Source organism: Clavelina lepadiformis, chromosome 2, assembly GCF_947623445.1.
Source record: "Clavelina lepadiformis chromosome 2, kaClaLepa1.1, whole genome shotgun sequence".
Taxonomy (NCBI): Eukaryota; Metazoa; Chordata; class Ascidiacea; order Aplousobranchia; family Clavelinidae; genus Clavelina; species Clavelina lepadiformis.
The window spans coordinates 5,427,260-5,678,982 of NC_135241.1; the positions used below are offsets into that span (position 1 = coordinate 5,427,260).

At 35.7% G+C, this 251,723-nt stretch overlaps 26 protein-coding genes and 2 long non-coding RNA genes across 36 annotated transcripts; 14 read left to right on the plus strand and 14 right to left on the minus strand.

Annotated features, from left to right (window-relative positions):
- Nucleotides 1-883: 883 nt before the first annotated feature.
- Nucleotides 884-4,752, minus strand: LOC143445522 (heparan sulfate glucosamine 3-O-sulfotransferase 6-like). Its single transcript, XM_076944679.1, has 5 exons — nucleotides 4,385-4,752; nucleotides 2,963-3,078; nucleotides 2,506-2,672; nucleotides 1,942-2,116; nucleotides 884-1,861 (listed from the first exon to the last, which is right to left on the minus strand). The coding sequence occupies exons 1-5, from the start codon at nucleotides 4,710-4,712 to the stop codon at nucleotides 1,253-1,255; spliced, it is 1,395 nt and encodes a 464-aa protein (XP_076800794.1). The 5' UTR covers nucleotides 4,713-4,752; the 3' UTR covers nucleotides 884-1,252.
- A 542-nt stretch (nucleotides 4,753-5,294) lies between these two features.
- LOC143445523 (heparan sulfate glucosamine 3-O-sulfotransferase 2-like) lies at nucleotides 5,295-9,297 on the minus strand. Its single transcript, XM_076944681.1, has 5 exons — nucleotides 7,971-9,297; nucleotides 7,598-7,674; nucleotides 7,202-7,368; nucleotides 6,039-6,213; nucleotides 5,295-5,908 (listed from the first exon to the last, which is right to left on the minus strand). The coding sequence occupies exons 1-5, from the start codon at nucleotides 8,260-8,262 to the stop codon at nucleotides 5,300-5,302; spliced, it is 1,320 nt and encodes a 439-aa protein (XP_076800796.1). The 5' UTR covers nucleotides 8,263-9,297; the 3' UTR covers nucleotides 5,295-5,299.
- On the plus strand, nucleotides 9,291-12,278 carry LOC143445524 (uncharacterized). The gene is made up of 3 exons (XR_013113829.1): nucleotides 9,291-9,442; nucleotides 11,400-11,511; nucleotides 11,668-12,278. It is a non-coding gene; the product is annotated as an uncharacterized LOC143445524 (long non-coding RNA).
- An 8,132-nt stretch (nucleotides 12,279-20,410) lies between these two features.
- On the minus strand, nucleotides 20,411-28,573 carry LOC143446102 (meiotic recombination protein REC114-like). 2 transcript variants are annotated; one of them, XM_076945591.1, is made up of 7 exons: nucleotides 28,404-28,573; nucleotides 27,763-27,816; nucleotides 27,304-27,500; nucleotides 26,973-27,083; nucleotides 26,271-26,413; nucleotides 25,915-26,058; nucleotides 20,411-20,529 (listed from the first exon to the last, which is right to left on the minus strand). In XM_076945591.1, the coding sequence occupies exons 1-6, from the start codon at nucleotides 28,480-28,482 to the stop codon at nucleotides 25,923-25,925; spliced, it is 720 nt and encodes a 239-aa protein (XP_076801706.1). In that variant the 5' UTR covers nucleotides 28,483-28,573; the 3' UTR covers nucleotides 20,411-20,529; nucleotides 25,915-25,922. The 2 variants fall into 2 exon arrangements, with proteins under 2 accessions (XP_076801706.1, XP_076801707.1); XM_076945592.1 differs by lacking the exons at nucleotides 20,411-20,529; nucleotides 25,915-26,058; nucleotides 26,271-26,413 and adding an exon at nucleotides 26,681-26,749.
- Nucleotides 23,351-25,743, plus strand: LOC143446101 (heparan sulfate glucosamine 3-O-sulfotransferase 6-like). Its single transcript, XM_076945590.1, has 5 exons — nucleotides 23,351-23,542; nucleotides 23,627-23,700; nucleotides 23,928-24,112; nucleotides 24,229-24,403; nucleotides 24,478-25,743. The coding sequence occupies exons 1-5, from the start codon at nucleotides 23,398-23,400 to the stop codon at nucleotides 25,069-25,071; spliced, it is 1,173 nt and encodes a 390-aa protein (XP_076801705.1). The 5' UTR covers nucleotides 23,351-23,397; the 3' UTR covers nucleotides 25,072-25,743.
- Nucleotides 28,574-34,521: 5,948 nt separating the features above from the next.
- On the plus strand, nucleotides 34,522-50,956 carry LOC143445304 (uncharacterized). 2 transcript variants are annotated; one of them, XM_076944324.1, is made up of 27 exons: nucleotides 34,522-35,528; nucleotides 39,119-39,179; nucleotides 39,597-39,723; nucleotides 39,828-39,932; nucleotides 40,156-40,237; nucleotides 40,405-40,481; nucleotides 40,640-40,777; nucleotides 41,029-41,150; nucleotides 41,721-41,813; nucleotides 41,943-42,032; nucleotides 42,292-42,415; nucleotides 42,627-42,736; nucleotides 42,888-43,041; nucleotides 43,156-43,423; nucleotides 43,710-43,849; nucleotides 44,245-44,359; nucleotides 44,438-44,510; nucleotides 44,692-44,932; nucleotides 45,087-45,156; nucleotides 45,252-45,390; nucleotides 47,175-47,362; nucleotides 47,644-47,937; nucleotides 48,311-48,440; nucleotides 48,634-48,729; nucleotides 48,847-48,922; nucleotides 49,530-49,679; nucleotides 50,278-50,956. In XM_076944324.1, exons 1-27 carry the CDS (start codon nucleotides 35,476-35,478, stop codon nucleotides 50,322-50,324), a joined length of 3,363 nt encoding a protein of 1,120 aa, XP_076800439.1. In that variant the 5' UTR covers nucleotides 34,522-35,475; the 3' UTR covers nucleotides 50,325-50,956. The 2 variants fall into 2 exon arrangements, with proteins under 2 accessions (XP_076800439.1, XP_076800440.1); XM_076944325.1 differs by lacking the exon at nucleotides 41,721-41,813.
- On the plus strand, nucleotides 35,539-36,975 carry LOC143445306 (uncharacterized). The gene is made up of 2 exons (XM_076944327.1): nucleotides 35,539-36,731; nucleotides 36,838-36,975. Exon 1 carries the CDS (start codon nucleotides 36,010-36,012, stop codon nucleotides 36,691-36,693), a length of 684 nt encoding a protein of 227 aa, XP_076800442.1. The 5' UTR covers nucleotides 35,539-36,009; the 3' UTR covers nucleotides 36,694-36,731; nucleotides 36,838-36,975.
- A 3,251-nt stretch (nucleotides 50,957-54,207) lies between the features above and the next one.
- LOC143445305 (protein dcd1A-like) lies at nucleotides 54,208-57,936 on the minus strand. Its single transcript, XM_076944326.1, has 12 exons — nucleotides 57,849-57,936; nucleotides 57,166-57,295; nucleotides 56,960-57,057; nucleotides 56,708-56,778; nucleotides 56,407-56,515; nucleotides 56,157-56,283; nucleotides 55,960-56,064; nucleotides 55,756-55,871; nucleotides 55,563-55,673; nucleotides 55,367-55,487; nucleotides 54,659-54,875; nucleotides 54,208-54,421 (listed from the first exon to the last, which is right to left on the minus strand). The coding sequence occupies exons 1-12, from the start codon at nucleotides 57,924-57,926 to the stop codon at nucleotides 54,370-54,372; spliced, it is 1,335 nt and encodes a 444-aa protein (XP_076800441.1). The 5' UTR covers nucleotides 57,927-57,936; the 3' UTR covers nucleotides 54,208-54,369.
- A 9,182-nt stretch (nucleotides 57,937-67,118) lies between these two features.
- Nucleotides 67,119-68,445, minus strand: LOC143446648 (heme-binding protein 2-like). The gene is made up of 4 exons (XM_076946386.1): nucleotides 68,278-68,445; nucleotides 67,889-68,024; nucleotides 67,615-67,786; nucleotides 67,119-67,451 (listed from the first exon to the last, which is right to left on the minus strand). The coding sequence occupies exons 1-4, from the start codon at nucleotides 68,392-68,394 to the stop codon at nucleotides 67,241-67,243; spliced, it is 636 nt and encodes a 211-aa protein (XP_076802501.1). The 5' UTR covers nucleotides 68,395-68,445; the 3' UTR covers nucleotides 67,119-67,240.
- An 874-nt stretch (nucleotides 68,446-69,319) lies between these two features.
- LOC143446646 (heme-binding protein 2-like) lies at nucleotides 69,320-70,652 on the plus strand. The gene is made up of 4 exons (XM_076946385.1): nucleotides 69,320-69,488; nucleotides 69,742-69,877; nucleotides 69,980-70,151; nucleotides 70,322-70,652. The coding sequence occupies exons 1-4, from the start codon at nucleotides 69,372-69,374 to the stop codon at nucleotides 70,530-70,532; spliced, it is 636 nt and encodes a 211-aa protein (XP_076802500.1). The 5' UTR covers nucleotides 69,320-69,371; the 3' UTR covers nucleotides 70,533-70,652.
- A 16,798-nt stretch (nucleotides 70,653-87,450) lies between these two features.
- Nucleotides 87,451-93,127, plus strand: LOC143445103 (uncharacterized). 2 transcript variants are annotated; one of them, XM_076943965.1, is made up of 9 exons: nucleotides 87,451-87,654; nucleotides 88,566-88,645; nucleotides 88,988-89,076; nucleotides 89,161-89,345; nucleotides 89,428-89,571; nucleotides 90,152-90,355; nucleotides 90,563-90,627; nucleotides 90,838-90,934; nucleotides 91,064-91,268. In XM_076943965.1, exons 1-9 carry the CDS (start codon nucleotides 87,640-87,642, stop codon nucleotides 91,142-91,144), a joined length of 960 nt encoding a protein of 319 aa, XP_076800080.1. In that variant the 5' UTR covers nucleotides 87,451-87,639; the 3' UTR covers nucleotides 91,145-91,268. The 2 variants fall into 2 exon arrangements, with proteins under 2 accessions (XP_076800080.1, XP_076800079.1); XM_076943964.1 differs by lacking the exon at nucleotides 90,838-90,934 and having other exon boundaries at nucleotides 87,455-87,654; nucleotides 91,064-93,127.
- Nucleotides 93,128-93,414: 287 nt separating this feature from the next.
- On the minus strand, nucleotides 93,415-107,202 carry LOC143445102 (uncharacterized). The gene is made up of 9 exons (XM_076943963.1): nucleotides 105,504-107,202; nucleotides 103,491-103,756; nucleotides 102,997-103,137; nucleotides 101,959-102,196; nucleotides 101,638-101,788; nucleotides 98,797-98,957; nucleotides 97,988-98,579; nucleotides 97,466-97,755; nucleotides 93,415-96,405 (listed from the first exon to the last, which is right to left on the minus strand). Exons 2-9 carry the CDS (start codon nucleotides 103,707-103,709, stop codon nucleotides 94,976-94,978), a joined length of 3,222 nt encoding a protein of 1,073 aa, XP_076800078.1. The 5' UTR covers nucleotides 103,710-103,756; nucleotides 105,504-107,202; the 3' UTR covers nucleotides 93,415-94,975.
- A 2,164-nt stretch (nucleotides 107,203-109,366) lies between these two features.
- LOC143445496 (coagulation factor IX-like) lies at nucleotides 109,367-113,326 on the plus strand. Its single transcript, XM_076944638.1, has 10 exons — nucleotides 109,367-110,382; nucleotides 110,593-110,719; nucleotides 110,833-110,904; nucleotides 111,012-111,169; nucleotides 111,375-111,473; nucleotides 111,738-111,913; nucleotides 112,043-112,205; nucleotides 112,445-112,587; nucleotides 112,694-112,829; nucleotides 112,898-113,326. Exons 1-10 carry the CDS (start codon nucleotides 110,322-110,324, stop codon nucleotides 113,041-113,043), a joined length of 1,281 nt encoding a protein of 426 aa, XP_076800753.1. The 5' UTR covers nucleotides 109,367-110,321; the 3' UTR covers nucleotides 113,044-113,326.
- Nucleotides 113,327-113,517: 191 nt separating this feature from the next.
- Nucleotides 113,518-117,262, plus strand: LOC143445497 (serine protease 1-like). Its single transcript, XM_076944639.1, has 10 exons — nucleotides 113,518-113,831; nucleotides 114,042-114,165; nucleotides 114,805-114,876; nucleotides 115,091-115,248; nucleotides 115,351-115,449; nucleotides 115,537-115,712; nucleotides 115,875-116,040; nucleotides 116,245-116,381; nucleotides 116,584-116,713; nucleotides 116,801-117,262. The coding sequence occupies exons 1-10, from the start codon at nucleotides 113,771-113,773 to the stop codon at nucleotides 116,947-116,949; spliced, it is 1,272 nt and encodes a 423-aa protein (XP_076800754.1). The 5' UTR covers nucleotides 113,518-113,770; the 3' UTR covers nucleotides 116,950-117,262.
- Nucleotides 117,263-119,627: 2,365 nt separating this feature from the next.
- On the plus strand, nucleotides 119,628-135,720 carry LOC143445488 (amyloid-beta precursor protein-like). Its single transcript, XM_076944627.1, has 18 exons — nucleotides 119,628-121,873; nucleotides 124,493-124,654; nucleotides 127,102-127,234; nucleotides 127,605-127,732; nucleotides 128,880-129,018; nucleotides 129,406-129,582; nucleotides 129,891-129,968; nucleotides 130,216-130,376; nucleotides 131,077-131,157; nucleotides 131,470-131,628; nucleotides 131,813-131,965; nucleotides 132,049-132,121; nucleotides 132,336-132,476; nucleotides 132,744-132,821; nucleotides 133,008-133,111; nucleotides 133,451-133,600; nucleotides 134,276-134,446; nucleotides 134,688-135,720. Exons 1-18 carry the CDS (start codon nucleotides 121,820-121,822, stop codon nucleotides 134,793-134,795), a joined length of 2,250 nt encoding a protein of 749 aa, XP_076800742.1. The 5' UTR covers nucleotides 119,628-121,819; the 3' UTR covers nucleotides 134,796-135,720.
- A 597-nt stretch (nucleotides 135,721-136,317) lies between these two features.
- On the plus strand, nucleotides 136,318-142,160 carry LOC143445484 (uncharacterized). Its single transcript, XM_076944620.1, has 13 exons — nucleotides 136,318-137,599; nucleotides 137,737-137,794; nucleotides 137,871-138,155; nucleotides 138,327-138,394; nucleotides 138,522-138,631; nucleotides 138,754-138,859; nucleotides 138,995-140,092; nucleotides 140,189-140,242; nucleotides 140,397-140,583; nucleotides 140,718-140,871; nucleotides 140,960-141,071; nucleotides 141,149-141,291; nucleotides 141,514-142,160. Exons 1-13 carry the CDS (start codon nucleotides 137,503-137,505, stop codon nucleotides 141,712-141,714), a joined length of 2,673 nt encoding a protein of 890 aa, XP_076800735.1. The 5' UTR covers nucleotides 136,318-137,502; the 3' UTR covers nucleotides 141,715-142,160.
- Nucleotides 142,161-142,516: 356 nt separating this feature from the next.
- Nucleotides 142,517-144,709, minus strand: LOC143445504 (uncharacterized protein CXorf65-like). The gene is made up of 4 exons (XM_076944650.1): nucleotides 144,549-144,709; nucleotides 144,082-144,168; nucleotides 143,505-143,744; nucleotides 142,517-143,303 (listed from the first exon to the last, which is right to left on the minus strand). Exons 1-4 carry the CDS (start codon nucleotides 144,574-144,576, stop codon nucleotides 143,071-143,073), a joined length of 588 nt encoding a protein of 195 aa, XP_076800765.1. The 5' UTR covers nucleotides 144,577-144,709; the 3' UTR covers nucleotides 142,517-143,070.
- Nucleotides 144,710-148,948: 4,239 nt separating this feature from the next.
- On the plus strand, nucleotides 148,949-155,598 carry LOC143445498 (uncharacterized). 2 transcript variants are annotated; one of them, XM_076944640.1, is made up of 7 exons: nucleotides 148,949-149,105; nucleotides 149,681-149,755; nucleotides 152,309-152,429; nucleotides 153,282-153,459; nucleotides 154,049-154,172; nucleotides 154,348-154,505; nucleotides 154,682-155,598. In XM_076944640.1, the coding sequence occupies exons 1-7, from the start codon at nucleotides 149,039-149,041 to the stop codon at nucleotides 155,063-155,065; spliced, it is 1,107 nt and encodes a 368-aa protein (XP_076800755.1). In that variant the 5' UTR covers nucleotides 148,949-149,038; the 3' UTR covers nucleotides 155,066-155,598. The 2 variants fall into 2 exon arrangements, with proteins under 2 accessions (XP_076800755.1, XP_076800756.1); XM_076944641.1 differs by having other exon boundaries at nucleotides 154,348-154,487.
- Nucleotides 155,599-158,522: 2,924 nt separating this feature from the next.
- Nucleotides 158,523-161,335, plus strand: LOC143445492 (uncharacterized). The gene is made up of 2 exons (XM_076944631.1): nucleotides 158,523-159,425; nucleotides 159,595-161,335. The coding sequence occupies exons 1-2, from the start codon at nucleotides 158,791-158,793 to the stop codon at nucleotides 160,790-160,792; spliced, it is 1,833 nt and encodes a 610-aa protein (XP_076800746.1). The 5' UTR covers nucleotides 158,523-158,790; the 3' UTR covers nucleotides 160,793-161,335.
- A 233-nt stretch (nucleotides 161,336-161,568) lies between these two features.
- Nucleotides 161,569-165,127, minus strand: LOC143445487 (uncharacterized). Of its 2 annotated transcripts, XM_076944625.1 has the most exons (3): nucleotides 164,345-165,127; nucleotides 162,645-164,200; nucleotides 161,569-161,921 (listed from the first exon to the last, which is right to left on the minus strand). In XM_076944625.1, exons 1-2 carry the CDS (start codon nucleotides 165,106-165,108, stop codon nucleotides 162,664-162,666), a joined length of 2,301 nt encoding a protein of 766 aa, XP_076800740.1. In that variant the 5' UTR covers nucleotides 165,109-165,127; the 3' UTR covers nucleotides 161,569-161,921; nucleotides 162,645-162,663. The 2 variants fall into 2 exon arrangements, with proteins under 2 accessions (XP_076800740.1, XP_076800739.1); XM_076944624.1 differs by having other exon boundaries at nucleotides 161,569-164,200.
- A 4,261-nt stretch (nucleotides 165,128-169,388) lies between these two features.
- Nucleotides 169,389-173,401, minus strand: LOC143445486 (uncharacterized). Its single transcript, XM_076944623.1, has 2 exons — nucleotides 172,376-173,401; nucleotides 169,389-172,220 (listed from the first exon to the last, which is right to left on the minus strand). Exons 1-2 carry the CDS (start codon nucleotides 173,164-173,166, stop codon nucleotides 170,684-170,686), a joined length of 2,328 nt encoding a protein of 775 aa, XP_076800738.1. The 5' UTR covers nucleotides 173,167-173,401; the 3' UTR covers nucleotides 169,389-170,683.
- A 1,259-nt stretch (nucleotides 173,402-174,660) lies between these two features.
- On the minus strand, nucleotides 174,661-178,421 carry LOC143445506 (uncharacterized). The gene is made up of 2 exons (XM_076944653.1): nucleotides 177,633-178,421; nucleotides 174,661-177,491 (listed from the first exon to the last, which is right to left on the minus strand). Exon 2 carries the CDS (start codon nucleotides 176,421-176,423, stop codon nucleotides 175,950-175,952), a length of 474 nt encoding a protein of 157 aa, XP_076800768.1. The 5' UTR covers nucleotides 176,424-177,491; nucleotides 177,633-178,421; the 3' UTR covers nucleotides 174,661-175,949.
- A 9,674-nt stretch (nucleotides 178,422-188,095) lies between these two features.
- Nucleotides 188,096-208,247, plus strand: LOC143445481 (serine/threonine-protein kinase SIK3-like). Of its 2 annotated transcripts, XM_076944609.1 has the most exons (26): nucleotides 188,096-188,398; nucleotides 188,831-188,947; nucleotides 193,064-193,127; nucleotides 193,794-193,955; nucleotides 194,077-194,201; nucleotides 196,702-196,825; nucleotides 196,995-197,140; nucleotides 197,860-197,943; nucleotides 198,365-198,487; nucleotides 199,479-199,709; nucleotides 199,933-200,039; nucleotides 200,274-200,445; nucleotides 200,746-200,952; nucleotides 201,161-201,240; nucleotides 201,645-201,827; nucleotides 201,942-202,074; nucleotides 202,150-202,260; nucleotides 202,498-202,622; nucleotides 203,431-203,566; nucleotides 203,721-203,819; nucleotides 203,964-204,065; nucleotides 204,979-205,084; nucleotides 205,183-206,061; nucleotides 206,164-206,348; nucleotides 206,443-206,536; nucleotides 206,618-208,247. In XM_076944609.1, the coding sequence occupies exons 1-26, from the start codon at nucleotides 188,234-188,236 to the stop codon at nucleotides 206,629-206,631; spliced, it is 4,074 nt and encodes a 1,357-aa protein (XP_076800724.1). In that variant the 5' UTR covers nucleotides 188,096-188,233; the 3' UTR covers nucleotides 206,632-208,247. The 2 variants fall into 2 exon arrangements, with proteins under 2 accessions (XP_076800724.1, XP_076800725.1); XM_076944610.1 differs by lacking the exons at nucleotides 188,096-188,398; nucleotides 188,831-188,947 and adding an exon at nucleotides 188,965-192,809.
- Nucleotides 208,248-208,259: 12 nt separating this feature from the next.
- LOC143445503 (protein Flattop-like) lies at nucleotides 208,260-211,169 on the minus strand. 2 transcript variants are annotated; one of them, XM_076944649.1, is made up of 6 exons: nucleotides 210,717-211,169; nucleotides 210,353-210,521; nucleotides 210,071-210,219; nucleotides 209,676-209,767; nucleotides 209,419-209,558; nucleotides 208,260-209,303 (listed from the first exon to the last, which is right to left on the minus strand). In XM_076944649.1, exons 1-6 carry the CDS (start codon nucleotides 210,741-210,743, stop codon nucleotides 209,254-209,256), a joined length of 627 nt encoding a protein of 208 aa, XP_076800764.1. In that variant the 5' UTR covers nucleotides 210,744-211,169; the 3' UTR covers nucleotides 208,260-209,253. The 2 variants fall into 2 exon arrangements, with proteins under 2 accessions (XP_076800764.1, XP_076800763.1); XM_076944648.1 differs by having other exon boundaries at nucleotides 209,676-209,791; nucleotides 210,717-211,147.
- A 4,884-nt stretch (nucleotides 211,170-216,053) lies between these two features.
- LOC143445507 (uncharacterized) lies at nucleotides 216,054-218,255 on the plus strand. Of its 2 annotated transcripts, XM_076944655.1 has the most exons (4): nucleotides 216,054-216,662; nucleotides 216,926-217,162; nucleotides 217,270-217,452; nucleotides 217,570-218,255. In XM_076944655.1, the coding sequence occupies exons 2-4, from the start codon at nucleotides 216,994-216,996 to the stop codon at nucleotides 217,671-217,673; spliced, it is 456 nt and encodes a 151-aa protein (XP_076800770.1). In that variant the 5' UTR covers nucleotides 216,054-216,662; nucleotides 216,926-216,993; the 3' UTR covers nucleotides 217,674-218,255. The 2 variants fall into 2 exon arrangements, with proteins under 2 accessions (XP_076800770.1, XP_076800769.1); XM_076944654.1 differs by having other exon boundaries at nucleotides 216,054-217,162; nucleotides 217,570-218,254.
- Nucleotides 218,256-223,173: 4,918 nt separating this feature from the next.
- On the minus strand, nucleotides 223,174-226,616 carry LOC143445508 (uncharacterized). Its single transcript, XR_013113828.1, has 3 exons — nucleotides 226,476-226,616; nucleotides 225,305-225,397; nucleotides 223,174-224,754 (listed from the first exon to the last, which is right to left on the minus strand). It is a non-coding gene; the product is annotated as an uncharacterized LOC143445508 (long non-coding RNA).
- Nucleotides 226,617-233,918: 7,302 nt separating this feature from the next.
- On the minus strand, nucleotides 233,919-236,945 carry LOC143445494 (uncharacterized). Its single transcript, XM_076944633.1, has 12 exons — nucleotides 236,800-236,945; nucleotides 236,692-236,726; nucleotides 236,523-236,586; nucleotides 236,335-236,427; nucleotides 236,046-236,224; nucleotides 235,828-235,977; nucleotides 235,480-235,708; nucleotides 235,133-235,307; nucleotides 234,932-235,035; nucleotides 234,702-234,858; nucleotides 234,268-234,532; nucleotides 233,919-234,130 (listed from the first exon to the last, which is right to left on the minus strand). The coding sequence occupies exons 1-12, from the start codon at nucleotides 236,820-236,822 to the stop codon at nucleotides 234,003-234,005; spliced, it is 1,602 nt and encodes a 533-aa protein (XP_076800748.1). The 5' UTR covers nucleotides 236,823-236,945; the 3' UTR covers nucleotides 233,919-234,002.
- A 7,205-nt stretch (nucleotides 236,946-244,150) lies between these two features.
- LOC143445500 (uncharacterized) lies at nucleotides 244,151-246,152 on the minus strand. Its single transcript, XM_076944645.1, has 4 exons — nucleotides 245,816-246,152; nucleotides 245,393-245,537; nucleotides 244,739-244,848; nucleotides 244,151-244,662 (listed from the first exon to the last, which is right to left on the minus strand). The coding sequence occupies exons 1-4, from the start codon at nucleotides 246,068-246,070 to the stop codon at nucleotides 244,348-244,350; spliced, it is 825 nt and encodes a 274-aa protein (XP_076800760.1). The 5' UTR covers nucleotides 246,071-246,152; the 3' UTR covers nucleotides 244,151-244,347.
- Nucleotides 246,153-251,723: the final 5,571 nt, after the last annotated feature.

Sequence of the window (251,723 nt, forward strand, 5' to 3'; positions counted from 1 at the left end):
TCCATTGCAGTTCAGTTGTTAACTTAGATATACTGCAAATAAAAAATAGTTCGTGCTAATAACGAAAACGCATTTATGGTTTTTATCCTAATGGGTGTATATCATCTAAGTGACAGTTTATTTGAGTGACAGTTCATTTGAGTGACATAATTATAGTTCATTTGAGTGACACATTGATAAGTACTCTTTAATTCATTTGAGTAATACATTGGTAAGGAGTGTGTAATTCATTTGAGTGACAGATTGACATTTGTTGTTTAAGTTGCAGTTGCTGTTAATTAGTAGGTGCACAGATGACAACACACACAAGACAAAGTTTAGAGAAAAAACAACTAAGAATCCTCAACCATCTCGTCCAATTCTTCTGTTAGTTCCGCAGTTGGTTCGATCTTCAAATTACGCGCAATTCGGCGGTAGAATACTTCCTGTAGAAGGTCTTCTTGCTGGGAAAACAAATTTCCAATGCGGGTTTCTTTTTGCCTTGTCATACGCGATCGGCGCAATGGTGTCGATGCACCATATTCAAGGCGAAAGAGTTCTTGGGAAACTCTACGATGCTCGCTTTGAAACTCTTCAATTACTTTGAAAATGCTTTGGTGGTATCTGTTGACAATTACATTGAACCGGCGATGCCAGGCCTCCTGGATATTATTGGTACGAGCAAGACCCGATTGTTGAAGTTGGCTGATACTCCAAAAATCCATGTTTTCTATTGCGTTGGTGTGATGTTGTGCAAAATGCAACAGATAACATGGTTTCCGTTGTATTTGTGTGAAGAGCAACGGAAACCATGTTATCTGTTGCATTTATATCGTATGTGCCACTCATTTCTCAACCATTACTGTAGTTTGAACAGTACTCGCCAATGTGTCACTCAAAGGTACTCAGTTGAGCATGATTTATTTGTCACTCAAATGAACGTTAAAAGAATGTGTCACTCAAATGAGCTGTCACTCAAATGAAGTGTCACTCAGTTGATCAACTACCATCCTAATAATATGTTTCAATTTATGGCGTTCTGTGACTTTTTTGTTTTACTTAGAATAAATAGGTAAAATTCAAATACTGTATTCAACATTCAAAAGAAATAACAAAACAAAACTTTAACTACAATTTACAGAAAAAAAGTACAACTACAACTAAATCAGTAATTTGGCAGCAGTAAATTAATAAATAACGTTTTTCCTACTAAAATGTACCAACTCCAAACTAACCATTTCATGTATTAATAAAATATATTTAAGCTTTGTGATTACAGCCAGTTATAGGTTTTACCCGTTTCTTGATAAAAAGCTTTATTGTAAGGTTCATAAAACTGGCTTAATTTTTCTAAAGCTTCAGGTGATGCATGTTTTGCTCCATTTCGAGTTCGACCTTTGTTTTTTTGCAAACATTTTAACGAAGTCCTCAATTCGTCTTCAGTTTCCACGTGTGATCCATTTAAATGTTTTTCGGTCAGTTTTCTATAGCAATAGAATCCGGTATCAGGATGTTTAACGAAGTCCTCCTTCCAAACGAGTTTAGGAATCCCAAGAAACTCCTGTATTTGTTCTATTACGGCTCCGGTGTTTTTTATAAACTCTTCTCCATCGACAATTAAGAAATTTGACTTGTCGTAGAACGTTTTCCAGGTTTGGATATGATAAATAAAAAGACCAATGGTTATTAAGGTTGCTTCCGGAATTGTTTTGCGGAGGCCACGTAGCATTATTTGTGTTTTGTAATCATCTCCATAGCTTGTGTGATTATCATGGCTTTGTTGCAGCAACAGTTGCATTTTTGGCACGTATGTGTCGATGAATTCTTCAAAAGTATTTTGTTTGGTCACAATTCCGATTGGAGAATCAGGATGTTGGTCGCCCTACAAAAAACGTCAACCTTATTGCCTGAAACATTGCAATTTAAGCGCTTGCTAATGATCGTTTCATGTGTCATTTTCACCTCGTGGATGTAATCAGAGAAACTTCTCATTGTTGGGTCACACACCATTAACAGTATCTTTGCTTTAGGTACCATTTTCTTCATGGTTGAAGCTAAATCGATGTTTGGACTGTTGAAATAAAGCGGTGTCTTTTCCATTCCCAACTCCATTTTGTTGGTTGGTGGAAAATAGCTCCTGTTAATCAAGGAAAATGTCAAACTGTTGTTCAAACTGTTGTTCAAACTGTTGCAAAAATGTTCATAGTATTATTTTGTTTATTTATATAAAGCTGTCGTTGTAGGCCTGCTTATTACAACACTTCTGTATGTATACTAAATCAGCTTCGACCATATACCAAAGTTACACTATACTAAGGAAAATGGTTTTAAAGCCAGATACTATCACATGTCTTTCAAAAAGCGTAGTTTTTGTTCAAATTCTTTCACTTATATAGCTTACTGTTTTACTAACCTTAATGAAGGTATTTGCATTCGGTTAAAAGTACGTATTTAGCATTTATTTTTTGTTCTTTTAAAATAATCTTTAGTTAACACAATTTTTCACTAAAAGTAGGCAATCATAACCTGTAAACATATGGCCCTTTTTTGCTTTCATTTCCTGTAAAGAAGAACGTCTCCCCCGAGTGAATCTTCGGAATTCTGATTAAAGGATGTTTTGCTAAAAAAGTTATAAGGCCGCCGGTACCACATTTCTTTACGCCAATGCCAATGACTTTGGGAAGGTGTTTTAACTGCGACAGACAAAACATTGAAAGTAATATTCTTTGATTACATATGCAATATTCTATCTGTTTCTTTCTTATATATAATATATTGTCAAGTTGGTTATGCAAAAAAAAAACGGTTTAGACTATTCTGAGTGTAGGCTATGCAGACTTACCTTGCTTTCGTTAAAATTAAACCAAAGCTAGTTTTGGCTGTTGATGTTTAAAGTCGAAAATAAGTAATACACATTTATCTTACTTTTTCTAATTTTCTTTATATAGCATTTGTCCTACGTTGGTTACACCATTGCACTTACCGAGAGGTGCGTTTTTCTGAAGTGATATATTTCTTCAATCTTTGCTTCTCTTTCTCTGAGTCGTGTTTTAATGAGAGCTTCTGTGTTTTCAATTAAACTTTGAGAATTGAAGTTATCTGCAAGATAGCTAAAATTTTGTGCCACAAAAAAATAAAATTGTACCAAATTGAATGAAAACCTATGGTTACATGGCCAAGACAATTTGTAGGTCAGGGGCGTGCCACAGTTTTAGGCAAAGTTGAAGGCCAAGCTGAAAAGCTATGTAAAGTCTGAGGTCCGGACAGTCAATTAATTGTAGCTTATATGTAGGCTACAAATATACACTATCTAGAAATTCTAAGAAGAACCTTATTGTTATAATTTATATAGCTGAAACATTTCCTGTATCTGTCACCCCTATAGGCGTAATTTACTGTATTTGACATCTTGTGTCCTGAAATTAACTTGTAACAATGGTTAATGATAGGCCACTAATAGTGACATTGTAACTAAAGTCTTAAAGAGGTAAACAATTGTAGAGCATAACCCACAAAAAGTCTGTTATAGTTCATAGAAATGTAACAAAGACAATAAAGAATTTTGTTGGAGATTTTAGAAAGAGCATTACTTGCACATTGAAGATTATATGGGCCGCATCTTGGCCCGCAAGCTGTATATCACACACCTATAGGCTATGTTGTAGGACCGTTTGCATATAAGTAAATGTATAAGCATATAGCATGTATCACCTAAGTCAATGTTTCCCCAAAAGTTTTTTTTAGCTGCCGCACATATTTTAGTTTAGAAAAAATCACACAGTTGGTACGTCAATCAGGTGAAATTGGTCAGCTTTCAGCGGCACACGACCCACTTGTGTGAGGCGGAACAAACAAAAGAGGCTGGGATTCAGAGCTTTAAAGATGTCTCAGCCAGTTCTTGTAAACCGTCAGTGACCATCTACTTAATCTACACTGTAGATTCTACAGGAAGCCAAACTTATTGGGCTTGCGAGCTATGTAGCCTACTTTAGCAAAGGCAAGTCAAAGACCAGCAATAAAGAAGCTCATACACAAAGTGATAATTAGGTATACTTTTAGACGTAAAAAATTTCTTTTGCACATAAAAGATTGAATGATTTTGACTTAAAATGTTAAAAACAACAGAATAGTTTCCCGGTTTGACAAATATATAAAAAATTGGTTAGGCCTATAAGTCAACATCTAACGTGATCACATCTTTCTGTGACTAATAATTATTATAAATCATGAGAAAACATTTACGCAAGTGAAGTTTGGTTATCACCGTTTGCTGAATCTATGGTGTAACACACCGGCAATGGCCGTCTGCTACACGACAGTTACCTTTCATTTCCATAATTATTAAATCATTATGCACTATGATTATTGCACTTAGAGCTTTTTTGTCTTGGCATTTATATGGCACCTGCATATGCGTCGTTTTTTGTCTCAGTTGTTGATTGGTTATCTTCGAATTTATCTTGTATTGCTGTTGAGGTTGCCGTGGAGTATAATTTTTCAGCTAATTTCATTAAAATTTTCTGACTCTTCCAATAAGTTGAAGAATTCTTTATGTCCTGCTTTTCATTATGCTGATACCTAGCGTTGTTTTCAACAAAAGAGTTTGCAAACTTTGACATTGATTCTACGACGTACGTTTCTTCATTCTTCAGCAGTATAACTAAGATTGACATAATCAGAATTATTACAAGGAAAATTGTCCTCCGTTTAGTTTTACCACCCAGCAGAAACATTTCGCTTTCAGTAAAACCTTTTTGTAGTTTATAACCATATCGCGTGAAAATGTGGCGCTGTGTTTTGCTTTGTATTGCCGTAGGCTATCAGTGGTAGTATTCAGTACGAGGACAAAAATATCTTGGTGATACCTTAGGGCATAATTTGGCATTTTAAAAGCAGAGCTGGCTGCTTTTAGGCTTAACGAGGACAATATTGTTCGGAACTTTTAGGCTAGGCTAGCCTAGGCCTATATTGCTTACCTTATAATTTAACTGTCAAAGAATTTTATATTGTTGTGTATTACATGTCATAACGTTTTTGCTTGTCACGATAAATGTTATTGTTTGAACACTGTTAAATCGTTCTGTATTTCTTCATAAGATTTTAGCCCAGCAGGTTTTTGCATTGTGAACGAATGTTGTTTATAGGAAACTGATATTCGTTTATAACACCACAACCTTTGGCTACTTCTTTTACCGTAAAAGTAAACAAATTAAGCTGCACCGCTCTGGGTTGGTTTACAGATTTCCGTGTTTCTGTGCATACCACACAATTAAGATGAGTTGACAATCTCGCCATACATTGAGCAATTAGCACAGTGCGATCAAATCCAATTGTATTTTCGACCAATTTCGTCATAAAAAGCTTCATTGTATGGTTTATAAAATTGTCTTAACATTTCTAACGTCTCAGGCGATGCGTGTTTTGCTCCGTTTCTTGTCCGACCTTTACCTTTTGGCAAGCATTTTAACGAAGCTCTGAATTCATCTTCATTTTCCACATATGATTGATTTAAATATTTTTCAGTTAGTTTCCTATAACAATAAAATCCTGTGTCTGGATTTTTCACGAAATCTTCCTTCCATAGAAGTTTAGGAATCCCGATGAAGTCTTGTATTTGCTCTATCACGTGTCCAGTGTTTTCTCTAAAGTTTTCGCCGTCAATTATTAAGAGATTTGACTCGTTATAGACCTTTTTCCATCTTTGAATGTGATAAATATAAAGACCAGTGCCGATTAAAGCTGCAGCGGGATCTTTAAATAATAGCTGTCCAAGAACGCTTTGTGTTATTAAATCATTTTTGAAACTTGTGCGGTTGTTTTTTATGTGTTTCAACAACCGACGCGCTTTTGGCAATTGATCCTTGACGTAATCTTCAAATGTGTCATACTTCGCCATCAATCGACGATTGAAAAGGTCATCTCGCGTTTTCTATAAATACGAAACACCAACAATCACCTCATAAGCATGTGCTGGGCGCTTCGACACAAGTTGGTGCCGGTCAAAACAAAATACTGTAACCTAGTTAAAGATGCATATTATGGATTATTGTGACCTTCACCTCGTGTACGTAATCCGAGAAGCTTCTCATTGTAGGGTCGCAAACGATTAATAACAACTTTGCCATGGGTACCATATTCTTGATAGATAAAGGTATGGAAAGATCTGGGTGATTGAAATAAGTCGGAGTCTTTTCCATTCCCAATTCCATCCTGTTTGTTGGTGGAAAATAGGCTCTGGAAACATAAACATAAAATAACCCGTCGCGGTATCAGGTACAAAGAGTCAATTGCGCCATATACTGTAGTAGCTATATACCTAATCGTCGCAAGATTTTCCGCATGCTACAACTTATTTTCATTTTCACTTCAGTTTCAGTTTTCATTTCAGTTAGATTGCATATAAGCCCTGCTTTGTGAGGACGTATCGAGAAAAGAACTTATGTGTATTTTAAGTGATTTATATGCTCCCATTGCTTTTAGGCCCTATACCGTGTTTCTAGACTATACAGACACGTTAGGTCACTATTCTGCTCTTAAGGTCGTGCACCAGTGATCTAACTAAGTCGTCTCTGTAAACAGTTTAACATTAGTCTTTGTGCCCGACTGGGATGGTATTTGATTACCGGTACTTTTGCTTTCTGCGCTCGACGTAGTTAGCTGTAGGCCATAAGTTTAGCAGAATGAATGTTTTCATGTATATAGGTAAATTGGTTTATGCTGGGCAAACAATTCACGTTAATACAGTACATTAAGTCTACAAGGTTTGCCTGATTTCAATGGCCATCTGCGTTATAAAACCCCAAAGCCAAATATTTCCGCTTTTCCTGTTTGCAAGTTAGTGAGTTTTTTGTGACGACTATTGCAAATACTAAACTTTAGTGAGCTAGCGTACGCCAGCAGCTACGTACACTCTTCAAGCGCAGGTATACTACAGGCTAATGTTGAAAAGTATTTCCAATTTTGACGCGCAAATTTTTTTTTACAAAAACAAATAAGGTCTTGTTTACAAAGCGTTCGAAAAACGTGATTGCCGTTATACGCCAGATATGTTACAAAAATGTACAAATACAGTATATAACCTATTAATAGCAAAAAGGTATAAATCGTACACACAGTTTGTACACCAACCTGTAGCTTACACAGCATACACGTCTATGAATAGTTTGTTACACTATAGAATTAAATTTAAAAGATATATAGTATATACTGTCCAATGTCAAACCTGTAAGCATTTCGTCCCCTTATAACGTTCCTGCTTCCAAAAAAATTGACTTCCGATTGAACCTGCCATGGAATTTGGATTAAAGGATGATGTCCTAAAAAGCGAATGACGCCGTCTGTTCCGCATTTCTTTACACCAATTCCTATCACCTTGGGAAGCTGTTTTATCTACGATAATAAAATGGTTTAACATAGCGACTAACTATTATTGATACAAATGGTTCTGTTCCTTTCTTATAAGCGACACCAAGCGTTGAAGTTAAGTTCGTTAGCTTTTTCTGAAATTGAATTATCCATTGTTCTTTGTTCGACAATCAGACAGGTCAAAATTCGTGATCGATATTTATTTCTTTAGTGTTATACTTGTCGTATAGCCTAAGACCTTTCTTGTACTTACCCCGGGATGCGTTTGTTTAAAGCCTATTATTTCCTGTATCTTCAATTCTCTTTCCTTAAGTCTTGTTTGAAGGGTTTCTGCAGAATACAAAAACCTGTGAGTTACCTTAAAGCATTATGGCGTAACTCACACCAAAAAGCTGGCACCGCAACAGCATTTAAATTCTTTTTACGGTGTTGTTTCGCACTTCCTCTATAGTCTATAATAAATAACTTGCCAAGTAGACAAAAGTTATTTCGATATTGCCTCCTGTTCAAGAGGGCCTACTACCAGAAAGAACCAATTTTCAAATACGTCTATACCAATATTTGCTTTTCACTTTGTTTCTTGTAGCCTATATTTTTAAAAGTTGTTTGGTCTCGGGTTAGGCTACCTGAGTAGGTGTGCTTGTAGCCTAATAATGAGCCAGCTGAGGTTCGGTGTTCAGGAGTCACTGTGTTTACTCCTGTCTTTACCAAAAAATCGCTGTCGTTCGATGAATGTTTGATATTCTCATAGACAAGATTTCCAATTTGTCTTACGTTGAGAGCGTCTTCATACTGACCCGTTACAGTACCGAAAGCCGTCTTTGAAAAAATATTTGAAAAACTGATAGCCATGGAGGCGAACATTAAAAAAATAGTTACAAATAAAACGGTCTTTGTTTTAACTACACGACATCGCATCGTTTTACATCAACACACGGGACGCCCCGCCTAAACAACTGCTGGTTATAATAGAAAATCTACGACACCAAAAAAAATTACGACTGAAACGCAGCTATCGGTTCTCATAAATTGCTGGAGGCTAATAGTAAAAGTGCTCTGATTTTACAAACAGCTGAGCGATAACGTATGCACTGACTTCGACTTTCAAACTTACCCGATGGTATACGTTAACCTGCCGGTATATTTCATTATATAATGGTTTTTGTGCCCTTACAGAAACATTTTTCAAAAAAGATAACTTATTAAATCTATTTGAAACTGTTGTTTTTCAGTTTTAATAAATGTTTCCTATTTTCAGAATAAAACTACTTTTGAACTTCTTTATGTTGCTCTTACTTTCTTTCACACTCACGTTGTTTCACGGTTTTCATCACACTCAAATTTAAGCACCTCAAATCACAAATTGAAAAGAACCCAATGCTCAAGTCTCAACAAGCCCCGGACCCGAAAATACAGGCTAAAGATAACCGATATATTACCAACAGGATGGCTGAAGACTGATTTAGGATCAAAACAGTAATATATAGCCTACCAACTGAGCCAAAGAAATATAGACTTCAAAGAGTATAAATGCAATAAAATACTTTATAACCGCTGTAATAGAAGTGGCTACATACGCGCTTTGCTAGGGCTATTATATTTGCGATGAAAAACAACTGGTTGCTAAGTTGAAAACGACATAAATCATTAGGCTACTCTTAAATAATTACTTTGTAAAAAACTTTGCAGCATCCTCAACACTTTTCACAAACTTAAGCCCGAATCTGAGTCGGACTCGAAAAGCCTGGTGCCTTTAACAACTCTGTCTAAAACTGTTGTTTGATTCTGATGTTGGCCGATATGATTAGCCATTTGCGTCAGAATTGGATTTATTCAGCTCGCTTGTAAATTGCAAAGTCGTTCACAAAGTGCGTACGCAATTTACGAACACGTATGTATGATACTTTGCATGACTGAAAGGCTCATAATAACGCGTTCATAAATTGCATGCATTCGCTGAGTTATCATGTAAAAAACATCGCTGTCTTGACCGAACGGGTAATTATTATACGCTGTTGCAAGTCGTCAACACACTGCCAATTTATACTCATTGGACGCCATGCTGTTGACGTGATAACTAAAAGAAATGGATATAAAGGTTTGAAGTTATTTATTACTGTAGTTCTCAAAATACGTTTTACAAACTTTGGTTCATGTATGTTTTATTTCTGGCAAACATGTCCCATTCCATCCATTCGTTTATGTGAATCAAATACTGTAGCCTAAGATAATTAAAACATAGTTCATGGAAATAAATATTTTGGAATTACTAAGTGGATGTACAGCGTCATGGATTGTACAGCTTATCGAATTAATCCATTTACGGTTGCTCAACTCTCTTGGTTTCCGCCTCAAATTACCAACTCGTTCAGTTATTACGAACGCGTTCAGAAATTTTAAACGCGTTCACAATTGTGTATAATAATGAGCCGTTCGGCCAACACAGCCTTGCTTTCTACACGATAGTTCAGCGTATGGATGCAAATAAATGAATGCGATATTATGAACCTTTCAGCCAAGCAAAATATCCTACATAGATGTTTATAAATATCGAACGCCTTAGGCCTACACTCATTTTGTGGGCTAAAACAAAGTTTTTATGACAGCGTTGTATCTGTGTATCTATGAATGCACAAAAAGGATGCATTTGATGCAAATATTTTATCATTGACGTACTGTACCACACAAATTAAGTCAGGTGGTTAGGAAAACTTCATAAACATTATGAAAGTCTTTTTATCATAAATAAAAGAATGAATTTGAAATGAAATTTTGAGTTGGTTAAATATATTCTGCAACTTGTTTTGTTGCCCTACCTAACCACCTTAACGAGCTTATAAAATTAATTAAATCTTTTTTAAGGAGGCTTCAAACAATTAAAACTAAGATCTTTAAGATGTTTAGACCAATCAGAATGCAGCATGGTTGGAGTTGTTTTGTAGCCTGGGAGTTACCTTAGCAGTTGACGTGCTTCAATGTCCCAGGTCGCATGCAGAATTAAACTAAAAGTTAGCATGAAAGTAACTAAAATTGGTGTTTTTAGACCAAAAATTCTAATGTTTATTTTGCGCCTCTGTAAAAAAAGTTTGAATCGTGGTTTTGTGATGGCATTTTATGGAATGGTAGTCCAAAGCATACTAAATTGACATGCAAAATTTCAGACAACCCCATGGAGGATTTTTTGAGTAATCAGTCTTTTAGTAAATACACTGTAAGTTATAATAAAACAAACAAGGATTTTATGACATTTTTTGGTGTTTGACGCCACCTTAAACTGTTTTTGGTTGACAGGATTACTTACTGAACTACTGACGGGCGCAAAATTGCAGCTACTATATGTCCTCTTTTCTAAAGAAAAATGAATTGTCCTCTGAAGACACTAAAAAATGCCCAAATATCCTCCTTTTTTGCAATTTGCATTTTTTTGCATATATTTTTAACAGAATTATATTTTTATGTGACTTTTCGGCATGATGCCTAAGTCAAGTCAAAATATTTTTCGGCGAAAGCATGAGGTCTAATCATTTTTCTTATCTTTGTTTCAATTTAAACAATGGGGTGGTTTAGAAAATAATTTAATTAATTATGAGCTTTCAAAACCATTCATGACATCACTTATAAATAAAAGTTTTCCATTGTGGTTTGCATTATTTTTAATATAAAGTGTTTGGGCATTTTTAACTGGTAAAAGTTAAAATGAATAGTTATCATTTTAAATCAGCAACTTTTTTAGCGAATTTGTAAAATGTTTTTTATTCTAAATGTTGAAGTTTGACTGTTTTCTAAAATTGACCATAATCGGTGTATGCAATGAGTAAACAAAGCTGTTTAGACTGCATTGAATCAATGAATATTCTCAATATAAATTCTTTATATATAAATCGTTATATAAAATATATAACGGTATACAATCTGTAAATTTTAATTGTTAGGTTCTTCAGTTTTCATGAGTTAATATTGCTCTCATGTCGTTGACTGGTGTTTTTTAAAGCAAGAAAACTGCCCATCAAATGATTTTACATTTTTATATAAAACACATTTTGTCTTAAAAACAGCAACTAACATACGCCAGCATAGAACCACACAGATTGAAGAATATAAATCAAGACTAAAAGCAAGAGAAGTAAAAATGCAGGAAATCACAAATTATAAGAAAAATACCCTGGGGTTGGTAAATGTAGTGAATAAGTATACTGGTAATTTATTTTTCTATTTATATAAATTTAAGTAGTTTATGATCTTGTAACACTCAGTGTTGTGTTTTATATTTCAGTCTTAAATCAGTCGAAGTAGTTAAGTTTTTTATATCTTGATTTTTTGCAGTTCAAACAACTACCTCGTGCTATTGGAATGGGCGTGAAGAAATGTGGAACTGATTCAATAGTTAGTTTTTTATATCACCACCCTCTACTCAAGCTACCAGTTGAGGTATATTCAGAAACGCTTTTCTTTAACACTCCAGACTATCTGAAGGGACCAAAATTTTGCAGGTGAATAATTTAATCATTAAAATCGAAGTCTAAATCATTGTCTAAATCATGTGTCAGGCATTGATCCAAAAGGGCTATGCAGTGCATTATATTAGGTATATCGAGCAAATTTCATTATTGTTTTTCTGCTATGCTTTGAAAGTACTTAGTGTAATAAAAAAATGTAAGAATAATATTGCTTTTTTTCCAATTTTTTTTCACATCAAATTGTTTTTTGTTTTTTATTTGATCAACAGTTTACATAATTCATTCAATTTCTATGAGTAGGCTAGAAAGCCAGCAAAACAGGAAAAACGAGGCATTTTACAAGAGTCTTTTTAGAAAATTTGTTGGCATGTAAGATGTGTTGCATCTTAAAAATTGACCTCCAGCAGCATACACATTTCATGGCAATTAATCAAGGCCTAATGTTGCTAACACTCAATAGCAGACCTCATTTCCGCCGGACCCAGACAAGTGGTAATGTTAAACACTGGACTAGTAAGGAAAATAATCGTTTCATGAAAAAAATTTTTTGCACCGCCAACTCATTTGTTGTCTGTTTTAACTTTCTTTATAATTTTGCAAACTTATCGGCAAAACTAAATATCTGGCCAGTTTTTTCTTGGCCCACTTTGTCTCTCAGCATCACATATCATGAAACCCATGTCTGCCACTGCTGACATTCAGACTCACATAGCTTATACATTAAGTTGGATGCTTAATACAGAATATTTAGTTATTCTACAATATTGGTGGTTCAAGTGACGTTACAGTTATCACATTTGCAAGTCGCAGTTAAACTCAAAACAACCAACACAAGCAATGCTTGGTTTTGCAATGAGAAATCAAATTGATCTGCATGTGCCAAAGAAGGCATTAAAAGGTGAACGAAAATTGGTTTTTAGTATTAAGAAATTATGCAAAAACTGGATGCGCATGTTCTGAGATTTAGTTCTTAAAACTCCTAATCCACGTAACTTTAGCTTGTTAACAAATACACAACATTAATTTGGCTGGCAACTAACAACTATTTAGCTTGACTAACAAACTAGCTTGTGTATTGAACTGTGATATATGTGAGTGCTGCGCTTGCATAATCTTTAGTCGTAATTGTTTCCATGTGTTTGTAGTATTTTGCAAACAAAATATGAACCAACAAAAATAGAACTATGCAAATATCACAATGCAGCTCATCAATGTAGTATAAATGATATAAACACTGTATAAAACAGCAATATAATCAAATAATAATTAATATATAGCTGTAATGTCATGTCTATTTCTCGTTGCCAAAACGTTAACACTTTACAGGCAAGATTTTTATTTGTCCTTTACTACTGTAAGTATTACAACTAAACAAAACAGTTAACTTGTTTCTTATCCTATCGCATACAACAGTCAAGCATGTTAACTTTGCTGATTTACTGTATATATAATTTATATGTCCAGAGCTTATTTTCCTGAAACATAGGCTATCACATGGAGTGGGGTATGGAAAAAATACCTGCATACTTTGACTCTCCACTATTTCAATTGCCTTCACGGATTAAGAAAATGGTTCCCCAATGCAAAGCTACTGCTAATTTTATGTGAACCAATAAAAAGAGAATTCTCTGATTATGTCCATGACGTGGGTGTACTGTATTTAAGCTGGAAATACTGCAACTTGTTTAAACTCAGCTTACACCATACGAACTGTATATTTTAATTTGATTGCCGTTTCATGTTCGAAGTGTTGTTCGCTGTTGGTAACGATGTTGGTAATTTCTATCTCGATAAGCAATTAAGCTTTAGCTTAGATGTTATGCATAATGCCATTGCTTGTTCATTTTCAGAGAACACGTTATGAACTTGGTGAAGGTCAGATGATGGCCGAATACGAGACTTTTGATGAGTACGTCAAGAAGTATGTACCGAAAGTGCAAGAATTATTCAGAAATACTAAAGACTGTGTCACAAGCTACGGTGAAGACTTAAAAACACTAAGTGTGTTAACAAATCTTTCTCTTGATGACGCAAAGGCAACCTTATTAAGCACCGGTCTTTATGCTTGTCACGTTCAAATTTGGAAAAACTGTACAATGAATCAAATCTCTTAATTATTGACGGGAAAGACATGATAGCCAATACTGGTTCTGTATTGGAAAGAAGACAAGATTTCCTTGGAATTCTTATATTCGTGTAGAAGGAAGACTTTGTTAAACATCCAGTTACCGGATTTTATTGCTACAGAATACTGACCGAGCAACATTTAAATCCAACGTTAATAGAAACGGAAGCTGCACCTAACACTTCTTTGTATTGTTTAGGCGAAACTAAGGGACGTGCACGAAACGGCAGAAAGGTAATATCGCCCAAAACTTTACAGAAGTTAAAAAAGTTCTATAAACCGTTTAACGAAGCATTTTATCATGAGGTGAACCGGACTTATAATTGGTTGTAGTTAGGCCTATACTGGACAGGCATTTTCAATATCAAGTTTTTATTCTTTTACGCAATAACGAAGGTAACGACTCCTTTCCTCTATAGAGTTCGTTATGCAAAATCACGAAACAAATATATTTTTATTTTTTTTGTACTGTAGTACAAAGCGATAAACTGGCATACTTTCACCAAGTTACCCAAGAATTATCAATACTGCTACAGTATTATTTCAGGTATCATCAAGTACCTGTTACAATCTTTTTCAGGTGTTGTATTTTGTTGCATGCGACTGTTCCCGGTAGCGACAGCGCAGAGTCTTTGAATGCAGAAAGCAATCTCTATTACCCTTTGTCAACACCAAGTGGTCAATTATGTTATAATGGGCAACGAGGTTCTAAATGTGATTGAAGTGTCATCAATGCTACATCTGCTGCGCAAGATGCTTTGATTATGACAACATGTATATCATCTAACAAGGCTTGACATCACCATAGGACCATTTTAGAGAAAAGCCAATACACAATTACGTAATTAATTGTAAGTTGCTGTGTAAATTGGTAAGTTTAATGCTCACCATTCTTTTTAGTCATTTTGCTCTGTTCTTATTTGCATGTATTAGTCTTCAGAAGTGCAAGTTGCGCCATGTTGTGAAGAATATTAGGCAGCGGTTACCAACCTGTACTCCGCGAAAATGGTATTTAGTTTTGCTTGCATATAAAAAACGTAAATCTAATTAGAGAGTGACATTTTCACCGCAAGTTGGTCACGCAGCCTGTTGTTAAAGATAGGCGCTTAGGAGAAAGGACATGCAAAATTTGACTTTGACTATTTAAGGTTTTGTGAGATTAGAAGGTAGATTTGGGTTAGGCTACTATTTTATAACACTTTAGTTGGGTTAACAAGAAACTATAAAAATCTGCTAGTATATCAGCAATAGAAAGGTTTGTTACCGGCATTTTGCAACAGCAGAAGTAGAAGGTAAACACTAGCAATTGTTGTAGGGCTATTGTGTATGGAACGCCAACGCCGCAAAAATAGCAAAGTGTTAAATTGAATCGCAAGTATGCAATTTATGTAGTGTTTTCATAATTTGATTGGAAGGTTTTCAAACGTAACTTTATAGATTCAAATCACGAAACAACAAACCAAATGTCAAAACCGGCATTCAAACGGGCTTTTCTGTGATTGCTGTTGCACGATTCATATGCCAATTTTCAAAATGGTTTCGCAACATTTACAATTACACCACAGTTTTATAAACTTGATTTTTTTAAATCAAACCACGACATTTTAAGTCAGATATAAGAACTGCAAAGCAAACTGGCTGTTGGCAAGTTACAATGCCTAATGGCAAATGGTATTTTCTTTAATCGGATTGCAGTTTTGTTAATCACATGTCGGTTTTTTGAATCATGTAACTTATACCATGAATTATAAAATGGCCATATGATTGGAAATTAGTCTTCGTGAATTAAAAATGGGCGAACCAATTTGCAAAATACATACGTGATTAAACAAACATGCATTCCTAAAAGCACTAAATGATTCTATAAAATTACGTATGAATCGCATAATGTGTTCATGAATTGCCAAGTATAGATGGATCGGCAAATGTATACATGATTTGCCAAAAGTGCATAAATCGCTAAATGTACATGATTCGGTAAATGCATGTATGAATCGCCAAATGTACATGATTCGGTAAATGCATGCATGAATCGCCAAATGTACATGATTCGGTAAATGTATGCATGAATCGCCAAGTGTACGTGATTCGACAAATGCATGAATGAATCGCCAAATGTACATGATTCGATAAATGTATGCATGAATCGCCAAATGTACATGATTCGACAAATGTATGCATGATTCGCCAAATGTACGTGATTCGATAAATGTATGCGTGAATCGCCAAATGTACGTGATTCGACAAATGTATGCGTGAATCGCCAAATGTACGTGATTCGATAAATGTATGCGTGAATCGCCAAATGTACATGATTCGATAAATGTATGCGTGAATCGCCAAATGTACATGATTCGACAAATGTATGCGTGAATCGCCAAATGTACGTGATTCGACAAATGTATGCGTGAATCGCCAAATGTACGTGAATCGACAAATGTATGGATGGTTCGTTGTTAAAGTGCGCCGCGCCAAGTGTGCAAAAATGTCTCTATTGGGGAAAAAATGTCTCTCTTGGGGATACCAAGAAGAAAAAGGGATTTTGAGAGAAGACAAAGTTTTCTGAATAGCCTATGTTTCGGGCAGGCCGAAAGTTACCGTGTACCGTCAGTGCAAAATACTTTGCGATCACCTAAAAATTTTAAATTTTGACCTTAAAATTTGCAAATTTTGACCTCATTTTGACCTAAAAAGTTTAAATTTTGACCTCATTTTGAAAAACGCTATACTGATAGTCTCTACACTGTCTACAGCAACTTTCTAATCTAAAGCTGCATTTAAAAATGACAAAATGCTTTTCTAGTGTTGACTTTTTTTTCGTTTCTGCGTATTAAGATTGACAACTTGCAGTTTCAAATGCAATGACGTCACATCGTGACGTCACCAAACGCGCTGAAAAGCCTTCCCTCTCTTTGTGGCTTTGGTTCTAAGTAAAATTTGCGGGACTGGAATTGTTTGCGGTACAAGAAAAGAGAAAAACGGAAGAATAATATTACAAAATGGTTACAAAATTACAAGTTTAATAGATTTTGACCTAAAAAAAAGACCTAACGAAACAATTTGACCGTATTTTGACCTAACGTAACATTTTGACTTTATCTCACCTAATAACTTCTATACCACACGTCGTACAAAGCTGAAATTTGTTTTGTGCTTGTTTCATAGCATTCTGAGCAGGTAAAAAAAAATTGACCATATTGACTTTTGGTTGCCCTAATAATCACATTTCAAATACAGTCGAATCCGCTTAATTCGGACACCGGATAACCCGGACAAGCGCTTTATTCGGCCAAAATGCTCGGGAACGGAACAAAAGTAAAAATTGAACGTAAAAAACTCCCGTTAATTCGGACAATTCTCCGCTTAATTCGGACACAGGTTCGCAATTCCTATCGTTACATCGTTAGGTTATGAAACAATAAACAGTACTTTGTTGGTTCTAACACAAGATGCAGTTGCATTATGAGTGATTATGGTGAAACAATGACGATTGATGCGATAACAATCGACAATGAATTCATATAACGCCGTGCCAGCTTCATAGTCGCTTTTACTTCGGTACCATTGCGACCATCTTGTAGAACAGAATGGTACAGAAAAATTTAGAAGAAAAAGTGAAATTGCTCACTAAAGTAAACGAAGAAAAAAATGACGACGCTTCCTTGACAGTTTGGCAGTTAGTTGCGTTGGTGGGGATATCAAAACGTACTTTGCAATATTGGCAGAAAAATGATGCAAATCTGCGTGAACAACGTGAAGAGACTATGCTTCGTGGACGAGGTTTAAAGACAGAGAGGAAGCGGCTCAGAATGTGCGTTTTATGCGTACTCATTTACTCGTACTCTTGTGCGTTTTATGCGATCAGTGCCAATTACTGCAGTATAGCACAGGTGCAATTCATTTATTACGCAACACTACAGTATTTTAAATGCGTTGTTTGCCTTTACGCATGACCATGAAACGAACAATCGATTTTCCGCTTAATTCGGACAAAGCCGTTTCTCCGCTTAATTCGGCCAAAAGTGAGCGGAACCAAAGTGTCCGAATTAAGCGGAGTCGACTGTAGAACATAACCTAACGCGTGTAGTGTTGAAATAACTTCTAAAGAAACATCCCATTCTTCATTGCGAACAAAACTAAGCTTACGCTTATTGCTGATCGCAAAGTATTTTGCACTGACGGTACACGGTAAACTTTCGGCCTGCCCGAAACATAGGCTATTCAGAAAACTTTGTCTTCTCTCAAAATCCCTTTTTCTTCTTGGTATCCCCAAGAGAGACATTTTTTCCCCAATAGAGACATTTTTGCACACTTGGCGCGGCGCACTTTAACAACGAACCATCCATACATTTGTCGATTCACGTACATTTGGCGATTCACGCATACATTTGTCGAATCACGTACATTTGGCGATTCACGCATACATTTGTCGAATCATGTACATTTGGCGATTCATGCATGCATTTACCGAATCATGTACATTTGGCGATTCATGCATGCATTTACCGAATCATGTACATTTGGCGATTCATGCATGCATTTACCGAATCATGTACATTTAGCGATTCATGCACTTTTGGCAAATCATCTATACATTTGCCGATCCATCTATACTTGGCAATTCATGAAGACGTTATGCGATTCATACGTACTTTTATAGAATCATTTAGTGCTTTTAGGAATGCATGTTTGTTTAATCACGTATGTATTTTGCAAATTGGTTCGCCCATTTTTAATTCACGAAGACTAATTTCCAATCATTTGGCCATTTTATAATTCATGGTATAAGTTACATGATTCAAAAAACCGACATGTGATTAACAAAACTGCAATCCGATTAAAGAAAATACCATTTGCCATTAGGCATTGTAACTTGCCAACAGCCAGTTTGCTTTGCAGTTGTTATATCTGACTTAAAATGTCGTGCTTTGATTTAAAAAATCAAGTTTATAAAACTGTGGTGTAATTGTAAATGTTGCGAAACCATTTTGAAAATTGGCATATGGATCGTGCAACAGCAATCACAGAAAAGCCCGTTTGAATGCCGATTTTGACGTTTGGCTTGTTGTTTCGTGATTTGAATCTATAAAGTTACGTTTGAAAACCTTCCAATCAAATTATGAAAACAATACATAAATTGCATACTTGCGATTCAATTTAACACTTTGCTATTTTTGCGGCGTTGGCGTTCCATAGTTAACCGCTGTTTTTTTTTCTATCTGATATCCGGATATAATTCTGCCGGTTAACCGGCTAAAAGAGTATCGTTGCTAATGCGTTTTACACTTTTTAGTAAGTTTGAACATTCTTTGTTACGTAGAGGCTGACTCCCGCTGAGCGCAATTAAACCTTTGTTCACACTTCTATTGTCTTATACTTTCAACTACGGTACTCGTAAAATGCACGAGTGAAATTTATTATCACGTCACAAAGAAAGCATAATGAATGATTCTTTTAATAGAAGACTGCATTCTCATGGCAAGGTAAAGTCTGTGAAGTGTCAGTTGAAAAGCCTTGACTACAACCTAGTTTGAAGTGACTAAATTTAAGAGATGGAATTTAAACGTTTCAAAAGTGATATTCCAGTTTGGGGCTACTTTCTAATCTAGCCGTTGCAGATCTACGCCGTTACTTTCGTTGCAGAAGCAGTGAACATTAAATTTGCGTGATTTTTCTCGTATTCGCTCGTACTGCGCGTGTACGTAGATCTACAATAAAACTGTGTAATGATTTTACAATCCATTTTTCATGCAAACCTCGTGAAATCGATTGTTTCACTTAGCAGTTATTATCCGGTTAACCGGTTAGATAAATTCCAAATATACGGATATATCCGTTATCCGGATAGTAAAAATTATTGATATCCGAACTAACCCTAGCTCGGGCATCGCGTGTGTTCGTAGGTTTTCAATGGACTCAAAAAGAAAGTAAAGTTTGAAAACCGATCATAAAAAGTAAACCTACGCTGGCCTTTTTCCTTTCTTGACAAGGTGTCCACAACCACCGATGTTAATCGACATGGTCAAAGCAGCAAGGTTAGCACACTGTTCGCAAATAAAAATACGTGACAAAAAGGGTAATAAAGCCCGTTCGCTTAAAATGTGTGCTTGGGATCCATAGCCTAGTTATAGCAGGCTGGGTCAACTGACTCGAATCGATACGACGATTTCAACAGAGTCAGAGACGGATCCATGTGGGAAAGTTTAAATGCAATTGATCCGAATTGGGAACAGAAATTTCCCATGTAGGATGTAGCTTACTATAATTTTATATTTCAGAGTTAGGCCTACTACGCTGGTGGTAGCAATTAAAATAGCCTGATTTGATATGAAAATCTAAAGATCGCTTTCCTAATATATATTCCTATATTGTGCCACTCTTGGCATTGGATTATGAACAGCCCGCAGAATGCAAACCAAACTGACTGGTAGCACGCGATTAAAAATGGACACGTGTTATTAACGCAAAATAGAGTAGGTACAAATAGTGAGGGAGAGAATTTATTTTCGCCATTCAAATAAAAAGTAAATTACACAACTTAACAGTTGCTTGGTGTGATGCGACCAAAGACCTTACGGTTATCGAAGTCTCCCGCTCCAGATTCTATGACAAATCAAATGAATAATAAGGCTGTCCTCATGAGCAAAAAATAAATGTTACAACAATAAATCAAACAAAATATAAACATAAAACAAATGTTAGAAGAACACTCACAATTGTACACATTCACCTCAACAGCACTTCAGATCTCAAATGTATTGAGAAGCATTTGTGTGATTTACCTTTTTCAACTGAATTGATAATTAATAATTTATTCTAAACATTGGCACCTCTAAATATTAAGCTCTGCTCTTTTTCTGTTTTGGTACTGCATCGTGCTACACTAAAGATTTTCCAGCATTTATAGACTGTGTGTGTATTTCGCAATGACGATATTTCTTGCAGTTTTTTCTGGGATCTAGATTCTCCGTCTGACCAAGGCCCATACTAATATCGGTACGGCCACTAACTTTTATCACATAGAAAGATCAAACATTAGTTGTCATAATGAAGGAAAAATCCGAGGGCGGCGGATAAGTTACAAAACGAAACTGTCATAAACATTAATCGTTCGAAGCCGCTTCCAAATCACCTTAATAAAATTGTGGTAACCTTCGATAAGCGGTAAGAGTTTAGTGCAAGCAATTTAAAGGGAAACTGAAGTCGTTTTCAACCCATTTTCTGAAAATGGGATAAAAATACGCTGATTCCGAAAATGTAAACGAAATTTCTCTAATCTTTTTTCGTTAATGAGTTATTGGCGAACCCATTTTCAAAAAAACTGTGTGGGTATCGGACGATGTGACGTCACTAAGGTTGCTGGTGTTCTATCATGGTTCAAGCGCATATCAGATCAATGGAAAGTTGTTGTTGCCAGACTCGTTTCAGCGAATTTAGTGGTGGTTTTATCCAATATTTTTTATATTTATTCGGTAACGGAATACTAATTGTAAGGGGAATTTTCAATTAAGCAAATTTTATGTGCATTGTGTGGCCTTAGCTAGAAGTAGTCTAAGCCTAGCCTCAGAAACTATATACAGTTTTATTAGGCCTATTTAGCTTCTGTTTTTCAAAAATTGAGTAGAAAACGTCTAGTAAGGAAGCAACTAATGCAAGACATGGTCATGCACTTGACTTAAGTTTGCTTATCCCACCTGCTGCTTACTGTTCTAGCTAGTAGTTAGTCACGTCAATGATTGCTTTATGTAAAGAATTTTACTTGACGGTGGGCCTATTATGTCAGAGATGCCAGTTCAACTATGCAAATCTTAACAACATGTTGCTAGGTAGTTTAACAAAAGTTTGTACGCGGTTCTATTCACCATTGACTATGGATGTATACACTTTGGAACAGTGTTTCATAAGGTGGGGTCTGGCGAAATTTTGGTGAGGTGTGCGAAAGTGAAGTGTGTGAATTGTAACGAAGAAATATGTAATCACTTTTTGAAACCTTCACTTTGAAATTGAGCGACAAAGCAACTGTGCACCTGTTCAATAGCGTACTACGGAAGGTCCATACTGCCACCTCTCATGATTAACCCAATTGTTTTAAATGCCCTCATAAACCAAATGTTTGGGGGACATAGGCTTTTTCATATCTTCATTCCTTTTCGTTCATCGTATTCCCTTGTTTTCGACCAATTATTATTAGCCATAACATAACTGAGAAAAACGTACAAGCAGGTATACGGCACTTCAAAATCGTACATCATAAATAGCTGGCTATTGTATGTATATATGTGGAATTTACATTTCATTTGCAGGCGTTCAAAAGCCGTTTTTGCGGCATAAAACCCAAACGTTTTGCACTTGCTGGAATTTCATATCCAGCTTTTAAAACGTTTGGTCGACCCTTGGCTTCAACGCAATCCTAAATACGACACTTATGGTGGGGCGTACAATTTTTTTGAACGCAAAGAGTGCCTGATGACAAAAAAGGTTGAAAAACTTTGCTTCAGAATAACGAATATTTGAGAACTGAATCTCAAAAGGTCCAAATCCAATTTTTATGTTTGTTCCGAATCTCAGGAATTGGTTTTATTTTATTGCCGGTTTGCCGTCGATTTTTAGTTCACACACGAAACTAAACGTTTAAGTTTCAAACCATTCTAGAATAGAATTCGAAATAAACTATTGTAGAACAGTCAAGCATTACATATAGTAAATCCCTACCATTGATCCTCTATCATTTTCAGTGGCGGTTGTTTTCAGCAAATGTGATATACACGCGACTTGAGCCTATGTAACTTTATGTGCAATAACGATTTTAGCTTGACAACAAAATCCTAATAATCTAAACTGTATAGGCCTATCCGATATATTAATCTGTCTAGATATTGGTATAATTGATGTGTTTATATATAATACCGTTAACTGTGCAGTATGCTATTATACCTTATTCATGTTTTAAGTATTTGGAGATGCATTAATTGCGTACGCAAGTCCCTATGGCCTATGTGTTTACAGAATTATAATTCATTGATCGGTTGAAGGCGATTAAATTCGCGATCGTAAATTTTTAGTTGTCAATAGGAATAGACCAATCTCACTGATCAGCACCGCTTTTTAATTACTCACTACAAATTTACAATGCTGAATCAAGGTTAATGGTAATGAGAAGGAATTTCATTATCCAGAACCAGTCTGAAGAAAGGTGCGCGTAACAAACGCGTTAATTTCCATCTTCTTACTACATCAACAGAATTTCTGTTGATGTAGTAAGCAGCACCAACTTAAAAACATACTTGCCATTTGTAAGTTAGTGTGCGGTATACAAAGGGGAACGTCACAGCCAGCGGCAAGCTTTGACTAATAATTGAATTTTAGCATAGCATTGTAATCAAAACGCCTGAAGCAAGCTTTGACAAATCAGCTTCAGCTAGTAGCAACACTGTATACGTCTGCAAAGCGGTACATGTATAGTCGACAATTATGTTACAAAAGCTAATTAAAATAGTGAAGGTTTTTAGAAAACCAAGGACCTTCATCGTAGCGTTTATTGCAGTTAATATAGTCGCTGTTATGGTCGTGTGGTCAGCTAAACCGGATACACATGCAGAAGCGAAAAAGAGTATGGGTAAGCAGAGTTTGATTTTTAAAGATGTTTCGGTCAGGATTTTACGTATAGTTAAATCACATCTTTATGCTTTATATTTCTCAGATCTTCGAAAAAAGTTGGAAGAAAGGGAAAGAATAAAAAAGAACTTCTTTGACTATAAACAAAGTAATAAGGAGGTGCATTACTACTTTCCATGCATTTTTATAAGTTAAACTACAGTAATGTTATAAAAGTTAAATTATATAGCGGCAATTTATAGTGATCATCTGTTAGTATTGCCTTCAGTGCCTTGAAAGTTAAGATCTGATCAAGTATGAAGGTGGGCTGTGGCATACATCGACGTACAGACAGATGATAGTATTTCCTAGGACAATGACAAAATGCATTACAAAATATGTTGCAGAAAGAAGTTAAACGACTTCCAGATATCATAGGAATAGGTGTCAAAAAGTGCGGTACCGGATCTCTCCTTGAATTCCTGTTGCTTAATCCTGCGGTCAGGCCTCCAAACCAAGGAAAAAGAGAAACTATAGTGGGAGAAACGTTTTTCTTTAACAAAAAATTTGATTTGGGAATCGGTTATTACAAGTAAGACTGACCAAATAAGAAACGTGACATGTCACTTGTAAAAATAAAAATACTATTTGTTTTCTATCCAACAAACCTCTGGTAAAAGTTTTAACATACATGACCTTTATATACAGAAATTTATTTCCTTATGTTAATGACCGAGAAAAAGTAATAGAAAAGACGCCAAGTTACTTCATGCACCCACCATCTGAACTACCAGAGCGTATCTACAACATTTTGCCTGAAGCGAAACTTTTATTGATGGTGTGCGATCCCACTCCACGAGTATTTTCAGACTACATTCATCAGGTACATTATGTACAAGTAGATTTAAAACGTTAATAATGTAAAATGAGTTAATGCAATCAAAAACGTTTAAACAGAGGATTCGTTATCAACTTTACAATGACAAAAGTTTAGCCAAATATGAAACATTTGAAGAATACATCGACCATTATCTTCCCAAAATGAAAAACCTAACCAAGAGTTGGTTGACATCCTCAACAATGGATAACGATCAAGAGCTAGAAAAAAAGCTGTCATCGTTTATGATAACGGATAGAGCAGCCCTACTGCTTAGCACAGGACTATACTTCTTCCACATTCAGAGATGGCTTAGAATTTATAATGCATCAAACTTAATGATAATTGATGGTGAAGAATTTTTAAACAGCCCTGGACCAGTTTTGGAAAAAATACAAGAGTTTATCGGAGTTCCAAAGTTAGTGCTCCACGAAGAATTTATGAAAAACCCTGAGACAAATTTCTTTTGTTATCGACCATTATCTGAGTCACAATTGAACAACAATGTTGAAACAATTTTTGATGATTTTCGTTGCCCAGGTGAAAATAAGGGACGAACTCGCAATGGAGCAAAACCAATGCCTGAAGCAATTTCACTGCAGCTTAGAAATTTTTACAGACCATTTAACAAAGCATTTTTCAAAAAAATTGGGTGTGACTTTGGATGGCAGTAACGTTGTAATTTGTAAAGTAATAAATATTTGTTAGTACAGTCGACTCCGCTTAATTCGGACACTTTGGTTCCGCTCACTTTTGGCCGAATTAAGCGGAGAAACGGCTTTGTCCGAATTAAGCGGAAAATCAGTTGTTCGTTTCATGGTCATGCGTAAAGGCAGACAACGCATTTAAAATACTGTATTGTTGCGTAATAAATGAATTGCAGCTGCGCTATACTGCAGTAATAGGCACTGATCGCATAAAACGTCTTTGTTTACTTTAGTGAGCAATTTCACTTTCTCTGCTAAACTTTTCTGTACCATTCTATTCTACAAGATGGACGCAATTGTACCGAAGTAAAAGCGAATATGAAGCTGGCACGGCCTTATATGAGTTTATTTTCGATTGTTACTGCATCGATCGTCATTGTTTCACCATAATCACTCATAATGCAATTGCATCTTGTGTTAAAACGAACGAAGTACTGTTTATTGTGTCATAACCTAACGATAGGAATTGCGAACCTGTGTCCGAATTAAGCGGAGAATTGTCCGAATTAACGGGAGTTTTTTACGTTCAATTTTTACTTTTGTTCCGTTCCCGAGCATTTTGGCCGAATAAAGCGGTTGTCCGGGTTATCCGGTGTCCGAATTAAGCGGATTCGACTGTACTTGTATACAACCAATTGATTATATTATCATGTGAATAATGCAGGTCTGCAAACAAACAATAACAAAAGAAGCAAATATTGGAATTATTCCTTATTTAAATGCCCACCAATACCGTAGGAAAAGTAACTGAGAGATTGTTAAGCTCAATACCACAAAAGAGTATGCAATATACAATAAACCAATGCTCACAGTCCTATTCACTCCACTTCATTATTATTTGCTTCTCCAATGATATTTTTCAATGCTGATTCTACGAGACCAACAAATGATGGAAAATTTGGATCAGCCAAACACAATGACAGAAATGGCTCAATGCTACTCTCCTTATCTAGTCTACATAAAAAATATTACTTTGTTGTTTCATAAACACATGGATACCACTTTGCCAACAGTTTCTGAAGGTATACTACATTTAAAATTGTTTGGTAAAAACAAGAAGTATGATAGTTTTTGTTGTTTTTCATAAATTTTCACAAAAACATTCAATAAAGTTGATCAAGTTAAGTCAGTCAGTTTATATGAGTAACATAAAAAACAACTTGGACCTTGCATCAAATGTACACTGTTTATAAATCAAGGGTAAGTCACATAAATCACTTTTCATCAAACATGACTCCATCATAGCAACTGTAGAGAGAGATGAAGTTTGGGACGAGGGTTTTGCAATAGTCTCAACATTTTTCTCTTTCTAAAAAATTTTTTAAACAATGTTAGGACAAGCAATCATCAATAAATACAGGTAATAGAATATAAGCAGCACTGTTTGTTGTGTCCACTACTGTCCAACAGCACTGTCCTGTACGATACTGTTAATCTCAATATATTCTATGAGTGTGTGATTGATTTTGTAACTAGCAATAGACTTTGACAGAGTGATTACAAAAAATTGAGTTAAAAAATTATATAATATAGATTAGATTACAAAATGTCTTTTGCAAGTCACTTAATTGCATAGTACCCAAAATTGTTCTTAGCTGCAATTTTCAGAATTAGGTTTGCTTTCAATGCTGAAGAACACTTTTCCCTTTATCAAAAAATGGGATTGTAAATGTAATTGCCGGAATCAAAATGCATCTTATATGTTGTATAAAAAGAAGCCATTTGGATCTCATGTTTAATCATATAAAAAAACTAGGGTACCTTACCTGTGATATATCACTTATGGTATGATTTCTACGAAAAATTTATCAGCACATATTTTTATTTCTCTATAAAATCTGTAGGCTTAAAATAGTTGCATCACTTACAGGTGTTGAACAAATCTCATTTCCAGCAGATTTACAACAAAAATATGACGACAATGCTTTAGCACAATCCTTGCACTGAGATTCAGCAGTTTTGCAACCATATTTTTGAAACTGTTAACAAAATTGAAATTATACAATGGTAACTACTACCCTCCATCTAATACATAAAAACGCATTTACAGAGTTAGTAAAACTTAATCTTTTTTGTGATAATTGTACTGTATTACAGTCAGTGCAAAACTTCACAACATTATATATATTCCAATGTAAAGAAATAGACACTTAGTAGTCACAGGCAATGGTTGGGCATATCACAGATGTGTCACCTTACCTGTACTCTAAACATTCTTGATTCTTCACATATTTCATTTAAAAATAAGAGTCCATTATCCTTTTGATAAACTTTTGATGATCTGCTATTTTCACCGCTATTTGGAAGGAAAATACTTTCTAGCAAAACATCTCCATGGTTTATGAATAAATGGCCATCCCTGGTTAAGCTTAACGAAATGGATGACACAGATGACGCTAAAATAAAAGTTCGATTAAGACTAAAAGATACACTCCATTGGATAAGTTCGTGCTCTCAGTAGATATGTGCAAGAAATGAAAATGAAATTTATATACCTTCCCATATCAACAAAGAAAGCAACATTAAATATGCCAGTACTGCAAAAGGTTATACCAAATTTCTGAAAATTTTACACATACTCTGCAAGTACAGTGGTGAACATAAATGTACAACTTCACAGAATAAATCACTTTCATATTTCAAAAGACACAGACTTACCCTTTTCAGTGATCCACTTTCCATTTGATCCTTCCAATACATTACAGCCAGGTGCTAAAAACATAAGAAACAGAAACGGACATCAGCATTAATATGATCAACTAACTATTGAATTTGTTACACTTATAAATACACATACAGCCTACCTTATTCAAATACAGTGCTTTACAATAGTCCTAAAACCTGTTACAGTAAACACCACTTAATAGAGCACAGTTGAGAATAGCATAACCTTCTCTAATACGCGAGATCTCTATTAAACGATAAGAGTGGGTAAGTAAAAGAAACATCAGACAAGTTTTGATATCAGGGCGTTTTATTCTCATTTGTTTACTGCATGTACTGTACATTCCTGCCCTATTCAACGTCTGGAAAAAATAACTGGTCATTTTTTGACAGTTTGACTCTACTTTTGGTTGCGTGCCCAGCACGATCTTGGTTTGATAGTAGGGACCACTCCTTGACGTCTCTTTAAGCTAAACAGATGTCCCCACGTATCTAGCTGCTAAATGTGCCATCAAGCTTCAACAACAAGGGCCACTCTCTGACCACTTTTGTGCCAAACACATGTTAAACTATTAAGTGGGGTTTACTGTAGTTTCATAAGTTCACTTCAACAACTGACACAAAATGCATCATACCTCTAATGTTTGCATTTGGTTTAAACCGTGAGTAATTTTGGATCGGCCAGCGTTTCGGTTCAGAATGATATTCTGCCATTCTGTTTGGATATTACTACAAAGATTTATCTGAAGTAGGCCTGAAGTGACATAGCCCTTCTTGCAGTTTTGAGTAAAATATAAATGCAACTCTGTATAACAACAAGGTATCAAACTTTCAAATTTCATTGCATTCAAAGGTGTACAGTAACTTACACTAAAATTTAAACTTGCGGCACACGAAGCAGATTCATAGAAAATTCATCTATAGAGATTTTTTATTTCACAGGTTCAATATTCAGGAGTAATTCATGAATTAAACAACTTTTCCTGGCTACCTACAATTTTATATTTTCTTCCGTAGCATATATTGTACTTGCACATGTAACGTGAATGTACTGTATACTGAATGGTGGTATTGGTATAGCATGGTATCAGAATAGCTATTCCTACACCAGGACCACTAAACAAAGACAAGTATATATAGGCCTATATTGTTTAGGCCTTGTCGATGGATATCGCATCAATAATTTAACATATACAGTCGAAATCGGTTAATCGCATATCGGTTAAAGGCATAAATCGCTTTATAGCATAGCATTGCATAATCCCAAACCATTCCCATTCACTTGTGAAGAAAATTCAACGGTTAATCGCATAAGGGTTAATCGTATAAATCGGTTAATCGTATAGGAATTCTTGATTGATTTGTAGACTTGTATCACTTAACCGCATATTTCCTTTGATGAAGTGTTAAGTTGCTGAAGATTATCCTCACCAATAAACAAAAATCATCGCAAGATCTCCCATAACCCGCAGCGATTAAATACACGACAAGACACTGAAGACAGCAGTTGTGAATTAAAGACAGCTGTGATTAAATTCACTGCAAGGCTGAAGGCTATAGAGACAGTAGCACGTAAATGATTTGAACAATAAAGTAAAACTTCACGAAAAAAGGCCTTCTCTACAGTAATTATGAACCACAAAACTACGTTTCATTTAAGGATTGTTACGGATCATTACATCACAATAGAACAACAAGACTAATTTTTATTTAAGGATTGTTACGTCGCTAAGCGCAAACCACTGCAGAAACATAGAATACCTGTACAGTACTGTACTGTAGCCTACGTATACGATATAAAATGCCAGGAAATAGTAAGCCAGCAAAGCGAAAAGATTTATGTCTGTCCGATAGAATCCTTGTTATTGAAAAATTGGAAAAGAAAGCATCTCAGTGCGAAGTTGCCAAGGAGTTTGGAATTTCACAGTCCCAAGTGTCACGCACTTGGAAGACGAAGCAGAAGCTTTTATCCGCACATCAAGGCAACATAAACCCATCGCGGAAAAGAGCAAGAGTGAGCACACATGCGGATGTAGAAGAGGCTTTACTGCTTTGGTTCAAGCAAGCTAAAAGTAGACGACTTGTTATCAGTGGCCCCATGTTGCTTGAAAAGGCTAAAGACTTGGGAAAGCTGATGAATGATGATTTCGATCCATCACCTGCCTGGATACAGCGCTGGAGAGAACGAAATTTAATTGTTTTTAATAGACAACATGAAGAAAAACAGGATCACGACTCTGAAGCAGCTGAACACTGGATAACATCTGTGTGGCCCCGCATACAAGACCGTTACGCTGCTTCAGAGATTTACAATTGTGATGAGACAGGTCTTTACTATTGTGCCCTACCGGAAGGAACAATGTGTTTTAAAAATGAAAAGCTTTCCGGTGGGAAGAAGTCAAAAGAACGGGTTTTGCTAACATCGAATATGGATGGTTCAGATAAAAGAAAAACTTTTCGTTGTCTGCAAATCTGCTAAACCACGTAGTTTCAGGGGAGTGAAAACGCTTCCGGTAATTTACCGATCCAACACCAATGCCTGGACGGACGTTTCCAAGGAAACAATTCAAAATTGCTTTTTTAGGGGCTTAACACCAGCTGTTTCTGATGAGCCCTTTCTTGGCTTCCCACCTGCTGAAATTCCACGGGCTTTCACTGAGAAAGATTATGATGAATACGTACGCATAGACGATGACCTTGAAGTAGCCGGCATTCAAACCAACAGTGAACTATGCGATGAAGTGACCCAGGGTCGAGAAGACAATGAAGAAGCAGATGAAAGCTGTGATGCAGTTGCTATCATTCCGCCAAAAAACAAAGAAGTGCTTGACGCACTGCACACAATCCATCGGTGACTAAATGTTCAGGGAATGGACATGGACAAATTTTTTTCTCTGGAACAGCAACTGCTTAACAACATATCGGAAAATATTAAACAAACTAAATTGAGAAAACTACAACTGAGAGTTATTTTAATAAAAATTGATTTCCCTTTTTGTTTCGTTTTTTTTTGTGTCGAAATCGAAAAGAAGGAAGCTCACTTGTTGCGTCATAATGCATTGTGTCATTCCAAAAATCGGCGGAGGAGCAAGAATGCGTGCGCCGGTGTTTAAAAGAGAATAGCGGAGAAAATGTAGGAAACGCATACATCGGTTAATCGCATAAAAAAGCTTGGCAAATGGACTATGCGATTAACCGATTTCGACTGTACAGTAATATACCATATAAGCTTGTGAATAGCACATTAAAATTTTTGGCTGCTACAATTTTACCGGAAAAATTTGTGCAATTGAAGCTATATTTTAGTTTCTTGTTAACTTAACGTAAATGTCACACATAATTTAGCAACCTTAACCTAACCTAAATCTTCCTTCAAATTTAATTCTAACTTCAACAAAACTTTAAATAATGAAAATCAACTTTTTTGCATACCGATTCTCTTAACCTATCCACCCATTTTTAACAACGTGCTGTGTGACCTACTTTCCGTGGAATACTCACTCTTTAATTGTTTTCAAATAATGAGGAAACAACCACACAGAAGTAAAAAAGTACTATAGGTGAAGCAATTTGGTTATAAATTTATAAATAATTTTTTTTTAATTTTATTACCTTGGTTTCGTTTGACTGTTACTATAGTGATTGATGATATTAATACTTTTCAACATCAAGCTGTAACCTGAGTACATCTTCATGTGTATGGTAAGCTCATTCTCTACAGTTACGAACCAAAGCAACAACCTCAAAGCATATGTAACTGGAGTTGTTTTATTAACTAAAGTTGCATAATATATAAGACTATACAATATCAATATTTTTCAATAAAGTTGGGATTAAAAATGCAGTAAACACAGAACTTATAGGCCAACATGAGTTTGTAGTTGCTGAAGTGAATTCACACATTTCACTTGTAATTTTGTTTGTATTATGATATCATGTCTTATTTTGAAAGATGGTAACTATTGGACAAAGACAAACTTTCCAGTAGAGTTACCTGGGTAATCAGCAATTGACCAAGGCAGCCACAAAAGTTTTTTCTATGCTGGTTGGGATACCAGGTTTTAGCAAACTTACACTAACTACCATGAATTCAAACTGTCTATAGGCCTAGGCTAGACCAGGGGTGGTCAAACTGCGGCTCACGAGCCGCATGCGGCTCTCCGGCATGTTTTTTGTGGCTCTTCTAGTCGTATCGTAAAATTTCAAAAAAATTGTAAAGGCTACCAAGAGTACTGTTTATGAACGTTTCTCTTTTTCTTTTCCTTATTTAGGCCAGCATTGATGACAAGTTGTTAATTATCCAAATTTAATGATATTTTTCGATTGAGGAATGCAGATATGGAACAATTAAACGACATAAACTATTTATGATGTCATAAGTTCTTATGACTTGGCTTGTCAGTAAAAATATAACAACCAAAGCGGCTCTCGGGTTCAAAAAGGTTGCCCACCCCTGGGCTATACCAATCATTGGTTTTACCAAAGTTATGTATTTAAGCACTCGTAATGGGGTTCATTTTTTATATTCCTCTTCAATTTATCTTTAGATCTAGGCTTTGCATTACAAAGGGCGATATTTCATATGCATCTGACCGACAGTCAGTACAAAATATAATGTTATATCACTCTTATAGCCTTGCCTGCTGCCTGCCATTAAGTCGATGATGTCCATCGTCATTTTTAAAGTAGACTAGAGTATTTGCAAACCTGCCATTAATAAAAAGGAAATTGGCAAACACGAATTGAAGTTTGCTCAGTGGAACAGGAGGCAAAACACTTCAATATCATGCTCCCAACTACGATCCTTTTTCTTCGCTTGTTTACCTTTCAAGTTGGAGTAAGTGTAGCCTAATTATGACTGTCAAGAGTCAAGACTATTTCCTTACTGAAAAGTTTGTTTGATGCGCCTAACTACACTTGCGGAAAAAGTTGGCTTCTGTATTAGTTTTCTGTGCTGGAATTGCCTTATGTTCTATATTATAGGTACTGCGTTGGCGTTGCGCAAATATTGGCTCACTCGTCCAGCGCACTGAAAGCAGACTTTACAGAAGGCTTAAGGGTCCCTTGCGTTGGCCGAGCATAAACCAATGAGCTTTACTGAGACATCATAAACATGCAACAACAGAGGCTGTTTTACGCAAAATTTACGGTCCAGCAATTTCACAAATTGTTGAATATTGTTATATTTAGTATTTAAATTGTTGTACTGTACTAAGTATTTAATGTCGCTTGCTCAAACCATAGCTGGTTACAGTTGTCCACTCCATTACCGCCTCTACGGTCACGTGACACCAAAGTTAAGCGATAGAAATCAAACAACAATTTTTTTGTATGAAGTAGAATGATTACGCAAAAGGTATGTAAAAATTTAGGAAACGGTTTTGTCAAAATTTTTATACAACAGTTGTTTTGTATTTTTTGTATTATTTATTTTTTCGCCAATATCTGTGGGGAACGAAATTTAAGATGCTAACCCTTGAAAAAGTAGCAAAGCCTATAAGGATTTAAAACATACAAGATATGTTTTACTTTTAGCACTCTACGAATATCGTAAAACAAATATCATGGGATGTTGATTGTATCGTATTGTATTGCTTTTTTTTCGCCATTAACTGTGCGGAGCGAAAGTTAAAAAAATAGGACAATAAAACACATGTTCACGAACAATTAACGAGCAGGGAAAAGTAGCAAAGTCTAAGGGCATAAAACATGCAAGATAACAATAATAGAATTGTGCTATAAGATGGTAGGTTAACATGGCCACCAAACCCATAAAATAATTCCTAAATTTAACGAATTTAAGGCCAAACTAACACAAACAACGAAACAACTAGGCGACACTGTTGGAAGATGCAGAGGATATTGTGACGATTACGTCACGAGTCACGAGTTGTTTTCGAGACGTTTGGAATTTAATTTGGGGAACTTGGAATTCAGTGTTTACCAGACTTGAGTTTTCCTTAATGACGTCAGATAATTTCCTCGCTTGAACTGGTGTGTCACATATAAATACTGATGTAATGTTTTCAATCTTTCCTTTTTACGTGATTGGTTTCACTGGTTACTACAGCGCTATGTAACAGTCAGTAAGCTTTGCCCGAAGGTGAAAACCTTTGTGTTATAATAAATAAAATGGGAACTTTATAAGTTAGTAATTTGTATAGACAGAATCAAGCAACTAACAGCATAGTCACGCAAATTTGAGAAATGAGAACTCATCTATCGAAGCAGAAGCAAAACAAGTTACCAACCAACTATCGTCCTCGCTCATATTCAAACAATTACCGCCAGCATATGCGGACTTTATGACAGATAAGTTCATTGTGTAATACCTTACACGAGTAGTGCACAAGCGAAATATAAAAATGTCATAATATGTTCCCTAACATTAAAATCAAGGATATTACAAACCAAAATAAATATATAAAGTAATAGGCTATGGTTTGATTGAAATGAAAATAAATATCTTAAGTGTAAAAAAAATGGACGGTTAAAGAAATCCGCACAAAAACATCCTAGGGATCGGAATCTCGTTTCTGTGGCCAAGAGAGGGCACAGTATTAAGGCCCACAAGTTCACCAAAAGATAGACCGTAGGAATCAAATATTGTAAACATCAATATTAAAAGTTAAATATTGAAATTAGGGAATCATGTCCCTACATTCCCTTTAACTATGCTATCTGTGATGAATACTAGATACGCCCAAAATGGCGTATACACACTATCACGATTACGATAACTATGCTACAATAACATATTACGATACACTAGGCCTATATCCAGGGTTGCCATCAGTCTCAACTCAAAAATAAGGACGACTAGAAAATGAACGAGGAATACCACCTTAAACAGTGTACAACAAGAGAAAGCAACCAATGTTCCTAAAAAAAAAAAAAAAAAAAAACAAGACACTATCTGCATGTTCATAATTTTGGTATCTCTTTGGTACAAAATGGTATCGTAAAGGTGACAAAATGCTCAAAATAAGGACAAAAGTGCCCACCTTCGCCCTAAAAATAAGGACGAAAGTGAAAATAAGGACATTTCTTAGAAAAAAGGACAAACATATTTTCTAAGACACGGACCTTTAAAATAAGGACAAATCTTAGAAATAAGGACGGTATGGCAACCCTGCCTATATCAGAAAAAAGCAATGTCTTTAGTCTATATAGAGACATGTGTCCAAAGAAAATCATTGATTTAAAATGGCCACAACCAGCAATGAAGAAGACCCGATATGATGGTCATATTAAATTTGACTGATTTTTGTGAAAATGCTGTGCCAGCTTGTGAAGACAAAATTTGTAAACATTGTATGGAATGTTTTTAGCGTAATTTTAGTGTTAATCTCGGTTAAGAGTCATTTCTTCGTAAAAATGTTTTAATAGTATTCCGTTTTATCGAAAGTTTTGTTAGGAGCGATTTTTAGACGCCATTTTCAACACGCGCCCCTTTTCACTCGAAAATAATTTTTTTAATTTGTTCTAAGTGTCACGTTTTGTGTCAGAGAAATTTTGTTTCATGCTTGACTAATGAAGAAAGTAAATAAACTGCTAAACAGTGGTTTTTGTTGATCTGTTCCACACTTCTCTACCTGTTTAGGCCAAGGTTGCTCGCGCTTGACTTACTACTGGGACTGCTATTTAAACTGGACATTGTGATATTTGAAAAATTGCCGTCGATTACTTTATGTACGTACAAGCAACATGCTTACTAACACTACTCTTTGGACTCCTTCAAACAATGGAAATATCTTAAGGTACTGCTAGCTGGCTATAGGCGCTATCATATGCTAATTACTTAAGTAGGCTAGGCCTACCCGATATGCCATGTAGTGGAAAATATGGTACCTGCACAAGAGTTATCATATTTACTCTGATTTATAATAAATAAACAAAAAATGGCAATTGAAACGCCAATTTATATTAAATAAGCAAAGTATCGACTCTTCAGTGCTACCAATCACCCCAAAATTTACGTCATTCCACGCAAAATTTCTCTTCGAAAATTGCTTTACTTTCCAGTTGGGCTTATATGTATATCTGTATACGCATAAAAGCCTAGGCTAGACCTACATGCTATATAATTTGCACGTCCATGAATATAAAACTATAAACTACCGTCAACCGGGGCTACTTTGATTTTGGGGGCTACTATGGTAATAACTATGGTAATACTACTATGGCGGACTGAGACGTGTAGAAAGGAAAATAGCCTCGTCCAAACAGGCTATAAGCGTAATGTTTTGCGGAAATGGTGCAGGGCAGTTTTTGCCACCAATGACTGTTTATAAGTCAAAGAATCTTTATGCAGAGTGGACTCGAAATGGACCCCAAAATGCTTTATACGACCATTCCGTGAGTGGTTGGTTTGACGCTTCTTTGTTTGAAAAATGGTTTTTTGGTTTGTTTCTGGAAGCTGTCAAGGACACTCCAGGTACCAAGATTATGCTGGGTGACAACTTGGCCTCTCATTTTAGTGAAACAGTCTTGAAGGCTTGTGAGGAAAATGACATTAAGTTTGTTAGCCTGCTTCCGAATGCGACGCATCTCCTTCAACCATTGGACGTCAGTGTCTTTGGGCCAGGTAAACGAATGTGGCGTCGAATTTTAGCAGAATGGAGGAAAGAGAGTCGTTCCAAAAACTCCATTCCGAAAAATATTTTTCCTATGTTGCTCAAAAGACTCTGTGATGGGTTGAACGAAAAGCAGCAAAATTTGGTCGCAGGGTTTAAAGCCTGTGGAATTTTCCCAAAAGACCGAGAGCAAGTGCTGAAGCGACTGCCACCTGCCAATTCTCAGCCAGTTCAAAAAGTGCTTGGTAATGCAGTCGCCACAATGCTTGAGGAATATATTTCACCAAGACAAACAGCATCAAGAAAACGTGGTCCCAAGATAACTCCAGGAGCAGCAATTTCATCATGAAGTTTGCGTCATCTGCAACCTCTTGGACCCTCCACGAGGTAGAAGCAGAGATGTGGATTGGGAGGGATGTGACAATTGTGATTTGTGGTATCACAAAATCTGCCTCAGAGACAATGGTGGATTGAGTGCCTCCGATTATTGCAGCTGTGCTTAACAATGTTTTTTTGACACTTATGTTTTTTATTGCTGTGATGTTTTGTTTAATGCAAAAAACTATTAGAAAAGCCCCAAGGGAGGGCTACAATGAACATTTTAGGTATTTACAATGTATTATCGTAGTAGCCCCAACCCAGGGGCTACTACGATAATTTTTTAAAGTTGAATAAAAAAAGTGTGAAAACATAAAAATGAATTTTTTCTATTTTTTTGAGAAGCTTAGGACCAAAGTGTTACTCATTCAAGAAACAGACCCTTTTTGAGCAACATGTGAGAGAGGAGGCAAAGAAATGTCCTGAATCTTATCATAGTAACCCCGGTTGACGGTAGGTGTTCTCAATTGCTGGGAGTGCTCCCATCACATGGCAGTGTGTGTGATTTCAAAGCATGTATGGAAAGCTTGCGTTTAAGCACAGGGAGATTTACACCAAAAAAAATTGGTTCCATATTTTACTTCTTTGCAGTATTAAAGCTTTAGGCCTAGGCTAATTGTTTTCCGCCGAAACTTGGTGGAAAGTGTGGCAGCTGCACGCATGAGATTCATCGACGTGCACACTGAATGTTTTTTGTCTGCACACCGATTTCTAATGGTCAAACAAAGAAAAGCTGGTTGTTTTAACACCAGTTTCTTGTAAATAAACAAAGACTTAAGACTTTGATGCATTCCGTTATGCCAAAATTTGTGTCTTTGCACACACGAGCTCTCGACGAAAAACTGCCATACTTTCCAGTAGGTCCTATTTCTATGTAAATATTGTGCAACTTGTCAGAACGTATTATTTGTAGTTTGTCACAAAGTTAAATGCATTATTGTTTATGTCAGAATTGAAAGTCCCGCGCCTCCCATGCTGATTGTTGACAATGAGTACGCTGATTTTTTCTTGGTCTATCTTGTGAAGTGTTTTTCACTGTTGGGATCATTATTGGCAGGAGGCTGATTAATAATGATTTTTTATAAATTCCTGTGATAAGAAGGACATCCTGGCATTTATATGCCACACATCATACAAATACATTTCGTTAAAACTCGCAAAGCTTTCATGCAAATATTTTTCCATCTGATGTTTCCTGATTTTTGGGACTATATGAGTACCCCAGTAAGCCATCTATCCACGAGACTATTGCCAAATGATTGTGTTGTTGGAGTCGTCGCTTTAGTGAAACAAAAGCTATAGGTATTTTGCAATAGAAGAGAATATATTCTGGACCATATTTAAGTGTCGTGATACACATGTTTTGTACTGTACTTTTGTGCAGATGATTGTATGAAAAAGCATGTGTCTAAAAATCTAACAAGCTAGTGCGAAAATGGTTTTCCCTTCTATTATATTCATAAAGCATTTGTATGCTAGACTCTAGCTACCAAAATTGTGACATTTGGTTGTATGCTTCTGTATTTTTTATGCCATAATTTTTCATTTTCCATATTTACAGTTCATCATTGTGACATCACTCATACCACAAATTAGTGTTGCCCAGATTTTAGCAATTTGATTTTGGTACATGATCAAGAAAATAATTTCCTCTATTTTAGAAAATATCACATAAATGCAATCATGCAAAACACCATTTTTAAGGCGTTAAACTACTACTTTGTCAGCCTACAGTATCCCAATGCAAAGTTATTCTCAAGTGGGCAGTTTTGAATCTGTAGCATAAGTGCTACAACAAGATGGTACTAAAACAAGAAAAATATTTATGTGTATAGCTAATGTATTCATGCAGATATTTTACATCAAAATTCACAGAGTTGGCAGAAAAACATGACAGTTCTCACTAGCTTACGTTTACTTAAATGATTTGACACTCTTCCAGATGTTTCCTCATGCAAATAGAATAATTTTTGGTTTGCAATGACATGAAACAGGTGGTGCTGTTACTGAAATTTTTGTTGTTAGTTGCATGAGTAATGTGTTTCACGTGAAACATACTTGGACATTTTAACTGCATATTGCATATCTTATTTTAAGACAAACTTGTTTTAACATTGCTTTTTGTAAAATTTGAACTAATTAGCAACAAGCGTTGGGGTTTAGGAATGGATTTTTCAAACCTGTAAAATGTTTCCATAACAATTAACATTAGTTGAATAGATGGTATATTGTAACAGATGGGGAAGCCAAACTATTGACAGAGTTATTGACTATTAACAAAGTTTTTTTGAACCCAGCACATCCCCTTGAATCGTATGACTGAGTATGCCTTCGATATAGTGTGATTTGTGTTTAAGATGTTTAGAGTTACCTTGTTAATTATGACATTTATTAAGGGTACTTTCACAAAGTGAAGATGGATCATTTTTGTATTCATGGACGCCACACATTATTTCGGTTAGTATGAATTTCTATACTTTGTTCAAGAGCCTATTATCGTGATATTACATCTTTGGGTATGACTATGGGATATATATTAAGTAACTACTATTAGAGCCCTGAATCTAACCTAACGTGTAGTGAAGCATGTTACAGTTAACTGTAGTTACCACTTAATTACACTCCACTGCTATCTTTTAGCCAAATGTTATCTTCTCTCGGTACGAATCTGGGAATTATAAGTTGCCGATGGATAAATAATAAGAAGCAAATGATAAGTTGCCGATAGATTGTAAAAGCAAATGGATGAAATGCCAGAACCATGTGCCCAGCAAGCACTGATTCAGCGGAAATCCTTGTGCTCAGTCATGGCAGAAATTAGTGTAGCACTCGTTAAAACTGCATGCTGCACTGCAATGGTACATTATTTTCTAGATTCCACATGCTCCAACATACATTCGACATTATAACCCAAGCAATGACGTTGATCAAGTCATGTTGATATCCAAGCATTATGTAGACTTTGCCAGCGCATCTCTTTCCACGGATCATCAACTTATTGGTAAGTTGGTTAAGCTATGTTAGAAACAATTATTGTTCTTTAATATTGTCATGAATTAATTTGGATGTTCAGTAATTATAATAGAATTTTTCTGTTTTCAATAGCTTTCACAGTGCAGTTCCAACAAACTTCCAGTAAGAGGAAACATTTTGATATTGTAATAGGAAATGATGCCATTAATGCTGGATTTTTGTCAAAAGAAATTGAAGGTACCATAAACAAATTTTCTTTATACCTTATTTGATTAATAATTCCATAAACTGTTACCGGTACTGAACTCGGTTCACATTTTTATTTTTTTTATCACAGCTTACCGGTACGTGTGAAATGAAGGGGAATAGAGCCTGGCTCAAAATAAAAAAATAAGATATGATGAGTGATGATAATAACGTTTCTGTATTAATCAATGTATGATCTTTATTGTATTTGTAGATACCCATCCGTTTAGATCAGTTTGGCTGGATAGTAATGAAATCCAAGATGATGGTGTTTTGAAGGATCGCATTTATTCGGGGTAATTAGTGGTTTGATAGATGTTTAGTAGACAGGCTAATTTGTTTTTTTAATGTAAAGTTTTTAGGATATCAAGCTGCCAGCTCAATTCACTTATATGTATGTTGTATAAATATAACATAGTGTTATCTTTTGTGTGGTTAATGATTCATAAATTCTTGTTTTTAGAGAAAGCCAAGCTGGTTGCAGTATCAACCCACAGATAATAATTCACAAATCCTATCTTGCTCAAGTTTATCCCACAGGTTAAATATTGTATTTATTTTCTATTATGGCTTTTTTCATGAATTCAATGTTCATTCCAAAGGATTAGAGCTTTAACATTCAAATAATACAACATGCTGTCTTCCACAATCCCAGAAAAATGTGCAATTAAACATATTTTAATATTTTCATTATGTAGGTTGGTTCATGAAGTTTAACATCGATGGAAAACTAAAGCAGCAAGTAATTTTTACCGACTTTCATAAAGAGCGATACAGTGGGGATCTGAAGCTAATGCATTATGAAGTTATTCTCACCATGTATAAAGAATCAATAGGTATGTATATTGTATACAGTTGCCTAGCTGGGATAAGTATTTCTGTAGCTGCTAAACTTTGATACAAACGTTTCTTGTGCACAGGAAAAGTAATCACTAATTAATTATTTGTTTGAAATATTTTTTAACTAAATAATCAAACAGAAGTCTAGTCTCAATTAAATGTCCAGCCCAATCTGTTTCTGTACTCGCTAAACCATATTTTAATCAGGTTATTAGTATAAAAATTACCATTTTTGTTTTTCCTACAGGTCTTTACAACATTGTTATTGAAAACAAAAATACAAATAAAACAAACCTACCGTCAGCATTTGCCTGTACACATCAAACGCAAATGGTCCACTCAAGGGTATATGGCAAGCCAAATTCAGAGGTCTGATTTCACCCATTTCAGATGCTTTAATGCTATCACCTGGAATGCTTAAGTGTTAAAATATAGCATCATGTCTACCAGTGTTGTAATAACTTGAGTTACGTTTTTTGATGACTCGACTTGACTCGATTCAAAAGTCCTAAATGACTCGACTTGATTCAAGTGAAATTCCAGAACAAAAATGGGGAATTTTCAAACAAATCACAACTTTTTGTAAAAAGCATCAACCATACTATTTTGTAGACAGTTATGACTTTATTGCAACCAATTTAAAGCAACGCATAATGTGACGTCAAAATAGTTTTTGCATTGAAAGGTATTGAGTTGACTTGACTCGAGTTACAACTAAAATTGACTTGACTTAACTCTAGTCACAACTCAACATGACTTGACTTGACTTGGTTGAGTCAGAAAAAAAATGACTTGGTTACAACCCTGATGTCTACTAGCATGTTTATTAGCCATGGCCCATGAATAACTTAATCAGATAAAATGGCAACACTATACATGTAAACTGAACTACAGTTTACAATATAAAATTGTTTTAATAATTTTTTCCTGTATTGGCAGTTGATTGCTAATAATGTTGTGTGGAGTCAATGGCATGCACCTACTCAACGATTGTATTATGTTGTACCTGTTCGAAATTTAAAAAAGACTAAGGTGATATACAGAAACTGCATAGTTACATTTACCAGTTTTTTGTTAACTTTCACTATTTTGGATGGATGGAAATGGAATATTATTTGTATTGTGAACTGGTAATGTGCACCCAATTTTGTATATTAACAGGTTCATACCTCAGGACTTGGTAATCGACTCCAGTTTAATTGTGTGCAGTTTTTTGCGTCAATGCCCAGACAAAAAGTGTTGGATGTTGATGTGAGCAAAAATAAAAATGAATTTATTTTTAATCTTAAGCTAAATTATTGTCACACTTTGGTGAAACCATCATTACCTGGGATTGATTAATTACCAGTTGGTGAATTCACAAGTTGATTCTATCTGAACTCACTATTTACTTCATTTAAAATCTGTTGTTTAAAATTTTTTCAAAGTAAGGAAACGGTGTAAATATTGATTTGCTGCATGTTTCTATTGTGAACAATGTTAAAAGATTGGGTGATGTTTCTTTCTGCAGCTTGATATTGGATTTTCAAAGCGTATGATACGCCGCAAAAGTTTTTTGTGCTCTTTTAAAGAAATGGATCCTTCCATATCAGGCCCTGAACTCAACATGAGACTTTGTTTATTTAATGAATCAGGTAAAAAGTAGCATGAATTTTTATTAACTATAAGTTTATAGTCTGCTCTTTGGTTCTATGTACTTGAGTCAAAATACTTTTGTAGTCTATTAAAAGTCACAGTCATGTTGTGAAATTTGTATACAATCAAGTTTCGGTCAGATAAAATTTGGTTGAGAAACACTGTTCAAGCTAAACCATAATGTAGCCACAGTGAACAATGTATTTTTAGGTTCCATGTGCCTTTGCTGGCAAGAAATTCCTTTAGATGACACAAAACCAAAATGGAATTATAGCATCGCTGTCCTTAACAAAGATATTGTTATGCATTGCCCATATAATGTAAGAAAGAAGAGTTTCTTCTGATTTAGTTTTATTGGGTGTATTGTTCTGAAATATGTATTCGACACTGGTAATGAGTTTATATAAATAAAATTTATAGTATGCTATGTGGCATTGCAAGTGTTTGTTTAGATTTTGTTTATCTTCATAGGTGGCATGTTGCAATGTTCCAGTAAGTTTTATACCTCTTGGACCTAATCTTGTGGTTCACTGTAGAGGGCACTTTGTTCACCTTTATGATATTGAGAGTATGTCGTGTGATACTGAAAAAATGGAAAATGGGCTCTGTCATATGCACCTGCAAGGTAGATAGATATTTTTTGTGTTTGTGTTTTTAAGCAAAGTGTGTAAGAATGTGACGTCATCTTAAATTGTTATTTAGTACGAGTAGCATCATTTCATTTCAAAAATTTTTGCAGAAAGTTTTATTCCAGCGCTTAGTGGTCGATCCCTAGAATACCTGATGCCTTACAGCTGGCCTGATGAATCTGATGACCTTCCCGAGTCGAGAGAGCACAGTGTTATGAGTGACTCTGTTGATTCTGTTTGTTCAATTTCATCAATACCTAACTCAATCAATGCATCCGTTTGCTATGACCACTCCAGCACATCATTTATATTGATTCAGTTTGATTACAGCGGAATTGGAAAGGCAATATCTGACCACAGATTCACAGCAAAAAATAGGTTAACATTATTTGTTTATGGTTCTTGTTCCATGTTAATTTTCTGTATACTGCTAAACTAAATAAACGTTTATCATACGTTATGATAGCATATTAATTAATTTTTAAATAATAATTTTAAATAAATAATTTTTTAAATTAAAGCGCAGCCGACTTGTTGGTGATCTTCTATTTAACATCTTAGATGATTTTCTAATGACGTCACAGATGCTTTCTAATTTAATGAATCATGTCTTGGGAGTTGGGGTTGATAAAATACTTCGACAACATACTTTTATTTTACACAGGATTTTTCTTACTCGACAAGCGGTGCTCTCAACAAGAGGCAGCAATTTTTCACCTGACCCCCCTATATCAGTCTGTGATTCAATCATGCAAGATCCTACGGATCCGGGTGCAACTGGAGTTCTTGCACAGCTCTTGATCTGTAGGTCAATCATTAAAATCTATTTTAACATCCTGTTTAATCTTTTCAAATAATTGTTGGTAAATGAATGACAAATCACGTTTAATACTTGTGTCATGGTTGAACTTGAAAACTTAATAAACTTCTTTGAGACTACTTAGTTTATTATTAAATTGGTTTACATCAGCACTAACAAGCTTCATTAACTAGTAATCGTGAATGTTAATCTTGTTTTAATTTTTTTTGTAATTCTTCAATATAATACCTAATCATCAGCAATTATTATTTTTAGTGATGCAAACAACTCATTTTTAATGTGACAGGTGAAATTTTTCATATTAAAAAAATTATGCTGTTTTTCAATCCCAGCTCTTATTCGTTTTAAACAGTCATTCACAAACTTGCATTGTTCTTAGCGACCACGAGCTTGGAGATAGGTGATCTTAAGCACAGCGAAGTACCTCCTAGTATGATTCCATTATTTCCTGTCACCCTTCCCAACTCTTCTTTGCACCGAATGATTTTGGATGAGTATGCAATGTTGCCTGCCTGCAAGTTATACTGCTGATTATGTAACATAGCTATTGGTTATTGTGTTGTTTTTTGCAGAGATTTTGAGGCTCAGCCAGCCGTTTATGCATACATGGATGTAAAACGTGAAATTGAATCACAAGTTGAACAGGTATTTGTGGGTTTAAATCAAGTTAAATGCTTAATTTGCAGTAACTTAGGTACGTATAACTTATAAGCCTATGCAATGTAATTAATTTGTATATCTATGTTACTATTCGATAAATCATAATCAATAAAACACAATTTCCGTCTAAATATGCTCACTCTTTATTGATTGTTGTTATTTTTAGTACATTGCCACTATTAGTTCCTCTCCGCGATCTCCAGTGTTGGCTGCTAAGAGAAGACCTGCTGTGGTGGATCATGGTGACCAAAATATAAAATTGAGCCAACCCAACATTCTGTTGACACAAGAGTTCAGAGAGGCTCTTTGGTATCGAACACTAAGTGCCACTAAATGTGGACCTTACACAGAGTATGATCTTGAATGTATCAGAGAAGAACTTACTATTCTTCATGGATCTTTGGAGGGTTAGTATTGTAGCTCACATATAAAAGTTTAGAAATTTTACTGTTCTAAATGTTAAACAATAGATATGTTATGATTGTCATGCCGTGGCGTTAAACGACAATTTTCAAAAATTTATTTACATGATAATATTAATTCAACAGATTTTATCTTTAGGTCAGTTTTATGATAAGAACAGTTCCCAGCAAACTATGTTGCAAGATCGTTTATCTAAGTTATTCAAAAGGTAACTTGTTTTACACACTTTTCTTACTGAAATAAAGGCTGTTCAATTGATAACTAATAACTCTTCTCCAAAAATTAATTGTCGAAAATTTAAAGTGATTTCCTAAGAAGTGGAGACATGATGTCATCAAACAGCAATCTGCTTGAAGTGGACAGAAACTTAACATGGGGATCTATGTTGTCATTTTTGGATGAGGCTGAAAGGGATGGAAAATCTGAAAACATAATGGTTCTGGTGAGTAAAGTTTTAACTTAGTTCATTAAGCGTGACAGTAGAAAGAGATATTTTCTACATTGTAAGTCGGTTTTATTTATGCATTTTGCCAATGAGGCCCCTTATTGAAAATAGGGGAAGTGATCATTTAATGACTTCGTACCCAGGTCATGAAAATTTGAAAAGGCGCCACTTTTCTGAGGTCACGTCTCATAGCAGTCAACCCAATCCCTATACGACCCACAACTTACAGGCCACTATTGCAACCCACGATGCAAAGACAGGCGTCACCAGAGAAGTCTGGGTTGAGATGAAAGAGGTCATGGGTCCTATAAATTGAAGTCTGGGTCGAGATTGGAAAGGTCATGACTTGTGCAAACTGAAGCCTGGGTCGACATTATACAGGTCGTCGGTCCTATAAATTGAAGTCATGGTCGATATTACAGAGGTCATGGGTTCTGTAGGCTGAAGCCTGGGTCGAGTTTGAAAAGGTCAAGGCTCTTATAAAATTAAGCCTGGGTTGAGATTACAGAAGTCATGGGTACTGTCAAATTAAGCCTGGGTCGATATAAGAAAAAGGTGAGTTGGAATAGAATTGAGACCTGGAGTTTGAAGTTAGATAGGCTGAATGAAAAGGCAGGAGGGTAAGTCGAGCTCTTTTTCTGAATTTTTTAAGGACTGGGAGACTGTGGACGCTGGTTAATGTTAAAGAAATTACTGTGTCAGTGTGTAGGCCTATTGAAGTATTTTAAGCAATGGGTTTTGATTGCATTGAAAGTTGGCTAAGCCTAGGCTAATATTGTTTTATTATTAAGTTATCTTAAACGTATGACAGTAGGTTGTAGCCTATAGTAGTCTTTCGGTACATACCGGTGTGTGGTCCCAAGGTAATATACTGACATAATGATTCCAAGTGTTTTTATTGATTACCGTAACCTGGTAGTCGGGTGCTGTTAGGGTAGTAGCTACTTTACCAGTAGTTATAGGCCATACTGAAAGGATGGCATGGAATGCATGAAATTTAAAGCAGGGTATTGGCAAATTTATTTGTAGTTAGATTAAAATGAGAGAGCCTGCAAGAATGATTGAGTGATTTATCATGAGTTGATATGACCAGTAGACTGAATCAGCCTTTCTTGTCAGAATGATGAATGCTTTTGATATACTGATTAAAACTTTTAATAGTGTATAAACAAATATTTATCAGAAAATTCAAAATTATTAAATTAAACTTTTTTTTTCATCCGATTTTAAATAGATGGAGTTGACATAGAATTTCTTTTCGGTATTTTGGAGCTTAAAAGAAGAAGTTTTAGGAAAAATTGAAAGCTTACCTGGAAAACATTGCGTTTTCTGCAATCTTAAAGTATCTGAAAAATTTCTTTCTACTAATAATAAGCCGAGACGTGACCTTTCCAATCTCGAGCCCGGCTTCATTTTATATGAGCCGTGACCTTTCCAATCTCGACCCAGGCTTCAATCTACAGAACCCATGGCCTCTGTAATCTCGACCATGGCTTCAATTTATCGAACCCACGGCCTCTATAATATCGACCCAGGCTTCACTATACACGAACCGTGACCTTTCCAATCTCGACCCAGGCTTCACTTTATACAAGTCATGACTTCACATATTTTGAACCTGACTTCTGAATTTGAAGCCTGTCTTGCAGGTCATAAATGAATCACTTCCCCGCCTCCTTATTGATGGGTCTTATAACTTAATAACGGTCTAAGATTACTTTCCTCCATAAAACGTCATTATTTCATGTTACATTTTATTTGAACCGAAAATTCACTTTCAGACAAATGAGAAGCTCTGTGACCACTTGAGCGCTCACTTTCGCAATGTGTTCAGTTATGAGTTCTCTACGTCATCCCTTGACCCGGCAAGGTTGGCTCGCGATTACGTCCTATCAGAATTGCGAGCAGTTTACCACACTCTAACCTTGATGATGATGAAATCCGGAGTCCCTGGATTTGATAGATCCTTGTAAGAGCATGCACGTTTAGCTTGTCATGGTCAATGCAATAATTGAAGAGCAAAAGCAAAACAAAAAAACTTGTTTATAACTTTCTTGAGCTGCGCTTGCACCGAATTCAACTCAGCAGGGCGCAAAGTTGAAATGACAAAAGAAAGTAAAATTGTGTGCAACGTATCCGGCCTACGCGAATTGGATCATCAGTTTTAAACAATTTTGCTTTGATTTCTGATTTCATATTCTGTTCTTGGCTAAATTTTGTTGGGTGTAAATGCAACTTTATGCTTTACAGATGTTCACCGGCGAGTGCACGCGAACAGAACCTTTTATTCGGTCTGAACCAGTTTCAGTTGGTTTGTACCATGATTTGTTTTCCCCTTCCAAACGGTTTTCACACCTTTGTGACTTGCCTCACGTTTTGCTGCCTGCTGTCCAGACACACGTCCATTGATGGTAAAGCGCATGTAGTCGACGTTCAGTCATTGCAAACGAGTTTTTTCGATTACGTTGACAAGGAATTGGTCTTTCTTACTGACCGATTTGTGGATAGAACTTTAAAGGAATTGGGGAATAAAAAAGTTTTCAGGTTTGTTGATTTATGAGGCCGTCTACAAGCTTTTGTAGAAAGTGCTGGTATGAATCAAAACAGATTGGTTTGCTTTATTTTAAATGAATTAATTGCTTGCCGGATACAATGCGATGATAATAATGTTTGCTATGATCATAGCAACCTTGTTGATAATTGATTTTGTTGGCTTTACGATTTACAGACGTTGTTTCAGACTGAGTTAAATTTCCTGTATTTGTAAAAAAACCTGAATTAAAAGGTCCGTATATCTCTTTGTTGCAAGTTGATTTTACTTGAGTTAAATTTTTTTATGTTTATTAAGTAAAACTTGTAGATTTCTGTATACTACTGATAGAAATAATACTTCATCGCAATATTATTTCTGGTTTAGTCCTATCGTTCGGGCAATTCTGAAGCGGACAAAACGTTTAAATGTGGATTATGGTGCTGGTTCATTCGGTGACTTGTTGTTGTGGAATCATCCCGAAGCGAAACTGAATGTTGCAAAAGCATGTCTAAAGGTATTGAAGCACATCCGCTTCTTCTCAGCAGGAGTTACTTTTACAAGTTGTGAGCTTATTTTTAGTGTTCTACTTCATTTGTTTGGCGCGTTTTCGCGCACAGATCGACAACAATCGGGAACCCGTTTGCTATAATGTTATTTTCTTACCACTTGTGTCATCAGTTTGTAGTAAAAACATTTGCATTCTTCAGGAGATAAACATAAACGTCAACTTTTGTCCCCTTTCACCTGACATTTCTCTTACGGGAGAATCTCTGTCAAGAAAACGAACAACTTCCACGCCAATGGTGAGTTTAAGTCTGCTGGAATTTTCTCGCTTGATGACACACAGTTTCGTTTTAAAGAATTGTGTAATAAACTGTAGCGTTTAGATCTTGTAGCAAAACTAATTTCATGATTTACAGGAGCAAACCGTCTCTTCTTACTTGAAGGAAATCGCATCATCTTCCGAACGCCGCGAACGTTCCAAAACAATATCAAGTATGAAGTAGTACTCTTTGAAGTTGCGTTTAAACGTGATTCGCCTCACCGCAAAACTTAAAGCGATAAAACAAAGTAACATGTGGTTTTCTTTTCGCTAATGACTTTGGCGGATACGCTCGATAAATGCTTTTATGCAAACAGTGGTTACTAAACTTCTTCCATCGCGCCGCCCTTTAATAGTAAAAAATAAAAAAAAAATTCTGCATCCGTCGGCAACCGAAATTTTTTTGCAGAATTTTGTTTTTGCATTGTTTGTGAACAAGCTGGTAATCGGTAGTGTGCAAAAAGCGTTTTGTTTAGTCTGAAATGCACTGTTTAGTCGGTTGGGAAACACTGCAGTAGAATCATTTGCTCTTGGACGCCACCTAAAATCATGGCATTACCTTGGCGAAAACAGAAAATTATTCTACTAATTGCTTTAAAACCATTTTTTGGTTGTTTCGATAGCTTGCTTAACAAGAAAAAATTAAGGGATACTTTTTTTACAATCTGACGGTCTCAAACCTGACGTATTCAAATTTAGAACTACAAATTATAGAAAACATGAACAATTTCAGCAAAATTTGATGCATTGTGGTTAATCTTCCATATCATTTGTTTCAAGGGCCGCAAAGTCCTGTGCTTCGAGATGAGAGTTTTCCGGAACGTTTTGCCCCCCACCAAGTGTTGACTAATTACGTAGAACAACTTGAGTCAAAGACAACTTTGGTGAACAACATGCTTCCTTCTCCTTACCAGAGCGTCTCTATATCAGGTAATTTAACCGGGTAGAGGTTATTGTGTGAACTTGTTTATCGAAAAAAATCAAAAGCGATTACTCATATCCGGTGTTTTGGAAACAGAAGCGATTTCTTAAATTTCTCCAACGGTCTCTTAAAATTTACACTCTTGTAGCTACAACGGAAAATTAGCAGTTAGTTTTTAAAAGTTGGGATTTTTTTAAATTTCATAGCGATCGCCAAAGTCAAACCTTAAAAAAAACTCTGCCCAGATCATTTAAATCTGCTTAGTTTAATGTTACAGTCGGCTTGCAGATGTCCGTGTCGCTATTTGAAAATATCCCTCGGAAACGTTTTTGATAAATGATTTATTAGGAACTAAATTGCCCATTTAATTTAATTTAATTGCCCATTGCCCCTATGCTGAATCTACACTCTTTAGTTGGAAGTATCAAGCAGCAATGATATTAGTATCGAACTGTTCTATAAGTTTGAGCAAATTAAATTTAATACGTGCGAACTCCGATTTTAAGTGATCGTTTTCCAACCTTAATAGCAACACATTAAACAAGATTGTAATTTTACACTAACTCATGCAGCTCAGCTTTTACAGACAGACTACGCTGTTTACAGGTTTTCTGGACCATGTGGCTTTACAGATGAGTGCAGAGCATGACTGACATGTTGAAATCGGCTGCTAGTGCTTCCGTGGCCATGGTACATCGTGTTCCCATCTCAATCAACAAATCCGCAGATCTTGTTACTGTTACGTAATCATCACTAAAACAAGGTGCCACAAACACCGCCACTTTTCATTTTTATCTTCCGTGTTTGTTACGAGCTACAGGATAATAATTGCATTGCAATTGCATAATTTTTACTCGTGAAACACGACTTACGAATCCTGCATGGCGACCCAGCCAAATCGCTCGGCCACCCAAAATTGGGTCACGCGTAACGACCCAGGGATGGAGCAGTATTGCGTTAGAGATTAAACGGTAATTAATATCGCGTTACGTTATATGCAGATTGTCATTTTAAATGAAATATATTCTAAACAATTTGTTTCGAAGCATATTTCCTCTTTCACTGAGCTTGTATGCCGTTTGCTTCGTTTATATCTAACAGAGTGATGAAGTGGGTTGGTGCAGATTATACTATATATTATTTCTCCTATTGTTATTTTCATCGAGTTGATATCGCTGTCTGTGCATTGAACCTGCGAAATCTATCTGATCTATGAAAAGGTTATGATTTTGTTATTGCTGTTTTGTTTGTATTAAATGCCTCATTAAAATGGAATATAAATGGAACTCACTTGAAAATGTGTATTTCAATTTCGAAGCGTTTGATGGTTCAGCATCGTGAAGTCATGTATATAACAAGGAATTACAATATCACTTGGAAACAATTATAACCTACCACAAGCACTGGTCATTTTTGAAGCAAAATGAGTTGAGTAGCCTAAAGTAGTGCGACAAGAGCAAATAAGGCTTTGGGCTAATTAAATCCTTTTAAAAGCAGACTTTTAATTGTGCAGTATAATACATCTCTACTCGCAGAACAGACGAACTAAAAAAAAACGAAGTGATCATACGTACAATATACAGCGTTAACATGTGCAATAAAGGTTTGTTACACAAGTATTTCAAACATTAAATGATGATTGGTTAAATTAGCCTACATATAAAGTATTTCGGTAACGCCGAAAATATACGATAAAAAGTATTAAACAAAAGCAAGTACAGTGACAGTCATATTATTATTTTAACTTATAAAACTTAGAAGATGAAAGTGTTACTAATGTTAACTAGTTTCAATGGCGATCGACGTGCGCAAATAATCAGATCGTAACCTCAAAATTCCATATCTTTGCCTAATTCACCATATATGCTAAACGCGATCGCCAATGAAAGTTTGTGACGTAATGCTGTTTACGTATCAATACTTTTCAACACGCACAAAATACAGGCTGCCGCAAGAAACCAAAAACTTGATAGTTGGATATCTCCACTATTACTTAAATAATTTATAAAAAATGGCTTTTTTGTTGTCACTGCAGTTCCCTTTTAAGAATATCGGAAAAGTAAAATGTTCACTGCTCCGTAAACTTGCACAAGATCACCATGCCGTTTTTATGTAGGCTTTAAAGCGTATGGCGTGACTGAATTATAGTGTGTTGGGTTACGTAGTTAAACTTTAATGAAGCTTCCAGACCACAGCTGTGTTTTCAACTGCTTTTTCTAAGAGAACCAGCCTCGACTTTTTTTTACCTTTGCGCAAACCGACGCATTTTCCTGTGGCTAAATGGCGCAAAGTCTTGCTGGTGCTTGTTTGTCCAGAGTGTCTGAACACACGGTCATCGTTCGCTGGAAAGTCATGTGTTGGTTCATCTCCACTCCTTAACTTCAATTTTTTTTTACTAGCACAGACGTACAAATATTTTTTTGAAGACTTTTCATCTTTTAGACCGAACATATACGTAAATTCAGAACCACACCAAACGTGCCATTGAGTGTTAACTGATTTCACTTCAATACTGGCAGAATCCTTCGGAGATTCCACGTGCCATTTTTCGTTAGTGAGTGAGTTAGAAATCAGGTATTGCTTTTTACGGACGCCGGAACTGTTTACCGCAGATCTAACGATGCTGTCCCCGAAGAATAATGGCTCATCACCAAATGACGGCACCCCAGGAGAAGTCGTTTCTACCGGAGGGGCTGTTTCGTTACCCTTGTTGTCATCCTTGTCGTTTTTGTTTTCATCTTCCGCTTTGTATTTTGTTCCTTTTTCTTTTTGTTTCTTGAAGCATCCACATATCAAAGAGTCGAAGCTAGCCATATCTTATAAGACCCAAGATCCTTGTTATATATTAATAATTCTTTTAATAAATTATTGTATTTCTTGAAAATGATAAGACGATAGATTAATCGCAATTTATATGATGTTCTGTAAAATAGAAAGTGAGCTACGATCACGCAACGAACGCAACCTAAACCAACATATGTTCAACTTAGTCACAAATTACGTTTTTATATGTAGCGACACACATTATCCGTTGTATCGATTATTTCTATGTTTCCCACTTTCTTTTAAGCCTATCACTTCTTCGTCTAAAACCTAATACAAATAGGTACCGATATTATGCCATCATGCCGATGAACATTTGCTTTTGGCATCTCGCGGTTTCACGTTGATGTTTTCTCTTTAAATCTTTAAGCGGTCAGGCTATAGTGCTATACCGTCGATAGTTAGCTCAACAACTTTACTCCCTAGAGACTGCTTTGTTTAATAAGCTCGCTTGTTCCTACGTCACTAAGAACCAAACTTAGCCCGTAGCGAATATGCTTCTGTCTGTTGACGAGAAATAACTTGTTTTACAAAACTTACGAGCACGTATATTCTACAACGGCAGACGGACAGCCTTGTTGGACCTTTTGGGTTTCTTCTGTTTTAGTTCAACCTCTGTTTTTGTGACATATAAAACACGGACAGGCAAATAAAAATCTATCAAATCATGATTTACTTGCTTTCAGTTTGATGTATGACTAACCGAACCAAAAGGAAATGCTAAAAACACCGCATAACAAACTTGATTAATAAGTAACTTACATATATCACACCATTCATAAAGGCCAATACTTTCTCAACATTTGTAACCGGTATTAAGCGACATGAAAACGCGTTACTATTGCTCTGTTTAGAAGTAAATTTAATCTCTACGGCAGCTGATTAAATTCACAAGCGGGCAATTACAGACCATTAATACGCTTGCTGATTACCAGCAATGATTTGTTAATGTCTTCAGCTAAGCTCGAGTATCGAGATACGTTACTAACTGCGAAAACAATTGATGTACGAGTCAATGGGCCTAAGCACTCTCTGTAGTGGGTCTCTTTATTCCGGAACTACATAGTTTAGCCGCTCACTATCACGTAGGCCACTGAAGTTTGACGCGATAATTGTCTAGTGCTTACCACTTTATTCGATGCGCTAAGCAATACAACATAATCGTGCGATAATAATTTTATGCCAGTCACGTGCTCAACCATACCAATTTTCTAAGCGCTTGACTGACATATCAGTCTTGCATTTCTATTCCAACTGATTGGAGCTTCCACACCGAATGGGGAGTAAGTATATGTTAACCCCACCGCTACCGATTGGGGTTAACGTAAAAAATACTTTTGCGTAGGCTTTTGTAACAAATAATGTGAATCTTTCAAATGTTTGCTTGTTGAAGACCATTTCTCTTATTTTGTGTTGTTCCCTTCACCTCCACGTGTTGTTTGTAACTCACAACTTTTCTCAACACTTCTGGTCTTATCTGTTTAAGAACATAAAGATTGTCAAGAACAACATTTGAACAGAAAGCGTTTGTCGCGTCAAGATACTGTAAATCACCTTTTTGTTGAATGGTTCGCTGTCAAATACTTTCATCTTCTGAAATCCGATTCCGTTCAAACCAAAAAAATGTCTTACATTACTGTAAATCCAAACACGCTACTTCATAGCTGAACTATGCGTGTTAAATTTACTGGTAGAAAGCACAGCTCGGACCGATCTAAGGTATTGCAATTTATTAACAAAAACTAAAGTTAATGCTTCAGATAGATATATGCACAATTGATCTGACATCAAATGCAATAAACATAGTACATTTAAATTGCACAATTAAAAAAGGATTAACTAAGTTTGTGGCTCATGATTATAGTTGAAACAGAATTATGGAGAGGATACAGCAAATAAAGCGTCTGTGTCCAATTGGATGAATTGCCTGAAAAAGAGAATATGTTGTTTTTATTAATTTAAAATCTTTATATTAAATTCTATATAATAAAAGAACGTAAATTAGACAAACTAAAACGTCGAAACAGTTATTGAATCATATAATGTATTTATTTACATGGTACTTTTAGGAAAAAAACTTGTGTTAACTTACATAAAACATAAAATAGGATTCCGTTTCTTACACGAATTATTGCATTCGAAATTAATTAAACTTAGGCGATACCTGTCGTAAGCCGCCTTAGGACCACTTTCCGAATCTGACTTCGAGAACGACACGTACATCAGGTCGTGTGTCAGGTCGTAGATGGCTATATGAGTGGAACCGCTTTGTATGATCGATACCACATCTCTAATAGCTATTTCCGCTGTCAATTTACCGTGATACTTTTGCAGCTGTTGTGCCAAAACCACGTTGTAGCCGGGACACAACCAATCCATGCCTGCATGTGGATAAAATGTGTTTCTTTAGGTCAGTGGTTTTCAGCGATGTACCAAAGGACACTTAGGGGCTCTCAATGAAAATGTGGATGTTCCTAGAAGTGCCAAAGTTGTCTTTTAACCTTTTTGCTTCAGTAATATCTACAGCGCCTTCTCATTTCTGTCGTATTTTACCGATAACCACTTGCGTCATGTTTTCATAAATGTTTCTGTTATACTTAATCACACTACGCCGAAAAAGTATATTTGCTTGTTCGTCATGCATCTCCTTCATGCGTTACTCTGATGAAGAATCTCTCGGTCAATATTCTTAAGAATAAGAGACCCAGAGATTTGAGAAGTTAAGAGTCACCGCTCAAAGTTTTGAATGATTCGTCACATGCTGATGATTTTTTATTTTGGTTACTCTTTCTTGATTTTCTTTTAAAAACTAACTTGTTTTTTAAAATAAATATAAGTTTAGTTTTCGCCGTGTAAGATTCTCTACTCTTACCAAAGTATACCGCATCTTTAATTTTAGGATGCCAGCTCTCATTGCTCGGTTTCATATTTTGGTCATCAAAAAAATTTGAGACTCCAGCAGAATATTGAACACCTCGAAAACCTCTGTTTTCCTAAAACGTTATAATTTTTATGCTACAAAATCTTATTTGTTTGTTGCGTAGATTTGCTTCTTTCCCTACACTCACTTTTCCGTCACCAACTCCAAGTATGAGATCACACGTCCTGTGGGCATTGGCAATCCGATTAACAGCATCATCTAGCGTATAGTCGAACTGAAGAATATCTCGCAGGATATACTGCGGAATGAAGAATTAACTTTGAATTAACTCACACAAACTATCAAGGTTTTTTAAAATGTAGCTATGTTGTGGTACTTACTGTAAAAGGAACACCGAACCGAGACTCTTTGCCGAATGTAGCATCGGGGAAAGAGACGCCGATTTCAGATATTGCCAGTTTAGCGGATGACACCCCAGTAATCGAACCTATCCAAGCTATGAAGAAGAAACACTGAATAAAATCCCATATCGCCTGCTCGACACTTTCATGCGGCAGAAAAGTTACTTTAAACGTGGTTTTTACCTGTCCATCCCACATTCACAAAAGCTTGAGCCTTCATGCCATTTGCGTCTGTCTGGTCAGACGTAGGGTGGTAGACTGTTATTTGTGGATAGTTTTTGAATGGACCTGATAAAACAATCAATCAGTTCAATATGGACCAATCATGAATACGTGAATAATTGTAACAAAAATATTGGATTTGTTTTTGAGTGTATTACCGTCCATGTTCCAGTCAAGCGAACGCAGCTGCAAGACACCGTCATACGGTAGCATTGATCCCCATGCCCCGAACATGGAGCAGCTTCCTTTTGTAAGTTCCCCCAACATGTGAATTCGTAAAATTTTCTGAGTGCAAAATGAATTTAAAATAAGTCATTTTGAACGGTGAAGAGATTACTATAACATACTGAATTTGGTACAAAACTTGAACTATAAAGTACATCAAATTATGTTTTCTGTCTTTATGACCTTGTAATCCAATCCAGTAGCGTCGGCCAAACCTTTTATTTCCTCCAAAAAGTAAGGGCCGCTGTATTTTGCTGTTGCAAGCACCTCCAAATCACAAGCCGCTTCAACTCTGCAATGTACTATACATAGTAGTTTCCACAGATATATCGCGAATAGGAACCGCTCAGGTATATTTAGGTGGTCTACCAAAGTAGGATGTAACGATAGTGCTAACATCAGTGCAAAGAATTGAAACTATATACTCAATAGTCCATCGTGGTCACAAAAAAATTCTCAGTTGTGGCAGCGATATTCAACATACCCCAAGTTTGCTACATCTCTTAAAAACCAGTCACGGAAGTTCCATTTCACCGATCCATTGATAGCTTCAATCTAATAACAGCTAATATTTAGGCATGATCTAGCATTCATATAGATCTTGAACCATTGTGCTATTTAATTGCAAAGCTTAAACTTGAATAAACCAAACCTAATTCTTTAGTTAAAACAATTATGTTAAACAACAGTTTAAAACATTGTTAGCAGTTACATCGATATGTTGTATATTATTTACCACTTGTTCCTCAAGGTAGTCCCATACTTGATTCATAAACATGCTTGCTTCTTTCTTTAACAAGATACCGTGTGCGTATCCCATTTCATACGGTGTGCCTATCAATTAAAAGTCAAGCGTTTATACGTGAAATGTAAAACAACGTGTTCGCCCAGTTTCGAGTTATCAATATTGAATAGATTTATGGACAAGCTGTAAGAATTTACCCCAGACATGCAATACGTTAAGCACAGAGTTTCCTGGGACTTTATAAAGCTTTCCATTCTTAACCGACGCAACGAGCTTCGGAGCTGCTTTGTTTATCGGGTTCACGTTCGGTTGTGCATCTGCATCCGGCTGCATATCAAAAGATCGACCTATTTATTGTCATCATCGTTTTGTATTTTTGGTTGTATATGCATTGTATATGATCGACTCTTTGGTGCTAAATTCAGTAATATCGCTTCGGGTTTAGCAACAAATGCGCGATACAGCTAAAGTAAACTTAATTGATAGACTTCACAGAATTATTTTTAGAATGCAGCAATACAAAGCATAAACAAACTGTTTTACCTGAAATGCTAGGGTTTTGTTTACTCAGTGCAAATCAAAATATACCATAAACCTTGTTGCTGCATCGTTGTTAATATTAATATGTTTGCGTATTTCAATCAATTATTAATCAGTCACACAATCATATGACCATACGACTAAGTTTGCTGAACACTGCATGCGTTCTTAAAACTGTTGCTAGAATCGGGAAGTCTGTTATGCAATTGAAGTTTCCCTATTTATGTTGTTTGTAATGAAAGGTTTTTTATATATAGCAGTTCGCTTTATTTTGCGGTATCTAAAACGTTGGTTATATATCTACGAAAGTTAGATCAACAAAAAAGTTTAATTGTCCTACCTTCCCGTTACATTCCGATGCCAGGACACTATACCAAGCTGCAGCAACAAAAAACAACCATAAAAGTAAAAGTTTCATATTTACCGTTAAATCTAAAAGCAAAGTAGATAATTTCATTTATTTTTTGCCATTGTTTTCTTTCAGCGAATCAGCTTCACTTTGCAGAGCTGAGAGTTTATATTATACAGCCAATTTATAGAATGATTTACAACCAGTTTCTATACATATCACACTGTACATTGCCAATTGAAAAGCTCAATGATTTTCTTCTTAATAACCTCAAAATTTTTACATTTATCACATAAGCTCTTGCCTACAGCTCCTAGTATTTAAACGGGATTGTCAGTCTTTGCAAAATAGAGGTATGACGCAACATCGTATTTTGAGTACATGTTTCATTTGCGTAACGAAAAAAGCAAAGCAAACGGAACACTACAACAGCAAAAACAAACTTTGGTGAGTTCTGCTCCGAGGAAAGTTAAGTATGGAGGTTGTATATACAAAGCTATTTCTTCAAACACAACATTTGCGAAAAGAATTTTGTTGGTTGCTAATTAATCATTTGTACTGTAACTTTCTCGACAAACGAATGATGCCCAAAGTCACCGATGATAAGTTAAAATGAAGCCAACGAGCACGTACTGGCCTAGTAGCTTAACTTTGTTCATGCGATAGCCGTGCACACTTCAAATTTAGGCTAATTATTTTGGAAATATATTTAGTTTCTATATTTACGCTTTGTACCACAGAATTTCATTCTATCTACAAGGTATACCTTTGAATCATTGATACTGAATTGTAGTAAAGGTGATTCAGTATTGTAACACTGTTGGATACTTTTTAAAAGCACAAGTATGAACTAAGTAAGTACAAAGCACAGGTACAGTATTGCCTATACAAGTTTAGGACAAGTAGAGTTTCACGCCTGTTATAAAAGAGACCAGATGTAAAATAAGCTACACAAAAACAAATGATTTCAAACAAACACAATACAGACTCAAAGCAAAGTACCAAAATGGTTGAAAATGAAACAAAAGGCTACAAACATTTATACGACATGCACGGTACATTCACGCAACTTATTTTTTACACAATGAAAAATATTAAAAAACTGAATTACTTTAATATGAAATAATATAATAATTAAATGTATATATGTATATATTATATAAGTATTTCCTGATAGCGACATCTTCGGTCTCTGGAACGGCAAGGAAAAGATAGCAACATGACTTTCAATGTTCTTTAAGATATCTTTATTACAAGCCAATGGCCGTTTCAGTAATGCAGACAAGAACCATACACGTAAAGTAAAGCAGGAATGCAGTACACTGTGGAAGGCACCTGGACCGGACGGACATCTTTCCACGCCATTCACCACCCAGGAGCTCTCCAGTGCTATCAAGCAGCTGAAGAATGGGAAAGCCCAAGGACCGGATAACATCCCCCCAGAGTTCCTCAAACAGTGTGGCCCCAAATGTCAAACATGGCTCAACAATCTATTCTCATCCTGCCTCCGCCGCATGATCCTCCGCGACCTCGAAGATTTGGCGCAGGGCCAATGTTATTGCCTTGCTAAAGCCTAACAAACCCAAAGACAACCCCAAAAGTTACCGTTCTATCTCCCTACTTTGTGTCCCCTACAAAGTCATGGAGAGGCTCCTGCTGGCCCGCCTTGACCCTGTCGTTGACCCGCAGCTCCCACAACAACAGGCTGGATTCCGACGGGGAAGATCGACAGTCCAGCAGGTACTGAAGCTCACCGACAACATCGAGGACTGTTTCGAGCGAAGACAGAAAGCGGGTGTTGTTTTGGTGGACCTCACTGCTGCCTATGACACCGTGTGGCAGCAAGGCCTAACCCTCAAACTTCTTCGGATGATCCCTGACCGACACCTAGTGCGTTTCATTACTAACATCTTGTCCAACCGCAGTTTCACTCTCAAGACCAGTGATGGACAAAACAGTCGCCTGCGACGCCTGAAAAATGGTGTACCCCAGGGCTCTACCTTGTCGCCAATGCTTTTCAACATCTACATCAGCGACTTACCACAAACAACAGCACACCAGTATGGCTACGCCGACGACCTGGCCCTTCTCTACGCCAACACAAACTGGAAGAACGTGGAGGAGACCCTGACAAAGGACATGCACAACATCGCGGACTTTCTTGAAAAATGGAGACTAAAGTTGAGCCTGGCAAAAACAACAACTACAGCGTTCCACCTCAACGACCGGGAGGCGAACCGCCAGTTAGCTATCCAACTGAACGGGACTGTACTGCCTAACATCCAGCAACCACGGTACCTTGGAGTGACACTGGACCGCCAGCTAACGTATAAACCACATATTGCAGCCCTCCGAAGCAAGATATCGGCAAGAAACAACCTTTTAAGATGTCTGGTTGGATCCTCATGGGGTGCATGCACCTCCACCCTTCGTACAGCAGCGCTTGCGATTGTCCACAGTGCTGCAGAGTACGCTGCTCCAGTCTGGTGTAGAAGTGTACATGCAAAGAAGTTGGACACCACCCTAAATGAGACCCTCAGGATCATTACTGGCTGCCTCCGCCCCACTCCTGTTGCGTTTATGCCGGTGCTGGCAGGCATCGCTCCTTCCAAACATCGGAGAGAACAAGCAACTCACAAGATTGCATGCCAAGCCATGGATAGCATCAACCATCCCTTACACGCAACCCTGGGCGGCCAACTCCACGGTGGCCGTCAGCGGCTGGTTTCTCGCCGCCCCTTTAGCAGACATGCTGCTGCACTTGTGGCCGCCGGCTTCAACATCAACACTGCATGGTGCGACGACTGGAAAGAAGTGTCCGTGAAGAAGTTTATAGTATAGTGAAACGTCGTTATTATACGCTATAATTGTGTTCTGTAAAATGTATTGCCAGCAAGCGGGGTCGGAGACAAAAAGGTTAAGATTTGTGACACATAACGTCCCATCAAAACTTAAACAAGTGAATAAAAACAAATAATTGATTTTAACTGAGCGTGTTCTAAATGTTATATCGGTACAAAAAAGGCACAAACGTAAAAAATCCAACCACAAATTTACACTATAGCTTAAGTGAATAATATACATAATTTGGCTTAGAGCAACAAGCAGATACGTAGCCAGCGTACGGACGCGTGAGTACACAACAAACAAGCTATACCCGATGCACAGTGCAATGCGTAAAAAAACAAATATCTTAAAATACATTAAGGTGTAGATGAACAAAACATACATTTCGTCACAATATTACTTGAAAAATACCTGCTCATTGCTATAAAATCTTGCTCAAATGTACACTCAACACAAAGACTTTCTTAAGACGTCAGGTTAATTCGCAATATCACTTAAACCACAAGTGCGACCAAGCGACAAAAGGCACGATAAAGCACATGTCAAATGTTACAAATTAAAATGACGATTCACGATGTAACATCATCCATCGACCGGTCGGCTCCAGTCCTTTCTAATGATGTTTTCACTCAGATTTATAATTATCAATTTGCCGCGACCAAATTGCTCGATTTCTAATGTGAAACAGCATGCAATATATAATTACATATTATATATATATGCAATATATATACTATAACACATAAGAATTTATAATAAATCTATAATAACAGCACTATATACAGATTGCGTCGAAATCAAACACGGCAAACCAAACAACTGGGGAGCAAGATAATGTTTTGTAGTTTAAACTTGAAATTAGGTGGAAGTTTATAACTGGAATAGAGTTAAGACCAATTTAGCCACGTTTTGAATTTATGGCAGGTTAAATAATTTATTTTCTAGCAGATGACACAACAGCAATTTAAACGACAATTATGTAAACTTTTTTTATCAATACGTAAATGATTAAATACAAAAATTAACACCTAACCCACTGGTGCCAACCAACCGAAACCTTTGCAAGTGCCGACGAATTAAAGTGGTGACAGGTGCAGTAAGCCACAATTGCTTCTTGGTGACTAATGTGTGCCACAATATTGCGTAAGACCGAGGTCCTTTTTACCAGGTACATAATAATCATGTAGCGGTAGCCACTGATGCGCGTGACAAATCTAACAGAAGCAAAACTTAGCAGTATAACAAACTGCTAACCAATTGAACTCATTTACTGTAAACTAAGTCTAAATATAAAACCAATCAAATAAACCAATGAATCAATTACATAACATAAACGATAAATCAAGAGACGTAATTAAAACTTTTACCATAAGCGGTCAAACACAATGACAAACTGAACATACTGTGAGCTGGATGTTGTCATATTTGTTACACTACCAGTCTTTCACGTTCGCACCCAGGGATTCTTTTCAAAATATTATTCTCTGCTGCCCTTCATTCATAAAATTTTAATAAAGCCTCTAATTTCTTTGTACTTTCTGGTCACACAACTGATGTATAGAAATCAACGAATCGTAAAGACCAACAGCCCTCTTCAAAGCTCCCCCATGATGAAAAATCTGTTCGAGCTTGTGCTTAGTTGGCCAGTGTGTGAAAACAAGTTCCTGTTAAGTTTTTCGAAAAGCTACTCGCCCTAGTTACAGAAATGATGTTTAAAGTATTTGTTTAACACTTAAATCGTAATGTACGGCCACATATCTCTACAGTGTATCGATGAACGTTGCAAATTCGCCGAATTTGCGTTGGCACTTATGCCGCAGTGACTGATGCATTTCCTGTTTAATGTATACCGTAGATGCACAAATGTTAATTTTTGTGCATGATTTATTGGAATTTTTAGTTATTCTAAAGCTACTAAACAAACTCTTTATTTAAACGTTCAAGCCGGTTATAAACGTTTTGACAACAATTGTAAACGTGGTACGGACGTTGGCATGGCACGTTGCGTAAACGTAAACGCTAAACGCTTGAGTATTATAGCGTTTTTAAAACGTTATAAAACGTCAACTCTCACCTAACCAACCCCCAACTGTGATTTTAAGATGTTTTAAAAACAATTCCTTTGACCTTTAAAACGTAACGTCTGAACAACACGTGTTTTGGAAACATTTTGACGACGTGGCTTTACGTTGAATAGACCTTGTCTCTTACCTGGGTAAGGAATTTTAAAATTTGCAACAACCCAAGGTTTGTTAAGACACGAGCAAATATACAGCGTTTTGTTCGAGTGGTTCGTTCGGTATATGTAAGCGACGTTAAAGATCATTCATAACACGTTACATGTAAATATTTGTATCTTAACAAAACTTCCAATGGACACTTTTTGTAGTTTAATCTCTTTAATCTTAAAACTTGAAATCTCTTTATGCATTATTGGACAACACGTGGCTTTCAACGGGTTATATAAAGCTCTCGTTGGGCAAAATAATCAAATGATGAGCCGATTGTAACTGGTACCAGTTACATCTCTTGAAAAAAAAAATTGACGTGATCAAATTAATATATAAGCTCAAAAAAGGAATGAACATAATGAGAACAATTTTAGTAATTTTCGTTTTACTTAAAAAGGTAAAGTCTTGTTTGGATAGCATTACTATTCTTAGCGATATTGATATATACAGTACATGTATAGGTATTAAGAAGAAGACTTAAAGTATAGTTTAAGTTTGCTTTTCATATAGCCGATTTATAAGTGATAAAAATAGAAATAAAAATTTAGATTCTTATTGATTAATGTTTTAACTGCATAGAAAATTTATGGTTGTACCCTATATAGGTCTCCGGAGTTCCTATTCCATCTATTTGGAGGAAACCTGATGTCCATATTTATAATCCAATAAACGACATGATTTGGGCTGCACAGAGATCCGAGCAACACTGGATGTTGCAACTGGTGATGCCATATGATGAATGGAGTCGGGAGAGAATAGAAACATTTGATCAATGGGCTGTGATTATTGAAAACGAGAAAATCATTGGGTTCACAACCAAATGGTCTGACAGGGATTTACATGTTTGCGTTAAAGGACATAAAATATTCGAACTAAGACTTGTGCTGCAGGATAAATTCTCGCTGGATAAATGTTCCTTTCAAAGCGTGAGACATCCCGGTTTCCACGGGTTTCATCTTTATCATTCGAAAACAAATAGTTACGTGAGTTTTAATTACGACGAAAACAGTTTCCGTTTTATCCGATTGAGAAGAGGAAAATGGGGAGTTCCCCCGATGGAAAGTTCTTCTTGGGTTTTTAGATAAATGGGAAATAAGCAAATGCCTCGCATGAGTCTCTGTACAAAGTGTACTTCTACAAATTAGAATTTACAAAATATCCGCATTTTAAATAACTTGTTTATTTTACGTTTTCATTTTCTAAAGCACTTACCGTGTATTTCCAAACTTACAAAAATAGATCTGCTGATGCTTTGGTGGAATGGGATCTATGAACACTTTTTTATTTTATTTTCATTTTTTAATTGTTGCCATTTAACAGTTTTAAGAAATTTTTTATATTATAATTTTTTGCGAGAAAAACACAGGGGAACATTTTAACTTGAAAGAGCACAATTCTGGCTTGTCCATGGGAATGGGATTCCCACGGGAATCCCATGGGAAATGTCCCATGGGATGGGATGGGATGGGACAGCACGAATTGCAATTCCATGGCATTGAAAATTTGCTAAATGAGCACAGTGACTCGGAATATGAGTACCAATGATAATAAATTGTCATAGATAGACAACTTTTCTGAACTTTAAAGTTAACAAAGTCAATAAATTTTGTCGTTTTGTTTCTCTCTTTGTACATGTAGTCAATTCTAATACACATTAGACTTAAATTTCCATAAATTTAATAACATTTATTGAATTGTATTTTGATGGGATGGCATGGGATGGGATGGGATGGGACAGGCATGAATTGCTATGGGATGGGATGGGATGGGACAGAAAAAAATGTCCCATGGACAAGCCTGACAATTCACGTCCAAAAATGTGAGAGAAACAAAAATTTCAAGTAATGTTTATTGTACATTAGATCAAGGCACGATCAAAACAGTTTTAACATCTAAAACTAAACTTTATATTTGTTTATTCGATATTGTGTTAACTATATACTGACACAAATGAAAAATTTTAGTGTTTCTCTTATTGAAATAGTAACCAAACATTTATATCATATTTCAATTACAAACCATCCTTGTTAAAAGACCAATTGCAAAACTTAAAACAGACAATAATAAGCCGATCTTGTATATAAGCATCACAATGTTTTTATTGAGCTTGTTGTCAAGGATGCGCGAGTGTCTTAGAAAAGAAACGCTTCGGTAGGCTAAATTCGGATTATTTGAACTTGCACAATATGTTTTCTGATTATTGGTTTATAGAGGTAAGCTGATTATTGCTTTATATTTGGTTAAACGCTTACCAAAGCAACAGAAAAGTTAGCATAATAGATGGAAAATACTGGAGAGTGTGAGATGAAGCAATAGTTCTGATAATGCTCTATGAAAGTAACAAAATGTTTTGGTGCGGGTAAGCGCCCAATGGGTGTTTCTCAAAAGTTGTCGTTTTCTGTTATTTTAAATGTTTGTTTTTTTGGTGTTGTTTCGTTGTTTTTGTTTTACATTGTTGGAGTTGGAACCCAATATTCAATATTTATTTATTTTATATATAACCATTTAGTATAGAATGTTTTTTTTCTTTTAAAATAATAAAATATTTTAATTGCAAATATAACTTACAAAACTGGTGCGTCGACCACCAGAATTTTTCAGACTCCATCATGTAGCGGTCCGCAAACTGTAGGAAAACGTAAAACGTTAAGCAACTGCAGAAAAGTAACAGTTAAAAGCAGATAGTGCAAAAATCGTTATCTTGAATTAGGCCAATAACGTTCAAGCCACTACATTCAGCTCGTTTGATGTCACCATCTGAGCATTCGAGGAAGCAAATTCATTTTGCACCGTTGCATATTGCCGTATGTTCGTTATATATTAAATGCCTTTGAAATATATCCCAAAATAAAAACAAATAACTTTATCATCATGTATAAATATGTAAGTGCAATACCTCACAATAACAATCCTAAGGAAGAATTCTAAAACTATCTAACCTGTTTGATAAAATATGAATAAGAATAAAATCACGATTTACTTGAAATTAAAAATGTTATAAAACACTGCAAAACATGAAAAAGTTGTTGGAACCTAATAAAATACCTACAAAAATATTTGTGATTTGGTGCCAGGGATAAGAAAATGTATGCGCGGCCGTATGTGAAGCAAAGCGAAACTAGAAGCTTCTAAAATGACGTAAAATTTTCGAACGTTTCTATGTTAAGTTCTTACATTGTCTTATCTTAAATTGTGTTTATGCTAACTATACTGGTATAATTGTGTTTTTCAGAGAAATATAGTAGACTACATATAATATCAAGTTCATGAATTTACGCTATGATAGAGTATACGTGTAACTAAGATTTTTCCTAAGCCAGGAAACTTCCCGCTATACAGCTAATCAATTAGCTCCTTTTGCTTTACTAACATTTAATAGCATTTCTTAGACAAAAAACCATCTTTCTTCTAAAAAGTCCAAACGTAGACTGAATTGACACTCGCCCAACCCTTCCCAGGAAAGCGCAACACCACACAAACACAGATTCCACCGTTGTCACACAATCAGAAAATAAACGCGGGACGCTAAATACCAATAGGGCCCTAGGGGTAGCAATGTAAGCCGTCACACGGCGTAGACTAAAAACATGTGTACATATGAATAGGTAAAATACGGCAGCACGTGAGCAAACATAAGAAAACCTGACGAGCATGCATACAAATGACACAATGTGAATAAAAGCAGAACTTGACCCACACATTTGACACAATTAACCTATAATTAAGAGTGGTGCAAACGATGTACAATATGATGGATATAAAACGGGTGCATAAAAATAATCCCGTGACATATGCAAGATAAATTAAGGTATTACATGTGAAGCAAATAAGAAACTGCTGAACATTACTCAATCCAATTTGTTTCATCAACTATCAAGTAAAAGCGATTGGCGAAGCCAGTTTTGTTTCTGTCAAATATAAATTTCTAATCAGAAAAATGTTTTGTGCATTTGATAGATTAAAATCTATAGATTGTCAGTGATATGAGATGCATGTTCATTTTAAATATTTTGATTTAAAACATGTATTTAAATTCTGAAGCATTCAAAATTCTTTCGGCCATATATGAAAAGTTCGCTGTAATAAAGTTTCCTAATGCTTTGGTTGTTTTGCTTATATTCAGAATTTCAAGACACTGAAACTATATGTTTTGGGCAGATGTACATCAAACACAGCTTTCGCATTTCTGTTATTTTTTTCTTTATTTAAAAAATACAAATATACAACTTTTACACTATAAATCTTCTGTGTATAGAATTGTAGACATATTGAAAAAAAGTAAAAAAAATCTGCGAAAACATTTGTTTAACATGAGCGATCAGCTCCTCTTGGTGAGTTTTCTTCATTGTAAATCCAGACCTCGTTTCTACGACCAACCAAATCCCATGGAGAGTTGTATTGTGCAGTTTCAAAAGTATAAAGAACGATATTCTGCACCTGGTTTCGTTCCAGAGCTCGAAGTAGCTCAAGTCGTTGCTCGTAGAACATTGATCTAAAGGCAAATCCTTCAAACTGCCTATAGAAATGCATAAGCACAGGTTAAACAAATTTACAAGCAAGCTGATGCGTGGTGCAGATTTCATAAACAAAATGCGCAAAATTCTAATCCTGGTATTATAGCTATGCTATATTATAGTATGCACTATAGTATAATTAAAGGGCCAGCTTGAAACAATCACCTTGCATAAACCACGAAGTCTGGTCGTTCTTCGATGTAAACCGTTGGATCAGAAGGTTTAGGAGGATCTTGCTGAAACTCGGCCGGAATGTAAAACGATACGGTATACTCAATCAAATTACAATTCCAATGAATCTCCGACCTGACTGGAGTCGTCATCGCGATCTTTGCACCTGTAAAAGTGTTATTACATGTAGCACAAAATGCGTCAAACTTTTTTGAAAGTAACGTAATTAATATTTTGAAAATTGCAAGTTATTGACTGTTTTGGTTACCTCGACTGTTAGATTTAGAAATGTAAGCGAAAAGTCTTTGAAATCCCAAACTTTGTGCCCTTCGTTGTGACGAGCCAATTATTTTTGTGCTCACCCACTTGGCTGCCTTGTACAGTCTTACTTCGTACGAGCGATCCTTTAAGAATAAAATATTTTGTTTGTTTTATAAAAATGCGATAAAATTACTACATGCTTAGAAATATTTTTGTTATGTATATTACTTTACAGATGCCTTAATATTTCGTATTAGAGATTTTGGTAATAAGAGCTAACAGATATAATATGCTTAATTATAATAAAAAAAGGTATATAACTGTGATTTTCGCTATAATTTTTAGACTTTTCGAGAACATTCTAAAATAATCAAAAAACCATTAACACAAATTTACCTTCGGTTGCGATCCAGCCACGAGAGACCATTCCGGCTCCTGTGTCCCTGGAGCAAAAAAACCTCCCTGAGCATTGACGGCGACGAGAAGACCAATGAGAGAAACGAATATCTTCATGTTTGCTGCTAATTGTTCTTGCGTTGATCAAAACTTGAGTTTTTAACTGCTGTGTCAAAATCATACTGCGTCGTTCTTAAATAGCAGAAAGGCTGGTGATATTATGTAAGAAGTTACATAACTTCTAACCTGTTGTTTTCCAGCAATTACAATAACGTGTATACTTTGCCCGCAAGACTGCCCACAGGCAATAGCTGCACGTTCTCTTACATAACCATTATGTAACAGTGCAATGTTTTGCTAAATTATTTATTTGACATGATATGCTCCAGGAAAATGTGCTTTTGAGAATAATCGTTATTGTTTTGTTCAATTACAACAGCGGTTGTAAAACTTGTAACAACTGAAAAATAACTTGAAAATATTTTAAAGTCAAGCTTGTAGATCGCATCTAACTTAATAATTACAAAGCTTATTACGCAAGTTTGTTCCATGATCAAAATGTATTCCGAAGTATTTTTGTCACATGTAGGATGCAAATGTAACTTTATATATAGCACGATCATGCAACGCTCATTATTGTTATCAGCACAAGTAGCTAGAAAGGTTTTGTTGCGTAGTTTCCTGCATTACGTTTCAAGCCAAACTCTTCAATTTGCCGAATTTTGTCGTTAAATTATCATTATGCAATCATTGCCAATAACTGTAATAACTGCTGTTGTAATTGAACAAAACAATAACGATTTTCCTTAAAAGCATATTTTTCTGGAGCTTATCATGCCAAATAAGTAATTTAGCAAAACATTGCACTGTTACATAACGGTTATGTAAGAGAACGTGCAGCTATTGCCTGTGGGCAGTCTTGCGGGCAAAGTATACACGTTATTGTAATAGTCGGAAAACAACAGGTTAGAAGTTATGTAACTTCTTACATAATATCACCAGCCTTTCTGCTATTTAAGAACGACGCAGTATGATTTTGACACAGCAGTTAAAAACTCAAGTTTTGATCAACGCAAGAACAATTAGCAGCAAACATGAAGATATTCGTTTCTCTCATTGGTCTTCTCGTCGCCGTCAATGCTCAGGGAGGTTTTTTTGCTCCAGGGACACAGGAGCCGGAATGGTCTCTCGTGGCTGGATCGCAACCGAAGGTAAATTTGTGTTAATGGTTTTTTGATTATTTTAGAATGTTCTCGAAAAGTCTAAAAATTATAGCGAAAATCACAGTTATATACCTTTTTTTATTATAATTAAGCATATTATATCTGTTAGCTCTTATTACCAAAATCTCTAATACGAAATATTAAGGCATCTGTAAAGTAATATACATAACAAAAATATTTCTAAGCATGTAGTAATTTTATCGCATTTTTATAAAACAAACAAAATATTTTATTCTTAAAGGATCGCTCGTACGAAGTAAGACTGTACAAGGCAGCCAAGTGGGTGAGCACAAAAATAATTGGCTCGTCACAACGAAGGGCACAAAGTTTGGGATTTCAAAGACTTTTCGCTTACATTTCTAAATCTAACAGTCGAGGTAACCAAAACAGTCAATAACTTGCAATTTTCAAAATATTAATTACGTTACTTTCAAAAAAGTTTGACGCATTTTGTGCTACATGTAATAACACTTTTACAGGTGCAGAGATCGCGATGACGACTCCAGTCAGGTCGGAGATTCATTGGAATTGTAATTTGATTGAGTATACCGTATCGTTTTACATTCCGGCCGAGTTTCAGCAAGATCCTCCTAAACCTTCTGATCCAACGGTTTACATCGAAGAACGACCAGACTTCGTGGTTTATGCAAGGTGATTGTTTCAAGCTGGCCCTTTAATTATACTATAGTGTATACTGTATACTATAATATAGCATAGCTATAATACCAGGATTAGAATTTTGTGCATTTTGTTTATGAAATCTGCACCACGCATCAGCTTGCTTGTAAATTTGTTTAACCTGTACTTATGCATTTCTATAGGCAGTTTGAAGGATTTGCCTTTAGACCAATGTTCTACGAGCAGCGACTTGAGCTACTTCGAGCTCTGGAACGAAACCAGGTGCAGAATGTCGTTCTTTATACTTTTGAAACTGCACAATACAATTCTCCGTGGGATTTGGTTGGTCGTAGAAACGAGGTCTGGATTTACAATGAAGAAAACTCACCAAGAGGAGCTGATCGCTCATGTTAAACAAATCTTTTCGCAGATTTTTTTAATTTTTTTCAATATGTCTACAATTCTATACACAGAAGATTTATAGCGTAAAAGTTGTACATCTGCATTTTTTAAATAAACAAAAAATAACAGAGATGCGAAAGCTGTGTTTGAAGTACATCTGCCCAAAACAAATATAGTATCAGTGACTTGAAATTCTGAATATAAACAACACAATCAAAACATTAGGAAACTTTATTACAGCAAACTTTTCGTATATGGCCGAAAAGATTTTGAATGCTTTAGAAATTAAATACATGTTTTAAAGTAAAATTATTTCAAGTGAATATCCATCCCATGTCCCTGAAAATCTATAGATTTTGACCTATCAAATGCAGAAACATTTTTCTGATTAGAAATTTATATTTGACAGAAACCAAACTGACTTCACCAATCGCTTTAATTTGATAGTTGATGAAACAAATTGGATTGAGTAGTGTCCTGCAGTTTCTTATTTGCTTCACATGTAATACCTTAATTTATCTTACATATACTCTATCGTAGCGTAAATTCATGAACTTGATATGATATGTAGTATACTATATTTCTCAGAAAAACACAATTATACCAGTATAGTTAGCATAAACACAATTTAAGATGAGACAATGTAAGAACTTAACATAGAAACGTTCGAAAACTTTACGTCATTTTAGAAGCTTTCCATTTCGCTTTGCTTCATAGACGGCCGCGCATGCGTTTGCTTATCCCTGGCACCAAATCATGCACAAATTTTTTTGTATGTATTTTATTAGGTTCGAACAGCTTTTTCATGTTTTGCAGTGTTTTATAACATTTTTAATTTCAAGTAAATCGTGATTTTATGATTCATAATTTATTGAACAGGTTAGATAGTTTTAGAATTCTTCCTTAGGATTGTTATTGACAGGTATTGCACTTACATATTTATACATCTTGATTAAGTTATTTGTCTTTATTTTGGGAAATATTTCAAAGGCATTTAATATATATCAGGTATACAGCAATATGCAACGGTGCGAAATGAATTTGCTTCCTCAACTGCTCAGATGGTGACATCAAACGAGCTGAATGTAGTGGCTTGAACGTTATTGGCCTAATTCAAGATAACGATTTTTGCACTATCTGCTTTTAGCTGTTACTTTTTCTGCAGTTGTTTAACGTTTTACGTTTTCCTACAGTTTCCGGACCGCTACACGATGGAATCTGAAACAATTCCGGTGATTGACGCACCAGTTTTGGATATTTGCGATTTTTATGTTTTATTATTTTAAACGGAAAAAAGCATTCTATACAAAAGGTTATATATAAAATAAATAAGACATGAATATTGGGTTTCAAATATGTGAAAATAAACATTGAAACAATACCAAAAAACAAACATTTAAAATAACAGAAAACGACTGCTTTAGGGAAACACCCAGTGGGTGCTTACCCGCGCCAAAACATTTCGTTATTTTCATAGAGCATTATCGGAACTGTATCAGATGTATTTTTGTAAGTTTGAAAATACACGGTAAGTGCTTTAGAAAATGAAAACGTAAAATAAACAAGTTAATTAAAATGCGGATATTTTGTAAATTCTAATTTATAGAAGTACACCTTGTACAGAGACTCATGCGAGGCATTTGCTTATTTCCCATTTATCTAAAAACCCAAGAAGAACTTTCCATCGGGGGAACTCCCCATTTTCCTCTTCTCAATCGGATAAAACGGAAACTGTTTTCGTCGTAATTAAAACTCACGTAACTATTTGTTTTCGAATGATAAAGATGAAACCCGTGGAAACCGGGATGTCTCACGCTTTGAAAGGAACATTTATCCAGCGAGAATTTATCCTGCAGCACAAGTCTTAGTTCAGATATTTTATGTCCTTTTACGCAAACATGTAAATCCCTGTCAGACCATTTGATTGTGAACCCGATAATTTTCTCGTTTTCAATAATCACAGCCCATTGATCAAATGTTTCTATTCTCTCCCGACTCCATTCACCATATGGCATCACCAGTTGCAACATCCAGTGTTGCTCGGATCTCTGTGCAGCCCAAATCATGTCGTTTATTGGATTATAAATATGGACATCAGGTTTCCTCCAAATAGATGGAATAGGAAATCCGGAGACCTATATAGCATAGGAAAATGAATTTATTATCCATTAAAAAAATTAATTAAGAACACAGTTTTATATCTAAACGTGATTATCATTTATAAATCAGCTCTAAAAATTAATTATATACTACATTAAGTTTTTAAATAAACACCTTAACATAAACATGTATATAAATTACTGCTAAAAATTGTAAATTTTGACCAAATCAAATGTTTAAAAAATGTTTTACCTTCTTAAGTAAAAAGAAAACTACTAAAATTGTTCTCATTACGTCCATTCTTTTTTTGACCTTATATATTGATCAATCTGATCACGAAAACTGCTTTTGTATAGCAAACGCTGTATCAACAGATGTGACTGTATGAGTTCGAAGCTGCTCATCATTTGAATACTTTGCCCAACGACAGGTTTATATAACCCGTTGAGAGCCACGTGTTGTCTCATATGCATAAAGATATTTAAAGTTTTAAGATTGAAGATTAAAAAAATTGAAGTTTAAAAACAGCACTGGAATATATTTTAAACTATAAACGCGGATGTGACGTTTTGTTATCTCTGAGCTAGCAAGCATAACGAAACACTCAAAAAACGCAGTATATTTGCTTGCGTCAAAACAAGCCGTGAAGCGGGGAATTTTTGAAATCCGGTAAGAGCTTTGACCTGGTCCATTGCGACAAGCTGCATATATTTTGTGTAAGCAGGATGTTGTCCACTGCTGTAAATATCAATGTCTCTAAATTTAGGTTTTTTTATTGCAAAATAAAACATGGTTATGGTAATGATTGGAATGTCACGTAAAAATTCTAATTTGAAATATTTTTTTTATTACATAATAGTTTACTTAGATGGCGGTAAATTGACTTCTTACAAGAAAAATCTGTAGTTAAATGTTTTTACAAATATATTTGTAACTGTGTTAATGATGAAACTTGCAACGTATTTACTCTTTTAATTTTAAGTTAAAAATTGTATAAAAAATAAAATAACTGATATGAAAGTACCAAACACCAATATAATCAGTTATTGCACGATAATTTGTTGATTCTACACCGTACAAATGCAATGCACAAGAAAAAAATTTCACATAGTTTCATAGATATATAGAATTAAATATTTATATCGTTTTATGTAAAATTACATGTTGTAAGACTAGAGGTGTAATATTTATATTTGATATCAACGCATCCATCAGGAAAACTTTATTTTCTGTTGAACTAATATAGCGAAAATTTATTGAAGAAACCTATAGAATATCTTGCATTATAAAGTGTTCTTTTCATTTAAAAAATCATACGCATAAGTAATTTAATTAATCTATTCTATAAGGTGCTTAACTATAAAACCATTGCTTGAATGATGCGACAGAATTTATGACTATGAAGTTTAAATGATAAAGAGTAATCAGTTTAAACTCATCTTTTTCTCCTTTCAAAATGAGTGAGACTGATTATTCCACAATAATCGTTTGTATTTCACATGCTACTATTACTATATATGGGTATATTACTATACTAATACATTATCTTACGTATGTCATATTACTCTATATGGGCCGCTAAACTTGAATCTCGGATGATTCAGTTGGTATAAAAAAGATATACTTTGTCCAGTAGATTTCGGAAATTTTAAATGCTTTACAATGTGACATCTGGCAAAACTTAAAAAATTTTCCAAGTTACTTTAAACAGGCCGAATAATCGCCTGATCTTTCGATAAATATAGCAGTTCTCGGCTAAGTTTGGGTTTACTGAATGGTAAAAAAGTAATTTTGTTTCAAAGACTAAGTCTTCGCATAGTGCAATGTTTCACTTTGCGACGAAGCGGAACCGACTGAATGTATGAAAAGGTTTGAAGCCGATAAGACGAAAAGTATACCAAACTCGAAAAGGCGTTCACTGTAACCACAACTATAACGCAGTGAACTCAGACGAATAATTGTGAGAAATATTCGTTCAATCGAGGCTATATTTCTATAATTCTCAACAGTTTAATCCAACCGCGATTTCCCAATCAAGCATATACATCAAAATAGAACGTTCAAACATATTATCCACAAAAATCATAAAGTTTATTGGTAATGAGATTATACTTTGTGCGTGGCATGCGCAAAATGCCACATTCGGACCAGTGTTATGATAATTGCTTAAATAGCTGGACACATATATAAAAGGGGTTATTTTCAGGTTTACATGACATTGACTTAAGACATTTTTAGCTTTCCGTAAACACAACCAAGATTTTAGATGAAATGCATGTTATTATAATTTTAGTGAATTTAGTTTTTTGTAATCGTTGAATAATTTCAAGCATAAAACCATATTTCTCATTTATACAGTAGTCTACAGACTAGACGTAAAATCTCTGTATACAAAGTAAAACGTAAGATAGTCCAACACGCAAAAAGTTGTTGCAGTAAATACTATATAACCGGCACTTTTAACGGTGACTTTTTTTTTTCTATTGACCGTGACATAGCGCGATGTTCTTGTGAAAACAAACTATTGCCGCTGAAAGCGCTTACTTTAACTTCATAAGACACTGTGGGATATCTCCTTCAATGTGATTATAACGTAAAATGCAAAAGGATAACGCAGCGTCACTGATACAGACAGAAAATTTTGTCACAATAAAAACGAAAGAGGATAAATATTACTGTCAAGCACAAGCAAAACATCAAACGGTATATATGCATATACTTCAAACAATTAATTTTTGAAAGCACTTTGGATAATTCCGAAATTAAGGCTTGTTATAAGTTGACCTTGTTAACGTTACCTAACCACAGCTCTAGATATTTTGAGTTTCAGAGACTTCATTGGCTAAAATATATTGAACAGCAAACTTCATTGACATATGGGAACACTCCTGCAGGCACTTGCGGTAAAAAAATAATAAAATATTCGCCCCGGTTGATTTTGTTTTCAGAAAAAGAAATTTACAACAAGAAGAAACTTGTTATGATTGTATTTCGTTTTTTAGCTTAAGATTTTTATGGTCGTATTTTGTTTATTTTTAATTATTTAAAATTAGATTGAAACGTTACATGCGGCTCAAGACTGAAAAGCACAACATTCTAACACCTTAACACAGCAAATTGAAATTTTGAGTTGTTAATTTGAAACCGACATTTTTATCACAGAAAGGAATTATCATATCAGGATATATCTCTAAAACAAGGACATTTCCCCAGGAAGCACTTATCAACTAGGTTTATCCACTTGACTCTTTACTGTAGATTAAAAATATGGCAGCAGAAATAACTTTAACCGTGACATTTATAACGATTTAAAGCTAAAAATGTAAGCTAAAAATGGTTTAAAGGTGTTTTTAAAGTCGAGGTTCATCGCTCACGGAACTACTGTACTGTATTGCCCGTAACTGCATTTGATCGATACAAATTTGGCAAAAAAAAAACGAAAAAAGAAAGCCGAATGGAAAACTGAATTTGAAAAATCTTGATCATCTCATCTTCCTTTGGAATTTTTTTGTAGCGCCGAGGTTATTGTTAGCACAAAATCATCAATGAATTACTACAATTAAGTGTGAAAATCTTTTAAGCAAACTTTACTTAAATGTCTTTGGAATTTATTTTGCTAAATGTGTACAACACCTGCGATTAAACAGGTATTTTTGGTTCTTGATAACAAGGTTAAGTTTCGATTCAAAGTCAGGTTTTCTTTCGAAACCATGTCGTATAATACTTTGAGCTATTTATATTCCTGTATGGTGTATCGGCTATGTCTAAACTATCTTATTGAGCAAGTATATTGTATTATTTCTAATGTTATTTAGTATTATTTTTAAATTATTACTCGTATATATCCATATGTTGAGGCTTTTACTGAATCGATCTTTGATCTACAGATTAGTTGTCATATTTTGTCATATACTTTTAGCCCAACAAAATAAAACCTCACTATAATGCAAGAGATTTGATATGAACGATAGCCCTGTGACACTAGTGTACATAAAAGCAAGTACGACATCAGCTATGCTGTAACCTTAAAAGTGCAAAGTTAATATATGAAAGAATTCTGGTCAACATCTTTATTTACTGTTATTATTAAAGATAATTAAAGATAAATTAAAGATATATTATATATAATATATAAATTTGCGTATTAGATAATCATGAAGCTGCTCTTATATATAATTTATTTTCATGCTTGCGTTGCCGTTTATACTATTAAGTTACAAAGTTTTTCTGGATTTATATATTGATTGTCAAAAATTTCTCGAAAGCCCCTATAGGTGCCAATACAAAGTCCACGATATTGGGGAATCGTAAAAACAAAACTCAGTTACCATTGCTATGTTACATAACAGCACGTTATCGATAAGTGTTTTTTCAAGTTTTAGTTTTATTTTTTTTGCAAAAAAAAAAACGCTTTTTAAGCATTAGGTGTGTATTAGCATTTTGTCTATCGGTACAAACTGAATACTGCATCCGACAAACATAACCTATATACGGTCTGATTTTGATTTAGTAGAATTTGTTTTATTATTTCACTAGGATCCACTTCTAAACTCATGTAGTTACCGTAAGTTTCGAAAAAGTAGATTTGTGTAAGTAATGCATTTTTAGACAGAAAACCAAATTTTTTTTAAACAATATCTTGAATGCTTCTACAAAACTGTAAAATGGCTGAATGCTATAAGATATGCAAAATACATGCTACGGGTAAAGTTACTTTGTCAATTGTGGTAAAGAAATATATAATAAAATCAAACAAAAATCTGCTCGCAATACGTAAATTGAAAGGCACGTTAAAGGCTGCATTGTTAATATTATTATTTTAGCATCTTTTTTGATCTAGAAGTCTCTGTGTAGCCCATTTAAAAAAATAGTGATTCAGTAAAACGAGCCGTTTTTGTGTCGTTTTTTTAATCTTTCTCCACAGGGAAACCCCTTCATTTAAAAAATCATTAAACCATTGACTTGAGCGTTTTTGAAAAGATTCTCTAAAACTCTTTTGATGTTTTCTGATGGGGAAAATTTTTTCTTACTTAAAGTTCTTAAGATTTTTTTCAGAAAGTTTTAATTTAATTTATAACCAACATGTATAACAAGCTGTTTTGTATTTACATGCTCTTGGAATTTTTGATATTTACATATTTTCGCATTAGTGTTATTTACAAACAGAACATGGTATATTCATGCAATGAAATCAAACATTTACAAACCTCAATAAGTTGCGTGGTTAGGCGGCTAAATTCGGATTCGGGGTTTTTAAATGTCTCTTTTACGATTTTAATGACACCATCGATTAAAACCAGCACTTGGCCTATTTACACTTTCTTTCGAGTTCGCTATACAAATGTTGACTCTACCCTAGTCTTATTTTATAATAAACGAATAATTTTCCTTCTAAAATATTTTACTATACACAAGCTCTCATTGTACAAAATACTTGTACAACTATGATTTTCGAAAAGTGCCACACCGGATGTTACGCTTATGCTAAAGCATTGACTTATTAATGGGTTTTATGATTCAGTTATTTGAAATATTAAAAGTTTAGTTTTGGAATACTTCTACTACAAATTTATAATAAAGAGTCTTGAGAGTGGTAGAAGCAACGAATGATTTAATTGTTATATCATAATTACATACGCCTAGTCATTTTTGTCTGGCTTCACTTCTGGCTACATCAGCTGAGGTTTCATTTAGGGATGTAAGTTCTAGAATAACGAATTCTAAAGAACTGAATCTCAAAAGATTCGAATCTAATTTTTGTATTTTTCCGAGTCTTAGAAACCGGTTTATTTTATATTTGAATGTTTTCATCGGCACGTGCAAGAGATGTTGTTGTCATTTTTATTTTACATTCCAATACTATTCGCTGGGCGCGTCAGTCGTCATGAATTAAACCGTCCGTCATGTCTACTTGATAATTTTCAACTTGCTTGAACCAAAATAATTTTGTGAGTCTATTGCAAAGGCAAAACAAAAGCACTGAGGGTGCTTAGATTTTTTAACTTTCATGCTATTCTAGAATAGGATTCGAAATTCTGGATCCAGAAAAAACTATTCTAGATTGTTCTGGTATAGTCAGTTATTCTGTATTATATATCCTTAGTTACACTATTGTTTTCTAAAATTTAGTTGTCAATCTCTTTGCGAATCATTTCAGATTTTCGATTATTTCCATTCTTGCGGAAGTTGATACATCTCACTCCACACACCTATATATACATATAGGCTCTGAATAACGACAAAGTTTTTGCACTTTCAGTAGTTTTTTTTTTACTCATTCGGAAAGCGCCCATATTTGTCAAAAACTATCGCTAAATTTGGCCCGATGACAAGGTTCATTAACTCTTGTCTGCGTTTTATCGCAACGCATGTAAAAAATTCCCCAATCTTTAGGGTAAGGCCTCTTTTTTCGATTGTCTCATCAAAGTACTGTATTAGGCTTGACAGCGTGTATATATTCATACGTTTTAAGTTTATGCAAAATATAACGGATCATATAGTTCATTTTCAACAAATCACGAGCTATAAGTAGAATGAAAATAAAACGGATTTTGATTTTATTTTTTGCTATTGTTCATGCAAAAAATAACTCACTAATATTTTGATGAGTCAGGCAAGTTTCATTTTAGCGATAAGTGTCTTGTCTTTGACTTAGTATTGCCATGAAATATTTTTTCTAGTTTACCATTGTTTTTGGGTATGTTTAATTAATATATGTAGGCTAACTACATGTTACGATTATATCACTTTTTGACGCTTTCATCGTATTATTATCTTATGGCTCCATACACTTGCACGAGTATAGATTAACTTAAAATGATATATCCATAATAAAGTGCACATTAATTATTGCCCTCTAGATTGTGAATCACCAAGTTTTGATTTCATTATTTATCTTAATGTTTTTAATATGCTTTTTAATTCACAACTCAAGTTGCGTTTTGTGTGTCATATACACTTGGCCATTCATACGCCTTTCTTCCAGCAAGAGGTGACGAACATCGTACGATTTTAGTGAAACGGTAATTTTTGTTAATGGTTTGTGACGCTTCTTAATTCGAAGGTCAGTCTGGGTTTTGGTACCCGACCGAGAAGGTTGTTGTCATGCTGTTCTTTGCAGGCAAATAAATTTATTTTGGTAAGTCTTGGCTGATGTGACTGGCCGTTAGCTTTAGAAGACCTGGGTAGAATTTCAACGTTACACGACTAACCAATCTATTTGGTTGTCGTTGTGGCGATCGCCGATTCATTAATGGTAAAACGCAATGTCAATTGCGTTTTATCAACATCAAATGGTCAGCCTTGTTCTGTTACGCAATGCAGTTCTAACATTATAGCTGTGGTATGTTATTACTTATTAGCTACATAATTATGAGGGCAATTCCAACAAATGTTGCTGTTAGTTCGACAATCAATGTTTTAAGTTTGAAATCAGCATAAATTGCAACATTCTGATGATGTATTAATAACATTTAGTTAACATAACGGAGTTGCTATATATACAGCGTTACCTGTTTCACGGTATGATGTGTTTTCATGATTTTTTGTTTTCATCATTTAACGGGCATGTGTTTCTTGTTAAAAATATACTGTTTGTATAATTCGAATTATACGCACAATAAATAAGATAAAAGTGAAATATTTAGTCAAGCAATGAAATTTTACAAAAACCACTTCATAAATATGTGAATTTCTAGATGTAAATTTTCTCGCTTTAAGCGGACAATATTTCTATGTTTAAAAAATAATTATTACAGAAAAGGTTGCGCCAAAACCGTGAATATAATATTTACAGATTCTATTTTGTACAATTTACTGCTAAAATTCAAGTAAATTTCACATCGGTATTTTAACAGTTTTCTTTGAGATACATACGGAACGCATTTTAACTTTTGTGAATTTGTCGGTAAACCCCATTAGTTAATGGTTAACTACTCTTTCAGAGATTAGTAAAATAAAAATAAATTTTAATTCGTCGAAATAAATAATCGTCGAAAATATAAATTGATTTATACATTTAAGTTACCAATTCAGTTAGGAAAGTTCGTAACAAATAGTTAAAAAAAATACACAATTCAAAAAAGAAATAGATTTTTGAAAATCTATAAAATCGCTTTTTTTCACATAACTTTTCGAAATGAGGAAGTTTCCTTGGTAGGAAATGTCCAATTGTTGAAACAAGGAAGACACAGAGCACGAATAGTTTGTCATTATAGCTCAAACAAACCTTTTTTACGCACTGCATAACGCACTGCAAAACATTCTCTTATTTTACTTATTGCGATATAATAGACTTTTTTAATATTAATTTTATTGCTGCCTTTGATAAAATAATTTTATCCACAGTATGATGTTTGCATAAATCTGGCAGTTTTTGACAATTAATCAATTTTAAGAACATAATTTAAAGTTTTATTTAAATTTTTATTGCATCTTGATTAAGTAAATGAATGCAATACAATTCAACGTAATAGCACGACGAAAGTTTACATAAACATAAAAAATGACATATAATTGTAATAAGCGATAATTTTTATAATTTAAAGACTCATTGATTGCAAAGATCTGCTTTCTTCAAGTTTAAAACGGTATTAAGTACACTTACAATTTTATTACAAGCGAGAAGTGAAAATAGATAAAATAAAGGATAGTTAGTTAAACAAACGATTATGTTATTATGCTGGAACCTAATTTCAATTATAATATATTTTACATCATAGTCTAAAACGCTCATCTGTTACTATTTTATTAAAAATAAATCCAAGTAGAACTTAATTCTGGTACTGGGCGAAAGCGGAAATTGTTTTCTCTTATATTAAAGCTCACGTAGCTTTCTGTCGTCGAATGATAAAGATGAAATCCGTAGAAACCGTGATGTCTCTCGCTTTGAAAGGAACATTTATCCAGCGAGAATTTATCCTGCACCACTAATCTTAATAAAGATAATTCATGTCCCTCAACGCAAACATGTAAATCCCTGTCAATGTTACTTATCGTGAATCCGATAAACATCTCTTCCTCAATGCTTACGGCCCATTGATCAAATGTTTCTGTTCCTTCCCGATTCCATTCATCATTTGGCATCACCAGCTGCAACACCCAGTTTTGCCCGAATTGTTGTGCGACCCAAATTCTATGGTTTATTGGATTACTAATGCGTACATTGTTCCCGCGTCTAACGGAAGAAATAGGAGATCCAACGATCTAATGTACGAAAACAATTTCATTGTCCAGTTAAAAAATTAACCTGTAAAGAACAAATTTTATTTCAAAATTTACTACTCAAAAAGCGGCAGTAAAATCAAATGAGTAAGACTAAGTCGTTTATAAGACACCTGTATACTTTAAAGAACACATTATCTCTTACTGTAAAGCTGTAACATTTACTCTAACATCATCAGTGAAATTTCTCATAAGTTCCTTTTCTATTTTTATTAAGTACTAGGTGCTGTTACAAACCTCAATCAACACATACCTCATATATAAACTGAAACAGAAAGAAACAGACAAAGGAAATCTTCAACATAAACGCCATTTCTGTTTGTTTTGTACCTTGTAGGCAGCCTAGATATTCAATTTTAAGCTTTTGATTATATACTTTATATAAGAGCTACAAAACAAATTTTAAAACAACAAATATTAAGTTATTCAATTTTTCAACGGTGAAATTATGACATTTAATAATTCGCTTGTGCACTACTCGTGTGAGGTATTACACAGGGAACATATCTGTCATAAAGACCGCATTTGCTGGCGGTAATTGTTTGAATATGAGCGAGGACGATTGATGGTTGGCGACTTGTTTTGCTTCTGCTTCGATTGATGAGTTCTCATTTCTCAAATTTGCGTGACTATGCTGTTAGTTGCTTGATTCTGTCTATAAAAATTACTAACTTATAAAGTTCCCATTTTATTTATTATCAGACACGAAGGCTTTCACCTTCGGGCAAAGCTTGCTGAATGTTACATAGCGCTGTAGTAACCAGTGAAATCGATCACGTAAAAAGGAAAGATTGAAAACATTACATCAGTATTTATATGTGACACACCAGTTCAAGCGAGGAAATTATCTGACGTCATTAAGGAAAACTCAAGTTTGGTAAACACTGAATTCCAATATCCCAAATTAAATTCCAAACATCTCAAAACAACTCGTGAGTCGTGACGTAATCGTCACATAGCCTTCCTACCCAGAGTAAAGCTTGCCTGAAATGAAATTGAAGGCAACCTTTACTCGACAAAATTATGTCTGTGGTTATAATATTCATCACAGTTATTAAAACAAGAATTTGGTACAGTACAATGACAGAGTTCGGCAAATACAACAAATATCGATACACCGTTTCACTTGAAATACAAAACATGAGACATAAGCTTACAGAAGTGTCGCTTTCCCTTGCGTGTCGAAGGTAAAAAAAATGAGCGATCACGTCTGCTTGTGTCGTTCCGCGGCTGTAGCAAGCCTTGTTTGCGGTAGAGAGATGCGCTGTGTGGCGATGTCCAGTGGACTTTGTTTCTTGATGCGTAAAAAATATATACAATAGTTCGCTCATGCTCTTGGAGATGTATAACACGTTGGTTAGGCGATCAAAACTTCATCACATCAACCAGGTATCAATGTCATTAGTTCTGTTGTTTCCGAATTAGTCTGGTTGCTAAGATTGTAGATGGAATGTCGTGAAAACTTCCTCGTTGACTAGCGTTCGTAGTTGGCGGATCTTGCTGTTGAAACTTGGTCATCAAAACTTCATAACTAGCTGGTAACATGCTTTCTCGCTCAATATGCAACTAAATCAGCAATTTCGAACTTTTCGGGGCACCAATTTATGACATTTAATAATTCGCTTGTGCACTACTCGTGTGAAGTATTACACAAGGAACATATCTGTCATAAAGTCCGCATATGCTGGCGGTAATTGTTTGAATATGAGCGAGGACGATTGATGGTTGGCGACTTGTTTTGCTTCTGCTTCGATTGATGAGTTCTCATTTCTCAAATTTGCGTGACTATGCTGTTAGTTGCTTGATTCTGTCTATAAAAATTACTAACTTATAAAGTTCCCATTTTATTTATTATCAGACACGAAGGCTTTCACCTTCGGGCAAAGCTTGCTGAATGTTACATAGCGCTGTAGTAACCAGTGAAATCGATCACGTAAAAAGGAAAGATTGAAAACATTACATCAGTATTTATATGTGACACACCAGTTCAAGCGAGGAAATTATCTGACGTCATTAAGGAAAACTCAAGTTTGGTAAACACTGAATTCCAATATCCCAAATTAAATTCCAAACATCTCAAAACAACTCGTGAGTCGTGACGTAATCGTCACAAAATAAAATAAACACCGTCTCTCATCTGGCACATTTCAGCTGCGTTGTAGAAGTACTAGCAATGAATTTTGTCATGTATTTCGAACTATTTTGAAAGTTAACGTATATAACTACCTACACCGTCACTTTTGCAGGTGTTTGTACGATATCTTCTCATCATACTGTATTTCTTGCTAATCTTCCACTGTAACAAAACAGATAGGAAAGCTCGATTTTATAAAGCAATCGATGACACGTGGGCGTTGAACAAAATTGTAATTACCAGAATGAAATTGCATTTACTGTATTATTAAAAACAATGTAAAATATGTGAAGGTGGTCATGCTCATACCTTTGACAGTAATGTCTGTTTCGAAAGCCGGATGTCATAATATTGAAATATTTCATTTCTTTCATAAATTTATTTTACAATAATAATAAGAAACGATGTGCCCTTTACTTACGGTAAGTCCCAAAGGTTAAGTGATGAATGTACGACAACTTCGAGGACCTCAATACGTTTCTCAAATTTGCACAGCTTTTGAACGTTGATCGAAGGTTATGCATGCTTACACATGTCTAGGACATCTCAAAGTAGTTCAGCGGTATGTGTTGAGTGGCGTGAAATATGACACTCTTGATTCATATACCTGGATAAGGTGATTTCCCATTAAGATTGGAAAACATTGATCCACACAGAGAAAAATGGTTAAAGGTGAGTTAACCATGAAGGTTTGCAAGTCGTTGAGTTTTGTCTGCGCTCAATTACTTGCAGTATGCTGTGAATCACCGAACATGTATTGAACAGATATCGTATGCACATGGGGGCGAGCGTAGTAAATTTAGAAATAAAATTTGTTTTCTAATGGTTAATTTTTTAACTGGATAATGAAATCGTTTTGTTACATTACATCGTTGGATCTCCTATTACTTCCGCTAAACGAGGGAGCAATGTCCGCGTTAGTAATTTAATAAACCATAGAATTTGGGCCGCACAACAATTCGCGCAAAACTGGGTGTTGCAGCTGGTGATGCCAAATGAGAAATGGAATCGGGAAGGAACAGAAACATTCGATCAATGGGCCGTAAGCATTGAGGAAGAGATGTTTATCGGATTTACGATAAGTAACATTGACAGAGATTTACATGTTTGCGTGGAGGGACATGAATTATCTTTACTAAGATTAGTGGTGCAGGATAAATTCTCGCTGGATAAATGTTCCTTTCAAAGCGAGAGACATCACGGTTTCTACAGATTTCATCTTTATCATTCGACGACAAAAAGCTACGTGAGCTTTAATATAAGAGAAAACAATTTCCGCTTTCGCCCAGTACCTGAATTAAGTTCTACTTGGATTTATTTTTAATAAAAAAGTAACAGATGAGCGTTTTAGACTATGATGTAAATTATATTATAACTGAATTTTGGTTACAGCATAATAACAAAATCGTTTGTTTAACTGACTATTCTTTATTTTATCTATTTTGACTTTTTTACTTGTTTCAAATTGTAAATGTACTTAAGGCAATTTCAAATTTGAAGAATGCAGATCTTTGCAATCAATGATTTTTTAAATTATAAAAACTATCTCTTATTACAATTATATGCCATTTTTTGTTTATTTAATCCTTTGTCGTGCTATTACGTTGCATTGTATTGTATTCATTTATTTAATCAAGATGCAATAAAAATTCAAATAAAACTTTGAATTTTGTTCCAGAAAATTAATTAACTGCTAAAAACTACTAGATGCATGCAAACATCATACAATGGATAAATTTATTTTATCAAAGGCAGCAATAAAATTAATATTCAAAAGAAACTATTATCAAAATAAGTAAAATGAAGTATTCTTTTAGCAGTGCGTTTATGTTTATCTTGGCATCAGATTTCAAAATAGCTTTATAACTTTTTTGAAACAGATTTCTTTAAACTAGTATAACAAACCATTCGTGCTCTGTGTTTTTCTTGTTTCAACATTTGGACATTTCCCACCTAGGAAAATCCCTTGATTTTGTAGATTTTCAAAAATTTATTTAATTTTTCAAATGTGTATTGGTTACTATTTCAAAAGTTTTTAGATTTAGATTGGTAACTTAAAAGTATAAAAAAATTTTTATCTTCGACGTTTATTTATTTCGACCAATTAAAATTTATTTTTATTTAACAAATCTTTGAAAGAGTGATTAATCATTAACTGACGGTGTTTAATAACAAATTCGCAAAAGCAAAAATGCGTTCTGTGTGTATTTCAAAGAAAACTTTTAAAATAACGATGAGAAATTTACTCCTTGTGTCTTATCAGCAAATTGTAACTTACAAAGTGGAATTTGTAAATATTTAATTCATGGTTTTGGCGCAACATTTCTTGTAATAATCACTTTTTGAACATAGAAATATCGTCTGTTGAAAGCTGGGAAATTTAAATGTACGTGGTACTTATAAATAGATTTGTTGTAAAATTTCATTGCGTGACTAAAAGTTTCACACTTCAGACAAAAAAGTGACGTTTTACACTGGTTTAGCAAATTATGCCTTATTCAGAGCTCTTTATAATAAAATCGCGAAATTCGGAAGCAAAGAAAAACTCCTCAATCCATTAGCAACACTGGTGCGTTTACGATTAAATATGAACTTGTAATATTTAGTATACAGTATTTGTTTAGTGTTTCACAACCAAGTATGTCCAGAGTATTCAGCGACACCATTCACGTTATATTATGGCTAAGTCGTTTGTATCTTTACAGGTAGTTTGGCCAGAACGTGGTTCCTTTTAATAACTTCCAGCTCTAAAATCAAGAATAGGCCCTACAAATAATGAATAATAAAATATGGCTTTATCGAAGAACTTTTGCTATATAAGCGTTATGGAGGGTTATTGTTTACTCACATAATTAGCCTATGTGAACTCAGTGTTCACTGATAGTTTAAAAATGAAACTGGCATTTGCCTTTTACCCACGTCAGAATTCCAAAAGCATTTGTTTGTCATGGGCAAGTTGTTCGGCTGTTGAAACATGAATATTCCAAGCTGTCTCCGTCAGCCTATTTCGACAGGTGTATGTCTTTAGGATGACCCTGTTGTCTTTTCGTTGTTGACATATCACATAGCTTTTGTAAGTCTGTGTATTTGAGCTCTTCAATGCATTTTTGAGCTCGAAAAGTCAACACTACAATCCATATAGCCTACGGAAATGACAAAGTGGGAAGTCAAAACATTCTGATCTAAGCAAAGCGAATTCACTTGTACTCCAAAATGACAATCCAGGCACGATGCAATAGAAATGCATAGCTCAAAATTACTTCCTATTGCGGACAATTGGTGCCAGGAAATTAGATACCAGGGTAAAGGTGTGTAAATTTCTGTTAGTATTACCTAATAAAAAAGTTGGAACACCGAGTTCTCCGCAGAATCGATTGAAACTGCGTTTTCTGTCATGCTGTGATTCACAACAACACACATGTTGCTTTGCTAGGTGTTTGTGCGCGGTCATGTCGCGTCGCGTTGCCCTTTTGTTGTTTTGGATTCTATGGTCTTGCTAGGATTCTGCCAGAATAACAGTGATCAAGAAATTGAGGGAATGTATGTTTTTTTTCAAGTGCAGAGATTGTCTTACCTCTAATCCTTTCACCCACCATTCAGAAGGCCAAGAAACAATTTCATTTCTTTCATAAAGGTCGATGGCTATGATAGTATTGCAGCATTATGAATTCTCAGCAGGTGATAAATGCAGTATTTATTTCTACCTTTATGATGTAATAAGTTTTTTTTTTAAACCCTATGTAACAAAGTAGCAGGTTCTGGTATTAATTTATTGGCTATACTGCAATTGAAACATAAGGCCCGTCATGCAAAACTTCCAGGTCGAGAATTAAGAGTAGGCACTATTTTGGATCGATAGAAGTGTCTTTTGTACTGTATTTAAAAGAGCGCTAATTAGTTGGCAGACGTCACAGAATCTGATCCTATGCATGAGTCGGTATTGAAAAAAAGCATGCAACTGCGATCAATTTTGAAACATTCATATATACAAATTTAGCTTGGTACATTTAAAATCAGAACAGCATATTGTATATACAAGGGACACACAGAAAACATTTGTGTGCTCTAAAGGTTTCCAGAAAAGAAGCTTCCATAAGTGTTAAAAATGAGAAATTTGCAGGACCCCCAGCTGTCTGGCTGCTCTGCAAATTTTTATTTGTTAATTTATTATCACATTTACAGTATCATTTATTCATTGTAAGACTCGCGGAGACCTGGAGCGGTATCATGTTACTCTCATGTCTCTCTTCACACTACCTCAGTTTGGCCAAATTTTTTGCTTTGAAATGCTCAGATAAAAATGTCAACACATATGTAGACTTATGAACAAGTATCCTATTTAAAAGGTTTCTCATCTTATAAAAATGCTGTACGATATACGGTACATATTTTTAACTACAAGACTATTTAATTTTTCAGTAAAGTTTATGTTGAATGAACCGTCACATTGTTCCTGGCAATGACATAGTACATTTTTAGCACGGTTGCTTAATAATATTGCATGTTTGTTTTTACATAGAAGTTTCACCAGATTTTAAAAAAATGTGGTACATTCTATGTATCTAAATTCTAAAATAAGTTTTTTTCAGTGCTACATACTTTGTGAGGGATGGTTGGAAAGAAAGATTCAACAAGCCACTGCACAAAATGATTTAAAATGGAAGACAAGGTAATTCCAAATGCCTACAAAGTGACTTTTACTGCTACTAATGAAGGTTTCACTGAATTTATTTTTGCATTTTTCTTAATATTTATCAACTATTTTATTATTTATGTAAGCATATCTTTTTAATAAAACCTCAGTGTTATTCATGACCCTTCATCAGTGCTCAAAATAAGTTAGTACCTTGGTTGGTTTGGTTGTTGCTTTACTCCAATGAATGATATTTTTCTATAAATCAGAAGAAATATAAATTCTACTGAGAATTATATAATGACTGAGATATATATAATGCACACAATAGAGGCATCACACATTGTTTTTGTTTTTACTTTACCATTTTTCTTTTAGATATGCTCGCTTGGTTTTACAACACGATAAATTCATAGAAGTACAGTTTTTTCAAAAACAACCAAAGCAAGAAACTGACATTGTAGCTGGTAAGGTAAAGGAGATAATAATATTTTTTATTACACCCTAGTTTAAATTTGACTAATATTTGACAAAGTACTAATATTTTAAAGATAAAATAACCCTTTTGCAATGGAGATATGCTGTGGACTTTGATTATGAAAGTAAAGATAAGGGTAGAGCACATATCATTCGGATCCAAGTATACGACCATGGATTTGTGACTCCGGCATCATTGATTGTGAAAATATCCTTGCAATATGGTGATGAAGCTCTGGCATGGATGCACTGTATACAGGTTTAAAAAATTATTCTGTTTAGAATCTTATTATTATGCCAATATTTTATTTACTTAATTAAATCTTGCTGTAATTTGTCAGAACCTTACCAAGTTAACGTCGGAAATACAAGGCCACACTTTTAATGTCATTCCATGTGATGGATTGTGTTCACAAAAAATTGGAGTATCTAATCACCAATGTGTGCTGCATGTCACTGCAGAAGCAGTCTCATTGGCAGTAAAGGTAAGAACACCAATGTGGGTGAAGTGTATCATACTTTATCTGCCAACTTATAACAGGTATTACATAATTATTTACCAGTTAATATAGTGTAATGACAAAAGCATAACAAAATGCCGACCTATAGTAATAAAGGTTGGAGACAAATCATAGTGCAACACAAAACATGGTGGAGCAAAGTGCGCTCTTCGTGCTACCACAATACTTGAGGCTTTTACGGGTAATTTGCTAGCAAACCAAAATAAAAAAATTATATCTCAGTACAAACAAATTAAAGCAATGATATGTGATATCTAGTTTTTAAAATCATTATGCTGACCCTTAGAACTCAACAGAGTTGGTTGAGAAATTTGTTACTGAAGAGTTTTTCACTCTCCTATCATGCTAAAAAGTCATTTTGACTTAACTGTATATGCTACAAAGACATTTCTTGCGTGAATGACAATATTAAAATGATTTTTTAGAATTGTCGGAGAGCGAAAAACTGTTTATTTCATATATTTTATACTAGAATTAAGTTTCTGCTTTAACCAGTGGTATATTTGTTTGTATTCACGGTTCATTTTTTATGTTTTTTATGCAGACTAATTATTCAATCGCTTGCGTCTTGCCACTGTCTAGTATAAGATCATACAACACGAAGAAGCCCAGCCATTTTTCTATAACGTCAGGTCGTCGCGCTCCTCTTGGAGAAGGAATTTATGAGTTTAAAACAGCTCATGGTGACGGAAATAGATTATTTGATCTGATGGATCATTACACTGGAATAACACCTGTTGCTAAGATGGTGTGTATCGGTAGTGCTATTTTACAGAACAGAAATTTTTTATATATTTAGTGATAAACGTTTCAAATGACGTTACCCACGTTTTAGCCTAAAATGTATCTAAGGCTTTATGTTACATGATCGTACGATGAAACTGTTTGTATGGAGGTAATCACTTCATTCAAAAATTACCAGCAAATGAGTACAGCATTTGTTATTCAACAACAGGTACATGCTGTGGAAAGACCAGCATCTACACAGACTAACTGCCAAAATATCAATACTACCAACAGGTAAGCGGAATAGCAAGAAATGCTAAGTATTTATTTGATGGCATACGTACAGTTTTGTAAAGAAATGGCCCACCCTTGCATCTTAAATTTGCAGTTGAGTACTTTCCTGAGGTTAATGGTAGCCGTGAAGCTAGCTGGTGAAGGCTATAAGTGTTGTGAAATAGTCACTTAGTCATTGGACTGGGTTTTAAAAGGGATTCTTTTGTTCAGCTTGGATGATTACTTTAAACCGTGCCTGCTTGAATATATTGAACAGTTTTACCAAAATTTTCTTCATGTGAAGGACCACTGTCTGACATGCTATCAAGTACTATAGTTAATCTGAGATAACTGCAACAACTCATTTCTTTAGTATGATATTTTGGTTGCAATAAATTTAACTAAATGAAGTTCATACTTAGTTGTGAAATGAAAAATGAAAATTATGAAATCATAGGGACCAAGCAAAAGAACAAGAAAAGCAACTGCCACCAAGAAATCCATCTGTTGTATCAAGAAGTTTTCCATCAAGCAGTAATGAACTTTTGTCGAACACCCCACAAAAGCCCCCTAGGAAACCACCTCTTCCTAAAAACTTTTTTCCATCCAAATCTTTTACTTCATTTTTGGATGAATTGGGTTTTTGTGATAAGAATGGTAATTCCTCCAACACAGTAGAACAGCAAGGCAACATCCAACAACCTGGTAATGACAAAGTTGGCGAGTTGGATAAGTCCAGTGTAATGTCAAGGGGTTTGTATGACCTTGATAAATTGCTTTATACTTTGGAGGGTAATATACTAAAATCGAATTCTTCAAACAAAATCATGGCAACGAATGGAGACATAGAATTGGAATGTAAAACCTTGTTGACAGAATTAATAGAAAATGTTGTTAAGGGGATTACTTTCCCAGACAACATAAACAATGCAAATACCGTTCATGCTGCTGATTCCCGAAGATCTGTAAATATTCATTCTGAAGTTCCTCAGGAAAAATTTTCCTTCCAATCCGAATCTTCTAGAAAAAAAACGAAATCGACTCCTAGACCAAACCTATGTGGCAGTAAAATAAGCCTAACTTCCAGTGGATCAAAGGACAGGAATTCAAAATATTCCACTGTTGATTGGAGTAGAAAATCTTTTAAGCAGAGAAAATAAATGTAAAGTGCTTGTTTTTGAGTATTTTGTGTAAACTTAGTCTTCCAAAAGTGTACTTGAAATTATCGTGCTTTGTGTTTTGTAGGAATCTATTATATAGGAATCCGAAAAGGACCTATTGTAATTAATGAACTATGAAAGCAAACAAAAATGCAAGTTAAAATGAAGTACGCAAGCAAATCATATGGTTGGCAAAAGTCCTGCTTATAATCAACTACTGAATTGTTTATTTGAGCTTTGATGGTTTTGCATTGGTTTCGAATCTTCGAACTTGTGGTTTTGCTACTTTGCATTTTTTGGTTTCTGATAGCTTTTCTTATTTAGGGTTTTATAGTACATGGTGCAGTCTATTTTACCTAGTGCAGTATTTGTTTTCATGTGTTCACACTACATTTGCAGTGATGCTCTTAAATTGCACTTGCCCTTGTTATTTGAACGATTTTATTTGATATTTTGAATGTATATGATGCTCTGTGTATTTGTATCGTATTGTTACTACAACAAAGTCTTTTCTACTTTTCTTGCCTTTTAAAATAACTTTTTGACTCGGATGTCAATTCGTCAAAATGTTTGTGTAGCATAGGCATTGTCGGCATATTTTCTGATAAGGTGCATTTGCTATTGAAAGCAATATTGAATTTGAATATCCAACAAGATCAAAATTTTACTCGGTGAATGGTGACATATGTGGATGTACGCAGGAAGAAATTTTCCGTCATGTGGGTGTGAGACTTGACTCAACCGCCAAAAGCAAGCTGACTGAGGCTATTATTTATTTATTTATAGTATGAGGATGAAAATTACCAAAAGTGTGAAAAACTGGGATATCCCTGTGTTAACGAGTTAGACAAGTCATCAAAAACGGAGAAAGCCATATTGAATTCTAATGGCCTTTCTCAACGTTGTAAAATTGCAATTAAACGATAAAATACTGAAATTATGCTTAGTTTTCTACTTGAGTCAATTAATTCCGATGATGCTGTTCATGCATCAACATCATCACAGAGTATGATCTGATCACACACCACAGCTGTAGCTACATCTTATCTGTGTACATTAGGGTCCCAAATCATCCAACACCAGTTCAAAGCCAATTTAGCCCAATTATCGAGTAAGGGTCCCAGCCTCCCCAACAACACCTGTGCCAATAATTGTATGCAAACAACATAGAAATGTAGTTTGGTCCAGCATAATTATGTTTTTGTTACGTTTTCAAGACCTAATTGCTTAAATTCTCTTTACGTTATTGCTTTGTTTTTTTCTCTAAACATCATCTGAGTGAGTTTGATGCCAATTTTTTAATTATAATGGCCACTTTCTGCATTATCGCGTTAGGAAAAAATAAATTTATTTCTATTTCCTCTTTGATTACATTTTGCTATTTTTTCTCTCGAATAACATCTCTGCCACATATTTGAATTTTTTTCGGAGAATAATTATTTAGTTATACAGCATGGATTTATTTTTGGACCTATTAACCTACAACATCTTCACGCATCGTGCTAATGATAAAGTATATCATGCAACCTTACAAATTACTGCAGTTTATGAGTATAATTGTTCACAACTCAAAATTTTGTTCTGCTAGGTTTACCACGTTTCTGATGTCATGATGTCGCTAATTTACAAAACACACAAGTTTTCCAAATTAGTTGAGAGTTTTGTAGATTTGTTTATATACAGTTAAAACTTTACAAATCTGCAACTAGTGGCGACAGAAATGATGACAAAAATACAAACAAGTGAAGTTTACTAAAACAACGAGTTCTTTTAACAACATTAGTAATACTGTACTCAAATAACATGAAATGTGTAACTATTTTATGGAGGTTAACAGTGCGCACTCATAGCATATTGCTTATCAAATGCCAGTGCTTTGTCATTGCATTAAACTTGCAAATGCAGGTTTCAGGAGGGATACATAGTGATAAAGTATACTTATGTACTGTATATCTACTTTCTGATCACTTTTGCCACGTTTATTAACAAACTTAACTTTCTAACTTATAAAGCGTAAGAGCCACGATTTGATGGAAGGGATATCCACCCTAGAAGAAAGAAAAGAAAATCACAATGCCACCATTGAATTTTTGCATTACAAGACCCGACTAAACCTGTGAAAAAATATGCTATTTTCCTTCTTTGTTTTTCATAAAAATCACAGCATTTTAGGTTTGACAGGCCCTCAAACTGTATTTTAGCAATTTACATGATGCTTAACTAAATACGATAATGGAAACCAATTCAATGGGCAAGATAGTAATTCGAACGTAGATACAGAAGTACAGTAGTTAACGGAAGGCAATAAAACAAAGGCTGTTACTTTACAAACTGGTTAGAGTTTATTTGTGAAATGAGTGACACAAATCACTGATATCTTGTCTCTGAACCGCTAGGGTGAGTAAATTTTGCACTGAAATCTATTACACTTAGCTTTTGTGTAAAATGAAAGTAGAAAATAAGCCGGAATAACATGAGGAAACCAATATTAATAATACCATGTGTTCTTGGAAATACTTTGTACATTATACCTACAGTTAAATATCATGACGTTTACCAAAATAAGTACATAATATGCAGGGTATGAGATGAACTTAATCTACACCGAGGTATTAAATTAAACGTTGGGTAAACAGCAAACACATCTGGAAATCAATGTAAGCGCAAACAGCTATAGAAATAGAACTAACGAAGAGGTTTATAAACACCTTTTTCCATCTTTACTAAGCAAATAACTAATTTACTAGATATAGAGGAAATGTTACAAAACAATAACAACAGTCTCATAGAAAATAAACGACAACACTGATCTGATAAAATATCAGAATTAGTACTATTTAAAAGTCTGCATATTTGCAGATATTGAACGATGCAATGTATGTTCTTAACATAGTTTTATGGCAATGCTATTATTGTTTTAACTTCCTGTGACAACTTGGCAAAATGCATGCACAGTATTTAATCATCCCAATGGTTTCAACAAATAAGCCTGTCATTTTGTTAGAAAACACAAAAACATATTTTATGTGTATTAGTATGCTCATAATGAATCGTGGCATGAATATAATTAATGTACAGTAAGAATAGCCACAAATTTTTGAAATGTGTGTATCACTGAAAATCAAGTAACAAATTAGGCTGAACATGGCCTAAATTGTCATAAGAACCTGAGAGTTAAGTGCATTCGAACAAAAAGTTTGACATTTCTGCTACATAACTGAACAGCAGTCTTGTACCTTCACCTTATGGACTATTGCGCTTTCAGACTTGTTTAGCCTTGTGGAGAGAGAGTTTCTGCTACCTTGGGCTGCAGATTTAAGGTTGTTTAACTTCGTTATAATACTCAGGCGCTTCGAAGCACGATGAATGTTGGTTGGAGATCGAGACTTCAGGTTAACACTATCCTGAGATCCTGACACGGAGGATTTTGATTGCTCCTCAATACTATTGTGCAGAGAAGGAAACATAAATATGTCTTGATCCAGCTCACTTTCTTTCTCTGTAGGAAGATTTATTTCTTTCATGGTTGATTCCGGCAAAGGTGTCAGGCACGGTGATGGAGGTATCTCATTTAGTGGGTCTACAACAAACTTGCTCCCACTACAGGTGGACGATGCAAGACTTATGTTGCTTCGCTTGATTGTCACTGACTCTTGAGACATGGCTCTTGAGTTACAGCCATCAATGTTCAGCTCACTCACAGGATATGGAACAGGTGTTTGTGTGCGTTCATTTTTCATGTTTTTCTTGTTACTTACCAGTCTCGATTTTCGATGCCGATGTGGCAACGAGCAAGAACGACGATGTTCCATCTGGCAGAAGACACTATCTGACTCGCACGCAGCATCCAGATTTCGATGCTTCGGATTCACACATCCCAAACTGCTGCACACCCTCAAAGCATCTTCCCCAAGAGAAGAAAATGATGATGATGAAGACGATCTTTTGACAAACTTGGTGGAGTTGTTGTTTCGAGTACATTTACCCAGTTTGGCATTGTTGATGTGGCAGCGCAACACAAGACCAGTGTCGGATCTAGTAGAACTGCTGTTTTTCAGCACCCAGAAGCCACTGCGTTTTACACCAGGTCGATAACGATGACTCGTGCTAAGGCTACTGCAGCTGCTTCTGGCACTACTGCAGCTTCGACTTGAGGTAACATAAGAATGAGAAGATGTGTGGGATTCGGCACTTCGGCTTCGCACACCAAAGACGTTTTTAATTTTATGGTCTGTGCCATCTAAATTCAGTAACTTTCTATTGAAAATAGGCAAGTCATTGGCATTGTTTAAGAGAACCTTGTCAGAGGCTTCTTCTTTTAAAGAGTTATTATTTTTGTCACTTCTTGATGTCTCTTTATCCTTTGTAGTATCATTTACAGCCTGTGCAGTAGCTGTGCAGTCAGAAACAGTGAAGGCATCAGAAGAAATGTCAGTTATATTTTTTCCAGCAGTTCCTTCCTTCCCACCGCCATTAAATCCCTTATCATCATCATCATCAGAAGTTGAGTCACGGCGCCTTAAGAGCGAAGAAGCCACAGTGCTCAAGTTGGTCTTGCTAGTGCGCTGACTCTCGCTGTCATCGTCACTTGTTTCCGAACTACTCGACCTTTGTGACCTTTGTCTTCTGAGGGGTCGTCCTGTTATGGAAGAGAACAAATAAATTATATACTAACTAAACACGCTACTTGCTAAAACAACAACTTTTAGTGCTATAATGCCATAAAGCCTGTGACCTTTATAGTAAGCCAACTTGGCCAAGTAGCAAATGCCTTGGTAAAAGACACACCATGAGCAAACAAATTCAGTAGCACTTGTGCGCACAAATGCATTTAACGCTAATTCACTCGCGAGTTAACAAAGTTCTAAAATAAAGTCAATATTACATACGCTCCAGATAAATAGTTAGTAACACATATGATTTAAAGGCAATCGTAGAAATCTTAGAATATAAGAATATATGTCTAGTTAAGTGTATCGTTTGACTATAACGTTATGACTATAACGCACAAGTACATAAATCCTGATTGCCTGAAGTAGGTTGCATAAAAAATATACTACCGAGTAAGAGGAACTCTCAGACTGTGTAATGGATTGAGGCACATGCTTCAGTGTTCAAATCCCTTTTAATGACATTACTCAAATCCTATTGGATTAGAACTGGGGAAGTTTTTATACTTTAAGTGGTGGATAAAAGGCACCCTAAATAAATACCCAATAATTCATACCTAAATAAACAATTCAACTAAGAGGCTCATATTGGAACAGAAAATGAACTGATACTAGGCAAACATGTTATACAGTATATGATAAAATCATACAATCGTGTTGTTTATTATTTTGACTTGTGATTGTATTTTGAGGCCAATTTATTTTGACACTTTCAGCTTAATAGATTTCAAACATCATGAAATGATCTCATGACGTTTAAAAAAATTACAGTATATATATATAAAACAAATTTGGTCATAAGGAAATTCTCAGTTTTGAGTGCAGCCTACAGGTAGTCGACTAGTCGTCATACTTTGACTTAAACAATGCTACCGTACAATTCATTATTATTATTATTTTGTGGTGTCATTGCCCACATATTATAAACATTACGTGTTACGTTTGCTAGCACGCACGAACAACCCACACAGGAATGCAGTAGCAGAACAGCTGTATAATGGTGACCACTGCGGAAAGGAACAAACTGACCTGTCCTAACTCCGTACAAAGTTGCTGACTTTGCAGAACCAGAATCCTCTTTGAGTGAGTCTTTGCCACTAAATGCAGTATGGTGTTGTCTGTGGGAATAGGGGGATGATGTTGAAATTGAATGCCTTCCAAATTGGTGAACATGGTTGGTTTGATGATATGGGTGATGGTCATCTTTAACCATGTCAGAAAAATCACTCTCTGGTTCGTTTTCCTCGCAGATTTCATTTAGAACTGGGGCACTTTTCCGCTTTTTAATTCTCTTGATTTGCAATGATGCTCTTGTTAAGCTGAAAGTTGTAGAGTCAAACATTGTATGAATGCAAAATACTGGTACTAGAAGAAAAGAACTGGCCTATGGATGACAAAAACATACAATTCAATAACTTTCATATACTTTAACAAAACAATCACACACATCAGTACATCAGTTTACTTGATAAATTTAAACACTCTCTGCCGAAGAACAATTATATATAAATTAGATGCTTCGCTGCACTGTTAGCTGATAATGTTACTTACTGCGAAGCCAAAAGATCTGCATTTAGGATGTTGCCAAAATCATCTCCAGGATCACCTTCATCATCAGTTGTTGTCTGTGAGCGACTTCTCTCTTCCTCTTCAATCAAGGTATCGATACCTCCATGAGCAACACTGAATCCGTGCCGTGGAGTAATTGTCAAATGTTCTCTGATAAATGATGCAGTCTTTGCATGAATAAATGAAGAGTTTGATTCTTCAGAGCTTGAGCTGGTTGTCCTTTTTCTTCCCAGATCACCTGAAGCAAGACTGGGCGGGAAGAAAGATTTATTCGGAGGTGAAACAGAATAGAGATGTGTGGAGCAGGAAGCAACATTCTGCACCCCGGTATGCATTGGCCTGAGTTTATGTGGAATCGGTTTGCCTAAGTTGCGATCAAAACTCTCTCTTCTGGATGCAGGAGCACTATCAGAAAGCTCCTCATCTGAGCTAAAATTCTGTGCTTTGCTTGGCTTTTCGTTTACTTCTTGTTGCAACAAGTCACGTTCCGCAAGTAAGAAATAGGTCGATGTAATATGATCATATCTGTCTTCATCCAATGCCTTCAATATTTCCTCCCTATCAGCAAGGTTTGCTAAAAAAAAAAACGACAAAGTTCAGTAATTCCTGCAGCACTGCAAATCGTTTGATTGACAAAATCATAAAGGTTTAGCTTTTGTATATATTTTTAGGTAAAGTGTTAAAACAAAACTCTTAAATCTAAATACTCCAAAGTAAAGATCCAGCCTAGTTATCAATCACAATCAACTGCAACAAATAACCACAGCAATTAGTGACTACATCCAAAATACCTTTACACATTGTGCTCAGTATTTCTTCATGCAGATCATCAGGTATGCTGTTTCGAACAAGAATGGGAGTTGAGTTCCTTCTGGCTCTTCTCAATGACTTTGCTCCATTGAGCCATGGGTGAATGACAATATCACTGAGTGCAATTCGTTCCGAAGGCTCTCTAAGATAGAAACCAGGCCAAGTCAACGTTAGCATAGAAATATGCATTTAAATCAAATTAAATAAACAGGTAGTATGGTATTGTCACAGACGAGACCCAAAATAAGGAAATGTTGATTAATACCAAGACACATAGAACTGGGACACGTTTTCATTTCAATCAAAAAAACGGTTATAACAATCTGAACAAGTTCAAAATGGCAAAATAAGTTTTTGAATAAGTTCAAAAATATTTCCATCAAAGTAAGAAGTTTTCATTTCTTCTATACTGCTTAATTACAGTGTTGGCCTTACTCCAACGTTTCTTTTAATTTTTTTGGGGGGGGGGGCAAATACAGGTTCGCTCCACTGCTTTCACCTTTAAGTAACTCATGCAATTTCCTATAAATTATAATTTTCTTATTTTTGCTATCAAACGTCAACATTTCGCCCTAATTGCAATAAATAATTGTTTTCGAAATCACCTGCGCTGTCATTGAGGGTGCTGGGCATAAATACGATTGAAGATAATTACCACAAGTGCTAAGTCTAATGCTAAGTCAACGTGATGATAAGAGAGGGAGGAAAGCGCAAAACGAAATGAGGGAGAAAAGGAGAGAGAGGAACATTTGCTTACCTTGAGAAGACTTAAGAGGGAACAAGGGATAATGCAAAATAATAAATAGATGACAGCTATGAGAGCAAAGAGCGCAACATGGGACAAATAAGCAGAAGTGAGATTAGAAATCCCAAAGTGTGAAACGACATAATAAAAGAAACCAGTAAGCATAACATGGGGCGAATTTCTGAAAACGCCTCAACGATGACATAATAATGCATTTTTCCTTTTTAATGTCGTCACTGGTGATGTGTCTAGCCAGTTACTTGTACTAAAACTGCAAAACTTTATAAGTAAGCCCATAGAATGGAATCAACTCTCGCGTGCTAAAAGCAACTTCTGCTTCTGTAAATACACTTGTTAATGGCTTTTTCACCCAAGTCAGATTTGTGATGAACAACAATGAGTAAATCTTTCACCCTTTGGCCTTCACGAACTGAAGCGTCGCAATAACGGGTGATGTTAAAAAAATTATGAAAATAGTTTTGGCGATGTTTGAAAATTTGTTAACAGCTTTTAAACAACATCACTAAAAAATGTTGTATGGTTGTAGTATCCACTTCTGATTAATAAAAATCAACTAAACGACGACTAAACTTCTGATTAATAAAATGTTTTCTACTGCTTTGGCCCTTGATACTCGTTCTACGTATCAATTGAAAAGCTTAGGACGCGTCGTATTTTACCGGCGTACTGTAACTCGGTCGGTTGTTAACAATAGGCAATCAGTTTAGCAGTAGATCAAAGTAAAGAGGCTGCTCTTAAAAATTGCTCCAAAGATAAAGTCAAACGTTTGTTTCCCGTACGTAATTACATAAAAGTATGTATAAGCCTAATTAATTCAATGAAAATGAAACGAAAGAATAAATTGCTTTTAAGCTTTTTGCGCAGTAAAATTTCTCAGTTACGTCACAGATACGTACGGGAAATCGTCTTTGGTGAAGAGCACTTGCTTTAACTATGCTAAGAATTTCGTTTTACGATTAAAGTTTAACTAAAAGTAGGCATAACATTTTTCTTCGGACAAGTTGGAAAAGTCAACCAGCTTATTTAATAAAACGCATTATGATAATGCATTACATAACTACACAATAACGATAATGTTGTGCCGATCTTATGATCTCATAACGGGGGAATCCCCAACTTTCAATATGCTCTCTTATTTTTTTCATTTTTTTTTAAATTGACGCCGATAAACATGGGCCCAGTTTACCTACTGCAATAAACAACTTGCAACTTCATTAATCTATTTTAAGACTTTTGAAAACATTTTTCACAAACTTATACTGGTATTACATTGTTTCAAAAATTTTACAATTACACACTTCTTAATATCCCTTCTGCTCCTGGGGTAATCCAGTTATACCATCTAGAAATGACTACTACTTTACACGATAGTCCTATAAGTACGCCAAGTCCTTCAAACTTTAGAATTGCATTATGTGCAGTACATTGTATATACCAGTACATTAATAGGATTTTAAAGGGATACCGAGCCAATATACTTTTATCTACAATTATAAGAACAGCTGCATCTGCATTATTACATGACTTGCAGTTTAGGGTACCCCAAGAAACGTTTTTAACATGGCTTGCTATCTATAATTAGACAGTTGGACACACATTTATATATGTTTATGTTATTATGTACATAACTGCTCATGACTAAGAGACAATAAGTCAATATGCAATAAGTCTGTTTAAAGGTCATTATGCGTAATGTTGTTAATATTGTCTTAATTACTTCCTTAATTCGAGTGACAGTTAGTGTTGTATCACTCATATATATATATATATATATATATATATATATATATATACATAATATAAACAAACAAAAAGAAAATGTTAAATTAAAATTTAAAGCTTAATCAAGTCGACAGTGTCCAAATCTTACGGTCAAGAATGGCCATTAAGGATCACATAGCAAATCTCCAGTACTCATTGCAAACTTAACATAAAACAATTACCAGTTGGTAGCATTTTATTTTAGCAAATTTAACAATATAAATACATTATATATATATACACATACCACTGAAGAACTTAAAACTGCTTATTGCTCAAACTGTCAATGACAAACCGTATTATCATTCTTTGTATTAGGTCTTGGCAATCTTTACTGACGTGATCCATCATCGTGTATCGACAGTCCATGATGTTTATTAAGGTTTCACTGTCATTTGCTTCATTAAATGGGGCAACGCCAGACACAAGCATGTACAGGATAACACCTGATGTTATAACAGTGATAAATCGAAGCATTTTAATCATATTCACCTAACACATTTACAAGAGTGTACAAGGTAAGCATGACTTTCCAATAAAGTTGGTCAGTTACTTCAGTAACGGTGTTAGTGATTTATTGTAGTTAGGATAAAGCAAGAACTTGAAAATGACATACCTAAACTCCAAACATCAACAGCTGGAGCATCATATTCCTCTCCAAGCAATATTTCTGGAGCGGAGTAGGCCAATGAACCACAGGAAGTGGATAGCTTTTCACCTGGTCTGTATTGGTTACTGAAGCCAAAATCCGTCAATTTAACGAGGCCTTGGCTTTCAAAAAACACAACATTTTCTGGCTTGAGGTCGCGATGTACAACATGAAGTTTATGGCAATATGCAATTGCACTAACAATCTGAAAGACGAAAATATTTGTTTATGGGAATTTTATTGAAACTTATTGCATAACACAATAAAATATATGATATTATTTATATATGTATGAACATATGAAACTTAAAAATGTCGACAAGCGCTGATGCAATTGTAAGACTTTATAAAGTTTAGAAAAATAGTTATACATATAGTATATAAATACAGTCAAAAAACATTGGTATTTGAAGACCCACTATAAGCACTTTCAAAAAAAATTTATATACATACACAGTAGTATGTAATAGGTATATTAATAAAGCTGTTTTAATAAAGATGTTTCAAAAAACTTCCACACATCAAATGTTCTTCAATGCTATATATTAAACCTAGATGCCAACAAAAATACAAAGAGAGAGCTGTGTTTAGGCGACCTTTTGATATTGTTCTGTACAGATTTTTGACATTTTTATTACCTAACCACACCTATCATTTTACATAGGCCCTACTACAAACAAAAGCTAATCAAAAAGCGCTACTGAGGCCAAGTAAGAAACTTAGAAGATAATGTTGCTATTTAAACTATAAATATACATACATCACAAAGATTAGTACATGCGAAGTGAAAAAGATGGCCTTGAGGTTAAAATAAACGGCTGTCTGTCAAAAAATGGCATTTCTCCTAACCTTAAAACTGAAATATCAAAAATTTTAAGATTTTGAAACAACCATACTGTATGATACTAACTTCATGTTATGTATGCACTTGGATTATCTTTTCACATTTCATAACTGGTTACAAAGTGAATACTGGAAGTCGTGAAAGAATTTTTGACATATTACCTGTGCAAAATATTCTTTTGCCAAGTCTTCATGCAGCCCTCTGTCGTGTCGCATTATGTAGTCAAACATGTCACCACCATCACCAAGTTCCAATATCAAATACAATTTGCTTGATGTCTCAATAACTTGATAGAGGCGTACCTTTACAAAAAAATATTAAAATATATGTATTTATCACATTAAAATCTTCAACATACATATAAAACCCATTAGAATCTTCTACATTAGTAAAGAAGATAGCATCTAGTTCAAACCAAGAAAGTATGTATTAACAAAGCTAAGTTCACACCAACTGTATATACTTCTAGGTCTAATTAAGTGGTCATTAATGGTAGACTGTCAAATCTTACAATTCGGAAAGAGCTAAAAGGTCTGCATAGCATTCAAGTCAAAATTTTAATAACTCATTTAACTGTAACAGCAAAGTAATTTCGAACAGTTAAAGAAAAAAATGTCAACATAAAGTTACAGTAAAGAAACAAAAGTCTACTTACAACATTGGGATGTTGAACCAGTTTCATACAAGTTACTTCATGATACAGATGATCTGCTGACACTTTGTCCATTTTAGTTTTGTCTATTACCTTAACGGCAACTTTTTCACCAGAAAAGACATGCTCGGCCAATTTGACCACAGCAAAATGGCCTCGTCCAAGTGTATTTTTCAGTTCATATGATTCTGCGATCTTACTATGTTCAGAAGACTGCCACATTTTGGCTTCTCCTTTATGTCAACATAAAGCCAGTATATTACCCAGATCTAAACATAAACAAATTATATTGCTTGCATTTCAGATCTATACTGCCTACCGGTAAGTACTTGGCAGTATAGTATGTTACATACTATATTTAGTCACAGATGTGCACTTCTGCCATAATACAAGCTTTTAAGAAGGCTATGGTCAAGGAGCCAAAATGCTCATAACTGTTGCTGATCTAGCTCCACTTAACAAAGTTTACTTATGTCGGACTATGCAAGCCTGATATTTTAAAGCTTTGAGTTGAAACGGTAGCACATCAAAATCTTACAACAAAATTTACAATAGTGTTAAATCACAAACTTTTTCATTTCAAAAATTTAATTACACGTGTTATGTTTTATTTACAAGAAGTACCTTCACATACTCAAGTTAACAACTGGAAGGGTATTATACGCAAAATGTATATATATTTATTTAAAATGTATATACTTAAGCAGCTGTACTTTATTTATATTTATTCATTCTGGAGAGGAAATACTTCCCAGCTTATACAGCATGATTTTATATTTTACACAATTCCTTTTAGAGTAAAAGATCACATAGCTATATTTTAAATAATTTAACAAATTTTTTTTGCTTTTCAGCAAGGCACATGTATGGTTTTTCTCTATTCTTTACATATGAATTTGCTGAGTAATACAAATACCGTGTCATCAGCAAATAAAGTGAAGCAGAGTGTGGTGCTTTTAAGCAGGCTGTTTATGAATACACAAGCAATAGAGGACCAAGAGCAACTAAAAACTTTTGTTTTGGGGTTACCTTTTAATTAAATAAATATATGTCATATATATACATTTCTATGCAAATTATTGTTTGAATTTGGATACTGTATATACTCGAGTATAGGTCAACCCCTACTTTTTCACTGAAAATCGGACATATTTTTATTCTCTCGTGTATAAGTCAACTAGCTTATTCCCTAGCTTGCCAGTACTTGCGTAGCAATTGCATAACTGTAAACTTCAGCAGCACAAGACAAGCCTATAAAGAACTCACGTGACACAAGTTATATTCATCTCGTGCGTGAAAGCGTTACGTGATATTTGTCTTGTGCAAGCGGCAGGAGTGCGAGTTGCTGTTAAGTTATTTATACAAAATGGCTAGAAAGTGCAATAAACTCAAAGTTTAAGCTAACCATTGTTGAATTTACCGAAAAACTATCAATTCTGCCGCTTCCCGGGAGTTTAACAAGTCAGAAAAAAACAGCGATAGCAATGTCATGACAGCAATAATAATGAAGAAGAGTTTGATGGGTTTTAAAACTGACGTATACAATGCATCTTCTGGCTTTATTTCGTATTGTTGGTTGCGCTTACTATTTGGTGTTTTTGTGATTAAACTTTTTGCTTTTATCGGAAAACTTTCCGTACTTTGTATGTGTCAGTCACCGTGCTGTCAGCTGCACTTGAGGTTTTACTCTGGCTTGTCCCGTGTATGGGTCGACCACTGCTTTTTGAGGTGAAAATCAGTTGCAAAAATGTTGACCTATACTTGAGTATATACGGTACTCAATCAAGCTTAAGCAGTAGTAGACTCATAATCCAATATTGTAGCTAAGCAAAATAGGATTCCATTAAAGTGAATCATACAACAGCCAAATATGTTAACTGACAACCAAATATAGCATAAAACATCATTTTGCAGCATATCCTATAAATCGATTTGTGGACAATGATCAGCACAGAGTAAGCCATAAGATCTTACACCAAAAAATCACTTGAAAAGCGCAAAAAAACATAAGTTTACCTGACGTAGAAGAAGCATGAAATGCTGTAATGTATTGTAATCCGAAAATACCATTCACTTAGAATTATTGACAACCTGATGCAAGAAGTTTAAAAAATGTTGTTCAACTTCATATAGAGCCAGTATTTTTTAAGTTCCATTAATCCTTCCAACTCTGTTAGTTAGCATGCTGTACATTCACTGCATTATAAACACATTCACTGCATTAGATCTAGTTTTAAAGTTTGTGAATTTCAAATGGAATATGTGCACTGTGCACAGCCCTTTACAATTGTCTTAGAAAAGATTTGTGAGTACTAGAAACAGCAGTCCACCATTCCTGTTCTCGATTAGAAATTTTGCAAACGGAGCTGAATACAGAATATCTTATTTGAATGTTTCTCTTGTACAGCAAATAATAATGCCAGTAAATCACAAAGATTAGCATAAACTGGTACTGTATATATTTACAAAAGTAAAATATATGTTTGCCGCTGACCTCACCTCATGCTAATTTCATCAAACTTTTGTCACACCAACCTTAATCATCTAACAACATATTCAACAAAGGCCAGCAGATCACTCTTCTAGTCTTAGTATCCCTTAGTACACATGATGAAGCAAGCTTTTGTTTTTAAAAGCTTTCGTCCAGAAAATAAAAACAAAGTTATGTGCTGTTGTATAACCTCTACCTCACTATGGAACCAATTTTTGGTTCAGCAATATAGAACAATGCTGGTACTTCTACTGTCGATTAACCAATAGGCGATATCGGAAAAATTGTGAGACATACAAGCTACATAAGCCTAGATAGTCCAGATTAGAAAGTTTGCTAATTGTCTCTTTTTTGAAAGATCGCTATTCTCCGTATGTGCAATACTGTTTCGGTCAAAAATTTAGCGGTCATATTTAACCTCCTTATGAAATAAAAATTCAGTGAACAAAAGTTTTATGTCAGCCATCAAGTGCGCCATTGATACTCATCCCAGCTCGTAAAAAAAAACAATATTGAGTTTGCTCATGGCTCACGCCAAACTACATAGTCTGGTGCTCTTTGATGGCTGGTGCACTCAATACTGCTTTTCTTGAGTTTCAGTGCCGCACTTAAGGTGCATTATTTTGCAATTAATGACTTGGACAGAACTTCCATGCACTCATGCATTTTTTAATTGATTTAAAGACTGACTAATTGACAGGATTGAATAAGACAAACTATGTACATTAGCCTACTTTGTTCTTCTTAATGTTCTGTTGTTAAAAATAGCTTATGTAAGGGTCAGGTTAGTGCACCTACCGCCCTACTGACCTAGGCCTAGCCGCCTAGCCTATTTCAATGTATGCTACCGGTACTAAGTGAACAGACAGCAGAGTTTAGCACAAGCGCACTCAAGATTGCTTTTAATGAGCTTTAGTGCCGCACTTGAGGTGTGGTGCACACTTAATGACTTGGACAGGACTTCTGCGCATTCAATTTTCAACAGATTTAAAGATTAAATAGGCCTAAGTGAAACTGTGTAGGCCTACGATATTTTATAGCTGTCCAACAAACTGGTCATTCTACGTTGTTTGGCGTATCCAAAAACGGCCAAAATCTTGTTGAAAACGACCATAATCCCCAGTCCGGCTAGGCTAAGTGACTAGGCTTATTAATTATCGACTACTTCAACAGCGTTCGAACGTGAAAATAAAAAATGGTAGTCACTATTCAGGTAGGCCTATAGTCTTAAGTATGATAATGTTGTAGCATTGACGTAAATTGACGGTGTACAACACGAAAGCCTAGCCTATAATCTGCGGAAGTACAGGAAAGGCGGTAAAAAGTTTACAGTTAACAATCACTAATCTGTAAGGAAGCTACAGTACTAGGCTAATTTTAATGGCTTAAGACAATTATAATTATCTGCAAATTAAAATGCATGCCAACTTTCAACTTTAAGTGTCATAGCCCATCTTTTCCAAACCCTAAATTAATCTGAATTCTAAAACTTATCTGGGACACCAACTCAAACTGGGAATGGGGCAATAGACGAAATTCATCCGGACTTTTACCATAGATATGCTATAAAGCACGTAAACTCGTGTTTTATAGGATATCTATGACTTTTACGGAAATCTAAAATTACTAAAAACGGACTTCTACAGATAAATGCAGACTTAAAAGTTTTAAAAAATACCGAAAAAGAGTTTTCTAATAAAATAACAGTACTGATTGTTATTACCCATTGACTAATACAATTTAAAATTCACATTTTTATCCAATTGCATACGGACGGTTTTTATGGTGACAAATAAACTTGATTTTGTTTAGCTTGAACGTTCGTTCGTATATTCTGCTCATTTACATTGTACGGTTCACAAACTTTATCGAAAAAGGGTGGTTGTCCCATGGCAACTCGGGTAAAATTTTTCATTACCGTACCTCTTTGGCTTTTTAAAAATTTTTTAGCCAATGACACCTGAATAGTAAAAGTCTCATGCTAATTTGGGGTACTATTAAATTATTGCTGGGTTTTCTTCCTTTTTTGGTTGGCGGCACAAAAACTAGATTGCCAAAATACCAAGGCACGTCATATTGCTTGTCGTATAGTAGTGTGTCAAGTTTTATTATTGTATTTTCAAAGCTATTATATCGTTAACATCAGTTTATTATTACAAACTGTGCAATATTGGACTATACCGTTTTATGAAATGCATACACTTGTGACATGCATGATGTGAATAAAACAAAAGTTATCATGCAGTTAGTTAGCATTTAAATGCTGTTAAGCAGATAGACTATATAAGGCTTTCCCATGTATCCCAAATTGGATTGCGTGCTGTGATAATGTCCTGTGATAATAGATTAGCAACGCACTTTCAATAACAATATTATTTAGCGAAGCTGAGTGATGTTTACAAAGGTGCCATATAATTTCCTTTCCTTATCTTGCGGATTATGAGAAAGGTTTGCTACGCTATATGAAGTCTGGACGGGTGCAATTTTTCCGCAAGCTCCGCTGTGCGAAGGCCTTGACTCGTGCGATGTGACCGCAACCACATTAGGTTGTTGGCAGGTAGTCTATTTATATTTTGAGACAATATATACTGTAGCCCATATACGCCCTGGCCATTCTTTTGCCGAACCTGTTCAACCTTGCCAAACAATTATGAAAGAGAATTCGACGTGAATTAGGCCTACGCTTATGAAATAGCGATATTTCAAATCATGTCCGCTGCATAACCTACAATTAGGCTCTTTTTCATCAATTTGTTTCATGGGCAAGTCTTCATAAAATTTTATCGTTTTGGTTGCAAAGGCATAGGCCCACAGTAGAATAGCCTATGACAACAAAGATTAATTTTATTTTGCCAAAGCCACTGCAGGCCTACCATAGATGCAGGTGCTACGGAAGTTTGGGTATAATTTAGATATAACCAATAAAACAATTTCTGGGATTTTATATGTCAACAGATTGTTTAAAAATGCTAGAGATTCGTGTATACTGTAAGATAGATAAAATTAAGTTATAATTAGGACTTATAGCATAAATTGCTTTCCAATGGGACATGACACCGTAAAATCTGCTCGTGAGAGGCAACATCACGGAAACAAGCAGAAAAATTATTCTTTTCTGTTGCAATAATTGCAATAAAATTATGTTACTGAAATGTTAGAAAGTACAAAGTCTTATCTAACTTCCTCATACCTCTGGTGGGCAATCGCCTTCCATTACTTTCGTTTCTGATTGCTTACCGAAACAGCAATATAAGTGCACTGTTGTTAATTCACATGACTTATGCTGTTTGGTCTTTACAGAATTGCGGCGACGTCACGTGAAAGTGGTTACTGACTAGAAATTAATAATAAGCTTCCTTGTTTCAAACTCAGTCGAACGTCGCGCATAGCATGAAGCGGAAATAGTATTTTATTGTTGTATAGGACACACTAGTTTCAGTGAAACAGTTGTATATTTCTTGTATTGATAAGATTTACTCAAGTACACGATAAAATATGTATAAAACTAGCAATGCAATATAGGTTAGAAAGCAAAGATGATTTACGAGCAAGATAATGATGAGATTAGGTGATAGTAGGCCTATTGCACAGAGGAACGTATCATTTTTTTTGAACTTTTTTGCTAAAGTGGAAAATAAGCAACGAACAATAAAAACAACATTTAAATCCCAAAATCAGTTGTTAATGTATAATTTGAAAAAATATAGAATAGTAAAAAAATGCTTGATTATTTAATAGGCCTACAATTTTCAACACTGATTTATTAAAACTGTTTTGTTTCTGGCTAACCAGATTTCGACATACGGTCGTACGGTATAGCCATCAGGTAGGCCTATATCTGGACAGCTCCATTGATGTAACAGCGTGACAGTATTCGAGACATGGCAAAATAGCTAACCGCAATTCTGATTATTAGCAATTCTTAAAGATTTTAAAGTTATAAAGCTAAAGAATGTTTAATGAAATTTATGGTGATACGCTTCTGGTTATAGTGGTCAACCGGATGCAACACGTAAATTGATTTTCATTACGTCTCTATAATGGCTGTTTCTTTTTTAGTGACCTCAAAATATCGTCATTAAATGAATCATGACAATCATTCACGTATACATTGTAATAACGAAACTTTCAGTACTGGCATATGCCCTAACATCCTTATTTGGGTGCTTTCGTTAAATGTCCTTATGATAAAATGTCAATTTCTATATTTTGCCGTTTTTGTCATGACAACGTGTTTTATGCATTAAACTGGCAAGTGGGGGCCAGAAAAAAATAGTTCTACTTAATTTTTATAATAAATTTTATATACCTTTTAGTAAGTTGCATTGCATTAAAAGAACAACATGCGTTTGTGCTATATGTGGAATCTTGGGTTTATTTTGTGGTTTTTATTTTCAGAAACAGGTCAGTGTAGGTAGTGTAGTGTAGATTTAAAGGCTTTTATCACATCGACTCGTTCGTGTAAAATAGATGATTATATAACTGTGATAAAAATTATGATATATGTCTTATGTAGGCTATATACGTTTATCCCCATTATGCTTTACTGTACCTTTTATACGAGACAACTGATACATGCGCTTAAATTTAAATCTCGTTTTATCTACCCTATAGACGCGCAGCAGATAAGTTGTGGCACCACCCCGGCCTCCACGCATGGGAATGCGTTTGCTCGCATATTTGGTGGCACAAGAGCCGTATATGGATCTATTCCATGGCAAGTCAATCTGTTGGAAAACGGGTAAGAATATTTTCATACAGTGTTTTAGGAATATAATCACATCTACGCATTAAAACTTTATTTCTTTGTTTTTACGTATCGTTATACACTGTAATAGTTACTTTCTTATACAGCTCGCCCAGATGCGGAGCTACTCTTATACATCAAAAGTGGATTTTGACAGCTGCGCATTGCGTTTATCTCAGGTAATAAATTTGCTCAAGCTTGCAAGGACAGAGAACTTCGTTGGGATGTAAAAGCTGGACAGGAATTTTAATTTAGCTCCTTGACGTTTTGTTTACGTTGTTTTCAGCTTACTCAACCAAAATGCCAATCTTGAATACACCGCAATTGCTGGCGATCATGACACCGAGAAAGACGATTTATTTGAGCAATTACGCTTCGTCGTGAGGGTCACGGTTCATCAAGCGTTCGACGGAAAAACTTTAGAAAACGATATAGCTCTTCTAGGTTAGATCCCGTATAGCTATTAATTTAAAAATATAGGCTTGAATCGACCTACAGGATATTGTAGCCTATATATAGAGCACAAATTTGTGAACTAAAATTTGAGCTAAACAAACCTGGTTAACTATATACAGGGATCTAAATTAATAACGGCAATGACGATTTTAGTGAAAATATTTTTAAGAAAAATTTTTGATTAATTTTGCAGAAGTTGATAAAGAGTTTGCTTTCAATAATTATGTTGTTCCTGCTTGTCTTCCTAATAGAGGGGAATTACCATATCCTTTCACAAATTGTGAAGTATCAGGTGCGTATACGCCACTATATATATACGGTATATATAGTGGCGTTAGTCCCTTGTATTTTTGTTGGATTTTTCTCTAAGGTATTTTTATTTGCTATTAGCACAACAGTAAAAGCTTTAAATTTTTAGATTCGTTATGATAACCGTGGAAGTCTATGAAACAGTAATCATAACAGCATTTTAGTAGGCCTATAAGTCATCAGTTTCGTCTCGTCCTTGTGTACCAAAATAGAATTTAGAATATTGTAAAAGCATTATAAAATTCAGGTTGGGGTTTTACGAGTGCAACTACCAAGGCCGAGATATTGCAAAAGTTAGATTTGCCGGTTTTGCCTCATAAGGCCTGCGAAGTGATCCATACGCCTACCGAAGGCAGGCCTACTATATTCACCAAGAAAATGTTATGCGCTGGGCACCTAGAAGGGGGTAGAGACGCTTGCCAGGTAAGGGGAATACACTTCTTGTTATATATACAACAGTATAATTTATAGGAATCAGGGAAAGATCTGTGCAAATTATACGGTACACTGAAAAAAAGTTGCCTTTGTTTCAAAATTATGTTTTTCATTTAGGGAGATAGTGGGGGTCCACTAGTCTGTCCCACTTATGGCAGTAGCAATGGGGAAAAGTTTGTGAACGGAATTGTATCCTGGGGAAATGGTTGTGCGGAACAAGGTCAAGCTGGCGTCTACACCAACGTTGCTTCCCACAGAGCTTGGATTGATGAAACGCTTGGTAATTTCGTCTACATGTCGGCTATGACTTTGCCAAAATTTGTTAATATGGATTACCATTTGTTTTCATTCTAGCTTACTTCAGACATTTGTTATGTGGTGTATCAATGTATCAATATCATGTATTCATAAAATGTCGACCTATATGCGTAAACGTTTGATTGTATATAATTTAATATTAAAGCTTAAAATTACGTCATTTATTATTTGCACGTCACCTATAGCTAGCACTTTTTGTAGCACTAAAACCTGTTGTCAATGACAACCCTTGTCAGTATTCTGGTGTTGAAATTCGAAATCAGCGTGAAGGCTCCATTCATAGCCCTGGATTTGGTAATTCAACTCAATATGCCAGCAATCTTCGTTGTAACTGGATTGTTGAGGTAAGCGTACAGGCTTTGACGGGTTACCATTTCTATAGTATACTGTGACGATGCGTATCTATATTGAATATTGTATCAAGTTTTGCGTTTTTACACAAATGTTTAGTTATCTGACTTGACAAGTGCGTCTGACACCGTCCTCATATCATTCCAAAGATTGGACGTAGAAGAAAGTTCCGATCAAGAATGTCGCTATGACTACGTCGACATATATGGGGGAGATAATTTGGATATTCTTCAAGGTATTTTTAATGATAAAGTTTCAAGACGATGTTATGGATAGGGCTTGTAAAAACCTGTTGAAATTTAGGAACATACTGTGGCAGACGGCGCCCTGCTGACTTGGAGCTTTCAAAAACAAGATCAACGCCATCCACTTTGCGCTTTAAAGTTGTGTTTCATTCGGACTCCAGCATTGGACGGCGTGGCTTTCGAATCAACTTCAGAATACCTTGATGCCATATGTGGTTTATGTTGTGTAGGTTACACTTATTTAAACTGCAAATTTCTTCGCTTTTTATAATTTTCCACTCTTGTATGTTCAGTTATGTTTAAGGTGTGATGTTTTGCAGATTCTTGTATATGCATTTCATGTTTTTGTTTCTATCTAAATATACATTTTTAAATATCAATGTTCGTTTGTTTTTTGTTTCATACAAGATTCGTTTTTTAAAACTTAGCTATTGGTCTCCAGCCCTTAAAAGTTATTTTGTGCAATAAACGTTGTTTTGTAATGATATTAGAGCGTGCTGTTATTCACCTTTGTCCAAACTTATTCATCAAAGGCGTATAAAGAGAAGACGGAAAACGTTTCATGACAAGTTGTCAAAGTTCCATTCATTGTCTATCAATTGATTACGCTTATTTCATTACAACAATAAATGCTGACAGATGAAGAGAGGAAACAAAGACATCTTGTACAAATGAGTTTTCGGGTTTTTAATGTGGCCACTTGCCAGTAGGGAGCTTGTTGTTTATACAATCACGGATTTACTGAAGAAACCATAATCCAATAACTTTTATCTGGAGCCAAGAAAAAAGTCAGTTGAAATATTACAAAAAAGTTTAAAAGTTTAGTATTATAGGACGGCATTTTTGAGATACACAGTACTGGAGGAAAAGTTTTGTTTGAAATAAAAGTTATAGATAATCATTAGCATACAACAGAAGTTTATCTGGTGAAATGTATTCGCCGTATATTTTTGTGATTGTCCTTGCAACATTAATGTTCGCTTTTCTTGGAGGTAAGGTTGTATTTAATTATTGTTTCCAATTAGAAATCTGTATAATGATTTTTGGCTACGATAATAACCTTCTTCGTGTAGGTATATCAACAAAGCAAAGAAATCATACACAAATCATTTTAAGTAAACAATTCTCTGTTTTAGGCCTACTCTCGCCAAACTGTATATAAGAAGTCTGAATTATCACAAAGATTTCGCCTTTGTTTTCAGAAGCCTCTTTCCCACCCTGCGGCACGAAACCAGCCATTACGTCCGGACGTTGGTCCAGAATCTTTGGTGGTTGGGGTGCACGATACGGTTCTATACCGTGGCAAATAAACCTTCTCGAAAATGGGCAAGTTCAGCAACTTCTTTTGAATTTAATTCAATATCGTGCAAAGTATAGTGTTGGACACGCTATTTAAACTCTTTCATTAAATAACGCCAAACACTCAGTTCATTAATTGATCTGGTATTGTTTTATTGCAGCGCTTTCAATGTACTTCACTGATGATGATATAATCTAATAATAACGTCTGACGATCAAGGCGTAACACTTAGGCATATGGTTTTACATAGACATCAAATAGTTAATATCATTCATGCATAAACACTACACAAAGGAACTCTGTTGTGCTGACAAGCGTGAGATTTGTTTCCGGTTCCTTGGTTACGTATTTATTATTGATCAGCGACTCCAATTATTCTATCTGAATATACGCATGAATAAGTAGGCCTAACCAAGCAGTAATAAGCTTACGTGAACTCCATTTCATCTGCAAATAAATAGTAATTAATTGAAGAAATTATCGGAAAACGGTAATCACCTTCAGGTCGGTGCTGGGCTCGATATACACTGTGTAAGCAGAAAACCGTCTTTTTTTCACATTTTCAAAGTATATGACGCAGAAAAGAATGGAATTTTTTACTATAGGCTACATTGCTACAACTTAGCAATGTTAAACTTGCTTGAAAATTCTATATATATTTGTAGGGAACCAAAATGTGGTGGCACGTTAATTCATCCAAAGTGGGTAGTGTCGGCAGCACACTGCGTCATCGTAAGGCAAGTAAATCTTATAGCATTGTATACAGTTGCTGAATATTATTTGCTGGACTGAAAATGAGTTGGGCGTAAACTCGAAAATGGTGCAAAATAAAATGATTTCTTAGCTTTTGTATTTGTTCTTCGAATAATCCGCAGTTCCTAACACTTTGCTCCTCTAAATTTTTGCAAAAGTTTATTGCAGCTTACGGTAATATTTTTGATTTGTTTATAGCTTTATAAATACCAACAGCATGAAAGTTTACACAATGATTGCCGGTGATAACGATATCAGCAAACAGGAGGTTTATGAACAGAGTCGCTGGGTGATAAGGGCGATGGTTCATCCTGACTACAACAAGGCAACGTATCAGAATGACATTGTCTTGTTAGGTTCGTTTATATGACGATTGCACCAAATGAGATTGTATGACTTTTACCGTTTTTAAACTACATGAAGCAAGCGATTTATACAAATGCGTGTTCATGTTGCAGAGGCTGATCACGAGTATTCTTACAACAATTACGTCCTCCCCGCATGTATGCCTCGTTTTGATGAGACTCCGTTTCCTTACACAAGCTGTAAAGCTTCAGGTATAAGTGTTATTTAGTCCAACAAAGAGGTCATTTTTGTATAAGTGATGCCAAAAACAATGTTCTAATTTCACTACAATTGACAAGGTTGGGGATTTGTCAATCCATTTCTAACACCAGACATATTACAAGAAGTAAACCTGCCGATACTTGTTCATAAGTCATGCGAAGTTATCCACCACCCAGGTCCTCGTGTTCCTTCTCAAATTACTGATAAAGTTTTATGTGCAGGACACTTGAAGGGGAAGAAAGATACCTGTCAGGTGGTATCCTACACGAGATACCTGTAGACTATAGTAATTTGCCGTTAACGTTTCTTTAACTTGATTATCAGTTTAACTAATTTGTTTTGACATTTTTCAAGTTTTCACTGGACGACACAGTATTACATTCGCCATTGTTTGATTTTTTCCTCTTTTGTGTAGGGGGACAGTGGTGGGCCTCTTGTATGTCCGAGATACGGCAGCAATGGCTTAGGTGAACAAGTGTTATACGGGATAGTTTCTTGGGGAGTGGGGTGTGGTAAAGTGGGTAAAGCTGGAGTGTACACGAACGTCAACACGTTTGCAGAATGGATCAATAAAACAATAGGTAAATAAGTTAAGCGAAATGATAATATTTAATTTATAAATTAACCAATTTTGGACTGGTTTGGAAAGTTGTACAGTGGTGCATATATAGTTTGTTACGCAGAGCTTACATAGGCCTGCCGCCTATGTAGATTTTTTGTTTATTACTAAATGTTTATGTTGTGAAAGAATAACGTTGGAAACTAAACATTATCACATATTTCAGCCATTCCTCCGATCTACAATGATGATCCTTGTCGATTTTCTGGCATAAAAATCCAACATAAAGCAGAAGGTGAAATCAATAGTCCTGGGTTTGGAAGTCATTACTCCAACAACCTGCAGTGCGTATGGGAAGTTGACGTAAGTTTCTTCCGTTACAAGTGATGACGTAAGCTAAGTTACAGATGAAATGACGTAAGCTAAGTTTCTTCTGTTTTCTTCCGCCAATTGTATAGGCTATACCTTCTTTCTTCTTTCATATAATGCAAAAATAAATAATTGGTAAACATTACTCAATTTCAAAGACGAATACTGTGAATCAGTTCTGGCCAAATATTTTTAGCTGTCAGACATAACATCTCCCTCTGCCACCGCCAAAATTCAATTTGAAAATTTTGACGTGGAAAAAGATAGAGATTGCAAGTATGACAAGGTGAAAATATATTCTGGAGACGATTTTGATCGATTAGAAGGTGAGTGAGACAGGACAAAATTAAACTAAACATAAAATTTATGACAAAATTTGAGTAAAGTTTTAAACGATATTGTTTACGTTAAAGGCGTTTATTGCGGAGACAGAATTCCTCCTTCAGTTACCCTGTCCAAGACAAGATCGGCACATCCAAGTCTGAAGTTCAGAATTATTTTCACATCCGATAACAACATTGGTCGCAAGGGATTTTCTGTTCGTTTTAAGATTTCGGACTGATATCACTTCACCACCACCACTATGTTTGGTGACATTTAAAACACATGAAAAGAATATTAGACCTAGCCTATATAGCTTGGTTATATGTTAGGTTATTTTCAATTTTGTGTGATTAGGCCTACATGCTACAATTAACATTTTAGTGTGTAACACGAAACAAAGAATTATGACAATATTTCATTTATGGCTTAGTCAAGCAGAATTTCGAAAAACTATACGGATGCATTTGCCTCTATGTATGGCTTCGGCCAAGTTTGTAAGCTATAGCCTACCCATGGTTTCACAATGCAAATACAACACATGCCATCCAGAATCCTGATTTGCTTGCCGAGCAAAAATAGGGCAAAGTCAATTACAGTAGTGTTAAGATATTTCGTTCGTGTAGCACAATAAATAAAGTATGTTTTTAAAAGTAAACGTTGCTTTGATGCAAATTGTTGTATTATGTAGGCTATAGGCCTACGTGCAGGCCATGGTAGAAGGGCGTCAGGCTGCCGAATAGCCCAGGCCTACGACTTTTTATGGGGCCTGTTATTTACAAATCACATTTATCTTCACGCTTCGATGAAGGAAGCATGTAGTAATAACCTAAAACTTAAAAAGTATATTGTACAAAAAATACGACATTTTGTGCGTTTATCGGTTATATTTCAACAGCGCCACTGCTAAGCACCTGTTTATGCCCATGTGGGCATGATGTGGCCCTTCTGTGATTGTGATTAATATCTGTATGTTGTGTAAAATTTAGCAACTGGCCGTTTATGAATCAATATTTACTATGTAGGTAATACAAGCGTAGGCTACATTAAGTTTTGCAGGGATCCAAATTCACTTTCAGGCCCGGACTCATATTGTACCTTACACGGCCCTGCCTACGCGTGTACCCAAAATTTGATACGTTTATGGCTTATTAAAAAAACACGCAGCAAGGTGTGGCCAATAAAACAATAAAATTGAAGGCTATAACCTGGAGTCGCACGTTAACCAAATTATTTTTGTTCATGGGTTTGCAAAAAGCGAAAACATACAACCACTGTCGTATCGCGTAAAGTTGGTTTTGTACGCACAAGCTGTGTGTTTTAACAGTACAAAAACAGTACTTTAACAAAGTACAAAAAATGTTTAAAACAACACAAAGCTAGATCTTCTGTAATACCGCAAATGTTGAATCAAGGCTGATAAATTGAAACGGCTGGTGACGTCCCGAAGTAGGCTACATTTCGCAGTTATTCCTATGTTGACTATGACTGACTGAGAACATTCTGAATAAAAATCGATTTGTCTCTATTTTTCAGTATGGGTGTACATGTTAACTATGGATTAGCCTACTTTTGAAAATATTATCTCTTTGGTCACTGAGAAGGACTCGGCGGGCTACTTGTGGCCCGCGGGCCGCAGGTTAGACATTTCTGGTTTAGAGGTTCCGTAAACGCCACCACAATGATCTGAAAAACGCCAGCGTAAGAACCTACCTTATTATGATACACATACGAGCAAGAAATGATGATCTTGTTTGAATTATATTTCACCTTTTTTTAAAAAAGAAGTTGTTTCGTACTAGGCTATAGTTACTCTGAGGAAGTAGGCTACAGCAGTATTCAGCACCATATCTGACTGTTTATCAGAGCTGTTTTCAAGTAGCCTACTAATTTTGCTACTGGAGTACAAGTAGGCTACTTAAATTAAAAGACATTTGAGTACAAGTATGGTGGTAGGCTATAATATGGTATGATAATTTAATCTTTATCATCGGACTGAGGAAGGTCTTTGCTCCACTTAAACCCGGCAATGATTTTTCATCGCTCGAGCCCCGGTTCAGAGTAGGCTACAAGTACCAGACCAGGTGGTAACTACCAAGTACTTAGCAGAGTTACTTGAGTACTTCAATTACAATATAGAAATGAAGGTAGGCTATAATTTTTTTAATTTCTCTGTAATCAATTTCCGCTTTCGATCGAGACTATCGCGTTCTATCTCATAACACCTTTCATTTTTATACATATAGTAGCCTATTACTAGTAGGCCTAATGATCAGAAAGGTAATAGAGCGAAGAATGGATGAACGACCGTCGACCGATCATAAAGTGTAATGTAGCTTAAAGTTACAGTTTTATGAGCTTTTTTAAAACGATTCACTTAATATAGCCTACAATAACAAATCAGCTATAAAAATTGACAAACAAGTAGCCTACCAATTCAAGTATTTAAAAAAAAACAATCAAGTAGGCTACACCCGAGTACTGGGAAATTAGTACTCGAGTACTTTAGAGTACAGTATCACAAAAATGGTACTCGAGTATTCGAGTCAAGTTCTTTACTCCATTAATGCAGATCTGCTGTTTATTGCGTTACAATAAAGTTTTTCAGAATCTTCAGAAAATTTTGGTGGTGTATGCTAATTGCCAACAGCAGTTCGACTCCATCCTCCCCCAGGTTCAATGTGCGTTCAGAAAATTTTAATGTATTGAGCTCTAGTCAGTTAGGTTTTCCAAAAAATTGGCTCAAACTGGTATAAGCGTCCAGGTTTGACATTCTGTTTTCAAGACAAGTGTTACAAAAAACACAGCTTGTATTAAGATTTCTATGCCATACTTATTTGGACACTACCATGACGTCTTGCAGGAAACAAAAAGAACCTTTACTGCGATTTGCGTCTTGCCACTCTTGTAATTTTCGTTTCATGTTGATGTTTTGGATATAGGAGGCCTGTCTGTTGTCTTTCCCTTTCGTTATGTAAGAAAAAGTTTTTTTTGGGAGAAAGAGGAACCACAAACAATAGAACAAGGGAAGAATATTCCCAGTAACGAAGAAAATATTTCCTAAACCTAGTTATAGGTTAGCCCTAGGTCTATATAGGCTATATAATAGACCACATATTTTAATATGAAATATGCCTAGATATGCAATAGCCGCATACTTCAGTTCGGTAAGGCTTTCTTCGGAAAATATTTAGAAGCTTGAGTTTGGTGTGATCTATCTGCCTATGGACTAAATAGGTGGTAATTTAGGCTTGACATAAAAAGTGAGAGTTGTGGTCGGCGGCCCCGACTAGAAAGTACGGTAGTTTTTTGACGAGAACTTGTGCATGCAAATACGCAAATTTTGGCCTGATGGTGTGCACTGAAGCCTTAGTTTCTTTATTATGAATTGGTGTGAAAATCAAAAAGTTTGGTGTGCGCATTTGTGCGTCGAGGTGCGACACTTACCACTATGGTTGGTGGGGATTAGTTTTCGATTATTTTAGTATTATGACTTCTGCGCGTTCATAGATTATTGTAGTTACTTCCGTAGATTAGTATTGTTCATTTTCAGATGCCAGATTAAAAAGCTTGTTAACTGAGCTGAGGATGCAAGATGAAGTTTACATCTTTTTGTTGCGGAATCAATTTATTGACTGCCAGTTATTGATTTTGGAAAAAGCTACTTCAGTAGTTCATGGCTAGTCGACTATGCAATTGGTATTTTTCTACCTTAATAATTCCGGCAGCCAATGTGGAAAGCACAGCGTCAAGAAATCGTGCTTGCAAAGACGCAAATTTTGGTGTTCAAATGGCCAGTGTTTTTTATTTATTTTTTATAAATGGGCATGAGGATAAAAAAGCTGATCGGATGAATCTTGTGCATGCAAGTGCAACAGTCTTCACTCTGGCCGACGGCCAGTGAACTAAACATTTATTTTACTGGTCACCAGTTATCGAAGTAGGAAAATATGAATACGGTAAATAGCAATTACGCAAGTCTGTTAATTGAAATCTATGATATATGTGCTAATTATCAACTTAAAATGACATACTAAAGTATGAATTAACCTAAAAATTATCCTCTTCAACTTAAACTCTCACCTCTCATAACTAGATTACCTCAAAAATACATATAAATAAAAAGATAGTCTATCATATCGGCAAGATTCAAACTCAAAATCTCTAGCATTTAGGCTTAATCGCTAACCACTGCGCTACCGGATTTTTTTTTCACTTCTGCAAAACAAGAGTAATAAACCTATCAGCGGAAACCTGCTGGTCACAGTATTGTGCTTTTGCAACTTCAGTAAACGGACACTAGTAAAATAGTCACCTTGTATGTACGATCAAGTGCTTTCTACTGTTATATACTGTTTTATATATATATATATATATATATATATATATATATATATATTTGTTTCTTGATTATCATTACAAAGATTGTGTGTTAAGTTTATTTGTTGCTAGTTACTAAAAAATGTGTAGGATTCATATTGGGCTGTTTAGATGTATATACATATACTGAGAGCAAATTGATAAATTAATAGAAGTTTATACAAATGGTCAAAACTCAATTAGCAGTGTTGCTCTTAAATGTAAGTTAGGTTATAACAAAGTCAAACACTGACTAAAAGCATCTCCCAATGTATGATTTTACATTTTTGTACAGATATATAGTGACCATATTTAATCTTTTAATGTTGTCCGATTATTATTACTGCAATCGTTTCCAATATTTACATCCATCTGAGAAATTATTACATCTATGCAATCAAGTTAAATAGATCTAATAATGTGCATGTGTTAGTAGCTGCTGTATTATATATGGCACTTAGACTAGTTGGTCAATTTAGAGCATAATGTAATGTTTTTAATATTTGTCAAGTTTTCAATTCGATGACAACATTTATCTCCCCTGACTAGTATGATATTTAGGTATATTTAATGCTCTTGTGCATTTAGATTTGTGCCTGTAAAAGTCGTAGTTAGCCATTGTATGTATTTGTTTCTTCTGTTTAGAAAGAAATATTTTTGTTAGTTTGATTACAGCAAATACTTCTACCTATTTGTTATATATAAAAATTATAATATATTAAAATTTCAAAGAGGAGGAGCAGAAAAACAAGATGGTTTTTCAATTTTGGACTTTGTTATTTTTGATTGGTGTCTCTTTTGCTGAGGTGAGTTTATATGTGTTTATGGTTTTATTGTCACATATATACTGGTACCAATAAGCTCAGTTTTGTGAATGTTGTTTTATCACGCCTTTACCATAGTCTATGTCACAGCCAAGACAAAAGAGCCATGTTAAGGCTTTATATACAACTCATCATATTCTATATAATTACCGACTTTTGTGCTAGTTATGTTAATAGCATTTGGGTGTAATGATATAAATGTTTAATACTAAATGTTATATTATGTTTAAATATCCTCTACATATTGCTGGAGCTTGTTGCTATATTTGGGCAGAAGTAGTTTCCTGTTTTCTCTGCATTGGGCAAGACGCATGGCCCAGACCAGCACAATTCATGAATCATAGCCAGATATGTGTGCATAGTTTTGTATGTATATAATATATATATAGTACCACAATTTTGCTATAATTTTCTTCTACTTCTTGGATATCCTCCAGATTGTCCAAAATGAAACATCATCATTGAATTTAGTTACAATTGTTTTTGTTATAAGCTTTGGTTTTCAGAAGAATTGAAAATTTCCAGCCCAACCTGGTTGGTTGTTTAGGTTTTCAACGTCTATATTTCGTCTTTAAGCAATATATATTTTGTTTTTATTCTATTTCCACTTCAAAGATGTTGATACTCTATCTGTAATTACAAGTGCTAGTATTCTGAGTTAAATGAGTGTTTTACTTTTCTGAAGGAAAGACAATTCCTATTTTTAAACTTGGTACATATGTATGTTTGGTAATCAGGAATCACTGATGTTCTGTTAAGCTTCTGTTAAGCAGCTAGCTAGCTAGCAGTGTCAACAGAAGTAGAATTTTTATTTCCAATAATGGCAAATCTTGTTTTAAATTCCATTTTTAGTTTGTTTTTCACAGGCTGCGCATGCTCATATTTATTAAATTGCAAGTGATATGCTATTATGTTTTTATGTCACATTGGTTGAAATCTAAGGTATATATAAGTAGTGCACAGACTTAGGTAAGTGGTAAAATATCTTTGTGGTTCATATATGGTCAATGCTAAATTAGTCTAAGACCTGCTGAGGTTGCAGAGGTTAAGGTCCAACGACCATTACTCAGTATCATATAACATTGTTTAAACAGCTTGCCTTCCTGTGAGACAATTAATCAAATAAGGTATATATTTGATATATATCATGCATCATAAAATCTTTTTCAATTAATGCAGCAACTTTCTCTTCCTGTTGAATTTTATTTGGTGGAGTTTGTAACGATGTTGTAAAAGAGGAAAGTTCTAGTAACCTGATTCAAACTAATCTTAGTAATCTGGTTACGGGATATCAATTTTTACATTTTTGAAGGTGCCTTTCTCCTGTCCATGTCAGGTGACGCTTGGGCTTTGTTAGGCTTGAAAGCAATTTTGCTTCCAACCAGTTGGAAATATATGTAGCTTTAGTTTCCTTTCCACATGGTACTTGGTCTATTCAATGTCTTGTAATTTTGTTTGTGGAAATCATGCAATGTAGGCTAGTGCTGCAAAGAAAAAACTTATTCAAATTAAAGTTTAATACGTTAAAACAATTGAATTGCTCTTGAGGGTTTGTCAATTCTCTTTAACCCTGAAATATCCTGCTGTTATGTCTTCTTTCTTACTCTTGGTTATCATCATATTTATACATGTTATCATTTTATATACCTCCCATTGAGATTTGTTGACTGATCCTTAATATTTATAAGGCCATTTATTTGGGGTAATATAAGCTGTACTGCTCATAAAATATGGCATGCCATGTGGTGTTTATGTGGTAATCAAGGGATTGTAACTTTCTCTGAGAAACTCATTCAGGCACATGACTAAGCTTTTAGTAGTTACTGTAATCAAATAACAATTACTCCTGAGAGAGTGCTTAATCACAATAATATGTTGCCTGATGTGTCGATCAAATGATTGGTCATCACTGGTGCCATGCAAAACTAGCTATTTGATAGATCCTTCATGTGTACCTAAGAAACCCATTGTTTGTCATATTACTTCATTTTTGTTTATGGTTAAATTACTCATTTAATATATTTGAAGTATTGGTCACCCAGGGTAGATGAGATTTAGTTTGACAGAATGGTCTGTCTAGAATCCAGACTTATCTGAAATAGGAGATTATTACTGGTATGTTTCATGAAGTTATTTAAATTCCATATATTTTTCTTCACTTGAATGAGTAGCATCATTTTTCACATAACACAGCACATTCATACTAATACATACCAGTAGATGGAAATATAAAATGTGAAACATATGTCGTAATTTGACCTTGTTGGGTGATTCAGGTGACCAAACAATGTTTTTAGTGCCATCTATGTCCATGAAATTGTTTTATTAACTATTTCTTTTAGCCTTGAGAGGGTACTTGAGTTCCATCAATTAATTATTTAACACTTATATGCGAAATCAAGTGAACTAGTTAATGTGTAGAACTGTGTCGGTTTATTGCTATTCACTGTCATTATTTTGTTCTATTACATTAGCTAACTATGATAATCTTAACACCAACATGACCATTAATGTGCAATCGGTCCTTAAAATGCATCAGATTTAGTTAGATTTACACGTTGTTATACATTTAACGCTCTAAGTATTTTCTTTGTCATATAGATTAAAGCCACCAGTCAAGACAGCTTTGTGCCAGCAATAGCTATGGTCTGTGGCAAAAACACTCAGTATCGTGGCCTTTCTACAGGAGAATGGGTTACAGACCCGACTGGCGAAAAGGACTGCATGGATACACCTGAAAAAATATTGGCCTATTGTCAAGAGGTATTCATAGCTGTATTCTATTCTTTTGCTATTGAAGTGCATTCAAATGACATTATAGATAAATTAAAACGAATATAGTCAAGTGGGGCAAAAAAATGCAAAATTGACAAACTTTTGATTTTCTCGCTAAAAAATCGGCCAAAAAGTCAAGTTTTACCCTCTATTGATCAATATTAATATTCCATTGATGTATCCAAAAAATTGGAGCATTATGTTTATTCTTTTTATTTTTATCGAATATTTTGTGTTGCTCTTTTTTCCCCAGTGTTTGGGGCAATAAAAACCATGCTCGGGGTAAAAAAAAACAATCAATTTCGACAGCAAATTTTGTTTATTAAAAGCAACACAAAGCAGAAGAAATAGCAATATATACAGATGAGGATGAAACTGTAACATCTTGTTCAAACAAACAAAAAAGTTTATGCATTATGAAGTCCATATTTGCTTAGGAACACAAATTTTTCTTTCACTTCCTCTTCTTCGGCAAAACCAAAATATGATTTTGCACGTCCGACAGAAGTTAACACTGCGGTTGAAGGACCCCAAAAACAATTTTCAACGGTGACTATATCTATGTCTTCCTTTGTTTGCCAGTCCCAATACACTGCATCTTCTGAAGTTGATTTCTTGTCCCAAAACTTAAATTCAGCTTACTCAATTTTTCCATCAACCTCGTCTCTGAAGACCTTCAGAAGTTTTCCCCAATAATATGTTTTTGGCTTCTCCCAAAACACTGCAAAGTACTTTCCAACTTGCTTTTTGTTTATTTCCAATTTAAATTTTCTCTTTTCTTTCTTCTGTTCGTTTACACTTTCTTCAGTTACATCTCTTCTCTCTTCCTCTACATCTTCCATTCTAACAGCTGTGTCTTCTCTTGTTTTGTCATTCATTTCTTCAGATTCATCGTCAGACTCTTCTACCATCTCATCCTCTGTATCTACTCTCCTCATGTCTTCATCCATTTGTCTTTGAATTTCCCGCTCCATCCTTCTTTCTATTTCTTCCTCCTCCTCCAAGTCCAGTGAATTTATTTCTTCATCATCGTCTGCGTTCCTTTTCCTTCTCCCAGCTTTTCTCTTTTTTGCAATTGTTCCATTTGCTTCAAAGTTTTCAACTTGCTTGTTAAATTCTTCATTTGTTAAAATGCTTCCATTCATCTTCACTCTTTTTTCTTTTTTTCTTCTTGTCATTTGTTTGTCGTCCCCTTGATTTTAACACACTTTCTATCGAAACCGATTCATCTTTTGACACAAGCCGTATTTCATACTTCATCCCTTCGGGAGCGTGAAGTTGCAACTTATTGATGATTTCCTTTGTTGTTCTGATCCGTGATTGTACTGTGGTGCTCGTAGACGGTGTGAAAACAGCTTAAATGTTGCGGATTGATGAGGTGGATGGCATTTCTTCCACATTACTTGACCATTCAGTTTCCTGAGGACTGGTCTTTTCCAAAATTGGATTGCCTTCTTCATCTTTTGGAGAAACACAATGCTACCAGGACTGGTTAAACTACTACTGAACAGAGACTTTTGAAACTGGTAAATGCTTACAAGAAGGTGAAGCTTTTGAATAGCTATTTGGCAGGAGTTCAACAAAGTGGAATGGTACATAAATCAATTAACTACAAAGAACAACACAAAATGATTGGAGAGTAAAACTTAACGCTTAACTTCACTCGCTTAACTTAATTTCAAATGAATCATCAGTACATTAGGATTAATGTATTTACTAGAGATCAGGAAACTGAGGCAATGCAAGTAAAGCATTAAAGTGGTAGTTTAATTCCTTATAGCAACCAAAATCGTTCTAAAATGAAAGTTATTAAAGATGGGGTAAAAAAAAACAAGCACAGGGAAAATAAAAACAACTGTCTTTTTTTGCCCCAACACATTGTGTAGTTTTGGGGTAAAAAAAGACAACATAAAATAGAATGAAAGGTTAACAGCAATCAAAATTGAAGTACTGGAGTACAATCACACTAAAATATCATGTAGATACACATAAAAAAATTGTGATTTTTAACCATCGTTTTCGATCCACAAAAAGTTTAGTAAAGAGCAAAAAAAGTTTTTTTGGACCGTTTTTGGGTCAATTTAGTGATTTGCATAGTTCCTGAAGAGTACTTACCTCTAGACCTGTATTGTATGTTAAAAAACTATGCAAATAAATGATGTTTCTAACCATGCAAAGCTTTTTCAAAAAAATCATTCTTAGGGGGAGTTGGGGGGGCTGTCCTTTTTTACCCCAAGTACCCCTATGTTTTTTTTTGCCCCAACTGACTATATCTCTTTACTTATGCAAATTAGCCCTTTTATAGAAGTTTGTTGTTTAAAGAATAAGGAAGAATGCATACCAGATGTCGCCCATCAGTATAAGCTTCTATTTATTGCTTTGTGTTTTATATTTTTGAAAATTGAAAATTTTATTTGGTCTGATGGTACCTTTAGGTTTACCCAGACCTTCGTATAACCTCCACTGAAAAAGGTACCAAAGTAAAAGTAAATGCTTGGTGTGCTCTAGGAAACCGTGGACCAAAATGCAAAGGCCATGCCCATTCTGTTACTCCATTCACTTGTGTTGGTAAGACTTTTGAATAATGCATGTTAATGTTGTGTCGGGTATGTGTTGCTTTCATATTGAACATTGCGCCTTCAGAGAGTGAAATGTTTTTGTATTCAGACTCTTGTTTGTGTATGGATACATACTGCCACAAATTCAATATCTGAAAACATTGTATTCTGTGCAGTCATACACTTTTTCAGGACAATTATTTATTTACTAAACGTCTTTAACAAAGTGGTCTTTAACACTGTCACACATGTTATTGTATTGTGATCAAAGCTAGTCATTATAGTGTTGAGAGGTCTTTGAGAGACACCTCACAGGAGCCATTAAGACATTCACCTGAATTACTATACCAAATCCTTAATTGCATTACCTTGTATTACAGTTGGCCCAAATGAGGCACCTGCGCTAACCGTACCTTCAGGCTGTTCGTTTCAACATGTTAAAAACAGCTCATTGTGTCAAGACCGCAATTACTGGGTAAACGCTGCGCATGAGCGATGCCAGGATATGGTGAGTTGGCAAATACCTCATAGAAAAAACATCCTATGTTATTTATAGGTATATGGTATTCATTTTCTTAACAACATAGGAGGTTGTTTGTCTAGCATGAAATTTGATATCACCTTGCTCCCTTAAACACATTATTTAAACAATTTCCTCTTTATCGGAGAGTTTTCATCAGTTTAACCCTTGAATTGCATGAATACGGAAACTTCAAATTAAGCACATATCTTTGTATACATAAGAAAGTGAAAGAAAAAGGAATTAAAGAAGGTTTCTGTTATTTTAAAAATGGCATTTTTATATGGCAACAATAGGCAGGCCACCCTGAAGCCTAAAGCGAAACACAGTGTAGAATAACAAAGCCCATAGAAAGGAACATTAGAAGATTTTATTTCTATTTTTCATTTTCTTTGAATTATGAAAAGTGTAAGGAAATGATATATTTGGTAACAGCTGTCCAATTACTTTACTTTGCTTGCATTGCAATATCATGGATCATTCTCTCATTTAACGGGGTGGTGTCAACAATGAAAGTTTGTGACTGACACAATGATGGTAAATAACCACCAGACTAATTTTTAAGCTACGCTACTACACTAGACATGTACACCAATTATCAGAACTTTAAACAAACTATTCATATTTTGACATTTTTATCGTAGATATAACTGGGTAAAGTACATTATTAGCTTAATGCTCTGTTTTTATATCTCACTCAAGACCTTAATTTTTATCTTAAAAATTCTAGGATTTGAAATGGTTGGTTAATTGAAAAAAAAACTATCGGTGTTTTAGAACAGATACCCGACCTATTGTATAATGTTGATCCCCATATCGTATCACCAAGACATATTGCCTTTTGGAAAATCGATCATTGCCATTTTATCAAGTATTTTATTGTCTCTATCCATTTTACCACAGCTAAATGAAGAGCAAGTGTTTGTACAGTGATGGCTTCTTATTGATTGCTCATTGACAACTGCCTTTTTGCCCTAGAAGCATAATGGAACTCCACTGATCTGTTGTTAATTGGACTAAATTATATTTCTGATCTTTATCTATTGTTCCATCTAATTCTAAACCATTACCAGGCAGGCCAAACCTGCATCGATTTTGCCACGTATGGTAAACCTTGTTGTAATCTTTTTTTCAGGAAATGGAACTTCAAGATGGCTATACTCCAATAGAAGAATGTGCTACGTCTGCATGGCATGGAATTGAACTTGTCTGTTGTCCAGACATGGTAGTTCCATCTAAGAAAAAAGCTGAATCAAAGCCAGTTCCAAAAGCACGTAGGTTTTCTTCAAATGATTTTGCCAATTTGTGTAGCATTAAAATGTTGCCAGTTTTAGTTCTCTTCAAACTTTGCCAACTAAGTAGAAAACTTCTCACACTAAGATCGCTGGAACTTAAGATAATCTCGTCACCTATCACCTTATTTTATTTTGATACGTTACGATTTTGATTTTTTGATATGTTTTATAAAATAAGTTGGTAATACTTTGATAAATTATTCAGTACTTATGTATACTTTAATACCTACATACATTTAATAGATTGCTTTCTTATTAACGTTAGTGAATGGTGTATTTGTGTTGAAAATCATATCATATCATCATTTTTAGGAACCGCATGTTATGCCTTTGGCAAGTTTACACTTGTAAATAACTTTATTTCAGCTTTGGACCCAATTTGTTCTCTCCCAAAAGTTATTGGTATGTGCAGAGCAGCATTCCAGGCATTCTATTACAACACTGAGAGTGGCCAGTGTGAACATTTCATCTATGGTGGGTGTGGTGGAAATGAAAATAATTTCCCCACCATGGGAGATTGCATGAAAAAATGTCATGTTGATGGTGAGTGTAGCACAGCATTTTGGTTCAGGAAATCCTGAGCTAAACTGTAAACTTTTTTGCTAAAAATAAAAAGCTATATTATAAATATTTGATTTAAATCAACCAATATTTCAACTTTTTATCGAGGTGTGGCGACTTCAACATTTTATCGAAGTGTATTTCAGCTATACAGTTTCCTCACTAACTAACTAGTTGGCAGTTGCGAATTAAAACTGTTAACTTCTCAAATTATAATGGTCCTTTTGTTCTTCTCTGGTACTTTTTTGTTTACTATTATGATCGTTTTAATTTTTCTCCACTTGCAACAGATCCACTCTTAGATTTGTCGATATTTCAAGGCCTTGGCCCAGTTATGTTGGGTAATCCCCAGAAACCAGAAACACAAGGTTAGAAACTGTAAAGATTCTGAATATCGCAGCGTTAAACAAATTTATTTTGTAGCTTTAATTGATGATTTACAATTAAGTTGTTTTATTCCTTTTGTTAACTTGTCACACATACAGGTGTTGTACATGCCGTAACTGGCCAATTGTTAGATATTTTTATCATTAATGTAATAGACCTGCAAAGTTAGTAGGGTTCCAGTATTTTACACAATTTCTCTTAAACCCATGATTGTTTTTTCATTTTCAGAATCAACAACTACTGAAACTACTACGACCACTACCACATCATCAAAAAATCAGTCACCGGTTTCTTACTTTGACACAGGTTTGGACCCCGAAAATGAACTTGAACTTTTCATGAACGGTAAAATGGACCAAGTGAAACAACATCAGGCAAAATTGGCTCAAGTAAGAAAATCTGATTCAATACTTTCTTCATGTATTTTTTACATCAGATGCAATGAATATGTCTGATGCGATGGTGAATTTTTCACTCTTACTCTTAGCTATGAATTACGTGGAGCAGATTACAATAATAGTCATCAGCCTTAAGGCTATAATCAGCATGCGCAAATACCTACTATGGATTCGAGTATTAAACGTTTTCAACCTCCTGTTGACTATCATGAACCTCATTGGCATTTAAGTTTTGAAATATGAATTATGTTTTGTCACACCCAACTCAGTTTCAGTTCCAGGAGCCCTTCAAGACACATTGATACCTCATATAGTCCATGTTTTTGTTCCTCTACCATGTTTCTGCCTTTACTACCAATCCTGTTTCCAGATTTCATGAAAAGATTTTTCTGTGTACTACCCAGTACAACCAAATTTCCACTTCATTTTGCGCTATGGTAACTGTAATTTGAGTATCTGCTCTTACATCCAACGCTTCCAGTTTTATTCTGGTAGTTGATTTGTCTGTCAATTGACAAAAAGCTTTCCCATGTACTTGCGCTCAGTGTAATTGTCTTTCGCTTTATTCCATATGCTTTTTTGCAAGTTACGCATGACACAGTCATAGATTGTTTATAACGTAGTTCCTTGAATTCAACAGCTCCAATTACTACATAATTATTATTTTAACGCAATTATGTTTCACGTGTAGGCCATGTCTGATTGGGATGCTGCCAAGGATCACTGGCTTACGTCGCGGGGTAGCCCAGCAGAAAAAGACAAAATTAATTCTGTAAGTTGACTTAATGCAAACATAATTGTCTACTGTTAATAATACAACTGTCCTCAAACGTTTAAAGCATCATAAGTTTTTGGTAAATATCAAACTGAAATATCGTGTTATCATCATCTTGCGTAAACTTATGATATAATTGCTGCTTGATCAAACTATGATGCTCTAAACCCGCGCTTTGGTGCCCTACAAAGAAATGCGCCGATGCATTATAATGTCACGCTTAGACACATACCTGATGACGCAGAAAGCACAACACCATACAAAGCATCAACGCAATGTATAATACTTATAACACAAAACGCTTTTCAGGATTACCAGCAAATGATTGACGCCCTTGACACCGAACTCACAAAGCAGCTGCAACAGTTAACTGACGTTCATCAGGCTCGTCTCGATGCCATACTGGTCAACACGCGTCAGTCAAACTATCACAACTTCCTCCAAGAACTGAATGCAGAAGATCCTGTGGTAAATAACAATCATATCCTGTGCAGAGGAACCATTGTCGAACAGTGTCATACTTTGCATAGCATGTTCTGTATGTCTTGCATAGTTTCAGGTCGTTTTTTTCAAGGGCCATCATGGTGAAAATAACTCTGCCATTAATTGTGAGGATGGAAATTTTATTTCAAGTTACAAATTCTCCTTTCAGGCAAGTCATGTACTTCGCGCGTTTCGCCATTACCTGAATGATGAACAACGTGACCAGCAGCACGTAATGCACCATTTGAACAGAGATCAAGAAGAGCCTTCTGCACCTACTGCTGTGCTGCCAAAACTTCAAGCGAGATTGTCGGCAATTCAAGTAAATTGCGATCCTTGATTCCTTTCGTCCAAGTATATTATCGTATGAGAAATTTTTTTAAACACACTTTACTACAATTACAGAATAGAGTCCATGGTGCATTGAACCTTATACAGCAGCATCCAGATATTGCCGACGATATTCAAGATGATATCGGTCAGTGATCGCTAATATTATAGCATGCTTGGGATTTTAATTCAGAAATAAATGCAATGGCATAAAATATAACGTTTTCTGTAAAAGGTTTTTAATTTTGGTCAAAAACTTTGTGTAATTAGGAATAACCACAGTCCACAGTTAAAGTCCAGGTACTGAATGTTGATTTAAAAGGGTAGATCTATATATTAATTGCATTTTTTTGAATTCCCAGATTCTCTCATGGAGGGTTTCCTGCCATCAGTTTCTCTTGATCTTGACAATTTGAGTGATGGCAAAACTAAGGAAATCAGCCTGGAAGTGGATGAAAGTGAAGCAGTCATGATCGATCAGGGAGGTCTGCCTGCTGAAGTCGGTCAGTTCGCTCTGCTGTTGTAATATAAATAAATGGATATGCGGTTTCTAAATGCTTGTGAATTCATTATTCTTTGTTGTTTGTGAACTGGTATTATGAGTATCAACAGATTGATTAAGCCACGATAAGATATTTTGCTTATATCATATCAGACATTTCATAGTTTTTGGACTTTGAGGGCCCAAATATTTCCAGTTTGTTACGTGTGTCAGCACGAAATTGGAGATGAATCTGTCGTAATGATTTGACTAACAATTTTACTTATAGACGAAGAAGTGGATGTAACTGAAGAAGTTGATGAAGAGTATTACGATGATGATGATGATGAAGAGTATGACTACGATGGTGAGAGAATATAGTGTATTGTTGATGTCATAAATCCAGAATTTTTTTTAAAGCTTGAGTGGGAGAATATTTCAAACTTCGACTTTTCTACCACAACTATAGTATATATACAAAGCACGTTAGTCTTTATTTATTTATTGTTATAACGGATTGTATAAAGTTTTGAATAACGTTTTTATATTGAAGATGATGATGAATACATCTCTGATCAAGAGGTTGAAGCTCTCACTCCAAACATTGAAGTGGAAGAGAGAGTGGAAGATGATGAATATTATGATGACGATGATGAGGTATTAAATTTAATTTTGTCATTGTGTAGAATTAGTATACAGCATATAGTTAAATATGTATAGTTATTTATATATAATTATTTGATTGGTTATGCAGAGTATATGGTTGAAACAAATTTTTAATCCATCTCACTTTCACTTAAAAAGTGGAAAACTGAAAAACCCGGTTAATATTATGCTGGAATAAATGGTAACTCTTTGTGAAGCTTTGCAAAAATTTAACAAAAATAAGATGTTTTTTGAACAAAAATGACCTCGTCCAAATACGAAAACAACTCCGTGTGTTTATTGTTGAACACATTGCACTGACCATCTAATTGCTAATTTATTTTACATCAGGATGATGAGTTGAACCTGGACTCTGATGATAATTCTGATGACGTGGAGGAGCTTGATGTTGATGATGACGATGAGGACGACTATGTGGAAGATGACGACGACAAAGAAGATAACTATCTTAACCTTGACATTGACAAATACTACCCAGTAGTAAGTCGGTCCCTATCCAGACTTAACTGTGATATCATCACAAAAGTATTTTTAATCATTTCTTAACGATATTATCGACCATTGTCTTCAAATGAACTGCCTTTCCCGTCCAACTTGGTGCCATATTTAACTTAGTGTGTATAGTAAACATCTTGATTCTGGTTTCAAACGATAATGAAATTAAAACTCATACGCCCTTTTGATTTCGATTTGGGTCCTCTGTGACTTGACAATCATCGATTTTCCTATCGTGTTCTGGCGTAATTTAAAAGCTAGTACACCACTTGCAATACAGTTCTGTTCATAATACCGGAAAAGCAATTGCTGCAATCGAACGTACGTACAATGAAATCTAGCCCTTCTAATTTTAGAAAAGCAATACCAATGTCAATCAAGTAAGGGCGCACAACCAAATGAAAGCGCACTGATTTGATTCAGTGCATTGTGAATGCAGAACTCCTATAATCCTGACAAGTTCTTATTTTGTTGTGGCTCACCTACACATGGTCATTTATCTTGGCAACTTTGCTATTATTTAGTGGCTACCGTCAGAGAACAGGAAACGACCATAATTTCAGTTTAGAAATTTCAGTTATGTTTCAATACGATACCTCATTGCGGTGTAGTGGTAAGCTCCACCATAACCAAAACCAGTAATTTTTTGCTCTTTATCAGGATCCTCAGCCACTGTACATTGCTGATGTCCATAAAAGCTACAGCGAGTACACTTGGCTTCGTTGGATGGGTATTTTCGGCGGCTGTCTCCTGCTTACAGTCATTGTGCTTGGCGTGCTGCGCTACTACCAGGTCAAGAAACATCGCTCTCAGAAATTCGCTCGCGTGCAGGTGAGTTAGATCATCCCGTTGTGTCTGAACGTATAGTTTAATACACATTTTTTGTTAATGGTTGCTTAATTGGGATATTTTTTCAGTTTATGAGTCACTTGTAAGTCATATTTACGCATGGGTTTTCCTAAATCTAAATCGATTAGTCTCTATTCTAATAATAGTAATAGACTAATCGATTTAAACTAATAACGATCATCTTACAACGGGCTGCGCGTTAGAATGCTGTTTCTATATTTAGGTCGACGATCATTTGACGCCCGAAGAACGACAGCTTCTTCAAATGCAGCAGAACGGATACGAGAATCCGACTTACAAGTTCTTCGAGAAGCAGCAATTGATCGCATAAAAAGTTTTTGAGAAGTTTCTCTCGCCCATCTGTACATAGCCGACGCTTACGTAGGGTTTAATCAATAGATACTCAACTGCGTTTATAGATTCTTCTTTTTAGTTTTTTGAAGCATGTAATTGAATTGAATTGTCTTCAATAATTCTGCAAAATATCTTAAGAACGTGAACTCTACCCTGGTGCAGTTCTTGCCCGAAAGCTGTTTTAAAACGCGGAAAAATCCTACTCTGTAGTATCTTTAATAGATTTTCAGTGTATTTGCTTAGTTGTTGTCGTTGTTGTCGTAATCTCCTTAACAATCTTGCAAGTTAGCGGTGTCGTGATAGTCATCAGCCAATCAGTATTCGACTTTTTACGAAGCTCTCATCTCATATCAAACCTTTGTTGCATGTATCAGCTTTGACATTTTCTCTTTCGTAAAATAACTTTTTACTCTTCTTAATGTGTGGAAGCTTTTTTTATATCGTTTTTACGAATCACGCTGAAATCTTCGAGCTTTCGTCACATCTCATTCAATCACTTTTCACGCTTTACGTCATTATGTAACTTGTGCACTGTCGTATGCCCGACTATGTTGCTTGGCTTAAACAATCACTGAGCAATACTCCGTATATGTATACACCGATGTAAAGTAGTGGTTAAATTTTACTTTTCACCAAGGCTCTTTCGGGCCCACAAAGCATCTCTTGGGTTGCTAACGAAATGTTACTTTTTTGCTGAAAGTCAATTGTAAGATTATGGTGCTATGTTGTTGGTGAGTTTACTGCAAGGTTTCTAATGGAACGCAATTGCTAATTTAAAAATTGGTCTAAACTGTCGAAAGATTTGATTGGTACCAATGCGAAAGTTTATGTTTTGTAATGTTTATTAATTTTGTCGTGATGTTATGGCCAGTTTGCTAAATAAAATGTGCCCACCTGTAGAAGACGACTTCTTCAAATCACACTCTGCCTAAGTTGCATTAGCCCATTTGTGATAGGGAGTTAAACCTTAAAATCGAAATTCTGCAGTGGAATATTGCGTATATTTTGCACAGGCTGTGAAATTTGGTCCTCTTTGGTGAATTAGGTTTCCTGTAACAAAACTAAGACTTTTGAGCTGTTTTTGTCTTGAGCAGATTCGTTTTCAAATATTTTGGCCAAAGAGCTTTTTCGTTTATCATAAAAAAATTTGTTATTTCTGCCAGAGACCATACAACACTCACTCTTCAACCTACCCACAGTTTTAACCTAAACTCATTTCGTGGCTTTAACAAAGTAAATTTTGCTCCGTTACTCTTTCTAAACCTAATAAACCAGATATGCGGGTTCAACCAAGTTGTATTAGAAGTAGACTGTCGTTTAGATAGTACTATAGCTGTTCACACCGAAAAACGGCTGCATACTAAACGGAATATGTTGTAATATGTCTAAATGGTATGCTGCGCGTATGAAAGAAAAACTGTCTATTTCATTGAAGTCGCGCGTATAAAATGTCACCGTTATAGTAAAAGCAACTTATTAGCTTTGTGCTCTTCAATTATAACTTGTAGGTATATGCCATTACTTCTACGCGCGTTTAGTTTTTTTTTACATTATTTGCTTCATTCCTGGTCGTAGAAATGCCTATTTCATGACGATTCAGTTCAGCAGTAGATAAACAATGTTTAAATGAAAAGTACAGAATGCCTTTGTGCAAATTCTGCCGGTTACGGCTGAAGTCAAGAGTTTGTACACTTGTGTCTATGTCTATGCACCAGTTTTTAAACTTAGTAATTGTTTCCTGAAATTTTATTTCTTCTGCTTTCAGGGAAACACTTTATCTCATCGATACTTTTTTGTTTACGGAGGCATGCAGCAGTTTTTTTTGTTTCTTTTTTTTGTTAAAAAAAAATCGATAGAGTACATACAATAATTGACCAACAAAGTCTGGGTTTACAAAAGCGCGCGAAACGTTTTTTTTTTGTTGTTTAAATTAATATCGGATTGTCATTTAATTGCTACTTGTGATAAGATTTTCATCCGTTTGCAAGTTTCGTTCTTTTCAGATATAAACCATCACAAATCGTTAATAAGAGTCTCGATGGGGATATGTAAGGTTTACGTGATGGGCGGCGTATTTATTATCGCTCGCGGAAAACGGTAGCACTCTAATCCCTTTAATCCCCAGCAGTGTCGCCTCGTCATGCAAGTATTTATGACAGACGAAATTAGATACTAAAATTCATTTTGGGGTTACTATTAGGCGAATCCGACTTTCTGCGTGTCCAGCTTCGCTAGCTATACCTCTAATACGATTAAGTAGAGTAGGAACATACGTGTAATATTAACAGCAAATGACAGGGCGGGGTGCAGAAACGTTCACTAAAATTATGTTAGGACTTCGTCGGAGACGGAACAGCAATCAGAGATCGCAAAGGATACCATAAGTAGCCATAGTTCTAGTTCAGAAAGCTTGGCTGCCAGAAAGGTCTGACATGCTTGTCACCGATAACCTGATAAGATAAAAACGTATAGTTGCCGACAACAGATTTATAATTTATTGATTAGTAAGCAAATAAAATGTTGCATAGACTTAGTGGAGATTTAATTGAAAAGTTTCAAGTTTCTTTTCGAACAAAACTCTCAGTTAATTTGACCAACTCAATCAAGCATTTTTATTATTCCAGAACACGTTTTTGCTTTTGCGGGTATAATTTTGCTTAACCATCTCAAAAGCATTCTAAATAATGAACATTTCTCCGTATATAATGCATTCATATTCGGCGCTTATTTTCGCCCTCGCAATAATAAGTAGAAATTTGCCGACATGTAAAGGTTTCCAAGGTATGTCTCCTGGCTATGAAAAATTGTGTTTGTGTAGAGTAGATCTGTAGAAACACTGATGATGCTGTCAGCAAACCACAGATTGCGGTGGCTTGTGTACTTTTTCACTTATTATGTTCTTGTTTTTTATGTCAAAGGTTTGGTTGAACGAAGACAAGAACTACCTGAATGCGGAACCATACTAGAAACTATCAGGCAAATCCTTAAACCCTTGATGATTTCTTTTGCAAACAAAACATGCATGCAGTAATTTTTCTATCTATCCTGACAGACTAGATTGCGGATACGGCGGAATTACTCCGAACGAGTGCACCAAAGCGGGATGCTGTTTTTTGCCAACCGATTCCAGTGGTATTCCCTGGTGTTTTTATCGTAATGAAACTGCAATCATCCATCGCACCACCACCCAACCATCACCAGTTACTACGATGGCTTCAATGAAAAATCAAACACCAGATTGGTTGAAAAAGTTAATAGGTATTACAAAGGAGCTTAGAAATCAAGATATGTACCCAACTACGATTCCAACAACAACCGAATCTACAGATCTAAGCATGTGAGTTAGACTAAAATGCATTTAAAAATAAACTTTAAAGAAAAAAAGGCGTAAAAGAGTTTCGTGTTTTGAATAAGTTAAGTTTTAGCTCAAGTTCTTGTACCGTATATTTATCATTTGGAAGATGCCTGCGTGTGGAATCGTACTCCACTTTCAGTTTTTATTTTACAGTCTTACTATTCTGATTGAAGACGAACTTATGTGTCAGAAAACAAACCGGCTATACGATACGTTAAGAGGTATGCTTTTTTGATTTTGCAGTAACATATATAGGCGTAGAGTTGTAGCATTTCACAAACATTTTTGAAACAATTTCTTTTTTAAATCTTGTGTGATTAAAATCTATTGTTCTTGTTATTATTTTAGACGCCAGAGGAGAAAGCACTTGCTCTACTGACTTAGATGAAAGAGTCCCTTGCGTGAAAGGAAAACTAAAAAAAGAGAAAGGTCAAAGTGAATGCTCTGCGTGTGTTAAGGTACAGCAATTATAGCATTGTGTAGTTTTTTTATTTTCTTAAAGAGCTGCTTTATTACATGTGACATTATTGTGCGCAATTATTCACTTTTTTAAAGTTTTAACCAGGAACTCACATTATAGCTCAGTTGCTGTTATGACCCCATGATAAAGAAAAACGGTGGAAATATTGCCCCACACTGTTACAAAGAAAGAAAACTGGTTAAAACAACTACATCTACTACAATAGGTATGTATGGGTTGCTGCTCACCTATTTACAGTTGTATACTTTGTGTTGGTTAACAATAGCCTATTAGTTTGCCTTGCGTTGTTTTCAGAAACTTCACCAATTTCTATACTTGTATTTTTATGTATTAATTGCAGAAGTCACGACTACTACCCCCCCAGATAAAATCTGGTCGGGCATCAATCCAGCATTTCAACCAGGACAAAAACCCGGTCTCAGTCTTAACATTTCCACGGGTTTATCAACTCTTTTGAAGAACTTTCTTTCCAACCGACCTGGCACTCAGCAACAGGTTTCCAGTGGAAGCATTTTCGGAACATCCCTTCCCAGTGGATCTCTCCTGGGAACTGGAGGAAATACCAACATCTTCAGTAGTTTATCGTCCCTTAGAAGACCTACTTCAGGAGGGTCGTCTTCATTGGCATCATCAGATATCATTTCTCAAGTTAGTAGTGGCACACAAACAAATCCTCTGAGCATTCTGTCCCTTTTACAAAAACCAAAGGCCGGAGAAACTCAAAAAACCTCGTCGACTTCAAATGCTGTCTTGGCTTTGTGGAACAAACTTAAAAACTCAACTTCTATTTCAAATTTGTTAAGCTTCTCGTCTTTGTTAAAGCCCTCCACCGGTCTTGCAGGCGGCTCTTCGTCGGCTAGCTTGTTGCCCAGTACCACTCTTCCTACCAGCAGTACCGGTTCGTTTTTGTCCAATTTACTATCAGGACAAAGCACAACGAATTCTGCGCTGATGAATTTGCTTTTGGGAAATAACAAGCAAACTTCATTTGGTGGAAACAGCCTAGGAACTTCCGCCTTGCTCTCTCTTATAAACAAGCCATCTAGTGGACAAACTAGTTCAGGAAGTGGTTCTACTCTGTCAAATCTTTTGTCCTCATACGGCCAATCTTCGACCAGTGGATCGACTTCCAGTGTTTCCAGTATTTTGAATTACTTGAACAATAGAAACAAGCCCAATGTTACAACCCACAACACAACTTTCAAAAACCAACTTTCGAACAATTTTCTACAAAATAAATTTGGTACGTCCGGGTCCAATTCTGGCCTAAATTCCTTGTTTACCAATCTAATATTGGGTAGTAAAGTAGGCGCTTCGACTAACCAGCCTTCGACGGTAAAAAATATCTCCAATGCTGAAGTTCCCAAGCAACCTAGCGGTATCTCTCTTACATTTGAAACCGCCCAGTACCCATTGCCACGAACCACGTGCTACCCCAGTAAGAAATTTTTTTATTGTAAGTGTAACAGAGCTAACACGTCAGTTTGATTTCAGTGATGATGATGTCGATCGTTTTTCTTTTTCTGAAATTTAGAAAACGAATGCGGTCAAAGAGCTACTGATGGTAACCTCACACACAGAATTGTTGGTAAGCGGTAGACGTATGAAACGAACATTTTCCTCATAAACAAACACGCACCGGTGTATATTAAAACGTCTTGATATACCCGATACAAGAAAAACATGCTATAGGTTGATTGGTCGTCCTTAAATTTAACTCATTTCCTCTCGCTCTTATGCAGGCGGACAATGGGCAGGCGCTATAGAATATTGGCCTTGGACCGCCTCATTGAGACGAGCTTTCAGCGATGACGACCGGTTTATCCATATTTGCGGAGCCACTCTCATTGCCAGACAGTGGTTCATCACAGCCGGCCACTGTTTTATGGCTTACAAGAGCCGGGGGAAAAAACTGCTTGGAGAGAAAGAGTGAGTATAGCCTATAGAGTATAGACCTTAAAAGATACGATACAGCATATAGTCATAAAATCATACCTTTCTCCTTTAACCATTATTGGCAAAAAGTTAACCTAGAAAATGTTGAGTGGAGTCCTTGTACCCAGGGAATTTAAATCGGTTTATTCACTTCATCTTGGAAAGTATTATCGTGACGTTGGTCAGGCATCGATGAGAGTTTTTGAACTGGACTCTTTCTATCCTCATCCTGATTATGATTTTAAGACTCTTTCTAATGACTTTGCCGTAGCAAAATTAAAGGTGGTTTTTATATTTATTTTGTACGTTGTTTTATTTACGTTTGTGCTCCAAACGTTCCTTATTTTTCTTGTCTCCACTTCTTCCAAAGGAACCGGTGGCTCGGTATTCCAATTACATCCAACCGGCATGTTTGCCTGGAAAACGAGATTTCCTTTACACTGGCGAAGCCTGTTGGATAACTGGCTGGGGTGATACATTACGTAAGCTGATTGTTTCATCACAATGTCTTTATTTCCTTCATTTTTTTCTCTTCAATACTTAACTGGATTTTGTTTAGACGTTGGTGGTCAGGACCAGTCTAAACTAAAGGAGCTGAGTCTTCCTCTCATATCCACAGAGAGTTGCAAAAAGACTTGGCCGGAACATTTCCACGACTCCTGGATCTGCACTGCTGCCGCGTACTTGGAAGATGCGTGCGCCGTAAGTGAAGTTAGCTCATGAAACACTAGAAGTAAAGGGTATAAGTAAACCTGTTGCTTAATAAGCAATCTGCTGAAATGGATCAAAATGAGCATAACACGCTTGTTAGTGATTGCTTTACGTCCTATATGGCTTAGCTTTACTTTTCGTAAGTATGTATTGCTTATAGTTATTAATGAATTATTGAAAAGTCGGTTGTAAACGTTTGCTGTATCTCTGCAGGGCGATTCCGGTGGTCCACTTGTCATGCAAAATAGCGAGGGAAGATGGGAGTTAATTGGTGTGGCAATCGCCGGAACCCGGAGCTGCTCAACGGACAAGAATGACATCAAACCAGGCATTTATGCTAAAGTTGCTTACTACAGAGACTTCATTGACTCTGTAACCAAAGGCGCTTGTGACGAACCACCGCGAGGTGCATAGCCTAGGCAACTGAAAGTGGTTTGCCCTCAAAGTATGTAATGGTTAAACTTGCATTTGTTGGAAGTTCAATTAACTTTGTCGCCGTCCTACTCATTCGTTGGAGATTATACTTCACTGCTGTTATCTTATGTTTCACGCTACACCGCAAGGTGTTCAATAGTGAAAGATTTAGTGCACGGGAATTAAACCCAATAATCTTGACATTGTGCTTTAAATGTTTTTCATATTGCTCTTTTCAATGTTTGCTTCGATTATTATCTTACTTTTTTCTATTTTTATACCGCTGTAAAGCTAAACTGTGAGCCATGCAGCATAACTAGCTTCCATTTAATTACGAAACGAAATGTTCTGCTGTGTCCTTAGCGGTTATTTGGTGTATGTTTTCTGTATTTTTTTTATTGACGGAATAAATATTTGCATTAGGCCAACATGGCCTGTCTGTTAAATCTTTGTGCGTGATTACTGGATATTAAAGAAAAAAGTTACATTGTTTGGTGAAGTGGTCCCGCTCAGTCACGTTTTTCCTTTGTTATGCCATGAAAGCCACTGTGGTAAGGTTTTGACAAAGTAAAGTTATTGCTTCTACTAGGTGCACTGTAGTAACTACGCTATGCCTTTCTTGAACAAACGCCTTAGGGCCAACGACACCAAATTGCCCATAACAAGTTAAACTAATGTTGGCACATAGATTATTTTCATGAAATTAGGAACCTTAAACAGTTTTTATCTAAACTGTTGCAAACAAATATTAGTGAAAATCTTCGAAAAATCTTTGCTGCACAAGAGAAAGCGAATGCCTTTAGATTAGACAGTTTCTCACAGAAGAACTACATCACAACAAAGCGTTGTGCGTTTTATTTCTTTCAGAAAATGATCTAATCTTTAACTTTTAATGATATAACTATTAGTACAGTATGATACTGCAAATGGTTCTCCTTAAAACAAGTCGAATGGTGGTTAATACAAGAACCAAAATTTTGAGGTTTCAAAAAATGCAAAAATAAAAAATAGTGAAAGTTTCATAATATATGGTTACAAACTTCATCACAAGGCACACTAAAAAAGTGTATAAGTCAGAACGAACGATCTCATAACATCGAGGCAATGTAACGGTACTATAGCCTATAGGTTAATTGACTGCTAAATGTTAATCAATAGAAAAAAGAAAAATGTTTAAAAGAAGGAAGTCCAAAAAAGGGCAAAAGTTTAAATTACCAAAGTAGATATTTTTGGACAGATTCAGTGTTGCACTATTCTCTTCCAAAATACCTTCCCAAAAAGATTTAAAACAGTGTTGCCATGAGCCGCCGCCATGAACACTTTGAATCATGAACAAAAATAGAGAGAGAACAAAAATTACGATCTTTGCTTTCCTCGCGACTTTGATCTAGTCGGAGTAGAAAGTCTCTTTTTGCTGCTCCCGTTCCGCTTGCTTGATGCAGTTGGTGAGGAGGAGGAGCCATCCGTCTTATCAATTGATGACTTTGTCTCCGTGGCCCTCCGGCTGGATTTCTCCTTCCTGTCACGATAAGATTTCCTTGTTCGACTCTCCGAACGCGATGGGGGTGCATCACGACTGGTTAATCGCGCTACGAAGAAGAATACTTTCAAAGAAATTGTGAAACATTTTGAGTCATGTAACGGGAAAAAGATACCGTTAATAATAAGTTATTTGTGATTTCCTGTCTACGGTAGTTATTTCTATATATGTTAACAACGTTGTTTAAGCTAATCTTACAGTGATACGTTGAAACCAAATTACAAATGAAAATACAAAAGGAATATTTTACCTGTAAACTTGGCAGTTACTATATCATCATTTTTCAGCAAAGGCACGTACGAAATTTCGTCCAAGTTGCTAAAACTCGAGGCCAAGCTGTTTGACAAAATATCGCTGTTGCCGTTGTTTCGTTTGACTTGTATAAGAACCAAGCTTTCCCGATCAACGTTTAAAATTTGATTGGCGTATTTTATGTCGCCCTGGGTTATGTTCTTCAAATTTCCAAACTCGTCCGAAAGTTCAACTTCCACTTTAAAATGCAAATTTAGATTTGTATTTGTGACATAAGTTATAATATCTATGTTTTCTTATTCTTATCTTTATCGTTATTGCAAGGTTATGTAACACTTTTGTCTGTGAGTTTTACGCTTTCAGCACACACTTTTGATAAATATAATGAATGATCTTATATAGGTTTGCCCGTCGATCGATCGATACCGGTGTATCTTCTAGCACCATTAATCAAATGGCTACTATTGTCCGTAATATACACCTATTGATCTAACAGCGTTGAGATCGAAGTATTTTAAATAAAATAGCGATGTGTTATTATTGCTTTGTATTCAGGTTTTATTCTGTTGACTTACTTTCCTGCGGGAATTGACATCTTGTTTTTATATTTTCCAACAGCAATCTGGTCTGACAATTTGGATTGACTAGAAGTTGCTTGTTATCTGTAATCACAATAGCACATAAAAAGCACATAATCGTCACACTGTAGGGCTTTTAATTGCTGTAACATTACGGCTGCTATTTTGTATCAGTCATTAAGAAGGATACTTTTGGATATCAAGTTTCAAATACCGTGTGCGCGAATACCATTGTTATAATGGAGGCGCTCCGTGTAAAATTGTTGACATGACAGTAGGTAAGAGACATGACATGACAAATGACAATAGACAAAGCAGTCAGCAAGCTTAACCATTTTAAACACTTACTCTATTGCTGACGATTCTGAATACCTATTTATTTTAATCGATATTTCTAATTTAAGTACAGTACTGAATAAGTTAGTAGTTACAAAGTGCGTTTAACAAACTAAAAATTTTAATACCTCCGTAATTGACTGTAACAAATGTCATTTCTTGCTACTTGCGATATTGCGATGCTTTCTTTTCTATTTTCAGGTGTTTAAGATCACATAAAGGTTTTCTCAAATCACATGTATAAAACAAACCTATTCTCTCTTTTGTTTAACCTAAACACGGATTAATATATTGCACTTAAAATAAGGCTGGTATACAGTAGATATTTGCTGTGTTAACAAGACTTCTTGTATGTTTCCACCGAATCTTCAATGATAGCAAGTGGAAGATTAGCTTCTGAATATGTCTTCGTACTTCAGTTGTTTGCCTACTAGTCATATGTGATTAACCGCTGACTGCAGAATAGCAGTATTGCAATTAGCCTATCTCACCAAAGTTTGAGAAGTTTGATAACATTGCCAAGAAAATTAATTGCTCCTGTTCATCACTGCTAGCAAGACGCGTGTAATCTACACCGGGCTACCAGAAGGTCTTATTTAACCGATAAAACTTTCTGTTAGGCTTTTTGTTGCCTGAAGTCAGACAGGTGAATAGGTAAACAATGACGTTGGAGAGTTGATAACCAGGGTTCTGACAGTAACGCTACTTTGTTTCATTTACATTGCCAACAAAAGTAGGGTATTGTCGGCGAACAACAATACAAGGTCTCCCTCGGCAAACAGCCAATATTAAATGTTTTCATCTATTAACGTCGAATCCGCCATTTAAGTAAAGACAATGTCGTCCAAATAACGTGTCATAAATCATAGGGTACGGCTCACGTTTCAGAAACTTTAATGGGTTTTGATTTATTTTATTTACACCTTTACCTCGCTCATGCAATAATTGATTAGCAGTACCATGACCCACCTTTATTTAATCAGCGGACAACTTATTAACCAGTTAACGAAAACTCCTCGGTAAAAGACTGTTTCCTGCCTATCCGTTAAACCACTTGTCTTGATTTACTTTTTAGTGAAATGCTCGAAGCTTTAACCTGTTAACTTTACGGTCACATCAGTACTTGGCACATTGTGAAATTTGTCCTCTTGAGCGCCTTCGAAAGTTTGTGTAACAATCAGTGGAGTATGCTTGAGCCGTGACGTCAGAAATACAAACAGTAGCTTCCAAGTAACAAAAGGTGGCGTCTTCAGAAGGAAAAGTTCTATTCGTGTTGTTACGCGAAAGAAAAACTTTTCACAGATTTAATCCTATAAGAGTATAAGACAACAGGATTGCGTGTCAAACGTCGGATTATTAAACTTTTTTCGCATTATGCCCAGCAATGGCGTTTGTTTTTGAAATAGTAATAGGAAATTTTAAATTGACGGAAAATTAATTTGGAAATAAATAATATTTATTTATTTTGATTTAGTGACTAAATTTGCATGAATTTTGGTAATGTAGTACATCGCACGTGGTATCACGTCTAAATGATCTGTATAAGAATATAAATTTTGTCACAACAAAATATCGTATGGTACTCAAAAAACAAAAAATTAAGCTAAAAACAACAGAACATTTTTTTTTGATAAAGGTTAAAAATCTGATAGATTTATTTTGTTATATTGTGAAATAGCAGCCAAACTGTAAACACTGAGATCATATTGCGTTGGCGGTATAACAACATGCAACAATTGCGCTCTTGCGCACCCTTCCGGTTATATTTTAAGGTAGAAAACTGACGCTTTGCGACGTTAAAATGTCGTTATCCTTTATAAAGTAATATTCATTCACCGAGATGAAGCAAGAACACCACCTTAATAATTAAGCCTTTATGGTAAATAAAGTTTTACTTCAATGGAATGCACAATTTTATCTTTTTGTACCTTCATTAGATGCGAAAAATACTAAGAATTGTTTTTAAAGGGCAACTAAATATAATGAAGTCAAGAATAATACACGAAAATTATTTATGCTGACAATTCACTATGGTATTTACAGTACTTTAGTCAAAATGTAGTTACGTAGTATAAACACTTAAACAAGTCTTGTACGTAAATTTTCCAAGTCATGACTGCTAAAGTACTTCGAAGGTACATTATTTGCTGTTTATTGAACTAGAATACTAGATCATGAACTTAAATCGGCTTACGAAAAAGATTTACAACGTCATAAAGAAAGCCATTGCAACTTTTAACTCCCAGCTTATTGTATTGTTTTGTTTATTAGTTTGATGTTGAATATTATTGCTGTTTGAATTTGTTTGCAAAGGCACCACGCCCGAAGTAAAATATTTACGCGCTAAAAGATTTTCAGTTCTTTTTATACAAACATTTTTGGAGATCAGGCAAATTCTCAATTTTTAATTACAGGTTATTTGTTACATTTTTCCAATGCTTAAAAATAGCTAATGGTAATTGAGTAAACACGCTAATAGTAGGTTTTGTGATGAAGCTGCTCATTGAAGCTGCTTGTGTAGCTATATTCATTCAGCAGCCTTTAACAGAAAGCAAAAAGAATATGGTATTAATTTAATATGAAAGTTCGAAAGCTGAAAAAGGCAACGATTTTCAGACACTGTTGAACAAAACAAAGGAAACGAAGTCTAATACAAACAAGTTAGTCTAAGTTTTTTGCTATATGTTGGTTAACAAAAGTTACGTAATATTGAAATAAACTTTCCCTTAATTACAAAGGTGGGGCGTGGCAATCTTGTAAGCTTTTTTGACCTAAAAAGCAAATAATTCAATACTTCCTATATCAGCCTATTAGGTAAGAATCCAAGAAAAAGAGTGCAAACAAAAAAGGAAGTCAAAAGTGACAGCGAAATAAGCAAAGGAATCTTGCGGCGAGTTTCTGGATTTGGAAGTACTGTTTTTATTCCACGGTCGACCACAGAGAAAAGTTTCGCTAGGCTATTTCCTTATTCATGAAATAATTAAAGGTTCTGAAAAAGCCGGGTCATGGTTGACTGGTTTCCGTGTCGACAACAGCCTGCTGGTCTGTTTTCATTTTTGTCGTACCTGCTGTGCGTGATGGCAGTAACCTAACCGCTATTGCCCAGGATGAGCACGCTATGATTGTCAAGCAACGTGTTGTTAGGCAGCATTTCGGTTAAGTCGCATTGCAAAAATGTTTCCTTTGTATTGTTTATTTGTTTTCGTTATCATACGGCGTAAGACAAAGGTAAAGTGAAAAGTGTTTTAGCAGATCTGTAGAAAAATCCGCAGACAACACGCTGTCCCATTAGGCCCGCTGTTGGAAGACGTCAACTTTGACATTCATGTCTCAGCAGTTCATGTAATGTTACTCGTTAAATAGGTTAACAATAACAATCTGTGCATAATGATGAGTTAGGTGAATGATTTAAGGCCTCTTTTGGCAAATTTAGCGGGTTGTCGTCTTTCAGGAAAATAGGATATTATAGCGAATTGAGCAAAACTAGAAATATTTAAGAGCTGACCGTAACTGAAAAGTTGTTTTATGGGTTTGGTTGCTGGAGCCACAATAAGCCTACACTCGCCGAAAAACAACAAACAGCTTACTGAGAATTTAAGTCATGGATTGCCGTTTGTTGCTGTTGGCAGTTAAGTTGGATCAATTGTATTCATAAGTCCGAGCTTTATATGTTGGGCCCATTAAAAGAATTCACTGAACGTTGTCTTTCAACCCCAGGCGGTCAGCCCTTTCGGGACAACCCGCGCTAACGTCAACAGTTTTTACACAAAGAATTACCTGTCCTTAGATTAATAAATCGTAGCTTGGTTTACGTTTTCGATTTGTTTGATTTGTGCAGTTTTGATCTCTACATGGCCTCAGTATCGCTACGCGTCTATTAATGACTTTCTTGTAAGAGCGAAGAAAAGAAGTTTACTAACATTGAATTCTTTAAACAAACTTTTTCATGGACACGTCGTTAGTTGTGGTTTTTTGTAGTGGTAATATTGAGCTCGGCACTGTTTAGGGATATTAAGCCTCTTGCTCTGCCCGTTCTCCTAGCTGCGATTGGTTGGTTGGTGTTTTAGACGTTTTACGGCTACGTGTAGTTGCACAAAAAAGCCAGATAAGAATTGTTATTATGTTTCAAAGGCAATGAGTAGACAGCTTCAGCAGGGATATCGCATCCATCCTAAAAGCAGATTGGGAGTTGAAATATTGATACGAAGTAATGAAATAGTATTTCAGTACACCACAGGCACGTATCCCGCAATTTTATCATGATTTCGCTATAATAAAAGAACGCACGGGCGGGTGGGCGACATGGATACACGTCATTATATCGCGTTTCGGTAACGATTTGAGGATTACGCTTTTCCGTTATTGTCTTCGCTGACAATGCTAATTGTTTTGACATACGTTATTGTGTCGTGTGCCTTTAGGAAAGTATAGCCACTGGGAGTCGTTTTGATATAAATGTACTGGCAGCTTTGTATAAGCGCTGGTTTAGTATCTACCGATCTACAGGCTGCTGTGCGTGAAACCCAAGTTGTATTTTGTAAAATACATTGTTATCAGGAATTACTTTCTATCGTTGTGTTCTGTTTTTTTTTAGAATCACTTTGTGGGCATAGTTATCATGGTGTTTGGCAGGTCTTTTGAAATTGGAATTATTTTTTTCAGTTTACTGCTATCAGCAACACACGGTAAGTGTTATTCATACAAAATCTATTCCGAGCAACACATTAACTGTTTAGAACTAACAGAACGTGATTTTTTTTGCTTTAGCTTGCGACGTTTGTGCATTTTTGAATTAGTCACAATTGTGTGCTGCGTATGACGATTTCGTAATGGTACAAAACGAACACTACACGTTGATGCAAAACTGGCATAACAACTAACAAGCCACGTCAATTTTCGAAATGTTAACAATGATATGCTCTGTCAAAATTTCACATTTGCATCTAAAACATGATTTATGAATCTGACCGTTGGTTTTCCCAAGTTAGGTTTTCCGTTAAATTTACTTTTTAGAGACGCAAATTTTTCACCACGTTGTAAATTTAACACGTGCTGGATTGACAAGATAAAAACAGCAGGGTTAATGTATAAAAACTTGTGAAGGTCTGATTTCCGAAAGGTTTTTGTAGTTGTTCCATGTATTTGTAAACACGTTGACAGTTATAATCCGCACTCTATTTTCTTTATTAAGCGTTAGACCCAAACAAACCAAAAGCAACTTTATTTGTTTGTGATTAAACATTTTGCAAATATTTTACAGAAACTTACACTGAAGACAAGCTTTTTAAACAGAAAAGCATGGATGACCTTGAGGCGGAGTTTTCTGAGTGCACATGTAAGCACAAACTTTTGTTTCAGTTTTACAAGCTTACAAATACTTCCAGTAATAAACATCGTCGTCTACATTGACACGAATGTGACAAATGACGTGCTGTAACTCGTTTTCACCGTGTTACTTTTATTATTGCGTTAGCCTACTTATGAATCATTAGAAATTCATGAAAGATTACTGGTTTTATTGATACGCCTTCTATTGCTTATTTTCTATCTACTTACTTTGCCTTTGCGTTGCCTAAACAGTGAACTAGGTGTGTTTTTACGTCACGACTTTCATGTTTTACCTTTGCCGGTTAACTTTAACTTCGTTTGTTATTTACATCTCTTTATAGGCCGAAGCTACCTATCGATGATGTAATTATACGTAGACGGTTAAACAGATCGCCTTTTAAACGGCTTTTATTATCTTAAGGAGCTTTAGCAAATCAAAGTTTAAATCCATCACAATTAGAACTGGTCTACCGTGTATGTTTTTTGTTTGGAAAAGCAGTTGACCTGCAAAAGCTAACACGATATAAGTACTTTGGAATGTTAGGTAACTCTGGGTGGTAGACGACTCGCTTTTGGTGGAAAGGTAAAAGTTTCAGGATAAATAGTGTTTGCCATTTCAATAACAGGGTCTCAGTGGCCAGCGCATGCTTTTTAGAAATGTTTTCAACTTTTTTTCTGTTTGCGGTCACCTAATAGAGAACGGAAAAAGACTTTTAATTTCTGAAATCCGCAACACTTAATGAAAAAAAAACAACAAACTCGGAATGGACAATGTTTTTCTACCCATCATGTACAAGTGTGTAGTATCGGTTTAAATGTTTTCAAAATTGATGTTCAGCCAAGTACAGCAGTTTAACACGCTTGACTTGATTTATTCCCTGAAGCGCACCTGTGCCCAGAAGATAAACTTGATTCATGTCTAACACGAGGTCACCTTGCTGTATGGCCTTGATAAGAAGTGGAATAAGCTGCGTTTTCTTTATTTCTCGAAACGGGCACAGCACAACTAAGATATGTTTTGCACCGACCTTTATATTTCTACGAATTGTATTTCAGGGTTTTTGTTAAAAGTACATGAATGAATCTTGTTACGTATCGACTTGGCTACGAGTCTTCTGTTTCATTACCGGTTTTCAAATCTCCCTATACCAACATCTATTTCGAATGTACTATATAACTAAACCATGCCCGGGATTAAGCTGTACTTATTGCAATCCGTTTTTCATTTGTATATCTTAATAAAATTTGGATTGTAGTTTCATTCATAATCCCATTGTACTTGTATGGGTGTTTTATCCTCCACTAAAGTTGAACCCACGCATAAATTAACCATACACACTCCATATATCCCATAATAACTATCTGTGACGTTAATATCGGGTGCACTTAAGGTCAAATCACTGCATGCCCCACGCAGTTTTAACAAATTTGTGCGGCTTTACGTTTGCGTGGGAAGTAAACTAGCCCACATTACGTAAAAATTAATGGAGACTAAAAGTGGTCCGTTAAATTTACGTCCGCCAATTTGTGTCTCAGCCATAGGCGTTTATTTCGTTTTCGTACCTCATAAAACGAAAGCAACCTTTTAACTCTGCGTTTCATTGGCGTTGGCAAAGTACGTTTTGCTCATTTAGGCTAACAACTATTTTTTTGTATAGTTGGTAAAATGGATTTTTACCGAACTATTTGTTTAATGTGTTTGTCTGAAAAGGCACCATTAAAAACTACTTGGAGAGTTGAGAACTTAAAAATGATCTTAATTTAGAATTTTACTGATAAAGCTCATAATATTTGAACTTCGGCCACGCAAGAATACGTTTATGTAAATACGACAAATAACTCAATATACACTCACTTTATAGAAGAAAATTTGGGTTAAAGCTTTTAACTACTTAGTGTTTAGTTTGATTAATTTTGACACAGATTTTGTATAGCGGTATATGTTTCCTACAGAGTTTCTTAATTTCTCAAAACATGAACTTTTTTCAAACCAAATTTTACTGAGCGACGGTCGAATTAACTGTTTGCATTAAGGAAAACCACAGAATTCAACTATACTGCTAAGTTTTAAATCTAGTCATACAATTTCATACGTGTTGCTTGTAATACCAGCCCAGCAAATAATCGACGATTCATTTAACTACAGTACTGTAAAAGAAAGGTATCGTTACTTTGAATGGACCCAATGCAAGATTATCTTTTTGATACAAGAGTTTGCTGTCCGAAATAGTCCTATACAGTTTTCCATAAACTGTAAACGTTTTTAATAGAAAAGATTGTATTAGGCTTTTACACATACATAAAATACAAGTCAGTTTTGACTGATAGGCATAATGCGTCAGATTTTCTAATATGAGGATGTTGAACAAGTTTTTGTTACGTGGTATGAACCTCCCGGTGTCAAACAAAAATCGAGTTTTGTACTGTGTTGTAGTTCTTATTGTCACCGAGACCTCATTATCAATACATATATTCTTTCCCATGACGGTTGTAATTACGCCATTATCATTTGATTACATGACTTGTCGTACACAATTACATGTGCTATGTTGTTCTTCAGGCGATTGGAGTCAGTGGATGAACAACGACGACTATAGTCCCTTTACCGGGGATAACAACACTTTCACAAACCTGAGGCGAATCTACAGCTTCTGTTCATTCCCCACAGCCATTGAATGCAGGTCAGAAGTCATTGTTGTGTACAGCGCGTGAGAAACAATTCCTCAGGAACGGTATAAACAATAACAAGCTTATCGGTTATTTGAGGTAGATAAATACTCATACGATTTTCAAAATCAGTTTATACCCTAATCGGCTGTTCTTGCTTTTTGTCAAAAGTTTTGCAATAACATGGCGTTATTACTTATGAAGACTGCTGAAATGTTTAAACGAAAGTGCTTACGCTACTGTAGATCAGAAAACTATCCCCGTGGTGGTCTTAATGCAAAACTTGTTTGCTCATGTAAATTCACTGACTTGTACAAAATAAGATTTGTTGTACTTTCATTTTTGCGTTGAGACTCTAAGTGCATTGAAGTGGGTAGTGATTGATTTATTGAGACGTAAGTATAACTTTAACCTGGCAACCGCAAGCCTATATGTAAACGGCATGCTACTGGGAGCTAGACTGTGACTCAATGCATTACCCAACAGTTGATAAAAATCAGGGCGAAAATTTAATGATGTGGAACAGAATGTTGCCCCCATAGACATACATAGACTTACGTTTACATACGCTTAGCTGTAATCCAGACAGTGATGTTGTCAAGCGTTTCAGTTTACATTTGTCCGCATGCTTCATGCGACATGGAGATCGGTTTTGAAACAAAATAACCTTGATGTTTACGGTACAGTTAAGGTTGCTGTAAGTTAAGTTAAATCCTACACCTCATCTTTGAAAACCAACGTCGAATAAATAAATCTGACAATTTTACCCATGTTGAGTGACTTGAAGTAAAAGAGTCATTTGTGAAGCTTTCGCTTGGCACCGCTCCATTAATGCCATCACCACTATTACTTGTACATTAATGCAGAGACGCGTGGAATCCTGATATACCATTTGCCTTGATTCAACAAGACAGAGTTTTATGTGATCCCTCGGAAGGTCTGTTATGTGATACCGAAAATCTTCAAAAGCGACCGGAAAACTCACGGCGTAACCTTTACTGCCACGATTATGAGCTACGAGTCTGGTGCTGTGATTGCCCAGAGGTAAAACTGTTAAGATACCAATTCTATTTTTTTTCATATGAATACTCTTACTCATATAAAGTTTCTTCAGTACTGGATTTTTGTTTCATTTTATAAACGTGAACTTCATTTTACAAACATGAGAGTCGGTAATATGGTAGCCGTCTCCAAATTCTACCGCAAAAGTGTGTGGTAGGTTAAAAACCAAGAGGTTGTACTTGTACACTGTACTTGCTCGTTTTGTAATTTTAACAGAATACTGTAAAATAACTTATATTGCCATCTCCTCGTGTTAACCATGATGAAATAGTCACTGGTCGCCTCAGGCTTAGATTCACTGGTAATCAGTCATTCCGATAACGACCTTGACGTAACGATGCGTCAAACTGTCTTCTGTCTGTATCCTTAATAGGCATCGATTTAAAGCCACCGACCTAAACATGTCGTTTGGTCATAGACGCATTGTACTTTGTGGTTGAATATAAAAGTTGAAGACCTTTAAAACACGTTTTTGACGTTATCCTCAACCCTTAAACGCGGTCATGTTTTTTTTCGGAGCAGAAATTTGTTATAATGCAGGCAGTTTTGATCATGAGATATTTGTTGTTAGACAACAACACCACCAACCACGACCATGGAGCAAACGTCAGAGTATAGCAACCTCTCGTATAGCGACAGTGTGCCACCTGCTGACTTATTGCACAACAACACAGATGACACACAAGTCGTGAAAAGTGAGAGATACGGCTTAATTTTTTTGTTATGAAAGTGTTTTGTTGATATTTAGTGCACTTTTGGGTATTTGAATAATAAAAATTCCTTTGAAATCGCACTGAGGTTCAACCTTGCTCAGAATTGCTGTATTTTTAGGTACTCTATTTTTAATTTTCCATGTTTGCTCTTAAATAGAAAATTTAGATTACGTTCTTCCATTGTCAATCATCGCCGTAATAATCCTCGGCGCGGTCATCCTATTTGTGCTCATCGTGTGTATAATACTGAACGCTAGAGGACGAAAGAGATCTAAATATTCTCATGATTATATGGAGGTCAGGGAAAACAAAAGCGTGCGTAAACGTATAGATGCGTTTATAATTTTCTTGTACTAGTGAAATAAAGTAAGAAATGTCGATTGGCAAAGCTTTGCAGTTATTGCCTTAATTATATGAAAAAAATCGTTTACTTTATTTACTTTTGTCTAAAAAAAGTTCAAAATACTGAATGACCTGATGTATCACTGCAGGGAGCAACATACACACAACGGCCGGTTTCTTTTACGGATTTTGACCGGAGGGGCAGCAGCGATTCTTCTTCCTCCCTGTCTGTTTCCTCCAGCGGAGTCAGCTCCCCAAGTTCCAAGCTCACTCAGCTTGAAAGGGGTAAGCTCCAGTTTGTACCCACAGATCACGGAGCCGATCCGGATGTCATTCCGATCCCGATACATGCGGCGGATGCGATCGATCACATCCCAGAACAGCGCCGCTGGCTCCCGGATGAATATGAACGCAGTCTTGAAAAGCAAGGAGCAAAGGACGTGAAGAAGTCCATTTTTACGCGTTCTTTCCCGCCAGCTAATAAGGGCATTCAATTTGTGGATAGCGCCTGTGTTAGTGCTGACGCTAATTAACGATTGCTTTCCACTCAATGCCAATGAGTTAATTTTTAAAATTTCCTGAAAAGCTTATCTATCATAAGGCTACAAAAGTATTGGACAGTGGTAAAACTTCAAGTCCGACGGTTTCCAACTTCCACGTCAGACTTCCTCGGGATTTGTGCGTTGTGTCTTGTCTAATACAAGCCGGTTACTTGTATTTTGAAACTTTGCAGACACATAACGCACGTAGCAGGTCCATGACTTACATAAAACCGTTTAACCCGCATCAGGCTTGTGCTTTGTGTAAATTTAAATTGCGTTTTCTTAAGCTGTCATGTCGTTTTAAAAACTGTCTCTTTTAATTTCCGCTTTAATTCGCAAATGCCTTTCTAATATCTGTTCGCTTCGGTGATTTCCAACAGCAAGCAAGCACTTTGCATTATTTTTGTATTGCGTGGTTCGAAATCGTGCGATTTTTTATACTTCCCAAATTCCGCTTCTTTCCTTGCAAACCCGCTTGTTTTGCGTCGTCGATTTATTAAATCAACTCCTTTGTACTGTAATAACCTTGGTCAGTATTTTGTCCCCGTGATAAAAACGGTGTAGTATCGGAGACAAGCTAAAAGTATTGAGTAAAGTTATGTATTTTTGAACAACTTTGAACAAAAAGCTTCAATATTTAAAATTATACAAGTTTCCAAAAAAAAACGTTATCGAGGATAGAAGCTTGCTTTCACGGAGGAATATATACAGCAAAATTCGCCTATATAGACACCTCAAGGAGATGAAGAAAAAGTGTCGATACAGACGAATCAATATAAATTGTTCCTAAATTCCGGTTTTAGTTTAATGTAAGGGTAAATGTGTACTCTAATCAGCACTGCCGCTTAATTTTATGTTTTCGCGTACACTACGGCAAAGAACAACACAAACAAGATCGTGAAAAATAATAATGGTAGTTGTATTTACACGTAATACCCACGCAGACGGTGCTGATGCGGAGCAATATGGCGTTACTACAGTAAGGTACAGTGCAGTATTTACTTCCTTGCAAAAACGATACGTAAAATACGATAGCGTCATTAAGTCGTAAGTGGGATTACGTCCCGGAGTGAAAAAAAGAGCTGCAACTGTCAATATAAACAAACAAAAAGCTTTGTGGGATCAAAAAAGGTGTCGATGTAGGCAAACTCGAATGTACGTAAAAAATAGGAATTTCCCCGGGACCAACGAAAAAGTGTCGATATAGGCAAATTCTACCGCATATATCTTCCCGGGTAAGATTAAACAAGCACTAGCCTAATACGATTCCCGTATGTGTTATTCGTCAGCTTATAAAACCTCCAAAAGGTTTTCTTGTCATTTTGTTTGGAGCCACTTCACGAGCTGCCTTCCCTCATCGGTTCGCGTTTCCGGCTCGCAAACTAATATGCACTGTAAATGAAATATGGTAGTTACCGAATTAATCTTAGTTGTTTTATCAGTGAATGCAAAAGCAACAATGTCCAAAATTGAAAAATGCAAATTTGTAGCAAATCACGAACAAACTAACAACCAATGATTGGCAGTGGTTAATCTCTCTGTGACCTATTGCCTAGTTGGAAATACAAGTTAAGATCAGTCCAGGGTTGTCCATGGGAAATGTCCCATGGGATGGGATGGGATGGAACAGCACGAATTGCAATTCCCATGGGACATGGGAACCAGTACAGAGGTTATTGTTTGAAGCCATTTTGTGGGTGAAATCGATTTTAATTTAATATATCTATCCGAAAATGTAAATCTAAAAAATAATATCTGCCTGGAAATGTCATAGCTTCATTCTAACCTGCCAATTTTAAATGGGATGGGACATTGGGATGGGATGGGACAGAAAAAAATGTCCCATGGACAAGCCTAAGATCACCATTAAGTTACTTCGGTTTATCATGTGGTGTTCCATTTTTCAGATCTTACGTTTGATAAAAAGCGCTGAATATTAAATTCGAAATATTTACGTAATTCGTATCAAGTGTTGAAGAAAGTCATAGAATATAAGTCAGCTAGACAGCTAATATAGCACTCTCTACATAGTGTATATAAATGTCATACAGGAAACATCAATACCGAATATAAATTAATCGAATTTATTTTTCATCTTTTCACTAAAACCCAATCAAAATAACAATGGTTCTTTATACACGTGGGTCATATACATACGTACGAGACATGTGCAACTGCACACTAACTTGATTCAAATGTTTCCACGAAAAAACAATTATTAGATCAGTATAATTTCGACCAGTTCATACGTTCCAGCTTGAGTTCAAGCCACTTTAAACCGTCTTATCAGCGAACTTAACTTGGCCCATATTTATTGAATGCAGTTTGAATAAACAAAAAGAAACGGCATCGACATATTACTCAGTGCAAGCAATAATAAACTGAAATTAAAAATAGCCTTTTTCAGAGAATGTATGCCTTCATTATAAATGCATCATCATTCATCAATAAATGTCAATATGGTCCCGACTAAGTTTTGTAACTTTAAGCGTTTGCGTGTACACGATTTTAAAACTTTTTTATCAAAATTAGATTTGCTTATCCATTAAAATTAAATTTGTAGGATCATTAAGCAATGCTGGCATTTGACTTTTTAGGCATATAAGCAACTGCGGGTGCCCTTTGACTGAAAACAAACATTTTCCCCATTCTACTGCTGTATCGATAAAACTTAAACAGACATCTTATAACTCCTGTTTTTAAGACCAGGTTTACATTTGACAGCAAAGCCTTGTTTAAGCCCCAGGCATTTACAACCTATAGTTAGACAACAGTCATTAGATAGAAAGCCTTTGCACGCTCGGTGAAGAAAATCAAGAGAAAAAGCAGCAAAGGGTGATTTCCAAAGGTTAATGAATTATATTCGCGTTCGTTTGGCTTGTATCTAATATCAAACTGATAGCCTGACGAATTTAGTCAGAATACACAGTCAACTGACAGTAGTTATGCCAAAATCATGCTAGAGTAAGGTCCAAAATTAGCAACATTTTAAAGCCGTTATGTCATGCCGTTTAGGTAGAACGTTGTTTTACGTCACCGAATAACGATTTTCATACTTTTGAGATCAGATACGATAAATAAAAATTTAAAATGATTGTATGGAATCAAACTATGGATTTCAGTAGCCTACAGCACTATAGTTTAAGTTCTTCTGTTATTAGGTACGGTATATATGCACTGTATATATACATTAATTGCATTGAATGAAAATCTTATGGCAGTAACCTGTAATTTCATAGTTTACGTTTCGTTATTTAGAGATCCTTGTATAAATCTAAGCTGTTTGAGTCATTCGGCCCGGAAATACTGTACCTTTACACAGCATCGTTGCTAGCTATCGTTGCATGACTTTACTTGGCGCTGTTATGATTGGTAAACCTATATGTTAAAAAAGAAACGGACCTTAGGCTGCCGGTTGATAGCTAGTCGAAGAACAGGGTCCAGGCCTATCTGCGTGTTGTTTTATTGTACCGTGTAAAGGTGTAATACATATGCAGTTGTTTCATGATGCAAAACATTTACTAGCAGTAAGCTATAACTTATCCGATATAATTTTTCGATTTTATTTTTTAGCACTAAATTTATGTGTAAGTTTCATAGACAGTTTAAAGTTCAAGCTTTTCTGTACCATGAAAGGAGTTTTGATTAATACTGGTAAAATATGTTAAGCTGTAAAATGTAAATCAAGAGCTGGCCAAGTGAAGCCTTTTTGAAAAATGAGATTATACTTGGCCCATTCCGTTTTTGTCGCGTTTGTTTTGTTAAGTGGGTTGTTGACGTCATGCCCCTGTGCACTCGCCCAGAACCGAACCAGCTGTCGTTTTGCAAGTGGGCTTACTGTTGGTGACCGGGAACAAGAGTTGAGGTGCTGCAATGTTACCTACGATCTCTTCTCACGTAAATGGGCCACTGGGTCTGCGTATCTTTCAACCCTGTTGGAATCGCTTCGTGGTTGGAACTGTCCTCAATACCAACAGGAATGCCATGACCAGACGTTCGCGTATAACACATTTACAAGACTAATGTATTCGCGTTTTTGCGATCACGAAAAACTTGAAGAGAAATGCACAGCCGAAGTTCGGCAAACAGTTGAATACCAATCAGCAACAAACATAGCCATTTTAACCTGGTCGGACGCTGTAAGAAGTTTAAATGTTCTCGACTTAAATAACGATCAACTTGCTAGTCCGTGCGTTCAGGTAGCGATGTATGAACGAGAAAACGGTGGCCATGGGCATTACCACGAAGTTATTCAACCGCTTATTCCATTTTGTTCTTTTATTTGGTGCGGATATGACGAACAACTAGTTGCCGCTGGAAGAGTTACTACATGGACGTGTATGCCGCAAAGGTAAGATTTACAAATAAACAGATTTTAAATGCGTTTTAAGAATTCTACAACTACTGTAAGTAGTGTATACACAACTAATTTAGGAGTTTATTACACTTAGCATTGATACAAATTAAGTTTTGTTTTCAGAAACCATGCTTAACAACCAAAAACTCTTATTTTCTTTCAGGTGCCGCACCAACATCATTGTTATTTCAGTCTTTTGCGTTATTCTTGCAATCATTATCTTCATCTGCAATGCTACCGTTATGCTTGTTTTAGGTGGTAACCGAAATATGTGGTTTGGTCAAGGCGTGTATCGTTTTTCTCTTGCCTTTGCAGACCTCCTAGCTGGGATCATCGTGTTTCCAACATTTGTCAGCACTTTGCTTAGATATCTGGCGGTAGATCATAATCTAGGTGATTTACGAAACGTCACTGGTTACGTGGTGGCAGAAACCGGTAACAGAACCGATGAAATCTCGTTGATGTTGATTCGAGATCCGTCGAATACTTTTAGCGATGCTTTTCCTAGATCCTACTTGGATTTTGTCGGCTTTTTTACCGTACTCTCGCTCTCCGTATCTATCTACACACTCGTGAGTGCAGCATTTGACCGATTTGTGGCCATTGTGTGTCCACAGAGATACAAACAAAAATCCGCTTTCGTTACTGCCTGTTTTGTGTCATTGGTTCTTTGGATTCTTGGGATCATTTTTGCTTCGTTACCGTTCTACATACGCACTCTTCGTTACACAGTCGTTAACTCAATCCTTATTTCTTCATCAGGACCGGGGGTACCAGCACTTTATGCTGTTGCTTTTATTTTGCCGCTTATTTTGATGTGGCTGGTTACTATAGCGACATTTATTGCTTCAAGACACTTGACAAGAGCTTGGGCAGATATAAGCGAAGAATGGCGAAAAGTTCAAGGCCAAGTTGAGCTAAGGCTTGCATTGACTCTGGCTATCATGGTGGGTGTCTTTACGCTCAGTATTCTTCCATCTATAATCGTGCTTCTTCTTGTCGAAGAATTGCCAGATGTCTATTACAACGACCCAAAGAACCTGAACCAACAGTCGGCAATTAATCTCGTTTCAGCCGAATTGGTTATTATGATGTTACTTATGTGCAACAGCCTTTGGAATTGTTTCATATACAGCGTCCGCGACCGAGAATTCCGCAAATCGGCAGGCAAGATGTACGCCAGTGCAGCGAAGATCGCTAAGTTGACCGCCTTGTATAATCGTATAAGAGGAGGGAGTGGTATAACGTCACGACACGGGGACAACGAAGTGTCTCCGTACAATCATTTCGATAGCAGCCAGCACTCCGAAGAAACAAGAATAGCGCGAGAGGAGACTAAGGTGGATGACACAGCCCTGTAAATAGGAATTTTGTTTTTCGTCTGCTGCCAACATAATGACGAGGATTGTTGCATTTTCTTTGTTACAGACGCTATACGCAAAGTCTGGTGTTACATTTGGTGTTTCAAAATTATGGGTAAGAAATCACACGATAGTTCTTTTATCAATAGCCATTGATAATTTAGTTTCGTCATGAGAAATTGTCATATTTAGAAATGGATTTTTATGATTTTGTGCAAACTCCTTCTTACTTTTTACGTCTCACGTGTGTCTTTTGGCAAAACTGCATGTAAGAAACAGAAGTTTCTCTTTAACAGTTTGTAACAGAGGCGTTTTCCTTGTGTTACATGTGTATTTAGACGTATTTTTCGTTTTTTGCAATGGAACTAAATATCATTATTGCAACTCTAACACGATAATAATTTGTTTTCTCCATTAGCATAGACTTGTATAAATATCGTTTATGCCTCTTAACCTTTTCTTAATATAGCCTTATAATTCATTTTCGTTAACAAAATTTAACAATTCTAAGTTTTATTATAATAAATATTGCTTTTTAATATATTGATCGAACCCATTTGCTATTACAAATGAGACCTTTTCTTGTGACAAATTGCAGGCATAAGTATGGGCTTATAGATCATTGAAAGATAGAATGCGCATTTTGTTTTTAAAACTTTTACGTGCAAAAGCGTTTCTAATTACACATTCCTTTGCCAGTAAACCCTTCAAACTTTTCCCTGAAAAAAGCTGATTTTAAACTACTATTCCAATAATAAACACATTTTATACTCAACAATAATTTAATACATTTAATCTCTACATATAGTTATCTTAAAAACATTTGCAGGCTAAAATAAACGCATAGAATGCGAAACAAATTATAAGAATGTCCTGTCGCATGTGGAAGGACAATTATAGAATATGGACAGCGAGAAACGCCAAAATTAGATTAGTTAAAAATTGCCAGAAACAGATTTCCCAGAAATCCGGAAATATGAACTGAACTAGATGTAGTTATGTAAACAACATAAAACAAACTCTCAAAAATCATCGCTAAAAATTTTCTACATACGTTTTGTTAAATACCTTATAAAGCAGTATGCGAAAAAATTTTGCAAATAAGAAGTGTAGCACTGGGATGACTGGTCTGTAAAACAACAAATTGTTTGTTACGTAACATCTTGACCTAGGTGTCTACCTTATCGCTAATGACCGAACATACGCAACATGAATCATGTAAATCATCACATAGGCTCAATTGTCATCGACACGTTTTGAGATATAAACAGCATGTTGTAAACTTTACATCATAAAAATGGGTTTGTGCCAAAAACAGCCCAGCATTATGATTCAGAGGATTTATTTACAAACCGACTGAAAATACCAAAGTTTCTTTTGGACATAACTGTAAAAGAACACCTTTATAAATTGAAATGATTTAACACGAATTAACGTCAAAGATTTATTGCAATTTTAGATCGAAATTTCTTCTGAGAAAATGAGTGCGTGGCAATGTTAAATGCATTAAACTACGCTACTTTTCGTAAAAGACGTGCATTGATTTATTACCAACGAAACTGATAAAAGGTCCTTCTATTTACAACAACATCCATATTTTACATGTTCTGGTTAAACTCGTTTAAGCGGCAGGTAATGTCGGTTTGTAATGTGAACACTGGTCATACATGTATTTGTGTTTCAACAAAATACAGTATTAATTGTTGGCTCATTGCGTGACTGATCTTAAATGCAATCATATTGGTTCTTCTATTCATCATCATTCATTCATTTATCATTCAACGATATTTACAATAACAAGGCTGGCTTCAACGTAATTTCTTGTGCCCAACTTCAAAATAAAAAAACTTACTTATACCCTCGGATCAAGTTTATTTCTTTTCTTGATTTTTAGCGTAACTTTCATTCGGAACAATTTCTTCATCGATATTTTCCATCACAGACAAAAATAGTCTGTCGGCGTTTACATCAATCACCATCGATTTGAAAATGGAATCTTCGGACACCATCGAGCCGTCCACGTTTTTGTTTTGCTTTTCATGCTTTTGGTTTTTTGTATTTTTACTTTTATTTTTGGACGTTTTTGTATCGGTTTGCAAACAGGTAACGTCTGTTGTGTGATTGATGGTTGCAGACGTTCGGCTTGTATTTGTTGTTGCTGATACTTCAACAGTGTTTTCCGGTTGAGAAGTTGAACTGAAAACGCTTGGGAGCTGGGATGCTGTAAGATCGATTCCAGTGAAATCCTTGGTTGTTTCGGTAGTTGAACTCTTCTTGCGTGTTGTATAGTAAGACAAGGTTGGTAGAGAAGATAAGCGTCGTCTACCGTGATATGCCATTCTTTGAAAGCACAAAATCGTTGAATCGCTACAGGAAGTAATACCAGTCTTTTTCAGGGCAACCTTGAATATGTGTTTAACATCATTTCGGAAGTTTAAGTTTCGATAATTGTATATGAAAAAGTTCCATAGGCTATTGCAAAGGAAGAGTATGGCAGCGACAAGCTGGAAATTAAGAAAGATTGTTGCTGCATTTAGGTTAAGTTGACGTGGCAGATAGAACAGGAGAGCTGGAAAAAAGCTGGGCACTAATAACAAAACGAACATGGGCACCACGCTAAATGAAAAGAAGCCAACCATCAGTACTAATGTACGGGCAAGTCGGGCTTCGATTCGGCGAGTACCGTTTCTTGCACTTTGTGAAAGCTTTCGTCGAAACTTTGAATGTTTTGTTGTGGCCTTGTATGTAGCTATGCTAACTACCCACACAACAATCAGTGGAATTGCGAATGCCACTGGCAGCAAGACAAATGCCAGGGGTCCCCCAGTTGTGATAAAGTAATAAAGTACCAAAGAATTACTTAAAGATGGAACAAATATGGGCAAAATTGCAAACATTGCTGCCAAGAACCATGCAAAAATGGATCCTAATAAAGCCACTTTCTTTGCTTTGTGTTTTTGATAACGCAACGGACGATATACAGCTATGAGTCTGTCAAATCCGGCACCTGCCAACGTGTAGACGGAAACAAAAAGTGAAACTGTGGTGAAAAAACCCACAAAATGATTATATCCAGTCGGAAATAAGTTTATGAGCTTCCCGGCCCTTCCTGTTAGGTTTACATACGTGGATGCGTTTCTGTGGTAGTTTAATCCTTGCAGTAACTGTACACCACCAGGGTCAAACATCGACAAACTAAATGTAGCCAAAGTGTTTGCACAGGTTGGAATTACAATGACGCCCACAAGAAGGTCTGCGATTGCAAGTGAAAGTCTGTAGATTGTCTGGCTGTTTTGTTCATCGCTTGATAAACGCAGTATAACTATTATCACAATGATATTGACGAAGGTTATCGTCACAGCCAGTATAGCACTGACAGTAACTATAATTCCAATGTTGACACGACACCTATATAAAAAAAACATTGTATTAGCTTGGTACTCATATTAACAGCAAGGTTTATCGATACTTAATACGTTTGTTTACAAATGTTATTAATGATAAGTAAGTTACTATCTAAAGTAAACTTTTTTCATAAACACATTTGCTTACTTTGTTGAAAACGTTGTCCATCGAGATACTCGATACTCCAACAGGTACTCCCCTGTAAAGCCTTGCCATCTTAGATCGCAGAAAGGAATTGCAATACTCATAACTTCGTGGAAATTACCCCGATGGTCTCCTTCAGCCTCGTACTGTGCCACCTGCAGGCAAGGGTCAAGTAGTTCGTCCAAACTGAAATGGATTGTTGGTATTTTGTTTATGAAGCCGTTCCACTGTTGTTGATTTCCACTTGAATTGTTAGCATCATTTCCAGCATTGTCCAAAATTCCTTGAAAAGGCGTTGTTGATGGTCCTGTTGAAATTTTCATATTTGCACTGCGTTGTTCTGCTGCTTCCACTATTTTCTTCACGTCTGGCATGCATTGGTTCACATAATTGTCGTAACTACAAAAGTACTCGTAGACCATTTCAGTAAATGGAGTGAACGCGAAAAGCTTTCTTTCACATTCCTCGCTGAATTGTGGACAGTTCCAACCCCTTAAAGTTTCCAAATAATTTGTTAGTGGCATGCCGTGCTGGATCCCACCAATTTCATAATTTTTGACCGTTTGTTGACAACATTCAATTTCTCTTTCTTTGCTATTTAAGCGGAATCCGTGAAGAAAAACACACAGTCTGTCTTCCCTTGTAGAGTTGGTTCTAGTCTCATCGCTTGACGATTGATAAATTACAGAATCATTGAGGGCTTGGGTTTGTGCACTTGCAATCACAAATACAAACAACAGCACAACCAAAACATCCCAAAATAACATGTTTTAAAAATTAGTCGACTTATTCATCTATAAAAATGAAGGCATACACGATTGAGTAGTTTATCATTATAACATTCCTGCCAATTGACGTCTGCCAAATCTGTCCTTAGTCACTTCATATGTAGGATGTGCGTTGAAATGCAAGAAATGGCAACTAACCACTGATTCATTAATATCTTTGATGACGTTAAAGAGTGAGATGGAAACTCATTAAGTCGAATTTAAAGACGTTGATAAAATCACTTGGAGTATTTCGAAATTGGCGACCAATATTAAAAGCAAGGCTAAACGATAAGGCACGTGTAGCAATCAACATTTTCGCTTGATAAGTTATTATAATAACATTGCACCAGCAATTAAACGCTAAAAGCTTTTACTTGATTGCGTTTTTCCGTGCAATCCCGCAGAAATCTCTATGTCGATATAAAATTATTTTTTTCGTAAAAAGTGATAAACTGTAATAAGGTTTTAAGTATGTAATAACACACGCACCGAATGATGGATTTTTGGTATAGTTTGTGTAAGACATGAAACTTCACCCACTCTTAAACCACAAAAAGTTACACTTTCATCATTTCAACATGTGTCAGTTGCCATCCAGCATGGCCTGTATAGGTTCATCAACAAGACAGGACAAAGCCTTGATAAAATTATGTCACAATGACAGGAAAAAGTTGCAAACGTCATCAAATAACCTTGGGATGACTGCTAGGACCGGCAGTCGATACTTTGTATACAACATTGTACGATTATTTTCGACTTGACGTTTGTTGCTCATAGGGCTTACCTAGTCATCGTGGGATTAACAAAACGCTTTTGCGTTTAAAAAATTCAATTTAAAAAGCTTAGAGTTACCTTTCGTTGTTTACACGGATTTAAATAAATATTTTTCGAAGACTTTTAAATTTAGTTTTAGTTACCTGAAAACTCAAGTAATGCGATGGCGAATTAAAAAGTTTCCAGCGTAACCTAATTGCTAACGAACTGTCGTCGCCTCCATAAAGCTCTTGCATATACTCACTTCGAAAAGCAAAGTTTGCCTCCATTATATATGCAACTTTAGTTAATGTCAATACATATCACGACTAGGTTCTCTAAGTTTTTACCTTTTCATGTGCACGATTCCAATCCTACTTTTTTTATAAATAGATTTTCATTTCGATTTAAATTAATTTGGTTTGAATTTAAGATCATTAAGACACGTTTTGCTTTTAAAACAACTGTGAAGGAAATATGAACGAAAACAAATAAACAGAAATTTTCCCGTTCATCAATTGTATGCATTAAACGAATATGTTATGATTCCTAATTCATAGACAAGTTCACATTTTTCAGCTACGCGCTGTTGATGAACTAGCGGGCATTTACGACCTTCGGCTACTTGGAAACTATCGAGTCATTCGCACAACGGTCATTTAGCATAAGTCGACCCTGTTATATGACATTGCCAATAACGGTAAGAAAAGTAATTATTGTGCATGTTTTATTTGGTATGTGCTGTTAACTTTCATTATAGGGATCTAATATCCAACTTGTAAGTTTCGTCAGAGTTCACGTCAAACTGACGATATTATTGTCAAAATCACGATGGAATGTGGTCCAAGGTTAGCATTATTTTACAGCTTTGATGTCAAATCATTTGGTAAAGCATTGTTTTATATCAATAAACAATAGCGTTCCACAAATCAGAACAGATAGGAGCAAGGTAGTGACGTTGCGGACAATATTTTGAATTTTGGTTATAACTCGAAAACTATAAAATGTTTTGCCACAATCTTGAAAATTCTTTCCCACAAAAAAGTTTGCAATGTCAGATATCAGAAATACAAGTAAAAACGTCTGCGCAGTGCAGCATCATTAGGAGTGGTGGTTGATCAAAACTCTCACCGAAAGTAGTGCGACTCAGGACGAAGTTAAGCGATACTTTGTACGTCATGCATAATAATAGGCTTATAACTAACATTTATAACAACTAGGTGGCAGAAGAAACTCATTAAATATTGTGTAACATACGTTACTGATATTTTTTATTAGAAACCAAGCATTATACTGATCAAGTGCCATAACAGCTATAACTGAAAAGGCTTTGCTATATACGAAACTTATCGCTTTTAAATTTATATCGCAAACAAACCATGTAGCCCATGTAATGAATTTATAGTGATTATAAGAAGCTGTTGTTAGTTAAATACCAAAACAGCATAACAGACTAAAAAACGGAAGAACATAGTCGTCTACAGTAAATTGAAATACAGTATATCAGAAAAGTTCATTGATCAGTGCAAGTTATATTTAGTCCGAAATCACACACTCTAGTGTACGACATGATCCCATCAACGTTTACTGGGTTAGTGCGTTTCACCCAGTTTTTAGAATGCCAATGAGAGAATTGTTACGCTCGAGTGATTTTGAACCTATACGCGGACAAGCTTGGTGAAGCTTTTTTCACCATTATGAAGAAGAGACCCTCTCTTCCGCATTGTATATACTGAGTAGAAGGCTCTACTGTTTACAGAAATCTTGAGTTTTCAAGGATTTCGCTAAGCTCTAAACTAAAATCATAACAAAAATATAAACTTCATTTACATATTGTACCTCTTTGTCACTAACTTATAACTAGTAATCTACAGTAATATTGCAATCATTTTAGAAGCAACACCTTTCGCAGTTTAAGGACAGAATGTAACTTTTTTCTGAAAACTACATTTTTTTTATTCTAGCCTTCTATTACTTCCAGTAGTAAGCTTAACAAAGTAGCAGGCGACTACTTTTAATATGAACTTATCGTAATATTACGTAATGTAATAAATAAATGGCCAGAAAATTTTCTTCGAAATCTCCTGGTGTCTAGGTGTCACTAATTTCCCTGAATAACTAGCTCTATACTAAAACTATGTTGAAAGAAAAATTTCTATGGACGTATTTTGTATGCGCACCCTACGTTACACTGTCACATTATAACAATTCCTATCTCTTCATTTGAACCGGGGGTTCCAGCGATTTACGCTGTTGCTTTTGTTTTGCCCCTTAGGGTATCTTGAGGTAGCGGGTTGCTATAGCGACATGTATTAATTGCTTCAAGACACTTGACAAGAGCTTGGGCAGATATAAGCGAAGAATGGCGAAAAGTTCAAGGCCAAGTTGAACTAAGGCTTGCATTGACTCTGGCTATCATGGTGGGTGTCTTTACGCTCAGTATTCTTCCAACAACAATATTTTTTTTCAAGGATTTGTCAAATGTCCATCACAACGACCCAAAGAACCTGAACCAACAGTCGGCAATTAATCTCGTTTCAGCCGAATTGGTTATTATGGTGTTACTTTTGTGCAACAGCCTTTGGAATTATTTCATATACAGCGTCCGCGATCGAGAATTCCGCATGTCGACAGGCAAGATGTACGCCAGAGCAGCGAAGATCGCTAAGTTGACCGCCTTGTATAATCGTATACGAGGAGAGAGTTGTGTGACGTCACGACAAGGTGACAACGAAGTGTCTCCGTACAATCATTTCGATAGCAGCCAGCACTCCGAAGAAACAAGAATAACGCAACATGTTGATTAAAAAATGTCGGTGAAATTATATCATGTCGCTTATTTTATATGTCAAAGATGCAAGTGGGCACCTAATTGCAGAGATACAGCAAAGATATCATTTATGGCTAATTCTAGAAGTTTAGAATATTGTCTTGTTTTATTTAAGTTTTTATTTTTATTCTGAGTTTACTTTGAAGTTATACGATAGTTGCTCTATCAATAACTATATTACACACATATAAAAATCTGTTGCCGATACAATAAAACTACCATTTTTGCGTGTTGTGAATGTTTAAAACTTTGCGCCAGCTTTTCACAACTTATAAACGTGCTTGATAACCGTATTTTTATTACTGTACATGTTTAAATTTCATTACTGCATTTCTAACAGGATAAAAAAAAATTTTAATCGACTTAATAATTTCCTTTTTATTATAATTATACGATGACCATTTTTTAACGACGGGTTGTCACGATTTTAGGTGTAATTTAGACATTATTATGAGAAATTTCTCGAACTCGTGTTCTAAAATGAATGCAAAAACTTTAAATTTCACGAATTTCACGCGGTATAGCTCATTGAAAGATGGTATACGCTTAGAACATTGTTAGCGTTTTAAATACGTTTCTATAGCCTTATTATTATTTGTGCTTTTCTTTAATCACCAACAGTGAATGCTTCTATTGACCTCTTTTTTGAAACAACGACTGTTTCAAACCACTTTGGTAAGAATAGTTACATCGATTTACAATGGTACGTAAATTTATTATACAACAACAAACGTATCTGAATGCAAAACATCAAGTATGTTAAAATCATGACGTATGTTAAAAAACTAAGGTAGAAAGTACGGACAGTGACAAACACAGCAAAATAGTTTCGGAACAATATGGATTTTCCAGAAATTCAAAAATCTGGACTGAACTGGAGTGAGCAGTCATGTATAAAACAGCAAACAAGTCAAATATTCCACAAACGTTTTGTTAAATTAACAATAAAGCACTAACAAAAATATCTGCAAGTAATAGAAATATATGGCATTAGAATGATTCTTCTATTGGGCAACGATTAACCCGTCACATATAGCATCATGATATCACCTTCTATATAACGGAATACGTAGCATGGATTACGCAAACCATCAATATACATACGGCTTAGTTGTCCTCGACGTTGCATGTGTGACATGTCACCATTATACAGAAAATCATATATACGTCATAAGATGCGTTCGTGTGATGAGCAACTTAAAATTAAAATTCCAACGATTCATTTGCATGCAAGTCGCCTTAAAATACGAAGTTTTATTTTGGGTTAAAAGTGTCATGCATGCAGAAAACGAACTCTAAAGAAAACTTTGCACGAATAACTTATAAAATTGATAATCACAGAAAACACATGATGCATTACGTTTTTCTTTATATAATATTAAAACATGCAGCAAAGTTGTGCACTTATATGCCATATGCACGAAACCAAAACAATAGGCCTACTTATATAATACTCTATCAACAAAACAAAGCTTGGCAAAAAGCAAAGCAACAATGCCTACAATACACCATTACGAATTAAAGATTTTAAAATAGAAAGTTTGCTTAATGACCTTACATTAAAAGAGTTTAAATATAACCTGGAGGCCACATAAACTTAACAACTCACACTTGTTAAAATAAACTGTAGGCCTGCTGAATCACTAATAAGCAAAACTGATAAAATGTCAAGTAGGCTATTTATTACAAAAACGTCTTCGTTTTAGTCGTTCTTAAGGCTAAATTCGTTAAAGTTTACTGTACAATCGTAATACACAGTATGGACATAGATCATGCATGCATTTGTGTTACCAGTTACCATGTAACACAGTATAAAGTATAGGCCCTGGCACATACCTTATATAGACTAATGGACTCTATGCGTGAATGAAGTCAAATTTCATCATAGGTTTGTCGTTCATTTATCAAGCAATAAAAATTCAAGCGAAAGAAGCTGGCTTGAGCTATTTCAACGTTACATTCAAAAAGCATATTCCTATAGGCTCAAGTTTACTTCTTTTCTTGGTTTTCTGCGTCACTTTCATTCGGAACAATTTCTTCATCGATATTTTCCATCACAGACAAAAATAGTCTGTCGGCGTTTACATCAATCACCATCGATTTGAAAATGGAATCTTCAGACGCCATTGAGGCGTCCATCGTTTTGTTTTGCTTTTCATGCTTTTGGTTTTTTGTATTTTTACTTTTATTTTTGGCCTTACTTGCATCGGCTTGCAAACAGGTGTCGTCCGTTGTATGATTGCTAGTTGCAGACGTTCTGCGTCGATTTGTTGTTGCTGATACTTCGACAGTGTTTTCCGGTTGAGAAGTTGAACTGAAAACGCTTGGGAGCTGGGATGCTGTTAAATCAATTCCAGCACTATCCTTGGTGGTTTCGGTAGTTGAACTCTTCTTGCGTGTTGTATAGTAAGACAAGGTTGGTAGAGAAGATAAGCGTCGTCTACCGTGATATGCCATTCTTTGGAAGCACAAAATCGTTGAATCGCAACAGGAAGTAATACCAGTTTTTTCCAAGGCAACCTTGAATATGTGTTTAACATCATTTCGGAAGTTCAAGTTTCGATAATTGTATATGAAAAAGTTCCATAAGCTATTGCAAAGGAAGAGTATGGCAGCGACAAGCTGGAAATCAAGAAAGGTCGTTGCTGCATTTAGGTTAAGTTGACGTGGCAGATGGAAAAGCAGGGTTGGTAAAAAGTTCGACACCATTATCAAAACGAAAATAGGCACCACGCTAAATGAAAAAAAGCCAACCATCAGTACTAATGTACGGGCAAGTCGGGCTTCGATTCGACGGGAGCCATTTTCAGCGCTCAAAGAAAGCTTTCGTCGAAATCTTGAATGTTTTGTTGTGGCCTTGTATGTAGCTAGGCTAACTACCCACACAACAATCAGTGGAATTGCAAACGCCACTGGCAGCAAAACAAGTGCAAGACGTCCTCCAGTCGTTATAAAGTAATAAAGTATCAAGGCGTTTACAAACGATGGAACAAATATGGGCAAAATTGCAAACACTGATGCCAGGAGCCATGCAAAAATACACCCTGGTAATGCCAGCTTTTTTGCTTTATCTTTACGGTATTGCAACGGACGATATACAGCTATGAGTCTGTCAAATCCGGCACCTGCCAACGTGTAGACGGAAACAAAAAGTGAAACTGTGGTGAAAAATCCCACAGAATCAACATACCCCGCTGGAAATAAGTTGCTGTGTTGTCCAGCCCTTCCTGTTAGGTTTACATACGTAGATGCGTTTCTGTGGTAGTTAAATCCTTGCAGTAACTGTACACCACCAGGCTCCAATATTGACAAACTGAATGTGGCCAAATTGTTTGCACACGTTGGAATTACAATGACGCCCACAAGAAGGTCTGCGATTGCAAGTGAAAGTCTGTAGATTGTCTGGCTGTTTTGATCATCGCCTGATAAACGCAGTATAACTATTATCACAATGATATTGACGAAGGTTATCGTCACAGCCAGTAAGGCACTGACGGCCAGAATGACTCCAATGTTGACACGACACCTTTATAAAAAAAAAACATTGTATTAGCTTGGTAGATTACTCCCATTAACTTCAGGGATTATTGTTAGCTTGGGTCTGTTCACTTATGGGTATTTAAAGATAATAATTTGCCAAATTAAGCAAAACTTTTGTGTCATCCTAGTCATTTTGCTTACTTTGTTGAAAACGTTGTCCATCGAGATACGCGATACTCCAACAGGTACTCCCCCGTAAAGCCTTGCCATCTTAGATCGCAGAAAGGAATTGCAATACTCATAACTTCGTGGAAATTACCCCGATGGTCTCCTTCAGCCTCGTACTGTGCCACCTGCAGGCAAGGGTCAAGTAGTTCGTCCAAACTGAAATGGATTGTTGGTATTTTGTTTATGAAGCCGTTCCACTGTTGTTGATTTCCACTTGAATTGGTAGCATCATTTCCAGCATTGTTCAAAATTCCTTGAAAAGTCGTTGTTGATGGTCCTGTTGAAATTTTCATATTTGCGCTGCGTTGTTCTGCTGCTTCCACTATTTTCTTCACGTCTGGCATGCATTGGTCCACATAATTGTCGTAACTACAAAAGTACTCGTAGACCATTTTAGTAAATGGAGTGAACGCGAAAAGCTTTCTTTCACATTCCTCTCTGAATTGTGGACAGTTCCAACCCCTTAAAGTTTCCAGATAGTTTGCTAATGGCTTGCCATGTTCCCGCCAACCGACTTCATATTTTTGAACTATTTGTTGACAGCATTCAACTTCTCTTTCTTTGCTACTTAGGTGAAATCCGTGAACAAAAACGCACAGTCTGTCTTCTCTTGTAGAGTTGGTTCTAGTCTCATTGCTTAATGATTGATAAGCTACGGAACCATTGAGCGCTTGGGTTTGAGCATTTGCAATCACAAATGCAAACGAAAGCAGAACCAATACACCTTGAATTAACATGTTTTTAAAATTAGTCGACTTGTTCATCTATAAAAATGAAGGCATACACCGTTGAGTGACATTCCTGACAATTGACGCATGCCAATATCTGTCCTTACATTCACTTCATATGAAGGATATATGCGTGGAAATGCAAAAAAATGGCAACTAAGCTCTGGTCTAATGTTAATTTTGTTGGAACACTAAAAGAATCTTTTCTACGGTAAAATTGTCAACACGCACACTCAACTTCGCTAACTGGATTAATTTGATATTACAGCGACCATCCGGCTGTTTCTGCCAACAATAATGCAACTGCAGTCTTTAAGTCATACACTTTGGCATTAAGTGCTATAATTAGCGCATGAATTTAAAAAAAAAACGTGACAACTAATAATTGAAATGTCCATTGAAACAATATTTTCTTTCGGTAGCGCGGTACCTACGTGCGGCTCATGCTGCTTGACATTTAGCCGACATCCAGGTAGCCTACAACACAAGCGTTTTGCATGCACGGGAAGGAAAGTCACCTCGGGTAATGTTTTCATTGTAACATGTTGTTGAACTTATCGTCTTATCTTTGCATGCTGTTTGGCATAACTTCAACAGATCATTGATGTGAATATTTGTACGTAGAGGGTAGGCTATAGCATAGTTGCCGAAGTGAAGACAAATGGACAGCATTAAAGCAATTTATCTTGCATGATGATCATCACAAAAACTGTTTCGGCTATGGATTACATGGCGAGAAGAAAGCAAGTCGCAAGCTACCCTAACAACAGGAAGTTTAGGTTTCTGCTAAGTGCAGAGATTTATGTTTGTACAAAACCGATAAACTATCGCTAACTGAGGGTTTTATTATATGTGTACAGTTTGAACAGAAAGCATTTTTTGTAATTGAGATTTTTTCGTTTTGCTTTTCATTCTGTAAGAATTAGATGAACACGAGATTTCTCTTAGTAAAGCAAAAAGCAATAGCTTGGAAATCTGGACTTTGCCTCTTTCAGAATTCTGGTTTTGAAAATATCCGAAAACAGCTTTTTATCTTGCCCCATGATTATGATAAAGAACTTTGATTTGGTCATTCAAGACGGCCTTTCTCTTCTAGCAGGCAACCAATCACCTTCATCAAGCCGTTTATGATATTTAAGCTTACCCTTCACGTTGTCACTTGTTGCTCTATTCCTGTAACCTATGCTGTTCTTAAATCGTCCAGATAGCCCATGTATTTCCCGGTTGTATTTTTGAAACCACTAAGCTTTACACTCTACAGTTTATCAAAGAAACGATGACCAACAGGGTTTAGTATAGGACATAATGAAAATCTTGGTGTGATTTGACGAAAGTATAAGCTTTTAAGGGTCACCCATAACTTATAGAAATTTACACTCATGAATGCATGTGTACAAATGGGCAATGTTGTGTCCCGATTTCAAATGTAATTTGTATGTATATATATATATATATATATATATATATATATATTGCTTTACTACGGGTAAATCGAACACAAATTACATAATAATGAAAGAAACTTGATGAATCGCAGGCCTTAAAGTAGCCTACAACTCTTTGGAAGACGGAACGCTCAATTCTGTTTAACATGTCTACACGTCTTTGTTGCGTCTTAATAAAACTTTCAGCTGCCAGTGCATATGTTCATTGAACTCTTTTTTTTTAAATTCAGATTATTTTCAACCACTTTGGCAATAATAAATAGCTTATATCCGTCGATTTACGTTGGCATGTAATTCAAAAATACCACCAACAAGCATAGAATGCAAAATAAAGAAAAGATATCATGACGTGTCTGGAAGAGATCAATATAGAAAGTATAGACAGTGAGGAAAAGTCAGCAAAATAGCTATGTTAGATATTATTGGAACAATATACTGCAGATTGCGCAGAAATACAATAATCTGGACGGAAGTGGAGTCAGTCACGTACAAAACAGGAAACAAGTGAAATTCTTCGCAAAATATTTGCTAAATTAAATATATGGCCCTTACGAAAATAAATGCCTGCGAATAGAAATTTTGGCACTAGAATGACTTGTCTATAGGGTAACGAATAACCTGTCACGTTGCATCATGATCCCATCTTCTATTCGTTGCGCAATGCGCAACATGGATTACATTAACAATCTATGTATAAACCTCGGTTTGTCATCGATGACGTATATGAGATATCATCCGCATCCGGAAAGCGTTACATCACTAGATATGTTCATTCCATGAGCAAATTATTATGGTTAAAAAGACTCATTTATTGTACATGAAGATTGCCTAAAATAGCAATATTTTGTTTTGGGTTTAAAGTGTCGTGCGGGAAATAATTTCTACATAAAACTTTCCACGTAAATATAGATCAGGTATTCACAGAAAAGACAAGCACAATGTGTACATTTTTCTATATTACATTGAAGCATACAGCATATGTAATACGGAATTCGGGGAAACGTTTCTTCTATACATGGAATGAAAGAGTGTTCCAAAATTATAGATCAATAAAAATATAAATGAACTAAACAAACCTACATTTGTTTGCACAGAGTAAGTATTGATTTAACACCAAGAAAACTGATTAGGTACAAGTTTATTAAACATTTATTTACAACAACTGCCATGTTTATACAGCAGGTGTTTTCCAACCTAAATTCGTTAAATTATGTAGTTATAGGCAGTACAGTATAAAAGCAGATCATTCTTACAGTATTATTAATTCCCATGAGATAGTAGATCTTAAAATAATAAACGTAGCTAACATAAGATAGCCATTTTTCAACAAATTGAGTTTTTCAACGTTATATCCAGAAAACATACTCCCCGGGATCAGGTTTTCTTATTTTCTTCGTTTTCAGCGTCACTTGCATTCGGAACAATTTCTTCATCAATATTTTCAATCACTGACAAATGTAATCTGTCGGCGTTTACATCAATCACCATTGATTTGGAAATGGAATTTTCAGATGCCATCGAGGTGTCCGACCTTTTGTCTTGCTTTTCAGCCTTTTGTTTTTTTGTATTTTTACTTTCATCTTTGGACGAACTTGTGACGGTTTGCACGCAAGTTTCATCTAATGTCTGATTGTTAGTTGCAAACGTTGTGCATGCATTTGTTGTTGCTGACGGTTTAACTTTGCTTGTGGATGCTAGTTGAGAAGTTGAACTGAAGTCGTTTGGTGTTCGAGATGCTGTTAACTCAGTTCCAGTGGAGTTCTTGGTAATTTCGGTAATTGAACATTTCTTGCTAGCTGTATCGTTTGACAGTGATGCTAGAGATGCTCTTCTCCTGTAATCGGACATCCTTTGGAAGCACAAAATTGTTGAATCGCTACAGGAAGTAATGCCAGTTTTTCCAAGGTAACCTTGAATATGTGTTTAACATCATTTCGGAAGTTCAAGTTTCGATAGTTGTATATGAAAAAGTTCCATAGGCTATTGCAAAGGAAGAGTATGGCAGCGACCAGCTGGAAATCAAGAAAGGTCGTGGCTGCATTTAGGTTAAGTTGATGTGGCAGGTGGAACCGCAGAGCCGGTATAAAATTCGACACCAATATCAAAACGAAAATAGGCACCACGCTAAGTGAAAAGAAGCCAACCATCAGTATTAATGTACGGGCAAGTTGTGTCTCGAATCGGTGTGAATTATTGTCAGAATTCATCGAAACTTTTTGTCGAAACTTTGAATGTTTTGTCGTAACAGCGAAAGTCGCTATACTAACTACCCAAACAATAACCAATGGAATAGCAAACGCCACTGATAGTAAAACAAGTGACAGGGATCCTCCAATAGTGATAATGTAATTAAGTGTCAAAGTGTATACAAACGATGGAACAAATATGGGCAAAATTGCAAACATTGCTGCCAAGAACCATGCAAAAATGGATCCTAATAAAGCCACTTTCTTTGCTTTGTGTTTTTGATATCGCAACGGACGATATACAGCTATGAGTCTGTCAAATCCGGCACCTGCCAACGTGTAGACGGAAACAAAAAGTGAAACTGTGGTGAAAAAACCCACAAAATCAACATACCCCGCTGGAAATAAGTTGCTGCTTTGTCCGGCCCTTCTGGTTAGGTTTACATACATGGATGCGTTTCGGTGGTAGTTAAATCCTTGCAGTAACTGTAAATCGCCAGGCTCAAATATTGACAAACTAAATGTGGCCAAAGTGTTTGCACACGTTGGAATTACAATGACGCCCACAAGAAGGTCTGCGATTGCAAGTGAAAGTCTGTAGATTGTCTGGCTGTTTTGATCATCGCCTGATAAACGCAGTATAACTATTATCACAATGATATTGACGAAGGTTATCATCACAGCCAGTAAGGCACTGACGGCCAGAATGACTCCAATGTTGACACGACACCTTTATAAAAAAACATTGTATCAGTTTCGCACTCGTATTAACTTCAGGGTTTATGAATAGCTAACCCTATAGACTGCGTGAATGTGTGTTTAACGCTAATTGTCTATTTGAAATAAATTTTTGTTGTTCATTTTTGCTTACTTTGTTGAAAACGTTGTCCATCGAGAAACGCGATACTCCAACAAGTACTCCCCTGTGAAGCCTTGCCATCTTAGATCGCAGAAAGGAATTGCAATACTCAAAACTTCGTGGAAATTACCCCGATGGTCTCCTTCAGCCTCGTACTGTGCCACCTGCAGGCAAGGGTCAAGTAGTTCGTCCAAACTGAAATGGGTTGTTGGTATTTTGTTTATGAAGCCGTTCCACTGTTGTTGATTTCCACTTGAATTTTTAGCATCATTTCCAGCATTGTTCAAAATTCCTTGAAAAGGCGTTGTTGATGGTCCTGTTGAAATTTTCATATTTGCACTGCGTTGTTCTGCTGCTTCCACTATTTTCTTCACGTCTCGCATGCATTGGTCCACATAATTGTCGTAACTACAAAAGTACTCGTAGACCATTTTAGTAAATGGAGTGAACGCGAAAAGCTTTCTTTCACATTCCTCTCTGAATTGTGGACAGTTCCAACCTCTTAAATTTTCCAGATACCTTGTCAAAGGCCTATTCTGTGCCCGCCAACGGGTTTCATATTTTTCGACTATTTGTTGACAACATTCAACTTCTCTTTCTTTGCTACTTAGGTGAAATCCGTGAACAAAAACGCACAGTCTGTCTTCTCTTGTAAAATTAGCCTCAGTTTTATTGCTTGACGAAAGGCTAACTATCGAATCATTAAGCGCTTGATTTTGTGCATTTGCAATCAAACATGCAAGGAGCAATACAATCGATACATTTTGAAACAACATGTTTTCAAGTATAATCGACTTACTCTTACTCACCTATATAAACATAAAGACGTAAGAACAGTTGAATAGACTGTAGGCTATAGCTTATTATTAAAATTTTTTTATACCAATTAACACCTGAAATAGTCCTGCTTTAGCCACTGCATGAATATAGGATATATGCGTAGAAATTCAAAAGTTTACAACTAACCTCTGGTTTATTGTTAACTTTGTTGGTATACATTAAAGAATATATTTCCATTTTTATGTAATTGCCAAGATTTTAGTCCTATTACACACTGAGCTTCCAAAATCCAATTTTGAAAACTACACTTAGGATATTTGATGTTACAGTGAACCTCAGGCGGTTTTCGACAGGAAACATGCAACTGCTGTTTTCAAATCATGCACTTTAGCGTCATGCGTCTGTGTATAGTTAGCGCATGAAATGAGAACGCATGTCCAGAAATATTTATTCAAACAATATTTTCTTAATGTCGAGTCGTAACTCACGCATGAATCATTTATTGCTTGGAACTTTTGCCGACATCTTAATGACACGAATTTTACGCAAGCACTGGAAGAAAGGTCACCCGGGAAATGTTTTCATTTTGACATGATGTTGCATTTTTCATCTAACTTTGCGAATGTTTCGCATAACTTTAACACGTCAATGATGCGCCTGGCTCTTTGTACAAACAGCGTAGCATAGCTGCCTAGGTGAAAACAACTGGATAGCATTAAAGCATTGTATATTGCATGACGAGCGTCACAAAAACTTTAGGGTATAGATTGGTACGAAAAAACTAAGCACAGACTTTTTCTACTGTATACAGAAGCACAAGCTTCTTTTTCATCTCTATAGTTTAAGTTAAATTTAAATAACACAATGAAACCTTAAAAAGATTAAAATAATTAAGGTAAATTTTAAAAATTTGCAATGCGTGCATAAAATTAAATGATAATATACAAACAGTTATAACGATGTACAGTAAATTAGATGGTAAAACTCCTATAAATTTATGTGGCTTATTACAGAATAAATATAACTTATAATTTTGAAAATTTTTTAAAATAATTTAAGTGTAAGTTTTAGGATTGAAAGTTTTAGCCAAAGTTCCATGACAATTATGTACAAAGTATTAATTTCATCTTTAAACGATAAGAATAAAATCTGAAGTGCAGTATATTAATGTACCGTGACTGATTTTTAACTGAACTCATTAAAAAATACACGAGTTTATCTGAATATGTTTCATTTTTTTGTTTCGGGATACGATACACCGTAGAGAAATTTACCAATTACAGATTAATCGTCCATGTAATACAGAATTGGCAGAGATCCACTTATGGGATTAATAAAGCCAAATGACTGATATCACAATATAGGTAATCGACAAATTGGCTGATAAGTAGAATAGTAGAAGCCTATCAATTATTTATCAATATGTTCATTTCTACAACCTTACTTATATTAATCTAATCAAATACAAACGAACTCCTTTCAATTGGTTTGTATAACATTTTTGAATTTATATAAATTGATTTTAATTTGTATAAATTTTTTTCAAATTTACTTAAATTTTTATGATATTTTTGAAGTTTTACAAAACTATATACAGTTTTTATAAATGTACCTTATTTCAATTTTATATAAACCTTATTTGATTTTACGTAAATTAATTGGAATTTATTTGAGTTTATAGGTATATTAATTATTTTTTTTGAACACATTTCATTTATTATGAGTTTAAGTGATTAGATTTAGCATAGTTTTAAAGGAATTTCCATAACTTTGTATGAAGTTAGTTCAATTTGTGTAATTTTATTTAAATTTGTACAAACTTATTAAAATTTGACTTTAGAGTAATTTGTTTGAGTTTTAATTATTTTATAAAAATTATTTGAATGTTTTTTAATATGCATAAATTTGTAAAAGTTTACACGCATTTCTATTAATTTAGGCTAAGTGTATCATGACTTTTACAACAGGTAGCTTATGATCTAACCATTCTAACAGCAACACTAGGTAACCAAATTGAACTGCAAATTAGTATTGGCCTCACCCCTGAAACTGAAAAAGTAACCAAGAAACCGGTAGCTCTCTTCAACTGCGAATAAGTAACTGAATTTGTAATTTATATACCGGGAACTAACTTCATGTTTTAAATAGTTTATAACTTTTTAGGAAATTGTTTTAGATATTTCTAACAAATTTTCAACTTTACTTGTAAAACCCCTAAAATAAACAGGTTATATAACAGGGGTGGCCAAACTGCGGCTCTCGAGCCGCATGCGGCTCTTTAATGAATTTGCATTGTTGAATTAGACATGCATTTTCCCTGTCTAGACGAGTTGTTTGATCAGATTATGAAACAATGCTTTCTATCACACGTAGTAACAATGGACTGATTGTTAGCAATAATCAAATTACACTCCAAAAAGGACATTATTGTACAGAAGTGTGCTAACTTGTACACTGTAGTTAAGTAAACTGTCAGATTGAAGCTGTACCTCAGGGCTGACCTAGTTTTAAGTCTCGGTTACGGTTACACTAATACAGTAATTGCAAAAAGAGTTGGTGAAGCCCAGGTGGAGACTCATAGTATCACCACGCAGCACGAATGTTTATCAATAGCTACACTTCGTTGTGAGTGAATAAATTCGTATTTTTTATTATGTTTGTGTTGCGGCTCTTTTAAAGCTCGAATTGGTAATATGCGGCTCGAGCATGAAGCAGGTCTGGCCACCCCTGTTATATAATATATAGGCAAATAACGCATAGGAATATGTATATATATAAAAAATAGGCCAATAACTCATACGCCAATAACGTAGAATAACCCAAGTGACAGCTTATTTTACAAATAGTATTTTACTTGGGTACAAACAACATTTTACTTGGGTTATTTTTTTTATTCATTATAAGCCTAAATTCGGTTTTGTAACTTGTATGTATAAGCCTATAAGCTATAGTAAAGTTACTCATACAAAAAGAAAACCAACTTATTAAAACACTTATAAAATACGAATCAAGATTTAGCGAATATTGCAAACGTTTTCAATTTACAATTAGCTCAGCAATCGAGTTTTATTTCAATTCTTTGTAACCTTGCCTTTTGGGAAACAGTGGGCTACGCTAGATCTTTGGATGTTTTGAATAAGATCATCAAACGGGTTAATTTATTTGTAATATAATATATAGTTTTAAATCGACTCTATTAATAAACTTACAGTACTTTTGATTTCAAACAATTGCATTAAATTTTAACTATATCATGGTAGGGGAAGGTGGTGTAAAGCGGACCAACGGGGTAAAGTGGCACACCCCTCTTATTTTCTTAATAAAGTTTTTTAACGGCGCGGATACCACTAAGTTTAGTGAAGCATGACATAACGTGGTTGCAGACGCCATTATTCGAGGTTACGTGGAAAAAAAATCAAGAAAAGGCACGGAATTCGTTTTTTGTACTCTCTGATCTATTGAAAGGTATGTCTTGTAACTTAGATTTTATTTTACATGCATAAGGTAGAAGTTTGGTTGAATGGTATAAAGGAGTTTTACTGTATCACGTACGCATTACATAGGTTCATTCCGCTTACTGACTAGCCAAAATTCGGCCAACTGTCAAAATAATAGTAACCAAGGGGTGGGGGTAAAGTGGACCAGTGGTTGCTCCATCGGATGTTACTGATATTCCTATTGATCCTGTTCCAACCAACACCGAATCTTACTCCGTTAATGTTAGTTCAACTAGCATTGACTTGTGTGATGGCAGAAATATTGGCTTAGATGCGGCTGGTCTTCCCGAGATGCCTGAATCGTTACCTGCACAGCCAATAGATGTAGCCTAACCGTCTTCTCCTGAAGATGCAAATTCCAGTTTCACAATTATAAGTCCTGTTGAAGTGCTTCCTATGCCGAAAGCAGCTCACACTCGCCAAAAGAGGAAGTCTAAGAGAGGTGCAACTGCTATTTTAACCAGTTCACCATACAAGAAGCAGTTGGCTGCAACGAATCGTAGCCAATCCGCGGTATCTGGCAACAGCAGTAAAACAAGTTCATCGAAAAAGCGTTCTATGAAGAAAGCTAAGGTTTCCAGGTCATCAATGCAGCAGAAGGACACAGTCGATGAAAGTGATAACAATGTAGATGCAGAATGCTTTTACTGCAACGAATTGTATTCCAAATCATCCGAGAATGATGGGTGGATCCAGTGCTCCAAATGCATGCGATGGGCGCATGAAGCCTGCTCTGGGTGTAATGAAGAGGATGACAACTTTATTTGTGAATTATGTTTTTAAAAATTGATGGTGAACTGCGATTACTTTCATAACTACTTCGCTTATGATGACAATTTGTAAATAAATTGATTGTGATGTGGAACAAATTGCCTTGTTTACTCAAAACTTACGGTGGTCCACTTTACCCCACATGTGTGGTGTAAAGTGGACTATTGGAGGTGCTTTTAAATCAAAAAAAAAATTATGTAAGAAAGCAAGCAATCAATAAAAGGGCACTTCAAAAATTAGCGAAATACCTTAGAGTTAACTCTCAAAACAAACAAGTCAAATGTTTTGGTGAAATCAGTGAATTGTAACGATTAAGCCTTAGGTGGCCCGCTTTACCGCACCCTCCCCTAATTGGTAACATTTTACGCTTAATGGGGCTGAGGTGTATTCCACCACATAGCAATCCAGCAGGTACTGTAAGTTTGGCACACATGAAGTGATATTTTAACGCAGAAAACACGAATAGGCTATCGGCTATATGACAATGAACAAAGAAAGAATACGTGTTGTCCATTTTTCTAATTATCTTCATTCGATTATAATCACCAGGGTGTGGCGTGTTAGAAAGACAATAAAAATTAGAAACAACCGCCCGGTAGGTTAATACGAAAATAATAACGATCGGCAGGTAAAACTGCGCGAATCATAAGACCAGTGTCTTCAAATGGGGCGAGGAGAAAGGAATCGTACAGCTAGAGGAAAGGGAGAACAGAGGAAAGTCAAGCCATAGAACATACAGTGGCTTATAAACGGACTTTACACGCACAAGACGTGACAGAGACTGCCATTTCAAAATCGGACTCAGAGACTGCCATTTCAAAATCGGACTCAGAGACTGCCTCACTGTTAACGTTGCTTCAAGAAACATCACTGATTAATTCCAAGAGCGCACCATTCTTTCTAGACACAGTGCTAACATTACCATATTGGTAGCCAAGGGCGAAGAATTTCTGACTCTGTTTAATAAACCGTGGAGATTTCACGTCCGGCCCAATAAACGAGCTACGCGTCTGGATCATTGAGAAGAAATAGAAATACCCTTTTAGTTTTGAACTTGCAAATGTATTTATAGCCAATTACGGTGGAATTATTGCTCATATGATGCTGAAAACATGCATTAAGTCAGTGATAACAAGTCAGCTTTAAAGACTCGCCTTGTAAGTTTAAACTAACTTGTAGAGTAGCGTATTAAACAGTAGCTTAATGATCTGCTATACACTGAGCGTAAAATAGTGAAAATGTTTTGAGTTGTGGTTAATTTTTTGATTAGCCTACTAATAAATAAGGTGGCTGATTGGAATAAAAATTTCGATTGTAAGCTTATTTATTTTACTTATACTTATATTTATATACTACTTCAAAATAAAACAGTAGGCCTACTTGATCGTCATATTTAGCTTTTTTCATAATGTAAACGGCAATTGTCCTTACTTTTGGCACAAATGACACGAAAAAATCTTTCTAAACCGGAGTTCAACGTTTTTTTATTTACAAGTGCAGTTTACACGATCACTCGTCACTTTAGCAGTGTTCCAACATTCATACAAAATGTTTGCATATCATATAGGCTACCGATAAGTTATCAACTTATGCTAAATAAAGCAATATGAAAATGTAGTCTTCGAGCCACTGTTTTTGCGAGATTGAGGTTCGAGTGTTTGAGCCACTGGCGGGTAGGTATTTGAGTTGAGCTACTGACACGTGACGTCACGCAGCATTTTCATTTACGTGCGCAGGACCCTATCTCCTTTCTTGCGTAGAAAAATGAAATATGTGAAACAACATTTGCATCACGACAATTACATGAATGTATGATCTATGTATTTATGGTCCATGTAATACATAGGCCTAAATCATTAAAAAATAATGTAGGCTAAAGCTATAAGCTGATACAGCCGTATGCAGGCCAGATTGGAAAGTTTGGTAAGTGTGCGGAAGATAAAAATTAATTGTGCATATAATGGCTATTGTTTGGTCTTGAATACGCGAGGGATTTGTGACCCAAAAACAGCACACTTTCTAATCTGGTGTACAGGGACCATACTGCTAAAGTACTAAGTTTGTACAGCTAATAGCTGAGATTTTTTGCGTTTACCTTTCCCCCAAAATTGAAAAGTAAACTTATGCGCCAGTGGTTTAAAACATACGTGCCAGTGGTTAAGGAACTTACACACCATTTGCTCATAATACCAGCGCCAGTTGCTCTCAAAAACACATTAGCCTCTGTTTCATAAAAAAACGCTACACTAGCGCGAAAAACAATTTTAACTTTAGTAGCCTATCGCTTGGGATTGTGATCGTTATTCGAATGCCGCCAACATTTTTGTGAGCCATGTTGCGTAAAACCTTGACTACAACCGCTGTTGTAAATATCTTCTGTCGCTGGTTAGGTGTAACTGTAAAATCAGTATAGGAATCATCATATACTCATTCAACTGTGGTTGAATTAAAATACAGATACTCCTTGAATCCCCACTTTCTGTAATTTGGTATGAAATTACATACCGGTAATCCTTGTATTTCTCACCTATATCATTTCTTAATTATTTTACTGTGGTTCAGTGGTTGTCCGATGGTGATAGTAGAATTCCTTTTCAAATCTCCGTGCCCCCACAGAAATCTTTACCCGACCTACCGAGGGCGAGGAATAGAGATCTACACTTTAAGTCTTTTAAGAAGCAAGGACCAAGCTAAAATTGCATTGGCGATACCGACGAAGGCCAGCCCATCGTAGTGAGTTTGATGCGTGATGTCTGGGTGTTGTGTTTGTGCTGGTTTTAGATAGAGGTTAGAAAGCGCGGTTCAATTTAGTTTGCTTACCAAAAAGGTCAGAATTATTTGTTTTCAGTCTGGTAATTTTGTAGAAACAGCTGTTATGTATAGACCAGCCTAGTCTGTAGGCTAGGCCTGCAACCGAAGGTGAGTGTTAGGTCAATAGTTGTATAGTGGCTGAGTGGCAAAATGATAACTTAAACCAAAATAGGCCTATAAAACATTGTAATTTGGATAGGCCTAATATTTTAATAAATAAAATTGGAAATCCTCTTGGTTAAATCTATAGATTATCTGCCTATATACATACCATATAGCCTAGTGGAAAGTGCGACACCAGCACACATGAGGTTCATCAATGTGCAAGCTAAACTTTTTTATCTTCACGCCAATTGTGATAAACAAACAAAGAAACGCTGGTTGTTTGAATGCCGATTTATAATAAATAAACAAAAAATTTAATAAAGAACAAAAAAATTAAACCTTCAGTGCACGCCTTCATGCCATAATCATCTTTACATAATTTTCTGCATCAGATAGTGTTTTAAAACCATTAAATATTATTCACAATAAAATAGCAAGACTAATTACCAATAGTAACAAATATACCAAACTAACTACACTTTATAGAGCAAACGATATTCTAAATATATCTCAAGTCTATCAATTACAGACAGTTAAGTTCAAGCATAACTATTAGACAAATTTTCTTCCCCAAATATTTAATGGCTATTTCAACGAAGTCCTAACAGTACACAAATACAATACTAGATCATCACAGGACAACTTAGTCTTGCCTCGAACCAAAACAGTAAAAGGTAAAAAAATTAACATTTCGAGAACCTAATTTTTGGAATTAACTACTAAACAATATAAAAAAAATTAAGTCTCATAAATATTTCTCATATATCAATTGAAAAGTGGACTTGTGCAAGAAAAGTGCCGTTCAGATAATTGTGAATAGGGTGATGGATGTATGGTTGTTGATTTCTTTTGCATCATATTGTTAATGATTTTTGATTTGGTTAAAAAAAATGTTCTGCTGTTGGTTCTGTGGTGTGTCTCTGTTTTTGTTTTGCAGTGTTGTTTTAATTATGCATAGTTGATTTTCAGTTTTTTTCTATCCGTTTTAATTGTTTTTCTTTGCAATAGAATCTGGGGCAGATGACCGTGAGGTTTTTTCGCTGCCCCACACCAATCAATTATGTTATGATCCTTTTTAGTTTGTTTTAAATGGTGAAATAAATTCTCTCTCTTTATCTCTCTTTATCTCTCTCTCTCTCTCTCTCTCTCTCTCTCTTATCGAAAGTGAAGTAAACGATAGGATCTTGTAACAGTTAAGTTAGGTTAATAAGAAACTCTGAATAATAGCTTCAGACGCACGATGTTTTTCTCGTGAAATAATGACAGCCTAGATTCCTTTTACATCCAAGACCATGTCAAAATAGGCCATTGAGCTGTGGCTCTGTGTGCGTCTGCAAAACATTGCAGTTTTCAGCAAGATCTTACGTGCGCCAAACAACCAAAAAAAATCAAGCATGGTGCGTACAAATGCTCAGACACAATGGAAATGCGCAAATAGGTGTGCAGTTACATAGTGATGTACACAGATTGACTTACTCAATTTTTAAATGAAAATTGATATGATATTAAATCGCTTATGGCCTGATGACAGCATCAGTTATAACAGAGCAATGTCACAGGTCCCAAAAAGGTAATCCCAAAAATAGCCCAACTGTATGTTTATTACAAGCCTCTCGTTAAAGAAAAATGTCAGCATTTTTTATAAATTTTCTATGATACTAATCAAAGTCAGAAAGAGCTGACAAGATATCCAATATGATTACTGCGCACAGCAGTACTGTAGTTAACAGCCGGACTGAGTGCTGGTTTACAGTTCTGAAAAACTTCTTCCTGATTATGATAATATCTTGCATGATTGTGATATGTGGCTAGCAGGTAGCCCACAAAGTTCCGATGGTGAAATCCTCCCAAAAATTGATCATCAGATTAGCTTACTTGATAAGTACCATTTTTTTCTTGTTAAGTACTAGTTGAAACCTGTATAAATTGATTGTTAAACTAGCTTAGCTCACTGGCAGCTTAAAGAAGATTTTCCTAATTACTTCAAAGTTTCTTAATCAATTAACAAAACATATACAAATGATAGATAAACTAACAAGCTTCTGTTTTTACTAAGTGGTGTTTTTCTGCAATCATTTCAAAATTTTCAATTGTCTGATGTCAAAATACAAACATTACTTTGTAACTGATGTCGTAGACTGTATAGCAGCTTGCTATTGGCTTTAAATATTTGCTTAAAAATTACATTTAAAACACAAATATGACAGCTGTATATAATGTAGGCGAAATGTTTGCCAGTCATTAAATACATTTTTTGTGTGTGGCAAGCTGTGGTAGACGAGGGACACAACATATCAGACTTCTAAAGTAGTAAGCAAAATTATCCATGTTCATTCTGATTTATAATAAACATACAAAGCAAGTTTAACAATTTTAAGATCGGTTTATATTATGCTTGAATTTATTTCATTGAAATTTTGAAACATTGAAGGAGTCACTCTCCTGTATTAGCTGATAAGGCCAACAACAGGCTGACAGGCAATTTTATAAAACATTTTCTGTAGTTTCGCACTGTTCTTTTTAAATTTCAGAAAGCTCTGTCATTACTGTATAATAATGTAGTAAAAAAGACCAGCAGGATTATTTCAAATTTTTTAAAGTTTTCTTTAGTGAAATGTTGCGTTGATCGCTTTTTCATCATAACACGCCATGTCTACTGCTGGAACCACAGCAGATGTATCTCGGATTACTGGAAAGAGTAGCTCAAAAAGTCATGGATTAAACCGTGTTGGCTGTTATGAGATTGAGCGAACTATTGGTAAAGGCAACTTTGCCGTTGTCAAACTGGCAACACATATTTACACGAGAGCCAAGGTGAGATTTTACGCCTCTTTATTTGTAAATGATAAATATAAGTTGGAAATAAATTGATGTAGAGTATAAATTTGTGTATAAACCAAACCAAAGTATAAATTGGAAGTAGAGGTGGTTTAAAAAAGTTCATGCAGATGTATTCCCTAGATCGACATTTCTCAACCAAAAATTTTTGAGATCCAAATTTGTTTGGCACAATGTTTCTGACTCAAGAGTTAATAAGTAAATTACTTAGTTACAATAATAACCATGGTTGCTTAAGAACAAAAATATATCCATCAGTAGAATCGAGGTCAATTCAATACTGGGTCTTACCCATTGTTCGAGAAACGCTGCCCTAGATGGTATAATAGTACATCAAGTGTATCTAGTTCTGTTTATTTTATTTGTTTTTGAAACCTTTTTTAATATGAAACAATATATTTTTTCCAGGTTGCCATAAAGATTGTTGATAAAACTCAGCTGGACAAAGAAAATCTAAAAAAAATATATCGCGAAATAGAAATTATGAAGTGCTTGCACCATCCTCACATTATAAAACTGTACCAGGTTGTTTTGTAATATATACTTTATATACATTTCATAATTCAGAAATTATTTACCATTACTGTTTTCCTTTTGTGCATGAGGCTAATCCATGTATTACGAATATGATACTATAAAATACACTTTTGTCATTACTAATGTCATTACTTGTGTGTTGCAAGAATAATTACAATTGCAATCAATTACATGGTCCAATTCGTAGTTTTATTAACTCGGTGGTGTGATAGGGCAGAATATTTCAAAAAGCTTTAATTAGCTGAAAGACTTTTGAACTCTTAAAATAGGTTTGTCGGTGCTATATTTTCAACTCCACTTACTACTATTAACTTAAATGTATCTAAATAAAAGGGGTCTTGAAGGAGATGGTCTAAGTCTCTAAGATGTGCTTGACATACCAAACCTTTTTCACCTTGATGTTATGTGTTTGAAGTATTGTCTAGGTATATGGTCATATTACATTTATTTATATATAACGCTGCTTTTAAGTAGTGCTATTTGCCATACTGTCAACGTTCACTTTAAGTGCACTCAAGTTCAATAGGCACGTGGCTAGGTTGTTATAAAAATGACTTGATATATTTCAAAAGTATGATGTATATATATATATATATACAAATACATATTGTGAGAAAATATTGATTTTATTTTACTTTCTCTCTCAGTATTGATTGTATTGTAATCAGGATTGTTTGGCAATTATACATTGGTACATGTAATTGTCATTAGAGGCCTCAAAATTAAGGCCTGCTCGCATAATCTCTGTCAATGTTTGTTAAACTTTCTTGGAATTAACGCTATAACATCTTGAAATAGGATTTAATATGTTTTTGATTTTGTATCACGATGTATGTGCTTACTAGCCTGCCATTTAAGTTTTATTATTTTGTTCCACTTTCTAGGGAACAGCTAATATATCAGATTGATTATAGTCCAAGAGCTCAGAAAGGATTTTATTACATCATCAAGCACCAAAGGTTTGATGGACTATTTTGATTAATGGCATCCCAAATAAAAAATATCCACTCAGTCAGCTGTGTCACCAGTGGGGCATATTGATGTGGTTTCCCCCTATTTTTCCTCAAAATCAGTCTCTGCTTACTTTGCAAAGTACTAGAATGAAACTTCTTCGAGTAATTGAATCGGAAACATGTGAAACTGAATATTGATGCTATATCACTGGGTAGACTTTTTTAATTTTTCAACAACTAAGATTTATCATTATTAGTTTTTAACTTGGGTAGAGTCGAAATTAGTTTCTATTAGATTTCTTTTGTTGTCAACGGTTTTTGACAACCTATAGTGAAGACTCATACAATATATATCAAAGTAACAAAAAAATCATGAATTGGTAAAGAATTAGCAAAAGTTATCACTTCACCAATTGGAAAAAAAACAGGCCTTCTTTAACAGTTAACTTGAACTGCATCAAACGACTGTAGTTACTATACATTTATATATTCATGGATAAAACTCACTCTTAAACATGTTATTACAACAATTAAATGAGCACCTAAAAATAAACCCTTTTGAAATAAATGAAATGTGTTGTTCTTTATGGTAGATCGAAATAAAACTTAAGATGGTATGTCATGTGATAAAAGGCTTTTGTGGCTGATTAATTAACAGGTGAAAGGTGAGGCGTAAACTCCGACAGAAACGTAAAATATTTAGCAGCTTTAGAAGGCTTTTGAAAAAGCTAAACAAGAAGAATGGTGAAACAGAGCGTGCACACTGGTAAACAGTTCAATGCTGAACAACTGTGCGAATAAAAAAAATACAAGTATTAAGCCACGATGTAAACACAAGTTCTTCATCTCTGATAATGCGATGCAGAAATAGAATATATATAAATAAAACAATTTTAAAACGGCTTTAAATGAAGTTGACCATAAATTCATCACCAAAATATACTTATAAGCTTATATCTTTATTTCTATCATACAAGCTTTGCTGACCAATATGTCTTTTTTAATCACTTTGACATTTATTCAAACCTGTAATCCATAAGATTCACTCTTATCCCTTATAGATCTCATAAAAATATATGATTTCAGTTCAGTTATTTGTACAAAAATACTTGTCCACCCCAATAACAAAGCCCTCAATATTCAGTGCTTACTGTGTAAATTATGTAACACATGTAAATAAAAGTTCTTTGGGAGTTTGTAGAATTTATAGTGGTATTACATTAATTATATAATGTGGAATAACATTTTAAGTAAACTGCCCAATAAGGATGGGACGGGGGCAACTGACTTAGAATTCTCCACTGAACTGTTTTTCATATAATTTTTTTTATTGGCCCTCGTCATCTTTTACTTGGAAGTGTCTTACCTTCGTGCTAGTAAGTATGCAAGTAAGAATCAATGTTTGAGTTGAAATAGAGTGACACTATGTGACTGCCCCAGCATTGTCTCGACGTATCAATTTATATTTTTTAACTGGGACTCCATTGATCGAAGTCAACCATCAGATCATTCGTGCTCAGTGACATAACAGAATTCCTCGAACTAGGAACTAAGGACTGCATGGTGTTATTTATTTAACCAATTATTATATAATTATGTGATGTTTAGATGTATGTATATAGTCATTGTTATTTTGTTATGGATGCGAGGCTCAATTTTTCAATTATTTTTTGTTAACCAGCTCACTATGTATGAACAACTTATATTTTTAAAATATTAAGCTCTATAAACCTACACATATTAGTTGATATTATTTACTGTTTGATATTACTAGTATATACTTGTTTTTATAAAATTTTGTAAAGCATTGTTTGGTATACAGTATTTATTTACTGGCAGCTTCTGTGGCAGTGTTGTATATATTATATTAGCAGGGTTAAGATTCTAAGAAAGTAAACATTTATTGACACTTGTGAATGTGTTGATTGATGGGAGAATTGCTTAGACAATCTTTAAAAATTAGATTTTTCTTGGAAGGTGTTTTGGCATTCTTCAAGTGCATCATTGTTTTGTTCGACTTTTTTAATTTAATCACATGTTATGTCCTTTTACCAACAAGTTCACCAAGGCAGCATCAAGAAAATCTCGATTAAGCTATTAATAATACAGCATATTTGTTTTTCTGTAAATCAAGTGGATTCATTTTTACCACCTTGATCTCGTTTTCCTGACTCGACAGGCTTGTATAAAATGTTTGTAGTTGGCATTTCAACATGTTGAATCCAATGATATGTTTTGGCGGGACAACTTTTCTCGTCAGTGTTTGTTTGCATATCAAAGACTTAAAAGAGGGCTTGATGATAACTGTCAACAGACCGCAGCATTTTCTAACTTGACTTCTTGGAAACTTATCTTTATCTTGTAAGCGGCTTTTCTTGTAAAAGTTTTGTACAATGTGGAATTGAATACTTGTCTTTACCTAACTGCATTCCATGTTAGGCCCAGGTAGGAATTAATCTGATGATATTGATAATAATTGAGAACATATCCCTCTTCATCATTTCAAACCACCTTATTATCACAGTACACAAGATTGACTTAACGCTCATGTAGCTTATTACATTCCTCAGACTACATGAATATTGCTGTTATGATTAAATAAACTGAAATATCTCTATAGGCATTCTGTTTCTTGTCTATGTGTTATAATGTGCAGATTAAGTATACCTGTGTATATTATATATCATACTGGTGGAATTTTGCTATCTATAAGTCTATGGTTTGAATCACTGAACTGTATGTGTCATTGTTTTAATTCTAATAGTTTTTTTAATCACGAAATTAATTTGAATACTTACTGTATATTATACCGATTCAAACGAATGACAGCCAATGCTACATTAATTGCTACATCAACTGGGTTGTAATTGCTGCCATGTGAAAATAGTAATGACTAGGTATGGTATATGGAACAGGTTTTCCTGTCTATTACTTTTACACATAAGTGTGCAACGTCACAAAATTAGCATTTAATTTATGGTGTCTGTGTTTAATCCTCCCAATTAGTAACAGATGTTTAAAGCATATCAAGTTGTAGTTTTAGACTTACATACATGTATAATAATATAGAAAATTTAATTCTAGTGTAAAATTAGTAGTTAGCATAAAATTCATTTCATAAAATTATTTTTGTATTTTCTTTATTTGATAGGTCATGCAGTCTGAACGAATGCTTTACCTTGTTACCGAATACGCCAGTAGTGGAGAAATTTTTGGTAAGTTTTTTTCAACTGTGAGCTTGTGCCCATAGCTTTCTGAACTAGCACACAATTGCAGTTGCTAACAATTCCTGTAAAACTTGTGACAAATTTTGTCATTTATAATTGAGCGGGAAAATGTCATTTGCCACAGTTGGCATTGCTTAATTGCTTTTTTCATGTGCAGTATTTGACCTTTTCACAAATGCAATTGCTACTCATTGCAAGTTGAAAATATTTGCAGTTGGAAGCGTTACGCCAAATATGTGGAAGTGATTGTCCTCAATTTTTTTTCTTTTGCATTTATGCTTTACCAAATCAGATGAACATACAACCGCAACTAGTATTTCTTCGTATATATATGTGGCCTATCTTTCAACATATCATGCTAATTTTGGGTTAAACAGTTGCAACTGATCATTGTTCAGTAATTATATTTTACCTGAGGCAACTTAATACATTATATATCATATATATATCATACATATATAAATTTGAATTTCGAAAACAGTATTTCTCACAAATGTTATTCAAAGTGTCCAACCACTATCATGACAGTTCAGAAAATGCTTTTATTTGAATAGGCTATCCACAATGTAAATTATGTCATCATACAAACCTTATGAATGTATGCAAATATGCAGTAGACATGGTAGGTTTTTCTATGGTCCCCTTTTGTTTCAGATCATCTGGTGGCACACGGCAGGATGGCAGAACGTGAAGCGAGGGTCAAATTTAAGCAGATTGTGGCTGCTGTTTACTATTGTCATTCAAGACATGTTGTTCATCGTGATCTGAAAGCAGAAAATCTTTTGTTAGATGCCGGAAAGAATATCAAGATTGCTGGTAAGATTTTGAGCATGTTGGCTTTTCTGTAGAGCTACTAACTAAACATAGCAGCCTGTGTTCAGTTCTATTTTATGGAATTTTGAAGGTCTTTTTATGAAGCTATTGCTATGACTTTCAGATTTTGGTTTTGCAAACTACTACGAAGAAAGTGAACTTTTGAAAACGTGGTGTGGTAGTCCACCATACGCTGCCCCTGAATTGTTTGAAGGAAAGGAGTATGTGGGACCTAAAGTAGACGTCTGGGTAAGTCCAGATTTTTGATTTAATTTTAGCAGGATATTTTTATCATATTAATGGTTACCACTTCTAATTCTTACAACCTACTGTTGCTCTACTTACCTAAGGTCAAGTTTTATTTGTACAGGCTTCTTTCCTAGCCAATTTATACTGTGCTGTTGTTATGGATATGGAAATAGATGAGTTTATTTTTTTTAATAGAATTGTGAGTTCTGCTTCATAGGCTCGTAACAACTTTGCTATTCCATGTAAATAATGCATTTTGGTATAATTTCCAATAAAATATAATTTATATGCAGTTTTTAACATTTATAAGGACACAAAAATTTATTACAAAAATTCTGATTGCAAACATTTTCCATTTAGTGTTTAACAGATATAAAAGCCCTAGTTTTAAATCCATCACTTTATTAAAATTCTTGATGGGTTATTTTCTTTAAGAAATAATTGTGTATTGCTTTGTGACCATGTTTTAGGAACTATGTCATGCATGTTTTTTTGTGAAATAGCCTAGTTCAAATTTTCCAAGATTTGTGATATGAGAACTAATAAATTCCAACTAACATCAAAGGCGGCTTATTTACATCTACATTGTTTCTTTTTGGAAAAGTTTTTATTATCCCGGGAAGTATTTAATGCAAATACAATATGCCAATTGGTTATTAAAATATTTGTAACCATCAAGGAGAAAGTAAACAGCAGGTTTTAGTGTTAAGGTCTGGCGTATGATTGTTATTAAAGCCACTGGAAGTGTGTGTAGTAGGGTATACCTAAATTCTTAAACACTACAGCCATTTGAATTGTAAGCAGACACCTTTATTGTTCACTTATTCTCTTTTAACTGAGGAAAAATGCATTCGTGCGTCATTATGACGTCTGATCTGGCTCTCCCCTGTGGCTATTTTTCCCTTGAGAGAACAGTTTTATCTGGGCTGGTAATACAGATATCTTCAAAACCATTTTAAACCACTTTCGCTGTGCTGTTGACCTTACTAAACTATTTGAATGGGTACTGGGTACCTGTATTTTTGATGCACCGCTGCACACAAGCTTTAGCTTTTAGCATTGTTTAATCTCGAATCCTCTGTTGTGGTTTCTGTTTGTTGTTTTGTGTTTTTACATTTTGTGCTTATTGACTGAGTCCTCACTTGCCCTTGTATTTAGTCACAGTAACATCAAATATGGAAAGGTATGGTTTCTTGTACATTCTACAAAGGTTTTAGAATTGTTTATTAGTAAATACACATACTAAACTTAAACTTCCTCATTTTTAGGTTGATATTAATATCATAAAGATGCTTGTGAATTGGTTGGTGTTAACTCCAAGTTATTTATAAAGTTGTGTTGTGCCGTGATTGTCCGGATTTTGCTGCTGTATTTTATTTTTGTCTTTGTTGTTATTATTGTTTTTATGGTTGCATTAAGTTTTGCACATGTTATGCATTTGCTCTACGGCAAAAGTTTTGCTGAATTTTCCTTTTATATTGTTATGTAAGTAACTAAATTTCCAATTATTATATCCAAAAAAATTTATTTTGAGACTCCTGTTATTTAATCTTGAGTTTTATTCTTTAATAACCAATTTTTGGTTTTTATGAAAAATTTGGTAGTGAAAGGCGTTTTATCAGAAGTGTGATATGCTGAATTAACGGTTTTATAACGACTTGTAGTTCACAGATTGCCTCACACATTGCCTCAGGCTATAGAATATATTAAAATCTAGCAAGCCACCTTGAAACATTTGTTTTAGGTTCTCATCACTGCTTGTATACGTCGAAAACGATAATTTGTGACAGAATGTTTCATTAAAAATCTTCCTTTAATGTCACTTGTCCATTAGACATTACTAAACAAGTCGTTTTTTCCTGAGCATGGCATATGTGTGGTTTTCAGTTTTGAGCATAAGTATAGCTAGAGGTACTAAACTTGTTTTTTTTAACATGGTTCAACACATGTCATGAAGTAGCTATAATGACATGTTACAAACTTTCTAATGCACTTGCTAGTTTTTGTCTAAATTCTGGGAAAATTTGCACTTTCAACGTTTAGGTTAGTTAATTTTGGAACCTCTTTCTTTATGGCAGAGATATCTCTTAATTTTCGTGTGTGTTCATTGCTAGTTTCGCAAATACCTTTTTGTTTGATGTGACTTCATTCATAGTAGACAATCATCCTTTAACTGTTGGCACAGTTGAGGTGGAAGTCAAAGAAACACATATCAAACTTTCTAGAAATTTTCATGCATTGTGGCTCTTTCTTCCTCAGCCCAAATTGCTGTACTTTCAGTCCTCCTTTTTTGAGTAACAATTTATCGGCTGCAAAAAGCTTTACATCTTTACTGTTTACCGAGCGTAAATAGTGGTAGATCGTCTCAAAGTTTATGTAGCCATTTGGTATACTATTGCTATGATGTAATACTTAATAAATTACCCTTCTTTGAACAAGGGCGGCATTTCCTTATTATTAAGTTGTTTACAATAACGTATAATCAATGCAAATTTTGCAGAGTCTTGGTGTGGTACTTTATGTGCTTGTGTGTGGATCACTACCATTTGATGATTCAACGCTACAAGCATTAAGGCAACGTGTTTTATGTGGAAAGTTTCGAATCCCTTTTTACATGTCCAGAGGTCAATATCATATATCATACTTAATTAATTGCAAGTTGGTGTTTTAGATTAAAACTTTTTGTGAACTGTGATTTTAGCCAAGTTTGCATGTTATAGCAATGTAACATTTGACATAGAGCTGAGCTTGCCGAAACAATTTTTATACTTTTAATGCATGAAAACGTTGCAGAATGTGAAGATTTGGTACAAAATATGTTGCGTGTTTGTCCAAACAAACGATACTCAGTGAAGCAAGTCTGTAGCCACAAGTGGATTGCAATGGGAGGAAAAGATGCAGTTTTTGAAAAACTTGTGCAGGATTGTTCTAACACACAGGTAACAAATAAACAAGAATAAAAGTATATTATATGACAACTGTTTCTGTCATAGTTACCACACTGTACTAAAACCGTAGTAAAAAGTAAAAGTCCTAGTCCCATTTTACCATGTTTATATCTGATAGTACAGTGTTGTTGATAAATATCCTATTCCTATTGATAAGCTTTCAGGCTTTAAGATGTATAATATACTGTGTAAATATTTTTCAGCAAGCTGTCCGAAAGATTTCAGTATTATTTAATATTGTATGTACCATGACAGTTTAATTACTGTAGTACTACTTCAAACTGTTACTATTAGTAATTATGAGCTTGTAGGACTTCCTACATATTTTACGTGGCCTACCATTTACACGAAACTAATATTGAGTCCGTCATAATTAAACCTATTATTTGGTTTGGTCTGGTAAAATTTGCTAAGCTCTCAGAACAATTTCTTTTTAACATTATTATTTTCAGAATACTTGGTACTAGTTGCCATGAATTTCCGACCTGTTATAATAATGTAAATAGCAATAATTAAACCTAAATAAAGCTTAAAAGGTTATATATAGTATATATGTACATTATATATACTTTTAAATATTTTCTTCTTTGCTGTTTTGAATATGACGGTGCAAATTTTTTACAAATGACGCACGCAGTGCATGACTTGAGCGCGTTTGTCTGTCTGCATCTAATAATTACCCTATTTGTAATTGCTTTTGCACATTTAAGGAACTCAATGAAAAAGAACCTCTTAACGAATTAATTCTTAACGAAATGGTGTCTGCTGGTATCGACAGGGAAAAAATAGTTAATGTAAGTATTTCGTTTCACATTTCCTTAATTGCTGTTAAGTCCATGCAGTTTATTGAATTGTGCATTTTGTTTGGAGATTGCATCATCGCAATCATTAATAAATTATTATTTGCTTGGTACTGGTAACATTGCTCTTTTCTTTATATCCAGTTAATACGTCATTATGTCAATTTCCATGTGAAGCATCAGACTATATTGTGCTAAAGCACAAAACTTGCTGTTTTTTGGAATGTATAAATTGTCTTTTTCATTTTTGTTATTTTATTTTTTCAGCAAAAATTTCTTTTAAGACATAGATAATGCATTTCTATCCCTATATCAGTCTATAAAACCATTTTTAGCTTTCTTTGTGTGGGTACAAACTACAATTCTTCATATGTTTATTCAAAAAATACGTATTAAATGTATAACATGGTTTCAGTCCATCACAAACAAAGAATACGACAACTACAGCGCCATATACTACCTCATGTTGGATAAGTGGAGGAGACATGTTGCTGCTCGTGCTTCATTATTGGCCCAATCACAAACAAGCGCTGTTGAGGTAATTCTATTAATGTTTTATGAAAATTCTATAGCAAGTTAGCCAATTTAAATTCAGCATTATTAAGCAATTTATTAATCCTTGCTTGCCATTGACCATAAATTTTTTTCTGTGTGGTCCAATAATGCAATAAAGAAAGTTGCCATATGTTTCTCAGTGATTGAAATATAGCAGACTTATGTTTTACTGGAATCCTTCTTCCCAGCCTTTCTGTGTGTAGAATGTGAACTTTAGAACCTTTTTTGTTTATGAAGAGCTCTTTTGTTTTCCTTTCGTTTTAAGCTTGGTTATTTCCTGTGCTAGTTAACAGTAACCTCTCGCACAGTGCCGTATTGTCACTGCGTTTGATGTTAGCAAATAAATATAAATGTTGTTAAACTTACTTCCTACATTTATATTTAGCTTTTTTGAAGCAAATAGTCGAAGAAAAGTTTATTCAGTAATATTTTTAAAGTAAAATTATTTAAATAATAGTAGTCTGGTCAAATGTATTCTGTGTGGTGAAATCATTTTTGTCATTCACCAAGTAAAACATAATACTGCTTACAAATGTGGTAATAGAACTGAGTGCAGTGCATTTAGAGAAGGTTCTCACGTCACTGTTGTTTGCCCACTGTATATTCTTTGCGCAGTCTTTTATTCAGGCTGTTATATGATGTTTCGGCAAACATATATTAAATCCGATTCTCTTCGTTTTGCATCCTTGTTCCTCATATTTAAATCGTTTCATGACCATTTTATGATGTCATCAAAGCCCATTCTCTTCCTTCTTCATACATTCTGTTGCCAAGTGTTCAAAATTGTTTACTAAACACAACCTCAGTGCTTTACCATTATCGGTTGGCAGCCTGTTTCGATTACAAACTCTTAAACTGGTAGGTCTTTCAGAGTGTAGTCATTTCTAAAATGGTGACTAGTGCTTGCAGATTTAGGTGTGTGCTGCATGCACTACTTTTTATAGTTATGTAAAGCGATTGTAATTTTTTTTTAGACTGGGAGCACTTCCAGCACTTTTCCGAAAACAGTTACCCAAAATTCTCTTCTGCAATTCCATCCAAATCTCCATAACCCCAATATTCCTCTCAGTGCGAATTTGGCAGCTGTCATGCCTCGTAGAGATCCGACTCGTTTGCCTGTTTCCATAGCAACAACAAGCCAAGCTAGAACTCGTCTCAAAGTTCCACATCTTCAGCTTACTGATGAAAATAATCAGATTGTGCAGGTGAAAAGCATTTTTGAAGATTTTTCATCATAAAACATTGTCTGGAAGATTAGTTACATGCAAAATTTTTGTCTAGACTTTGAAATGTCTTAGATTTTAGTTTTGACTTAGTTGTAGCTGGCTAGCAGTGTTGAATGTAAAAAATTCTACATACGTTGAATAGATGAAGTGTCTATCAGCGGCTAGGTTTTTGTAGGGTATTATGTTTCATTTTAAATTCCAGGAAGGTGAAGGTGTATCGGATGACTCTGAGGGGGAGGAACCATCACCGGAAGCTCTGGCAAGATATCTTTCCATGAGAAGACACACCGTTGGTGTTTCTGATGCCAGGTGAGATTTATTGTGTGAGTGTGATGAAAACTTGTACTTTAGTTTGTGATTTTGCCTTTAGAACTTGGAAAAACTTTAATCCAGTGGTGTAACGTTTGCATATTACAATTTTAAACAGCTAATTATGTCTTTTAGCGTTTTGCACCAATGCATTCTTCCTGCTTGGCGTCAGATCGAAATAAACTTCAGATGTCGGAATATTTCACCCTAACTCTGTTACTGATTTCGTTGTAGGACTGATCTACCACTGCCTAACAGCACTGAAGTGGAGAATCTAACTTGTGACGACAGAGCTTATCCCATTGGTCTCCGTCATGGAGCAAACTTTCCAATTCTGCCAGGATACCCGCTTCCTAACAATCCACCCAATATGCCGTTCATGCATATGCAGACATTGCAATACAAGGTAGTTTTTTGATTAGTGATTGTGTATTGGACATAATCTCGCTATGCTTGATCAGTTGTACGGTGATGTCGAGTTATTCTGAATAACAAAAATACTGAGAACATAAAATTAGGAGTCAATTGGTGCAATTGCCAAGAGTCAGAAGGATTGTACAATTAACAGTAGCAATTGGGCAGCATTTATAGCAGTGCGCACCTATACCTAAAATGTAAAACTTGTTAGTTGGTTTGTGTTGTAAATGTTGTGGTATTTGTGTTTCAATACTTTATTACGCAGACTATAACTAGATGGTCTTCTTAGGAACAAGGCTTGTTGAAGCCGCCAGTCTTTCAATTGGCATCACGAGATCCGATGGGAAGAAGAGCTTCGGATGGAGGAGCCAACATCCAACTCTTTCTGCAAGAGCAGAATCGAAAGAAGTTAGCTGCAGCGAGGGGGCAGTCCCAGCTCGCTCGTCCAAATAATGCCGTCACAATCTCACCGCCAGTCGTCAACGAAGTAGATGAGGTGCGGAAATCGCTGTCATTTTGGGGAAAATGTTTTTCTCTAATGTTTGTAATATTATGCCTAGCTCCAACACGCACAGTCTGTGCCAACAGACGTATTCATCAAACTAACAAAGGTTTTCAACAAACGAAGATTTGATGTCAATAAAACTATACTAATATTGCAGTCACTAGTTCAGTTATTTCTTAATTTCGTGTTTAAATTTTAGATGGGTCCAACACTGTCAGTACCCCACGACACACATGATGACGATTCAGAAGGTGAACCTGACCAAGAAGCAGTTAGGCGGTAAGTTTTACCTTGTTGTTTTTTTAACTCGAATTGCTATAAAGGTCATGAATAACTTGACGTGAACAAGCGATTGTTATGTGGTTTTACGTTTTAAATAATATATGAATTTGAAAACAAACGCAATTGTATGATAAATTTCATAGCGATTCTTTTTTGTTGAATAAATAATGGATGTATTGAACTGATATAAAACGTAAAATTAGAACGATTACGTTTTATATCAGTTGTATACTTGGTAATTCTGAACAATCTCAAAGCATAAATGCAGTAAAATTGCTTTTATATAAACAAGTGTGCAGTTACGTGTTATGTGGATAACATTTCGAGTAACCTTTTGACAGCTGCCTTTGCGTCAGAGTGACAGCATTAGACAATCACCATTGATTATTATTTTGTTACAGATACATGGCTACACGTGGCGGCAGAAAGAGGCATACAATTCCCGTCATGGATATTGTAGACATAGATGATTCATCGCAGAATCCAGCTCAGAACAGCATGACTAATCACCCAGTGATAGCTCACCACAGGGGTCAAGCCATGCGGCCTATCAAGCGACCTGCTCTTCTATTTCCTCCCGAAATGTAAGCCTGATTTGCATATCGCTATTATGTTAATCGTTGTATGTCGTTATGTAGCGCGGCGGTTACCAGAACTACATAAATGATAGGTTTAGTTATATTTATAACTCTTTGAAGGGATCCCTCTAAGCAACCTTACCAATCAACCGATCGGTTTCGGCGAAGGTTTTCTGATGGTTCTGCTAGCCTACAGGCTTATCGGGCTCAGTTAGAGAACGGCAAATCAGTGCAGTTTGACACCGTAAAGCAAGTAAGAAAACAAGCTTAGTGCATGCTCCATTCAACTTGCGACCTTCCTTTAAAGCTTGTGCTCCATTTTTTACAGGAACACCAGCAACTTACTCAGCAGTATATGAAGCCCACTATGGACGAGTCAGCACAAGTCTATCAACAACAACATACGCGGGACATTCATGGAATTAGACAGCAACTACATGTACATTATATTTAGGGTCAAAATTAAATTGTTTATGAAAAAAAGCACGTCGAACAAGGCTTGCCTATTGCACAAACTTTGCTGAATGGTATTATCTCAAACTTTTAACCTCCAAAAAGTTGCTGATGTTTGCTGTGTGCAGATGCAGCATGACTTGTTTCAACCTAAGAGATATAATTTTAAGCCACAAACTGAAACATTTTGTTCCTTTCACGTCACATAATCTGTCCCTTTCAGTTCCTCCAGCAAGCCGGCCGATCACCTCAATCATCTCCCCCGATTCCTTCCAGTCCAATAACCTCCCAACAGTCGGGATCATCATCTGATGCTCCTCATCAAGCACTGCTGCATCACTTGCAGAGGTAGGATTTCTTCTCCAGGCGATGCATGTTCTCTTTGCTTTGCATGATTTTTCACAAGCTTTGCTGTTTATCCTTATGGAAATAACTTCGATGGTGTCAATGATGAATAATCTCAAATATCATTTCCCCATTAACAAGCCTGTCTTGTTGACAAACCTTACAAAGGAATTTTTGATTGTAAGGTAGTCAGTACACTAGGGCAGACATTTCACAAAAACTTTAAGTTTTTCCAGAAAGTGCTGTAGTTGACATGCTTTGAAAATAATTGTAGGCTCCCTTTGTTGATAAGCATCATCAAAAAATACACTTAAATTAAAAGGTTTTGTTAAATATAAGGAAGTAACTACACTGGTACTGTTGTTTGATGTGCTTTGACAATAATTACCGCTTGTCATCAAATGTAAGGTTCGTGACAGAAAATATGAGTATAGGCTGTGGTTTTCAATTGAAAGTCGTATGGTCTTTTTGACATTTTGTTTTGCATTGTAATCCGAGTGTAATTATTTGTAGACAAGTGAAGCTATGCTTGGTAAGCGCAATTGTACATACAACACTACATATCCCAGACAGTATGTGTTTAAGTGCAGCATATACCGAGAGAAAAATGAAGAATATTTCATTTGGTAACAATCTGAGCCGCAGAAATTGTTAAAGTTGAAACTAAATTTTAATAAGATCGTGGAAAAACTGTCAACGACTTTCACTGCATGTTGCGTTTAATTTTCTGGTCATTAGTGAATGTTTAAGGGTGTGGTTACACGACAAAGGGTGAGCAGCTATTGTATATACTTTATCTCTTAATTAACAGCTTAAACCTGCAGCGAGCAAGTCCCCCGCTTGCCCACCAGCAACAATTGCTAGCAGCCCAACAAAAGTATAACATGGTGTGTTCATCACTGACTCGATCTGCGTACACTCCGTCAAGTGCACTACCAACTAACAGTGTAAGTATCCATGTCTTTATGCAATAAGCAGTTATAAGTACTTGCTGCTTAATGAATTTTTCATCTGTTAAATTGTTGTATTACTTCCTTTTTCTCCCTTGTGGTATTTCACTAGTATGTGCGGGTTGTTATCAAAAAGCTTTTAACTCTTTAGCATCGCCCAGTGATCAGACAGTCAAGCGATAACACACCTCAACAACGGCGCTTGCAACAAGCGCAGCTAGCCAGGCAAATCCATAATACTTCTCCCGAGGTATTTGCAAAAGAAGAATTATCGGTTTTAGCTTTCATAAAACAGTTTTTTGTGTTTCAAAATACTTATTAATCATAACTTTCTGCCACTAGTTTTAAGTTGTTAGTATATTAATGTTAGTTAACAAAGTCATTCTTGCTGCAGAGCTCACCAAGTTCATTGAGGGACCAAGTTTTGACAATAGGAAATGGTATGAGTACCATGTCACCGAATCTACTAGCTAATGGCTCCCATCAGCTTTCTCCTGTAAGTCACAAAACTTGATTCAATCGATTTTGTATTGTACTGAATGAGTGTTAACTTATAAATTGTAATTTTGCACATTTTCTTAAGTACATAATTAATTTTATCGTGAATTCTGTGGTCAAGTTTATGCTAAACTCAATTTTGAATCAGTTATCGTTGCCAGAAGATCAAGGTCTAGAGAGAAGAATGCATAAGTCTAACACCTGAGAATTACATAGAGATAAACTTTCTCGATGAAGATGAAAGACTGTTTTTGAAAGCTTTCTGAGAATTTTTTGGCAGCCAGTGCTACAACGAGATTGAAGTTCAGATGCCAGAGTATTGTAAGTTGCAGGTGATGAGAAATCGCTAGATCGTTGTAATACCGGCTCATTACTGTAAGGCGGGGCTTAAGGAAAATGAAATAAAAAAAACTATCAGTAAGTGATTTAGCTGGCTTTGTTAATACTGTTTCACAATAATCTGTTTGAAACTGGTTAGCTTTTTTGTCGTACCTACACCTAAGGTTTAAAGGTTTAGGCAAGTCTTTGCTATTTCACACCTTAAATGCATTAGGACTAGAATTATACCTTGAATACAGTCAGAATCAGTGCTATATATAATTTAAATATGTTTGATAAAACAGTTCACTCCTATCAAGGTATTACAAATAAAATCAATTGGTTACCGCTTGCAAATATAAGCTGACTTTAGCTAAAAATAGAGAAGGTACCAGACAATACAGTTGTCACATTGACTACATCAAGTAGTAGAAACACGAGTCATTCTTTTTGTCTTAAGTAATATTTTAATTTTCAATAAAACAAAAAAACGAGAAATAGTTTGGCACTCTGAAAGTTAACTATATCCAGTTTTTTATTTTACTGTAAAATTTGTTTAACACGATTCAGACAACATCAACTTTAATTTTCAGGAAATCCATAATGCTCAGGATACGGCCATGTTGCCCCAGTCACAGATGATGTTACCCCATTCAGTGCCCACATATGACCCAATTGGGTTAATTTCTTCATTAGGAGGTAGATCGTCTGCATTAGGACTACGATGCCAGAATTTTTGCATTGAATACAGTGGTGTATTATTTGAAAATTTCTCACCTGTGTGTTAATGTTTTTAGTTCCGCTTCAACCAGAAGACACAGTTCCTTCTACTATATTGTACAGACCCATGGGTTTCCAAACATCACATCACCAGCTAGTAAACGTTGAAACGAATGCTACTAACTCCAACAACAATAACTGTCATCTTCAAGCTGATCTGCGCCAAGAGGGTAGCGACAAAACTTCCAAAGCAGAAGTGGATGAAGCTGCTATGGAGTCTGACATGTTGGAACAACTGTCAAACACACAAACGGACATTTCATCCGAAATGTTTACAAACAGTCATTTTAATCCGATTTCAACCCATGAGAAATCAAAAAACTTTCTTTCTAATAATTTGTCCACTGTTGGCAGTTATCCTAACGCTGACTATTTAGCTTTAGCTCACAATGGAGGTCGTGAAATCGGGTCCAATTCGTTTCAACGAACTGGTTACCTGAACCACCATGCTCCACCTAGGAGACTTTTAAACCAAACCGGGTTTGCATATCACGGCTCTAGTGGGTCATATGCTGTTCGTTACAACTCTTGGTACAAACCAAATCATACTTACCTCCCATCTGTTGGAGAGGAAGATACAGAAAAGAGCCACTTGCGTTCATCGCCGTATGCTGAACGGGAAGGTTCGGTCTCCCCGGGTGAGGTAGTTGGGCATTGCTTACAGCAGAGCCCATCAGGTGGGAGTCCCCAATTGTATTCTCATTCCCCTTCACCCACCCTGTCGAACCCGACAAAGGATGGGGTTAGTCCCACCTCGTTTTCGTGTAATATTATGTCATCCATTGCAATGGATGAAGCAGATACTGTCTCCACGGTTACAATGGTGTCGTCTTCTCCAGTTGGAAATTTGCCGAGTATGCTTTCCAGCTCTCAGGTGGAAAATTCTCCTGAGAACGGTAAATGTTTGGTAACATACATCCATTGAATAAGATTTTGAGTGCTTTATTTATTTTTGATTAACACGAAGAGAACTTAGCAGTTATGTTTTTCGATTGTAGGTGTGTTACTTTTACCAAAACAGTTGTCACATTCCATCGTCCATTTACCTGTATCTATGCCAACAAATGACATAATGTGTGAAATACGTAAAACACTTCAGTCACATTCACGCTCCATATATTACAAACAAGAATCCGAATTGAAATTTGCACTTCAGAAAAGTAATGTCTTCTTGGAAATGGAGGTAAGTAAATCACCAGTTTTCATTGAGATTACTTCCGATGTTATATATTGTTCATAACAAAATAATACTCCATGCTGCTAATATGATTTTGTAGGTTTTTGAAGGTGACGCACAAAACAGCTTAAAAATAAGCAAGGTTTCTGGTGACCATTTTGAATGCAATAAACTGTGCAAAGAGTTGTTAAGAGGTATTTTACGGTTATTTTTTTATTTCACTTGGACAATATCATAGTTATATTTCCTTACTTACTTCAACGTCTATTACGCAGGTTTGAAGTTATGACAAAATAAACTTTGTATCAACTCAATCTGTAATGCATTGCCATTGCAAATCTGACTGGAAAGATTTTCGTTTTTTCAGCTGCTGTTAATATTCATTTGTTTTAAATATTCTTGTTTGAATTGCAAATTGTTTTTTTCACTGTTTTTCGCCTGCTCTGCAGTCCAAAGCAACAGATGCAGTTTGTTAAAACATAAAGCGCTTGCTGTGTTTTGTCTTTCTTTTTACAGCTTTGCCACTTGCTGTGCCGCTTTTACCAGCCCCTATTTATAAGCCTGCAACTTTGTGCAAAATATTTTGTATTTTTAGTGGTGCATCGCTCTGCAGCAGTTTGGCAAAAAATTACAATTTTATCATTATCACTTTATTATTGCGTTTTGCATTTGCAACTATATATCTGGCCATACCTGACTTTTTTTAAATTCTATTAGTCGCAGAGTTATAAGTTATACGGAGTTAAATTCTAAATGTTTTAGGCAAACCAGCTGATCCTAATCTGCTGTAACAGTAGTTCAGACCCTGTATGTATTTCTTGCTCTCATGTCAGTAATGTGTAAAATTTGTTGTTGCGAACGTTGTATGCATAACTCGCACCAATTTTGTGTACGATGCTACACACTGCGCAATTCTAGCTATTTCTTGTGTCAGCTTGGTTTATTAGACCTTAAACTGAATGGTGTTCCATTATCAGCAAATTCCAGAGTGCATAGCAACCTCATGTTTTCTCACGATCACAAACTCATGAAAGAAACAAAAAATAGGTTAATACCGTTGTAGTGTACCTCAATTTTATCTCTTTCCGTTTTTTTTTTTATACACAGATGTCACCAACTTCTGCATTTCCTTGAAATGTGACTAAGCATGAGCAAACGTTTAAATGTTGTTTTCTTTAATGATCATTTTTCTGCCTCAGTAGTCACCTGTTCTATTTTTAAACATCCTTTTTCACGAATACGGTTACACCACACCTTTTTAACTGCCAAATGACAAATTAAAACTTTTTTTCTTCATTAAAATGAAAATCAATTGTGGTAACACTGAACTTCTTCTGGTAAAAAATATCTTCCGCTCTTGGTGTTTCTGATGGCTTACAAGCTAAAATATGGCAAGTGTGGCAGTTTGTTTATTGCCAGTTTGGTGTCATGTCAGTTACTTGCAAAAAAAAACATTAAGAAATGTTGTGTGCAATGGCTTGGCAAATTGTGCACAACTAATTCCAATGATTGGTTTTTAATTATGGTTAGTTCATTAATACATGCATGGGTAATGGCTTTGCTGGAGGGTATCATGGTGTACCTTAAGAATCGAGGGCGCAACTGTTTCTGAGCGTTATTTGTCAAAGTTCAGCTGAATTTTGATATCCTTTACATTTCCGTCAGTATTTCTGTTTGTTTACATCATTGTGAGTAAATGATATTCTATAATGTCAATCTGCAATCGTGCAAAACCATTGACAGTTTTACTGTACTTGCGTGCTATATGAAAACATGTTGCATTGGTTTTGTCAGTTTTGCACATGTTTATGTAGGCTTTTATGTGGTTTCCTTATAAATGTATATTCTGCTGCACAGTATATTCCAACTTTGCGGTCTATTCTGTTTAAACATGTTGACACATGAAATAAACTCACATGAGCAAACAAAGGTATGATATAATTTGGACATTGTTACATTAGTATGCCTGAAGTTGACAAGACACAGCTGTTAAGGAACCATCACTGAGTAATGTAAGTCAAGTCGATGCTTTCTAATCGAAAGATAGGAATTCCGATACCACAGCAACAATGTTTGAGCATGTAGTTTACAACAGACAAGCCTAATATAACACAGAAATATGAAAATAGGGGCAAAATGCAATATAATAAACATTATATTCGGCGAAATATTAAAATATACAGATGCCCCATAATGGAAACTTAATTTTACAGCTCATTATGCCTAAACATTTGAGCAGATGCTTCCTACTTAAAGCAAAACCTACTGTGTACAGTGATGACGTTTGGGATGAAGAAACATCTAAATGACAACTACCATAAATGCAAAGGCAATGGTTGCAAAACACCAACATAATATTTACAGTTAGATCAGAAGATATTTACAGTAAATGTTTGTAACTACTAAATATGTTATACATGAATGTTATTAAACTGATTATCACAAATATTATTTGCAGTAGGCCTACATGCAAGCTAATTTCTACCAAAAGCAATTTCTGTAGTCCATATAATTGATGTTTTGATATCTCTGATTGTCATCAACCATGATATTTCAAACTAAACTACATTATTTAATTTGATTAATCTAAATAAAAAACCTATACTTCGTGCAAATTATCATGTCCATTTTACATCAAAGATAAAAAAAACTGTACATAATGAATAAAAAAGTTTTGAAACGCTCACACAGTTGTGAAGTAACCAGTTACCAGTACTGTACTACAGTAAACTTTGGCACTAAAATCCGATTCAATAAATGCATTTACAAATGCTAATTTATACACATAAAAAATGTTACATGCTATAAGACAAGCGGCGTTGAAAATTAAGCATTGCATGGTGCGTAAGAATGTTGTATTGTAGCAAAAAAGTGAAATTTGTGAGGCAAAAATTGATTATTTAGTAAAAATTTACATGACTTCAATCGATCTTGCAATGCTCTCTGGAGTCCTCGGACGTCCTACATATTAAATGTTGTTATTACCAAAAGATAAAATCAGTGAGTTCTACATACAGGTCTTTCAGCTGTTGCAATGACTGTTCAACCGAGCAACCAAAAATAACAAAGCACTTGCCTGAATCTGGTGTTTGCGGTAGTAGTTCAGATTTAACGGATGGGACAGGTGAGATGGCCAGTTCCTGGGTAGGAGAAAGGGGTTTCGAGGCTGGTCGAGGTGACCCATTTTGAGAGCATACCGTTGGAGAAGCCGATTTTCTTAAATATTACATTAATTATTAATTGAAACGGATTATCAATCATAGATTTGTTCAAATTTTGTATTCCTCAAGATGTTATAAAAATCACAAGTCTTCAACCACTGGTTAAAATTACCTGGGTGATGGTGTCCTCGCAGCCCCCGCTGTTGGTTTCAAAACCTTCTCAACGGTTCGAGTTGATGCAGGAGGGGATGGGGTTTTCGGTCTCTGAATAGGAGACGTCTTTTTTGACTGCACGTGACAACATTTTTATAAAATAATGAAAACGCTTAATTTGACTTGTATTAATTATGCTGCTGTAATTTCATATTTTAAATATCAGTAAACCAATAACAAAACAGTATTACATAACTGTTTTAGTAGTAATTAATAAAGCTATCACACATTTCAGTTGTTACGTGTGGGATGATTTGATATCTTAACTTATAACATTATACAATAAAAAAACAAAAAAATTTGCTGAATCTAATCTAAATGATTCTAACTTAGCAATTTGAAACAAGAGCAAACCTTTCTTAGCAAAAATTTTCTGTATCCATTAACTGCATCGTTTAATGGAGATACTTCCTTAAAAATTTTCAAATTATGCGCTGCAGTGTTAGATCGAGCTGTGTATGATGGTCTGGCTGGTGGTATCTGCCTTGGCATATCCCATGTTCCTAAATTTACAACAGAATCAAATTGTGAAAGATTAAACATTTTTTACTGTAAACAGTCAAAAATGATTGCGATAATATCACAAATGTTTGTTTTATTTGTAAATAATGCTACAATTCTGCAACAAACAGTTACCCATAAATGTTCCCCAGGGTGATTCCTTAGATCGTGGAACATCTGGTTTCAAATGTCCCCTGTCAGTAGCTATAATTTGACTGAAACCTTCTAAAGTGCTAGGATGATCCTTAAATTTCCGAGGAACTGTCCAATTTTTCAACTTTGTTGGATTATATGCATCTTCATACTATAATTCAAACAAAATTGGTTAATGAGGTGTTTTTATTGCAAACAGTTTAATGTAGAATATCATTACAGACGACCTTGTGCATAAATTCTATACCTATCAGGTTACCATTATTCTATTATTTAACAGCACTTATAAAAAAAATTATTTATACAGTATGAGGCTTATCTATTGCTTAAATTAATAGTTTTGCACCTGATTAGCAGAAAAGTGGGATGACATTTTCAACTATTTGAAAAAGGTTTTTACACCCTAAAACGTTTTGTAAACCCTGTTTAAGTGTTTTTCTTATCACTCATAAGCCTACCTGAACCCACTACTGTACTATGAGAGAAATCATTTATTGCTTGCAGTTTATTAAACCTAGGCCTATGTCTGCACTTCATGAATTTGCATAAAAATAATTAATTTGTTTAACTTTCTTAATAACACGTTTGTCTGAAATAAATGACTATCTATAGTAAAATGTATTTCACTTAAACAAGGTAATAATGGATGAACATTAACACCGATAACCTCAAACCTTAATTTACACGGCGTGCATTAAAACGATACAAAGAAGAATGTTGACATGAGATCAAGTTACCATAACGACTATAACAACCGTGTATAATTAGTGTGGCGCTAAAGAGTTACCAAGTAAGCGTAACCCATAGACATACAATATAAACGTATCATTAACAAAAGGTGCTTAGCTGGTGAATTAATTCTTTTATGAACCAAAGTTTCGCAAACCTATGTAGGTGAGCTTCATTAAACCAGATTACAATAAGAGAATAACAAATATTTTTGAAAACTACAAACATATAAATTTACCTAAATACCAGCAATAACTAAGAAACGATTATGATATTTGGTATTATGACGTAAGAAACGCAAAATGACATAATAAAGCAAAGTTCTGACAAACAAATATATACAATAGATTTAAGAAAAGTATTGCAAGTACTGTATATAGGCCAGGGTGGTGCAAACCCTGGCACAGGGGCCGCAGGTGGTCGAACGTATTTTGTGCGGCCCGCAAATAATTCCGTACTTTTGGTTCGCTGTATTTTTCAGTGCGAAGCCCACAGTTGTTAAAATACACCTACGTTTTTATTTAAATAGGTTGCATTAGCCACAGCCTGAGATACGTCGTACATCATTGAGATGCAAGTCAATATGTGATTATTATGGAGTTATAAATCCCTTTCACGGCTAACACAATATTGTGTGGCGATACATAGGCCTACATGCGACAATTTTAACATTTTGTTGCAAACAAGGAGAAAGTATCACAGAGTACGTTATTAGTCGTGCAGCAAAGCATTAAGTCGATTATAACAGTGAACTTTGCTAACACTGGAGTTTCCCCATTTACGGCCCACAATGTTCTCCTCAAACCATAATGTGGCCCTTTATGCTCGCAGTCGTGGACTATCATTTATTTAACACCCTAAATTGAATTTCATATAAAAGCGTTTGTGCTTTCATTATCTGTAACCTTTTTCACTATGGGCTATTTGAGACAGGTTAATTCATTCTGTTACTTTTTACACCGTTCCTTTTGTTTTTTTGTCATATATATCTCTTCTTTTTTGATATCACCTACACATATTGTAAATATATTGCCTACGTTAAGCAACCTGGCCTACAGCTAACATTATATTCTACAAAAGTTATAGAATTCAGCATTAAAAAAGAGAAATTTTGCAAAAAATGAATTTTTAAAACTGCAAAAAAAACTGTAGCTTTGAGAAAAAAACAAACGTCATATTTGAGTTCAGCAACCTTGTGTCCTGCAAAGACAGATGATAAAATTTATGCAACAAAAATTTTCTTCCACTGTGATTGGATGATAAAACTTGAAATTGATTTTGCTAGGCTGGTAGCAACTCCAAGTCATAGTTTCGAACAAGTCAACGGGAACAGTTAATGTTTATTGCGCGGTAGAAATTACAAGTAGGTATTCTCATTAAAAACTAAAATAGTTATTGTTCAGATCGCATAAACATGAATCCAAACCTAAAATCAATGTATTACATCAATTTTTATTTTTACTTTTTCGCATGTCACCCATTGTTTCGAACTGGTAATATGCTCGATAGTTCATTACATTGACAAAGTGTCATGCAAAGAAAGAAGTAACAACACATGCATACACTGTTATACTTACACACATGATCTCAACACAGTCACAATTCCAAATAGTGGACTATCAAAACTGGTTTGGCAAACTTGGTTATAAGATGTAACCTAACCTTTTTCTTTATGCATTCGACTCTTCTTATGTGGCCAAATTGGGCATACCTATTAACTCAATCTTCAGGCATGTCAGTAGTTAAGTGCCTTGCCAAGGCTCAGCGGGGTACCCTCAGCAAGCATTGAACCAGTAATTTCTCGGAATCCAACCTGCCCCTCCACCGCTAAAAGGCGGAGTCGTAACGAGAAGAGCGGGTGCTGCAGCCTGCTGTTTTCCAATAGCAATACTTCCTGCCCAGTGATTGACAGGCTGCTGTTGGTGACGTGATCAATAGCAGTTTAACTATTCAACAAGGAGAGAAACCGATGTGGAATTCTTCCATAAAAACTATACATTAGTAGTGTGAAAAAAATATATTTAAAGATTGGTTGTGTGGGCGAGGATAGTGTAAGCTATATTTATGTCTTTGAACACCTTTGATGTAAGCAAACTGTAAGCCATAGGTGTCAAACTCCGGGCCCGCGGGCCACATTCGGCCCGCTTAACAATAAAACTTGGCCCGCAATGCTACTTTATACATTGAACTATTTCAAGTTTTATCCTTACGGCCCGCGACGTTAAATAAATTCTGAGTTTGTGTATGATGGTGCATGAATTAAGAATTGTGCAATATCTTGTGACCTTAACGTTCTTATAATTCTGTCTATTAACCTATAGGCTATACCCTTTCACGATTTCATAATCTCGTATCAGATTTTAATTAACTATCCTCTTCTGGTTTACCTAACTTAAACAGTGTTGCGTACCCTTTGTTGCTAATAATTATTAACTAATAGTTTAGAGGTTTTCTACACTGGAGACGAATTTAGCAATCTAGAAGTAAGAGAACAGACTGGCAGATTATCACAGGAGTAGGATAATTTATATAAATATATGTTAGGTGTTAGGCTAATAGTATGAAATTGCTTACAAACAGTCACTAACAAAGCAAACGATTCGCGACGAGCAAAATAGCCAGGGCTACAGCTATTAACTTATATGGTGAAGAGTGTCCATACCTTCAATAATGAAATAAGATCAAAACGGGAACATAATCAAAAATGTTGGAATCAGACCAACAGCGTAAGTAGAAAGTACTATATGACATTATTCATCCTTAATATAAAAATTCGTCCCTTCATGCGCAAGGCTTCAAAAACGTATAAGCTATTATATGACTTTTTCATCGAAAGTAGGTCAGGTAGCCTGTTTCTAGATAGGCGGCTAGGTAAAGAAAGCTAATGCAAAATGTTGATTTTAGCCATTTTAGGTTTTATTTGAGATAAAGTTAAATTAGGAAGTAGATATAGGTTAAGTTTAGGTTACTATATTATAACGTTTAAGTTACGTTCGCAAGAAACTGTGAAAAATAGCTTTGAACGCGCGATTGTTTCCAGTGAAATAGTAGCAGCCAAATAATTATCGCAAAAACCTGAAATATAGCATGCTCCCGAACGGAGTGAAAAGGAATCCTTTCTATCCACGCAAGGACGCTAAAGGCCTGGTTTTGGATGACATCAGCGAAAAGATTGCGTAATAATTACTTTCTCTTTGACAAATTTGGTGAAGAGTAAAAACAAAATGACTTCACCCAAGGCATAGCCTAGTATATAGCGTCCGCTTTGACGATTGTCTTGAACGGTTGCAAGACCCAATATCATTCAAGGCTCTAAACATTGCGTTCATTTATGATGACATTGAGCAAGTCGAATAACCTATACTTTTTGGACGATCTATCTTCATGTCTACAGGGAAAAGTGTATGTATGCTTTTACCCCAAACTTGCATTAAATCAATTGTGGTCGTTTTAGTGATACATTAATATATCTCGCTGAGACGCACAAGGTTATAGGGCATAGGCGGACAAAACTTATACAGTATCAAAATTGATGATTTTTGGTAAGAATTGAAATAACCCGAATTCGCTGTATAAATTGGATGTCAAAAATTGGCGGAGCATTTACAAAAATTCCCTGTATTACAAAAACGAAGCACGCCTTCAGTTAACGAAAGAATATCACTTCATACAAAAGTTCTGTAGAAAACACACATCTCTGATATAGCCGTAAAAACACGTTTATTATGGTGAGATGCAATTCAGGATAATGACAATGTTGTATTTTCAGTTGTGCATAAGTTGGAATACTTCAGCTTTGAAAGGGTAGTGCTAATTACTTACAATTACTAAAATTAGTTCATACAAGATTACTAGTAGGATACAACCTTGGATTTTCGACCGAAGTGTTTGAGACAAATAATATCACAACTTATGTCCTCCTGTCGCGTAACTATGATTACAAAACCTATTTTGAATTTAATTTCTGCTAGATTTCGTAGGTTCATTTCCGACTCCAATTCCCGCCCCAATGGCTGTTGCTGTCCATATGATGGCCTCGATACGACTTCCTGCGTACGCCGTACTGGCTTCGATTAAAGTTTCCAGTATGGTAAACTTTGCGGCCTGTGAGTGTGGTGTGAAGAAACAATCTGTGTGCCATATCATATTTGATTGCTTTAGCATCTACCATGACCTTCTTCTGCGCGTTTAGGATGACATCAGCACAACTTAGAGTGTCACGACTGTCCCGACAATTATTCTCGGTTGCCCAAGAACCATCAGCTCAAACGAATAAGAGTAAATTTGCATGTGAAACATAATTTAAATTTGTTTAGTTCATTCAGCAGATTCTCCAGATTTTTTACAGGCTAAAGAGTTCATATACAAATTTTAGAATAAACATGCTAAGAAGTATGTAGGGCTAAGTAGCAAGCCGATATTATTTTCCGATCATTTAAAGTATACTCACAATGCAAAAAAGTTCTAAATACGAAGGACGAAACAAGAACTCAGACATGATAACTTATGTTAATCTTCCAGTGTAAATTTGCTCATACTGTGTTCTACTATCTGTTTTCTCATATTTGTGCAATAAATTAATTCCCCCACAGCTACGTTGGTTACTAGTTTCATGATATTACAGTAGGATAACAGCAAATAGACTTTTTATTACTAACCAATAGAAATCAAACACAAGTGTATTTCTTCTAAAAAGTTATGTCATTTAATGAATGAATTTTTATAATCGTTTGCTTTTCACAGTAGTCATAAACCAGTCTCATTTGGCGTTTTCAAGGGAAGACCACTAAAAAAACGATACTAGTTTATCGTCACCTGGAAATATACTTCGCCTAGGCCCTAGAATGACGTCACAATATACATACCATTGCTCACCAAAGCAACTCCAAGATGTTCTTTACTATCTTTGTTAATATTTGGTCGGGAAATGTATTGACATTGGCATTCAGACACAGCTTAATGTTTCCTTTGTGAGTCTATAATTCCATTAGTCAGAATTAATAAATGACGTTGCCTAAGCATTTTTGTTATAAGAGAAATTTTCATAAACCGACAAAGGAGTGTTAAGGATTAAGTGTAAGTCAGAGTTTTCTAAACAGATATAATACAAGGAAATAAATTTGTTGTTTGCTGGAAATCTTAGGGTTAGGCGACTGGAAAACCCCAGTCTTAAGTATTGCCTTTATGGGAGTAAGCGAAAGTGGAGGAAAACATATGTAACAAGCAACTCCTTTAGATAACTACACTAATCTGTTCATGTTTTAGAACAACTCTTCCTGCAGCATTGAACTACAAGCGTTTCTACGGAAAAGTAAATTTGAAAAAATAGATTTTCAGTAATAATTTATTCCATGGCCACTTTTAACTGGTGTATCGGGAGTAATAACGTTGTTGCTCAACACTACGGGTTAGTGCAGACAAACAAGCAAATCAAACTTTCACTATGAAGACCAACAAACAATAAATTACATCCTAAAAATGTCTGTTTCCATCATGTTTAAATGAGAAGAGCTAGAGCAACGAGATTTCCAGCGTTAGTGAAACTTCGTCAAGCTAGCTAAAGGTGAGATTGTTTGGAAAGAAAAGTATAAGTTAATCGGGAAAGCACAACATTGTCTCGTTGCTTTGAATTATTCGAAAGCGAAGTTGTTTAGCCTGCTGCTATTATTATGGAATAAAATTTATTTCCTTCTATTAAGAAAATGAACACAAAATTCTTTTGAAGACTTTAGTGCTGAAGATCTCAAGAAAATAGTTTGTGTGTTTTGAAGTGTTTCAACTTTTTGTATTTTTTTCTGCGTAAGCCTACGCATTATTGTTTCGCAGCTCCTAATAACAGAGGATCTCAACAATAAATCAGTTTACAAACCAATTTGCTGTGGTGTTAACTACACATGTCTTCAAGTGTAACTGGAACTCCTGCGGTCGGAGACGGGTTTCTTACTCTAAATCAAAGTTTACTTATTGTGCTGGTCACTGGAGTTACTGTAGTTATTGCACTCGTGGTTTTGGTAATTATAGCCTGTCAGTATTCAAAGTTGACAAACAAACTCAAAAATTCAGGTTGGTTATAACGAGCTTCAAAACGTTTTGTCGGAATTCTGCTTTAAATAAGTTAGTTATAAATATTGTTGTAAACTTTGTGAATTTATTTTGTGTTGATTGATAAGCTTCAGACAAAAATTCGGCCGTCTTACAAAAAATAATGACGACATCCACCTCAAACCTTGCCTACAACGACGCCTGCAGCAACATGCCAACAAATAACAAGACTGGAGGTAATACAAATCAAGGAATGGTACAAACCGAAACCATGACTCTAAAAGCAAAACTTCAACTTAACGACGCAACAGGTGGGACGTAAACTTAAATTCGATTAGAAATTAAGGTTGTTAAAGTAGGGTAATTATAATGTATAAGTGAAACGCTGTGGTCAATAACAGCTGTTATCAATGCAACTAATGATACAGATTACGTAGCCCCAATGCGATCGCCACCTCCCATGAATCGTGAAGATTTGGATCTTGCAGATATCTATGATGATGTGTCCTCAGATCCATACCCCCAATATTAAAAGATATAAATTGTATAATAACTAACTACTTGTCCCAAAATCGCTTGTTTCATGCAGACACTGTGGACTGCGATGCAGCAAAGAATGTGCAGTTATTTGTGTAGTTTATCTTAAAGCGATAATTATGTTTATGTCGTCCTTACTATGATATCGCTATAGCAAATATGTATAGCTTTTTTAAAAGCAACTGTTTAACACTTTGAAATCTATATTTTCTTACGATCTAGCTGTTTTATCCTTGCATACTGTAGATTAAAAATGTGCAATTAAATGATATTCTAAATTAGGTGAAGTTTTAGGCCCGTTAAGCATACTATCGAAACATAATCTTGTACATGTGGAACGAACAATTTAACTTGACATGTATAAAGGTTATGTTGATGAGTGAAAGCATACCTAAAATACACTTTCGTTTTGAGCTAATAAACAGCATCTTTACTTCTGGTCACCTGACACACGTTAGGGTGCTTCTTTGTCGGTGATATTGACAAAACATACATATTATTTTCATTTTATTTGATAAAATTATATTAAATGGAGTTTCCTATCAGTATACCTAATTAATTTTGGTGGTTACCAGGAACTGCCTAGTATTTGCTGACTTCAAACAAAGCTATTTTGTCATCGCAAATATGGAAACCAGAAACTGATGGATTCCTTGTTACTGTAAGATTAAACGGCAAAAATATGCACAAATATTGAAAATATGGAATGTGTGTTTCGATACGAACCATACATTATGAACTTAGGCGTATTAACGCGTTGAAACCAATTAAGGCCAACAAAACTTCATGTAGCTCTAGACCAGGGGTGTCAAACTCAATCGCTACAGGGGCCAAAACTTAAAACTTATTTAACGCCGCGGGCCGTAAGGATAAAACTTGATTGAACATTTCGTGACACGAGTACATGAATTGGAACAGGCGGCGAAACAAAACCAAATTTTTGATATTTTTGACGATTTTTGACTGGGCTATTTTTGATTGTTCTTCTCTTACATCATTATGTTTCTTTCATCTCCTTGCAAAAGCATTAAAGAATTAACAAACAATAAAGAAAAAAGCGGCCTAAATTACAAGCGTTAGAATAAATTGATTTATTCTATCGTATGATGGGACAACTGCTGTGCTGCTGTATTGTGCGATTTGTTATAATTTTGTTTCTTGCTTGAAAATAGTAAGCTATACTGTACAATGATCTCGCGGGCCAAGTTTTATTGTAAAGCGGGCCGGGAGTTTGACACGTATGCTCTAGGTCTAGACATTATGTAATTGCATATGTTTGAGCTCTATAAAGATTTCGGTGCTTTGCGTTCAAATTCCGTGTGATCCAATTCCAGTTAAAACTAGAGCAGTGGTTCTCAAAATTTGTTTTTCGGTGCATTTTGGGCTTTTATACATAGCCCTGCACTTCTGTCATGTTTTTAACTACTAAGCCGAATTTGCTCTGCTGTAAGTTTTACTCACTCTCCTCATGTATAGCTTAATTATTATCCATATATAACAAACATTTTACGTTGAAGCTAAAAGCTATTACTTGATTATACCAACGATATAAAGAACTTTCTTAAAAGAACGTTCTTTATATCGTTAATGATTTATATACCATTTGGAACTGATTTCTTCTAACGCTAAAATAGCCCAATAGGGGTATAAGAGCTGCAATTAGCTTCATTGTTTTCGACTAATTGCACTCTTGTAGTAATGGCTACAACATCAATGCGTTGCCTTCTAAAAATCTATCTCCCAGGCGGAAATATATTGTGAAAAGTGTTTTACCCAAAGACAATGGTGTATTTAGGATCGCGTTGAGGGAGGCCAAAATATTTCTAATCACGATGTCGTTCCGCACCGCCTAAAATGGGCGAAGCGCAAAATTTTGGGTTTTCTTGCTTCAAAATGCCTTGAAACAAAAGGTAGCCTTATATTAATAGTTACGTACACTAGCTGCCATTTTATGGTGTACAGTGTACACTATAGAAACGTCATGTAGAACGATTTTGTAAGACCGAATAAAACAATTTTGAAACACCGTATATCTACCTATAACATGTATTCCTATGTATGTTACACATATCGTATTCATATGTTTATATGCTAGCGCCCATGCAAAGGTAGAACAACGCAATTTCAACATTTCCTGAAAAAAGCTAGCGATGACATGTGAAAAATATACCACAACCAAGTCTAGTTAATCAGTCACAAAAAAGAGGCAGGTGGAATATGCATCTCGAAAAGTCCGAACGTACCTATCTGGGAATATATGTATTTCAGTTTGGGAACCCCTGCTATAGAGCTGAAAATGTTGCACGAGATTGTAGCCTAGTATATACGCTTGGTGGCTTGTATTTAATTACATAAAAGTTGGTGTGCGGGAATAAAGAAGTAATTCTGCATCGGAAAAACATGCATAAATACACTAAAAGTATGCAGCTCATTAAGATAGCTCTACAGGAGCTTTTCACATATAGTGGGAGCCAAAAAAACGATGGCGAGAAACGCTTTGATAACAACTTAATTACTAAATGAAAATGCAAATTCCCGACTGTTGCTTTGTTTACATGTTTGTACCTTTTGAAAAGAAACCTCGACTTCCCTTACTTCATAGCATTGTAGAAAATTGAACAATTTTTTTGAAATTGTCTGAAAACTTAAATCGAACATCGACTTTAGGACGAACACTAGGATAGTAAATGTACTGAGAACCTAGCGCGTGAGGTCATCGTGACGCAAAAATCACGTTTTAGGGTCTCAGGGACACCTACCACCAAATGCAACAAGCACTCTACCTGATTCAACCTTTTTCTAAAGTCATGACCTCAAATCAGCAATTCAAGAAAACGGACAGCAGAAATGGGTATCTACATTCTCATGTAATTGTATCTGCGGCGACATCTACCGGCCTTGGATAAGCTAGAAGGTTAAATAGTCATCTCCACGAGGGTGTGATATAACTATTTAACCAACTACCTCATATAGGGCACGGTTACGGTATGCAGAAAACTTTCCATTCCGATATATTAATGTTAAAGCTACATTTCTTTAAACAGGAAGCTACAACCTCTCTTAGTTCAGAACTCAGCTTTTCAGACTTCGATTTTCAAATGGAATTTACGGGGTTCTGCAAACTAATTCAAAGACAAAATTGGAATGTAAATTGCTTTGATGACATGTAAAAATAACCCAAATCCAACCAAAAAAACTGTGAAATCTCCATTACATTTAGAACTATGCAAATTTAAAACAGCGCAAACTCGCTCAAAATCAACCTTTGACCATTGCGTACAATAAAGCTAACGAAAAATGAAAAGAAGAAAATTCGTGAGTTCTGACACCCATAAACTCGAGCTTGAGATTAACTAAGACAAGACACAAGCTAGAATAGGTGGGTGGCAGATCCACGAAAAAGGAACTTCCTTTTGGAAGAAAGCAGAATTCGTCGGTGTCTCAAATCTAAGCATTGCGTAAGAAAGATGTTTTATGCCAAGCACGTACGCCACAGCCAAAGATTTGAAAAGGTTACCAAAAAATGTACGATTCTCTAGGGTGAAAAGGTTGAAGTGAAGCCCGCAAAGAAACTGACAACGTCAAAACCTTTTTTGACGTCGCTTTAGGGTGCAAGAGAGCAAAATGTTACAAAGGCGAAGGACGTGATCGACCTACAAATAAAAATGTCACGGATCCCCGGCCAAACAAATGAGACGATAAGCAAATATACAAAGGCATAATAATGCCGGCGAAACGATAAAAATCTTGGACTTTGTGACTGAATAGTCATTGACGTCATATTAGTGGTTTCCGACAATAGACAATCGTTCTTTGTCATAACTAAAGCAAACGAAAACGCAATCCTCTGTCAAGTAAAAAAAACTCTTAGTCATTATGGAAAACGGAGCAGGCAATTAGAAAAAACGCAGCAAAAGACGAAATGCTAGATTGCTGATGGCACGTATTATTAAAATATACATTTCCAATTTCCAGCCGTACAAAACATTTCGCAATAAAGCCGTGCAATAAGATTAATTAACGATTTTGTCGTATGGCCACAAGCAGATCAAGCACGAAACAGTTCTATTCAATGCTCAATATCATCGTGTATGGTTCGGCTGAATTTAACATGGACATAAAACATGGCTTCGTAGCTTTAAATTTTTATAAGCCTTGAGGTTCCTAAAACTAAGGGATAATAAAGCCGTTTGCAGGGGGGGGGGCAGGGTGGTAATGAAATCAATTCTAGGGGTAACGAGGAACTTATTTATAAAGAAATAGTTGTTTTCAAAAAAATTCAATTGACTGATAAATAATAATACAGAAATAAATAACACAGAAATAGACTAATTTTTATGCAAGTTCCATCGCAACATTAATTTTTTTGAATTGAATAAACTCTTTTGCCAACGCACAAGTGTTGGAAGTTATTTAACGGTAGGGGTAATGGTGATCTGTCACACCACTGCAGGGGGTAACGACACCAAAACGTTGAAGAACAATGTTATAAAGTTACTTTATAAAGACATTCTGGCTTGAAGTGCTTGGAAAACGGAAAACTTCCTTACCAAGAACAATAAACCTTAATCGATCGCTTTCCCGGAACCGGTAGATAGCTAACAATCTGAACGAACCAACAGCACTGCGAAAGGCTATTTTCACTGGCAATATTACAGGCTTTAAGCTGCGGTATATTTTCCTTGAGAATTCTGGCGCCTACTGCGACAGGAATTAAATCGATCGGGTCGGAATTTTTACATCAAACATCCGTACAACTCCGTGCAATGTTATGAGCTCATCCATAGACTGATTTTATTACGAAAAGCGCAGAAGAGCCGGACATACCCCCTTACAATGGAGCTGCATAGGCATGAGTAACATTTTGAAAAAAAAACAAACAAAAATACTCACATCCGGTATTCCAGTGGAACTTTCAAACTTTTCCATGACTTAAAAAACCTAACTTTTGTTCAAGAGAAATGGGCCCAATAAATCGACTCTGGTTTCAGGAATATGTAAAGGGTAAAAGGCAAGTTCTTTATATGCAGATGCCCTACATGCCACGAAGCAAAACGTCGTGGCAGTTTATGTTATGCAGTAAAGGTATAGAAACTGAATCTTGAAAAAAGTTTATTTAAAGGTTGTCACTATTAAGGATGTTTTGCAGCCGTTACGGCGCAGCACAAGCATTTCATCATGCAAAACTATACCACACACCTAACGCCGGTTTCTTGTACCAAGCATTATAATAATCTACACAAGCCGAAACACGTGAAAGGTATTATGACCAATATCGCGAAATGCTTGTCCTCAGGCGATAGCGGCTTATGGAAAACTTGTCTCACTATCTCCTGTTTATGAGCCAAAATTCTGGCATCTTTCTTCCAAACAAACCCTTTTTGCTTTTAACATCAGTAAAATATACTGAAATTCTTGAAGTAAGCATGGCTGTAAAAATGGCGATATGTTTGAAATGCCTCCAATAACATACGAGCTTATTAAAACGATCAATACTATACAGTATATATAAATAGGGATTTATTTCACCGCTGGGCTATTCTTAAAGATTTTGCATCCTTGTAATTTTCCGCTGAAATTAGTGAAGCTATTAAAGCAACGAAGCAGTTCTTAAGTTGCGACGCAAAACACCATGTAAGTTATATAAACGTAACGTATTTAAACCGCTGCAAGCAGACGAATTTCAAGTTATTTCGTTGATAAGAAACAGCAAATATGCGTTGCAAAAGCAAGGGGACTTTGCATGTCGTGTAAAAACAACATTTTAGATTTGGTGTTCAATGGTACTCTGACGCGAGGTATACCTAATTATTCTATAGATTTATTTTGTCGCAGGTCTTTCGTATAAATATAAAAACAGTTCTACGCCGCCTCGAATGTCCAAATTAAGAAGGTGATGAGGAATACGTGACAATGTGGATACGTTACTGGCCCAATTTAGCTGTACTTGACGTGGCTAAAAATTGCATTTTTACCAAACATTTCAAGCAATTTAAATAAATTAACCATACAACCTTACAGACGCCAAAAATGTGTTAAAATTTAACGTACAAAAAACCGCCGAGAAAGCATGACCAAAAATTCTACGGCACTAAATTTTCCGCGCTTTTGCCATATGAAACCGGAGATATCAATCCACTCTGCAGCAGACACGCGCGAACCAGGAAACGGAAAAGGTAACAGACAAGCGATGTTGCCAAGTCAAATAGAATTTAGCGTCCCAACCCAACACAGACTAAACAACGTCATCGTCACAAGAAACACTCAGGCGGGGTAAATATCCATCCAATAATTGCCATTTGGCTGACGTTGCCACAATGCGAGTTAGGAAGAATGGAATACACAATTAAGTAAATCGAATTAAAAAATAAACCGAGTTCAAACTAAATGAAGATGTTTTTAAAAAAACGTGTAGTCTCTGCAAGGTGGTCCCTATGTGCATCAATCAAGCGTTGTATGAATCCACCACGAAAATCTACCTAACGAGCTGGGTTATGTATTAAAGAGTATTAAACAATTACTCAGCGTACGGCAGTCTTACAAGTAACATGTAGTCGCAATGAGTTGGTTTTGCGGCTACAAAAAACCGGTTCGTCTGCTGAAAAACTTTGAACAAATCAGTATGTTCAAAATGCTGCGGGCTCAACGCTAACGCATTGCACATCCGTTAACGTTTGTCCTGCTAGTTGTGTGTCAGTTGAGCTCATTTTCTTTAAACAGGACGTGATGCACTTGCGCAAGTAAACATGATGGCATGACTGGCTGAGGTTTTGACCTAAGCATTTCAGGTACGGGTGAGAGTGAAATCACGAATGTAAAGGTGGGATTTTCCCACTTAACTGTAGTCAACTAAGGGTGACCCACGAAAATCTCTCTGATTTACTAAGTAAATGTGGTTCAAACACCATTTCGGTCTTTCCTCAGCTTTTGCCTTCCAAAATACTCACAAAATCTTGCTCATTCACCAATCGAAGGAGTATGAAAAAAATTGCACATTTTCCGGTATGTCGGCTTTAAATGGGAGTTCAGCTATAAGGCCGATGACAAGATATTCTTTGACTTCGCCTTCATCCAAGCTAAAGCAATAAAAAAGTTTAGCGTGTGAGTTGTGACGCTCGAAATTTGGTATACAACATACTTATATGACCACGTGGCACAGACCAACCAATATGCGGATGAATAAGCAAATTCAAAATTTCGCCGCGCTTGCGAAAGGCTAAAAGGTTTACAACAGGCTTACATGTATATAGAACACCCCGTAGCGTTTATGTATGATTAATAGGCAAATTTCTACTTTCACGGGACAAACCTTTGTGTAATACAGTGTAGTACACAGTGTAGTGTAAACCATATAGTTTTAAAGTGAAAACAGTTAAATAGCCAGCCAATAACCAGCGACAAAACAGCAGGGATATAAGATTTTTGCTGATCAACAAAAAAGGTTAACTATTTAAAAAGGTAGCGATTCAAAATTTGCAAAAAGTTAGTAAATATCTACCGATTGATTTATGGTTCGTATAAAAATGTTTATTACCATTATAACAATTATTTAATTAGGGGTCCAAAGTGTGTGCGTTATTACAAACAATAAAACAAGTTTAACAACAATCATACTTCGTAACTTACCGGTAAAACTAATAAAATTCATTAAACAGTTTTTACTACCAGGGCACACGACATTTGACGGTGACGACATTTGACAGTGACGAACAAAGGACTCTGGTAAGAAGGAAAAAGTTAATCATTGATCTGGGCTTACAATTTAAAATGCCCAAAAAACACGATATAAACCGTTTACTTCGCAACAACTTAAAATGGCTAAAGATGCAATATGATACCTATGGGTGCATTAACTGCAGGCTACTGCAATATAAGCCTAACTAAACTTATACCTTCATCGAAACTTTGAGAAAACTAACGGATTTGATTCAATTTTAAGAGTTTTTCGTCGAGAGGATATATAATATGCAAGCTATTTTTGCACAGCAGTGATTAGGTATTACTTTTTACATGGAAGTATACGTAGCACTGCGATAATCTTAGAACAGGAAAGTTAGTTTATTGTACAAGTAAACAATTTTAATTATTTTACCGTTTATTGGCGTTTAGTGAATTTTTACGTTATTTTTTTTTATTATTGTTGAGTTCATGTGGCATTTACTACGTTTGCCAAAATCGGAAAGACACTAAGAATAAAATAAGCCGCCTACAGCAGATATGACAGAATTATTATATTACTGTTAGGTCTAATTTGCTAACAGATACCGTAGCATATAGCTTGAGATAGTTTGTAAAAACTTTAGAAATGTTGTGCTGCATGCATGCACCAATATAAAACTTTTCTTCTGAGTGACTGATGAAAATTAATCATCAGAATTCACAACTCATTTCTCATTAAAAGTTTAGAATTCCTAAAAAAATTAATGCAGAAAAAATAAATTTCTGTATTCCACCGCATAAAAGTATACATTACCACCATATTTTATTTTTATTACTTTACCAGGCTGTTGGATAAAATATTAATAAAAGCAGGTGGGGTACTTATGATAGAATTAGTTAAGAATGGCATCTGCTCGAAATTACAGTATTATGAAAAAATTATAAAATTACAGTACTATTAAAACTTATAAGTAAAAGCGGCAAAATGCAAACAACGATATATTTTAAATTAATTTAATAAAAATTTAAATCTCAGCCGAATCTCCCATTAATGCCATGAAATCAAAAATTATTACTGAACTAAGACCGTCTGTAAGACCAATAGGCCTGCACAATTACCAATTTACTTGCAACTTACCATTCTAACTACCTTGAAATAAAACTTCTTTTCGCCATTTTGTACCGGATATTCGCTTCAAGTCAAACATAAAAAAGATTTTTGAAGTCACGACTTTCGTGCTGTTCCTTTTCAGCCTAATTTGTATATAACATTCTACAGTCTTCTACCTGAAAAGAACGTTGTAATAACATGAAAAACTCGCTTGACCAATGTGAAACGTATTCACCATACAGGACACGTCATTCTTATTCTACAATACCTAAAACATTCCAGACACAATGGTGAAGGTGGAAAACCCCTTTTCCCCTTTCAGCAACCATTTAGACCAAAAACTACCAAAAAATAACTCCCAGTTAAATCCATGTAAAAGCTCACGACAATATGACAAACAAAATGCCAGTTTATTACATAACCATTGTTGAGTATTAGAATGATGATCTGGTCTTGCTACTGCTCAAACTTTCGTTGCCTGAAAATTCGGTGTTATGCTTAACACTTGACAACGCACCAACAATTCAAACGTCATGCTTAGAAACGTGACATAACTCAAAGTCAAGTTCAACTCTACGATCATCCAAATCGAAAATAGGCTCATTTACTACTTTTCTCATATAAGGTTTCGATTTTGTAAAAATTAAACGTACAAGCCCAGATAGGCTAGCGTTTCACACCGACGCCTACAATAAGGAATGTCTCGTGCGCTATGACGTAAAACCGAACACTTAAGAGTGACCAATCCGGTACAAGCAACCAATCGTATTCAATGACGACCGTCTCGTCTATAACCTTCGTGCATCGTTCCTTGTATGAATGAAGTAACCAGCAGATGTAGGTCACTGACTAAACTAAACAAAACCTATCCCAAGTTCACGGCTAATTCCGCTTCACTGCACACACGTTTTAACTTGGTCTGTGGTCCGCACGGTTGTGTAACGGTGACGCCTTAATATATTCGAAACAATGTCTAGCACAAAGCCTCTGTATTCGTTGTAAGCCTTCTTTAATATTTAATTTAAGCTCGTATGGAAGACGAACGACAACTGAATTCATGAGTAACAGTACTTGAACGCGATTCGGCCACGTTTTTCAGACAGGCCTCGCAATAGACATTATTTATGTATCTCTTGTCTGTCCTGCGAACCTTTCAGCTCATACGGAAGTCTAATGATGCTAAATGACAATGCGAAGAGGTTCAATGGGACGAGATTCAAGTGGCCGATGTGGTGGTGTAGCCGGGAGAAACGCCAGTTGGTCGATGCTACCTCCTACTGGTTTCTTTATTATAAATCACACATTGTGGTCAAGGTCCGTAAGAGGCGGGCCCAACTAACCTTATAAGGAGTTTGTCAGGCCGACCGCAAAGCCGGACATGTTGCTACAATACGCCGCCAAAGCAGCAAGAAAACGAACAGAACAACGGACGGCCAGGTTTTTAGCAAGGGCGATAAAGACTTATGTTCCCGAGATCACCGCCATTAATTGAGTTTAGAATGTTTTACGCTTGACGGCACTCATGTACACCATCGCCTTAGAAAAGCGAGCGCAAATCGTTTGTCATAACCAATTCATCCAAACTCGCAAGCCGTGTACGTACTCAAATAAACAGGGATTGTCGAGCGACAGGTACGTTCACAGACGATCAACGGAGAGGGAAAGAACGAGCAACGTTAAGGCTTAACAGTATACGCAAGTAGAGAATTGCCAGAATTGCTATTAGCAAACAAACCATACGTTTTTTTGGACTGCTTGGGTCGATTCTGAGAAATGATAATTACTACACAAAGACCAAAATGAACTAATTGGTATAACATACCACAATACAAACAAACTACGTTCAGATTTCTGGCAAAAAAATAGTACATATGCATTGTCATTAATGCATTTTTTGTTACAGTGCACTTCAAATAAAACAAAAAGATCAGAGAAAAATGGCTAAGGTCATTGCCACGTAGCCAACATGTCATCAACAAAAGTTCAAAAAGGCAAAACGCCTGAGAGAGAAGCCTCGCACGAAGAAATCAATCAGTCATCATCATCAGTAAGTACGTGGCTCAGAGGTTTAAGTAAACCAATAAAAAAATCACTGCATTGCCGCGCTCTAACTTTTCAGGTTTTTACCCTGTGCGCGCGGTACAAATACACCTGCCGTTCTGGCGAGACCTGTTGCGAATTTTTTCGTTACTTACTTCTTAGTTACCATTACGGAAGCATTGTATACTGGGACTTACACACAGTAATTTTTAGAAAAACAAAATGCTTAAAATTAACCCAGTAATTATTCAAATGTTAAGACGGTTTGTTTGATGTCAAAGCTAGCCAAAGAAGCAAGTAGGTGTCGTTTTGGCAGCTAAACCAAAGCTGGTTTAAACTAGTTTGAAATGAACAGCAGTACCAGTGGAAGCAAAATGTGTGAATTTTATCCAAGTCCAGCAGCAGAGGTAAATTTAAGGAACATTTTCTTTGGCACAGACAACCTGTAGCAAAGCCGAAAACGGCTTTTAGTGACAATACAAAAACTCTGAAATGACTCGTGTTATTTTTTGACGTCATGTTACACGATTAAAGGAAAAACTTTTTCTGCGATAGACGAAACAAAATAATAGGTTCAGAACTTCTAAAAAATGTCCTGTAAAAGTTAAGAAATCAATTCCGGTTTTAAAAACCAAAATGAATTATCAGATTTCCAAATGGACTATCAAAGGTACTTTGACTTTAGTTAACTAAAGCATCGAAACGAAACTGTAAACGCACTTGCTTAAGTAGGTATCGCACCAACTGGCTAATGTCGCAAGAAATCGGTTCAGAGTAAGTAGCACTAACAGTTTGAAATAACTCCCTTGTGGCTTTTCATCTCACGAAAACGCTTACGTCAAGTTTTTAAAAAGATAATTTATATGTTTAAATACAAGTGACTAGCAGACTTAAAAAAACTTGCCAGCCAAAGTTTTAAAAATGTAAAACTAATTAGAATTTATCGCAATGGCGCAAGCAGCAGAGTGAACAGCGTCATATAGATAAGAAATGGAATGATGGGTCGATACCTTATATACCGCAAAAGGTTATCATAACGCCTTCTGCAAAATAAAAACAAGCCTAGTTTTCCTGGTGTGACTGTGAATGAAGCTCATCTTGCACCAACAATAGGAGACATGCACGCACGTTGGTTAAACAGTATAAATGGCAAAAGGGTGATAAAATACTTACGTTTCACAATATGGTGTTAAAAGTGGTCAGCAGGCAGAATCGCTAATATAACTTTGTAGGCGCACACTGTTTCTATATAAAATTTTTACACTGTACCATGTGCTCACCTTCATTGGTTGAATTTACCAATTTTTAGCTGTACATCCTATGATCAGTTCCCTATTTTATACACGAACGACGCAATGGAGATTATACGTAACGTAGCAGGCTAGGTTTCCTGATCAACAACTTGATTAAAATTGAAGAAATTATTCCTTGGTTAATTGATATGCAAGACATTAAATCATCATTACAAGTAAACTTCCCGTAACGCCCGAACAGCATAGGGGCCCGAGTCCAGCTCTTACATTATGAAGGGGGCGAAATCAGCAAATTTCATATCTGCATCCCTGCAACAATTAGCTAAACTTCATATCTGGATGTATCGAACAGCTTCATGTCGTTCAGTTCATTAAATATTAAAGAAACAGCTGAAGGGTTCGTTGCATTTACATATTTTATGACATATATCGATAGGCCAACAGCTAAAATTCCTACGTCGAAGACCAAATGAAATAACAAGGCTACCTAAAAACGCATTTCCGCATTTTTAAAGGACTGACTTAAACCAATGCCGACCTAACATGTCACATTCAGTTCCAATAACGGAAAATGGCGGCAATAGCCCAACTTTCAAGAAATTGCTGAAGTGAGCTAGCTATTGCACCTAATACCTTCTTCAAAATATTGTAAAATTGCTGTTTCAATCATAGCTAGTTGGTCGCAAGTAATGTTTGGTAACAGCTTTACCACCCGATATAAAAAAAAACGTCAAAGCAGGAAATATCATAGCTATGCAATACGAGCAGATTTGCATTTTTTGTTTGTTCACTTGATGACGTTTTGCTACTACGTACTATAATAACGCCTGTGCTGTAGTAGTGTGACTACGGTAAAGTTTGTGTTTCAAACAAGTTTCATGAAGTGAAATACGTGCAAAACCAAACTACTTAATACCATTCTTGCAATAACACAGAAGACTAATGCAAACTCATTCACACATCAAGTGGTCAAAATTCCATGCCGTTTTTTATGTGCAATTACCGAGTCACAACGTAGGTTACTTGGCGTTTTCGGGAAAACCCTGAGGTCTGCGGATTTATAGCATTTCTGTATTTTCTACTCCCATGTACAATTCATACTTCCAGTGTTTTCAACATACTCGTAAAATATTCCAACTGTTGGCGCCACCAACCGAATAGCTATTTATCTTCCAAACACTATACTGTGATAGAGTTATCGCATTACAGTGGCATTCGTTGCGTCCGTTGGCCCAAAAATAAACCTTGCAACACTGCATGACATAACCTACCCCATTATTGTGATGATAATAATAATAATAATAATATAGAAATGCACGCAATTAAATCACAGGACATCCAACAAAAAATTGGGCTACCTATTTACAGAGATGAAAACGGCCCCAACCCGAAAATACAAACCATAGATTTAATTTTGTAGCCTGATTTAGGCCCGAAAGCTAAATTTACCGAGTGACTCAAAAAGCTTGAGTATTTTATACAGCCTTTAGGCGCAATAAAAAAACCTATACACTGACTACCGCTGTGATGCAGGTCAAGTTTTTGTTTGCAATAAAAAACAGGCGGTTTCTGAGCTGAAACAAAGAGAAACGTTTTTTCTTAAGATTGTAAAAATGTTTGCATGTATCCGTAAATTTGACCCAAACATTTTCACAAACTTAAGATCGAAACCCAGTACAACCCGAAAAGCCCGGCCAGACTTCCATCTTCTGATCTGGTATAGCTAAAAAGTAGGAAATAAGTTATTGTACCAATGTTACCTAAATCGCGCCCTCAGAGTGATGACTCAAACAACCTTTCAAGATTACGTGACCGCGCAGCGACCTCCAAGACGAGCAAATGGAACCATTCAATGGACATCAGTGACGTGATGATTTGGTATCTATTTCCTTTACCTCTGTTCCAGCTGATGCTATTTTTAGCGGTATTTTAGGGTGCAGTGCACACAAGCGCAGTATGCAAATAAAACGCACGGCGGGACTAGTGATTTCGTTTCTGAAGTCACTAAACACGCTACAGCTCTTAGAAGGAAACGTCAGTACAGTATACTGACCATGATCACTATGTACGTTCTGTTTAACCACTAGTATATAGAATACTGATCGTGATCATTATATATTTTACCAGCAAGCGCGAAATCGATAGAGTTTTAATTTAACACTTTGCGAAAGCATTAATTCGTATGTAAACGAAGCCAGACACCTTGCCAAAACGTGTATTCCATCGTCACATTGCCAGCGTACACAGAATGTAAAATTATAAGAAGTGCTGAATTAGTGATGACGGTTTCACTGGATTTATTATTAACTCAAATATTGTAACTTCTTTAAACAGTTAGGGTCCTTGCAATCATTTTAACTGACGGAATGTACATAAACACCGACACCGAACCTACACAGCACAAACTAGACTACTCGTCCTATAGGCGATTACTGTTAGGAGCATTATTAGCCTTTATGCTTTTATCTGAGAGTGCTGCAAACTAATTACTATTTACTGAACGCCAACGCTACACTTCGTGAGAATATCCACCCAAATCAGGAACATATTACAAAATCGTATTCGTGGTAGCTCTGCTGCGGCTTGCTTTACCACAAGTTCGGAATATCTAATCGCACTTCAAGTCGAGTGATTCTGCTGGCAGACGCGTTAGCTAAGCCTATTCTCTTTCTCGTCTCCTTCAGCCGGCGTGCGCGCCTCTTTTTGTCTTTTTCTTAAAGCTCTGTGCACGCTGATTAAAGAAAATGACGGCGCTCTATTTCAGGTTACTTCTTTGAAAGCACAGTTGGGCTTCTCTGGTTTTCCATTCGCCTATAGGTGCTTACCACTCATTGCTTGTCGAACGCTGGTTGTCATATGTTGGTTGGTGTGGTATTCTATGCTAGGGCTGAAATATGTCACGTATTTTCAGTTCGGCTCGGCATTTTGGTTTTTGTCGCAAACGTTGTTGAAAATAATGGAAATTATACCAAGCAGTTTTAATCGAAACATTGGACTTGGTAATGAAGCAGACAATAAAAGATCAGTGATGCGCTCTTTACCACATATATCACGACTTAGTTGTGTTGAATTTGTAGTTAAATTTCAAATACATGGCCCAAAGAACCAGGCTATTTATGGATTGAAATTTTCATTTATGTTTTCAAACGCTTACAGTAAAATGCTGGAATTCAGCAAACCAAAATGCCCTTTTTTGGGTACACTTAATTGCAAAGCATGACTAAAATCAGCATGCTAGATACCAAACGAGGTTTGAATGCAAATCATACATGTTTCTATAGGAGCAAAGCCTTCAAACAACAGCATGCCTGGTGAAATACGAGAGACCTGTCAACGATAATAAAGAAACATTCATCATCCCACCAAAAGCCGCTCTACCACTCAGGTAAAGGTTAAGCGAACCCTGGATTCACAGAGAGAGAGGTGAAAGAAAGAAAAAGGTAGAAATGACGAAAAACGCAGGCTGGGTCTAATTTAAACAGGTGAAATCACGTGACGTCTAGACGCCACAGACTTATGTTAAATAATGAATAAATGCGTGCGCGGCGATCGGCGGGTCAAATTGGCCGGCGAGAGTGGACGTGACTTCGCCAAGGGCACGTACAATCTTCATGACGAGAGGGGGAAATTCATGAAAGGCAATACGTGTCGCCGAAATTAACTGCTGGAACTGGCTGGCGTTCATTGACGTTACCAAAATTTGTACAGGCCTTTTTCGGCAACTCGTACCAGGCCAACTTGTTGCGGTTGTGACGTGCGCTATCGTTTGCTTGTTGTGCTGGTTTTAAATGAGACATGTGCAACAACAATAGCTATATGATTATATTCAAAATTTGGCGTTATTTTTTGTAACGGAAAACGACAATTCAGCGTTGCTTTAGCAAAGTTTACGTCTTGATAAAATCTGGGAATGCGTACTTCATAAACTTTGTGGGAAACTCAATGAAAGTAAATACCAAGCTACAAGTTGGAGCTTCCAGTTAAAAGAATGTGTAACTCAGCGAGTCTGTAAACTAAGTCTTAACTCTAAAGTCTAAACGGTTTGATGCTTTGTTATACGAGTAATGATAGATAATTTGAACTGAACAATTGCTGTTTTTTATGACAAACAAGGTTACTTTACTTACTCACGTGTTTTGATTGCTCTTATATCTATCTTTGCCGTGAATACAGTTTGTATTGACGAAAAATTAAGCATGAAACTTGCTGCTCGTTTTATTACCAAAAAAACAAAACACCTTCAAAGAAATAGTGAAGGGAACTAGAGAACAACGTCATGTGGTTTTGGAACATGAGAAAAACAATTGCCGTTTCTTCTAATTGCAATAGCAGCTACTGAAAGAACGCTCAACACCAAAAGGGATGTACCAGCAACATAAGCAGGTAACGCTGCAAGGGAAATAAAAAAAAAACAGCATAAACAGACAACAATATTAGGCCTACTGTTATAATAGTAAGCGACCAAGTGCAGACTTTAAGATTCGGACAAGCTGGTTCTGGCCACGAATTATTGAAATCATAAATACCCTTGTCTTTGCCCTGGGATATTGAGTTTTGTGAATCATCGACAAACGCTTCGATATCTTCGGCCTTTTCATGTTGAGCCTCGTCATAGAAACCTTTGTTTTCTCCTTCATCAGGATACATCTTCATCCACTTTGATCCGCGTTCTCCACTGATGATGGTGATAGGACCGACCATGGAAAGCACATCGTTATCATATTCCTCAAGTAATCTAGCCGAACGCTTTGTTATTTTCCGGCAATGTTGAATATCAGCATTACGGCATTGCTGGACAAAAACATACTTTGCTTGACTGGTTTAAGAAATAATTTTGTACTTAAAAGGCTATGTGTTCCAAATTGACTATACAGTACTACAAAGAATGACAATTAAGCAAAGATTAGCTATGTACACGGAATTATTGGTTTTTAAAGCAAGTGGTAAAACCTCAAGGCACCTGTAAATAATCTGTGTGACACAAGCAGGTCTTCAAATGGATGTATACCCTACTACAGGTCGTTACCCTTGGAACTTGGAATGTTATGCACGCAGACTCGGATGCTGTTATCTTTCCAGCGTGTACCGAAATATATAAACCTGCCTGGACTGGACAGCTGCGCAAAAACAATACCCTTTCATCTCCACTTATAGCAAAATATTAAACCAAAGGGTTGGACGACTGATTACCCGTCATTTAAGAGATTTACAATCCGCGGCGCATAAAACTCCTGGTGGCACGACAAGAACACCTCCTCCAGTGTTGTAACAAGACGTGGCTGAGACAATAATTGCTGCACCACAAAAATGAAGATGATTTACGAGAAAGATCACGTGACGCATAGCAACGCAAGGCAAGCTCATCTGAATAAGTGACGCTGCAGCGTTTACCTGCTGGGTGTTGACCGTGACAAGAAGATGGATGTTCTCACCAACGGTATAGACCGCTCCTTCGCTGAGATTGTACGGTTTTGGACAGCTGCCAGGACAAGAATCAACTTTACAAAGATCAAAATCAATATTAAGAGTTCCGTCTGCTGTTACAATGGTGCGGTGTGGATCAACCCTATACAGAAAAATAGTCAACCATAAATTGTAGTGCACAGTATATCTAATAATGGTCAACACATAAATACTAATTCATTAACTCTTGTAGTAGACTAGTAGTGCACTTTCGTCTGTTCCATATTATGTAGTTTTAAATAAGTAAATCGCGTTTTTGTTACAAACTTGCTTACATTGGCTGCATTGAGGAGACAATGACTTCATAGTCTTGAGCATAGATACATTCAAACTGCAGAATCGACACGGGCATATCGTAACGACCATTGTCGCTTCCTCTGTTTATCCAGATCCTGTTTGTGAAAGAAACCTCATCGAAGCGTCGACGCCGATTTCTGAAGGTTCCACATCCGTTAAACGGAAGGCCGACTTTAATCTGATATTGGTTGCCGCCCGAGAACGTTGCTGCAACCAAAATGATGATAAGCGAAAAAAAACAAACTGTCTAGTACACTTTGTTAGTTATAGCACATAGTGGGCTAAAGCAAGATGGGAAATTGATATGGTTGCATATAGGCTGTTACCTCGACAGTCGATTGACCTCTTCGAACTACCGTCAGGAGTAGGCGAAATATAAATGTAGCTGTTGCGTTTCTTTCCGTCAAATTCCGTGTATAACTCCGTAGAGATATCCACAACTATTTCCGATGGATCGCAGCGTATCCGTGGTACAGCTAGGTGGTGAAGATGTTAGGCTACATCTTCACCGCTTAATAAAACTGGTCTCGAAAAATTTACTCACCAATGGTACAATTTTTACCAATGAAACCAGATGGGCTTATGCAGAAATATCCAAGCTCATGACGACATGAGGGTACGCACTGACAGTCCCCACGACAAGGCATGGTTGAGCAAGCATCCTCCAGCAAGCTAATGTTGGTTTCGCATAATGCACCTGTCCACCCGGCGTCACAGTAGCACCTATACAGCAATCGAAAAATGTAGATTGTACAGTTGATCTCTTACTACGTTTTGAAAAAATATTAACTATCCTATTTGCTGCATGAAAAATTATAGTATTTTTAGCTTACGTGAAACCAAATGGAGTATTTTGGCACACCCCATTGAGACAAGGCGTATCTTTACAAGTTTCAACACTGACATTAGTGCAGGTAACGACGTCGCTGTACAAATAGTAAAATACTGTTACAGTAAAGCCATCTTCTGGAAAGCAATTTATTGTAAAAGGCGTGCTTTGAAAGCTATTAACGAAACCTACTTCTCTACATTGCAAACTTGGTTTGCAGCGCACTCATTTTCGCAAAGCGCTATCTGTCCATAGCCTGTAAGATGGGAACAATGTCACAAAATTAATGTCTTTTGAGCGATACCCGTAAGTTATTGGTATAAAAATTTGGTAGCCTACTTTAATTGAACTTTTATATTACCTTTTGCAGAACATTCCAGGTATAAATAATACAACCTGCAACAAAACAAAAACACCACGATAAAAGTTATTAAAAACATTTGCACAACATGCAGATTTACAAACATACCCAAAACAAATGAAAAGCTTCATTCCACAAACAATTTTAAATAAGTAATTAGAGGGAAGGAAAAACTTAAAGTTTAAACAGAATTACAACACAAATGACAAATGCAACTGAAAAAGTAAACGTTCAGGCCACACCATTAAGCAGATTATTGCTAATGGCAACCTGCGCTCTCGTATTTGCGAAAAGAGCCCATCACCACAATTCACAGCACGCTAATTGCTGTTTGCCGAAAAAATTTTGGCATTGATAAGTTGATACGAAATGGGCCAGCGCTCAGCACATATTTTATATACTTGAAGAAACAGGTTTATTAATTAATTTATTAATTAGCTAATTTGCTCACACCTTTTTATTTGGCAACAGTTTTTGTATAGCATTGGAAAAAATGTGTTAATTTTTGATAGCAAATGGATTACAAATTATCAAAAATTCCGATAGGATAACTGTTTTTCTTAATGGAAGCGCGTCTGTCCGTTAGTTATGTTACATAACATTTTACAAATTCACAGCATGTGTTTAATTACGAAAATGAAACAACCAGAATTAGCAGAAATTTATTACAATTTAACCTACTTTTATTGGTGGAAACGGAAAGACTATAAAACGATTCTAAGCTTTCTTTGTATCGTTGGTGAGCGTAATGCAAAAGTTTTTAACCCTTGAAATAAATTGTAAAATTATATAAAAATTAAAATTTCTAAACCATGAATTATTTTTATTTAATTTAAAATTATAAAAATAACCTACTGTAAATTAATTATTACTGTTAACAAAGTAATTTATAAAGTGTTGGATTCGGTTAAAAATAATAGCATTATATTAGACTTAGAATGCTTGCTGATATAATTTTGCTAAGTTTAAGCTTTGCTTTGTTCTACCCTTTCTGTGTATGAGCCACGTGAATAATGTGTGTCCATATAGTTTTATAATATAGGCTTATAACTTTTCAATCTTCCATTTATGAAGCTAAAAATGGGTTGGAACAAGGAGGTTTTATTAGTTTATGTTAATTATATTGAACTTTAAATAATTTTATGACTTTGTCAATGAAAAATTACTATTATCTTACTATTATCAAACGCCACAGAATCAAAGACTTGTTATTTTGGTGATATTTTTTCAAGTGCTTGTCAGTGGTGATGTCGTAAATGCGCCACCAGTGTGTTTTAGTTAGGTTTTCTTGCATTTGTTTCTTGTTTGTCGTTTCCTTTTCTGGAAATGTGTGACCAAAAAGTTTTCCAATGAGACAGGTAAAATTTTGTTTATAGCACACCATACGTAGGCTACCTTTTTTATTGTAATTTTACAAACTGTCTTGGTTAAATGCATGTGGCCGAAACGTCACGTTTCTATATTTCTGAAATACCTTCAGGAGCAAAATATTTGGAGTTACGATTATCGACTAGGTCTAATACTTAAAATTAAGTGTGTACCGAATCGTGTTTTTTGGATTCGATTCGAAACCAAATTTATGGAAAAAGTAACCGAATTAAATATTTCGGCTGAATCCTACAATCGGGTATTGCAAGTATTCGTATTTCAAAAGTGCACGAAGCAGTGCTTAGCCCAGTGGTTTTCAACCTTTCATTGTTCGTGGCCCCCTTACAGTGACTCTCAAAATCCTTGCCCCTCTGCTCATCAGTAAAAAATGTAGATTGTTAATTGCAAGACGCGTTTTACTTCACTACTGCGTGTGCAGTAGCCTTCTCGTTTTTTTTTCTAGGTTTTACCTCAAGCAGCTGGCACATTTTTTCATGAATAAAAAAAGAAGTTCGCTAATGAGCATTCGCACGCTTTTGAGGATCATTCAAGCCAAGGTTTTAACCCGATTACTGATGTTAGTCCACTTAAACTTTATATGCAATAGCTTGACTGTTTTCCAAAATTTTCTTCCTGTACTACGGTATATAATTAAGCTAATATTAAAACATACAAGCTTCGCACAAGTTTTTAAAAGCAAAATTAAACTTTTTGTTTATAGGCTACATGTGTTTTTTACATGATCAAAGGGTACAATTTTTCATACGACACTACAGTGTTATCAGACGCCGGCAAGCACAACCTATAACAATGCAATCAGATTGAACTTTTTAGTGAAAGCATTGGACGTTTTCGTATTTGTACCTTTTAAAGTTATAAATTGTTGAAGACATGAAATTGAGGCATGGAATTCTTCAGAGATAAAAATACAGTATATGTCTTCGTCATGGGTACCGTTGTGTCATTACCACATTCGACTAATTGTTTTATCTTTGTCGGAATATCATGATAAATTTTCTTACAACACGGTAAGCTGATAACATACAATTAACAAAAATACGTTACCAGGCAATGGAATAATAACATTGTTGACGACATCACTGCACATCGTCTTAAGTGTATACCTCCGAAATTAGCTTTATGTAATTGGTAGAAAGCAAGAAGTATGCCCAGTGAGAGCAAAGCAATTGTAACTATCATCTCTCGTTGCATTCGAATCAAAGATGGACGCGTTAATTGTCATCGCCTTGTCAACAACATTTCCAGCAACCTTTCATGAGACAGGGGTTTGCCGGTTTTTTTTCCAAGACACTCACACAAAGGTGCCCATTCTTGACGGACATCGTAATCCAGACGTTTACCAGGACAATTCTGAAAGTGCTGAAAATTCGGTTTGGTGACACTTAATCACGCGACACTTAATCACGCGACGCTTAATCACCGACACATAATCACTAGGACATTTAATCACGCGACACTTAATCACGCGACACATAATCACTTGGACATTTAATCACGCGACATTTAATCACATATTTACAGTATCGAAAATTGCATGTCTACACACGAAAAAACAAATATAAACCTGAAAAGAAATTGTTAAAATGATTAAACATTGCTTGCGCAGATAAGGCTACCGTACACACTAGGTAACAATGTCATGCATGGGAAATGTGAGCAACTGCACGAAGATAAACTAAAATCTCGCTTGACAGATAACGGTCAACTGTGTTTTGCACGCTCAGTTTCAGTGCCTTATACCGCATTGGAATAGAAGGTTGAGTACCAGCAATTCCTTGCAGAAACGTTGCACGTTGCATTTGAATTTCTTTTTCAATTCCCTGTATGAAAGTCCACAATGTCGGGTGGTGGCATTGAAAAAGCACTTGGAGACCAAAATGCCAACCTTCGACTGCATTTGTGGTTCTTGCAGTGCAACCTGCCCCGGCTTCGTAATGATTCCAACTTTCGATTGGAAAGATGGCTGAGCCGTAATTTTCACCACGTCCCGGACGTCGTCTGCCTCTGATATATGTGTGTTCGAAATACGAAAGCAGCTCAGGCATCTTCTCGTGATCGGGCATGCTATCAGCTAAGATCGGAAATGACTCGACTACGTCAGAGGAAGGGACCATGGCTAAGGCTGGTAAACACCGAACAGCTGTTCTTAATTCGTCATCAGACTCGTAGTCACATTTCATGCCAATTTCATTAAGTTTGCACAGGACGCTTTGCGTAAGGTGAAAATAACAACTCCTAACATTTGCAGTAGGAAATGCTTTGCGGAAAGCACTTACTGCGGCATTCTCAAAATCGAGCAAAACGCATTCCGGTGCAGCAGTGGGGATCATTGTTTTAATTGCATCAAGGATGCGATTGTACGTTGCTCGCGTTTTATTTTGAACGAGGCAGTAAACTGCTGCAGGAATAAAACCGGGAACAAGTTCAAAATGTACTGTGTACAGTTGAAAGAACAAAGACGGTACAACCTTGAACGTTCCATCAGCTAGCCACAATTTCGCTCTGGCCAAACCGTCTAGCAGAGTCGTGCAAAATCATGAGCTGGAATGTTTCTGGTATTGTGAAATTAGTATCCATCGGAGACTGTAGAGCGGCCGTACAGTGTGCTGTTCGCGACGTTTTCTCTGCAAGGTCCGCTTCAAAGATTGCTTTTTTGGCAGCGCCATTAGTACACCTGGTTCCAAGTCTCTGCTTACAGACCCGATGACGTTGCTTGTACTGGCTGACAGTTCACCCATATTCACCTTCATTTGACTGATAGCTTGTCTTGCCAAAGCCGACTCTTTGTTGCCGCCGTGGTTATGTTCAGGATCAGCGTCAGTTATGATTTGGTTTCCTTCGGTTGTTATACGAGCCCGGCACCGACTTTTCTGGTAGAGTTTGCAACGCCACTGAATCGTTCCGTTTGCGTACTCACGGTGTTTGACAAACTCGTACTGTTTGTGCAGCACCGATTGATTCCCTTTCGCTGTTAAGCTAAACTGCACTGTCTTATTAAAGTTATTAGTCATAGTAATGTCCGTTGGCACCGACTTTTCTGGTAGAGTTTGCAACGCCACTGAATCGTTCCGTTTTTATTAGTCATAGTAATGTCCGTTAAATTAAAATAATCACGATTTACAACGGTAAAACAGCGGCAGGCTATAGACCAAGGGTCGGCAATCTACGGCCCGGCCTGCGAAATCGTCCGGCCCGAGACATAAAAATGGTGCGAAGGCGGTAGACTAGTATCTCGTACTAAGTACGAGATTGTCTGTAGACTAGACTAGTCGTTATAGATACAAAGAGAGATGCACACGAGCTTGAATTACTGAATTTTCCTCACGCTTTTCCGACATTCGTTCTCTACAAAATAAATTCAGGCTATTCAGTACTCCTTTTGATGTGGACGCCAATACCATTCCCGAAAAATTTCAAATGGACCTTATTCAAGTGTGAATACATATATTTTGCTCTTTTTGTGATTGGTATGATTGAGATTGCAGCAATGTAGCGTAATATACTGAAGTGAGTGTGAATTATAGTATTAATGATAATTCCGGCCCGCCAAAGAGTTGTACACTCGACATTTGGCCCGTGACTAGCAAAAGGTTGCCGACCCCTGCTATAGACAAAGGCGCTGTCCAAGTGCTGTCGCGTCCAAGTGATTATGTGTCGCGTGATTAAATGTCGCGTGATTAAGTGTTCAAGTCGCGTGATTAAATGTCCAAGTGATTATGTGTCGCGTGATTAAATGTCCTAGTGATTATGTGTCGGTGATTAAGCGTTGCGTGATTAAGTGTCGCGTGATTAAGTGTCGGTACACCGAAAATTCACTTCGAAACTGAAGAATACTTTCTTTAATAAAAGTAACAAGATAAGAAAGAAATTTAAATGCAAGCTTATTTGTAAGCAGTATTGGGTGTAGGCCTACTGTCTGAAGCTTTTTTCAATACCATTGCATTATTTACAAAAGAAAAGTCGAATGGATGTTTCATTTCAAGTATGTAGCAACGCATAACCATAGTAGCGGATTAAGGCGGGGGCTAATGCGGATACAGCCTAAGGCCCACCGGCAAAAATTGGCCCACCTGAATACCAACGTCTTTATGAAAAAAATAAGCATGCTTCTACATTTGTGATTATACGAACTGTTTACTGTAGCTGAGTGAAACTTTCGCATCTCTTAATCCTGTTTTGTATTAAACGAGGTGATTGTTTTGTTCGCAATTATTGACATTACGGGAAATTAAATAGTTTTTCAATTGATTTTTATTGCAACTTTTTAAAATGAATATATTGCAAATAAAATTCAATTAGGCGGTGTCTTCATATAACTAAAGTGACTTATGAAAAACGTATCCCCAAGCAAAAATGGATATATTTGTTTGCTGAATTTTTTGATCTTTTATATAGGCCTACTATAGCTTGCTTAAATTGACTTAACTCACTTGTTCTATTACAGGCCTAGGTCTGCAACAGTCATCGAAAATGGTACAAAGAAGATACCTATGAATCGTTATTGCTCAACCCATTGCTGGTTGCTGTCGTGCTTGAAGAATGCAGAAGACACAACCAATGTAAGACCCAATCTTACATCACATTTAAACTCATGAAGAGCGACTTAATAAACTCAGGAAAAACACCATGGCATGTATAGCCTATACTAAGCTTCGTTTGGCTTGCATTTATTAAACACGTTTTTGCAAAACTAACTTTATTTGGATCTTAAACCTGTAAGATCAATTATTTTTTGTCAAATCAAACTTCGCTCTTGGTCGAGGCTTTTATTAAATATGATTTACAGAGAATGTGTTGGTTAAATATTTTCAAAAATAAGGAATTTCTATTACACGTTAGGGGAAATACAGTTTGTTTAATATTCTGTCTGCATTTTATTTTGTATTAAATGGTCGAGACAAAATTCCGTATAGGCCCCATGATACCTTTTAGCCCCAGACCCATCACGGTCTTAATATGACTCTGAGCATAACTGCAGGATAATTTTATATACAACTTCATTATTGAATCACACCGTAACTTCATTTAGTATGCGGATTACTATGGCGTTATAGATAGACCACACAACAATAAAGACCGAAGTATAATTAGGTAAACGTAAGTCTAGGCTACTGCTCAACTATATATCCTGCCAAGATTGTTGAAACATTGCCATCCAGTTGGAGACAGTATATTTGCTTGAGCTAGTAAGTGAAATTTCAACTCTAGGCTTTATTCTGGCCGCAGAAGCTCTTGAACCAGTCGTCTTCATTCCTTGGGGTGAAAATGACCTTTGTACGAGTTTGTACCTATTTTTAATCAGCAAATAACCATAAAAAATTCTTCGTTCTAAGTTCAATTTTACTGATTGTAGCCTATAAACGGCAATAAAATTACACGATTCCAACCTAATCTTGATCATGTTAACCTTAACCTTGGTCCAAGGCAACTCTGGTCGATGTAACGTCTAAGAATGTAGACTCAGTCAACCATGACTCAAAGTCTTAAAGAAACATTCATTTATGTTTCAGCTACTTGCCTGTACCACTTGCACCGAACAAAGCTTACATTAGCATCCGGGAAAGCTTTTAATATCTCTTTCCAAAGCAAGCATGGTGAGCTATCAATTACAGCACCCAAACTGATACATCTCTTTGAAGTCTTCAATACTTCCACCAATGGATGAAGTATCTTGGCCCACTTGTCGCCATGATACCAGAAGTGATCAAGAAAATCATAAACATTATAACGATAAAAACCAACTCAGTTATAGCTACGACCATGGACTTAGTCCTGGTAACTTCCATTTTTTGTGAGCTTCGTAGGGGCTGCACTCATACACTGTTACTATGCTCGTAGTATTGCGAAACGAGTTGGTAACAACTAGCTACCTAATACCCCATTGGTAGCCTGCTCGGTAATCGACTTTGTTTGCATTGCAGCCTTACTCAACGACGTGTGCCGCAACTTTGATAGCAAACAAGATGCAACAACATCTGTGGCCATAAAAAGCTGGATTCATTAAGGGTGACATAGCTCTATGTCCTTCTCCATAACATAATATACAGCCTGCTGATAGGATGAATTAACATGAAACAAAAAGCTGCACGTGTATTGAAGTGCCGTCCTTCAATAACCAGCATGACCACATTTGTTGAACATTTAACACCAGTGAGATGATTGTGACACTTTCGAGTCCAAAGTTTACTTTTTTAAAAGTTATAAAGAATTTCTTCATATCACGTAGTCTTGCAGTTACAATTACTTGTTAAGGAGATTAGCATCAGATTAACGTGAAAAAAATCTACCTCCAACCGAATCCCACAATCGCGAACACAGCTTCTTTAGCGTCGCCCCGAGATTAGATTTATGTATTTGGTAGAAGCCAAGAATTACGGCAAGTGAGAGCAGAGTAATTGTAACTTTCATCTCTCGTTGTATTCGGATTGCAGCAGGATGAGTTGTCATGAGTTTGCCCACAATATTTCCAGCAACATTTTCATAAGGGAAGGGCTTGTCAGGAATTTCTTTTCCAAGAAACTCACACAAAGGCGCCCATCCTTGTCGGACATCGTAGACCAGAAGCTTATCAGGAGGGCAATTCTAAAGTTAGTATAAACACTTTGAAGCTGCAGAACACTTCATTTTTATGAAGGTCACAAGATAAAAAGAAATGTACTTGTAAGCAGTATTGGGTGTGCTGCCTGAAAGCTTTTTTCAAAACCATTGCATTATTTACAAAAGAAAAGTCGAATGGATGTTTCATTTCAAGTCCGTAGCGACTCATAACTGCAAGATAGTGTTATGTACAGCTTTCAATCTTGAATCTTAGGATATTGGTCCAGGTCGATTCAACCCCCAGACGATTCAACCCAAGATGACTAAACCCAGGTTGACCCAACCAATGTTCCCTCTAAGCTGCGCGCGTGCGCAAATGCGCACTGCTGACACGGTCTCCGCGCACAGAAAATCTGTGTTGCGCACAAGAAAATAAGCCAGCCTGAATTAAAAATAGAATAAACGCATAATAATGGCCACAGTGCGCACGTGGCACGTCTGATGTTGCTCACAGTGGTCCAAGGGACCGCTCAGGGAGTTAGTGTGTTTGCTCAGACTCGTGAAAAATTAGAGGGAACATTGGACCCAACCAATATCTGTGGGTTGAACTGTCCTGGGTCTATTCGTACTTTGGATGAGTTGTCCTTGTAGGTTCGTCCGTGGGTTGAATTAACTGGCTGTTTTATGATACAAATCATTACTTGGGCGTTGCATAGGCTACATGACAATTAAAAACGAAGTTTAAAATAGGCAAGCGTTGGTCTATTTTCTATACCAATTTTATTGTAGTATCTAAAGTATTTCCATCCATTTGGAGATAATAGTTGCATCAGCTGATGAGTGAAATTGTCACCTATGACTTTATATTGGCGGTAGTAGCTCTTGTACCAATCGTCTTCAATCCTTGTCATCAAAACGACCTTTGTATAAGTTTGTACATCTTTTTAATCAGCAGCAAATAGCAGTAACAAATTCTTATTTCTTAGTTAGAGTTTACTCATTATGGACAAAAACATAGCCTAACCATATAATTCCATCCTAATCTAGATCATGTTAATTTTAACCTTGGTCCAACGCTACTTTGGTCAATTTAACGTCCAAGAATGTAGATCCCGTTGAACATAACGAAATTAAACAATTATTTATGTTTCAGCTGCTTGCGTGCCTATTATTTGTACTTGTATAAAACAAAGCTTACTTTAGCATCCGGAAATGCTTGTAATATTTCTTCCCAAAACAAGTATGGTGGACCATCAGTTACAGCATCCACTGACTGATACATCTCTTTGAAATCTTCAATACTTCCACCACTGGATGAAAGTATCTTGGTCCACTTATCGCCATGATACCAGAAGTGATCAAGAAAATCATAAACATTATATCCCAACTCAGATAGAGCTACAAACATAGTTTTGGTTCCGGTTTTCGCATATCCAGCTACAATAACTTTCATTGCTTTACGCTATATAACTGAGAAACAACGGCTTACTTTTATCCTATACTTGAAGTATTAAATGGCGAATTTTAACTGCCAACTCATCTAAAACAAGTAACTTATAGCAGTCTATAGCCTACGGCAATGCAGCAACTAGGCCTACCTGTGTTTAGAAGTCTTGATAAACTTCTACGGTGAAAAGTTCAACCTACGACTTGTCGGTTTTCATCAAATGAAATATGAAAAAAGTTGTGTACAGAGCAACGGAGAACCAAACGCAAGCTGCAAACATTCGACAGAAATTGTTTGCAGGCTACTTAGGGAAATGGTATGTTACGACATGTCATGGGAAGTGTATGTCTGGTGGGTAATGCAAACACAGTTACTGAGGTCACATATTTTTACTTAAGGTTTGTTGCACTATCGATTTGCAATTTGTTATACCACTATACATGACAAACAAATAAGCCTAGAGCTGTTTAAGGAAAGGAAGTTTTTGTTTTCCGTGCAAAATTGGGCCAATTAATTATTTTCACCAAATAATCGAGTAGCTTGGCGTACACGTTACATTGAATTAAATTGATTTTGAACAGCCCTTTGAACTATTTTTACGAATTTAGTTATTTTTACACTTTTTCCTAGGCTTGGGGGATAATCGTTTGAATAGTATTTCCAACTCCAAAACAACTCGTGAAATAGTTACAACTATTATTATTGATGTAATTACATGGAATTAATCAGATTTTCCACTCAATATAACGACCGTGTACAATGTACAATAAATCTGTTGTCTGCTGCCTTGGCGCGTAGTCAGTAGCGGATTAAGCCGGGGGCTAATGGGGATACAGCCCAAGGCCCACTGGCAAAAATTGGCCCACCTGGATACGAACGCTTTTATAAAAAAAAACTAAGCGTGTTTACTACAAAAGTCTGCATGTACGTGCTTTGTTTTGCAAATCTTTACTTGATTGACATGCTGTCAGGCTAGTATTAAAGCATAAAAGCAATAGTAGAATAACCAGTATGGGTTATTAATAGGTGGTGTATTCCTAAAACAAGAAGTGGCGATTCGTTGTCAAGCAGGTATAATATTGTATCCAAATATTTAATGTATATAAAAATGGCGATAAAATGACACAAAGCAAGAAAAACTAAGGGATCGCGATCACCGTCCAAAAACGTGGGAGGCTGGCGATCCCCCTCCTATACACCATTGAGAATAAAGTATAGCACCTCAAAGTTTAAATTTGAATTTATTTCTATCATTTTTTGTAAGGTTGATCTTGTTTCTACATGTGTTATTATACGAAATATGTTGTTGTGTGAAACTGTCGCTTCCTTTAATCATATTCTTGTGTTGGACGAGGTGATTATTTTTTTCACATTTGTTGACATTACGGGACAGCAAATGGTTTTTCAATTGATTTTTTATTCGCACCTTGTTCGGAGAAAATTGTTGCGTGATCGTGGGAATACAACTAGCAGTACAACAACAACTTTTTTAAATGAATATATTGCAAATAAAATTCAATTAGGCGGTGTCTTCATACATCTAAAGTGACTTAAAAAAAACTTTTCCCCAAGCAAAAATGGATATATTAGTTTGCTGAATTTTTTAATTCCTCACATACTGTAGCTTGCTTTGAGTTAACTCACGTGTTTTATTACAGGCCTAGGCATGCAACGATTACGTTTGCCTAATTGTTAAACGTTTCCTTACGAGTAGGCCTAAAGAAATCACAATTTTTAACGCTATAGGCATTAGTTTTGTAATCAAAATGAATATTGACATACTTCAAAAAAATGTTTGAATTTCACAGTGGTAAATTTTGTACTGATGTTGTAATGTCTGTCATTCACTTATTCCTTAATGCCTACCTTTGTCATCTTCAGCTGAAAACAGTTTTTGCACGACTTACTTGGCGATATTTCATTGATTGCTACGGAGCAAACCGTCTTAGACGTTTTCAAGTCCTTGCTACAGAGCGTGTATTTCCGTTTCCATTTTGTGATTTTCCTCGAATTTGTCATCGAAAATGGTACAAAGAGGATACCTATGAATCGGTATTGCTCAACCCATTGCTGGTTGCTGTCGTGCTTGAAGAATGCAGAAGTCACAACCTATGTAAGACCCAATCTTACATCACATTTAAACTCATGAAGAGCGACTTAATAAACTCAGGAAAACACCATGTCACGTGTATAGCCTATAGGCTACTAAGCTTCGTTTGGCTTGCATTTATTAAACGGCGTATTTGTAAAACTAACTTTATTTGGATCTTAAACCTTTAACATCACTTGTTTTCTACTAAACCAAACTTGGCTCGTGGGCGTGACTTTAATATGTTGAGCGCGATGAAGCTAGGCTACTTTACACCATATTGGATTACAGTAAAAGAACAGCTAATACAAAGAAACTGTAGATAGAGTTCGTGCATATAAACGTGCAGTAGAATACTGAGCAGCATACAAACAATTTAGTAAACAAACGCCTTAGTTTAAAAAAAGTTAGGTCGTCAAATAATGTAATTTATTGATTCCAATTAACGAAGAAGCAATAAAATTTGCGTCGACAGGTAATTCCCCTAACCTAAAGCCGCAGATCAACTTTCTAAACCCATTAACCTATTAACAATCGAAATTTTTACATGTGATTTATAGAGAATATTAGTTAAATATTTAAAAAAATTATGAATTTTTATTACACGTTAGGGAAAATACAGTTTGTAAATATTGTTTCTGCATTTTGTTTTGTATTAAATGGTCCAGACAAGATTCTGTATAGGCCCCATGATACCTTTTAGCCCCAGGCCCACCACGGTCTTAATCTGGCTCTGGTCATAAGTCATGATAAATGTTAGCCAAGCAAATAATGTCAGAGCTCCCGTCGTAGATTTAGAAATTTTCATGCTACCGTAGAAGGATATGGGCTAAATTGAGTATAAATAAGTAGGCTACAACGCACCGAATACAGTAATAATTTAAAACTCAAAAACTCAAAAAATTTTCCTGGAAAATTCTGTGGCCGCACTCCAATCTAATCTAACAGCGGGGTCCAGAGAAGCCAAATTTTCACAGAAAGTGCAACCGATAACCGGAAAGATTTTTAACGCCCTTCGATTATTATCGATTAGCCTAACTTTCCGGAGCCGTGCCAGGGGCGAAAAACCGGCCCCAGGACCTTTCCCTTCGGCCGCTTTGGGGAGAAAACGAGGGAAAAAAGTAGGCTACGTCTACGCTAACGGAACCAACATCAAAACTAGCCTGAAATTTTTCGCAGTTTTTGCTTGTTTTTGCTTTTTGTATGCCCCAAACATTTGTTATTTGATTGAAAACCGGTACCGTACCGCAAAATAATGCCTGATAGCCTATAAGCCGGTCCGTAGTGCGAAAAAGGTTGCCGACCACTGCTCTATAAGCTTCTATAACCATAGATATTAAATTACAGTATAGCCTATTGTTTGTAATTTATTTATGATATAACCAAATCGGCTACAGTATAACCATAGCTAAAGAAATGCAATAGAAATAAATGGATATTTAGTTGTAACTTGCAACGGAAAGGAAAGTAGACTAAATGACTTATGCTTAAATTTCCTGTTATGTGCAACGATAAACACGTCAGCTGTTGTAATTTTTTCTTGCGATAAAGAAATTTTCAGGCAAGTTTTTAGAAGTATTTTAATGATCGATTTTCGGGCGAATCAGGAAATAAATTTGGCCAAAAACTGAATTTGAGCATTTTTATCCGATTCGACCTAATTAATTCGGCCGGTTGAATATTCGGAGCACCCTTACTTAAGTCGGATACAAGAGTTAAAATAGTAGGAAACAGAATGAAGTGAACAACAACAGGTGCTCAGCTGGTGATTGAATTCTTGGGTCTAGTCAATGCCTTTATAATGCGTATGTATTATAAAGGCATTGGTCTAGTATACAAGTGCATTGCCAGAGGATGCCTGTTTATGCTAGACTCCAGCTACTCAAATTGTGACGTCATTTGATTGTGCACTTGTATACTTGACCGGAATTTTTTTATGAACCAACGTTTCGCAAACCCATGCAAGTAAGATTTGTCAGAGCAGATTACACAATTTCACCACCATTCAATCACCAGCTGAGCATTTTTGTTGTAGTAATTATGCCTGGTGGCAAACATAGTATTAGGATGAAGTTAAGTTCATCTTTCTACTTTTTTGTTGCTATGATTAAGTTACCACTTTGTTCTCTGCGCATAGCCGCAAAGTGCAAGGGCAAAGTATTTTTATTGGGCATGCTACCGACGTGTTGGACTACAAGTTAATGTTGGGCATGATACCGCTACAGGTTAATGCCGTAATGGGCGTTACTAGTATTGTACGCCTATGATAAGGCAATGTGTTCCGCTAGTATCACCTTCACGAAAACTTGAGTATTCTATATTTCTATGATTTAACTTTGACCTAAGCTATTATCAGGATACAGATATTATAGCAATTGCGATTTGCGAATCCCTTGTAGGTTACGTTTGCTCTCCGAATGAAAGACCCGAGTCATTAATGAGTTGGGCAGTAGAGTCAAGGAATGTGCTGCGAGGATATTCGGGTTCGTGCGAATATCATATAGGTTGACACGAACGTATCTCGAATCTATTCGTATACAGGTATAAGGATCAAACAATGATATTTCATCCAAAAGCTGTCAAGTCTTGCTTCTAATATGATGTAATTGCTTTGTTTCAAAAATTAATGTTTAAAAAGTGATTGAAAAAGCTAGGCTAGATTGTCAGGAGGGGTCTAGTATACAAGTGCACAACCACAGGATGCCTTTGCATAGTAGAACCCAGCTGATCAAATTGTGACATCATCTGCTTGTGCACTTGTATACTAGATCTTGAAAATGACTTTTATTGTAAGTTCTGCGGACTCTATTTTAGCTTTGCGAAAAACCTAGTCCTAGATCATCATTATATCCCTAAGTCAGTAAATTTATAAGTAATATTGTATTCGGGTTCGCCATTGTTAGGCTAGTATTCGTAATCACTCAAATCTTTCACAAAGACGATATTCAAATCTACTTAGGTTCGCTGGGTTTGTATCAGCCCATCCCTCCTAATGTGAAGGAATTATGAGGTACTATAATGTAATGTAATAAAAAATGATGATGTCATAATTCTTCAATACTCAAACCTGATATGTTAGTGCAAAAGTCCTAAATATACTCTACAGCAGGGGTTCCCAACCGGTGGTACGCGTACCACTAGTGGTGCGCGGGAGCTTTTCAGGTGGTACGCGAGCAGCTCTCCGTTACATGCGATATACAGTATACTGTAGTAGTATAACAATTTAATTTTGAGTTGCTAAAATATGCGAACAACACTTTTATTTCTTTCCGTACTAAATTCTCTGCACTCAGTAAGCTACTTTTGTCGATCTTGCTCCCTGCTGTCATTGTTATTAATACAATGCTGCTGTGCGAAATGCGAATATTGGATCAAATTAGTTGTTTTGAAAATAGTGGTACGTGTTGACAATCCGTGGTGGCTAAGTGGTACGAGAACATAAAAAGGTTGGGAACCCCTGCTCTATAGGTATATCTCTGGAGTGCAGTTGCTAATTGCCGTGTCATTCAGTTTTCACAATGTGCTAGCCCTAACTCTGTCAACTGCTAAAACAATGCTCTTTGTTTGGTC

Coding starts and splice junctions, on each gene's coding strand:
- LOC143446102 (XM_076945591.1), bottom strand. CDS start 28,482: ATGGCAGAATATCATTCTGAACCGAAACGCTGGCCGATCCAAAATTAC. Junction 27,817..28,403: donor ACCAAATGCAAACATTAGAG/GTATGATGCATT, acceptor TTATGTTTTTAG/CACCTGGCTGTAATGTATTG. Junction 27,084..27,303: donor CAAGAATGTTTAGAGTACAG/GTAAGGTGACAC, acceptor TTTTGTTAACAG/TTTCAAAAATATGGTTGCAA.
- LOC143445500 (XM_076944645.1), bottom strand. CDS start 246,070: ATGAAAGTTATTGTAGCTGGATATGCGAAAACCGGAACCAAAACTATG. Junction 244,849..245,392: donor TAGATACTACAATAAAATTG/GTATAGAAAATA, acceptor ACTATCTTGCAG/TTATGAGTCGCTACGGACTT. Junction 244,663..244,738: donor ACACCCAATACTGCTTACAA/GTACATTTCTTT, acceptor TACTAACTTTAG/AATTGCCCTCCTGATAAGCT.
- LOC143445522 (XM_076944679.1), bottom strand. CDS start 4,712: ATGTTTCTGCTGGGTGGTAAAACTAAACGGAGGACAATTTTCCTTGTA. Junction 3,079..4,384: donor AAAAAACGACGCATATGCAG/GTGCCATATAAA, acceptor GCTATCTTGCAG/ATAACTTCAATTCTCAAAGT. Junction 2,117..2,505: donor AAAGGGCCATATGTTTACAG/GTTATGATTGCC, acceptor CTTGATTAACAG/GAGCTATTTTCCACCAACCA.
- LOC143445305 (XM_076944326.1), bottom strand. CDS start 57,926: ATGAAACTTTTACTTTTATGGTTGTTTTTTGTTGCTGCAGCTTGGTAT. Junction 56,779..56,959: donor ACTACCTTGAGGAACAAGTG/GTAAATAATATA, acceptor AGCTGTTATTAG/ATTGAAGCTATCAATGGATC. Junction 56,516..56,707: donor AGAGATGTAGCAAACTTGGG/GTATGTTGAATA, acceptor AGTACATTGCAG/AGTTGAAGCGGCTTGTGATT.
- LOC143445492 (XM_076944631.1), top strand. CDS start 158,791: ATGAGATTATACTTGGCCCATTCCGTTTTTGTCGCGTTTGTTTTGTTA. Junction 159,426..159,594: donor TGGACGTGTATGCCGCAAAG/GTAAGATTTACA, acceptor ATTTTCTTTCAG/GTGCCGCACCAACATCATTG.
- LOC143445504 (XM_076944650.1), bottom strand. CDS start 144,576: ATGACATTTGTTACAGTCAATTACGGAG. Junction 144,169..144,548: donor TGTTACAGTCAATTACGGAG/GTATTAAAATTT, acceptor TTGTGATTACAG/ATAACAAGCAACTTCTAGTC. Junction 143,304..143,504: donor AGTAACTGCCAAGTTTACAG/GTAAAATATTCC, acceptor TCTTCTTCGTAG/CGCGATTAACCAGTCGTGAT.
- LOC143446648 (XM_076946386.1), bottom strand. CDS start 68,394: ATGAAGATATTCGTTTCTCTCATTGGTCTTCTCGTCGCCGTCAATGCT. Junction 68,025..68,277: donor TGGCTGGATCGCAACCGAAG/GTAAATTTGTGT, acceptor TTATTCTTAAAG/GATCGCTCGTACGAAGTAAG. Junction 67,452..67,614: donor GACTTCGTGGTTTATGCAAG/GTGATTGTTTCA, acceptor GCATTTCTATAG/GCAGTTTGAAGGATTTGCCT.
- LOC143445306 (XM_076944327.1), top strand. CDS start 36,010: ATGTTTTGCGGAAATGGTGCAGGGCAGTTTTTGCCACCAATGACTGTT.
- LOC143446646 (XM_076946385.1), top strand. CDS start 69,372: ATGAAGATATTCGTTTCTCTCATTGGTCTTCTCGTCGCCGTCAATGCT. Junction 69,878..69,979: donor TTCTAAATCTAACAGTCGAG/GTAACCAAAACA, acceptor ACACTTTTACAG/GTGCAGAGATCGCGATGACG. Junction 70,152..70,321: donor GACTTCGTGGTTTATGCAAG/GTGATTGTTTCA, acceptor GCATTTCTATAG/GCAGTTTGAAGGATTTGCCT.
- LOC143446101 (XM_076945590.1), top strand. CDS start 23,398: ATGTTACAAAAGCTAATTAAAATAGTGAAGGTTTTTAGAAAACCAAGG. Junction 24,113..24,228: donor TTGGGAATCGGTTATTACAA/GTAAGACTGACC, acceptor CTTTATATACAG/AAATTTATTTCCTTATGTTA. Junction 24,404..24,477: donor TTTCAGACTACATTCATCAG/GTACATTATGTA, acceptor ACGTTTAAACAG/AGGATTCGTTATCAACTTTA.
- LOC143445497 (XM_076944639.1), top strand. CDS start 113,771: ATGTATTCGCCGTATATTTTTGTGATTGTCCTTGCAACATTAATGTTC. Junction 115,713..115,874: donor GGAAGAAAGATACCTGTCAG/GTGGTATCCTAC, acceptor TCTTTTGTGTAG/GGGGACAGTGGTGGGCCTCT. Junction 116,041..116,244: donor ATGGATCAATAAAACAATAG/GTAAATAAGTTA, acceptor CACATATTTCAG/CCATTCCTCCGATCTACAAT.
- LOC143445496 (XM_076944638.1), top strand. CDS start 110,322: ATGCGTTTGTGCTATATGTGGAATCTTGGGTTTATTTTGTGGTTTTTA. Junction 111,914..112,042: donor GGGGTAGAGACGCTTGCCAG/GTAAGGGGAATA, acceptor TTTTTCATTTAG/GGAGATAGTGGGGGTCCACT. Junction 112,830..112,897: donor TAATTTGGATATTCTTCAAG/GTATTTTTAATG, acceptor GTTGAAATTTAG/GAACATACTGTGGCAGACGG.
- LOC143445498 (XM_076944640.1), top strand. CDS start 149,039: ATGGTGTTTGGCAGGTCTTTTGAAATTGGAATTATTTTTTTCAGTTTA. Junction 149,106..149,680: donor ACTGCTATCAGCAACACACG/GTAAGTGTTATT, acceptor AATATTTTACAG/AAACTTACACTGAAGACAAG. Junction 152,430..153,281: donor CCCACAGCCATTGAATGCAG/GTCAGAAGTCAT, acceptor ACATTAATGCAG/AGACGCGTGGAATCCTGATA.
- LOC143445506 (XM_076944653.1), bottom strand. CDS start 176,423: ATGTCCGATTACAGGAGAAGAGCATCTCTAGCATCACTGTCAAACGAT.
- LOC143445488 (XM_076944627.1), top strand. CDS start 121,820: ATGGTTTTTCAATTTTGGACTTTGTTATTTTTGATTGGTGTCTCTTTT. Junction 124,655..127,101: donor TATTGGCCTATTGTCAAGAG/GTATTCATAGCT, acceptor TGGTACCTTTAG/GTTTACCCAGACCTTCGTAT. Junction 131,158..131,469: donor AAAAAGACAAAATTAATTCT/GTAAGTTGACTT, acceptor AACGCTTTTCAG/GATTACCAGCAAATGATTGA.
- LOC143445304 (XM_076944324.1), top strand. CDS start 35,476: ATGCTTACTAACACTACTCTTTGGACTCCTTCAAACAATGGAAATATC. Junction 39,180..39,596: donor GGACGCCACACATTATTTCG/GTTAGTATGAAT, acceptor ATTATTTTCTAG/ATTCCACATGCTCCAACATA. Junction 43,850..44,244: donor TCTTGCACAGCTCTTGATCT/GTAGGTCAATCA, acceptor CATTGTTCTTAG/CGACCACGAGCTTGGAGATA.
- LOC143445103 (XM_076943964.1), top strand. Junction 90,356..90,562: donor TAACACCTGTTGCTAAGATG/GTGTGTATCGGT, acceptor ATTCAACAACAG/GTACATGCTGTGGAAAGACC. Junction 90,628..91,063: donor AATATCAATACTACCAACAG/GTAAGCGGAATA, acceptor ATGAAATCATAG/GGACCAAGCAAAAGAACAAG.
- LOC143445487 (XM_076944625.1), bottom strand. CDS start 165,108: ATGTTATTTTGGGATGTTTTGGTTGTGCTGTTGTTTGTATTTGTGATT. Junction 164,201..164,344: donor TGGACAACGTTTTCAACAAA/GTAAGCAAATGT, acceptor TTTTTTATATAG/GTGTCGTGTCAACATTGGAA.
- LOC143445481 (XM_076944609.1), top strand. CDS start 188,234: ATGTCTACTGCTGGAACCACAGCAGATGTATCTCGGATTACTGGAAAG. Junction 204,066..204,978: donor GCTCCCATCAGCTTTCTCCT/GTAAGTCACAAA, acceptor TTTAATTTTCAG/GAAATCCATAATGCTCAGGA. Junction 206,349..206,442: donor ATGTCTTCTTGGAAATGGAG/GTAAGTAAATCA, acceptor ATGATTTTGTAG/GTTTTTGAAGGTGACGCACA.
- LOC143445523 (XM_076944681.1), bottom strand. CDS start 8,262: ATGCGATGTCGTGTAGTTAAAACAAAGACCGTTTTATTTGTAACTATT. Junction 7,675..7,970: donor CTACAAGCACACCTACTCAG/GTAGCCTAACCC, acceptor TGTATTCTGCAG/AAACCCTTCAAACAAGACTT. Junction 6,214..7,201: donor AGGGGACGAAATGCTTACAG/GTTTGACATTGG, acceptor TTATGTTTCCAG/AGCCTATTTTCCACCAACAA.
- LOC143445507 (XM_076944655.1), top strand. CDS start 216,994: ATGTCTTCAAGTGTAACTGGAACTCCTGCGGTCGGAGACGGGTTTCTT. Junction 217,163..217,269: donor AAACAAACTCAAAAATTCAG/GTTGGTTATAAC, acceptor TTGATTGATAAG/CTTCAGACAAAAATTCGGCC. Junction 217,453..217,569: donor TCAACTTAACGACGCAACAG/GTGGGACGTAAA, acceptor CTAATGATACAG/ATTACGTAGCCCCAATGCGA.
- LOC143445503 (XM_076944648.1), bottom strand. CDS start 210,743: ATGTCATCCCACTTTTCTGCTAATCAG. Junction 210,220..210,352: donor ACCCTGGGGAACATTTATGG/GTAACTGTTTGT, acceptor TTGTAAATTTAG/GAACATGGGATATGCCAAGG. Junction 209,304..209,418: donor ACCGCAAACACCAGATTCAG/GCAAGTGCTTTG, acceptor TTTAATATGTAG/GACGTCCGAGGACTCCAGAG.
- LOC143445494 (XM_076944633.1), bottom strand. CDS start 236,822: ATGAAGCTTTTCATTTGTTTTGG. Junction 235,709..235,827: donor GAGGTCAATCGACTGTCGAG/GTAACAGCCTAT, acceptor TTTTGGTTGCAG/CAACGTTCTCGGGCGGCAAC. Junction 234,859..234,931: donor GTAAATCTCTTAAATGACGG/GTAATCAGTCGT, acceptor GTTTTTGCGCAG/CTGTCCAGTCCAGGCAGGTT.
- LOC143445486 (XM_076944623.1), bottom strand. CDS start 173,166: ATGAACAAGTCGACTAATTTTAAAAACATGTTAATTCAAGGTGTATTG. Junction 172,221..172,375: donor TGGACAACGTTTTCAACAAA/GTAAGCAAAATG, acceptor TTTTTTATAAAG/GTGTCGTGTCAACATTGGAG.
- LOC143445102 (XM_076943963.1), bottom strand. CDS start 103,709: ATGTGGCAGTCTTCTGAACATAGTAAGATCGCAGAATCATATGAACTG. Junction 98,958..101,637: donor ATACAAAGAATGATAATACG/GTTTGTCATTGA, acceptor TTTCTATCTTAG/AGAGCCTTCGGAACGAATTG. Junction 98,580..98,796: donor ACTGAGCACAATGTGTAAAG/GTATTTTGGATG, acceptor TTTTTTTTTTAG/CAAACCTTGCTGATAGGGAG.
- LOC143445484 (XM_076944620.1), top strand. CDS start 137,503: ATGAACATTTCTCCGTATATAATGCATTCATATTCGGCGCTTATTTTC. Junction 140,093..140,188: donor ACGAACCACGTGCTACCCCA/GTAAGAAATTTT, acceptor TCTGAAATTTAG/AAAACGAATGCGGTCAAAGA. Junction 141,072..141,148: donor TGGCTGGGGTGATACATTAC/GTAAGCTGATTG, acceptor GATTTTGTTTAG/ACGTTGGTGGTCAGGACCAG.